The sequence below is a fragment of the Oncorhynchus mykiss genome, chromosome 17, assembly GCF_013265735.2.
Source record: "Oncorhynchus mykiss isolate Arlee chromosome 17, USDA_OmykA_1.1, whole genome shotgun sequence".
NCBI classification, from domain to species: Eukaryota; Metazoa; Chordata; class Actinopteri; order Salmoniformes; family Salmonidae; genus Oncorhynchus; species Oncorhynchus mykiss.
Genome location: NC_048581.1, coordinates 93,447,355 through 93,726,810, shown reverse-complemented (window position 1 = coordinate 93,726,810; position 279,456 = coordinate 93,447,355). Strand labels below are relative to the sequence as shown.

The 279,456-nt window shown below is 44.3% G+C and overlaps 4 protein-coding genes and 1 pseudogene across 15 annotated transcripts; all 5 read left to right on the top strand.

Annotated features, from left to right (window-relative positions):
• Positions 1–36,115: 36,115 nt before the first annotated feature.
• Positions 36,116–148,628, top strand: LOC110494844 (sarcolemmal membrane-associated protein). Of its 8 annotated transcripts, XM_036950984.1 has the most exons (22): positions 36,116–37,717; positions 47,830–47,977; positions 57,023–57,095; positions 65,723–65,759; positions 70,775–70,837; positions 76,210–76,305; positions 79,755–79,826; positions 79,917–80,057; positions 86,709–86,846; positions 87,269–87,437; positions 87,648–87,698; positions 96,617–96,676; positions 98,384–98,458; positions 106,759–106,839; positions 107,967–108,026; positions 110,843–111,043; positions 114,547–114,858; positions 118,750–118,867; positions 130,764–130,935; positions 132,836–132,970; positions 136,323–136,410; positions 145,537–148,628. In XM_036950984.1, exons 1-21 carry the CDS (start codon positions 37,520–37,522, stop codon positions 136,404–136,406), a joined length of 2,484 nt encoding a protein of 827 aa, XP_036806879.1. In that variant the 5' UTR covers positions 36,116–37,519; the 3' UTR covers positions 136,407–136,410; positions 145,537–148,628. The 8 variants fall into 8 exon arrangements, with proteins under 8 accessions (XP_036806879.1, XP_036806878.1, XP_036806880.1 ...); XM_036950983.1 differs by lacking the exon at positions 136,323–136,410; XM_036950990.1 differs by lacking the exons at positions 36,116–37,717; positions 136,323–136,410 and adding an exon at positions 43,887–44,481.
• Positions 148,629–154,002: 5,374 nt separating this feature from the next.
• Positions 154,003–158,996, top strand: LOC118940515 (protein ATP6V1FNB). Of its 2 annotated transcripts, none has more exons than XM_036950981.1 (3): positions 154,003–155,066; positions 157,948–158,129; positions 158,594–158,996. In XM_036950981.1, exons 1-3 carry the CDS (start codon positions 154,822–154,824, stop codon positions 158,710–158,712), a joined length of 546 nt encoding a protein of 181 aa, XP_036806876.1. In that variant the 5' UTR covers positions 154,003–154,821; the 3' UTR covers positions 158,713–158,996. The 2 variants fall into 2 exon arrangements, with proteins under 2 accessions (XP_036806876.1, XP_036806877.1); XM_036950982.1 differs by lacking the exon at positions 158,594–158,996 and adding an exon at positions 158,270–158,587.
• A 10,471-nt stretch (positions 158,997–169,467) lies between these two features.
• On the top strand, positions 169,468–195,121 carry LOC110494848 (pyruvate dehydrogenase E1 component subunit beta, mitochondrial). Its single transcript, XM_036950980.1, has 11 exons — positions 169,468–169,605; positions 169,699–169,758; positions 172,136–172,243; positions 174,291–174,353; positions 174,447–174,482; positions 174,723–174,876; positions 175,063–175,194; positions 176,820–176,930; positions 181,596–181,687; positions 190,356–190,497; positions 194,445–195,121. Exons 1-11 carry the CDS (start codon positions 169,570–169,572, stop codon positions 194,588–194,590), a joined length of 1,080 nt encoding a protein of 359 aa, XP_036806875.1. The 5' UTR covers positions 169,468–169,569; the 3' UTR covers positions 194,591–195,121.
• Positions 195,122–223,545: 28,424 nt separating this feature from the next.
• On the top strand, positions 223,546–226,611 carry LOC110493308 (annotated as a pseudogene).
• A 5,248-nt stretch (positions 226,612–231,859) lies between these two features.
• On the top strand, positions 231,860–249,366 carry LOC110494849. Of its 4 annotated transcripts, none has more exons than XM_021570178.2 (2): positions 231,860–232,017; positions 246,343–249,366. In XM_021570178.2, exon 2 carries the CDS (start codon positions 246,402–246,404, stop codon positions 247,311–247,313), a length of 912 nt encoding a protein of 303 aa, XP_021425853.1. In that variant the 5' UTR covers positions 231,860–232,017; positions 246,343–246,401; the 3' UTR covers positions 247,314–249,366. The 4 variants fall into 4 exon arrangements, with proteins under 4 accessions (XP_021425853.1, XP_036806873.1, XP_036806872.1 ...); XM_036950978.1 differs by lacking the exon at positions 231,860–232,017 and adding an exon at positions 233,658–233,679; XM_036950977.1 differs by lacking the exon at positions 231,860–232,017 and adding an exon at positions 234,998–235,138.
• The last annotated feature ends 30,090 nt before the right edge of the window (positions 249,367–279,456 follow it).

The window sequence follows — 279,456 nt, the reverse complement described above, 5'->3', positions numbered from 1 at the left end:
GGTCTGTAGGGTCTGTAGTGTCTGTAGTGTCTATAGTGTTTGTGGTGTTGGTAGTGTAGTGGTTGTGTTGTCTGAAGTGTTGGTAGTGTAGAGTCTGTGGTGGCTGTGTTGTCTGAAGTGTCTGTAGTGTCTGAAGGGTCTGTAGGGTATGTAGTGTCTGTAGTGGCTGTAGATAAATGCTGAGTAAGCCTGTGTCTGTAGTGTCTGTAGTGTCTGTAGTGTATGTGGTGTCTGTAGGTACTGTAGTATATGTAGGGTCTATTTTTGTAAATAACAGCTGGCGCACGATTATCTATGGAAGTCTCGAGCTGTTGCTCACCTGAGGTAGAGTATCTCATGATAAACTGTAGTTGGATTAAATTACCTGCTGTAAAGTTGGATTATATTACCTGCTGTAAAATTTGATTAGATTAGATTACCTGCTGTAAAGTTGGATTAGATTACCTGCTGTAAAATTGGATTAGGACACTGGGTTAATTATAACACATATTCCACAGAAAATACATGATACAACCTAAACTAATTTCAGGTGCATGTTTTGTTTTTGTCCAAGCACTGCAACGCTGATTCAAATAATCAAAGCTTGATGATGAGTTGATCATTTGAATCAGCTGTGTAATGCTAGGGCAATAATGAAAATGTGCACCCCTTGGGGTGCCTAGGACCGAATTCGGGAAACACTGCTTTATTTGAAAAAGGGTGAATGAAATGACACCTGTCCCAAGATTGGGTTTTAGGGGGAGACGTTGACAAACATGACTCACTTGTCCACATTTGCGTTTACTCCCCGTTGATTTGTGACTGGTTTCAGGTGAATGGGGGGGATATGAGTATGTATGATGGTAAATTATGAGCTGGGTGGTTATCTGGTTACTTGCTGGAGCTTGTGAGAGGGAGTGTGTGTGTGTGAGAGAGAGAGAGAGAGAGAGAGAGAGAGAGAGAGAGAGAGAGAGAGAGAGAGAGAGACAGAGACAGAGAGAGAGAGAGAGAGAGAGAGAGAGAGAGAGAGAGAGAGAGAGAGAGAGAGAGAGAGAGAGAGAGAGAGATCATGTGCTAGTAAATCACATTTGGGAGCTTCTCTTTCTAAAAAAATAAATATTTAGTGATTAAAAATACATTTATTTTTAAGTTTTAAAGACCACCCTACTCATCTTAAATACACTTGATGTCACTGAAAGAGGGAGAGAGAAAAAAAGAGAGAGAGATAAAAAAAGAGAGAGATATGAGTGAAAGAGAAAAGAGATGAGAAAGAAAGGGTGTGTTTCACAGCTGACTTTCCTCTCATGCTGTGACTCTTCTGTTTGTCTGCTCTGTGGTTCTCTACGTCTCTTCTCTCCACCTCTTCTCTCCATCTCTTCTCTACGTCTCTTCTCTCCACCTCTTCCCTACCTCTCTTCTCTACCTCTCTTCTCTACCTCTCTTCTCTACCTCTCTTCTCTCCACCTCTTCTCTCCACCTCTTCTCTCCACCTCTTCTCTACCTCTCTTCTCTCCATCTTCAAGAATTTGTGAGAGCGGATCGTGTTCTGATTGTGTTCAATATAAAGCATTTCTGATCAATGAGCAATTACAAAAGCACACACACACAGTGTGAGATAAGGAGTTGAAAGATAAATGCTGAGTAAGCCTGTTTCTGTAGTGTCTTTAGTGTCTGAAGGGTTTGAAGGGTCTGTAGGGTCTGTAGTGTCTGTAGTGTCTATAGTGTTTGTGGTGTTGGTAGTGTAGTGGCTGTGGTGGCTGTGTTGTCTGAAGTGTCTGTAGTGTCTGAAGGGTCTGTAGGGTATGTAGTGTCTGTAGTGGCTGTAGATAAATGCTGAGTAAGCCTGTGTCTGTAGTGTCTGTAGTGTATGTGGTGTCTGTAGGGCCTGTAGTATCTGTAGGGTCTATTTTTGTAAATAACAGCTGGCACACGATTATCTATGGAAGACAAAGGAGATGATTGTGGACTACAGGAAAAAGAGGACCGAGCACACCCCCATTCTCATCGAGTGGGCTGCAGTGGAGCAGGTTGAGAGCTTCAAGTTCCTTGGTGTCCACATCCCCAACCATCTATCATGGTCCAAACACACCAAGACAGTCGTGAAGAGGGCACGACAAAGCCTATTCCCCCTCAGGAAACTGAAAAGATTTGTCATGGTCCTCAGATCCTCAAAAGGTTCTACAGCTGCACCAAAGAGAGCATCCTGACTGGTTGCATCACTGCCTGGTACGGCAACTGCTCGGCCTCCGACCGCAAGGCACAACAGAGGGTAGTGCGAAAGGCCCAGTACATCACTGGGGCCAAGCTTTTTGCCATCCAGGACCTCGATACCAGGCGGTGTCAGAGGAAGGCCCTAAAAATTGTCAAAGACTCCAGCCACCCCAGTCATAGACTGTTCTCTCTGCTACCGCATGGCAAGCGGTACCGTAGCACCAAGTCTAGGTCCAAGAGGCTCCTAAACAGCTTCTACCCCCAAGCCATTAGACTCCTGAACATCTAGTAAAATGGCTACCCAGACTATTTGCATTGTCGCCCCCCCCCCCCACCCCACCCTTTACACCGCTGCTACTATCTGTTGTTGTCATCTATGCATAGTCACTGTAATAACTATACCTACATGTACATACTACCTCAACTAACCAGTGCCCCCACACATTGACTCTGTACTGGTACACCCCTGTATATAGTCTCACTATTGTTATTTTACTGCTGCTCTTTAATTACTTGTTACTTTTATCTCTTATTCTTATCCCTATTTTTTGAAACTGTATTGTTGCTTAGGGACTCGTAAGAAGAATTTCACTGTATTCGGCGCATGTGACAAATACAATTTTATTTGATTTTATTTATCATGAAGCCTGTTTACTGGGACACAAACCTGACCTATATCATGAAGCCTGGTCACTGAGGCACAAACCAGACCTATATCATGTAGCCTGGTCACTGGGGCACAAACCTGACCTATATCATGAAGCCTGGTCACTGGGACACAAAGCTGACCTATATCATGAAGCCTGGTCACTGGGACACAAACCTGACCTATATCATGAAGCCTGGTCACTGGGACACAAAGCTGACCTATATCATGAAGCCTGATCACTGGGACACAAACCTGACCTATATCATGATGCCTGGTCATTGGGACACAAACCAGACCTATATCATGAAGCCTGGTCACTGGGACACAAAGCTGACCTATATCATGAAGCCTGGTCACTGGGACACAAAGCTGACCTATATCATGAAGCCTGGTCACTGGGACACAAACCAGACCTATATCATGTAGCCTGGTCACTGGGACACAAACCTGACCTATATCATGAAGCCTGGTCACTGGGACACAAACCTGACCTATATCATGAAGCCTGGTCACTGGGACACAAACCTGACCTATATCATGAAGCCTGGTCACTGGAACACAAACCTGACCTATATCATGAAGCCTGGTCACTGGGACACAAACCTGACCTATATCATGACTCCTGGTCACTGGGACACAAACCTGACCTATATCATGAAGCCTGGTCACTGGGACACAAAGCTGACCTATATCATGAAGCCTGATCACTGGGACACAAACCTGACCTATATCATGACGCCTGGTCACTGGGACACAAACCAGACCTATATCATGAAGCCTGGTCACTGGGACACAAAGCTGACCTATATCATGTAGCCTGGTCACTGGGACACAAAGCTGACCTATATCATGAAGCCTGGTCACTGGGACACAAACCTGACCTATATCATGAAGCCTGGTCACTGGGACACAAACCAGACCTATATCATGAAGCCTGGTCACTGGGACACAAACCTGACCTATATCATGAAGCCTGGTCACTGGGACACAAACCTGACCTATATCATGAAGCCTGGTCACTGGGACACAAACCTGACCTATATCATGAAGCCTGGTCACTGGGACACAAACCAGACCTATATCATGAAGCCTGGTCACTGGGACACAAACCTGACCTATATCATGTAGCCTAGTCACTGGGACACAAACCTGACCTATATCATGAAGCCTGGTCACTGGAACACAAACCTGACCTATATCATGAAGCCTGGTCACTGGGACACAAACCTGACCCATATCATGACTCCTGGTCACTGGGACACAAACCTGACCTATATCATGAAGCCTGGTCACTGGGACACAAAGCTGACCTATATCATGTAGCCTGGTCACTGGGACACAAACCTGACCTATATCATGAAGCCTGGTCACTGGGACACAAACCAGACCTATATCATGAAGCCTGGTCACTGGGACACAAAGCTGACCTATATCATGAAGCCTGGTCACTGGGACACAAAGCTGACCTATATCATGAAGCCTGGTCACTGGGACACAAACCTGACCTATATCATGAAGCCTGGTCACTGGGACACAAACCTGACCTATATCATGTAGCCTGGTCACTGGGACACAAACCAGACCTATATCATGAAGCCTGGTCACTGGGACACAAACCTGACCTATATCACGAAGCCTGGTCACTGGGACACAAACCAGACCTATATCATGAAGCCTGGTCACTGGGACACAAACCAGACCTATATCATGAAGCCTGGTCACTGGGACACAAACCTGACCTATATCATGAAGCCTGGTCACTGGGACACAAACCAGACCTATATCATGAAGCCTGGTCACTGGGACACAAACCTGACCTATATCATGTAGCCTGGTCACTGGGACACAAACCAGACCTATATCATGAAGCCTGGTCACTGGGACACAAACCTGACCTATATCATGAAGCCTGGTCACTGGGACACAAACCTGACCTATATCATGAAGCCTGGTCACTGGGACACAAAGCTGACCTATATCATGAAGCCTGGTCACTGGGACACAAAGCTGACCTATATCATGAAGCCTGGTCACTGGGACACAAACCAGACCTATATCATGAAGCCTGGTCACTGGGACACAAAGCTGACCTATATCATGACGCCTGGTCACTGGGACACAAAGCTGACCTATATCATGACGCCTGGTCACTGGGACACAAAGCTGACCTATATCATGACGCCTGGTCACTGGGACACAAAGCTGACCTATATCATGAAGCCTGGTCACTGGGACACAAAGCTGACCTATATAATGACGCCTGGTCACTGGGACACAAAGCTGACCTATATCATGAAGCCTGGTCACTGGGACACAAACCTGACCTATATCATGTAGCCTGGTCACTGGGACACAAAGCTGACCTATATCATGTAGCCTGGTCACTGGGACACAAAGCTGACCTATATCATGAAGCCTGGTCACTGGGACACAAAGCTGACCTATATCATGTAGCCTGGTCACTGGGACACAAAGCTGACCTATATCATGAAGCCTGGTCACTGGGACACAAAGCTGACCTATATCATGTAGCCTGGTCACTGGGACACAAAGCTGACCTATATCATGTAGCCTGGTCACTGGGACACAAAGCTGACCTATATCATGAAGCCTGGTCACTGGGACACAAAGCTGACCTATATCATGTAGCCTGGTCACTGGGACACAAAGCTGACCTATATCATGACGCCTGGTCACTGGGACACAAAGCTGACCTATATCATGTAGCCTGGTCACTGGGACACAAAGCTGACCTATATCATGACGCCTGGTCACTGGGACACAAAGCTGACCTATATCATGACGCCTGGTCACTGGGACACAAAGCTGACCTATATCATGACGCCTGGTCACTGGGACACAAACCTGACCTATATCATGAAGCCTGGTCACTGGGACACAAAGCTGTATTCTCTTCTATTCAAACGATTCTTCTTCTTCTGTGTTCAGGATTTAAAATCAGTGCTTTACTTTTCTTCACTGGGTTGGAGTAGTTCAAAATGGAGAGTAAAATATTATAGTATGTTGTTATGCTTTAGATTGAGATTGTGTGAGTCGGAGTCTCCTGTTTTCCTGAGCATTTAAAGACTAATTAAACTAACACACACACACACACACTCACTCTCTGTTCTCACACGTCATCAAATCGCATCTGCTCTGAAACCTTGGGCTTTCGAAGTACAGTATGGGAGTGAACACCTCCGGGAATGAGGATTGTGTTTTCGTACGAGGTGAGGTATGCTTTTTGTTGTTCAGACTATTCAGGTTTCAAATCTTCCTAACATGCAAAGTTTAGTCTGATGTCCTCTCTATATGCAGGATGTGTCTGGGTGTTTTCATATCACACTGTGTGCACGTTTTTTGTAATGTGCCGAAACTGTCTGGCCTCATTTCAGATCAAAGAGAGATGGTCAGAGGTGACTGGCTGACTCATTGAATGGCTGACTGACTGACTCATTGGCTGACTGTCTGACTGGCTGAATGACTGGCTGGCTGGCTGACTGACTGACTGACTGACTAACTGGCTGGCTGGCTGGTTGACTGACTGACTGGCTGGCTGGCTGGCTGGCTGACTGACTGGCCCAATGACAGGTAAATCATGGGATGTGAAGTTGACATTGCTGCTTTTCAGATTAAGATTAATTCTGCTCATTTACCATGAATGTGATTTCAGCAGGTGTTTCTGTCATTCAGCGGGTGTTTCTGTCATTCAGCAGGTGTTTCTGTCTTTCAGCAGGTGTTTCTGTCTTTCAGCAGGTGTTTCTGTCATTCAGCAGGTGTTTCTGTCTTTCAGCAGGTGTTTCTGTCTTTCAGCAGGTGTTTCTGTCATTCAGCAGGTGTTTCTGTCATTCAGCAGGTGTTTCTGTCTTTCAGCAGGTGTTTCTGTCATTCAGCAGGTGTTTCTGTCATTCAGCAGGTGTTTCTGTCATTCAGCAGGTGTTTCTGTCATTCAGCAGGTGTTTCTGTCTTTCAGCAGGCGTTTATGTCATTCAGCAGGTGTTTCTGTCTTTCAGCAGGTGTTTCTGTCTTTCAACAGGTGTTTCTGTCATTCAGCAGGTGTTTCTGTCTTTCAGCAGGTGTTTCTGTCATTCAGCAGGTGTTTCTGTCATTCAGCAGGTGTTTCTGTCATTCAGCAGGTGTTTCTGTCATTCAGCAGGTGTTTCTGTCTTTCAGCAGGCGTTTATGTCATTCAGCAGGTGTTTCTGTCTTTCAGCAGGTGTTTCTGTCATTCAGCAGGTGTTTCTGTCATTCAGCAGGTGTCGATGCTGTTCATCGACTACAGCTCAGCGTTTAACACCATAGTGCCCACAAAAGCTCATCACTAAGCTAAGGTTCCTGGGACTAATCACCTCCCTCTGCAGCTGGATCCTGGACTCTGCCCCCAGGTGGTGAGGGTAGGCAACAACACATCTGCCACGCTGATCCTCAACACTGGGGCCCCTCAGGGGTGCGTGCTTAGTCCCCTTCTGTACTCCCTGTTCACCCATAACTGCATGGCTAAGTACGACTCCCACACCATCATTACGTTTGCTGACGACACAACAGTGTTAAGACTGATCACTGACAACGATGAGACAGCCTATAGGGAGGAGGTCAGGGACCTGGCCGTGTGGTGTCAGGACAACAACCTCTCCCTCAACGATGAGAAAAACAAAGGTGATGATCGTGGACTACAGGAAAAGGAGGGCCGAACAGGCCCCTATTAACATTGAAGGGGTTGAAATGGAGCGGGTCGAGAGTTTCAAGTTCCTTGGTGTCCACATCACCAACCATCTATCATGGTCCAAACACACCAAGACAGTTGTGAAGAGGGCACGACAACAACTTTTCCACCTCCGGAAACTGAAAAGATTTGGCATGGGTTCCCAGATCCTCAAAAAGTTCTGCAGCTGCAACATCGAGAGCATCCTAACTGGTTGCATCACTGCCTTGTATAGCAACTGCTTGGCATCTGACTGTAAGGCGCTACAGAGGGTTAGTGGGTACGGCCCAGTACATCACTGGGGCCAAGCTTCCTAACATCCAGGACCTATATACTAGGCGGTGTCAGAGGAATGCCCAAAATATTGTCAGACTCCAGTCAACCAAGCGGTACCGGAGTGTCAAGTCTAGGACCAAATGGCTCCTTAACAGATTCTACCCCCAAGCCATACATTTGCTGAACAATTGATCAAATGGCCACCGGACTATTTACATTGACCCCCCCCCCCCTCCCCCCTTTGTTTTTACACTGCTGTTACTCGCTGTTTATTATCTATGCATAGTCACTTTACAAATTACCTCGACTAACCTGTACCCCTGCCCGCACATTGACTTAGTACCGGCACCCCCTGTATATAGCCTCGTTATTGTTGTGTGATTTTGTTGTGTTACTTTTTCTTTCTTAAAAAAAATGAATAAAATCCACTTCACTTTATTTAGTAAGTATTTTCTTAACTGTATTTATTGAACTGCATTGTTGGTTATGGGTTAGTAAGTAAGCGTTTCACAGTAAGGTCTACAATGTGATCCAACAAGACTCCAGCTATAAATCCTTTGGCAGGTGCCCGGCTCCGAAGTTCCATTGTATCAAGTCGGACTTCGCCTGCATATTTTCGGCCATTTTCTTCAAATCTGAAAACGTTGTGAAGCCACGGCCATTTTCTGAATTGCATTATGGGCCCTAAAAGCACAGAAATAGTGTCCACTGCTTGTATACTTTGTACTTTGGCAAATGTAGAATGACATCCGGGAACTTTTGGCATGCTAACTCTATTCATACTATGACCAATAAGCATTATCTACATACTAAATTTATGTCACAAATAGTATTGTTAGTGTGGTTGGTATGAGTATTCGTACACAGCTTCGATTTGTATTGCTAGTACTCTATGGATTGAAATGTTGGTTAATTCTTTAGCTAGCTAGCTGGCTACATGTCTAAACAAAAGGCCCCAAGTTAAAGTATACGGTTAGCTCGCCTGCTAATGTTATGTGCATGATCTGTGTTGTAATATTATCTCAAAAAGCCCTTTCCATTGCTAGTTATAGCCTAATGTTAGCTAGATAATTAATATTAAACGTAGCTGGTTAGCTTTAGCTAGCTTTGACAATCGGTTTGTATTGCTAGTACTCTATGGGCTAAAGTGGTTAGATGTCCACACACAATGTGTTAGGCCGGGGTTAGAGTCAGGGTCATTGTTATTGTGTTATGGTTGTGACTGGGGTTAGAGTCAGGGTCATTGTTATTGTGTTATGGTTGTGACCAGGGTTAGAGTCAGGGTCATTGTTATTGTGTTATGGTTGTGACCAGGGTTAGAGTCAGGGTCATGGTTAGGTGTTATGGTTGTGACTGGGGTTAGTCAGTGTCATGGTTAGGTGTTATGGTTGTGACTGGGGTTAGTCAGGGTCATTGTTATTGTGTTATGTTTGTGACTGGGGTTAGAGTCGGGGTCATGGTTAGGTGTTATGGTTGTGACCAGGGTTAGAGTCAGGGTCATTGTTATTGTGTTATGGTTGTGACTGGGGTTAGAGTCAGGGTCATGGTTAGGTGTTATGGTTGTGACCAGGGTTAGTCAGGGTCATGGTTAGGTGTTATGGTTGTGACTGGGGTTAGAGTCAGGGTCATGGTTAGGTGTTATGGTTGTGACTGGGGTTAGTCAGGGTCATGGTTAGGTGTTATGGTTGTGACTGGGGTTAGAGTCAGGGTCATGGTTAGGTGTTATGGTTGTGACCAGGGTTAGTCAGGGTCATGGTTAGGTGTTATGGTTGTGACTGGGGTTAGAGTCAGGGTCATGGTTAGGTGTTATGGTTGTGACCAGGGTTAGAGTCAGGGTCATGGTTAGGTGTTATGGTTGTGACCAGGGTTAGAGTCAGGGTCATGGTTAGGTGTTATGGTTGTGACCAGGGTTAGAGTCAGGGTCATGGTTAGGTGTTATGGTTGTGACCAGGGTTAGAGTCAGGGTCATGGTTAGGTGTTATGGTTGTGACCAGGGTTAGAGTCAGGGTCATGGTTAGGTGTTATGGTTGTGACTGGGGTTAGTCAGGGCCATGGTTAGGTGTTATGGTTGTGACCAGGGTTAGAGTCAGGGTCATGGTTAGGTGTTACGGTTGTGACCAGGGTTAGAGTCAGAGTCATAGTTAGGTGTTATGGTTGTGACCAGGGTTAGAGTCAGGGTCATGGTTAGGTGTTATGGTTGTGACTGGGGTTAGAGTCAGGGTCATGGTTAGGTGTTATGGTTGTGACTGGGGTTAGAGTCAGGGCCATGGTTAGGTGTTATGGTTGTGACCAGGGTTAGAGTCAGGGTCATGGTTAGGTGTTATGGTTGTGACTGGGGTTAGAGTCAGGGTCATTGTTATTGTGTTATGGTTGTGACTGGGGTTAGAGTCAGGGTCATGGTTAGGTGTTATGGTTGTGACCAGGGTTAGTCAGGGTCATGGTTAGGTGTTATGGTTGTGACTGGGGTTAGTCAGGGTCATGGTTAGGTGTTATGGTTGTGACTGGGGTTAGTCAGGGTCATGGTTAGGTGTTATGGTTGTGACTGGGGTTAGAGTCAGGGTCATGGTTAGGTGTTATGGTTGTGACTGGGGTTAGTCAGGGTCATGGTTAGGTGTTATGGTTGTGACTGGGGTTAGTCAGGGGCCTGGTTAGGTGTTATGGTTGTGACCAGGGTTAGTCAGGGTCATGGTTAGGTGTTATGGTTGTGACTGGGGTTAGTCAGGGTCATGGTTAGGTGTTATGGTTGTGACCAGGGTTAGTCAGGGTCACGGTTAGGTGCTATGGTTGTGACCAGAGTTAGAGCCAGGCACATTGTTAGATACTGTCGTGAGTGAAAAGCCCAGGAAGGTGGGGTACCTAATTAACTGCCATGTATGCATGTGCCACATGTGAAGTGTTTGTCTCATGTTTCCTTGAGCTGAAATAAAAAAAAATCCCATATATTTTCCATTCGTATAAAAAGCTTATTTCTCTCAAATTTTGAACACAAATTTGTTTATCGCTGTTAGTGAGCATTTGCCAAGATAATTCATCCACTTGACAGGTGTGGCATATCAAGAAACGTATTAAACAGCATGATCATTACACAGGTGCACCTTGTTCTGGGGACATTAAAAGGCCACTTTAAAATATTATGTTTTGTCACACAACACAACAAGTTTTGAGGAAATGTACAATTGGCATGCTGACTGCAGAAATGTCTGTAATAAACCCCTTTTGTGGGGAAAAACTAATTCTGATTGGCTGGGCCTGGCTGCCAAGTGGGTAGCCCTATGTCCTTGTAGGCCCACCCATGGCTCCACCCCTGCCCAGTCATGAGAAATCCATAGAACAGAGCCAAATTCATTTATTTCAATAGACTGATTTCCTTATATGAACTGTAACTCTTTAAAATATTTTAAATTGTTGCATGTTGTGTTTATTTTTGTTCAGTATAGCAATACTGATACAGCATACACTGAGTTCACCAAACATTAGGAACACCTTCCTGTGATGGACTAGACAAGACAGAATAGGGTTAACACTGCCATCTGCTGGTCATGTGGTGGTACGGACCTTCACTCAGAAGAGCCTCAATTCGTCAGCGCATGGACTCGACAAGGTGTTGAAAGCGTTCCAACATGAGATGCTGTCCCATGTTGACTCCAATGCTTCCCACAGTTGTCTAGTTGGCTGGATGTACGTTGGGTGGTGGACTGTTCTTGATACACACAGGAAATTGTTGAGCTTGAAAAACCCAGCAGCATTGCATTTCTTGACACTAACCGGTTCGCCTGGCCACTACTACCATACCCCGTTCAAAGGCACTTAAACCAGGGCCTCCCGGGTCTCATCCTTGTCTCGACTCCTGTGGTGGGCCGGGCTCGGTGCGCGCTAACCAAGGTTGCCAGATGCACAGTGTTTCCTCCGACACATTGGTGTGGCTGGCTTCCGGGTTGGAGGGCGCTGTGTTAAGAAGCAGTGCGGCTTGGTTGGGTTGTGTATCGGAGGACGCATGACTTTCAACCTTCGTCTCTCCCGAGCCCGTACGGGAGTTGTAGCGATGAGACAAGATAGTAGCCACTAAACAATTGGATACCACAAAAAAGGGGTTTAAAAAAAAAAGAAAGGCACTTAAACCTTTTGTCTTGCCCATTCACCCTCTGAATGACACATATGCACAATCCATGTCTTGGGGCAGCAGGGTAGCCTAGTGGTTAGAGTGTAGAGGCAGCAGGGTAGCCTAGTGGTTAGAGTGTAGAGGTGGCAGGGTAGCCTAGTGGTTAGAGTGTAGAGGAGGTAGGTAGCCTAGTGGTTAGAGTGTAGAGGAGGTAGGTAGCCTAGTGGTTAGAGCGTTGGACTAGTAACCGAAAGGTTGCAAGTTCTGTCCCTGAACAGGCGGTTAACCCACTGTTCCTAGACCAGTTAACCCACTGTTCCTAGACCAGTTAACCCACTGTTCCTAGACCAGTTAACCCACTGTTCCTAGACCAGTTACCCCACTGTTCCTAGGCCGTCATTGAAAATAAGAATGTGTTCTTAACTGACTTGCCTCGTTAAATAAAGGTAAATAAAATAAATGTCTGAATGCTTAAAAATCCCTCTTTAACCTGTCTCTTCATCTACACTGATTTGAAGTGGCTTTAACAAATTCCATCAATAAATCCTCATGGATTCACCTGGTCAGTCTGTCAAGGAAAGAGCAGGTGTTCTTAATGTTTTGTATACTCCGTGTGTATGTGTATATATATTTACGGTTGAAGTCAGAAGTTCACATACACCTTAGCCAAATACATTTATACTCACGTAGCTAGCTAGCTATCTAACCAACTTTACAGTTTTTATCTCAATCTCTTCATTCAAAGACTCAATCATGGACACTCTTACTGACAGTTGTGGCTGCTTTGCGTGATGTATTGTTGTCTCTACCTTCTTGCTCTTTGTGCTGTTGTCTGTGCCCAATAATGTTTGTACCATGTTTTGTGCTGCTACCATGTTGTGTTGCTACGATGTTGTTGTCAGTCTGTGTTGCTACCATGCTGTGTTGTCATGTGTTACTGCCATGCTATATTGTTGTTGTCTTAGGTCTCTCTTTATGTAGTGTTGTGTTGTCTCTCTTGTTGTGATGTGTGTTTTGTCCTATATTTTTATTTAATTTATTTTAATTTAAATCCCAGCCCCTGCCGGAGGCCTTTTGCCTTTTGGTAGGCCACCATAGTAAATAAGAATTTGTTCTTAACTGACTTGCCTAGTTCAATTAAAAAAAGACACACTGTATAGATAGGTAGCTTGTGATATTTCATTATCTTAGCTAGCTAACTTCATATTAGCTAGCTATCATAATGTATTGATCACTGTAACACAAACTCCAAATGCATTTGTACATAGCTAGCGAACAGCCATGGTGGGTGAAAGGTTAGCAGCACCAACTGTCAAAGTGAGAGCTATTCCTGATAGGGCAGGTACTTGTGTAGTTCCTGTCCCTAGAAGTGACGACAGAGATAATAATAACATAATATTCAGTGCCGTCTAATTTGAGTATAATGAAGTCTGTTTCTTGTGATGTTTTCCGTCCTCAGATACAGAGAGCTGTGAGAGCCTGTCTGCAGCAGTTCTCAGTCCTGGTTCTGGGGACTCAAAGGGGCATATTGTTGTTTTTGCCTCAGCACTGCACAGCTGATTCAAATGATCTACTCATCATCAAATTTCCAGTGGTATTTATGATCCTTGATATGATCCTGTTATTGTCACATGCACATGTGTTGTGTGCACATGCATCTATCAATCCAATGTGATCATAATTTGTCATCAGGGATATTATACTTTAGTAATACACAATGACCTGGTGATGTAAAAGTCTAATAATGACATTATCTTCCATATCCCTACAGATACTTTGCAACTGGAGATTCCGTCAAAACGATTGCCTACAGTTACCGCGTAGGGCACTGCAGGGTTGGGTGCATTGCTGCGAGTGTTACCAGGGCCATTTGGGACTGCCTCATGGGGGAATTCAGGTGTGTGAAGGCTACCTGTGTCCTGCATAACTTCATGAGGATGGACACGAGGACCAGGAGAGGATCTGCAGCTCACCGCCGTGTGCCAGAGGAGAAGTCTGATGCTTCAGCACCTGCATTGCTTGCTGTTTGGGGTTTTAGGCTGGGTTTCTGTACAGCACTTTGAGATATCAGCTGATGTACGAAGGGCTATATAAATAAATTTGATTTGATTTTGACGCTCTACAGAATGTTTCAAGGATGGGGTCCATCAACGCAGCAAGAGAGTCAATCCGTGTGCGGAAGATCTTCACCTCCTACTTCTTCGAAGAGGGTGCTGTTCCCTGGCAACACCACAGACTACACTACGCACAACCAAAGGGCATTTTAAGAGCCAGTCACATTGCAATAAGAGTATTCTTCCATTTACTTACATTTTTTACTTTTTCACTGCCTTCCACGCCACATTTGCACCACCCGGAAGCCGGGAGAGAAGCACCTTGGAAGATCTGCTCAGATATTGTCCTAGTACATAGTAGGGTGCCCAGGTATGTACATAGTAGGGTGCCCAGGTATATCCAAGTAGGCCTCAAAAGTTTAATCCGACCTGTTTTGTCTCCTTAAAAACTCTGTATGCAATATTGCACTATTGTCCAATGCGTTCACAGCCAGATGAAACAAAGCTAAATGGAGAAAAAAAAACACAAAACATTTCAGCTACAAACACTGATAGACAAACTTGAAAAGTGGGTGTGTCTCAATTATGTGACTTTGCATATTATGTGACTTTGCATATCGAACTGGCTCCCAAGTGGGTAGGCCTATGGCCACCCATGGCTGCGCCCCTGCTCAGTCATGTGAAAGCCATAGATTATTGTAACTCAGTAAAATCGTTGAAATTGTTGCACGTTGCGTTAAATGTTTTGTTCAGTATAGATCCTCTATGAGGCTGTGCAGGGATCCAGATTGTGGATTTAAAAGAAAATATGATTTGTAAGCGTACAATGACACATTTGTTTTTAAGTCTGGGATTTTCTAGCCCCTTGATATTATTGTTGGATCTGATTTTAATGGCTATAATAAATAGATATGCTGATAGTGGACAACCTTGTTTTACTCCTCTTGACAGTTGAATATACTCATTTACTGCCTTTAAAAAAAAAACATAGCTCATATGGCTGACTTGCTTAAACAAATGTGGTGGATAAGAGGCAATACTTAATTTTGATTAAGGCATTACTGAGCAAGCTAAGACGGACATAGTCAATATAAACATTTGTTCAGCACTTTTGAAATGTACATTCTCCCTGTACACCAAGTCAGAACCATAGGAAAAACGGTGGCATATAAGCAGACAATGAAAGCTCTTACAATATTCAACAATTACATTTCTCTAAAACAAGCTATGGGCTACATGTGCACCACCAAGTCAGAACATTTGGCTAAATTCTGAGGGGGAAAGGGACCAAATGATTAGGGTGAAGCACATGGGATAGTAACAGCTTACTACACAACATACACTTCGTATGACTTTCTTAGCTACAGTATACATATCTCCCTGGCATATTACATAATTTATGCAGCAGCATACAAGACATGATTGGACTCCCCTGGAGGCGTGGCCGTCCTTCTTGTGGGTACATTTTCATCAAAGTCCGGCATTCTCTAGATTTATGGTGCTTTCAAGAATCATGATGACATCATTGATCTTCATGTCAGAGCTCTAGAAAGAGGCCCGAGTTCCCGACTTGGAATTCCGAGTTGGATGACCGTTCAAAACATATTTTCCCAGTCGGAGCTCGTTTTTTCAGAGTTCCCAGTTGTCTTGAACTCAATGAAGTCTGATATTTCCCAGTTCCGAGTTTCCAGTTGTTTTGAACTCGGCAGAAGTCAAGCTGGATTGAAAGCATGGCCAGTGTATTCAACCTTTTCTTTTCATGTAAATGCTTATCCTTTACAGCTTGGAAAAGAGACTTTTTCAGATAGATGTTATAAAGCCAGACTTGGACCACACACCCTCTCCACCGAATAGCAGAAAGTGGAAGCAAAATAATGATTGCTTTGCGACACTTGCAGTTAGCCATTGATTCTGTCATGTACTGTCATGTTGTGTCTTGTTTCTGTCCTTTCCCTTCACCCTGTCTCCCTCTGCTGGTCGTTGTTAGGTTACCTTTTCTCCCCCTCTTTTCCCCAGCTGTGCCTTGTCTCCTCCTAACTACCTCGTCACCCCTTTTCCCACCTGTTCCCTTTTTCCCTCTGATTAGGTCTCTATATCTCTCTCTGTTCCTGCTCCTGTCCTTGTCGGATTCTTGTTTGTGTTGTTCATGCCGGAACCAGACTATCGTCATGTTTGCTGCAACCTTGTCCTGTCCTGTCGGAACCTGCCGGTCCATCTGAGCCTACGTTTTGTTTTGTTATTAAAGAAGCTCTGTTTACGTTAATTCGCTTTTGGGTCCTCATTCACGCACCGTAACAGAAGAATCCGACCAAGAATGGACCCAGCGACTTCGGATCCTCTCCACTCAGCCGTCGAGATCCAGGGAGCGATGCTAGGCAGACACAAGCAGGAATTGTCTGCTGCTCGGCATGCCGTTGAGACCCTGGCCACCCAAGTCTCCAACCTCACAGAACAGGTTCACCATCTCCGCCTCGATCCACCGGCCACTTCCAGGGCTTTCGAATCTCCGGAGCCCAGAATCAATAACCCGCCGTGTTACTCTGGGGAGCCCACTGAATGCCGCTCGTTCCTCACCCAGTGTGATATTGTGTGTTCTCTCCAGCCCAACACTTACTCCAGGAGCACTGCTCGTGTCGCCTACGTCATATCTCTCCTTACTGGACGGGCTCGTGAGTGGGGCACGGCAATCTGGGAGGCAAGGGCTGAGTGTACTAACCAGTATCAGGACTTTAAGGAGGAGATGATACGGGTTTTTGATCGATCTGTTTTTGGGGAGGAGGCTTCCAGGGCCCTGTCTTCCCTATGTCAGGGTAATCGATCCATAACAGACTACTCTATTGAGTTTCGCACTCTTGCTGCCTCCAGTGGCTGGAACGAGCCGGCTTTGCTCGCTCGTTTTCTGGAGGGTCTCCGCGCAGAGGTAAAGGATGAGATTCTCTCCCGGGAGGTTCCTTCCAGCGTGGATTCCTTGATTGAACTCGCTATTCGCATTGAGCGACGGGTTGATCTTCGTCACCGAGCTCGTGGAAAGGAGCTCGCGTTCTCCGTTGCCCCCCTCTCCGCATCACTACCATCTTCCTCTGCCGGCTCGGGTGCTGAGCCTATGCAGCTGGGAGGTATCCGCATCTCGACTAAGGAGAGGGAACGGAGAATCACCAACCGCCTCTGTCTCTATTGCGGTTCTGCTGGTCATTTTGTCACTTCATGTCCAGTAAAAGCCAGAGCTCATCAGTAAGCGGAGGGCTACTGGTGAGCGCTACTACTCCTGTCTCTCCTTCAAGATCCTGCACTACCTTGTCGGTCCATCTACGCTGGACCGGTTCGTCAGCTTCCTGCAGTGCCTTAATAGACTCTGGGGCGGAGGGCTGTTTTATGGACGAGACCTGGGCTCGGGAACATGACATTCCTCTCAGACAGTTAAGGGAGTCCACGGCCTTGTTCGCCCTGGATGGTAGTCCTCTCCCCAGGATTCAGCGTGAGACGCTACCTTTAACCCTCACTGTTTCTGGTAATCATAGCGAAACCATTTCTTTTTTAATTTTTCGTTCACCTTTTACACCTGTTGTTTTGGGCCATCCCTGGCTAGTTTGTCATAATCCTTCCATTAATTGGTCTAGTAATTCTATCCTCTCCTGGAACGTCTCTTGTCATGTGAAATGTTTAATGTCTGCTATCCCTCCTGTTTCCTCTGTCTCTTCTTCACAGGAGGAGCCTGGTGATTTGACAGGGGTGCCGGAGGAATATCACGATCTGCGCACGGTGTTCAGTCGGTCCAGGGCCACCTCTCTTCCTCCACACCGGTCGTATGATTGTAGTATTGATCTCCTTCCGGGAACCACTCCCCCCCGGGGTAGACTATACTCTCTGTCGGCTCCCGAACGTAAGGCTCTCGAAGATTATTTGTCTGTAGCTCTTGCCGCCGGTACCATAGTCCCCTCCTCCTCTCCCGCCGGAGCGGGGTTTTTTTTTGTTAAGAAGAAGGACGGGTCCCTGCGCCCCTGCATAGATTATCGAGGGCTGAATGACATAACAGTGAAGAATCGTTATCCGCTTCCTCTTATGTCTTCAGCCTTCGAGATCCTGCAGGGAGCCAGGTTTTTCACTAAGTTGGACCTTCGTAACGCTTACCATCTCGTGCGCATCAGGGAGGGGGACGAGTGGAAGACGGCGTTTAACACTCCGTTAGGGCACTTTGAATACCGGGTTCTTCCTTTCGGCCTCGCTAACGCTCCAGCTGTCTTTCAGGCATTAGTCAATGATGTCCTGAGAGACATGCTGAACATCTTTGTTTTCGTTTACCTTGACGATATCCTGATTTTTTCACCGTCACTCCAGATTCATGTTCAGCACGTTCGACGTGTCCTCCAGCGCCTTTTAGAGAATTGTCTTTTTGTGAAGGCTGAGAAGTGCTCTTTTCATGCTTCCTCCGTCACATTTCTCGGTTCTGTTATTTCCGCTGAAGGCATTAAGATGGATCCCGCTAAGGTCCAAGCTGTCATTGATTGGCCCGTCCCTAAGTCACGCGTCGAGTTGCAGCGCTTTCTCGGCTTCGCGAACTTCTATCGTCGTTTCATCCGTAATTTCGGTCAGGTGGCAGCCCCTCTCACAGCCCTTACTTCTGTCAAGACGTGCTTTAAGTGGTCCGTTTCCGCCCAGGGAGCTTTTGATCTCCTCAAGAATCGTTTTACATCCGCACCTATCCTTGTTACACCTGACGTCTCTAGACAGTTCATTGTCGAGGTTGACGCGTCAGAGGTGGGCGTGGGAGCCATTCTTTCTCAGCGCTCCTTCTCTGACGACAAGGTCCACCCTTGCGCGTATTTTTCTCATCGCCTGTCGCCGTCGGAACGTAACTATGATGTGGGAAACCGCGAACTGCTCGCCATCCGCTTAGCCCTAGGCGAATGGCGACAGTGGTTGGAGGGGGCGACCGTTCCTTTTGTCGTTTGGACTGACCATAGGAACCTTGAGTACATCCGTTCTGCCAAACGACTTAATGCGCGTCAGGCGCGCTGGGCGCTGTTTTTCGCTCGTTTCGAGTTCGTGATTTCTTATCGTCCGGGCTCTAAGAACACCAAGCCTGATGCTTTATCTCGTCTCTTCAGTTCTTCAGTAGCCTCCACTGACCCCGAGGGGATTCTCCCTGAGGGGCGTGTTGTCGGGTTGACTGTCTGGGGAATTGAGAGGCAGGTAAAGCAAGCACTCACTCAAACTCCGTCGCCGCGCGCTTGTCCCAGGAACCTTCTTTTCGTTCCTGTTCCTACTCGTCTGGCCGTTCTTCAGTGGGCTCACTCTGCCAAGTTAGCCGGCCACCCTGGCGTTCGGGGTACGCTTGCTTCCATTCGCCAGCGCTTTTGGTGGCCCACCCGGGAGCATGACACGCGTCGCTTCGTGGCTGCTTGTTCGGTCTGCGCGCAGACTAAGTCCGGTAACTCTCCTCCTGCCGGCCGGCTCAGGCCGCTTCCCATTCCCTCTCGACCGTGGTCTCACATCGCCTTAGATTTTGTCACCGGACTGCCTTCGTCAGCGGGGAAGACTGTTATTCTTACGGTTGTCGACAGGTTCTCTAAGGCGGCTCATTTTATTCCCCTTGCTAAGCTTCCTTCTGCGAAAGAGACGGCACAAATCATCATCGAGAATGTTTTCAGAATTCATGGCCTTCCGTCAGACGTCGTTTCGGACAGAGGTCCGCAATTCACGTCTCAATTTTGGAGGGAGTTTTGCCGTTTGATTGGGGCTTCCGTCAGTCTCTCTTCCGGCTTTCACCCCCAGTCTAACGGTCAAGCAGAACGGGCCAATCAGACTATTGGTCGCATCTTACGCAGTCTTTCTTTTCGCAACCCTGCGTCTTGGTCAGAACAGCTCCCCTGGGCAGAATACGCCCACAACTCGCTTCCTTCGTCTGCGACCGGGCTATCTCCTTTTCAGAGTAGCCTCGGGTACCAGCCTCCGCTGTTCTCATCTCAGTTCGCCGAGTCCAGCGTCCCCTCCGCTCAGGCTTTTGTCCAACGTTGCGAGCGCACCTGGAAGAGGGTCAGGTCTGCACTTTGCCGTTATAGGGCGCAGACTGTGAGGGCTGCTAATAAGCGTAGAACTAAGAGTCCTAGATATTGTCGCGGTCAGAGAGTTTGGCTCTCCACTCAGAACCTTCCCCTTAAGACCACTTCTCGCAAGTTGACCCCGCGGTTCATTGGTCCGTTCCGTATTTCTCAGGTCATTAATCCTGTCGCAGTTCGACTTCTTCTTCCGCGATACCTTCGTCGCGTCCACCCGGTCTTCCATGTCTCCTGTATCAAGCCCGTTCTTCGCGCCCCCGCTCGTCTTCCCCCCCCCCCCCCCATCCTTGTCGAGGGCGCACCCATCTACAGGGTCCGTAGGATTTTGGACATGCGTCCTCGGGGCCGTGGTCATCAGTACCTAGTAGATTGGGAGGGGTACGGTCCTGAGGAGAGGAGTTGGGTTCCCTCTCGGGACGTGCTGGACCGTGCGCTGATCGATGATTTCCTCCGTTGCCGCCAGGTTTCCTCCTCGAGTGCGCCAGGAGGCGCTCGGTGAGTGGGGGGGTACTGTCATGTACTGTCATGTTGTGTCTTGTTTCTGTCCTTTCCCTTCACCCTGTCTCCCTCTGCTGGTCGTTGTTAGGTTACCTTTTCTCCCCCTCTTTTCCCCAGCTGTGCCTTGTCTCCTCCTAACTACCTCGTCACCCCTTTTCCCACCTGTTCCCTTTTTCCCTCTGATTAGGTCTCTATATCTCTCTCTGTTCCTGCTCCTGTCCTTGTCGGATTCTTGTTTGTGTTGTTCATGCCGGAACCAGACTATCGTCATGTTTGCTGCAACCTTGTCCTGTCCTGTCGGAACCTGCCGGTCCATCTGAGCCTACGTTTTTTTTTGTTATTAAAGAAGCTCTGTTTACGTTAATTCGCTTTTGGGTCCTCATTCACGCACCGTAACAGATTCCTTCCAAACCACTCATTGTTGAATTTAGGATTTACGACTTGTGTAATGTTTATGTCCAATGGCTGATGAGCAAATCAAATCAAATCAAATCAAATTTTATTTGTCACATACACATGGTTAGCAGATGTTAATGCGAGTGTAGCGAAATGCTTGTGCTTCTAGTTCCGACAATGCAGTAATAACAAGTAATCTAACTAACAATTCCAAAACTACTGTCTTGTACACAGTGTAAGGGGATAAAGAATATGTACATAAGGATATATGAATGAGTGATGGTACAGAGCAGCATAGGCAAGATACAGTAGATGGTATCGAGTACAGTATGTACAAATGAGATGAGTATGTAAACAAAGTGGCATAGTTTAAAGTGGCTAGTGATACATGTATTACATAAGGATACAGTCGATGATATAGAGTACAGTATATACGTATGCATATGAGATGAATAATGTAGGGTAAGTAACATTATATAAGGTAGCATTGTTTAAAGTGGCTAGTGATATATTTACATCATTTCCCATCAATTCCCATTATTAAAGTGGCTGGAGTTGAGTCAGTGTCAGTGTGTTGGCAGCAGCCACTCAGTGTTAGTGGTGGCTGTTTAACAGTCTGATGGCCTTGAGATAGAAGCTGTTTTTCAGTCTCTCGGTCCCAGCTTTGATGCACCTGTACTGACCTCGCCTTCTGGATGATAGCGGGGTGAACAGGCAGTGGCTCGGGTGGTTGATGTCCTTGATGATCTTTATGGCCTTCCTGTGACATCGGGTGGTGTAGGTGTCCTTGAGGGCAGGTAGTTTGCCCCCGGTGATGCGTTGTGCAGACCTCACTACCCTCTGGAGAGCCTTACGGTTGAGGGCGGTGCAGTTGCCATACCAGGCGGTGATACAGCCCGACAGGATGCTCTCGATTGTGCATCTGTAGAAGTTTGTGAGTGCTTTTGGTGACAAGCCAAATTTCTTCATTCTCCTGAGGTTGAAGAGGCGCTGCTGCGCCTTCTTCACGATGCTGTCTGTGTGAGTGGACCAATTAAGTTTGTCTGTGATGTGTATGCCGAGGAACTTAAAACTTGCTACCCTCTCCACTACTGTTCCATCGATGTGGATAGGGGGGTGTTCCCTCTGCTGTTTCCTGAAGTCCACAATCATCTCCTTAGTTTTGTTGACATTGAGTGTGAGGTTATTTTCCTGACACCACACTCCGAGGGCCCTCACCTCCTCCCTGTAGGCCGTCTCGTCGTTGTTGGTAATCAAGCCTACCACTGTTGTGTCGTCCGCAAACTTGATGACGAGCTTGGAAGGTACTATGGTGTTGAATGCCGAGCTGTAGTCGATGAACAGCATTCTCACATAGATATTCCTCTTGTCCAGATGGGTTAGGGCAGTGTGCAGTGTGGTTGAGATTGCATCGTCTGTGGACCTATTTGGGCGGTAAGCAAATTGGAGTGGGTCTAGGGTGTCAGGTAGGGTGGAGGTGATATGGTCCTTGACTAGTCTCTCAAAGCACTTCATGATGACGGATGTGAGTGCTACGGGGCGGTAGTCGTTTAGCTCAGTTACCTTAGCTTTCTTGGGAACAGGGACAATGGTGGCCCTCTTGAAGCATGTGGGAACAGCAGACTGGTATAGGGATTGATTGAATATGTCCGTAAACACACCGGCCAGCTGGTCTGCGCATGCTCTGAGGGCGCGGCTGGGGATGCCGTCTGGGCCTGCAGCCTTGCGAGGGTTAACACGTTTAAATGTCTTACTCACCTCGGCTGCAGTGAAGGAAAGACCGTATGTTTTCGTTGCAGGCCGTGTCAGTGGCACTGTATTGTCCTCAAAGCGGGCAAAAAAGTTATTTAGTCTGCCTGGGAGCAAGACATCCTGGTCCGTGACTGGGCTGGATTTCTTCCTGTAGTCCGTGATTGACTGTAGACCCTGCCACATGCCTCTTGTGTCTGAGCCGTTGAATTGAGATTCTACTTTGTCTCTGTACTGGCGCTTAGCTTGTTTGATAGCCTTGCGGAGGGAATAGCTGCACTGTTTGTATTCGGTCATGTTACCAGACACCTTGCCCTGATTAAAAGCAGTGGTTCGCGCTTTCAGTTTCACACGAATGCTGCCATCAATCCACGGTTTCTGGTTAGGGAATGTTTTAATCGTTGCTATGGGAACGACATCTTCAACGCACGTTCTAACGAACTCGCACACCGAATCAGCGTATTCGTCAATGTTGTTATCTGACGCAATACGAAACATCTCCCAGTCCACGTGATGGAAGCAGTCTTGGAGTGTGGAGTCAGCTTGGTCGGACCAGCGTTGGACAGACCTCAGCGTGGGAGCCTCTTGTTTTAGTTTCTGTCTGTAGGCAGGGATCAACAAAATGGAGTCGTGGTCAGCTTTTCCGAAAGGGGGGCGGGGCAGGGCTTTATATGCGTCGCGGAAGTTAGAGTAACAATGATCCAAGGTCTTTCCACCCCTGGTTGCGCAATCGATATGCTGATAAAATTTAGGGAGTCTTGTTTTCAGATTAGCCTTGTTAAAATCCCCAGCTACAATGAATGCAGCCTCAGGATAAATCGTTTCCAGTTTGCAGAGAGTTAAATAAAGTTTGTTCAGAGCCATCGATGTGTCTGCTTGGGGGGGATATATACGGCTGTGATTATAATCGAAGAGAATTCTCTTGGTAGATAATGCGGTCTACATTTGATTGTGAGGAATTCTAAATCAGGTGAACAGAAGGATTTGAGTTCCTGTATGTTTCTTTCATCACACCATGTCACGTTGGCCATGACGCATACGCCCCCGCCCCTCTTCTTACCAGAAAGATGTTTGTTTCTGTCAGCGCGATGCGTGGAGAAACGCGTTGGCTGCACCGCTTCGGATAGAGTCTCTCCAGTGAGCCATGTTTCAGTGAAGCAAAGGACGTTACAGTCTCTGATGTCCCTCTGGAATGCTACCCATGCTCGGATTTCATCAACCTTGTTGTCAAGAGACTGGACATTGGCAAGAAGAATGCTAGGGAGTGGTGCACGGTGTGCCCGTCTCCGGAGTCTGACCAGAAGACCGCCTCGTTTCCCTCTCTTTCGGAGTCGTTTTTTTGGGTCGCTGCATAGGATCCACTCCGTTGTCCTGTTTGTAAGGCAGAACACAGGATCCGCGTCGCAAAAAACATATTCTTGGTCGTACTGATGGTGAGTTGACGCTGATCTTATATTCAGTAGTTCTTCTCGACTGTATGTAATGAAACCTAAGATGACCTGGGGTACTAATGTAAGAAATAACACGTAAAAAAACAAAAAACTGCATAGTTTCCTAGGAACGCGAAGCGAGGCGGCCATCTCTGTCGGCGCCGGAAGTCAGCAGAGATACATTGTATCTATAATTTCTCTTGATATGACAAGGATTGAAAAGGATTTGCCAGTAGGTTGTCAACGTGATTCATGATGACAACTGCTTTTCTAGCTTGCTAGCTGAGATTTGTAAGTATGATGTTGACATCATCAGTCCAATCAAAGCTGTGGTAGATATAACGTGATTTGACGTCATTTTATCTGTGGCCAATGACCTTGAGACTTCTTGGATGGGCACTTCTAATGTAAATCTATGGCAGCACCTAAGGGGATTGAACTTTCTAGCTCTCCCTGTAGATTTTGCGGTGACGTAATGTCCCCATGAGTGACAGAACACTGAGCCAATCAGGCTGCAACTAGAGAAGATTACCAACCCCTACGCTCTGTATTTTCCGCTGGCTGCCCCACCACCACAGAAAGCACTGAGCTAGGCTGCAACACCTGCATTTTGGAGCTGCCTTAATTAAGAAAGATACCATGCTTTTATGCAGCTTTATTAACTCATTGTTTGCACACTGATATGTGACATGAATGAATGCCAAAATAACATGCAAAATAACACCTTTTTAGCTAAACAGGTGGAGCTCAAAACAGGTGGGTGCCTGCCCTGAATGACGAGGGACATTCCCCAAAACATGCAGGGACATATTTACTTCTGACAACAGGCGTAGTTTGAAACAGTTGTATAATTTTTAACTGTAGATTCATTTTAATCACAGCAATATGTCCTAACCAAGGGAGTGATACCACCCAGGGGAGTACATTCATTTTAATCACAGCAATATGTCCTAACCAAGGGAGTGATACCACCCAGGGGAGTACATTCATTTTAATCACAGCAATATGTCCTAACCAAGGGAGTGAGAATGACAACCAACTAGTCAAATCATCCTTAATCTATTGCAAAATCTGATTCAGATTAGATTTAACCACATCATCATGACAGTATTGAACCCGTATTCCTAAATATTTAAACCCATTGTATGAGAGCTGAAAGGGTGATGTGACTGGATTTTCTGGGTTCCTACCAATGCCCAATGGTAGGGCCACAGCTTTCACTGTTTATATTATACTCTGAGAAGGAACTAAATGAATGAAAGACCTCCAGGACAGCTGGGACAGACTCGTTTGGGTCATTCAAGAACAGTAATACATCATCAGCATATAATATATATTGTATGCTCCTTCTTTTTAGTCTCAATACCCTTGATGCTAGGATGGGTTCTGATGGCTTCTGCCAGGGGTTCTATGACTAGGGCAATTAGCATGTGGAAAAGGGACAGCCTGGTGATGTGCCCCTTCCCAGAGCGAAGGGGGCAGATGTTGTTCCATCAACCATAATAGTAGCCTTAGGGGAGGAGTACAGAAGTCTAACCCTGTCTATGAATGTTTTACTGAGAAACACATTGAATAAGTACGGCCACTCTATTCTGTCAAAAGCTTTCTCTATGTCGAGTGAGACTGTTTTAGCTAAGACCTGGGCAAGGATTCTCTCATCAACTTTCAGTAGGGAAATGGGCCTATAGGAAGAAAGCTCTTCCGGGTCTTTGTTTTTTGGGGGATATTAACGTACTTGAGGCATTCTGAAGAGTCGGAGGTAGTGATTCCACTAAGCGTGAGAATATATTCTGGTTAATAATGAGGCAAGGCAATTTCTAAATACTTTAAATACTTCTGGGGGAAACCCATCTGAAGATTTTCCAGAGGGTAATTAATCGATTTATTCAGCTACTTCCGTACTAGCTATTGGCATGTTCAAAATTGAGCTGTCATGCTCCAAGATCTGACAAAGTTTTAAGCATTTATCAACAAGGTAGTTATGGTTTGAGAATTGTAAAGAGTATAGTAATTTATAGAACTGAGTAAACATACTGTTAATCTCAGAGCTGAAACATTGGTTGCCTGATGCATCTTTAACGCATGCAACAGAGTTGTGATTAAGGCGACAACAACTCAGATTAGCTCAGCGACTTCCATATTTATTACCATGCTCATAGATTAGCTAAGAGACTTCCATATTTATTACCATGCTCATAGATTAGCTACTACTAAATAGCTTTTTTATGCTCTTTGAGAAAGTAGTGTGTTAAGAGCTGTCCTTGCCACTGTTGTTCAATGCATTTCTATTGGCCAATAGCAGTAAAGCCAAATTCAATGTTTCATCCAATATTTTATTTTCTTTCAATAATTTTTTTGAAAACTTATCCTTGGTATGACCATCTTAAAACAATTCAATGTGTTAGCTTAGAGCTGTTGTTAGCCTAGTGGATAGAGCATTGGACTAGAAACCAAAAGGTTGCAAGGTTGAATCACCGAGCTGACAAGGAACAAATCTGTCGTTATGCCCCTGAACAAGGCAGTTAACCCACTGTTCCTGGACCGTCATTGTAAATAAGAATTAGTTGTTAACTGACTTGCCTTGTAAAATTAAAAAACAGGGCTTGGACTCTAGGGTTAAGAGCTCTCTTTGCCACCAGTTGTACATTGCTGTTTATGTTCCTGTTCTAAATGAGAAAGTTGTAATTCGCCTGGTTCACCAACTACTTCTCTGATAGAGTTCAGTGTGTCAAATCGGAGGGTCTGCTGTCCGGACCTCTGGCAGTCTCTAAGGGGGTGCCACAGGGTTCAATTCTTGGACCGACTCTCTTCTCTGTATACATCAATGATGTCGCTCTTGCTGCTGGTGAGTCTCTGATCCACCTCTACGCAGACGACACCATTCTGTATACTTCTGGCCCTTCTTTGGACACTGTGTTAACAACCCTCCAGGCAAGCTTCAATGCCATACAACTCTCCTTCCGTGGCCTCAAATTGCTATTAAATACAAGTAAAACTAAATGCATGCTCTTCAACCGATCGCTGCCTGCACCTGCCCGCCTGTCCAACATCACTACTCTGGACGGCTCTGACTTAGAATACGTGGACAACTACAAATACCTAGGTGTCTGGTTAGACTGTAAACTATCCTTCCAGACCCACATCAAACATCTCCAATCCAAAGTTAAATCTAGAATTGGCTTCCTATTTCGCAACAAAGCATCCTTCACTCATGCTGCCAAAGATACCCTTGTAAAACTGACCATCCTACCAATCCTCGACTTCGGCGATGTCATTTACAAAATAGCCTCCAATACCCTACTCAACAAATTGGATGCAGTCTATCACAGTGCAATCCGTTTTGTCACCAAAGCCCCATATACTACCCACCATTGCGACCTGTAAGCTCTCGTTGGCTGGCCCTCGCTTCATACTCGTCGCCAAACCCACTGGCTCCATGTCATCTACAAGACCTTGCTACGTAAAGTCCCCCCTTATCTCAGCTTGCTGGTCACCATAGCATCACCCACCTGTAGCACGCGCTCCAGCAGGTACAGTGCCTTGCGAAAGTATTCGGCCCCCTTGAACTTTGCGACCTTTTGCCACATTTCAGGCTTCAAACATAAAGATATAAAACTGTATTTTTTTGTGAAGAATCAACAACAAGTGGGACACAATCATGAAGTGGAACAACATTTTTTGGATATTTCAAACTTTTTTAACAAATCAAAAACTGAAAAATTGGGCGTGCAAAATAATTCAGCCCCTTTACTTTCAGTGCAGCAAACTCTCTCCAGAAGTTCAGTGAGGATCTCTGAATGATCCAATGTTGACCTAAATGACTAATGATGATAAATACAATCCACCTGTGTGTAATCAAGTCTCCGTATAAATGCACCTGCACTGTGATAGTCTCAGAGGTCCGTTAAAAGCGCAGAGAGCATCATGAAGAACAAGGAACACACCAGACAGGTCCGAGATACTGTTGTGAAGAAGTTTAAAGCCAGATTTGGATACAAAAAGATTTCCCAAGCTTTAAACATCCCAAGGAGCACTGTGCAAGCGATAATATTGAAATGGAAGGAGTATCAGACCACTGCAAATCTACCAAGACCTGGCCGTCCCTCTAAACTTTCAGCTCATACAAGGAGAAGACTGATCAGAGATGCAGCCAAGAGGCCCATGATCACTCTGGATGAACTGCAGAGATCTACAGCTGAGGTGGGAGACTCTGTCCATAGGACAACAATCAGTCGTATATTGCACAAATCTGGCCTTTATGGAAGAGTGGCAAGAAGAAAGCCATTTCTTAAAGATATCCATAAAAAGTGTCGTTTAAAGTTTGCCACAAGCCACCTGGGAGACACACCAAACATGTGGAAGAAGGTGCTCTGGTCAGATGAAACCAAAATTGAACTTTTTGGCAACAATGCAAAACGTTATGTTTGGCGTAAAAGCAACACAGCTGAACACACCATCCCCACTGTCAAACATGGTGGTGGCAGCATCATGGTTTGGGCCTGCTTTTCTTCAGCAGGGACAGGGAAGATGTTTAACATTGATGGGAAGATGGATGGAGCCAAATACAGGACCAATCTGGAAGAAAACCTGATGGAGTCTGCAAAAGACCTGAGACTGGGACGGAGATTTGTCTTCCAACAAGACAATGATCCAAAACATAAAGCAAAATCTACAATGGAATGGTTCAAAAATAAACATATCCAGGTGTTAGAATGGCCAAGTCAAAGTCCAGACCTGAATCCAATCGAGAATCTGTTCAAAGAACTGAAAACTGCTGTTCACAAATGCTCTCCATCCAACCTCACTGAGCTCGAGCTGTTTTGCAAGGAGGAATGGGAAAAAATTTCAGTCTCTCGATGTGCAAAACTGATAGAGACATACCCCAAGCGACTTACAGCTGTAATCGCAGCAAAAGGTGGCGCTACAAAGTATTAACTTAAGGGGGCTGAATAATTTTGCACGCCCAATTTTTCAGTTTTTGATTTGTTAAAAAAGTTTGAAATATCCAATAAATGTCGTTCCACTTCATGATTGTGTCCCACTTGTTGTTGATTCTTCACAAAAAAATACAGTTTTATATCTTTATGTTTGAAGCCTGAAATGTGGCAAAAGGTCGCAAAGTTCAAGGGGGCCGAATACTTTCGCAAGGCACTGTATATCTCTCTGGTCACCCCCAAAACCAATTCTTTCTTTGGCCGCCTCTCCTTCCAGTTCTCTGCTGCCAATGACTGGAACAAACTACAAAAATCTCTGAAACTGGAAACACCTATCTCCCTCACTAGCTTTAAGCACCAACTATCAGAGCAGCTCACAGATTACTGCACCTGTACATAGCCCACCTATAATTTAGCCCAAACAACTACCTCTTTCCCTACTGTATTTATTTTATTTATTTTGCTCCTTTGCACCCCGTTATTTTTATTTCTACTTTGCACATTCTTCCACTGAAAATCTACCATTCCAGTGTTTTACTTGCTATATTGTATTTACTTTGCTACCGTGGCCTTTTTTTTGCCTTTACCTCCCTTATCGCCTCATTTGCTCACATCGTATATAGACTTGTTTATACTGTATTATTGACTGTATGTTTGTTTTACTCCATGTGTAACTCTGTGTCGTTGTATGTGTCGAACTGCTTTGCTTTATCTTGGCCAGGTCGCAGTTGTAAATGAGAACTTGTTCTCAACTTGCCTACCTGGTTAAATAAAGGTGAAATAAATAAAAATTCCAGATATCTTTGTTCAGACATAAAAAAAAATATATATTTTGCACAATAATATGATACAGGCCATGCAAATAATCTTTGGTGGTTTTCAATAACATAGATGGATTAGTGTCGTCATTGTCATTCTCTTTTAATAAAAAGTATAATGTCTTTACGTATGCTCTCACGGAAGTCAGGACAGCGTGATAACAAAGCCAGTTTGCTCTTTGGGGAGTTGTGTTCTTAAGGACAAACTCCATAGAAATGCATGTGTGATCAGAAACATGGATTGACCCTATTGTACATCTCCTGACCATATTAACAAGGTGTAATGAGAAATAAGTCCAACCTCCAATTTGAACCATGAGGGTTAGTGAACAATGAGAAAGTAGTCTACCCTCCAATATGAACCATGAGGGTTAGTGAACAATGAGAAAGTAGTCTAACCTCCAATATGAACCATGAGGGTTAGTGAACAATGAGAACGTAGTCTACCCTCCAATATGAACCATGAGGGTTAGTGAACAATGAGAACGTAGTCTACCCTCCAATATGAACCATGAGGGTTAGTGAACAATGAGAACGTAGTCTACCCTCCAATATGAACCATGAGGGTTAGTGAACAATGAGAACGTAGTCTACCCTCCAATATGAACCATGAGGGTTAGTGAACAATGAGAACGTAGTCTACCCTCCAATATGAACCATGAGGGTTAGTGAACAATGAGAACGTAGTCTACCCTCCAATATGAACCATGAGGGTTAGTGAACAATGAGAACGTAGTCTAACCTCCAATATGAACCATGAGGGTTAGCCTTTGGTTGAGGGATGCGTTAAATGTTAAATATCAACCAGCCCTGTATTAAAACATAGCAACCTAATCAGTCATTTTCTCCACGTATACAGTGCCTTTGGAAAGTGTCCAGACCACCTGATTTTTCCACATTTTGCCTTATTCTAAAATGTATTTAAGAAAAATGTATACGTATATTCGTCATCAATCTACACACAATCAAAAACAGGTTTGTAGAATTTTTTGCTAATTTATTTACAAAAAAAACGGAAATATCACAATTACATAAGTATTCAGACCCCTTACTCAATACTTTGTTCAAGAACCTTTGGCAGCGATTACAGCTTCGAGTCTTCTTCGGTTTGACGCTACCAGCTTGGCACACCTGTATTTGGGGAGTTTCTCTCATTCTTCTCTGCAGATACACTCAAGCTCTGTCAGGTTGGATGGGGAGCATTGCTGCACAACAATTTTCAGGTCTCTCTAGAGATGTTTGATTGGGTTCAAGTCCGGGCTCTGGCTGGGCCACTCAAGGACATTCAGAGACTTGTCCCGAAGCCACTCCTGCGTTGTCTTGGCTGTGTGCTTAGGGTTGTTGTCCTGTTGGAAGGTGAACCTTCACCAGAGTCTGAAGTCCTGAGCGCTCTAGAGCAGGTTTTCATCAAGGATCTCCCTGTACTTTCCTCCATTCATCTTTGCCTCGAGCCTGACTAGTCTCCCAGTCCCTGCCGCTGAAAAACATCCCCACAGCATGATGCTGCCACCACCATGCTTCACCGTGGGGATGGATCCAGGTTTCCTCCAGACGTGACGCTTGGCATTCAAGCCAAAGAGTTCAATCTTGGTTTCATCAGACCAGAGAATCTTGTTTCTTTTAGGTGCTTTTTGGCAAACTCCAAGCAGACTGTTATGTGCCTGTTACTGATGAGTGGCTTCCGTCTGGCCACTCTACCATAAAGACCTGATTGGTGGAGTGCTGCAGAGATGGTTGTCCTTCTGGAAGATTCTCCCATCTCCACAGAGGAACTCTGTCAGAGTGACCATCGGGTTCTTGGTCACCTTCCTGACCTGGGCTCTTAGCCCCCGATTGCTCAGTTTGGTCGGCCAGCTATAGGAAGAGTCTTGGTGGTTCCAAACTTCTTCCATTTAAGAATGATGGAGGCCACTGTGTTTTTGGAGACCTTCAATGCTGCACCCTTCCCCAGATCTGTGCCTTAACACAATCCTGTCTTGGAGCTCTACGGACAATTCCTTGGATCTCATGGCTTGGTTTTTTCTCTGACATGCACTGTCAACTGTGGGACATTATATAGACAGGGGTGTGCCTTTCCAAATCATGTCCAATCAATTGAATTTACCACAGGTGGACTCCAACTTGTTGAAACATCTCAAGGATGATCAATGGAAACAGGATGCACCTGAGCTCAATTTCGAGTCTCATAGCAAAGGGTCTGAATACTTATGTAAATATTTCAGTTGTTAATTTTTAAAATACATTTTGTTTGTCATTATGGGGTATTGTGTGTAGATTGATAAGGAATGTTGTTTATTTAATACACTTTAGAATAAGGTTGTAACGTAACAAAATGTGGAAAAAGTCAAGGGGTCTGAATAATTTCTGAAAGCACTGTATGAGAGTTGAATGAAACAATGATCTACTATCATACCGGCAGTAATTTACTTTATGAGAGAATATCTTTATCCATAATAAGACCATATAGCCTTGTACTCCAGTTATTTCATTTGTTTGTTTGTTTCACACATGGGCATTATGATCCGTTCTGCATGTAGGCTGCTGCAAACTATGAGATAGGCCTTATCATGCCCACAAGTGAGTCATTACTTACCCATGCAGAGTTGGTTTGATGGAATTGTTGTAATAGGCCTAGGTCTGGTAATAGGTCTTGATGGTTAAGAAAGGTTTTGGTAGTTCCTTGGAAAGTGATGATCAGGGCAGGGGTGGCAGGGGTGAATTAGCCCGTTCTGGATTTCTGCCTCACGTAGGTGCGTTCTGATATGATTGAACAGGGCTCTCTTTCTGGACATTTCGACGGTCATGTCGGGAAAGAACTTTACCTTCATCCCACGAAAGTTCATAGCTCCTTTTTTCCTTAACAGCTGTATGATTGGATGTTTGATTTGGTACCTCTGCATCCTCACGATCAAGGGGTCTGTCAGCATGTCTAGATGGTTTCGGTCCAATTCGATGTGCATTCTCCACGGCTGGTTCACCAGGAAGATCCTCAGCTTGGATAAGTTCTGTTAGAAAAGTTGTCATGTAAACCTTCGGATTTCCTTGTTAGATGTCATTATCAACTCCTATGACACGAAGATTACATTACCGACTGTGCATTTCCAAAACGTCAAGCTTGTCGCGAAGTTTGGCGTTTTCTTCTGAGAAAAGCATGGGATTCTTTAAATTCAGACACCCTGTCACCCACTTTAGAAATTGCTTTATCGACTATGGCTGTATTCTCATTACACTCCACGACTGATATTGTAGTGGTTTCCAGGCTTGGTTGGAGCTTGTTGTCTATTGCTGTCAGGGGTGAAAGCAGATGTAATTTCTTAGGCAACAGCCTAGAGTTTTTTAGGCGTGTTGTATTCATTGTTTTACCAGTACGGCATACCTCCACCATTACTTTTACTGGGATGCGGAACAGGTGTTGTGCCGAAAAGTTTCCCCTTGCCGGTTCGGTAGGCAAGAATATAGCCCTGCCGAAATCCTACCTCTCATTCTAATTTCCTTAATTTTGTGGCTAGAGACAAATAGTTTCTGTGAAACACATCAGAGTCAAATACTTTCCATAGAACAAACTTCATGTCATGATAGGCCACCGAAATGAATAATTAATGTATGTGTGTATATTAAACATAGGAGGGAGTAAAATGTAGACAAGCAATAAACATTTCAGAACAACTACTAGTCGAATAAGATATGGGAGAGATGACATTTATTTATAGACCAATACACCTGAAACAAATAGCCAAACCGAAAACTGCAGACATTACTAGTGTGCCTCCTCGTGATCAAACCGACCTAAAAAATAAAATGAAACGCAGCCTAACGTGATCAGAAATCTCAACTAGCAAGCAAGTCGTAGCAATGAAGAATAGAGTGAGTTCGCATTCACGCGAAGGGGGGGGGGAGCTTTTCGGTACAACCACCGGACCATACCACCTTACCACCCGACCATACCACCTTACCACCGGACCATACCACCTTACCACCATACCACCGGACCATACCACCTTATCACCGGACCATACCACCATACCACCTTACCACCGGACCATACCACCATACCACCGGACCATACCACCTTACCACCGAACCATACAACCATACCACCTTATCACCAGACCATACCACCATATCACCGGACCATACCACCATACCACCTTACCACCGGACCATACCACCTTACCACCGGACCATACCACATTACCACTGGAGCATACCACCTTACCACCGGACCATACCACCATACCACTGGACCATATCAGCACTGGACCATACCACCATACCACCAGACCATACCACCTTACCACCGGACCATACCACCATACCACAAAACCACCGGACCATACCACCTACCACCGGACCATACCACCTTACCACCGGACCATAACACCATACCACCGAACCATACCACCTTACCACCGAACCATACCATATTACCACTGGACCATACCACCTTACCACCGGACTATACCACCTTACCACTGGACCATACCACCATACCACCGGAACATACCACCTTACCACCATACCACCGGACCATACCACCATACCACCGGACCATACCACCTTACCACCGGACCATATCATCATATCTCCGGACCATACCACCTTACCACCGGACCATACCACCTTACCACCGGACCATACCACCTTACCACCGGACCATATCACCACTGGACCATACCACCTTACCACCGGACCATACCACCTTACCACCGGACCATATCACCACTGGACCATACCACCATACCACCGGACCATACCACCATACCACTGGACCATACCACCTTACCACCAGACCATACCATCATACCACCATACCACCGGACCATACCACCATACCACACCACCATACCACCGGACCATACCACCATACCACCATAACACCGGACCATACCGCCATACCACCTTACCACCGGATCATACCACCATACCACCGGACCATACCACCATACCACCGGACTATACCACCATACCACCGGACTATACCACCTTACCACCGGACCATACCACCTTACCACCGGACCATACCACCTTACCACCGGACCATACCGCCTTACCACCTTACCATACCGCCTTACCACCGGACCATACCACCTTACCACTGGACCATACCACCTTACCACCGGACCATACCACCTTACCACCAGACCATACCACCATACCACCTTACCACCGGACCATACCACCATACCACCGGACCATACCACCTTACCACCGGACCATACCGCCTTACCACCTTACCATACCACCATACCACCGGACCATACCACCTTACTGGACCATACCGCCTTACCACCGGACCATACCACCGGACCATTCCGCCATACCACCTTACCATACCACCTTACCACCGGACCATACCACCATACCACCGGACCATACCACCATACCACCTTACCACTGGACCATATCACCTTACCACCGGACCATACCACCTTACTGGACCATACCGCCTTACCACCGGACCATACCACCGGACCATTCCGCCATACCATCTTACCATACCAACTTACCACCGGACCATACCACCATACCACCTTACCACCGGACCATACCACCATACCACCTTACCACTGGACCATATCACCTTACCACCTTACCATACCACCTTACCACCGGACCATACCACCATACCACCTTACCACCGGACCATACCACCATACCACCTTACCACCGGACCATACCACCTTCACCCTTGATTGCTGTGTCTATCTTTTCACTTACGATAGAGCGGATTCATTCAGCTCATGTTCTCCCCCTGCAAATTGTAAACCAGATTCGGTGCACGCCATTGTATCGACAGTGCAGTTTCTCCGTTTTCTCACTGATCTTTGTTCTTTCTTCTGTTTGTCCCGTGTACACGAGTGGGCATCACCACATAAACTTGTTAATGTTACCTAAATTAAGATAACGAAAGATTAGTTTAGAATATTCTTGTAAATTCTAATTTAAGCGGGGGGAGGTCAACATTCCGTGCTCACTCCCATCTTCTTAAAATATAACCCTAACCTTAAATTAAAACCAAAAAGCACATTTTTGATCTCATACATTTTTTTTTTGTTGATTTAGCCAAGTGTGACTTTGTGCTTGTGGTAACTAGTGACAACGGAAAACCAGAAACATGCACTGCAGCGTGTCATTAATGTCTATTTTGATTGGACCCCAGGTTGTAAATCTGTTTGTCAAGTTCCCGCCTCCAATGACGTTTTGGGCATGTCGCGGACGCTATTGGCGGTTGCGCTGTCCGGTCGTTTGGTGTATATTGTTATGAGTATGGCGGCGGATACTAACGGACGACGGCAAGTTGTTAGAAATGTTCAGTTCAACTGAAGAAAGCTTTAATTTAAAAACTTTTTTTTTTGTGGTCGATAGTGTTTCGAGTGACATTTCTAACATCGACGCAACACAGTTTTAATTTTCTTTCTTGGGACTATTCAGAAGATTACTGGACAGGTGATGCTGCAGTCAAACCTGTCTCCGTTTCCCGAGTCTGCTCTGTCAGTCACCGAACTACCTAGTCTTTCCTATCTAACTCTTTCCGACTCGGCTAACGTTAACTTTTGCAATGAGACCAGTTTATTGTCTACTTGTTTTTTTGAGTTACTTGTCAAAAATAACACAAGTTTACCTGAGGTAACACCATTACACCCGTTCCAGAGCTAGTTGATCACGACTTTTCACCCGAAGAGGCCCGACTCCTATTCCAGCTAAATGACAAGTTCTCAGCGCGTTAGCTTAACTAGCCATATAGCTAATTACTCTTTATAACAGTGTTATTGCTCAAGGCCTGACCAGCTCTACTTACCTCTACAATAGTCGTTTTAAGGCGTGTGTCTTTGAACCTGTTTGGAACATTATGCTTCACGATTAGAAGGATGTGTTGCTGGGACCCTGAAAGTAAATATTAGCCTGCTAGCCTTCCTAAATCGGGAGTGGCTAGAAGTTGCATTAGCTAGTTAAACATTTAGCTAGCAAACAACCTCAGATACTCACTCTTTAGCACCCGTCCATAGTGAATATGATAAACAACTTAATGTTAACTCGGCCTCTATGGGGGAAAAAAAACACTTATTGATGACATATTAAACCACGGTCAAATTGTCAGCGGGTGTGTTTCAATGGCCAGCCGTATCATCAGCAGGCACAGGGATAGGAAACCGTGCAATGGTCAGATTGTGTAATATAGCTATCTGGATTTATCCGATGGGCTAAAGATTAGCTGCCTGCCGCTAACTTGCGCGGCATAATAACGCTTCTCTCGCTATACATTTTGATGGACGTGGGAAGATATTTTATAGATTGCTACTGTTGCTATTGTCAAATGGTTTTGGCTGTACTGTATTGTGGCCTGTACGTAATCGTATTTAGTCATTCACTGGACGTAATGTAGCTCTGTAGAAAGATACCATAAATACATATTTATTTAGTGTTTTTTTTTACATGAATACAGGAGGTTTTACGTGTCTCTTTGAATCAAAAGAAGAAAACACGTCCATATGAATGGCTAGCTAGCAGTGCCTAACTTAAAATAGAAGAGCCATACAGACAGCGAATAGCCAGGTTACATGGTTTATTAACACAACAGCCGAGGATTTAAGACTGAAGTTAGTCATTCTGGATCAAGAAACCTTGTCTTTCGTCGCTGATTGGAGTAACACTCCCAAGCCATCATCAATGCCTTCAGCACTGGCCGCCTTCTCCTGCCGCCCGAATTCACACCCTTTTCAGGAACGTCATGTCTACCTGGACGAGCCAGTCAAGATCGGGCGCTCTGTGGCACGATGCCGACCGGCTCAGAACAACGCCACGTTCGACTGCAAGGTTCTGTCACGGAACCATGCCCTGGTCTGGTTTGATCACAAGACGGGCAAGGTGAGTCTGACTCTCAACCATTCGGCTAACTACTAGCTTTTACTTTGCATGGTCATTGTAAAAATGTTTATTTCACCTTTTATTTAACCAGGTAGGCCAGTTAAGAACAAGTTCTCATTTACAACTGCAACCTTGCCAAGAATAAAGCAAAGCAGTGCAACACAAACAAAAACACAGAGTTACACATAACACAATGTAGAAAATCTATATAAGGTGTGTGCAAATGAGGTAACATTAGGGAGGGAAGGCAACAAATAGGCCGTAGTGGCAAAGTAATTACAATATAGCAATTAAACACAGGAGTGATAGATGTGCAGAAGATGAATGTGCAAGTAGAGATACTGGGGTGCAAAAAAATAGCAATATGGGGATGAGGTAGTTGGATGGGCTATGGACAGGTGCAATGATCTGTGAGCTGCTCTGACAGCTGGTATTTAAAGTTAGTGAGGGAGATATAAGTCTCCAGCTTCAGGGATCTTTGCAATTGGTTCTAGTCATTGGCAGCAGAGTACTGGAAGGAAAGGCGGCCAAAGGAGGAATTGGCTTTGGGGATGACCAGTGAAATATATCTGCTGGAGCACATGTTACAGTGACCAGTGAGCTGAGATAAGGCAGGGCATTACCTAGCAAAGACTTATAGATGACCTGGAGCCAGTGGGTTTTCCTACGAGTATGAAGCGAGTGCCAGCCAACGAGAGCATCCAGGTTGCAGTGGTGGGTAGTCAAATCAAATCAAATTTATTTATATAGCCCTTCTTACATCAGCTGATATCTCAAAGTGCTGTACAGAAACCCAGCCTAAAACCCCAAACAGCAAGCAATGCAGGTGTAGAAGCACTGTGGCTAGGAAAAACTACCTAGAAAGGCCAAAACCTAGGATAAACCTAGAGAGGAACCAGGCTATGAGGGGTGGCCAGTCCTCTTCTGGCTGTGCCGGGTGGAGATTATAACAGTACATGGCCAAGATGTTCAAATGTTAACAGTTGTAAGGGTCAAGATTTAGCAACTCTCAGATCATCAGCTATCTGGATTTGGGTGAAGGAGAAATGGGGAAGGATTGGGCAAGTTGCTGTGGGGGGTGCAGAGCTGTTGACCGGGGTAGGGGTAGCCAGTTGGAAAGTATGGCCAGCAGTAGAAAAATGCTTATTGACATTCTCAATTATCGTGGCTATATCGGTGGTGACAGTGTTTCCTAGCCTCAGTGCAGTGGGCAGCTGGGAGGAGGTGCTCTTATTCTCCATGGACTTTAGTGTCCCAGAACTTTTTACAGGATGAACATTTCTATTTGAAAAAGTTATCCTTAGCTTTCCTAACTGCCTGTGTATATTTTTGGTTCCTGACTTCCCTGAAAAGTTGCATATCATGGGGGCTATTCGATGCTAATGCAGTACGCCACAGGATGTGGAGAATTTGTTTTTAATTAACTGACTTGCCTAGTTAAATAAAGGTTGAATAAATGGTGGTCTCCTTCAATTACTCCCCTCCCCCTTCTTCCCCGTCAGGTCTGTCCGACAGTCTTCCTCAATAGCAAGGCTGTGGTCACTGAGGGTGTACATAGTCAAAGATTTCCTTAAGTTTGGTTCAGTCACAGTGGTCAGGTATTCTGCCACTGTGTACTCTCTGTTTAGGGCCAAATAGCATTCTAGTTTTCTCTGTTTTTTTGTTAATTACTTGACACATTGGAAATAATTATATTTTTGTTTTCTCGTGATTTGGTTGGGTCTAATTGTGTTGTTGTCCTGGGGCTCTGTAGGACCTGCTTGCTTAGGGGACTCTTCTCCAGGTTCATCTCTCTGTAGGGGATGGCTTTGTTATAGAATGTTTGGGAATCGCTTCCTTTTAGGTGGTTGTCGAATTTAACCGCTCTTTTCTGGATTTTGATAATTAGTTCTGCTCAGCATGCATTATTTGGTGTTTTACGTACACAGGATATTTTTGCAGAATTCTAAATTTGGTGTTTGTTCCATTTTGTGAATTATTGGTTGGTGAGCAGACCCCAGATTCTATAACTGATTCAAGTATTTTTAGCCAGATCCTAATTGGTATGTCAAATTGTATGTTCCTTTTGATGGCGTAGAAGGCCCTTCTTGTCTTGTTTCTCAGATGGTTCACAGCTCTGTGGAAGTTACCTGTGGCGCTGATGTTTAGGCCAAGGTATGTATAGTTTTTGTGTGCTCTAGGGCAACTGTGTCTAGATGGTATTTGTATTTGTGGACCTGGCATCTGAACCTTTTTTGGAATACCATTATTTTTGTCATACTGAGATTTACTGTCAGGGCCCAGGTCTGGCAGAATCTGTGCAGAAAATCTAGGTGCTGCTGTAGGCCCTCCTTGGTTGGTGCAGAAGCACCAGATCATCAGCAAACAGTAGACATTTGACTTCAGATTCTAGTAGGGTGAGGCCGGGTGCTGCAGACTGCTCTCTCTCTCTCCCTTTCTCTCTCTCCTGCCTGAACAGTCACTGCCAGACAGGCATGTTGAACAGGCTTGTAAATCAGCTGCAAACCAGGTAACTCCATGGAATCGGTCAGTCTGCCACCTTTTGCGAAATAATGGATTATAGCTGCAGGGTTGACACACAAGGACAGCTATGGCAACTGTACTGAGATGGAATATGAAGCCATTGGTCGAAGTTCTGTTTTGTATAGGGTTATAGGACAGTGCTATTTGTGTCTACTTGTCTGTCTCAAATCAAATTCTATTTGTCAAATGCTTCGTAAACAATAGTCTGACTAACAGTGAAATGCTTACTGACAGGTCCCAACAATGCAGAGAAAAATAATAGAAAGTAAACGTGATAATAAATACACAATAATATGATACCAGTATTGACTCAATGATAACTAGGCAATATACTGGGTACCAGTACTGAGTCAATAATAACATGGCTATATACAGGGTACCAGTACTGATTCAATAATAACATGGCTATATACAGGGTACCAGTACTGACTCAATAATAACATGGCTATATACAGGGTACCAGTACTGACTCAATAATAACATGGCTATATACAGGGTACCAGTACTGATTCAATAATAACATGGCTATATACAGGGTACCAGTACTGACTCAATAATAACATGGATATATACAGGGTACCAGTACTGATTCAATAATAGCTGAGTCAATAATAACATGGCTATATACAGGTTACCAGTACTGATTCAATAATAACTGAGTCAATAATAACATGGCTATGCACATGGTACCAGTACTGAGTCAATAATAACATGGCTATATACAGGGTACCAGTACTGAGTCAATAATAACTGAGTCAATAATAACATGGCTATATACAGGGTACCAGTACTGACTCAATAATAACTGAGTCAATAATAACATGGCTATATACAGGGTACCAGTACTGACTCAATAATAACATGGCTATATACAGGGTACCAGTATTGACTCAATGATAACTAGGCTATATACAGGGTACCAGTACTGAGTCAATAATAACATGGCTATATACAGGGTACCAGTACTGACTCAATAATACCATGGCTATATACAGGGTACCAGTATTGACTCAATGATAACTAGGCTATATACAGGGTACAAGTACTGAGTCAATAATAACATGGCTATATACAGGGTACCAGTACTGACTCAATAATAACATGGCTATATACAGGGTACCAGTACTGAGTCAATAATAACATGGCTATATACAGGGTACCAGTACTGATTCAATAATAACTGAGTCAATAATAACATGGCTATATACAGGGTACCAGTACTGAGTCAATAATAACATGGCTATATACAGGGTACCAGTACTGACTCAATAATACCATGGCTATATACAGGGTACCAGTATTGACTCAATGATAACTAGGCTATATACAGGGTACAAGTACTGATTCAATAATAACATGGCTATATACAGGGTACCAGTACTGACTCAATAATAACATGGCTATATACAGGGTACCAGTACTGAGTCAATAATAACATGGCTATATACAGGGTACCAGTACTGATTCAATAATAACTGAGTCAATAATAACATGGCTATATACAGGGTACCAGTACTGAGTCAATAATAACATGGCTATATACAGGGTACCAGTACTGAGTCAATAATAACATGGCTATATACAGGGTACCAGTACTGATTCAATAATAACTGAGTCAATAATAACATGGCTATGCACATGGTACCAGTACTGAGTCAATAATAACATGGCTATATACAGGGTACCAGTACTGATTCAATAATAACTGAGTCAATAATAACATGGCTATGCACAGGGTACCAGTACTGAGTCAATAATAACATGGCTATATACAGGGTACCAGTACTGATTCAATAATAACTGAGTCAATAATAACATGGCTATGCACATGGTACCAGTACTGAGTCAATAATAACATGGCTATATACAGGGTACCAGTACTGATTCAATAATAACTGAGTCAATAATAACATGGCTATGCACAGGGTACCAGTACTGAGTCAATAATAACATGGCTATATACAGGGTACCAGTACTGATTCAATAATAACTGAGTCAATAATAACATGGCTATGCACATGGTACCAGTACTGAGTCAATAATAACATGGCTATATACAGGGTACCAGTACTGATTCAATAATAACTGAGTCAATAATAACATGGCTATGCACATGGTACCAGTACTGAGTCAATAATAACATGGCTATATACAGGGTACCAGTACTGATTCAATGATAACATGGCTATATACAGGGTACCAGTACGGATTCAATAATAGCTGAGTCAATAATAACATGGCTATGCACATGGTACCAGTACTGAGTCAATAATAACATGGCTATATACAGGGTACCTGTACTGATTCAATAATAGCTGAGTCAATAATAACATGGCTATACACAGGGTACCAGTACTGAGTCAATAATAACATGGCTATACACAGGGTACCAGTACTGAGTCAATGTGCAGGGGTACGACTTAATAACTTGGCTATATACATGGGGAAACTGTACTGAGTGTGTGTGTAGGGGTATGGGGTAATTGAGGAAGATGCTGTATGTACAGTTGAAGTCGGAAGTTTACATACTCCTTAGCCAAATACATTTGAACTGGGCTTTTCACAGTTCCTGACATTTAATCATAGTATAAATTCCCTGTCTTAGGTCAGTTAAGATCACCACTTTATTTTAAGAATGTAAAATGTCAGAATAATAGTAGAGAGTGATTTATTTCAGCTTTTATTTCTTTCATCACATTCCCAGTGGGTCAGAAGTTTACATACACTCAATTACTATTTGGTAGGATTGCCTTTAAATAGTTTAACAAGAAATTTGTGGAGTGGTTGAAAAACGAGTTTTAATGACTCCAACCTAAATGTATGTAAACTTCCGACTTCAGCTGTACATATAACTAGGAATAAAGTGGCCAGTCAACAGGATGGATAACGAACAGTACCAGCAGCTTATGTGATGAGTCAAACAAATAGTCCGGATAACTATGTAGCAGTTTTATGGCTTGGGGTTAGAAGCTGTTCAGGATCCTCTTATTTCTACACTTAGTGCATCGGTACCACTTGCCGTGTGGTAGCAGAGAGAACACTCTATGACTTGGGAGGCTGCAGTCTTTGACATTTTTTAGGGCCTCCCTCTGACACCGCCTGGTATTGAGGTCCTGGTTGACAGGGCGCTCGGCCCCAGCAATTTACTGGTCCGTACGCGCTACCCTCTGTAGCGCCTTGCGGTCGGATGCCAAACAGTTGCCATACCAAGTGGTGACGCAGCCAGTCAAGATGCTCTCAATGGTGCAGCTGTATAACTTTGAGGTCTGAGAGCCCAGTCAAATCTTTTCAGCCTCCTGAGTGGAAGAGGCGTTTTTGTATTTTTTTAAATTCACGACTGTTGGTGTGATAGATCCTTAGGGATTTGGACACTGAGGAGCTCTCAACCTGCTCCACTACAGCCCTGTCAATGTGACTGGGGTGTGCTCAGCCCTCCGTTTCCTGTAGTCCAAGATCTGCTCTTTTGTCTTGCTGACGTTGAGGGAGAGGTTGTCCTGGCACTACACTGCCAAGCCTCGGTGATGAGGTTGTTGTGTTGTCTGCCAATTTAATGATGGTGTTGGAATCGTGCGCGGCCGTACAGTCTTGAGCGGAGTACAGGAGGGGACTAAGCACGCTCCCATGTGGGGCCCTCGTGTTGATGTGTTGTTGCCTACCCTCACCACCTGGGGGTGGTCTGTAAAAGTCCAGGATCCATTTGCAGAGAGTGGTGTTCAGTCCCAGGGTCCTTGACTTAGTGATGCGCTTGGTGGGACCTGTGGTGTTGAACACTGAGCTGAAGTCAATGAACAGCATTCTCACGTAGGTGTTCCTTTTGTCCAGGTGGGAAAGGGCAGTGTGGAGTGCAATAGAGATGCGTCATCTGTGGATCTTTTGGGGCAGTATGTGAATTGGATTGGTCTGGGATGATGGTGTTGATGTGAGCCATGACCAGCCTTTTAAAGCATTTCATGGCCACAGATGTGCGTGCTATGGGGTGATGGTGATTTAGATAGGTTACCTGGGTATTCTTGGGCACGTGGCTGTCAACTGTTGGCGAGTAAATAATCCACCTCAACCCTCCATTCTATTCTATGATCACCGGAGAACAAACTGGATGAGCTCCGTTCAAGACTCTTACCAACGGGACCTGAAGAACTGTAATATCCTATGATTCTCTGAGTCGTGGCTGAACAAGGAAATGGATAATGTTCATCTAGCTCGCTTTTCAATGCATCTTCAAGACCGTACAGCAGCGTCGGGTAAGGTTAGGGTAAGGGGTGTTAACAACAGCTGGTGCACAATCTCTAATATTTAGGTCTCGATGTTCTGTTCGCCTGAGATAGAATACCTCATGATAAACTGTAGACCATACTATACTGAACAAAAATATAAACGCAACGTGAAGTGTTGGTCCCATGTTTAATGAGCTGAAATAAAAGATCCCAGGAATGTTCCATATGCACAAAAAGCTTATTTCTCTCAAACTTTGTGTGCAATTTGCAGTGGTATTCAAAGACAGATTCACCAAAATATGTGACAATTTTGTTGGCACTCTATTCCCCATAGGGCTCTGGTCTAAAGTAGTGCACTATGTAGGGAGTAGGGTGCCATAGGGCTCTGGTCAAAAGTAGTGCATTATTTGTGACCACACCCCAAATCTAATGAGATGACCTTAACTGTAAAGGTAGGTTTTTGTCATCAGCCATTGACCTTAAATTAATTGCGTTTAAATCAATTAACAAAATGAAAAGGAACCAATAAATACATTTACTCAAAATTGTCACATATTTTGGCGACTCTGTCTTTGAATACCACTGCAAATTGCCTGGGCCACAGTTGATAGGGCATCTCAGGAAGCTAATGAGCTTCAATAAAGACTGTTAATGCTTGTACTAATACACTACATCCCCTACTCGCTGCTTGAAGGACAAACCAGATCATGCTGATAAAGCAGCGGGTGTCCGTCCTATCTTCCCTGACCACTGAACATCAGCCGTAACGTCCTATCTTCCCTGACCACTGAACATCAGCCGTAACGTCCTATCTTCCCTGACCACTGAACATCAGCCGTAACGTCCTATCTTCCCTGACCACTGAACATCAGCCGTAACGTCCTATCTTCCCTGACCACTGAACATCAGCCGTAACGTCCTATCTTCCCTGACCACTGAACATCAGCCGTAACGTCCTATCTTCCCTGACCACTGAACATCAGCCGTAACGTCCTATCTTCCCTGACCACTGAACATCAGCCGTAACGTCCTATCTTCCCTGACCACTGAACATCAGCTGTAACGTCCTATCTTCCCTGACCACTGAACATTAGCCGTAACGTCCTATCTTCCCTGACCACTGAACATCAGCCGTAACGTCCTATCTTCCCTGACCACTGAACATCAGCCGTAATTCTATACTGAACAAAAATATAAACACAACATGTAAAGTGTTGGTCCCATGTTTCATGAGCAAAGATAAAAGTTTCCTCTAAAATGTTCCATACGCACAAAAAGCTCTTCTCATTTTGTGCACATTTGTTTACGTCCCAAAGCATTTCTTCTTTGCCAAGATATGCCACTCCTGTCAGTTGGATGGATTATCAAGAAACTGATAACACAGCATGATCATTAAACATGTGCACCTTGGGGCCTCCCGGGTGGCGCAGTGGTTAAGGGCGCTGTACTGCAGCGCCAGCTGTGCCACCAGATACTCTGGGTTTGCGCCCAGGCTCTGTCGTAACCGGCCGCGACTGGAAGGTCCGTGGGGCGACGCACAATTGGCCTAGCGTCGTCCGGGTTAGGGAGGGTTTGGCCGGTAGGGATATCCTTGTCTCACCAGCGACTCCTGTGGCGGGCCAGGCTCGGTGCACGCTAACCAAGGTTGCCAGGTGCACGGTGTTTCCTCCGACACATTGGTGCGGCTGGCTTCCGGGTTGGATGCGCGCTGTGTTAAGAAGCAGTCCGGCTTGGTTGGGTTGTGTATCGGAGGATGCATGACTTTCAACCTTCGTCTCTCCCGAGCCCGTACGGGAGTTGTAGCGATGAGATAAGGTGGTAACTACTAAACAATTGGATACCACGAAATTGGGGAGAAAAAGGGGTTAAATTAAATACAAATATTTTAAAAAAATGTGCACCTTGTGCTGCGGGGGGGAAAAGGCCACTCTAAAATGTGTGGTTTTGTCAACAAAATGCAAATGGCATGTTGACTGCAGGAATGTCCACCAGAGCTGTTGCCGGAGAATTGCATTTAAATTTCTCTTCCACAAGCTGCCTCCTATGTCGTTTTAGAGAATTTGGCAGTAAGTCCAACCGGCCTCACAACCGCAAACCACGTGACCTCCTCATCCGGCTTCTTCACCTGCGGGATCGCCCACGCTCCAGCAGGTATATCTCACTGGTCATCCCCAAAGCCTTTCCTTCCAGTTCTCTGCTGCCAATGACTGGAACGAATTGCAAAAATCACTGAAGTTGGAGACTTAGATCTCCCACACTAACTTCAAGCAATGGCTGTCAGAGCAGCTTACTGATCGCTGCAGCTGTACACAACCCATCTGTAAATAGCCCATCCAACCAACCACCTACCTCATCCCCATATTTGTTTAGTTTTTTTCTGCTCTTTTGCACACCAGTATTTCTACTTTCACAGGGTAAATTGATAAATTGTAATTACTTCTCCACTATGGCATATTTATTGCCTTACCTCCTTACTACATTTGCACACACTGTATACAGATGTTCTATTGTGTTAGTTGACTGTACGTGTGTTTATCCCATGCGTAACTGTTGTGTTATTGACTGTACGTGTGTTTATCCCATGTGTAACTGTTGTGTTATTGACTGTGTGTTTATCCCATGTGTAACTGTTGTGTTATTGACTGTACGTGTGTTTATCCCATGTGTAACTGTTGTGTTATTGACTGTGTGTTTATCCCATGTGTAACTGTTGTGTTATTGACTGTACGTGTGTTTATCCCATGTGTAACTGTTGTGTTATTGACTGTACGTGTGTTTATCCCATGTGTAACTGTTGTTTTTGTCGCATTGCCTTGCTTTGTCTTGGCCACATTGCAGTTGTAAATGAGAACTTGTTCTCAACTGGCCTAACTGGTTTAATAAAGGTGAAATAAAACATTTAAGTCTGAGGGGGGTGGGTGCTGAGGAGTATTTCTGTCTGTATTAAAGCCCTTTTGTTGGGATAAACTCATTCTGATTGGCTGGTCCTGGCTCCCCAGTGGGTGGGAATATGCCCAACCATGGCTGTGCCCCTGCCTCGTCATGTGAAATCTATAGATTAAGGCCTAATGAATTTATTTCAGTTAACGGATTTCTTTATATGAACTGTATCTCAGTATATTCTTTGAAGTTTTGCATGTTGCATTTATATTTTTGTTCAGTATATTTCCAAATGTGTGCTATCTTGTCCCTCTGCAGCAGACCTATGGTGAGCAATGTGTTTGGAACATCGCAATGCACATAGTTGTGAAAATCGCAATGCATATTGTATCGGCACCATAATATTGTGATAATATCGTATCGTAAGGTCACTGGCAATTCCCAGCCCTAAACTATAGTAACTGTAACTGTGTATTCCTCTTCTCTGTATTTCAGTTCTACCTGCAGGACACGAAGAGTAGTAATGGGACGTTCATCAACAGCCAGCGTCTGAGCCGGGGGTCCGAGGAGAGTCCTCCCTGTGAGGTCCTCTCTGGTGACTTCATCCAGTTCGGTGTGGACGTCACAGAGAACACCCGTAAAGGTACACACAACGATGATGTCCGCTGTACAGTTGAAGTCGGAAGTTTAAATACACTCAGGTTGGAGTCATTAAATTGTTTTTCAACCACTCCACAAATTTCTTGTTAACAAACTATAGTTTTGGCAAGTCGGTTAGGACAAGTATCTATAACCACAGTAAAACGAGTCCTATATCGACATAACCTGAAAGACCGCTCAGCAAGGAAGAAGCCACTGCTCCAAAACCGCCATAAAAAAGCCAGACTACGGTTTGCAACTGCACATGGGAACAAAGATGGTACTTTTTGGAGAAATGTCCTCTGGTCTGATGAAACAAAAATAGAACTGTTTGGCCATAATGACCATTGTTATGTTTGGAGGAAAAAGGGGGCGTCTTGCAAGCCGAAGAACACCATCCCAACCGTGAAGCACGGGGGTGGCAGCATCATGTTGTGGGGGTGCTTTGCTGCAGGAGGGACTGGTGCACTTCACAAAATAGATGGCATCATGAGGACGGAAAAGTATGTGGAAGTTGAAGCTTGGTCACAAATGGGTCTTCCGAATGGACAATGACCCCAAGCATACTTGGCGGCGGCAGCGTAGCCAAGTGGTTAGAGCGTTGGGACTAGTAACCGAAAGGTTGCAAGATCTAATCCCCGAGCTGACAAGGTACAAATCTGTCGTTCTGCCCCTGAACAAGGCAGTTAACCCACTGTTTCTACACCATCATTGAAAATAAGAATTTGTTCTCAACTGACTTGGCTTAAGAACAGCAAAGTCAAGGTATTGGAGTGGCCATCACAAAGCCCTGACCTCAATCATATAGAAAATTTGTAGGCAGAACTGAAAAGCATGTGTGAGCAAGGAGACCTACGAACCTGACTCAGTTACACCAGCTCTGTCAGGAGGAATGGGCCAAAATTAACCCAACTTATTGTAGGAAGCTTGTGGAAGGCTACCCGAAATGTTTGACCCAATTTAAACAATTTAAAGCAATACTACCAAATACTTATTGAGTGTATGTAAACTTCTGACCCACTGGGAATGTGATGAAAGAAATAAAAGCTGAAATAAAACATTCTCTACTATTATTCGGACATTATTCGGACCTAAAACATAATTTTTACTAGGATTAAATGTCAGGAATTGTGAAACTTGAGTTTAAATCTATTTGGCTAAGGTGTATGTAAACTTCCGACTTGTATGTGTGTTGTGTGTTATGGGTACAGAGTTGGAAAGAGCCCCCTAATAATGGCTTCTCCTGTGACAGCACGGGCAGGGCCTTATTCGTAAACAAACCAATAACTGTGCTGGACTTTGTGTAGTCTAAAAGCCTTCAATAGTGCAAGTACGTCCATCTCAGTGGTACACCTAGGGGGCCTACAAAACATGGCCTGCATCCCAATTATCTGTACTTCCTCCCAAAGTGTGCACTCGTTCACTGATTCGAAAGGAAATGACTGATATAAGAAAAGGTGAAAATTCCCCTTTTTATTACACCACCAATCCAATTATTTTAGATTTGTGAAAATTAGTGAACGACTGGAGTGTGCAATTCAGGAGAAAGGAGCCATTATTGGGTGGGTTTTGAGGTTAGTTTGCCCTGCAGGTTGATGCCAATAGCGATGTGATAGAACTTGCCATCAGCTTTTTTGTCCCACGCAGCATTCAATCTGATCACTCTTTGTTGGCTTTGTGTTGTTTTTAAAGGTAATTTCCGATTGAGCTATGAGGTGTTTTTACTGTTTAACCTGTTGATCCTACTTGAGACGCAGACGTCTCAACTAGGCACCTCGAAATGCAAATGCGCTACGCTAAATGCGAAATGTACTCGTTAAAACTCAAACGTTCATTAAAACACACATGCAGGGTATTGAATTAAAGCTACACTCGTTGTGAATCTAGCCAACAAGTCAGATTTTTAAAATGCTTTTCGGCGAAAGCATGAGAAGCTATTATCTGATAACATGCAACACCCCAAAATGCCTGAAGGGGACGTAAACAAAAGAATTAGCGTAGCCGGCGCTACACAAAACGCAGAAATAAAATATAAAACATTCATTACCTTTAATGATATTCTTTGTTGGCGCTCCTATATGTTCCAAAAAACATCACAATTGGGTCTTTTTCCCGATTAAATCCGTCCATGAATGCCCAAAATATCCATTTGAATAGCCTGTCTGGTTCAGGAAAAAAGCTCTCTTCCAACACGCAACGTCATTTTTAAAAATTATATAAGTTGCCTATATTCTTTGATAAAACACTTCAACCTATTTTTGTAACCCAACTTTAGATATTTGTAAACGTTAATAAGCGATCAAATTGATCACTGGGCGATCTGTATTCAATAGCAGCTACTCAAGAAAACAATGTCCCTTTTTCTCTCTTCCAAAATCGATTGCTGCATGCTGGATGGAATGACGGATCTATTTGTCATGACACAAAGGATTTTTGTCAATGAAAATGACGTTTTTGGCTACATCGTGTGGAAGCTGTAGGAATTGCAATCTCGGCCCTATTAATTTGGTGCCCCTTAAACAATACATGCAAGTGGCGCATGGATATTTTTTTCAGTTTTCAGTGACCAGTTTTTCTTGCGCTTTTCGATGAAACACACGCTCTGTTATAGTCACAGCCGTGATTTAACCAGTTTTTAGAAACTTCAGAGTGTTTTCTATCCACACATACTAATCATATGCATATAGTATATTCCTGGCATGAGTAGCAGGACGCTGAAATGTTGCGCGATTTTTAACAGAATGTTCGAAAAAGGAGGGGGTAGACTTAACAGGTTTAAAGGGATCGTTCAGGGTTAGCATGCTAGCAGATAAGCATAGACTTCCAGTCATTGCGCTAACGCTAGTTAGCATCGGCTCTTGAAACTACCTCTAACTTCCTTCACACTGGACACGGAGACATATAAATGGTATCAACTGTTCATCTGACTCTGGGGAACGTGAAGCTTCCAAGCTCTGCACATTAAACTGAAATGTCTGGACGGGAGCCCACTAGAATGTTTAGATGTCTGGACGGGAGCCCACTAGAATGTTTAGATGTCTGGAGGTGAGCCCACTAGAATGTTTAGATGTCTGGAGGGGAGCCCACTAGAATGTTTAGATGTCTGGAGGGGAGCCCACTAGAATGTTTAGATGTCTGGAGGGGAGCCCACTAGAATGTTTAGATGTCTGGAGGGGAGCCCACTAGAATGTTTAGATGTCTGGAGGGGAGCCCACTAGAATGTTTAGATGTCTGGAGGGGAGCCCACTAGAATGTTTAGATGTCTGGAGGGGAGCCCACTAGAATGTTTGGATGTCTGGAGGGGAGCCCACTAGAATGTTTAGATGTCTGGAGGGGAGCCCACTAGAATGTTTAGATGTCTGGACGGGAGCCCCCCCCCCCCCACCCCTTAACTCTCTCTCTCACACACACACACACACACACACACACACACACACACACACACACACACACACAGTTTTGATGGTTGCGATTTAAAAATGGATACAAATGCTTTCATTTTTATTTTCTACTGTTAAATGAAGCGCTCCTCCCATTTGCCATTCAAGTGCATAGGCAACAGTAGGCAGGCTATCAGTGAGTTGGAGGCTGTATGCTTTTTGAAAACATACTGTACATATACAGTACCAGTCAAGTTTGGACACCTACTTATACCAGGGTTTTTCTTTATTTTTTAAAACTATTTTCTACATTGTAAAATATTAGTGAAGACCTCAAAACTATGAAATAACACATTTGGAATCATGCAGTAACTAACAAAAGTGTTAAACAAGTATATATTTTACATTTGAGATTCTTCTAAGTAGTCACCATTTGCCCTGATGACAGGTTTGCACACTCTTGGAATTCTCTCAACCAGCTTCATGAGGTAGTCACCTGGAATGCATTTCAATTAACAGGTTTGCCTTGTTAAAGGTCATTTGTGGAATTTCTTTTCTCCTTAATGCGTTTGAGTCGATCAGTTGTGTTGTGACAATGTTGGGGTGGTATACAGAAGATAGCCCTGTTTGGTGAAAGACCAAGTCCATGTTATGGCAAGAACAGCTCAAATAAGCAAAGAGAAATGAGAGCCAGTTTCATCATAGTGCTTGGTCTTTGCGACTGCACTTAAAGAAACGTTCAGTTCTTTAACTTTTTCGGATTGACTGACCTTCATGTCTTTAAAGTAATGATCATTTCTTCAAGTGTAGTCACAAAAACCATGAAGCGCTATGATGAAACTGGCTCTCATGAGGACTGCCACAGGAAAGGAAGACCCAGAGTTACCTCTGCCACAGAGGATAAAGTTCATTAGTTACCAGCCTCAGAAATTGCAGCCCAAATAAATGCTTCACAGAGTTCAAGTAACAAACACATCTCAACATCAACAGACCTTCATGGTCAAATTGCTGCAAGAAACCACTACTAAAGGACATCAGTAAGAAGAAGAGACTTGGTTGGGCCAAGAAACACAAGCAATGGACATTAGACCGATGGAAATCTGTCCTTTGGTCTGATGAGTCCAAATTTTAGATTTTTGGTTCCAACCGCCGTGCCTTTGTTAGACAGAGTAGGTGAACGGATGATGTCCACGTGTGTGGTTCCCACCGTGAAGCATGGAGGAGGAGGTGTGATGGTGTGGGGGTGCTTTTCTGCTGACACTGTCAGTGATTTATTTAGAATTCACTTAACCAGCATGGCTACCACAGCATTCTGCAGGGATACGCCATCCCATCTGGTTTGGGCTTAGTGGGAATATCATTTGTTTTTCAACAGGACAAAGAACCAAACACATCTCCAGGCTGTGTAAGGGCTGTTTGACCAATAAGGAAAGTGATGGAAAATCAAATCAAATCAAATCAAATCAAATTTTATTTGTCACATACACATGGTTAGCAGATGTTAATGCGAGTGTAGCGAAATGCTTGTGCTTCTAGTTCCGACAATGCAGTAATAACAAGTAATCTAACTAACAATTCCAAAACTACTGTCTTGGACACAGTGTAAGGGGATAAAGAATATGTACATAAGGATATATGAATGAGTGATGGTACAGAGCAGCATAGGCAAGATACAGTAGATGTTATCGGGTACAGTATGTACAAATGAGATGAGTATGTGAACAAAGTGGCATAGTTAAAGTGGCTAGTGATACATGTATTACATAAGGATACCGTCGATGATATAGAGTACAGTATATACGTATGCATATGAGATGAATAATGTAGGGTAAGTAACATTTATATAAGGTAGCATTGTTTAAAGTGGCTAGTGATATATTTACATCATTTCCCATCAATTCCCATTATTAAAGTGGCTGGAGTTGAGTCAGTGTCAGTGTGTTGGCAGCAGCCACTCAGTGTTAGTGGTGGCTGTTTAACAGTCTGATGGCCTTGAGATAGAAGCTGTTTTTCAGTCTCTCGGTCCCAGCTTTGATGCACCTGTACTCACTGTACTTCTGGATGATAGCGGGGTGAACAGGCAGTGGCTCGGGTGGTTGATGTCCTTGATGATCTTTATGGCCTTCCTGTGACATCGGGTGGTGTAGGTGTCCTGGAGGGCAGGTAGTTTGCCCCCGGTGATGCGTTGTGCAGACCTCACTACCCTCTGGAGAGCCTTACGGTTGAGGGCGGTGCAGTTGCCATACCAGGCGGTGATACAGCCCGCCAGGATGCTCTCGATTGTGCATCTGTAGAAGTTTGTGAGTGCTTTTGGTGACAAGCCAAATTTCTTCAGCCTCCTGAGGTTGAAGAGGCGCTGCTGCGCCTTCTTCACGATGCTGTCTGTGTGAGTGGACCAATTCAGTTTGTCTGTGATGTGTATGCCGAGGAACTTAAAACTTGCTACCCTCTCCACTACTGTTCCATCGATGTGGATAGGGGGGTGTTCCCTCTGCTGTTTCCTGAAGTCCACAATCATCTCCTTAGTTTTGTTGACGTTGAGTGTGAGGTTGTTTTCCTGACACCACACTCCGAGGGCCCTCACCTCCTCCCTGTAGGCCGTCTCATCGTTGTTGGTAATCAAGCCTACCACTGTTGTGTGATGGAGTGCTGCATCAGATGACCTGGCCTCCACAATTCCCTGACCTCAACTCAATTGAGAGGGTTTGGGATGAGTTGGACTGCAGAGTGAAGAAAAAGCAGCTAACAAGTTCTCAGCACATGTGAGAACTCCTTTAAGACAGTTGGAATTGCATTCCAGGTGAAGCTGGTTGAGAGAATGCCAAGAGTGTGCAAAGCTGTCAAAGGCAAAGGATGGCTACTTTGAAGAATCTTAAATCTAAAATACATTTTGATTTGTTTAACACTTTTTTTGGTGCGTGTTATGCTGCTGGCCATTTTAAAATTCACGGTTAGGCTATGATGTAAGCATCTTGGCAGGGAGTCAAGGGTGTGTGTGTGTACACGTGCACTCTCTGAGGAGAGGAGTGTTTTGGAGAGTTGACAGACTGCAGTAGTGTCTGATTGCAGCTGTGCTGAAACGAGAACACATGAAATGGCTGCTTTCTTCATGATGCAACAATAGCTTCTTATCAACTCAACTACACTATATTAGCTTTTTGGTGCTATCCAGATTTCCATACCGTTTCTGGACCATTCCGGGGTATACGATATTACCTAATGTGCACACAAGAGATGCTATTTTGGCAACAGGGATCTTGATCCAGGAGGGGTTTGAATGTCTCTGCTGTAACCAAGAAGCTTGACATTAATATCTAGCCATTTAGCTAGCAAGTTAGCAAACCAAATGTATAGCAGGAGCCCTTAGCTGGATATAATTTGACACTTTTTAGATTTCTTATATAGTTACACTTCATAGTTATAAGCAGTTCTGTAGCATGCACACTGCCTCAAATGTATTTATTATTTTAAACGGTATTGTCAATTTTGAAATACCCTGGTGTATGATTAAACAGTATATTGCCCAAGCCTACACTATTTCATCACAGCTTCTTGGTAACTGACGGGTGAAGTCTGCATCAGTGTGGTTGTTTCTCCACTATGAATAAATTAGCCAAACCCAACATGTATACAGTTGAATTTGGATGTTTGCATACACCTTAACCAAATACATTTAAACTCAATTTTTCACAATTCCTGACATTTAATCCTAGTAAAAATTCCCTGTTTTAGGTCAGTTAGGAACACCACTTTATTTTAAGAATGTGAAATGTCAGAATAATAGTAGAGTGATTAAATTTTTTTCAGCACATTCCCAGTGGGTCAGAAGTTTATATACACTCAATTAGTATTTGGTAGCATTGCCTTTAAATTGTTTAACTTGGGTCAAATGTATCGTGTAGCCTTCCACAAACTTCCCACAATAAGTTGGGTGAATTTTGACCAATTTCTCCTGACACAGCTGGTGTAACTGAGTCAGGTTTGTAGGCCTCCTTGCTCACACACGCTTACAGTTCTGCCCACACATTTCCTATAGGATTTTCCTCCAAACATAACAATGGTCATTATGGCCAAACAGTTCTATTTTTGTTTCATCAGACCAGAGGACATTTCTCCAAAAAGTAGCATCTTTGTCCCCATGTGCAGTTGCAAATCATAGTCAAGTTTTTTATGGCGGTTTTTGAGCAGTGGCTTCTTCCTTGCTGAGCAGCCTTTCAGGTTATGTCGTATAGGACTCGTTTTACTGTGGATATAGATAATTTTGTACCTGTTCCCTTCAGCATCTTCACAATGTCCTTTACTGTAGTTCTGGGATTGATTTGCACTTTTCGCACCAAAGTACGTTCATCTCTAGGAGACAGAACAAGTCTCCTTCCTGAGCGGTATGACAACTGCGTGGTCCCATGGTGTTTATACTTGCGTATTATTGTTTGTACAGATGAGTGTGGTGCTTTCAGGTGTTTGGAAATTGCTCCGGAGGATGAACCAGACTTGTGGAAGTTTACCTTTTTTTTCTGAGGTCTTGGCTGATTTCTTTAGATTTTCCCATGATGTCAAGCAAAGATGCACTGCGTTTGAAGGTAGGCCTTTAAATACATCCACAGGTACACCTCAAATGGACTCAAATGATGTCAATTAGCCTATCAGAAGCTTCTAAAGCCATGACATCATTTTCTGGAATTTTCCAAGCTGTTTAAAGCCACAGTCAACTTAGTGTATGTAAACTTCTGACCCACTGGAATTGTGATGCAGTGAAATAATCTGTCTGTAAACAATTGTTGGAAACATTACTTGTGTCATGCACAAAGTAGATGTCCTAACCGACTTCCCAAAACTATTGTTTGTTAACAAGAAATTTGTGGAGTGGTTGAAAAATGAGTTTTAATGACTCCAACCTAAGTGTATGTAAACTTCCGACTTCAACTGTATAGACACTGTTATAGATCCGTCTCCCCTTACAGCCCTTTTTGGAGTACTGCCCGTAGATACTCCCCTGTCAAGAATTCAGTCAGACAATTATTTTAGCTAGACGGCTAATACTCCAGAAATGGAAGGTTGCAGCTCCCCCATCTTCTAAATATTGGGTGGGAGATGTGTTGTGCTCTCTGAAATTAGAAACATTTTTTATTCAATATACGTGGGAACCCCAAACTGTTTTGAGGCTTGGGCTCCATTCTGGTCTTACTTTGAACAGTCCATCCTCGGATGTAATTCTTATTAAAACCACAGTAAGTCTGTATTTGTCTCCCCGGTGACTTAAGGGCTGGATGAGCATTTCTTTGTTTTTTTTGGGGGGGGGGGGGCATCATCAAGGTTAATGATGTGTCTTTTGATTCTTATTGAATGTGACATGCGGATGCATTGTTCATCTTGCCTTGTCAGAGACTAATGTGAGCTTGTTTTGCCCTGTTTTTAAATTTAGTTTACACTTGTATAAAAAAAATGAAAGATATGTATATACCTGCAAACATTTCTAATAACATGTTTTAACTTTGTCATTGTGGAGTATTGTGTAGACTGATGAGAAAATAACAATATAATCTATTTTAGAATAAGGTTGTGACGTAACAAAATGTGGAAAACGTCAAGGGGTCTGAATACTTTACTGTAGGAATGGGTCGTGCCATGAGGGTGTATAATGACACGTGTGTTCTGTGGGTGTGTTGCAGTCACCCATGGCTGCGTAGTGTCTACAATCAAGCTGTTTCTACCGGACGGCATGGAGGCTCGACGACGGTCAGAGTAAGTACTTAGTTACATTGGGAATACTAGTGAGGCAAACAACCAGGAAAACAGATAATTCCCAATGTCTGCCCATTCTGCCCAGATGTAAAATACATTTTACACAGTCAAATATGATTCTCCATGTACTGAGAATTCAGTGGGGTCTTTCTGTGACATGTAATTAACATTTATATCCAGAAAGTCATATTTCGTAACCTAATACATCCGATTAATTTTCACCATCTCTGACAGAGACATTTTTCAGGATTTACATGTTGTGGTCGTCTGCTAAGTTCTTTCTATGTTTCGCAAAAAGCCAAATGAACATGAAATTAACCGAATTACATGGACCAAAACAGATTAATTAAAACATTTATATATTTACCCAGCAGAGTTAAATGGGGAAAAAACGTATAAATTAATACGACACGAACTGAATTACATGGAGAAACATCTATATTAACATGACACAAACTGAATTACACAGAGAAACATCTAAATTAACATGACACGAACTGAATTACATGGAGAAACATCTAAATTAACATGACAAACTGAATTACATGGAGAAACATCTATATTAACATGACAAACTGAATTACATGGAGAAACATCTATATTAACATGACACAAACTGAATTACACAGAGAAACATCTAAATTAACATGACACAAACTGAATTACACAGAGAAACATCTAAATTAACATGACACGAACTGAATTACATGGAGAAACATCTAAATTAACATGACAAACTGAATTACATGGAGAAACATCTATATTAACATGACAAACTGAATTACATGGAGAAACATCTAAATTAACATGACACAAACTGAATTACATGGAGAAACATCTAAATTAATACGACACAAACTGAATTACATGGAGAAACATCTATATTAACATGACACAAACTGAATTACATGGAGAAACATCTAAATTAACATGACACAAACTGAATTACATGGAGAAACATCTAAATTAACATGACACAAACTGAATTACATGGAGAAACATCTATATTAACATGACACAAACTGAATTACATGGAGAAACATCTAAATTAATACGACACAAACTGAATTACACAGAGAAACATCTAAGTTAACATGACACAAACTGAATTACATGGAGAAACATCTAAATTAACATGACACAAACTGAATTACATGGAGAAACATCTATATTAACATGACACAAACTGAATTACATGGAGAAACATCTATATTAACATGACACAAACTGAATTACATGGAGAAACATCTAAATTAACATGACACAAACTGAATTACATGGAGAAACATCTAAATTAACATGACACAAACTGAATTACATGGAGAAACATCTATATTAACATGACACAAACTGAATTACACAGAGAAACATCTAAATTAACATGACACAAACTGAATTACATGGAGAAACATCTAAATTAACATGACACAAACTGAATTACATGGAGAAACATCTATATTAACATGACACAAACTGAATTACATGGAGAAACATCTATATTAACATGACACAAACTGAATTACATGGAGAAACATCTATATTAACATGACACAAACTGAATTACATGGAGAAACATCTATATTAACATGACACAAACTGAATTACACAGAGAAACATCTAAATTAACATGACACAAACTGAATTACATGGAGAAACATCTAAATTAACATGACACAAACTGAATTACATGGAGAAACATCTATATTAACATGACACAAACTGAATTACACAGAGAAACATCTAAATTAACATGACACAAACTGAATTACATGGAGAAACATCTATATTAACATGACACAAACTGAATTACATGGAGAAACATCTATATTAACATGACACAAACTGAATTACACAGAGAAACATCTAAATTAACATGACACAAACTGAATTACATGGAGAAACATCTAAATTAACATGACACAAACTGAATTACATGGAGAAACATCTATATTAACATGACACAAACTGAATTACATGGGGGAATAAACTTCCAATTCAACCTGACAAGCTGGATTACATGTATAAAAAACAACTGCCAATTGTGATGACTGGCTCGATTATGGAGCAACATTTGAAGTGTTATTTTTTACATTGGATAAAAGTAGAGACTCAGAGCTAGAAAATGGTATCGTACACTGTAGTCGAGGAACAATGGGGAAAGTCATTCTGCCTTGATAGTTGATAAACTTGTAAACCCACTTTTGAGAAAATGTCCTTTTAAATATTTTGGTACACCTACTGGAGAGCTTTTTGTCTACACTCATTCAGCATTGTTCACACCCTGTTAAGCTTTAGCTCCACCCATCTCTTTAAAGATTCACATGTGAGGCTAAACGACCAAAGATTTCAAGACTAAAGGCTGGTTTATACTACGGGTGTGTTCATTCTGGAGTGCCAGTGTGTGCTCAGAGTGTGTTCAGAGTGTGTTCGTAAACTCGGAGCGTTTCGCTCTCAGAGCATTCAGAGAGCACACTGGACGCTCTGGCTGAGGAGTAGGGTTGATCTGAGCGTTCTGACCTAACAGCACCCAAGCTAACTGGCTAACGTTTGCTAGCTACTTCCAGACAAATGAGGGAACAGCTCACACTGACCATTTTACTCGCTCAAGCAGAGCTGGTTAACTGTTTTTACATTATCCGGAGGGTTGGTGACTGCAACTGTGCTGCTGGCAAAAATTTGAATTAAACTGGATAAGGTCTCCTCTCCTCTTAGAGCCCATCTGTAGTACAGTAGACTGGATGAGGTCTCCTCTTAGAGCCCTTCTGTAGTACAGTAGACTGGATGAGGTCTCCTCTTAGAGCCCATCTGTAGTACAGTAGACTGGATGAGGTCTCCTCCTCTTACAGCCCATCTGCAGTACAGTAGACTGGATGAGGTCTCCTCTTAGAGCCCATCTGTAGTACAGTAGACTGGATGAGGTCTACTCTCCTCTTACAGCCCATCTGTAGTACAGAGACTGTTTAAGGTTGTGTGTTTGTTTGCTTGTCTTTGCAAGGTGTGTGTGTGGTTATGGGACACATGACTTCCCCACAGAATGTTTGGCAGACCAGACCTCACACCCCCCACCCCTTCTCACTCACCCTTTCTCTCTCTTCTTCTCCCCCCCCCCCCCCCTCTCTCTCTCTTCCTCTACATGGAAACAGTGTGGAAACAGGCCAGCCACTCAGCCAGCAGGTTATGGAGTAGAGAGAAATCATACCCACGCAGGACCGCAATCTATAAAGACCTTTTCTGACATGAGCCTCAGGAAAACCATGTGTTGTTGTTGGTTTAATTATTTATTTATCTGTTAACTAAATAATAACATAGAATAAAAATACAGCCTTAATACATGAGAAAAAGGTCCCTAGCGGACTGACACAACATAAAGCAGCTTGTTACACAATGCGAGGGAGAGAGAAAAGAGAGACTTATCATTGATACATTTTTAGAAACTATTCTCACAGTAATCATATACTTTGCACACGAACCACCACCTGTTTTGAAGTAAGAAATCATGAATGTATTTAACGTTACGTATGAATGCCTTCGTTCTGTGTTTATCTCTGTCGGAATCAGCCCTTAGGAAGGTTGTTGGCCTTTCAGCTGCACACTTGTATGGCTCTGATTGTCCTAAAGGGTCTTTCCTGTCTTCTACTGTTGTTCACTCTGGAAAATAGCTAGCCAGTCATGTTGACGGTTCCCATTGGTGTTAAGAGTAGTAGGATGGTCCAACTTAAATTCCCTTTTCTAGACTTAGAACAGCTAATCAGCCGTACCAGTGATTGTCCGAGAGGGGAGTTCTCTCCACCTCGGGTTGATAGTCAGAGTTTGAACCACTTTACACGTGCAGCTGCAGCCTGGCGATGTTCTGGTCTAGTCTGGGAGGTGAATTTATTTTCTAAACCTCGTGTTGAGGTTCAAAGTTCCAACCATTTCAAACGTGTAGTCTTTTCTGGTCTAATGTTTAATTCTCCACCAATCCTTTGATGCACTCTGAAGGGGACTGCTCTATCAGTCTGACACGCTCTCTGGCCTCACTTGGGACGTGGCTACTTACTATGCACAGTTTTAGGAGATAGATTATCTCATGGCTTCTAATACCACATTCCTATTTTAACAAGAATACTTTAACAGTTTCCCATATTTTATATACAATGTTAAGGATGGAAACTTGACAGATAGGCTTTTAGTTTTAGAAATATTTAGGGCTAACTTACACCTTGCCACCCATTCTGAAACTAACTGCAGCTCTTTGTTGAGTGTTGCAGTCATTTCAGTCGCTGCAGTAGCTGAAGTGTATAGTGTTGAGTCATCCACATACATAGACACTCTGGCTTTACTCCGTCAGTGGCATGTCGTTAGTAAAATTGAAAAAAAAGCATGGGGCCTAAACAGCTACTCTGTGGAATTCCTGATTCTAACTGGATTATATTTGAGAGGTTTCCATTGAAGAAGAATGTTCTGTGAAACATGTAACTCTTTATCCACATTATAGAGTTACCTCTGCTGCAGAAGATACGTTCATTAGTTACCAGCTTCAGAAATTGCAGCCCAAATAAATATTTCAGAGTTCAATTAACAGACATATCTCAACATCAACTGTTTCAGAGGAGACTGCGTGAATCAGGCCTTCATGGTCGAATTGCTGCAAAGAAACCACTACTAAAGGATAGCAATAAGAAAAGACTTGCTTGGACCAAGAAACGCGAGCGGTGGACATTAGACCGGTGGAAATGTGTCCTTTTGGTCTGTAGTCCAAATGGGTGATTTTCATCTTTGTGAGACTCTGTGTGGGTGAGCTGATACCCACGTGTGAATTTCCCACTGTGAAGCAGGGAGGAGAAGGTGTGATGTTGTGGGGGTGCTTTGCTGTGAGTGATTTATTTAGAATTCAAGGCACACTTAACCAGTAGGCTACCACAGCATTCTCTAGCGATACGCCGTCCGGTTTGGGCTTAGTGGGACTGTCATTTGTTTTTCAGCAGGACAATGACCCAACACCGTTTCAGGCTGTGTAAGGGCTATTTTTACTAAGATGGAGAGTGATGGAGTGCTGCATCAGATGACAAGGCCTCCACAATCCCCCACCTCAACCAACTTGAGATGGTTTGGGATGAGTTGGACTGCAGAGTGAAGGAAAAGCAGCCATCAAGTTCTCAGCATATGTGGGAACTCCTTCAAGACTGTTGGAATTCCTGGTGAAGCTGGTTGAGAGAAGGCCAAGAGTGTGCAAAGGGTGGTTGTTTGAAGAATGTCAAATATAAAATATATTTTGATTTGTTTTACACTTTTTTGGTTACATGATTCCATATGTGTTAGTTAATAGTTTTGATGTCTTCACTATTAATCTACAATGTGGAAGAAAAAAAAAAAATTAAGAAAAATCCTTGAATGAGTAGGTGTTCTAAAACTTTAGACCGGTAGTGTTTCAAACAGACCACCGTGGTCCCTGTGTTCAAGAAGGTAACCTGCCAAAATGATTTCCGCCATGTAGAACTCACGTCATGAAGTGCTTTGAAAGGCAGGTCATAGCCCACATCAACACCATCATGCCGGAAACCCTGGACCCACTCCAATTAGCATACCACCCCAACAGATCGACAGATGACACAATCTCAATCGCGCTCCGCACTGCCCGTTCCCACCTGACCTGGACAAAAGGAACAACTACGTGAGAATGCTGTTAATTGACTACAGCTCAGCATTCAACACCATAGTTCCACCAAACCTCATCACTAAGCTAAGGACCCTGGGACTAAACACCTCAGTCTGCAAATGGAGGGCCGAACAGGCCCCTATTAACATCGACTGGGCTGAAGTGGAGCGGGTCGTGGAGCGGGTCGTGGAGCGGGTCGAGAGTTTCAAGTTCCTTGGTGTCCACATCACCAACAAACTATTATTGTCCAATCATACCAAGACAGCTGTGAAGAGGGCACAACAAAACCTATTCCCACCTCAGGAGACTGAAAAGATTTGGCATGGGTCCCCAGATCATCAAAGTTCTTCAGCTGCACCATCGAGAGCATCCTGACCGCTTGCATCACTGCCTGGTACTGCAACTGCTCGGGCGCCGACGGCAAGGCACTGCAGAGGGTAGGGCGTACGGCCCAGTACATCACTGGGGCCAAGCTTCCTGACATTCGGGACAACTATACCAGGCGGTGTCAGAGGAAGGCCCAAAAAATTGTCGGAGACTCCAGTCACCCTAGTCATACACTGTTTCTCTGTCACCGCACGGCAAGCGGTACCGGGGCGCCAAGTCTAGGACCAAAAGGCTCCTTAACAGATTCTACCCCCAAGCCATAAGACTGTTGAACAATTCATTAAATGGCCACCAGACTATTTACATATATTTACTGACCCCCCCCCCCCCCCCCCCCCCTCCCACCTTTTTGTTTTTACACTGCTGCTACTCACTGTTTATAATGAATGGATAGAGAACCAGAGCTGTTTTGCTATTCACTGTTATTATCTATTATCTATGCATAGTCATTACAAATTACCTCAACTAACCTGTACCCCCGCACATTGACTCTGTACCGGAAACCCTGTATATACAGTTGAAGTTGGAATTTTACATACACCTTAGCCAAATACGTTTAAACTCAGTTTTTCACAATTCCTGACATTTAATCCTAGTAAAGTAAAGTTTTCTGTCTTAGGTCAGTTAGGAACACCACTTTATTTTAAGAATGTGAAATGTCTGAATAATAGTAGAGTGATTTATTTATTTCATCACATTCCCAGTGGGTCAGAAGTTTACATACACTCAAGTAGTACTTAGTTGCATTGCCTTTAAATTGTTTAACTTGGGTCAAACGTTTTTGGGTAGCCTTCCACAAGCTTGCCACAATAAGTTGGGTGAATTGTGGCCCATTCCTCCTGACAGAGCTGGTGTAACTGAGTCAGGTTTGTAGGCCTCCTTGCTCGCACACACTTTTTCAGTTCTGCCCACAATTGTCTATGAGATTGAGGTCAGGGCTTTGTGATGCAGTGGCTTGTGAGGCCGGTTGGATGTACTGCCAAATTCTCTAAAACGACAATTGAGGCGGCTTATGGTAGAGAAATGAACATTCAATGCTCTGGTGGACATTCCTGCAGTCAGCATGCCAATTGCATGTTCCCTACATTTGAGACATCTGTGGCATTGTGTTCTGTGACAATTGAGTGGTCTTTTACTGTTCGCAGCACAGGTTCACCTGTGTAATGATCATGCTGTTTAATCACTGGATTTTTTTTTTGCAAAGGAGAAATGCTCACTAACAGGGATGTAAAGAAATGCACAGAATGTGAGAGAAATTCCCTTTTTGTGCATTTGGACCATTTCTGGGATCTTTTTATTTCAGCTCATGAAACAACACTTTACATGTTGCGTTTTCTATTTTAGTTCAGTGTTGAATAGCCATTCAGACACAGACTGTTATGTTAAACGTTGAATTATTGTTGTATGTTATAGAGGTCGACCGATTTATGGTTTTTCGATACCGATACCGATTATTGGAGGACCAAAAAAAGCCGAACCCATTAATCGACTGATTATTTTTTTTTATTTGTAATAATGATAATTACAACAATACTAAATTAACTCTTATTTCAACGTAATATAATACATCCATACAAATCAATTTAGCCTCAAATAAATAATGAAACATGTTCAATTTAATTTAAATAAGGCAAAAACTAAGTGTTGATCAGAACATGAACATATGAAAGTTGGTGGTTCCTTTTAACATGAGACTTCAATATTCCCAGTTCAGAAGTTTTAGGTTGTAGTTAATATAGTATTTATAGGACTATTTCCTTCTATACCATTTGTATTTCATTAACCTTTGACTATTGGATGTTCTTATAGGCACTTTAGTATTGCCAGTGTAACAGTATAGCTTCCGTCCCTCTCCTCGCTCCTACCTGGCGGCTCAAACTGTTGCATATACCCTGACTCTGCGTGCAATGACACAATTTCACCTGGTTAATATTGCCTGCTAACCTGTATTTATTTTAGCTAAATATGCAGGTTTAAAAATATATACTTCTGTGTATTGATTTTTAGAAAGGCATTGATGTTTATGGTTAGGAGCAACGACAGTCCTTTTTCTGCGAATGCGCACCGCATTGACTATATGCAACGCAGGACACGCTAGATAAACTAGTAATATCATCAACCATGTGTAGTTAACTAGTGATTATGATTGTTTTTTATAAGATGTTTAATGCAAGCTAGCAACTTACCGTGGCCTCTTACTGCATTCGCGTAACAGGCAAGTCTCCTTGTGGAGTGCAATGAGAGGCAGGTGGTTAGAGCGTTGGACTAGTTAACTGTAAGGTTGCAAGATTGAATCCCCGAGCTGACAAGGTAAAAATCTGTCGTTCTGCCCCTGAACAAGGCAGTTAACCCACTGTTCCTAGGCCGTCATTGAAAACAAGAATGTGTTCTTAACTGACTTGCCTAGTTAAATAAAGGTGTAAAAAAAAAATAGTCCAAATCGGTGTCCAAAAATTCCGATTTCCGATTGTTATGAAAACTTGAAATTGCCCCTAATTAATCGGCCATTCCGATTAATCGGTCGACCTCTAGTATGTTATAAACTGTTGAATGAGCTTTATCCTCCTTCTGAACTGAACTCTGATCTCTGTCCTCTCCACAGTGTCATCCAAGAACCTTTACCACTTCCCGTTGATAAGGTAGGCGGATTCGTCTGTCTGTCCGTCCATCTGTGGTGACAGGTGTGTGTGTGTGTTTGAGATGTGCATCACACCTTGTCTGCATCAGACGTATGTTTGTTGTTGTTGTTGAAACGCTGAAACCTGAACTACAGACCTCAGTTTAAATCTGCTTTGAAATACTTTTATTTTGGATTCTACGGCTCTGTTGGGCTAAATTGTTGTGAGCGCTACTGTCTGTCCCGGGATCCTGCCAGTTTCCGCAGAGGGGGAGAGATGTGAAAGCCTGCCTGACTCACCGGTCTCAAATGGAGGTCGCTATTGAACGTTTCCAGCGCTGCAGGAGCTGTGTTTACTTTGCTTTGTTCCGGGACAATGTGGACCGCGCTGACTTTCAATGTAGCAACTACTTGCTTGCACAGGACTATGTGAGCAAAGTGGCTAATCTTAGCAAGCAAGTAGCAATCCTACAGAAGCTACTGGGAACCCGCATACCTTTTCTTTTACCCCAGTAGCCGGACGGCGCTCTGGTCTGGTGGAAGTTTCGCCGCCGTGTCGGCTCTCTACAGCCAACTGGCTGGCAGGGTTCCATCCCCCCTTTGAACGGAGCTATTCTCCACCCAACCAAACCAGTCATGGAGGTACGTCACTCGCTTTGGAAGTCGAAGAAAGCATCCTCTGGCAACGGGGGGCCCTTGATCCAGAGGTTCTGGCGCCTTCTTCCTTGGGGGCTTCCCATTCAAGATTGGATCCGGAGGTACCTGCGTCTTCGTCCTCGGTTCTGTCTCCTTCTCCGGTGACTTCTACCTTGGGTTCAGATCCTCTGAGTTCCCAGCCTCACCAGACCGTGAGGCTACCTGAGACCGGCCCATTCAACATAACCAGCTGTCATCGTAGTCAGCACTATGGTGAGAAACATCTCTGTTCCCAAGCCAATAACACTGTGCTTGCTACCCAGGAGCACGAGTACATAACAAGGCTGCTTCCGACTGTTCTACCCCGGTTTCCTGGAGCTGACACTGTGGTATCCCTTGTGATGTCGTTTGACCCCACATGGACTCAGAACATTTTGAAAGGGATTTTAAATAACTGATTTTAGCACTAAAAGACAACAAAAAAAGGCCAATAACTTCAGGTCCAATACCCTCGTTGGGCCGCGGGTGTGAAAGATTCAGCAAACTGCTGGTGTTACACATCTGGCTGAAAGACTACTGTAGCTCTGTAGACTACTGTAGCTCTGCTGGACTCCCTTTTATAGATAACTTTGACACCTTCTGACATGCCAGCAACAAATGCTGACTCCACATCCAAGTATATATCGGACCAAATTATGAAAGACAAGAATTGTACTTTTGAAATCCGTAAAGTCAGTGTGGAAGAGGTGAAAAAATTGTCTATCAACTATGACAAGCCCCCGGGGTCTTACAATCTGGATGGAAAATTACTGAGGATAATAGCAGACGATATTGCCACTCCTATTTGCCACATCTTCAATTTAAGCCGACTAGAACGTGTGTGCCCTCAGGTCTGGAGGGAAATTAGTCATTCCGCTACCCAAGAATAGTAAAGCCCCCTTTACTGGCTCAAGTAGCCAACAAATCAGCCTGTTACCAACCCTTAGTAAACTTCTAGAAAACATTGTTTGACCAGATACAATGCTATTTCACAGTAAACAAACTGACAACAGACATTTTTAGCACGCTTATAGGGAAGGACACTCAACAAGCACAGCACTTAAACAAATGACTGATTGTCTGAGGGAAATTGATGATAAAATGGTTGTGGCGGCTTTTGAAATTGTTGATCATAATCTGCTGTTGGAAGAACGTAAATGTTACGGCTTTACACCCCCTGCTATAATGTGGATATTGAGTTACCTGTCTAACAGAACACAGAGGGTGTTCTTTAATGGAATCTGCTCCAACATAATTCAGGTAGAATCAGGAATTCCCCAGGGCAGCTCTCTAGGCCCCTTTTTCAATTTTTACTAACGACATACCTCTGGCTTTGAGTAAAGCCAGTGTCTATGTATGCGGATGACTCAACACTATACACGTCAGCTACTACAGCAACTAAAATGACTGCAACACTTAAAGAGCTGCAGGTAGTTTCAGAATGGTTGGCAGGGAATAAATTAGTCCTAAATATTTCAAAAACTACAAGCATTGTATTAGGGATAAATCATTCACTAAACCCTAAACCTCAACTAAATCTTGTAATAAATCATGTGGAAATTGAGCAAGTTGAGGTGACTAAACTGCTTGGAGTAATCCTGGATTGTAAACTGTCCTTTTCAAAACATATTGATACAACATTAGATAAGGGGAGATATGGGGAGAAGTCTGTCCTTAATAAAGCCCTACTCTGCCTTAACAGCACTATCAACAAGGCAGGTCCTGCAGGCCTAGTTTTATTCTCACATCTGGACTACTGTTCAGTCATGTGGTCAGGTGCTACAAAGAGGGACTTTTGCAATTGGCTCAGATCAGGGCAGCACGGCTGGTCCTTGAATGTACACATATAGCTAATGTTAATCATATGCATGTCCATCTCTCCTGGCTCAGAGTGGAGGAGAGATTGACTTCATCACTACTTGTATTTGTGAGAGGTATTGACATGTTGAAAGCATAGAGCTGTCTGTTTTTTAAACAACTATCACACAGCTCAGACACCCATGCATACCCCACAAGACATGCCACCAGAGGTCTCTTCACAGTCCCCACGTCCAGAACAAACTATGGGAGGTGCACAGTTCTACATAGAACCATAACTACATGGAACAGCGTTCCACATCAAGTAACTCATGCAAACAGTAAAATCAGATTATTATTATTTTTAAAAACAACCTTATGGAACTGCAGGGACAGTGAAGTAACACATAGGCACAGACGCATTCATACGCACACAATAACATAGGCACTATACACACACGTACACATGGATTTTTTGTTGTAGATATGTGATAGTGGCCTATGGGCCTGAGGACACACACTCGGTGTGTTGTGAAATCTGTTCTGAATATATTGTATTGTTTTTAAAGTTGTTTAACTGCCTTAATTTTGCCGGAACCAAATAAGAGTAGCTGCTGCCTTGACAAGAACTAATGGGGATCCATAATAAACCCCAGGAAGAGTAGCTGCTGCCTTGACAGGAACTAATGGGGATCCATAATAAACCCCAGGAAGAGTAGCTGCTGCCTTGGCATGAACTAATGGGGATCCATAATAAACCCCAGGAAGAGTAGCTGCTGCCTTGACAGGAACTAATGGGGATCCATAATAAACCCCAGGAAGAGTAGCTGCTGCCTTGGCATGAACTAATGGGGATCCATAATAAACCCCAGGAAGAGTAGCTGCTGCCTTGGCAGGAACTAATGGGGATCCATAATAAACCCCAGGAAGAGTAGCTGCTGCCTTGGCAGGAACTAATGGGGATCCATAATAAACCCCAGGAAGAGTAGCTGCTGCCTTGACAGGAACTAATGGGGATCCATAATAAACCCCAGGGAGAGTAGATGCTGCCTTGACAGGAACTAATGGGGATCCATAATAAACCCCAGGAAGAGTAGCTGCTGCCTTGGCAGGAACTAATGGGGATCCATAATAAACCCCAGGAAGAGTAGCTGCTGCCTTGGCAGGAAGTAATGGGGATCCATAATAAACCCCAGGAAGAGTAGCTGCTGCCTTGACAGGAACTAATGGGGATCCATAATAAACCCCAGAAGAGTAGCTGCTCCCTTGGCAGGAAGTAATGGGGATCCATAATAAACCCCAGGAAGAGTAGCTGCTGCCTTGGCAGGAACTAATGGGGATCCATAATAAACCCCAGGAAGAGTAGCTGCTGCCTTGGCAGGAAGTAATGGGAATCCATAATAAACCCCAGGAAGAGTAGCTGCTGCCTTGACAGGAACTAATGGGGATCCATAATAAACCCCAGAAGAGTAGCTGCTCCCTTGGCAGGAAGTAATGGGGATCCATAATAAACCCCAGGAAGAGTAGCTGCTGCCTTGGCAGGAACTAATGGGGATCCATAATAAACCCCAGGAAGAGTAGCTGCTGCCTTGGCAGGAAGTAATGGGAATCCATAATAAACCCCAGGAAGAGTAGCTGCTGCCTTGACAGGAACTAATGGGGATCCATAACAACGTCTACATTCTCTTGTCATTGTGTGAACAAGCACCACATGACTGCTGACTACCGTTAAGTTTCTTAATGAAACATTTGACAGGTGAAGTGTAGAACGCAATCTAATCTCCAACGTGTTGCACAACATTCTAAGAAATTGTTTTGACACTATTGAAAAACCATCCTGTGGCTATTTCCAAATACCCCGATATACTGCCCTGTTCTATACATACATGGTATACTGCCCTGCTCTATACATACACGGTATACTGCCCTGTTCTATACATACACGGTATACTGCCCTGCTCTATACATACATGGTATACTGCTCAAACCTGCTCTATACATACATGGTATACTGCCCTGCTCTATACATACACGGTATACTGCCCTGTTCTATACATACATGGTATACTGATCAAATCTGCTCTATACATACATGGTATACTGCCCTGTTCTATACATACACGGTATACTGCCCAAACCTGCTCTATACATACATGGTACACTGCCCTGTTCTATACATACTGCCCTGTTCTATACATACACGGTATACTGCCCTGCTCTATACATACATGGTACACTGCCCTGTTCTATACATACTGCCCTGCTCTATACATACACGGTACACTGCCCTGCTCTATACATACATCAAGGCACATATTGCCTGGAACAGTGACATCCAGCTAGTCAGGAAAATTCTCAGTGCCCTACCTATTTATCATAATCCATCCAAATTCACTTGTTATTATTTCACTCTGAGTAGGTTGTGAGCATGTCGTGAACTCGCTGCCCTTTCCAGTTGATGAGCCTAGGTCGTAGGCTGCCTGATAAGGTGTATGTGTGTGCATAGACCCAGTGTTCCTGTCTAACCTGATGTCCTGGCGTGTGTGTGTGTCTCTTCACCTGCAGGTTGCGGCCAACACCCCCATTATGTACTCTCAGGAACTCTTCCAGCTCTCCCAGTATCTGCAGGTATGTAAGCAACAACAGTGACACCTACTGGCCACACACTGCTACTGCATGGCACTGTGCTATTATTATTATGCTGATTTAACTTTTTGAAGATTTGAACTGTTTGCTCTTGCGATCAACGCTGTCTTATGCTGACTGACCCTACGTATTATTATGCTGACTGGGACCCTACGTATTATTATGCTGACTGGGTCCCTACGTGTTATTATGCTGACTGGTACCCTACGATGCTAACTGGGACCCTACGTATTATTATGCTGACTGGGACCCTACGTATTATTATGCTGACTGGGACCCTACGATGCTGACTGGGACCCTACGTATTATTATGCTGACTGACCCTACGTATTATTATGCTGACTGATCCTACGTATTATTATGCTGACTGGGACCCTACGTGTTATTATGCTGACTGGGACCCTACGTATTATTATGCTGACTGGGACCCTACGTATTATTATGCTGACTAGGACCCTACATATTGTTATGCTGACTGGAACCCTACGTGTTATTGTGCTTACTGGTACCCTACGATGCTAACTGGGACCCTACGTATTATTATGCTGACTGGGACCCTACGTATTATTATGCTGACTGGGACCCTACGTATTATTATGCTGACTGGGACCCTACGTATTATTATGCTGACTGGGACCCTATGTATTTTTATGCTGACTGGGACCCTACGATGCTGACTGGGACCCTACGATGCTGACTGGGATCCCCGTACGTATTGTTATGCTGACTGATCCTATGTATTATTATGCTGACTGGGACCCTACGTATTATTATGCTGACTGGGACCCCACGTATTATTATGCTGAATGGTACCCTACGATGCTGACTGGGACCCTACGTATTATTATGCTGACTGGGACCCTACGTATTATTATGCTGACTGGGACCCTACGTATTATTATGCTGAATGGGACCCTATGTATTTTTATGCTGACTGGGACCCTACGATGCTGACTGGGACCCTACGATGCTGACTGGGATCCCCGTACGTATTGTTATGCTGACTGATCCTATGTATTATTATGCTGACTGGGACCCTACGTATTATTATGCTGACTGGGACCCCACGTATTATTATGCTGAATAGTACCCTACGATGCTGACTGGGACCCTACGTATTATTATGCTGACTGGGACCCTACGTATTATTATGCTGACTGGGACCCTACGTATTATTATGCTGAATGGGACCCTACGATGCTGACTGGGACCCTACGTATTATTATGCTGACTGGGATCCTACGTATTATTATGCTGACTGGGACCCTACGTATTATTATGCTTTACATGGACCCTTTGATTCTGACTGGGACCCTATGATGCTGACTGGGACCCTATGATGCTGACTGGGACCCTGTGTAGAGCCTGGCTACCTGACCTGATTATGCGTAGAGCCTGGCTACCTGGCCTGATTATGCGTAGAGCCTGGCTACCTGGCCTGATTATGTGTAGAGCCTGGATACCTGGCGTGATTATGCGTATCGCCTGGCTACCTGGCCTGATTATGCGTAGAGCCTGGCTACCTGGTCTGATTATGTGTAGAGCCTGGCTACCTGGCCTGATTATGCGTAGAGCCTGGCTACCTGGCCTGATTATGCGTAGAGCCTGGCTACCTGGCCTGATTATGCGTAGAGCTAGGCTACCTGGCCTGATTATGCGTAGAGCCTGGCTACCTGGCCTGATTATGCGTAGAGCCTGGATACCTGGCCTGATTATGCGTAGAGCCTGGCTACCTGGCCTGATTATGCGTAGAGCTAGGGTACCTGCCCTGATTATGCGTAGAGCCTGGCTACCTGGCCTGATTATGCGTAGAGCCTGGCTACCTGGCCTGATTATGCGTAGAGCCTGGCTACCTGGCCTGATTATGCGTAGAGCCTGGCTACCTGGCCTGATTATGCGTAGAGCTAGGCCTAGTATCAGATCCCCAAATGGGCACATTTGTATTTTTCTCATTGTTCTTCACTCACCATCACCTTGGCGCTTCTCAAAGTAATTTTATCTTTGCTTCAAACAGCAAGTAAACAAAGTGTTTTTTTATTTTTTACATCCATTGAGAATGACAATAGTTCCTCAATGTGAGAGGGAGAGAGAGGATCGCGGCAGACAGTCGGAAACATGCTCATAATTCAGTGCCTCTTTGCCTGACGTCATGGGAAATCAAAATAAATCAGCCAAGAGGAATTTCCAAATGCCTGAAGGTACCACATTGAACTGTACAAACAATAGTACGCAAGTAAAAACGCCATGGGACCATGCAGCCGTCATACTGCTCAGGAAGGTGACGCGTTCTGTCTCCTAGAGATGAACGTACTTTGGTACGAAAAGTGCAAATCAATCCCAGAACAACAGCAAAGGACCTTGTGAAGATGCTGGAGGAAACAGGTACAATAGTATCTACAGTGCCTTGCAAAAGTATTCGGCCCCCTTGAACTTTGCGACCTTTTGCCACATTTCAGGCTTCAAACATAAAGATATAAAACTGTATTTTTTTGTGAAGAATCAACAACAATTGGGACACAATCATGAAGTGGAACGACATTTATTGGATATTTCAAACTTTTTTAACAAATCAAAAACTGAAAAATTGGGCGTGCAAAATTATTCAGCCCCTTTACTTTCAGTGCAGCAAACTCTCTCCAGAAGTTCAGTGAGGATCTCTGAATGATCCAATGTTGACCTAAATGACTAATGATGATAAATACAATCCACCTGTGTGTAATCAAGTCTCCGTATAAATGCACCTGCACTGTGATAGTCTCAGAGGTCCGTTAAAAGCGCAGAGAGCATCATGAAGAACAAGGAACACACCAGGCAGGTCCGAGATACTGTTGTGAAGAAGTTTAAAGCCGGATTTGGATACAAAAAGATTTCCCAAGCTTTAAACATCCCAAGGAGCACTGTGCAAGCGATAATATTGAAATGGAAGGAGTATCAGACCACTGCAAATCTACCAAGACCTGGCCGTCCCTCTAAACTTTCAGCTCATACAAGGAGAAGACTGATCAGAGATGCAGCCAAGAGGCCCATGATCACTCTGGATGAACTGCAGAGATCTACAGCTGAGGTGGGAGACTCTGTCCATAGGACAACAATCAGTCGTATATTGCACAAATCTGGCCTTTATGGAAGAGTGGCAAGAAGAAAGCCATTTCTTAAAGATATCCATAAAAAGTGTTGTTTAAAGTTTGCCACAAGCCACCTGGGAGACACACCAAACATGTGGAAGAAGGTGCTCTGGTCAGATTAAACCAAAATTGAACTTTTTGGCAACAATGCAAAACGTTATGTTTGGCGTAAAAGCAACACAGCTCATCACACTGAACACACCATCCCCACTCTCAAACATGGTGGTGGCAGCATCATGGTTTGGGCCTGCTTTTCTTCAGCAGGGGCAGGGAAGATGGTTAAAATTGATGGGAAGATGGATGGAGCCAAATACAGGACCAATCTGGAAGAAAACCTGATGGAGTCTGCAAAAGACCTGAGACTGGGACGGAGATTTGTCTTCCAACAAGACAATGATCCAAAACATAAAGCAAAATCTACAATGGAATGGTTAAAAAATAAACATATCCAGGTGTTAGAATGGCCAAGTCAAAGTCCAGACCTGAATCCAATCGAGAATCTGTGGAAAGAATCTGTGGAAAGAACTGACAACTGCTGTTCACAAATGCTCTCCATCCAACCTCACTGAGCTCGAGCTGTTTTGCAAGGAGGAATGGGAAAAAAATTCAGTCTCTCGATGTGCAAAACTGATAGAGACATACCCCAAGCGACTTTCCCCACTCTGCCAGGGTCCTGACCTCCTCCCTGTGGGCTGTCTCTTCATTGTTGGTAATCAGGCCTACTACTGTTGTCGTCTACAAATTTGATTGAGTTGGAGTCGTGCATGGCCACGCAGTCATGGGTGAACAGGGCGTACAGGAGGGGGCTGAGCACGCACCCCTGTGTTGAGGATCAGCAAAGTGGAGGTGCTGTTTTCTACCTTCACTACCTGGGGGTGGCCTGTCAGGAAGTCCAGGACCCAGTTGTACCAGGCGGGTTGCAGACTCAGTGCCCTGAGTGTAAAAATGAGCTTGGAGGTTACAATGGTGTTGAAGGCTGAGCTATAGTCAATGAACAGTGTTTTGATGTAGGTATTCCTCTTGTCCAGATGGGACAGGGCAGTGATCAGTGGGATGGAGATTGCATTGTCTGTGGACTTATTGGGGTGGTATGCAATTTGAAGTGGGTCTAGGGTGTCAGAAAAGGTGAAGGTGATATGATCCTTGACTAGCCTCTCAAAGAACTTCATGATGACAGAAGTGAGTGCTACGGGGCGTTAGTAATTTAGTTCAGTTGCCTTTGCTTTCTTGGGTACAGGAACAATGGTGGCCATCTTGAAGCAAGTGGGGACAGCAGACTGGGATAGGGAGCGATTTAATATGTCTGTAAACACTCCAGCCAGCTGGTCTGCGCATGCTCTGAGGGCGCTGCTAGGGATGCCGTCTTGGCCTGCAGCCCTGCGAGGGTTAACACTCTTAAATGTCTTACTCACTTCGGCCACGGAGAACGAGATCCCACAGTCCTTGGGAGTGGACCGCGTCGGTGGCACTGTGTTATCCTCAAAGCGGGTGAAGGTGTTTAGCTTGTCCGGAAGCAAGACGTCGGTGTCCGTGATGTGGCTGGTTTTCCTTTTATAATCCGTGACTGTCTGGAGTCCCTGCCACATATGTCTTGTGTCTGAGCCATTGAATTGTGACTCCTGTTTGCTTGCCTTACAGAAGGAATAACTACACTGTTTGTATTCAACCATATTACCAGTCACCTTGCCACGGTTAAATACGATGGTTCTCACTTTGTTTTGCATGAATGTTGCCATCTATCCACAGTTTCTGGTTTGGGTAGGTTTTAATAGTTTCTTTACCTCGCCTCACTCCCTCCCTCTCGCCCCGCTCTCCCCTCGGCCCGTCCTCTCTCTTTCTCTTCCCCGCTCCCCCAACCTCTTTCCATCGCCCCTCCCTCTTGCACCCCTCTCTCCCTCTCGCCCCGCTCTCCCCTCGGCCCGTCCCCTGTCTCTCTCTTCCCCTCTCTCTCTCTTCCCCGCTCCCCCAACCTCTTCCCCATGCCAAACCTCTTTCCCTCGCCCCTCCCTCTTGCTCTCCTCTCTCCCTCCTTCCCTCTCCTCTCTCGCCCTTTCTCTCCACTCGCTCTCCCCGCTCTCCCTTTCTCTCCCGGTCTCCTTCTCTCCTTTCTCTCCTCTCCCCCTCGTTCTCTCTGCTCTCTCGCCTTTCCTCTCCTATCGCTCTCCCTTCCTCTCCTATCGCTCTCCCTTCCTCTCCTGTTGCTCCCTCGCCCCTCTCTCCTCCCGGCAGGAGGCCCTACACAGGGAGCAGATGTTGGAACAGAAGTTGGCAACGTTGCAGTGCCTACTGGCCACCACACAGGAGGCTTCAGAGAGCAGCTGGCAGGTACAATTACAGTGTTTTGGAATTTTATTGACAGATATAGGTTAAAATGGTGAGATGAATGAACTAATGGATTAGAGGGATGCAACACAGGAAGTTGGCGGAATAGGACGTAACCACTGACTCCAGTGCCAATATGTGGTCCTGAATGTGTGTTGTAACCAGCCCTGTGTTGTATCCAGCCCTGTGTTGTATCTAGCCCTGTGTTGTATCCAGCCCTGTGTTGTAACCAGCCCTGTGTTGTATCCAGCCCCGTGTTGTATCCAGCCCCGTGTTGTATCCAGCCCCGTGTTGTATCCAGCCCTGTGTTGTAACCAGCCCTGTGTTGTATCCAGCCCTGTGTTGTATCCAGCCCTGTGTTGTATCCAGCCCTGTGTTTTTCTGACGTGGCTAAATGCTCTGTTTTCTGACGTGGCTAAATGCTCTGTTTTCTGACGTGGCTAAATGCTCTGTTTTCTGACGTGGCTAAATCATACATAATGTTGCTGCTACCGTCACTTATGACCGAAAAGAGCGTCTGGACATCAGAACTGGGATTACTCACCTCAAATTGGACGAGGAGTTTTTCTTCGATTAGTCGGATGCAAGGTATATACTACGGACACCAGGCCCAGATCCCCGTGATTCGCTGGAAAAGGTTTCGCGGAAAGAGATCAAGATGCCTTGTGAGGATAAGACAACGAGTTCTGCTAGATAATGTTCAATCGCTAGAAAACAAATGGGACCAACTGAAATCACGTATATCCTACCAACAGGACACTAACTGTAATATCTTATGTTTCACCGATTCGTTGCTGAACGACGACATTAAGAACATACAGCTGGCGGGTTATACACTCTATCGGCAGGATAGAACAGCAGCTTCTGGTAAGACACGGGACGGGGGCCTATGCAGTTTTGTAAATATTAGCTGGTGCACGGTATCTAAGGAAGTCTCAAGGTTTTGAGTGATGAGCTGTAGACCACACGATATACCTAGAGCGTTTATCTGTATTTTTCGTAGCTGCTTACATACCACCACAGTCAGAGGCTGGCACTAAGACGTTATTGAATGAGCTGTATTCCGCCATAAGCAAACAGGAAAACGCTCACCCAGAGGTGGCGCTCCTAGTGTTCTGGGACGTTAATGCAGGGAAACTCAAATCAGTGATACCACATTTCTGTCGGCATGTTAAATGTGAAACCAGAGGGAAAAAAATTCTAGACCACCTATACTCCACACACAGAGACGCATACAAAGCTCTCCCTCGCCCTCCATTTGGTAAATCTGACCATAATTCTATCCTCCTGATTTCTGCTTACCAGCAAAAACTAAAGCAGGAAGCACCAGGGACTCGCTCAATACGGAAGTGGTCAGATGAAGCAGATGCTAAACTACAGGACTGTTTTGCTGTCACAGACTGGAACATGTTCTCGGATTCTTCCAATGGCATTGAGGAGTACACCACGTCAGTCACTGGCTTTATCAATAAGTGCATTGAGGATGTTGTCCCCACAGTGACTGTACATACATACCCCAACCAGAAGCCATGGATTACAGGCAACATACGCACTGAGCTAAAGGCTTGAGCTGCCACTTTCAAGGAGTGGGACTCTAACCCGGAAGCTTATAAGAAATCCTGCTAGGCCCTCAGACGACCCATCAAACAAGCAAAACGTCAATACAGGACTAAGATCGAATCATGTGGCAGGGCTTGCAAACCATTAGACTACAAATGGAAGCACAGCCGAGAGCTGCCCAGTGACAGGAGCCAACCAGACAAGCTAAGTCACTTCTATGCTCGCATCGAGACGAGGTAACACTGAAATATGCATGAGAGCACCAGGCGTTCCGGATGACTGTGTGATAACACTCTCGGTAGCCGATGTGAGTAAGACCTTTAAACAGGTCAACATTCACAAGGCCGCGGGGCCAGATGGATTACCAGGACGTGGACTCAAAGCATGCACTGACCAACTGGCAAGTGTCTTCACTGACATTTTCAACCTCTCCTTGACTGAGTCTGTAATGCCTATATGTTTCAAGCAGACCACCATAGTCCCTGTGCCCAAGGAAGCGAAGGTGTAAGCTGCCTATATGACTACTGATCCGTAGCACTCACTTCGGTAGCCATGAAGTGCTTTGAAAGGCTGGTCATGGCTCACATCAACAGCATCCTCCCGGATACCCTCTATAGCAGAATAGCCGCACACAAGCCTAAAATCACCATGCGCAATGTCAAGCGTCGGCTGGAATGTTGTAAAGCTCGCCGCCATTGGACTCTGGAGCAGTGGAAACGCATTCTCTGGAGTGACGAATCACTCTTCACCATCTGGCAGTCCTGACGGACGAAACTGGGTTTGGCGGATGCCAGCAGAACGCTACCTGTCCGAATGCATAGTGCCAACTGTAATGTTTGGTGGAGGAGGAATAATGGTCTATGGCTGTTTTTCATGGTTCGGGCTAGGCCCCTTCCAGTTTAGGGAAATCTTAAAGCTACAGCATACAATGACATTCTAGATGATTCTGTGCTTCCAACATTGTGGCATCAGTTTGGGGAAGGCCCTTTCCTGTTTCAGCATGACAATGCCCCCGTGTACAAAACGAGGTCCATACAGAAATGGTATCGAGATCGATGTGGAAGAACTTGACTGACCTGCACAGAGCCCTGACCTCAACCCCATCGAACACCTTTGGGATGAATTGGAACGCCGACTGCGAGCCAGGCCTAATCGCCCAACATCAGTGCCTGACCTCACTAATGCTCTTGTGGCTGAATGGAAGCTAGTCCCCACAGCAATATTCCATCATAGAGTGGAAAGCCTTCCCAGAAGAGTGGAGGTTGTTATAGCAGCAATGTTCCAACATCTAGTGGAAAGCCTTCCCAGAAGAGTGAAGGCTGTAATAGCAGCAATGTTCCAACATCTAGTGGAAAGCCTTCCCAGAAGAGTGGAGGTTGTTATAGCAGCAATGTTCCAACATCTAGTGGAAAGCCTTCCCAGAATAGTAATGTAAATAGTAATGGCCATGATTTTTGAATGAGATGTTCGATGAGCACGTGTCCACATACCTTTGGCCATGTAGTGTATGTAAAACACAGGAAAATCACATCTTTGACTGCACTGGGCCTTAATCTCAAGAGAAGACAGGTTAAAGGTTCAATGTTCTCTTACATATAGGCCTAGACAATATCCCAAACCACACACCAAATTCAATGTTCAGTCATTTTAATTGTAAAGTCATGTATTTCTACACAATACCACAACACATTTTTTCCAAGAGGTAAACTCAATAAAGAATTCAATAATTTTGCCTAATTTTGCCTGGAATCAAGACATTTAGAATGTACCCAAAACAACCCCCCCCCCCCCCCCCCCCCCCCCCCTTCTCTCTGTACTTCTGGTTATGGTATTTATGGTGTTTATGGTTAGGTTATGGTGTGCTGACCTTTCTCTCTCTCGCTCTCTTCCAGGCTCTGATAGATGAGGACCGGCTTCTCTCCAGACTAGAGGTGATGGGCAGCCAGCTGCAGTCCTACTCTAAAGTAAGAACATTTACAAATATTTTGTCATGTATTTGGTTAGGAGTTGTTTTGAGGGGACGTCTTTTTCTCTCTCCCTCTCTTTCTCTTCAGAACCAAACAGAGAATGGTATGCGTAACGAGCTGGTAACTCTGCAGGAAGACAAGTACAACTATGAGATTACTGCCAAAGAGTCCCTGAGGAGGGTCCTGCAGGAGAAGATAGAGATGGCCAGGAAGCTGTCAGAGGTTGAGGTGAGACTGGCCTATCTGTTCAATCCACCTCATTTTCTAACAGTTTTAAAACACTGAAGCCAAACGTGGAAACAATGGATTCAACTTCCTCCATGCTTATGTATTGTTTTAATGAATATGCGCCTCTAGAAATCCCTGCATTAGTATGTTTCTGTTAGCTGATACGCCGTATTGTTTCTGTCAGCTGATACGCCGTATTGTTTCTGTTAGCTGATACGCCGTATTGTTTCTGTTAGCTGATACGCCGTATTGTTTCTGTTAGCTGATACGCCGTATTGTTTCTGTTAGATGATACGCCGTATTGTTTCTGTTAGCTGATACGCCGTATTGTTTCTGTTAGCTGATACGCCGTATTGTTTCTGTTAGCTGATACGCCGTATTGTTTCTGTTAGATGATACGCCGTATTGTTTCTGTTAGATGATACGCCGTATTGTTTCTGTTAGCTGATACGCCGTATTGTTTCTGTTAGTTGATACGCCGTATTGTTTCTGTTAGCTGATACGCCGTATTGTTTCTGTTAGCTGATACGCCGTATTGTTTCTGTTAGCTGATACGCCGTATTGTTTCTGTTAGTTGATACGCCGTATTGTTTCTGTTAGCTGATACGCCGTATTGTTTCTGTTAGCTGATACGCCGTATTGTTTCTGTTAGCTGATACGCCGTATTGTTTCTGTTAGATGATACGCCGTATTGTTTCTGTTAGCTGATACGCCGTATTGTTTCTGTTAGCTGATACGCCGTATTGTTTCTGTTAGCTGATACGCCGTATTGTTTCTGTTAGCTGATACGCCGTATTGTTTCTGTTAGCTGATACGCCGTATTGTTTCTGTTAGATGATACGCCGTATTGTTTCTGTTAGTTGATACGCCGTATTGTTTCTGTTAGCTGATACGCCGTATTGTTTCTGTTAGCTGATACGCCGTATTGTTTCTGTTAGCTGATACGCCGTATTGTTTCTGTTAGCTGATACGCCGTATTGTTTCTGTTAGCTGATACGCCGTATTGTTTCTGTTAGATGATACGCCGTATTGTTTCTGTTAGCTGATACGCCGTATTGTTTCTGTTAGCTGATACGCCGTATTGTTTCTGTTAGCTGATACGCCGTATTGTTTCTGTTAGCTGATACGCCGTATTGTTTCTGTTAGTTGATACGCCGTATTGTTTCTGTTAGCTGATACGCCGTATTGTTTCTGTTAGCTGATACGCCGTATTGTTTCTGTTAGCTGATACGCCGTATTGTTTCTGTTAGCTGATACGCCGTATTGTTTCTGTTAGCTGATACGCCGTATTGTTTCTGTTAGCTGATACGCCGTATTGTTTCTGTTAGCTGATACGCCGTATTGTTTCTGTTAGCTGATACGCCGTATTGTTTCTGTTAGCTGATACGCCGTATTGTTTCTGTTAGCTGATACGCCGTATTGTTTCTGTTAGCTGATACGCCGTATTGTTTCAGTTAGCTGATACGCCGTATTGTTTCTGTTAGTTGATACGCCGTATTGTTTCTGTTAGCTGATACGCCGTATTGTTTCTGTTAGCTGATACGCCGTATTGTTTCTGTTAGCTGATACGCCGTATTGTTTCTGTTAGCTGATACGCCGTATTGTTTCTGTTAGTTGATACGCCGTATTGTTTCTGTTAGCTGATACGCCGTATTGTTTCTGTTAGCTGATACGCCGTATTGTTTCTGTTAGCTGATACGCCGTATTGTTTCTGTTAGCTGATACGCCGTATTGTTTCTGTTAGCTGATACGCCGTATTGTTTCTGTTAGATGATACGCCGTATTGTTTCTGTTAGCTGATACGCCGTATTGTTTCTGTTAGCTGATACGCCGTATTGTTTCTGTTAGCTGATACGCCGTATTGTTTCTGTTAGCTGATACGCCGTATTGTTTCTGTTAGCTGATACGCCGTATTGTTTCTGTTAGCTGATACGCCGTATTGTTTCTGTTAGCTGATACGCCGTATTGTTTCTGTTAGCTGATACGCCGTATTGTTTCTGTTAGCTGATACGCCGTATTGTTTCTGTTAGCTGATACGCCGTATTGTTTCTGTTAGTTGATACGCCGTAGCAAAAACCACGAGGCACGCAAAAACCACGAGGCACGCAAAAACCACGAGGCACGCAAAAACCACGAGGCACGCAAAAACCACGAAGCACGCAATGACATGTAGAAGATGTGCAGGCTAAACAGCTACATTTAAATAGGTTGTATATTAATAGGCCTACATTTACAGTATCTGTGTTTTATAGACCCCATGAATGGTCTGAACCAGTATCTGTGTGTTAGAGACCTCATGAATGGTCTGAACCAGTATATGTGTGTCAGAGACCTCATGACTTGTCTGAACCAGTATATGTGTGTTAGAGACCTCCTGAATGGTCTGAACCAGTATCTGTGGGTGAGAGACCTCCTGAATGGTCTGAACCAGTATATGTGTGTTTTATAGACCTCATAAATGGCCTGAACCAGTATCTGTGTGTTTTATAGCCCTCCTGAATGGTCTGAACCAGTATCTGTGTGTTTTATAGACCTCCTGAATGGTCTGAACCAGTATCTGTGTGTTAGAGACCTCCTGAATGGTCTGAACCAGTATCTGTGGGCGAGAGACCTCCTGAATGGTCTGAACCAGTATCTGTGGGTGAGAGACCTCCTGAATGGTCTGAACCAGTATCTGTGGGTGAGAGACCTCCTGAATGGTCTGAACCAGTATCTGTGGGTGAGAGACCTCCTGAATGGTCTGAACCAGTATCTGTGTGTTAGAGACCTCCTGAATGGTCTGAACCACTATCTGTGTGTTAGAGACCTTATGAATGGTCTGAACCAGTATCTGTGTGTTTTTTAGACCTCATGAATGGTCTGAACCAGTATCTGTGTGTTTTATAGACCTCATGAATGGTCTGAACCAGTATCTGTGGGTGAGAGACCTCATGAATGGTCTGAACCAGTATCTGTGTGTTTTATAGACCTCATGAATGGTCTGAACCAGTATCTGTGTGTTAGAGACCTCATGAATGGTCTGAACCACTAACTGTGTGTTTTATAGACCCCATGAATGGTCTGAACCAGTATCTGTGGGTGAGAGACCTCCTGAATGGTCTGAACCACTATCTGTGGGTGAGAGACCTCCTGAATGGTCTGAACCAGTATCTGTGTGTTTTATAGACCTCATGAATGGTCTGAACCAGTATCTGTGTGTTTTATAGACCTCATGAATGGTCTGAACCAGTATCTGTGTGTTTTATAGACCTCATGAATGGTCTGAACCAGTATCTGTGTGTTTTATAGACCTCATGAATGGTCTGAACCAGTATCTGTGGGTGAGAGACCTTATGAATGGTCTGAACCAGTATCTGTGTGTTTTATAGACCTCATGAATGGTCTGAACCAGTATCTGTGTGTTTTATAGACCTCCTGAATGGTCTGAACCAGTATCTGTGTGTTTTATAGACCTCATGAATGGTCTGAACCAGTATCTGTGGGTGAGAGACCTTATGAATGGTCTGAACCAGTATCTGTGTGTTTTATAGACCTCATGAATGGTCTGAACCAGTATCTGTGTGTTTTATAGACCTCATGAATGGTCTGAACCAGTATCTGTGTGTTAGAGACCTCCTGAATGATCTGAACCAGTATCTGTGTGTTAGAGACCTCCTGAATGGTCTAAACCAGTATCTGTGGGTTAGAGACCTCCTGAATGGTCTAAACCAGTATCTGCGTGTTTTATAGACCTCATGAATGGTCTGAACCACTCTCTGTGTGTTAGAGACCTCCTGAATGGTCTAAACCAGTATCTGCGTGTTTTATAGACCTCATGAATGGTCTGAACCACTCTCTGTGTGTTAGAGACCTCCTGAATGGTCTGAACCAGTATCTGTGTGTTTTATAGACCTCATGAATGGTCTGAACCAGTATCTGTGTGTTTTATAGACCTCATGAATGGTCTGAAGCAGTATCTGTGTGTTAGAGACCTCCTGAATGGTCTGAACCAGTATCTGTGTGTTAGAGACCTCCTGAATGGTCTAAACCACTATCTGTGTGTTAGAGACCTCATGAATGGTCTGAACCAGTATCTGTGTGTTAGAGACCTCCTGAATGGTCTGAACCAGTATCTGTGGGTGAGAGACCTCCTGAATGGTCTGAACCAGTATCTGTGTGTTTTATAGACCTCATAAATGGCCTGAACCAGTATCTGTGTGTTTTATAGACCTCATGATTGGTCTGAACCAGTATCTGTGTGTTTTATAGCCCTCCTGAATGGTCTAAACCAGTATCTGTGTGTTTTATAGACCTTATGAATGGTCTGAACCAGTATCTGTGTGTTTTATAGACCACCTGAATGATCTGAACCACTATCTGTGTGTTTTATAGACCTCCTGAATGGTCTGAACCAGTATCTGTGTGTTTTATAGACCTCCTGAATGGTCTGAACCACTATATGTGTGTTAGAGACCTCCTGAATGGTCTGAACCAGTATCTGCATGTTTTATAGCCCTCCTGAATGGTCTGAACCAGTATCTGTGTGTTTTATAGACCTCCTGAATGGTCTGAACCAGTATCTGTGTGTTAGAGACCTCCTGAATGGTGTGTTGTGTAGTTTATCATGCTCGTTATTGGCTTGGTGGATGGCTCCGGGACTTAACTCTAGCACAACTAAGGTTATTATTATCAGAACAGGACTACTAGTTCAGTGGTTCTTCCTTTATAAAAGTTATCGTACTGCAGCTCAGCTTGTGGGCTGCCGCAAAACTATATTCTGTCATTCAGTTCCCTATTGTCCTGCTGATAGTTGAAAAAAACATCAGCATTTTGAAAGAGTATTTGTATCATTATTTTATTAACAAATGCATAAATACTGTACAGTATGTGGTTGATCCGACATTTGTGCGGTTGCATGAGGTTTGGAGTTAGAAATGTAAACCTTTAGAGTACTTGATACATTCCAAGTTGGGGGACTACAGTAGCCGAGCTATTAGACTATCCTCTTGTAAAGGTTGAAGAGTCTATTGTCCTGCTAATAGCTCATCATGCAAACGTTGTTTGCAGAATTCACAGCCTGCTACGCTAGTGAAAAACAAAATGCCACGAGCTGTCATCACTACTGTAAATAAAAACACTGCATCTAGTGGTACAAATATATTATTGTATTTGATTTTTTTTTTAAATGACGCACATAATTAAAAAATGTTTCCTAACAAGTGGTTGCCATGGTAGATAATCCATTAATAATTGGTATGACACGGCTCTCGGAACTCATTAAGAAAATACTGGCAGATCAATAAAATGTCCCTTTAGATCTAATTACATTTTGAGGATTGGAGGATTCTAAATTAATATCCAAGGGGCAAATCTGGTCTGTGATATTGATTTAGAAATGTAAAACCCTACAGAGAATATCTAAGGGGAGTTTATATAATTATAATGCAGGGTTAATAATAATAATGGTTGGATAACAGATCGGCTCTCTGAACTCATTAGGAGGCGGCTTCTATCTTCAGTACAATCGTTAATTCAGAAGGTTAAACACATAGGTGTTAGGCCTGCAGTAGGTTATAATAATCTGCCTTCTGGGAATGTTAAAAAATCAAAGGTATGGGTGGAGTTAGACATTTGGCTGTCCAGAACTATTAAAATCAACCAATGTCAGCCTTTTAAATGCTTTTTTATCCAAATGTTTAAAGTGCGTGTGGACGACAGAGAGAAACAAAATGGTGCTGTTTGAGGCCCTGAGGCAGAGTGATGCTGGAGATAAAATGAGTACAAAAAAGAGGAAATGAAGCTTGCATCTGATTATTCATTATGATGAGGATTTATTTTGTTTACATTCTTGATTGTAACCATAATGTCATAAATAATTTAACACCCACATGAGCAGATTAACTTGGTCAAAACATTTCTTTATTCAAGACTATCAGAAAGAATGTTGGTACTTAATTATTTTGATCCAAAGCCAAGAATGAGGGAGTCACTCAAATCCTCGCTGGACTCTTTCATTCAGTTTCTTCTGTACATCAGCAAAGAAGGACTCCGTTTCAGAAACTCACTTTATATAGAGGGGCTATCACTCTTTCACTCTGGTAAATAAAGACAGTTTGTTATTTAAAATGATTTCTTTCTGTTTTTAGTGGGAGAGAAACCAAAAGCACACAGTGAATGTCAAGTGACATTCCCCCATTTGTATTTACCCAAGCTCTGTCTTAATTCCAGGACCACCCACACTTTTTGTTATTGTTGCCTGTTGCAGGACTCTAGTGCCAGAAGAGAGATTCTCATACTGAAAACACCTCCATTAATTTCTGAAAATATAATTTGTTCCACAGTTTAGACTACTGCTAGATCAGCGTTATAACTCCCCTGTGTGATAGTGTGGTGCAGAGACAGAATGCCACCATCTACCACTAACGTTCGCGGCATAAACTCAAAACATTTTAAAGGAAGAACCACTGTAGGAGGTGGTGCAAAGGGGGGTGCTGTGGGATTATTAAAGATACAGTTTGAAGAGGTAGGGTTTCAGATGTTTTGATGATTCAACTTGTCCTGGCTGGGTGGAGGGGTTAAATACATGATTCAACTTGTCCTGGCTGACTGTAGGCTGGGTGGAGTTCCATATTGATGATGATGATGGGTCTCCTTTTTTTCCCTTCCTTTTAGCGAAGCCTCAGTAACACGGAGGATGAGTGTTCCCACCTGAAGGAGATGAATGAGAGGAACCATGAAGAGCTCAGAGAACTGGCTAATAAATACAACGGCGCTGTCAACGAGATCAAGGACCTCACTGACAAGATAAAGGTGATGGTTAGAGGCCTCTATCTCAATTAGCTTTATTCCTCGCTTCCTATCTCCTCGCCTCCTTCTCACCTGTACTGGAGAAGGTACAGGGTCCCTCCCCTCTGTGATCACATCCAATAAGGTACAGGGTCCCTCCCCTCTGTGACCACCTCCAGTAAGGTACAGGGTCCTTAACCTATGATCTTCTCCAATTGGTTTTGAGATAGAGGCGAGGAGATGGGATCCAGGAAACGGAGTAAGGATTCCTTGAGAAAAGTGCCAGTGGTTGGGGATGTGGAATAAGCATTGACTTGGTGTGGCAGAGATGAGTGATATTGCTATTTAGTGACCATCCCAACCAAAAGTACCCATAGCATAAGTGTGTGTGTGTTTGTTCCTGTGTGTGTGTGTGTGTGTGTGTGTGTGTGTGTGTGTGTGTGTAGCTGGCAGAGGGTCGTCAGGAGGAGTTGACTCAGAAGGGTCAGATGGAGAAGAAGGAACTGCAGCTTTGTATTGATGAGATGGAGGAGAAGGAACAGGCTCTACAGGCCCGCTTTGAGGCCTTACAGGCTGATAACGACTTCTCTAACGAACGCCTCACTGCCCTGCAAGGTAATATAACACACACACACACTGGTGCTGCATCCCTTTACTGCGTAGGTTATCGGTCCATCTCCTCTCGATTTATGACTCTACCCCTGAGATGTCACTGTGTGGGGAAGAGTTTTCCCTAACCGAACCCCAGCAGGGGAAACGGGTCATCTAGGATTGGCTTATTTTAGTCACTCCACATCCTCTCTAATCTATTGTCGTTGTTTCCAGTTGGTTTAGAACAGCTGCAGGAGAAAAGCATCAAGGACAACAACAGTTTAGGTGAGTGGCGGTCTGGGTGGGCTGGAGGTCTGGGTGGGCTGTCGGTCTGGGTGGGCTGGAGGTCTGGGTGGGCTGGGTGGGCTGGATGGGCTGGAGGTCTGGGTGGGCTGGAGGTCTGGGTGGGCTGGGTGGGCTGGTGGGCTGGGTGGGCTGGGTGGGCTGGCGGTCTGGGTGGGCTGGTGGGCTGGCGGTCTGGGTGGGCTGGTGGGCTGGCGGGCTGGGTGGGCTGGGTGGGCTGGCTGGCGGTCTGGGTGAGTGGAGGTCTGGGTGGTCTGGGTGGGCTGGCGGTCTGGGTGGGCTGGCGGTCTGGGTCGGCTGGCGGTCTGGGTCTACCTTGCATAACTCCTCCATGTTATAATCTACTGACATAATTGACTCTTCCTTCCGTCGCTTGTTGTTCTTTGTTCCGTCCCGACGTCTGTTTCCGTCTTGCTTCTTGTGTTCTGGGTGAACAGTAGCTAGCTGCTGGTTACCGTAGAGACTGTGTGTTCATCAAGCATGTAAGAATCCTGCTGTACCCAGGCTCTGTGGTTCTGTGTTGGGAGATCTGATACTGTATGGGATGTGCAGTAGGAGTAACCACCATACTGTTTGGGATGTGCAGTAGCAGTAAACACCATACTGTATGGGGTGTGCAGTAGGAGTAACCACCATACTGTATGGGATGTGCAGTAGCAGTAACCACCATACTGTATGGGATGTGCAGTAGCAGTAAACGCCATACTGTATGGGATGTGCAGTAGCAGTAACCACCATACTGTATGGGATGTGCAGTAGGAGTAACCACCATACTGTTTGGGATGTGCAGTAGCAGTAAACACCATACTGTATGGGGTGTGCAGTAGGAGTAACCACCATACTGTATGGGATGTGCAGTAGGAGTAACCACCATACTGTATGGGATGTGCAGTAGCAGTAAACACCATACTGTATGGGATGTGCAGTAGCAGTAACCACCATACTGTATGGGATGTACAGTAGCAGTAACCACCATACTGTATGGGATGTGCAGTAGCAGTAACCACCATACTGTATGGGATGTACAGTAGCAGTAAACACCATACTGTATGGGATGTACAGTAGCAGTAAACACCATACTGTATGGGATGTGCAGTAGGAGTAACCACCATACTGTTTGGGATGTGCAGTAGCAGTAAACACCATACTGTATGGGGTGTGCAGTAGGAGTAACCACCATACTGTATGGGATGTGCAGTAGGAGTAACCACCATACTGTATGGGATGTGCAGTAGCAGTAAACACCATACTGTATGGGATGTGCAGTAGCAGTAACCACCATACTGTATGGGATGTACAGTAGCAGTAACCACCATACTGTATGGGATGTGCAGTAGCAGTAACCACCATACTGTATGGGATGTACAGTAGCAGTAAACACCATACTGTATGGGATGTGCAGTAGGAGTAACCACCATACTGTATGGGATGTGCAGTAGCAGTAAACACCATACTGTATGGGATGTGCAGTAGCAGTAACCACCATACTGTATGGGATGTACAGTAGCAGTAACCACCATACTGTATGGGATGTGCAGTAGGAGTAACCAGGATACTGTATGGGATGTGCAGTAGGAGTAACCACCATACTGTATGGGATGTACAGTAGCAGTAACCACCATACTGTATGGGATGTGCAGTAGCAGTAAACACCATATTGTATGGGATGTGCAGTAGCAGTAACCACCATACTGTATGGGATGTACAGTAGCAGTAACCACCATACTGTATGGGATGTGCAGTAGCAGTAAAAACCATACTGTATGGGATGTGCAGTAGCAGTAAAAACCATACTGTATGGGATGTGCAGTAGCAGTAACCACCATACTGTATGGGATGTACAGTAGCAGTAAACACCATACTGTATGGGATGTGCAGTAGGAGTAACCACCATACTGTATGGGATGTGCAGTAGCAGTAAACACCATACTGTATGGGATGTGCAGTAGCAGTAACCACCATACTGTATGGGATGTACAGTAGCAGTAACCACCATACTGTATGGGATGTGCAGTAGGAGTAACCAGGATACTGTATGGGATGTGCAGTAGGAGTAACCACCATACTGTATGGGATGTGCAGTAGGAGTAACCACCATACTGTATGGGATGTGCAGTAGGAGTAACCACCATACTGTATGGGATGTGCAGTAGGAGTAACCACCATACTGTATGGGATGTGCAGTAGGAGTAAACACCATACTGTATGGGATGTACAGTAGTAGTAAACACCATACTGTATGGGATGTGCAGTAGCAGTACACACCATACTGTATGGGATGTGCAGTAGCAGTAAACACCATACTGTATGGGATGTGCAGTAGCAGGAAACACCATACTGTATGGGATGTGCAGTAGCAGTAAACACCATACTGTATGGGATGTGCAGTAGCAGGAAACACCATACTGTATGGGATGTGCAGTAGGAGTAAACACCATACTGTATGGGATGTACAGTAGTAGTAAACACCATACTGTATGGGATGTGCAGTAGCAGTACACACCATACTGTATGGGATGTGCAGTAGGAGTAAACACCATACTGTATGGGATGTGCAGTAGGAGTAAACACCATACTGTATGGGATGTACAGTAGCAGTAAATACCACACATGTAAGGTAGTTACAGTAGCAGGACACACCATACTGTATGGGATGTGCAGTAGGAGTAACCAGGATACTGTATGGGATGTGCAGTAGGAGTAACCAGGATACTGTATGGGATGTGCAGTAGGAGTAACCACCATACTGTATGGGATGTGCAGTAGCAGTAACCACCATACTGTATGGGATGTGCAGTAGCAGTAAACACCATACTGTATGGGATGTGCAGTAGCAGTAAACACCATACTGTATGGGATGTGCAGTAGGAGTAAACACCATACTGTATGGGATGTGCAGTAGGAGTAACCACCATACTGTATGGGATGTGCAGTAGGAGTAAACACCATACTGTATGGGATGTACAGTAGCAGTAAATACCACACATGTAAGGGAGTTACAGTAGCAGTACACACCATACTGTATGGGATGTGCAGTAGGAGTAACCAGGATACTGTATGGGTTGTGCAGTATGAGTAACCAGGATACTGTATGGGATGTGCAGTATGAGTAACCAGGATACTGTATTGGATGTGCAGTAGGAGTAACCACCATACTGTATGGGATGTGCAGTAGCAGTAAACACCATACTGTATGGGATGTGATGTAGGAGTAACCACCATACTGTATGGGATGTGCAGTAGGAGTAAACACCATACTGTATGGGATGTACAGTAGTAGTAAACACCATACTGTATGGGATGTGCAGTAGCAGTACACACCATACTGTATGGGATGTGCAGTAGGAGTAACCAGGATACTGTATGGGATGTGCAGTAGGAGTAACCAGGATACTGTATGGGATGTGCAGTAGGAGTAACCACCATACTGTATGGGGTGTGCAGTAGAAGTAACCACCATACTGTATGGGATTTGCAGTAGGAGTAACCAGGATACTGTATGGGATGTGCAGTAGGAGTAACCACCATACTGTATGGGATGTGCAGTAGGAGTAACCAGGATACTGTATGGGATTTGCAGTAGGAGTAACCACCATACTGTATGGGATGTGCAGTAGCAGTAAACACCATACTGTATGGGATGTGCAGTAGGAGTAACCACCATACTGTATGGGATGTGCAGTAGGAGTAACCACCATACTGTATGGAATGTGCAGTAGCAGTAAACACCATACTGTATGGGATGTGCAGTAGGAGTAACCACCATACTGTATGGGATGTGCAGTAGCAGTAAACACCATACTGTATGGGATGTGCAGTAGGAGTGACCACCATACTGTATGGGATGTGCAGTAGGAGTAACCACCATACTGTATGGGATGTGCAGTAGCAGTAACCACCATACTGTATGGGATGTGCAGTAGGAGTAACCACCATACTGTATGGGATGTGCAGTAGGAGTAAACACCATACTGTATGGGATGTGCAGTAGGAGTAACCACCATACTGTATGGGATGTGCAGTAGGAGTGACCACCATACTGTATGGGATGTGCAGTAGGAGTAACCACCATACTGTATGGGATGTGCAGTAGGAGTAACCACCATACTGTATGGGATGTGCAGTAGGGGTAACCACCATACTGTATGGGATGTGCAGTAGAAGTAACCACCATACTGTATGGGATGTGCAGTAGCAGTAAACACCATACTGTATGGGATGTGCAGTAGGAGTAACCACCATACTGTATGGGATGTGCAGTAGGAGTAAACACCATACTGTATGGGATGTGCAGTAGCAGTAAACACCATACTGTATGGGATGTGCAGTAGGAGTGACCACCATACTGTATGGGATGTGCAGTAGGAGTAACCACCATACTGTATGGGATGTGCAGTAGGGGTAACCACCATACTGTATGGGATGTGCAGTAGGAGTAACCACCATACTGTATGGGATGTGCAGTAGGAGTAACCACACTTAAGCTTGTTAACTATTTTGATTTACTACATTGAAAAACAATATAAACACAACGTGAAGTTTTGGTCCCAAGATGCATGAGCTGAAGAAAAAAAATCCCCTAAATTTTGCAGTCCCTGTTAGTGAGCATTTCTCCTTTGCCAAGATAATCCATCCACCTGACAGGTGTGGCATATCAAGAAGCTAATTTAACAGCATGATCATTACACAGGTGCACCTTGTGCTGGGGACAAATGAAGGCCACTCTAAAATGTGCAGTTTTTACACAACAATGCCACAATGTCTCAAGTTGAGGGAGCGTGCAAATGGCATGCTGACTGAAGGAATGTCCACCAGAGCTGTTGCAAGAGAATTTGTTAATTTCTCTACCATAAGCCGCCTCCAACGTTGTTTTAGAAAATGTAGCAGTACGTCCAACCGGCCTCACAACCGCTGACCACGTGTGGCCACGTCAGCCCAGGACCTCCACGTCTGGCTTCTAAACCTGTGGGATCGTCTGGTGGGGGGAATAAAGCCCTTTGTTTAAAACAACTTGTTCTGATTGGCTGGGCCTGGCTTCCAAGTGTTGGGCCTATAGCTGCGTCCCTGCCCAGTCATGTCAAATCTATAGATTAGAGCCTAATATATTTATTTAAATTCACTGATGTTCTTGTATGAACTGTAAAATCTTTAAAATCGTTGCATGTTGCATTGATTTTTGTTGAGTATTGCATACTAATGTAGGTTCTGCAATAGGATGTTTTAATAGGGTTCTGCTGGTCTAGACTGGGTTACTGTATACTAATATAGGGTTCTGCAATAGGATGTTTTAATAGGGTTCTGCTGGTCTAGACTGGGGTACTGTATACTAATATAGGGTTCTGCTGGGGTACTGTATATTAATATAGGGTTCTGCTGGTCTAGACTGGGGTACTGTATACTAATATAGGGTTCTGCAATAGGATGTTTTAATAGGGTTCTGCTGGTCTAGACTGGGGTACTGTATACTAATATAGGGTTCTGCAATAGGATGTTTTAATAGGGTTCTGCTGGTCTAGACTGGGGTACTGTATACTAATATAGGGTTCTGCTGGGGTACTGTATATTAATATAGGGTTCTGCAATAGGATGTTTTAATAGGGTTCTGCTGGTCTAGACTGGGGTACTGTATACTAATATAGGTTCTGCAATAGGATGTTTTAATAGGGTTCTGCTGGTCTAGACTGGGGTACTGTATACTAATATAGGGTTCTGCAATAGGATGTTTTAATAGGGTTCTGCTGGTCTAGACTTGGGTACTGTATACTAATATAGGGTTCTGCTGGTCTAGACTGGGGTACTGTATACTAATATAGGGTTCTGCTGGTCTAGACTGGGGTACTGTATACTAATATAGGGTTCTGCTGGTCTAGACTTTGGTACTGTATATTAATATAGGTTCTGCAATAGGATGTTTTAATAGGGTTCTGCTGGTCTAGACTTGGGTACTGTATACTAATATATAGGGTTCTGCTGGTCTAGACTGGGGTACTGTATACTAATATAGGGTTCTGCTGGTCTAGACTGGGGTACTGTATATTAATATAGGTTCTGCAATAGGATGTTTTAATAGGGTTCTGCTTGTCTAGACTGGGGTACTGTATATTAATATAGGTTCTGCAATAGGATGTTTTAATAGGGTTCTGCTGGTCTAGACTGGGGTACTGTATATTAATATAGGTTCTGCAATAGGATGTTTTAATAGGGTTCTGCTGGTCTAGACTGGGGTACTGTATATTAATATAGGGTTCTGCTTGTCTAGACTTGGGTACTGTATACTAATATAGGGTTCTGCTGGGGTACTGTATATTAATATAGGGTTCTGCTGGTCTAGACTGGGGTACTGTATACTAATATAGGGTTCTGCTGGGGTACTGTATATTAATATAGGGTTCTGCTGGTCTAGACTGGGGTACTGTATACTAATATAGGGTTCTGCTGGGGTACTGTATATTAATATAGGGTTCTGCTGGTCTAGACTGGGGTACTGTATACTAATATAGGTTCTGCAATAGGATGTTTTAATAGGGTTCTGCTGGTCTAGACTTGGGTACTGTATACTAATATAGGGTTCTGCTGGTCTAGACTGGGGTATTGCATACTAATATAGGTTCTGCAATAGGATGTTTTAATAGGGTTCTGCTTGTCTACTGTATACTAATATAGGGTTCTGCTGGGGTACTGTATATTAATATAGGGTTCTGCTGGTCTAGACTGGGGTACTGTATACTAATATAGGGTTCTGCTGGGGTACTGTATATTAATATAGGGTTCTGTGGGTCTAGACCGGGGTACTGTATAATAATATAGGGTTCTGCTGGTCTAGACCGGGGTACTGTATATTAATATAGGATTCTGCTGGTCTAGACCGGGGTACTGTATATTAATATAGGGTTCTGCTGGTCTAGACCGGGGTACTGTATATTAATATAGGATTCTGCTGGTCTAGACCGGGGTACTGTATATTAATATAGGGTTCTGCTGGTCTAGACCGGGGTACTGTATATTAATATAGGATTCTGCTGGTCTAGACCGGGGTACTGTATATTAATATAGGATTCTGCTGGTCTAGACCGGGGTACTGTATATTAATATAGGATTCTGCTGGTCTAGACCGGGTACTGTATATTAATATAGGATTCTGCTGGTCTAGACCGGGGTACTGTATATTAATATAGGATTCTGCTGGTCTAGACCGGGGTACTGTATATTAATATAGGATTCTGCTGGTCTAGACCGTGGTACTGTATATTAATATAGGCCGCAGGTGCATGTTCATTAAATTGTTTATGGTTCATTGAACAAACATGGGAAACAGTATTTAGACACTTTACAATGAAGATCTGTGAAGTTATTTGGATTTTTAAGAATGCTCTTTGAAGACAGGGTCCTGAAAAGGGGACGTTTACTATCCAGTCTCTCTTGGCTCAGAGTTGAGGAGACACTGACTGCATCACTTCTTATTTTTATTAGAAACATTGTGTTGAAAATTCTAAATAGTTTGCATAGTCAACTTACACACAGCTCTGACACACACACACACACACTCACCCCACCAGACGTGCCACCAGGGGTCTTTTCACAGTCCCCAAATCCAGAATAAATTAAAGAAAGCGTACGGTATTATATTTAGCCATTATTGCATGGAACTCCGTACCTTCTCATATTGCTCAGATTAACAGCAAACCTGGTTTAACAAAACAGATAAAGCAACACCTCACAACGCCTCTCCCCTATTTTACCCAGATAGTTTGTGTATATATTGATATGTAGGCTACGTGTGCCTTTTTTTAAAAACAATATATTTTTAATTGATTTAGTTCTGTCCTGGAGCTGTTCTTGTCTATTAATGTTCTGTATTATATCATGTTCTGTGTGGAACCCAGGAAGAGTAGCTGCTGCTATCGCAACAGCTAATGGGGGATCCATAATAAAATACCAAGTACCGTGATGATAGAACCAGTGTTCTACTGTTGTCAAGGGAACTGCAGTGTTCTAAGGGTTATCCTCGCTCAGTGCATCTGAGGCCAGGCTACTGGAGGGGTTCAACGGTGTAGGAGTCCCCAGAAATGAAGTCGTCCTTTCATTATCACAAACATGCTTTCCCCATTTTTTTCATTGTGGTTTATTTCTTATTTTTTCTTCATATAATTGCATAAGCTTGTTCTCTTCTGTTGAGACATTCACAATCGCACATCGTTTTCTGCACGCCAACCACACCTTTCTAGCTTTTTACCCGATATTATTAGCCTTAACGGTTTGGTTCCTCTCTTGTACTGTCAGGGGCGTCTAACTTCCCTGTTGCCTGTTTGGTGCTGTAGTTTATCTGCTAACGGTGACACCACCTGTTCTCTCTGCACCGGTCTGTAGCACTACATTCAGACTGCTTTGTGTCATGTTCAGGAGAGAATTATAGCATGATGAATTACTTTGGATAATTAATCCATGATCAGTGATTGCCCTGAGCCATGACTGTAGACCTCACCATATAGACTACAGCCATTTCACAGGCCATGATAAACATTATTATTGTTTTGCTGTTCTTATTAAAATGACTACCTACTGCTCCTCAGAAGCTGTCTAGAGGTAACATGTCAGATACTGCTCCTCAGAAGCTGTCTAGACATGTCAGATACTGCTCCTCAGAAGCTGTCTAGAGATATCATGTCAGATACTGCTCCTCAGAAGCTGTCTAGAGATATCATGTCTAGACATGTCAGATACTGCTCCTAAGAAGCTGTCTAGAGATATCATGTCTAGACATGTCAGATACTGCTCCTCAGAAGCTGTCTAGAGATATCATGTCTAGACATGTCAGATACTGCTCCTCAGAAGCTGTCTAGAGATATCATGTCAGATGTCATGATGTTGATCCTTTTTTTTTCTTTTGTATCACACTGCAGCTGTGAAGCAGTTGAAAGAAGCAGTGGGATCGTCGTTGCACAGGCTGGCTAACTTTGATGGTAAGTTACGTGTGTCTCTAAGGCAGGGGTTGGCAACCTTTTTTGTGTGGAGTGCCAATTTACAATTTATCCTAACATTTCTAATGATCTGCATGCAAGTTCTGATTTTCATATGTGGATTACAACTAATTGTGTCTATTGAATGTCTAATTTCCCACAAACTGAATAATTCTATAGCCCGCTAAACAGAGGCGCTGTCCATTACCATGACTGACTTGATCCTGGAACACAGATTCTCTTGGTGAATGATAGTGACATTTAACCACAGGGTGGCCAAGCTTATCTTCATTCAGCTCTGAGAATCCTTTGTTTCCACACCATAGTGGGGGAATGTCAGTTGTAATAGCGAATATGTTTTTAATATTGACACCGCTCTCCTCAAAATGATCTGTGAAGGCTTTTGCATCTAGTAGTACCATGCATTGGTTTTAAACAAGGCAGCTCCTCACGTACCTGCTCTGAGTCAGTGGGTTGTAAACAAGGCAGCGCCTCACATACCTGCTCTGAGTCACAGTGGGTTTTAAACAAGGCAGCTCATCACATACCTGCTCTGAGTCAGTGGGTTTTAAACAAGGCAGCGCCTCACATACCTGCTCTGAGTCAGTGGGTTTTAAACAAGGCAGCTCCTCATGTACCCGCTCTGAAAACCAGTGGGTTTTAAACAAGGCAGCTCCTCAAGTACCTGCTCTGAGTCACAGTGGGTTTTAAACAAGGCAGCTCATCACTTACCTGCTCTAAGTCAGTGGGTTTTAAACAAGGCAGCTCCTCATGTTCCTGCTCTGAAAACCAGTGGGTTTTAAACAAGGCAGCTCATCACTTACCTGCTCTGAGTCACAGTGGGTTTTAAACAAGGCAGCGCCTCACATACCTGCTCTGAGTCAGTGGGTTTTTAACAAGGCAGCTCCTCACATACCTGCTCTGAGTCAGTGGGTTTTTAACAAGGCAGCTCCTCACATACCTGCTCTGAGTCAGTGGGTTTTTAACAAGGCAGCTCCTCACATACCTGCTCTGAGTCACAGTGGGTTTTAAACAAGGCAGCGCATCACATACCTGCTCTGAGTCACAGTGGGTTTTAAACAAGGCAGCTCCTCACATACCTGCTCTGAGTCACAGTGGGTTTTAAACAAGGCAGCTCCTCATGTACCTGCTCTGAGAACCAGTGGGTTTTAAACAAGGCAGCGCCTCACATACCTGCTCTGAGTCACAGTGGGTTTTAAACAAGGCAGCTCCTCACGTACCTGCTCTGAGTCACAGCTGGCAGGGGATGCCATGATTCATGATAAACTGGACTCAATAGTATGTAGTGGGTATGAGCCTGGTCGTTCCCACTGGTATGTAGTGGGTATGAGCCTGGTCGTTCCCACTGGTATGTAGTGGGTATGAGCCTGGTCGTTCCCACTGGTATGTAGTGGGTATGAGCCTGGTCATTCCCACTGGTATGTAGTGGTATGAGCCTGGTCGTTCCCACTGGTATGTAGTGGGTATGAGCCTGGTCGTTCCCACTGGTATGTAGTGGTATGAGCCTGGTTGTTCCCACTGGTATGTAGTGGGTATTAGCCTGGTCGTTCCCACTGGTATGTAGTGGGTATGAGCCTGGTCGTTCCCACTGGTATGTAGTGGGTATGAGCCTGGTCGTTCCCACTGGTATGTAGTGGGTATGAGCCTGGTCGTACTATGTTAGTAATAGAATCTCCATGTCTTTGTCAGAGGTGATAGATGCCCACCTGCAGAACAGCCAGACAGCAGCAGGAGACCGCCTTGCCAATCCTGACAAACTCAAAGGTAAGGGAAACTTTTGGTTCAACAACAATCAGCAGGTAGCCTAATGGGGCCATAGTGGTTAGAGCTTTGGGCTAAGAACCAATCAGCAGGTAGCCTAGTGGGGCCATAGTGGTTAGAGCTTTGGGCTAAGAACCAATCAGCAGGTAGCCTAGTGGGGCCATAGTGGTTAGAGCTTTGGGCTAAGAACCAATCAGCAGGTAGCCTAGTGGGGCCATAGTGGTTAGAGCTTTGGGCTAAGAACCAATCAGCAGGTAGCCTAGTGGGGCCATAGTGGTTAGAGCTTTGGGCTAAGAACCAATCAGCAGGTAGCCTAGTGGGGCCATAGTGGTTAGAGCTTTGGGCTAAGAACCAATCAGCAGGTAGCCTAGTGGGGCCATAGTGGTTAGAGCTTTGGGCTAAAAACCAATCAGCAGGTAGCCTAGTGGGGCCATAGTGGTTAGAGCTTTGGGCTAAGAACCAAAAGGTTGCTGGTTGGAATAACCTGTCTGTGCCCTTTGGCAAGGCACTTAATCCTAATTTGTGCCGTCCTACTTTGGCTGACCCTGTAAAACCACACATTACACTGCACCTATCATACTACTATGACTGACCCTGTAAAACAACACATTACACTGCACCTATCATACTACTATGACTGACCCTGTAAAACAACACCTATCATTCTACTATGACTGACCCTTTAAAACAACACATTACACTGTACCTATCATACTACTATGACTGACCCTGTAAAACAACACATTACACTGTACCTATCATACTACTATGACTGACCCTGTAAAACAACACCTATCATACTACTATGACTGACCCTGTAAAACAACACCTATCATACTACTATGACTGACCCTGTAAAACAACACCTATCATACTACTATGACTGATCCTGTAAAACAACACCTATCATACTACTATGACTGACCCTGTAAAACAACACCTATCATACTACTATGACTGACCCTGTAAAACAACACCTATCATACTACTATGACTGACCCTGTAAAACAACACATTTCACTGCACCTATCCGGTGTATGTGACAATACAACATCTATAGATTAGCTCCAGTATGTGTCCAGCAGCACCACCCTGTGGAAATACCAGATATAGCCTGTGTCATGTCTTTACTATCATTAAATTGAAGACATAGTTTTATCAAAGATTCCCTGTAATTAGTATAATGCGATCAAAGTAATTAATCGTGTAACTGTAATTAACTAGGAAGTCAGGGCACCAAGGAAAGTATTCAGATTACAAAGTTATAATTTCCCAATATAACCTTTCAGATATTTTCATATCTGATCAATAGTCTTCTGATTAATGATTTATTTATTTTACCTCACGTTAGTCTCATTCCAAATGTTGTAAATTGTTGGCCATCTGCACAAACCCAGTCTTGACTATGAGTCATCCATACATCAATTGTCTTAAATCATTTATTTATTACTAACTAAGTAATTCACAGACATGCATAAACAAACACAGAATATGGTTACATGTGGTGATAGAATGTGCCCTAGTGGGCTGACCCGGCATGGCAGCTTGTTAGACAGAGGGGCAATGGGGGGGGTCGACTAAGAAGTCCCTACAGAGTTGATTATAACAATTGAAATGCTAATCCCTTACACATGAACGCTCACTCATTCGGGAACAATTGCAATCAAAACAAATTTTATTGGTCACATACACATGGTTAGCAGATGTTAATGCGAGTGTAGCAAAATGCTTGTGCTTCTAGTTCCGACAATGCAGTAATAACCAACAAGTAATCTAGCTAACAATTCCAAAACTACTACCTTATAGACACAAGTGTAAGGGGATAAGGAATATGTACATAAAGATATATGAATGAGTGATGATACAGAGCGGCATAGGCAAGATACAGTAGATGGTATTGAGTACAGTATATACATATGAGATGAGTATGTAAACAAAGTGGCATAGTTAAAGTGGCTAGTGATACATGTATTACATAAAGATGCAGTAGTTAATAGAGTACAGTATATACGTATACATTTGAGATGAATAATGTAGGGTATGTACAGTGCCTAGCAAAAGTATTCGGCCCCCTTGAACTTTGCGACCTTTTGCCACATTTCAGGCTTCAAACATAAAGATATAAAACTGTATTTTTTTGTGAAGAATCAACAACAAGTGGGACACAATCATGAAGTGGAACAACATTTATTGGATATTTCAAACTTTTTTAACAAATCAAAAACTGAAAAATTGGGCTTGCAAAATTATTCAGCCCCTTTACTTTCAGTGCAGCAAACTCTCTCCAGAAGTTCAGTGAGGATCTCTGAATGATCCAATGTTGACCTAAATGACTAATGATGATAAATACAATCCACCTGTGTGTAATCAAGTCTCCGTATAAATGCACCTGCACTGTGATAGTCTCAGAGGTCCGTTAAAAGCGCAGAGAGCATCATGAAGAACAAGGAACACACCAGGCAGGTCCGAGATACTGTTGTGAAGAAGTTTAATGCCGGATTTGGATACAAAAAGATTTCCCAAGCTTTAAACATCCCAAGGAGCACTGTGCAAGCGATAATATTGAAATGGAAGGAGTATCAGACCACTGCAAATCTACCAAGACCTGGCCGTCCCTCTAAACTTTCAGCTCATACAAGGAGAAGACTGATCGAGATGTAGCCAAGAGGCCCATGATCACTCTGGATGAACTGCAGAGATCTACAGCTGAGGTGGGAGACTCTGTCCATAGGACAACAATCAGTCGTATATTGCACAAATCTGGCCTTTATGGAAGAGTGGCAAGAAGAAAGCCATTTCTTAAAGATATCCATAAAAAGTGTCGTTTAAAGTTTGCCACAAGCCACCTGGGAGACACACCAAACATGTGGAAGAAGGTGCTCTGGTCAGATTAAACCAAAATTGAACTTTTTGGCAACAAAGCAAAACGTTATGTTTGGCGTAAAAGCAACACAGCTGAACACACCATCCCCACTGTCAAACATGGTGGTGGCAGCATCATGGTTTGGGCCTGCTTTTCTTCAGCAGGGACAGGGAAGATGGTTAAAATTGATGGGAAGATGGATGGAGCCAAATACAGGACCATTCTGGAAGAAAACCTGATGGAGTCTGCAAAAGACCTGAGACTGGGACGGAGATTTGTCTTCCAACAAGACAATGATCCAAAACATAAAGCAAAATCTACAATGGAATGGTTCAAAAATAAACATATCCAGGTGTTAGAATGGCCAAGTCAAAGTCCAGACCTGAATCCAATCGAGAATCTGTGGAAAGAACTGAAAACTGCTGTTCACAAATGCTCTCCATCCAACCTCACTGAGCTCGAGCTGTTTTGCAAGGAGGAATGGGAAAAAAATTCAGTCTCTCGATGTGCAAAACTGATAGAGACATACCCCAAGCGACTTACAGCTGTAATCGCAGCAAAAGGTGGCGCTACAAAGTATTAACTTAAGGGGGCTGAATAATTTTGCACGCCCAATTTTTCAGTTTTTGATTTGTTAAAAAAGTTTGAAATATCCAATAAATGTCGTTCCACTTCATGATTGTGTCCCACTTGTTGTTGATTCTTCACAAAAAAATACAGTTTTATATCTTTATGTTTGAAGCCTGAAATGTGGCAAAACGTCGTAAAGTTCAAGGGGGCCGAATACTTTCGCAAGGCACTGTATATTTTACATCATTTCCCATCAATTCCCATTATTAAAGTGGCTGGAGTTAAGTCAGTGTGTTGGCAGCAGCCACTCAATGTTAGTGGTGGCTGTTTAACAGTCTGATGGCCTTGAGATAGAAGCTGTTTTTCAGTCTCTCGGTCCCAGCTTTGATGCACCTGTACTGACCTCGCTGTACTGACCTCGGCTCAGGTGGTTGTTGTCCTTGATGATCTTTATGGCCTTCCTGTGACATCGGGTGGTGTAGGTGTCCTGGAGGGCAGGTAGTTTGCCCCCGGTGATGCGTTGTGCAGACCTCACTACCCTCTGGAGAGCCTTACGGTTGTGGGCGGAGCAGTTGCTGTACCAGGCGGTGATACAGCCCGACAGGATGCTCTCGATTGTGCATCTGTGGAAGTTTGTGAGTGCTTCTGGTGACAAGCTGAATTTCTTCAGCCTCCTGAGGTTGAAGAGGCGCTGCTGCACCTTCTTCACGATGCTGTCTGTGTGGGTGGACCAATTCAGTTTGTCTGTGATGTGTACGCCGAGGAACTTAAAACTTACTACCCTCTCCACTACTGTTCCATCGATGTGGATAGGGGGGTGTTCCCTATGCTGTTTCCTGAAGTCCACAATCATCTCCTTAGTTTTGTTGACGTTGACACCACACTCCGAGGGCTCTCACCTCCTCCCTGTAGGCCGTCTCGTTGTTGTTGGTAATCAAGCCTACCACTGTTGTGTCGTCCGCAAACTTGATGATTGAGTTGGAGGCGTGCGTGGCCACGCAGTCGTGGGTGAACAGGGAGTACAGGAGAGGGCTCAGAACGCACCCTTGTGGGGCCCCAGTGTTGAGGATCATATATTTACGCTCAGTGTGTCGTCTTGATCGCTGGTGAAAAGTTCATTTCTTTTGCAGAATTGTCCGTTTCTCTCCCTCTCTCGGTTGTGGTTAGAGGGGATTGTTCAGAGTCACATTCGTTATAGAATGGATGTTTCGGCGGTTGTCGTTCTCCTTGTTCAATGATGCCGAATTCCCAGCTGCAGACTAGTAATTAGTACCAAAGACTTATTCTTATTCTGTCGGTATCGATAGTCTAAGAGTTTTAACCACCTGGTATGGTTAAAAGATTCAGCAATGGTCTACAACCTTCAGTCCCTCTCCTACTGGAGAAAAACATAGTCTACTGATAATTTCTCAAAGTTGGGTTTTATTCAGAGTGGCAGAAGAGTGCTGTCCCAGGATGTCTGACCCTAACTGGGCTCAGGGGCAGTCCAGGATGTCTGACCCTAACTGGGCTCAGGGGCAGTCCAGGATGTCTGACCCTAACTGGGCTCAGGGGCAGTCCAGGATGTCTGACCCTAACTGGGCTCAGGGGCGGTCCAGGATGTCTGACCCTAACTGGGCTCAGGGGCGGTCCAGGATGTCTGGCCCTAACTGGGCTCAGGGGCGGTCCTCTGATTTAGTTCAAATCAAAAGGGAATTGTACTTTTCTTCATCCACAATCATATTACACCATTATACAAACAGTATCATCCTCACTCATTCATCTTATACAACAATTAGATGTGAACCTCATATCTGAGACTATTATATAAACAGCGTTATGGTAATGTGGCCGCACCGTCTCCCATGAGCTTCCCAAGTTGTGCCAAACGGACCAGTTCGTAGCTGGATTCTTCACCGATCTTTTACACTTTCTCTGAATATGAAATTTGTTCGTACTTCAGTTCTGTGAGGTGGAAGGATTTCCTTTGTCTCCATGAAAACTACTCTCTATAACTGTGTCCATGAGGCAGGGTCTTCCATAGGAATTTACGGCCTCACTCTGCCCACAGCAGTCTGGTTGTAGAAGCAGAGAGCGGGGGATGGTGGTCGCTGTACTCAAAGAGGGCAACATCATGACACCTGACACAGTGTTGTTTAGTTGCAGCTGTAATCTCTTTGGCCTGGGTCAGCTGATATCATGTCTCTGCAGGCTAAACCAGTTTAAACTGCAGCTGTAATCTCTGGCCAGGGTCAATACGAACAAAAGCTTTTTCTCTCAAATTTTGCGCACAAATTTGTTTACATCCTTGTTTAGTGAGCATATTTCCTCTGTTCCCCTTATCAAACTGAATCACATCACTCTGTTCCCCTTATCAAACTGAATCACATCACTTTGTTCCCCTTATCAAACTGAATCACATCACTCTGTTCCCCTTATCAAACTGAATCACATCACTCTGTTCCCCTTATCAAACTGAATCACATCACTCTGTTCCCCTTATCAAACTGAATCACATCACTTTGTTCCCCTTATCAAACTGAATCACATCACTCTGTTCCCCTTATCAAACTGAATCACATCACTTTGTTCCCCTTATCAAACTGAATCACATCACTCTGTTCCCCTTATCAAACTGAATCACATCACTCTGTTCCCCTTATCAAACTGAATCACATCACTCTGTTCCCCTTATCAAACTGAATCACATCACTCTGTTCCCCTTATCAAACTGAATCACATCACTCTGTTACCCTTATCAAACTGAATCACATCACTTTGTTCTCCTTATCAAACTGAATCACATCACTTTGTTCCCCTTATCAAACTGAATCACATCACTCTGTTCCCCTTATCAAACTGAATCACATCACTTTGTTCCCCTTATCAAACTGAATCACATCACTCTGTTCCCCTTATCAAACTGAATCACATCACTTTGTTCCCCTTATCAAACTGAATCACATCACTCTGTTCCCCTTATCAAACTGAATCACATCACTCTGTTCCCCTTATCAAACTGAATCACATCACTCTGTTCCCCTTATCAAACTGAATCACATCACTCTGTTCCCCTTATCAAACTGAATCACATCACTCTGTTCCCCTTATCAAACTGAATCACATCACTCTGTTCCCCTTATCAAACTGAATCACATCACTCTGTTCCCCTTATCAAACTGAATCACATCACTCTGTTCCCCTTATCAAACTGAATCACATCACTTTGTTCCCCTTATCAAACTGAATCACATCACTCTGTTCCCCTTATCAAACTGAATCACATCACTCTGTTCCCCTTATCAAACTGAATCACATCACTCTGTTCCCCTTATCAAACTGAATCACATCACTCTGTTCCCCTTATCAAACTGAATCACATCACTTTGTTCCCCTTATCAAACTGAATCACATCACTCTGTTCCCCTTATCAAACTGAATCACATCACTCTGTTCCCCTTATCAAACTGAATCACATCACTCTGTTCCCCTTATCAAACTGAATCACATCACTCTGTTCCCCTTATCAAACTGAATCACATCACTTTGTTCCCCTTATCAAACTGAATCACATCACTCTGTTCCCCTTATCAAACTGAGTTGCACCAAATGATTTACAACTAAAACGTATGGTTCCTGTATGTTGTCAGAGCCCATCTACACTGAACAACAATATAAACACAACATGTAAAATGTTGGTCCCATGTTTCATGAGCTGAACTTTTGCATACGAGCAAAAGCTTTTTTCTCTCAAATTTTGCGCACAAATTTGTTTACATCCTTGTTTAGTGAGCATATTTCCTTTGCCAAGATAATCCATTCACCTGACAGGTGTGGCATATCAAGAAGCTGATTAAACAGCATGATCATTACACAGATGCACCTTGTGCTGGGCACAATAAATGGCCACGCTAAAATGTGCAATTTTGTCACAACACAATGCCACAGATTTCTCAAGTTTTGAGGGAGTGTGCAATTAGCATGCTGACTGCAGGAATGTTCACCAGAGCTGTTGCCAGATTGTTGAATGTTCATTTCTCAACCATCAGCCGCCTCCAACTTTGTTTCAGAGAATTTGGCAGTATGTCCAACCGGCCTCAGTACCTCAGACCATGTGTAACCACGCCAGCCCAGGACCTCCACATCTGGCTTCTTTACCTGTGGGATCGTCTGAGACTAGCCACCCGGACAGCTGATGAAACTGATTTTACACAACCAAAGATTTCTGCACAAACTGTTAGAAACCGTCTCAGGGAAGCTCTTCTGCGTACTCGTCGTCCTCACCAATTCAGCGTTGTAACAGACTTCAAATGCTCAGCTTCGATGGCCACTGGCACACTTGAGACGTGTGCTCTTCACGGATGAATCCCGGTTTCAACTGTTCCTGGCAGTATGGCGTCGTGTGTGCGAGTGGTTTGCTGATGTCACCGTTCTGAACAGAGGTGGGGTGGGGTTAAGCTACGGACAACAAACACAATGGCATTTTTCAATGGTCATTTGAATGCACAGAGATACCATGATGAGATCCTGAGGCCTATTGCTGTGCCATTCATCCGCCACCATCACCTCATGTTTCAGCATGATAAAGCACGGCCCCATGTCACAAGGATCTGTACACAATTCCTGGAAGCTGAAAATGTCCAAGTTCTTCCATGGCCTCCATACTTACCAGACATGTCACCCATTGAGCATGTTTGGGATGCTCTGGATCGACCTGTACGACAATGTTCCAGTTCCCACCCAATACCCAGCAACTTCACAGAGCCATTGAAGAGGAGTGGGACAACATTCCACATGTTATTTCATGTGATTTATTTGAAGTTCAGTGTTCTGAGAGTGTTTTATAGTAGTTGTCCCCTGTTGTAAGTTGTATCTTCTTGTCGCTCTGTAGAAAACCAAATGGATGCTAAAGACTCTGAAATGTCAGATACACTGAGCCCCAGCCAGAACCGCAGCAGTGACGACACGTCAGGTAACATCAGAAATAGTCAAATGTTTAAATATATAAACAAGCCATCTTTTTGGCTAAAATATTAACAATTGTGAAATTGTCAGAGGTATGTAGATATTTCCTATTCATTTATGAGGACTGAAAAAGTGAAATAATTTGACTTTGTATATTAATTCATGAAGTTAATGAATTAGTCTTCATGTTTATGAACTGAAAACATGTCCATAGGCGTACGATATTAACATTGTAACTATGTAAATGTATTGTTGTATTATTTGAACCCTGAATGAGGAAATGATATAAGCAGTGTTGTGTCCAGAACATGGAATAAATATAGGTTTACTGTCACTCGTTTAGTTTTCTTGTTTGTCCTGGTCTGGTCCTAGCTCACTGTTCAATCCTCTTCCTCTCCCTGTTCACTCTTTCTCTCCTCCCTCCTCTTCCTCTCCTCTCTCCTCTACCTCTCCTCTCTCCGTCTCCTCTCTCCTCTTCTCTCTCCTCTCTCCTCTACCTCTCCTCTCTCCTCTACCTCTCCTCTCTCCTTCTCCTCTTCCTCTCCTCTCTCCTCTTCCTCTCCTCTTTCTCTCCTCTCTCCTCTCCTCTACCTCTCCTCTCCTCTCTCCCTCTCCTCTCTCCTCTACCTCTCCTCTTCTCTCTCCTCTCTCCTCTACCTCTCCTCTCTCCTTCTCCTCTTCCTCTACTCTCTCCTCTCCTCTTTCTCTCCTCTCTCCTCTACCTCTCCTCTTCTCTCTCCTCTCTCCTCTACCTCTCCTCTCTCCTTCTCCTCTTCCTCTACTCTCTCCTCTCCTCTCTCCTCTTTCTCTCCTCCCTCCTCTTCTTCTCATCTCTCCTCTACCTCTCCTCTCTCCGTCTCCTCTCTCCTCTTCTCTCTCCTCTCTCCTCTACCTCTCCTCTCTCCTTCTCCTCTCTCCTCTTCCTCTCCTCTTTCTCTCCTCTCCTCTACCTCTCCTCTCTCCCTCTCCTCTCTCTTCTACCTCTCCTCTTCTCTCTCCTCTCTCCTCTCCTCTCTCCTCTTTCTCTCCTCTCTCCTCTGCCTCTCCTCTCCCTCTCCTCTCTCCTTCTCCTCTTCCTCTCCTCTCTCCTCTCCTCTTCCTCTTCTTTCTCTCTGTCTCTGTATGTGTGTGTAGATGGAAACATGGATGATCGTGAGCTGAACGAGCCACAGAACAGGGTCGCCCTGCTCAAAGGTAATACATATTTAATGTTTTATTGCGTCTTATTGCCATAAAATCTGTTGTCAAGAGAGGTAGCTGGATGGATCAACAGTGCCAAACCTGGCTGAATATATATATATATATATATATACACCTGGCTGGTTCCTGGCGGACTATTGAATATATATGGAGCTTTAGGGATGGGGAGGCCAAACCTGGCTGGTGCCTGGGGGACTATTGAATATATATGGAGCTTTAGGGATGGGGAGGCCAAACCTGGCTGGTTCCTGGGGGACTCCATTGAATACACTACTGGTCAAAAGATTTAGAACACATACAAGGATTTTTCTTAATTTTTTTTATTTCCTACGTTGTGGAATAATAGTGAAGACATCAACACTATGAAATAACACATATGGAATCATATAGTAACCAAAAAAGTGTTTAGCAAATCAAAATATATTTTATATTTGAGATTCTTCAAAGTAGCCACCCTTTGCCTTGTTGACAGCTTTGCACACTCTTGTCATTCTCTCAACCAGCTTCACCTGGAATGCTTTTCCAACAGTCTTGAAGGAGTTCCCAAATATGCTGAGCACTTGTTCGCTGCTTTTCCTTCACTCTGCGGTCCGACTCATCCCAAACCACCTCAATTGGGTTGAGGTCGGGGGATTGTGGAGGCCAGGTCATCTGATGCAGCACTCCATCACTCTTCTTCTGGGTCAAATATCCCTTACACAGCCTAAAGGTGTGTTGGGTCACTGTCCTGTTGAAAAACAAATGATAGTCCCACTAAGCACATACTAGATGGGATGGCGAATCGCTGCAGAATGATGTGGTAGCCGTGCTGGTTAAGTGTGACTTGAATTCTAAATAAATCACAGACAGTGTCACCAGAAAAGCTCCATCACACCTCCTTTAACAAATACAATGATATTTCTCTGTAAACAAATGAACAGACTTTCAGCATGCTTATAGAGAAGGGCACTCAGCATGTACTGCACTGACACAAATGACTGATGATTGGTTGAAATAAATTGATAATAAGATGATTGTGGGAGCTGTACTGTTAGATTTCAGTGCAGCCTTTCATATTATTCACCATAACCTGTTGTTGAGAAAACATATGTGTTATGGCTTTTCAACCTCTGCCATATTGTGGATTCAGAGCTATTTATCTAATAGAACTCAAAGGGTTTTCTTTAAGACAGTCACAACAACATGCCATTGCATTAGTCAGGGTGCTAGAATAGGTCTTATACCTTCAGTATCAACAGCTGTCACCTTGTTCTGGAATAGATCTTATACCTTCAGTATCAATAGATGTCACCTTGTTCTGGAATAGATCTCATACCTTCAGCATCAACAACTGTCACCGTGTTCTGGAATAGATCTTATACCTTCAGTATCAACAGCTGTCACCGTGTTCTGGAATAGATCTCATACCTTCAGCATCAACAGCTGTTACCTTGTTCTGGAATAGATCTTATACCTTCAGTATCAACAGCTGTCACCTTGTTCTGGAATAGATCTCATACCTTCAGCATCAACAGCTGTCACCTTGTTCTGGAATAAATATAATATATTCAGTATCAACAGCTGTCCAGCAGAGAGGCTGCTGGAGGGATTAGGGTTGGGATGGTGGACCCTGACAGAGTGGCTGCTGGAGGGGGTTGGGGTGGTGGACCCTGACAGAGTGGCTGCTGGAGGGGGTAGGGTTGGGGTGATGGACCCTGACAGAGAGGCTGCTGGAGGGGGTAGGGTTGGGGTGATGGACCCTGACAGAGTGGCTGCTGGAGGGGGTAGGGTTGGGGTGATGGACCCTGACAGAGAGGCTGCTGGAGGGGGTAGGGTTGGGGTGATGGACCCTGACAGAGAGGCTGCTGGAGGGGGTAGGGTTGGGGTGATGGACCCTGACAGAGAGGCTGCTGGAGGGGGTAGGGTTGGGGTGATGGACCCTGACAGAGAGGCTGCTGAAGGGGTAGGGGTGGTGGACCCTGACAGAGTGGCTGCTGGAGGGGGTAGGGTTGGGGTGGTGGACCCTGACAGAGTGGCTGCTGGAGGGGGTAGGGTTACAGGGGGGGTGGAAACGTTCTTCCAACATTTTCCCCAAGTGCAAAACATGTAAGAATGGGCTGGTCGAGGAGTGGGTCCCCATCTGAAAGGACTTAAAATTCTCCCACGTGAACCGGTATTAATTAGGGACTGAGGCCGAGCCGTGGTTGGTTGTTCGTCACTGTAGTGTGTCACAAATCCTTTGAGTAACAGGCAGCCAGCCACGTGTGGTGGGTATACAGATACGGTACTGATGTCCATATCAAGGCGTGGCGATATAACGTATGCTGGGGTATTTGGGGTGGTGTTTGCTACGCCAGTGCATTCAATTATTAAGTGAAGTATATCTAAGAAGTGTGAAATTATCCAGCTCAGGGCTCCAGCTATGCATGTGATTTGCTAACTTGCTAGCTGTCAAGATCAAGCTTCTTGGTAACAGCTGAGACATTCAACCCCCTCCTTGATCCAGATCCAGGTTTTATTTTAAATAGCGCTTCTTCTGTGCACATTGGGGAATACCATATACCCCTGTATGGTACATAAACGGTATGAACATCTGCATGCTGCCCAACCCTATCCATAACTTCCTGATCAATTATGAAAACATAAATACACAACTGACTTTGATAAGTTTTTCTGTGGCCTTTCAATCTAAGCTCCAGCCTCTGCATCACATGTACTTTGTACAGCTGCCAGCATGGGTTCAGATCCCACCCACCGCTCTAGCACCCTCATCTCCTTCCTTTCCTTTATGCCTATATCTAACTATATCCCACCTGTCTGTCCTGGTCTAGATGAGCTGCGGATGGCCAACCTGGAGCCTGGGGACAGAGAGCAGGTGATTCACCACCTCCACAGAGAGCTGCTGGAGGCCCAGGAGTTGGCCAACACAGGCAAGCAGAAGTGTCTGGAGCTCCAGGCCTTACTGGAAGAGGAGAGGAGGAGTAACAGGCAGCAGACTAAGGAGTCAGCTAAGCAGATCCAGTACCTACAGAGTGAGTATAGTACCGATCAGTACCTACAGACTGAGGAGTCAGCCAAGCAGATCCAGTACCTACAGAGGGAGGATGGTACCGATCGGTACCTGCAGAGGGAGGATGGTACCGATCGGTCCCTGCAGAGGGAGGATGGTACCGATCGGTCCCTGCAGAGGGAGGATGGTACCGATCGGTACCTGCAGTGGGAGTTAACTAGAGCTAACCTTGGGGCGGCAGGGTAGCCTAGTGGTTAGACCGTTGGACTAGCAACCGAAAGGTTGCAAGATCGAATCCCCGAGCTGACAAGGTAAAAATCTGTCGTTCTGCCCCTGAACAAGGCAGTTAACCCACTGTTCTCAATTGGCCCAGCATCATCCGGGTAGGCGGTCATTGTAAATAACAATTTGTTCTTAACTGACTTGCCTAGTTAAATAAAGGTAAAATTAAAAAAAACTATGACTTGGATCACATATACATACACACACATCTTTTTTGTTTCTGCACCATTGCCTGTAAGCATTTCACTAAGGTAGGAAGTGCAACTTGACTCCATAGACTCTGTGTATAAACTTTGATTACCTGTTGTATTTGGGGCACGTGATGAGAAATAAATACTAATTGTAGAATAAGGCATGGGTAACAAAATGTGGAAAAAGCTGAGGGGTCTGAATACTTTCCGAAGGATCTCCGATGAGACTGTAAAACGGCGGCAATCTCCTCCATGAACATCAAAATGACAAAGCAAATACATGTTTTTAGATATTTTTGCAAATGTATTAAATATAAATAAACCAACCTTATTTACATAAGTATTCAGACCCTTTGTTATGAGACTTAAAATTGAGATCAGGTGCATCCTGTTTCCATTGATAATCCTTAAGGTGTTGCTACAACTTGATTGGAGTCCACTTGTGGTACATTTAATTGATTGGACATGATTTGGAAAGGAAAACCCATGTTTATATAAGGTCACACAGTTGACAGTGCATGTCAGAGCTAAAACCAAGCAAGGGGATTGAAGGTATTGTCCGTAGAGCTCCGAGACAGGATTGTGTCGAGGCACAGATCTGGGGAAGGGTACCAAAAAATATCTGCAGCATTGAAGACACAGTGGCCTCCATCATTCTTAAATGGAAGAAGTTTGAAACCACCAAGACTCTTCCTAGATCTGGCCGCCCGTCCAAACTGAGCAATCGGGGTAGAACGGCCTTGGTCAGGTAACCAAGAACCAGATGGTCACTCTGACAGAGCTCCAGAGTTCCTCTGTGGAGATGGGAGAACCTTCCAGAAGGAAAACCATCTCTGCAGCACTCCAGCAATCAGGCCTTTATGGTAGAGTGGCCAGACGGAAGCCACTCATCAGTAAAAAGGCACATGACAGCCCGCTTGGAGTTTGCCTAAAGATTCTCAGAAACAAGATTCTCTTGTCTAATGAAACAAAGATTGAACTCTTTGGCCTGGATGCCAAGTGTCACATCTGGAGGAAACCTGGCCCCATCCCTACGGTGAAGCATGGTGGTGGCAGCATCATGCTGTGGGGATGTTTTTCCAGAGGCAGGGACTAGGAGACTAGGCAGGATCGAGGGTCAGATGAACAGAGCAATGTACAGAGAGATCCTTGATGAAAACCTGCTCCAGAGCACTCAGGACCTCAGACTGGGGTGAAGTTTCACCTTCCAACAGGACAACGACCCTAAGCACACAGCCAAGACAGCGCAGCAGTGGCTTCGGGACATGTCTCTGAGTGACCAAACCAGAGCCCTGACCAGAACCCGACCGAACATCTCTAGAGAGACCTGAAAATGCCGTGACGCTCCCCATCCAACCTGACAGCGCTTGAGAGGATCTGCAGAGAAGAATGGGAGAAGCTCCCCAAATACAGGTGTGCTAAGCTTGTAGCGTCATACCCAGGAAGACTCTAGGCTGTAATCATTGCCAAAGGTGCTTCAACAATGTACTGAGTAAAGGGTCTGAATACTTATGTAAATTATCTTTCAGTTTAGTATTTTTATAAAACAATTATACATTTCTGCCATGCTAGAGTCTGTAAGTGCTGTAATTGTGAAGTCTAGGAGCAACAACGGCTCAGCTGTGAAGTGGTAGGCCACACAAACTCACCGAACTGGACCGCTGAGTTCTGAAGCGCGTAGCTCGTAATAATTGTTTGTCTTCGGGTTGGAACACTCACTACCGAGTTCCAAACTGCCTCGTGCTGACGTTGCCTACAAATAATTGTTCGTTGGGAGCTTCATGAAATGAGTTTCCTTGGCCGAGTATCCGCACACAAGCCTAAGATCACCATGCGCAATGCCAAACGTTGGCTGGAGTGGTGTAAAGCTCGCCGCCATTGGACTCTGGAGCAGTGGAAACGCGTTCTCTGGAGTAATGAATCACTCACCATCTGGCAGTCCGACGGACGAATCTGGGTTTGGAGAACGCTACCTGCCCGACTGCAAAATGCCAACTATGAAGTTTGGTGGAGGAGGAATAATGGTCTGGAGCTGTTTTTCATGGTTCGGGCTAGGCCCCTTAGTTCCAGGGAAGGGCAATTTTAACGCTTCAGCATGAAATTATATTCTAGACGATTCCATGCTTCCAACTTTGTGGCAACAGTTTGGGGAAGACCCTTTCCTGTTTTAGGATGTCAATGCCCCTGTGCACAAAGTGAGGTTGTCTAGTGGAAAGCTGAAGAGTGGAGGCTGTAATAGCAGTAAAGGGGGGACCAATTGTATGTTAATGCCCAAGATTTTGTAATGAGATGTTCGAAGAGCAGGTGTCAACATATTTTTGGCCATGTAGTGTACACTGAGTGTACAAAACATTAAGGACATCTTCCTATTAATGAGTTGCACTCAGAACAACCTGAATTAGTCGGCATGGACTCTACAAGGTGTCAAGCGTTCCACAGGGATGCTGGCCCCTTTTGACTCCAATGCTTCCCACAGTTGTCAAGTTGGCTGGATGTCCTTTGGGTGGTGGACCATTCTTGATACACACTAGAAACTGTTAAGTGTTATATACCCAGTAGTGCTGAAACAAACCGGTTCGCCTGGTACCTACTACCATACCCCGTTCAAAGGCACTTAAATCTTTTGTCTTGCCCATTCACCCTCTGAATGGCACATATACACAATCCATGTCTCAATTATCATAAGGCTTAAAAATCCTTCTTTAACCTGTCTCCTCCGCTTCATCTACACTGATTGAAGTGGATTTAACAAGTGACATCAATAAGGGATCATATCATTCACCTGGTCAGTCTGTCATGGAAAGAGTTATTCCATTATATAGTGTATATGAAAGTATATACCATCTGTTTCCAGGTCAGTTGGGGGAGAGATGTTCTATATTATATAATGTATATGAAAGTATATACCATCTGTTTCCAGGTCAGTTAGGGGAGAGATGTTCTATATTATATAGTGTATATGAAAGTATATACCATCTGTTTCCAGGTCAGTTGGGGGAGGGATGTTCTATATTATATAATGTATATGAAAGTATATACCATCTGTTTCCAGGTCAGTTGGGGAAGCTAGCGGTAGACATGGAGGAGCTGAAGGAGAGAAGAGAGAGCAGCGTCAGCAGCACACAGGAGGAGCTGTACTCTGCTCAGGAGGAAGTGCTAGTTCTCCACCACGCCATGGAGGCCGCCAGGGCCGAGAGGGAGCGAGACATCGCCGCCCTGCAGAGGGACCTGGGAGGTGTCACGGCCGAGCTGGAGAAGTGGCGTCAGGCTGCGTCGAAATACGAACAGGAGATGAACTCCCTGCAGGCCACCATCCAACAGCAGAGCCTGCACAGGCACCAGCAGAAAACTAACGATCTACAAGGTACGATACTATACTAAACCTAATCACTGACCCCTAACCCTTCCAACAGCAGAGCCTGCACCAGCACCAGCAGAGAACTAACGATCTACAAGGTACGATACTATACTAAACCTAATCACTGACCCCTAACCCTTCCAACAGCAGAGCCTGCACCAGCACCAGCAGAGAACTAACGATCTACAAGGTACGATACTATACTAAACCTAATCACTGACCCCTAACCCTTCCAACAGCAGAGCCTACACCAGCAGAGACCTCCTGAACTACAAGGTACATTGCCATACTATGTTAATCTAACTTGGAAATGAACTTCTTTTCATTGGGAGCACTGGAGCTCCTAGAAGAAAGGCTGTAAGGCTTGGAGCACCAAAAATAAAAAACTGCAAATGACGATCCTGACATTTTTAATTGTCATCAGTTGTTCAGTTTGCAGTTGCACTTTTAAATAAAATAAAGGTTGTTTGAATCACCTGTATAAATGTTTGCTGTTGCACTTTTCAATACGACGATTAAACGTTTTGTCTGGCTCACTCTCGTGATGATGAACACGTCGATTGACTCTCTAGCGATGTAGAACACGTCGTCGCTAGACTCTCTAGTGGTGATGTAGAACACGTTGTCGCTAGACTCTAGTGGTGATGTAGAACACGTCGTCGCTAGACTCTCTAGTGGCGATGTAGAACACGTTGTCGCTAGACTCTCTAGTGGTGATGTAGAACACGTTGTCGCTAGACTCTCTAGTGGTGATGTAGAACACGTTGTCGCTAGACTCTCTAGTGGTGATGTAGAACACGTTGTCGCTAGACTCTCTAGTGGCGATGTAGAACACGTTGTCGCTAGACTCTCTAGTGGCGATGTAGAACACGTTGTCGCTAGACCCTGGCGATGTAGAACACGTCGTCGCTAGACTCCGGCGATGTAGAACACGTCGTCGCTAGACTCCGGCGATGTAGAACACGTTGTCGCTAGACTCTAGTGGCGATGTAGAACACGTCGTCGCTAGACTCTCTAGTGGCGATGTAGAATACGTCGTCGCTAGACTCTCTAGTGGTGATGTAGAACACGTTGTCGCTAGACTCTAGTGGTGATGTAGAACACGTCGTCGCTAGACTCTAGTGGTGATGTAGAACACGTTGTCGCTAGACTCTAGTGGCGATGTAGAACACGTTGTCGCTAGACTCTCTAGTGGCGATGTAGAACACGTTGTCGCTAGACTCTGGCGATGTAGAACACGTCGTCGCTAGACTCTCTAGTGGCGATGTAGAACACGTCGTCGCTAGACTCTAGTGGTGATGTAGAACACGTTGTCGCTAGACTCTAGTGATGTAGAACACGTCGTCGCTAGACTCTAGTGGTGATGTAGAACACGTTGTCGCTAGACTCTAGTGATGTAGAACACGTTGTCGCTAGACTCTCTAGTGGTGATGTAGAACACGTCGTCGCTAGACTCTCTAGTGGCGATGTAGAACACGTCGTCGCTAGACTCTCTAGTGGTGATGTAGAACACGTTGTCGCTAGACTCTCTAGTGGCGATGTAGAACACGTTGTCGCTAGACTCTAGTGGCGATGTAGAACACGTTGTCGCTAGACTCTCTAGTGGCGATGTAGAACACGTCGTCGCTAGACTCTCTAGTGGCGATGTTGAACACATCGTCGCTAGACTCTAGTGATGTAGAACACGTCGTCGCTAGACTCTGGGGAGGGGTTAAAGAAGGCTTTGATTCCACCGCGTTTCGTTGTTCTTGATAGCTAGCTAAGAAATGGAAAAAGTTCTGAGGGAAAACGCGAAAAGGAATTGGTTGTGCCTGGCATGTGATTGGTTTAATTAGCTACATGTAAACATTTGTAGCATTTTGATTGGTTACGATTTGTAAACCATGTATTAGCCTTTCTGGTTTGAGCAGTGAAGAGTGGTGAAATATTGAGCCCTCCCCTAAAACTTCCAACTGCAGAACCAGCACCAGCAGAGAGCTACAAGTCACGTTAGGATAATATACTAAATCTTTATTTATTTATTTTATTTCACCTTTATTTAACCAGGTAGTCGAATTGAGAACAAGTTCTCATTTACAACTGCGACCTGGCTAAGATAAAGCAAAGCAGTTCGACACATACAACAACACAGAGTTACACATGGAATAAACAAGCGTACAGTCAATAATACAGTAGTTTCCAAACCTCAGATTTTCCACTTCCTGGTTGGATTTTTCTCAGGTTTTTGCCTGCCATATGAGTTCTATTATACTCACAGACATCATTCAAACAGTTTTAGAAACTTCAGAGTGTTTTCTATCCAATACTAATAATAATATGATTATATTAGCATCTGGGACAGAGTAGGAGGCAGTTCACTCTGGGCACGCTATTAATCCAAAAGTGAAAATGCTTCCACCTATCCCAAAAAGGTTAACAAACCTCCAGACGAGCTTCAATGCCACACAACTCTCCTTCTGTGGCCTTCAACTGCTCTTAAACGCTAGCAAAACGAAATGCATGCTTTTTAACCGATAGCTACCCGCATCCGCCCGCCCGCCCGACTAGCATCACTACTCTAGACGGTTCTGACTTAGAATATGTGGACAACTACAAATACCTAGGTGTCTGGCTAGACTGTAAACTCTCCTTCCAGAGTAATATTAAGCATCCTCAATCCAATATTAAATCTAGAATTGGCTTCCTATTTCACCACAAAGCCTCCTTCACTCATGCTGTCAAACATACCCTCGTAAAACTGACTATCCTACCGATCCTCGACTTCGGCGATGTCCTTTACAAAATGGCCTCCAACACTCTGCTCAACAAATTGGATGCAGTCTATCACAGTGCCATCTGTTTTGTCACCTAAGCCCCTTATACTTCCCACTACTGCGACCTGTATGCTCTTGTTGGCTGGCCCTCGCTTCATACTCGTCGCCAAACTCACTGGCTCCAGGTCATCTACAAGTCTTTTCTAGGTAAAGCTCCGCTTTGTCTCAGCTCACTGGTCACTATAGCAACACACATCCGTAGCACGCGCTCCAGCGCGCCAATGACTGGAACGAATTGCAAAAATCATATCTCCCTCACTAACTTTAAGCATCAGCTATCTGAGCAGCTCACAGATCGCTGCAGCTGTACACAGCTGTAAAAAGCCCACCTTCGATACTGCTATGCTTTATCTTGGCCAAGTTGCAGTTGTAAATGAGAACTTGTTCTCAACTGGCCTACCTGGTTAAATAAAGGGTTAGGGTTATATATATAAATACCTGGTTAAATAAAGGGTTAGGGTTATATATATATATATACCTGGTTAAATAAAGGGTTACATATATAAATACCTGGTTAAATAAAGGGTTAGGGTTATATATATAAATACCTGGTTAAATAAAGGGTTATATATATAAATACCTGGTTAAATAAAGGGTTAGGGTTATATATATAAATACCTGGTTAAATAAAGGGTTAGGGTTATATATATATAAATACCTGGTTAAATAAAGGGTTATATATATAAATACCTGGTTAAATAAAGGGTTAGGGTTATATATATAAATACCTGGTTAAATAAAGGGTTATATATATATATATACTTGGTTAAATAAAGGGTTAGGGTTATATAGATAAACACATGACAATACAGCATGGTAGCAGCACAGCATGGTAGCAGCACAATATGGTAGCAGCACAACATGGTAGCAACACATGACCATACAGCATGGTAGCAGAACAATATTGTAGCAGCACAACACGATAGCAGCTCAACATGGTACAAACACCTACTACCATTTTGCCTTCATCCTGTCTGTTACATGTGAACTAATGGCTCGAGAAGAATTTATGAATGTTTAAGGCTCAGTACAATGACTGTTCAGTGAGAATCAGCTGTTGTAACCTGTTCACATCTCTCTGTAGGGGAGTTTGAGCGTCTTCAGAAGGACTGTCCCAGTCTGCAGCAGGAATGTGAGTGTCTCCGTTCTGAGAAGACGACCCTGGTGAACAGACTACACGGACTGGAGACGGACCTGGACAGGTGGGTACACCATAGCCGTCACACTAGACATGTTAGGTGGTGGGTTGAGGTCACTCCCACCCCTGCCTGTACAATGACATCCAACTAAAGGAAGTGGTCAGTTCTGCAAAGTGTTGCTTTTTCAGTGTTTTATAGTCACATGTACAGGGTTGCAGGTGTTATTACAGTGTTTAATAGTTACATGTACAGGGTTACAGGTGTTATTACAGGGTACAGTGTTTAATAGTCACATGTACAGGGTTACAGGTGTTATTACAGGGTACAGTGTTTAATAGTCACATGTACAGGGTTACAGGTGTTATTACAGTGTTTAATAGTCACATGTACAGGGTTACAGGTGTTATTACAGTGTTTAATAGTCACATGTACAGGGTTACAGGTGTTATTACAGTGTTTAATAGTCACATGTACAGGGTTGCAGGTGTTATTACAGTGTTTAATAGTCACATGTACAGGGTTGCAGGTGTTATTACAGTGTTTAATAGTCACATGTACAGGGTTACAGGTGTTATTACAGTGTTTAATAGTCACATGTACAGGGTTACAGGTGTTATTACAGTGTTTAATAGTCACATGTACAGGGTTACAGGTGTTATTACAGGGTACAGTGTTTAATAGTCACATGTACAGGGTTGTAGGTGTTATTACAGGGTTTTATAGTCACATGTACAGGGTTACAGGTGTTATTACAGTGTTTAATAGTTACATGTACAGGGTTACAGGTGTTATTACAGGGTACAGTGTTTAATAGTCACATGTACAGGGTTGTAGGTGTTATTACAGGGTTTTATAGTCACATGTACAGGGTTACAGGTGTTATTACAGTGTTTAATAGTCACATGTACAGGGTTACAGGTGTTATTACAGTGTTTAATAGTCACATGTACAGGGTTACAGGTGTTATTACAGTGTTTAATAGTCACATGTACAGGGTTACAGGTGTTATTACAATGTTTAATCGTCACATGTACAGGGTTACAGGTGTTATTACAGTGTTTAATAGTCACATGTACAGGGTTGCAGGTGTTATTACAGTGTTTAATAGTCACATGTACAGGGTTGTAGGTGTTATTACAGTGTTTAATAGTCACATGTACAGGGTTACAGGTGTTATTACAGTGTTTAATAGTCACATGTACAGGGTTACAGGTGTTATTACAGTGTTTAATAGTCACATGTACAGGGTTACAGGTGTTATTACAGTGTTTAATAGTCACATGTACAGGGTTACAGGTGTTATTACAGTGTGTAATAGTCACATGTACAGGGTAGCAGGTGTTATTACAGTGTTTAATAGTCACATGTACAGGGTTACAGGTGTTATTACAGTGTTTAATAGTCACATGTACAGGGTTACAGGTGTTATTACAGTGTGTAATAGTCACATGTACAGGGTAGCAGGTGTTATTACAGTGTTTAATAGTCACATGTACAGGGTTGCAGGTGTTATTACAGTGTTTAATAGTCACATGTACAGGGTTGTAGGTGTTATTACAGTGTTTAATAGTCACATGTACAGGGTTGTAGGTGTTATTACAGTGATTAAGAGTCACATGTACAGGGTTACAGGTGTTATTACAGTGTTTAATAGTCACATGTACAGGGTTGTAGGTGTTATTACAGTGTTTAATAGTCACATGTACAGGGTTGTAGGTGTTATTACAGTGATTAAGAGTCACATGTACAGGGTTACAGGTGTTATTACAGTGTTTAATAGTCACATGTACAGGGTTACAGGTGTTATTACAGCACATATGTCAGAGTCAAGGCCCGCGGGCCACATCCGGCCCGCAAGAAGGTTTTTTACGGCCCCTGGGATGATCTTGATTTATTATTAGAACCGGCCCGCAGCAAGCCGGCAGCCCGCAGATCTTTTACACGCACCAATACTACATTTCCCACAATGCAAAGGTGACGCACCGAGCAGTAGGCTGCTTCATTTCAATATTTATTGGCACAGCAGTCGTCAGCATCACAGTAAAATTAACTTTCAGATACCCATCAAAAATGGCAAAACGGAAGGTGGATACTGAGAACCGGGGGTTTCAAACAAGGTGGGAGTCGGAGTATATGTTCACGAAGGTAGCTGGAAAACCTGTGTGTCTTCTGTGTGGAGAAAGTGTGGCGGTACTGAAAGAGTATAATCTGAGACGACATTATGAAACGAAACACGCGGACAAAAACAAGAATATGGACATGGAACAAAGGCTACAAAAGGCAGAGGAATTAAAACGAGGCCTCAAATCTCGACAGGCTCTGTTCAAAAAAGCCAAATCACAAGGCCAGGCTGCTGTCAAGGCCAGTTTTATTTTGGCAGAAGAGATCGCTAAATCAGCCCGGCCATTTACGGAGGGGGATTTCATCAAAAACTGCATGATTAAAGTTTGTGACGAAGTTTGCCCAGAAAAAAGGCAACTCTTTTTAAATGTGAGTCTGAGCAGAAACACCATTGCCGAGAGAGTAGACCAGTTGTCCATCAATCTAAAAGAGCAGCTTGTGAAAAAGGGAAAAGATTTTATTGCATATTCCTTGGCTGTGGATGAGAGCACCGACATTTCTGACATTGCCCAGTTGTCAATTTTCATCCGCGGAGTGGACTCCAGCCTAAGCGTGACAGAGGAGTTTTTGGCTTTACGTCCTATGCATGGCACAACTACGGGGCATGATTTGTATGAAGAGGTGTCAAGATGTGTAAATGAGATGGAGCTGCCTTGGGAAAAACTTGTGGGTTTGACAACCGGCGGAGCACCTGCGATGTGTGGACACAGGAGCGGACTGGTGGCGAAGATACGGGAAAAGATGCAAGAGGAAAACGCGACAGGTGAGCTGACAGCTTATCATTGTATCATACACCAGGAAGCGTTGTGCGGTAAAGCCTTGAAAATGGAGCATGTAATGAGCATCATCACGCGCACAGTTAACTTTATCAGAGCCAAAGGTTTGAATCACCGCCAGTTCAAGGCATTTCTGACGGAGTTAGAAACGGAGCATGGTGATTTGCCTTATCACACAGAGGTGCGATGGCTAAGCCAGGGAAAGGTGCTTCAAAGATGTTTCGAGCTTCGTGAGGAGATTTGTCTATTCTTGGACAGCAAAGGGAAAGACACAACACAACTCCGAGACGAAATGTTTCTGTGTGAAATGGCTTTTCTGTGTGACATTACGAGTCATCTGAATGCAATAAACTTGCAGCTGCAGGGTCGGGATCGTGTCATCTCTGATATGTACAGTACAGTGAAGGCATTTAAAACCAAACTGACTCTGTGGGAGACGCAGATGCGGAAAGAAAATTTGAGCCACTTTCCCAGCTGCCAGACCATGAAAGAGAAGCTCTCTACCAGTGCGTTCCCGAGCACACAGTTGGCTGATAAAATAGGTATGCTTACCACTGACTTTCGACGCCGATTTGCTGACTTTGAAGCACAAAAAAGCAGGTTGGAACTGCTCGGTAACCCATTTGCTGTTGACGTGGAAAGCTCACCACCAAACCTCCAAATGGAGTTGATTGACCTCCAATGCAATGATGCACTGAGGGAAAAATATGCGGCAGTGGGTGCTGCGGAGTTTGCCCGTTTCCTCCCCGGCACAATGCCCCAGCTGCGCATCCAGGCTGCTCAAACGTTGTCTATGTTTGGCAGCACATACCTGTGTGAACAACTGTTTTCTTTGATGAACCTGAACAAAACATCACACAGAAGTCGACTTACTGCTGAACACCTCCACTCAATTCTGAGGATTTCTTCAGCTCAGAGCCTTACCCCGAACATTGATGAACTTGTGGAAAAGATGGGACACCACCAAGTATCACCCTCAACCTCAAACAAGTGAACATTACTGTGCAATCACATATTTAGAGTTTTTACTCAGTTCAAGTTTAAAAGTTAAAATTTAATATTTGTTTTCACTGCATGTTACTTCTCCTTAAACAAAGTGTTGTTTTTGATTAATAGATTTTTGCACTTTATTTTTTTGTATTTCAAACCAATTATATTTTAAAAATATTTCAGTTGAGTGGATGATAGAAAATTGCTATTATTGTTTTTTCTTTGAAGTAAATTTAGCCCACTTTTGCTAAAATAGAAAATATAGTCTACTGATGGTGCCTTGAATACCGGTTTCTTTCATTTAATGTTCATGTTATGGGGATATTTATATAAAGGAAATTTGTCTTTTGTGTCTGTTGAAAATTAAAGATTACTGACAGAGCCATAAGAAAATATTGCTTTATTTATCTGATCATATTGTAATATATTTGTTAGGTTTTCAGTAGGTTCAATTAGGTTCACTAGACTATATGCGTCATTTAAAAATTTTTCAATGAACATTCGAACAGTCCGGCCCTCGTCTTGTAGCTGATTTTTTTATTTGGCCCTCCGTCCATTTGACTTTGACACCCCTGTATTACAGGGTACAGTGTTTAATAGTCACATGTACAGGGTTACAGGTGTTATTACAGTGTTTAATAGTCACATGTACAGGGTTACAGGTGTTATTACAGTGTTTAATAGTCACATGTACAGGGTTGCAGGTGTTGCAGCATGGGGTGGGGGGAATGACCATAGGGGGAACAGCAGCATGATCATTGGGGTGGGGGGAATGACCATAGGGGGAACAGCAGCATGATCATTGGGGTGGGGGGAATGACCATAGGGGGAACAGCAGCATGATCATTGGGGTGGGGGGAATGACCATAGGGGGAACAGCAGCATGATCGTTGAGGAGGTGGGGGGAATGACCATAGGGGGAACAGCAGCATGATCATTGGGGTGGGGGGGAATGACCATAAGGGGAACAGCAGCATGATCGTTGAGGAGGTGGGGGGGAATGACCATATGGGGAACAGCAGCATGATCATTGGGGTGGGGGGAATGACCATAGGGGGAACAGCAGCATGATCATTGGGGTGGGGGTAATGACCATAGGGGGAACAGCAGCATGATCATTGGGGTGGGGGGAATGACCATAGGGGGAACAGCAGCATGATCATTGGGGTGGGGGTAATGACCATAGGGGGAACAGCAGCATGATCATTGGGGTGGGGGTGATGACCATAGGGGGAACAGCAGCATGATCATTGGGGTGGGGGTAATGACCATAGGGGGAACAGCAGCATGATCATTGAGGAGGTGGGGGTGATGACCATAGGGGGAACAGCAGCATGATCATTGGGGTGGGGGTAATGACCATAGGGGGAACAGCAGCATGATCATTGAGGAGGTGGGGGGGAATGACCATAGGGGGAACAGCAGCATGATCATTGGGCTGGGGGGAATGACCATAGGGGGAACAGCAGCATGATCATTGGGGTGGGGGGAATGACCATAGGGGGAACAACAGCATGATCATTGAGGAGGTGGGGGGGAATGACCATAGGGGGAACAGCAGCATGATCATTGAGGAGGTGGGGGGAATGACCATAGGGGGAACAGCAGCATGATCGTTGAGGAGGTGGGGGGGAATGACCATAGGGGGAACAGCAGCATGATCATTGGGGTGGGGGGGAATGACCATAGGGGGAACAGCAGCATGATCATTGAGGAGGTGGGGGGGAATGACCATAGGGGGAACAGCAGCATGATCATTGAGGAGGTGGGGGGGAATGACCATAGGGGGAACAGCAGCATGATCATTGGGGTGGGGGTAATGACCATAGGGGGAACAGCAGCATGATCATTGGGGTGGGGGGAATGACCATAGGGGGAACAGCAGCATGATCATTGGGGTGGGGGTGATGACCATAGGGGGAACAGCAGCATGATCATTGGGGTGGGGGTGATGACCATAGGGGGAACAGCAGCATGATCGTTTAGGAGGTGGGGGGGGATGACCATAGGGGGGAACAGCAGCATGATCATTGAGGAGGTGGGGGGGAATGACCATAGGGGGAACAGCAGCATGATCATTTGGGTGGGGGGGAATGACCATAGGGGGAACAGCAGCATGATCATTGGGGTGGGGGGGAATGCCCATAGGGGGAACAGCAGCATGATCATTGGGGTGGGGGTAATGACCATAGGGGGAACAGCAGCATGATAATTGGGGTGGGGGTAATGACCATAGGGGGAACAGCAGCATGATCATTGGGGTGGGGGTGATGACCATAGGGGGAACAGCAGCATGACCATTGAGGAGGTGGGGGGGAATGACCATAGGGGGAACAGCAGCATGATCATTGGGGTGGGGAGAATGACCATAGGGGGAACAGCAGCATGATCATTGGGGTGGGGGTAATGACCATAGGGGGAACAGCAGCATGATCATTGAGGAGGAGGGGGAGAATGACCATAGGGGGAACAGCAGCATGATCATTGGGGTGGGGAGAATGACCATAGGGGGAACAGCAGCATGATCATTGGGGTGGGGGTAATGACCATAGGGGGAACAGCAGCATGATCGTTGAGGAGGTGGGGGGGAATGACCATAGGGGGAACAGCAGCATGATCATTGAGGAGGTGGGGGGGAATGACCATAGGGGGAACAGCAGCATGATCATTGAGGAGGTGGGGGGGAATGACCATAGGGGGAACAGCAGCATGATCATTGAGGAGGAGGGGGAGAATGACCATAGGGGGAACAGCAGCATGATCATTGAGGAGGTGGGGGAGAATGACCATAGGGGGAACAGCAGCATGATCATTGAGGAGGAGGGGGAGAATGACCATAGGGGGAACAGCAGCATGATCATTGGGGTGGGGAGAATGACCATAGGGGGAACAGCAGCATGATCATTGGGGTGGGGGTAATGACCATAGGGGGAACAGCAGCATGATCGTTGAGGAGGTGGGGGGGAATGACCATAGGGGGAACAGCAGCATGATCATTGAGGAGGTGGGGGGGAATGACCATAGGGGGAACAGCAGCATGATCATTGAGGAGGTGGGGGAGAATGCCCATAGGGGGAACAGCAGCATGATCATTGGGGTGGGGAGAATGACCATAGGGGGAACAGCAGCATGATCATTGAGGAGGTGGGGGGGAATGACCATAGGGGGAACAGCAGCATGATCGTTGAGGAGGTGGGGGGGAATGACCATAGGGGGAACAGCAGCATGATCATTGAGGAGGTGGGGGAGAATGACCATAGGGGGAACAGCAGCATGATCATTGGGGTGGGGGGGAATGCCCATAGGGGGAACAGCAGCATGATCATTGAGGAGGTGGGGGAGAATGACCATAGGGGGAACAGCAGCATGATCATTGAGGAGGAGGGGGGGAATGACCATAGGGGGAACAGCAGCATGATCATTGAGGAGGAGGGGGAGTAGCGGTAAGGTTAGTGAGAGTTGAGGGTGTGGGGGGGACTATTGTCCAGGCTTACAGTACTTGCCCTCGTCTGAGTGATTGAGGCAGAGAAGACAGGGCGTGGCTGGGGTTCTCTTCTTGACCTTCCAGCGACAACTGGTGTTGTAGGTGTCCTGGCAGGCAGGCACTGGTCACCCAGTGGTGCGTTCAGCTGCACGTATCTCCCTCTGAAGGGTTCTGCTGCCCGGGGCGGTGGAGTTGCCGTATCAGAATGTGATGCAGTACGACAGTATGCTCTCTGGCGCTCCTGTAGAACACTGAGGGCCCTCTGGGATAGGCCGAATTTCTTCAGCGTCCTGAGATTGAGGAGTCGCTGTTGTGTGTTCATGTGGTTAGACGTTTCAGCATCTCTGAGATGTGTACGCAGAGGAATTTTTACTTATTGACTGTGTCCACGGTGGCCCCATTGATGAGGATGGGGGGATGTGTCCAGCCTGGTTCCTCCTGAAGTCCACAATCCTCTCCTTTGTTTTGCTAACGTTGAAGGGAGAGGTTGTTTACCTGGCACCACACCGTCAGAGTGCCTACCTCATGATGAGCACCTCCTCCATTCAGAGCCGTTTCCCACAGCACCTCCTCCATTCAGAGCCGTTTCCCACAGCACCTCCTCCATTCAGAGCCGTTTTCCACAGCACCTCCTCCATTCAGAGCTGTTTCCCACGGAACCTCCTCCATTCAGAGCTGTTTCCCACAGCACCTCCTCCATTCAGAGCTGTTTCCCACAGCACCTCCTCCATTCAGAGCTGTTTCCCACAGCACCTCCTCCATTCACAGCTGTTTCCTATAGCAGCACCTCCATTCAGAGCTGTTTCCCACAGCACCTCCTCCATTCAGAGCTGTTTCCCACAGCACCTCCTCCATTCAGAGCTGTTTCCCACAGCACCTCCTCCATTCACAGCTGTTTCCTATAGCAGCACCTCCATTCAGAGCTGTTTCCCACAGCACCTCCTCCATTCAGAGCTGTTTCCCACAGCACCTCCTCCATTCAGAGCTGTTTCCCACAGCACCTCCTCCATTCACAGCTGTTTCCCATAGCACCTCCTCCATTCAGAGCTGTTTCCCACAGCACCTCCTCCATTCAGAGCCGTTTCCCACAGCACCTCCTCCATTCAGAGCTGTTTCCCACAGCACCTCCTCCATTCAGAGCCGTTTCCCACATCTCCATTCAGAGCCGTTTCCCACAGCACCTCCTCCATTCAGAGCTGTTTCCCACAGCACCTCCTCCATTCAGAGCCGTTTCCCACAGCACCTCCTCCATTCAGAGCCGTTTCCCACAGCACCTCCTCCATTCAGAGCTGTTTCCCACAGCACCTCCTCCATTCAGAGCCGTTTCCCACAGCACCTCCTCCATTCAGAGCCGTTTCCACAGCTCCTCCTCCATTCAGAGCCGTTTCCCACAGCACCTCCTCCATTCAGAGCCGTTTCCCACAGCACATCTCCATTCACAGCTGTTTCCCACAGCACCTCCTCCATTCAGAGCCGTTTCCCACAGCACATCTCCATTCACAGCTGTTTCCCACAGCACCTCCTCCATTCAGAGCTGTTTCCACAGCACCTCCTCCATTCAGAGCCGTTTCCCACAGCACCTCCTCCATTCACAACTGTTTTCACAGGTAGGACAGTTCCATGTTTGGCACCGTCTCTGCTCTTCATGAACCAGGTTTTAGTGCGGGCGGTTTAACTTCTAGTTTCACATCAGATGTCCACTTCCCTGTATACAGACACACTGGGAAGAGTAAAAGGGACTTTTGCTGCCTCTGCTCTCTGTCAGTCCCCAAGTCTCTGCTGACACTCAACACCGTCCTGTCAGGACTGTTTCTCCTTCAACATAGTACTATCTCAATCTGGGGGGTAGTAGTGCTAGCTTGGCACTGAGGTGGCTGGGCTAGCAGGTATTTAACTGTCTGGGTGTGAGGTAGAGGTGGCTGGGCTAGCAGGTATTTAACTGTCTCGTGTGGGGAAGAGGTGGCTGGGCTAGCAGGTATTTAACTGTCTCGTGTGGGGTAGAGGTGGCTGGGCTAGCAGGTATTTAACTGTCTCGTGTGGGGTAGAGGTGGCTGGGCTAGCAGGTAGTGACAGTCTGGGTGTGGGGAAGAGGTGGCTGGGCTAGCAGGTAGTGACAGTCTGGGTGTGAGGTAGAGGTGGCTGGGCTAGCAGGTATTTAACTGTCTCGTGTGGGGTAGAGGTGGCTGGGCTAGCAGGTATTTAACTGTCTCGTGTGGGGTAGAGGTGGCTGGGCTAGCAGGTAGTGACAGTCTGGGTGTGGGGAAGAGGTGGCTGGGCTAGCAGGTAGTGACAGTCTGGGTGTGGGGAAGAGGTGGCTGGGCTAGCAGGTAGTGACAGTCTGGGTGTGGGGAAGAGGTGGCTGGGCTAGCAGGTAGTGACAGTCTGGGTGTGAGGTAGATGTGGCTGGGCTAGCAGGTATTTAACTGTCTCGTGTGGGGTAGAGGTGGCTGGGCTAGCAGGTAGTGACAGTCTGGGTGTGGGGAAGAGGTGGCTGGGCTAGCAGGTAGTGACAGTCTGGGTGTGAGGGAGAGGTGGCTGGGCTAGCAGGTATTTAACTGTCTTGTGTGGGGTAGAGGTGGCTGGGCTAGCAGGTATTTAACTGTCTCGTGTGGGGTAGAGGTGGCTGGGCTAGCAGGTAGTGACAGTCTGGGTGTGGGGAAGAGGTGGCTGGGCTAGCAGGTAGTGACAGTCTGGGTGTGAGGTAGAGGTGGCTGGGCTAGCAGGTATTTAACTGTCTCGTGTGGGGTAGAGGTGGCTGGGCTAGCAGGTATTTAACTGTCTCGTGTGGGGTAGAGGTGGCTGGGCTAGCAGGTAGTGACAGTCTGGGTGTGGGGAAGAGGTGGCTGGGCTAGCAGGTAGTGACAGTCTGGGTGTGGGGAAGAGGTGGCTGGGCTAGCAGGTAGTGACAGTCTGGGTGTGGGGAAGAGGTGGCTGGGCTAGCAGGTAGTGACAGTCTGGGTATGGGGAAGAGGTGGCTGGGCTAGCAGGTAGTGACAGTCTGGGTGTGAGGTAGATGTGGCTGGGCTAGCAGGTATTTAACTGTCTCGTGTGGGGTAGAGGTGGCTGGGCTAGCAGGTAGTGACAGTCTGGGTGTGGGGAAGAGGTAGCTGGGCTAGCAGGTAGTGACAGTCTGGGTGTGAGGTAGAGGTGGCTGGGCTAGCAGGTAGTGACAGTCTGGGTGTGGGGAAGAGGTGGCTGGGCTAGCAGGTAGTGACAGTCTGGGTGTGGGGAAGAGGTGGCTGGGCTAGCAGGTAGTGACAGTCTGGGTGTGGGGAAGAGGTGGCTGGGCTAGCAGGTATTTAACTGTCTCGTTTGGGGAAGAGGTGGCTGGGCTAGCAGGTAGTGACAGTCTGGGTGTGGGGAAGAGGTGGCTGGGCTAGCAGGTAGTGACAGTCTGGGTGTGGGGAAGAGGTGGCTGGGCTAGCAGGTAGTGACAGTCTGGGTGTGAGGTAGAGGTGGCTGGGCTAGCAGGTAGTGACAGTCTGGGTGTGGGGAAGAGGTGGCTGGGCTAGCAGGTAGTGACAGTCTGGGTGTGGGGAAGAGGTGGCTGGGCTAGCAGGTAGTGACAGTCTGGGTGTGGGGAAGAGGTGGCTGGGCTAGCAGGTATTTAACTGTCTCGTTTGGGGAAGAGGTGGCTGGGCTAGCAGGTAGTGACAGTCTGGGTGTGGGGAAGAGGTGGCTGGGCTAGCAGGTAGTGACAGTCTGGGTGTGGGGAAGAGGTGGCTGGGCTAGCAGGTATTTAACTGTCTCGTGTGGGGAAGAGGTGGCTGGGCTAACAGGTAGTGACAGTCTGGGTGTGGGGAAGAGGTGGCTGGGCTAGCAGGTAGTGACAGTCTGGGTGTGAGGTAGAGGTGGCTGGGCTAGCAGGTAGTGACAGTCTGGGTGTGGGGAAGAGGTGGCTGGGCTAGCAGGTAGTGACAGTCTGGGTGTGGGGAAGAGGTGGCTGGGCTAGCAGGTAGTGACAGTCTGGGTGTGGGGAAGAGGTGGCTGGGCTAGCAGGTATTTAACTGTCTCGTGTGGGGTAGAGGTGGCTGGGCTAGCAGGTAGTGACAGTCTGGGTGTGGGGAAGAGGTGGCTGGGCTAGCAGGTAGTGACAGTCTGGGTGTGGGGAAGAGGTGGCTGGGCTAGCAGTTATTTAACTGTCTGGGTGTGAGGTAGAGGTGGCTGGGCTAGCAGGTAGTGACAGTCTGGGTGTGGGGAAGAGGTGGCTGGGCTAGCAGGTAGTGACAGTCTGGGTGTGGGGAAGAGGTGGCTGGGCTAGCAGTTATTTAACTGTCTGGGTGTGAGGTAGAGGTGGCTGGGCTAGCAGGTAGTGACAGTCTGGGTGTGGGGTAGAGGCGGCTTGGCTAGCAGGTATTGGAAGGGGGGTGTGTTCACTTTGCAAAATGAGATCAAAGTACCTCTCTCTGAGATACAACATTTGCAACGACTTCAGACTTCCGTCCGTATCCTGACATGATCTTCTGCTGTCCTCCCCTTGTCTTCCAGGGAGCCGACTGCCAGTCAGCAGCAGACTGATGTGTTTCAGAAGATCCACCCTGTCTGGACTTCTGGACATGGTTTTATATTGTCTCTTTGTCCCCCTCAGTTCCAGGAAGCAGACTGCCAGTCTGAGCAGCAATCTGCAGAGTTTGGAGAAGTCCCAGGGAGAGATGCAGAGTAGACTGGGCTCACTGCAGGACCAACACCTCCAGGACGCTAACAAGCTGCAGTCACAGTTAACCCAGGCTGCTAGCAGCACACAGAGCCTGCAGAGAGAGGTATGATACATGTCCCCGAGAGAGAGGTATGATACATGTCCCCCAGAGAGATGTGTGATACAGGTCCCCCAGAGAGAGGTATGTTACAGGTCCCCTAGAGAGAGGTATGATACAGGTCCCCCAGAGAGATGTGTGATACAGGTCCCCTAGAGAGAGGTATGATACAGGTCCCCTAGAGAGAGGTATGATACAGGTCCCCTAGAGAGAGGTATGATACAGGTCCCCCAGAGAGAGGTATGATACAGGTCCCCCAGAGAGAGGTATGATACAGGTCCCCCAGAGAGAGGTATGATACAGGTCCCCCAGAGAGAGGTATGATACAGGTCCCCCAGAGAGAGGTATGATACAGGTCCCCCAGAGAGAGGTATGATACAGGTCCCCCAGAGAGAGGTATGATACAGGTCCCCCAGAGAGAGGTATGATACAGGTCCCCTAGAGAGGTATGATACAGGTCCCCTAGAGAGGTATGATACAGGTCCCCTAGAGAGGTATGATACAGGTCCCCCAGAGAGATGTGTGATACAGGTCCCCCAGAGAGAGGTATGTTACAGGTCCCCTAGAGAGAGGTATGATACAGGTCCCCCAGAGAGATGTGTGATACAGGTCCCCTAGAGAGAGGTATGATACAGGTCCCCCAGAGAGAGGTATGATACAGGTCCCCCAGAGAGAGGTATGTTACAGGTCCCCTAGAGAGAGGTATGATACAGGTCCCCCAGAGAGATGTGTGATACAGGTCCCCTAGAGAGAGGTATGATACAGGTCCCCTAGAGAGAGGTATGATACAGGTCCCCTAGAGAGGTATGATACAGGTCCCCTAGAGAGGTATGATACATGTCCCCCAGAGAGATGTGTGATACAGGTCCCCCAGAGAGAGGTATGTTACAGGTCCCCTAGAGAGAGGTATGATACAGGTCCCCCAGAGAGATGTGTGATACAGGTCCCCTAGAGAGAGGTATGATACAGGTCCCCTAGAGAGAGGTATGATACAGGTCCCCTAGAGAGAGGTATGATACAGGTCCCCCAGAGAGAGGTATGATACAGGTCCCCCAGAGAGAGGTATGATACAGGTCCCCCAGAGAGAGGTATGATACAGGTCCCCCAGAGAGAGGTATGATACAGGTCCCCCAGAGAGAGGTATGATACAGGTCCCCAGAGAGGTATGATACAGGTCCCCCAGAGAGAGGTGTGATACAGGTCCCCCAGAGAGAGGTATGATACAGGTCCCCTAGAGAGGTATGATACAGGTCCCCTAGAGAGGTATGATACAGGTCCCCTAGAGAGGTATGATACAGGTCCCCCAGAGAGAGGTATGATACAGGTCCCCCAGAGAGAGGTATGATACAGGTCCCCCAGAGAGAGGTATGATACAGGTCCCCCAGAGAGAGGTATGATACAGGTCCCCCAGAGAGAGGTATGATACAGGTCCCCCAGAGAGAGGTATGATACATGTCCCCTAGAGAGGTATGATACAGGTCCCCCAGAGAGAGGTATGATACAGGTCCCCTAGAGAGGTATGATACAGGTCCCCCAGAGAGATGTGTGATACATGTCCCCTAGAGAGGTATGATACAGGTCCCCCAGAGAGAGGTATGATACAGGTCCCCTAGAGAGAGGTATGATACAGGTCCCCTAGAGAGAGGTATGATACAGGTCCCCCAGAGAGGTATGATACAGGTCCCCCAGAGAGAGGTATGATACAGGTCCCCTAGAGAGGTATGATACAGGTCCCCCAGAGAGAGGTATGATACAGGTCCCCTAGAGAGGTATGATACAGGTCCCCTAGAGAGAGGTATGATACAGGTCCCCCACAGAGGTATGATACAAACACGTATCTCACTTTCTGTTGCTTTTATCTCTCTCCCCCCCTTCTCTCCCTCTCTATCTGTCTATCCCCCCATAGTATGAGGACACTCAGAACTTGCTGTGTGATCTGAGGAAGTGTTGTGAGAGGACTGAGCAGGAGAAACGCTCCATCAACGAGGAGCTGGAACAGTGTAAAGTTAACCTCAAACTGCTGCAAGACAAGGGCCAGAATGTGAGTAGTGACCCCCTGACCCTACACAGAGGCCACCAATCTCTCTTGTCTTTGGTTCAGAGCCTGTACTGGATATGCTAAAGGAATCACAATGGGTGCTCTGGGACATCTATGTCTGTTATGAGAACCATTCATGATGTTCCCAATTTAATGTTATTTTTTGCAAGACATTTGACTGTGAGTCTTGGACAAGTCAGCATTGCCTGAGACAGATTGTCCCATAGGGCATTTGATTGTAATTTATTTCAATCAGTCAATCACACATATATACCTTTTATGCGATCTACAAAGAGAGAAAGTAGCTGTCCAGAGTGTTGGGATGCCAAAGACGATATACCACTACCACCATTTAGAGTTCCCAGTCTGAGGGAGAGATGACCAGAATAACAAACATGAATAAATATGATATAACTACCTCTAGCCTGGGTTACATCCACCCTAACAGCATAATGAATAAATATGATATAACTACCTCTAGCCTGGGTTACATCCACTCTAACGGTGTAATGAATAAATATGGTGGAACTACCTCTAGCCTGGGCTACATCCACCCTAACAGTGTAATGAATAAATATGATATAACTACCTCTAGCCTGGGCTACATCCACCCTAACAGCATAATGAATAAATATGATATAACTACCTCTAGCCTGGGCTACATCCACCCTAACAGCATAATGAATAAATATGATATAACTACCTCTAGCCTGGGCTACATCCACCCTAACAGCATAATGAATAAATATGATATAACTACCTCTAGCCTGGGTTACATCCACCCTAACAGCATAATGAATAAATATGATATAACTACCTCTAGCCTGGGCTACATCCACCCTAACAGCATAATTAATAAATATGATATAACTACCTCTAGCCTGGGCTACATCCACCCTAACGGTGTAATGAATAAATATGATATAACTACCTCTAGCCTGGGCTACATCCACCCTAACAGCGTAATGAATAAATATGATATAACTACCTCTAGCCTGGGCTACATCCACCCTAACAGCATAATGAATAAATATGATATAACTACCTCTAGCCTGGGCTACATCCACCCTAACAGTGTAATGAATAAATATGGTGGAACTACCTCTAGCCTGGGCTACATCCACCCTAACAGCGTAATGAATAAATATGATATAACTACCTCTAGCCTGGGCTACATCCACCCTAACAGCGTAATGAATAAATATGATATAACTACCTCTAGCCTGGGCTACATCCACCCTAACAGCATAATGAATAAATATGGTGGAACTACCTCTAGCCTGGGCTACATCCACCCTAATGGTGTAATGAATAAATATGATATAACTACCTCTAGCCTGGGCTACATCCACCCTAACAGCATAATGAATAAATATGATATAACTACCTCTAGCCTGGGCTACATCCACCCTAACAGCATAATGAATAAATATGATATAACTACCTCTAGCCTGGGCTACATCCACCCTAACAGTGTAATGAATAAATATGATATAACTACCTCTAGCCTGGGCTACATCCACCCTAACGGCATAATGAATAAATATGATATAACTACCTCTAGCCTGGGTTACATCCACCCTAACAGCGTAATGAATAAATATGATATAACTACCTCTAGCCTGGGCTACATCCACCCTAACAGTGTAATGAATAAATATGATATAACTACCTCTAGCCTGGGCTACATCCACCCTAACAGCATAATGAATAAATATGATATAACTACCTCTAGCCTGGGCTACATCCACCCTAACAGCATAATGAATAAATATGATATAACTACCTCTAGCCTGGGCTACATCCACCCTAACAGTGTAATGAATAAATATGATATAACTACCTCTAGCCTGGGCTACATCCACCCTAATGGTGTAATGAATAAATATGGTGGAACTACCTCTAGCCTGGGCTACATCCACCCTAACAGTGTAATGAATAAATATGATATAACTACCTCTAGCCTGGGCTACATCCACCCTAATGGTGTAATGAATAAATATGGTGGAACTACCTCTAGCCTGGGCTACATCCACCCTAACAGTGTAATGAATAAATATGATATAACTACCTCTAGCCTGGGCTACATCCACCCTAACAGTGTAATGAATAAATATGATATAACTACCTCTAGCCTGGGCTACATCCACCCTAACAGCATAATGAATAAATATGATATAACTACCTCTAGCCTGGGCTACATCCACCCTAACAGTGTAATGAATAAATATGATATAACTACCTCTAATCTGGGCTACATCCACCCTAACGGTGTAATGCTTTTATATCTAAGATGGCGGGTGAGCAAGCATACACCTCAGGGAGTTATAACTGGTTCTCACTGTTACTAGACCTCCCTGAACAAAAATTACACCTCTGTTCAGCTTCTAGATGTGGTGTGACATGTATCTATACGTTTGTTTCCCCCTCCTGCCTCCCGTTGTCCCCCTCCTGCCTCCAGTTCCCCCCTCCTGCCTCCCGTTCCCCCCCCCCCTGCCTCCCGTTCCCCCCCTCCTGCCTCCAGTACCCCCCTCCTGCCTCCAGTTCCCCCCCCCCTGCCTCCAGTACCCCCCCTCCTGCCTCCAGTACCCCCCCTCCTGCTTCTAGTTCCCCCCGTCCTGCCTCCCGTTCCCCCCATCCTGCCTCCCGTTCCCCCCATCCTGCCTCCCATTCCCCCCTTCCTGCCTCCCAGTACCCCCTTCCTGCCTCCAGTACCCACCCTCCTGCCTCCAGTACCCACCCTCCTGCCTCCAGTCGCCCCCCCCTTCCTCCAGTCCCCCCCTGCCTCCAGTCCCCCCCCTCCTGCCTCCAGTTTCCCCCCCTCCTGCCTCCAGTCCCCCCCTCCTGCCTCCAGCCCCCCCCTCCTGCCTCCAGTTCCCCCCCCCCCCTCCCCTCCTGCCTCCAGTCCCCCTGCCTCCAGTCCCCCCCTCCTGCCTCCAGTTCCCCTGCCTCCAGCCCCCCCCCCCCCCCCCCCTTCCTCCAGTCCCCCCCTGCCTCCAGTCCCCCCCCCCCTCCTGCCTCCAGTTTCCCCCCCTCCTGCCTCCAGTCCCCCCCTCCTGCCTCCAGCCCCCCCCTCCTGCCTCCAGTTCCCCCCCCCTCCCCTCCTGCCTCCAGTCCCCCTGCCTCCAGTCCCCCCCTCCTGCCTCCAGTTCCCCTGCCTCCAGTCCCCCCCTCCTGCCTCCAGTCCCCCTGCCTCCAGTCCCCCCCTCCTGCCGCTACTTTCCCCATGGCCCCTCCATTCAGGTTTTTTTGTTTATTGATTCGTTTTCATTTTTTCTTTGTTTTAATTTCTTTGATTAGTTGAAAATATTGGTTATTCTATTTGATTATTCTCTCTGATCCCTCCCTCCTTTAGCCACCCATATTGCAGCCTGTCCAGGCCATTTTCATCGGCCTTATCCCGGCCTTGCTGTATTGGTGGTTCAGCCAGTTGTGGTAGAAAGGTACACCGTGTTCCTGTTGTGTTGTCTGTCATCTGTCTGTCATCTTCATCAGTATCATTCTCTCTAACCAATCAATCAAATGTATTTATAAAGCCCTTCTTACATCAGCTGATGTCTCAAAGTGCTGTACAGAAACACAGCCTAAAACCCCAAACAGCAAGCAATGCAGGTGTAGAAGCACGGTGGCTAGGAAAAACTCCCTAGAAAGGCCAAAACCTAGGAAGAAACCTAGAGAGGAACCAGGCTATGAGGGGTGGCCAGTCCTCTTCTGGCTGTGCCGGGTGGAGATTATAAACCTAGAGAGGAACCAGGCTATGTGGGGTGGCCAGTCCTCTTCTGGCTGTGCCGGGTGGAGATTATAACAGAACATGGCCAAGATGTTCAAATGTTCATAGATGACCAGCAGGGTCAGATAATAATAATCACAGTGGTTGTAGAGAGTGCAACAGGTCGGCACCTCAGGAGTAAATGTCAGTTGGCTTTTCATAGCCGATCATTGAGAGTTAGAGACAGCAGGTGCATAGCTGTGCCACCAGAGACTCTGGGTTCGCTCCCAGGCTCTGTCGCAGCCGCCCGCGACCGGGAGGTCCGTGGGGCGACGCACAATTGGCCTAGCTTCGTCAGGGTAAGGGAGGGTTTGGCCGGTAGGGATATCCTTCTCTCATTGCGGACTAGCGACTCCAGTGGTGGGCCGGGCACAGTGCGCGCTAACCAGGTCGCCAGGTGCACGGTGTTTCCTCCGACACATTGGTGCAGCTGGCTTCCGGGTCTGATGCGCGCTGTGTTAAGAAGCAGTGCGGCTTGGTTGGGTTGTGTTTCGGAGGACGCATGGCTCTCGACCTTCGTCTCTCCCGAGCCCGTACGGGAGTTGTAGCGATGAGACAAGATAGTAACTATTAACAATCGGATACCACGAGGGGGGTAAAGTAAAATAAAAATACTAGAGACAGCTGGTGCGGTAGAGAGTCCAAAACAGCAGGTCTGGGACAGGTAGCATGTCCGGTGAACAGGTCAGGGTTCCATATCCGCAGGCAGAACAGTAGAAACTGGAGCAGCAGCATGACCAGGTGGACTGGGGGAAGCAAGGAGTCATCATGCCAGGTAGTCCTGAGGCATGGTCCTAGGGCTCAGGTCCTCCGAGAGAGAGAAAAAAAGAGAGAATTAGAGAGAGCATACTTAAATTCACACAGGACACCGGATAAGACAGGAGAAGTACTCCAGATATAACAAACTGACCCTAGCCCCCGACACATAAACTACTGCAGTATAAATACTGGCGGCTGAGACAGGAGGGGTTAGGAGAAATTGTGGCTCTAACTACCTTCATCATCTATCTTCATCAGTGTCTTCCTCTCTAACTGCCTTCGTCTGTGTCTTCCTCTCTAACTGCCTTTGTCGGTGTCTTCCTCTCTAACTGCCTTCGTCAGTCTTCCTCTCTAACTGCCTTCGTCGGTGTCTTCCTCTCTAACTGCCTTCGTCAGAGTCTTCCTCTAACTGCCTTCGTCAGTCTTCCTCTCTAACTGCCTTCGTCGGTGTCTTCCTCTCTAACTGCCAGCCCTGCACTAAACTAATAACTAGCATTATCTAAACTGATAACTAGCATTATCAGTCTATATTATCACAGTTGACCAGCCCCCTAAACTAACCTGTTGGCATTTCAGTCTATATTATCACAGTTGACCAGCCCTGCACTAAACTAACCTGTCAGCATTATCAGTCTATATATTATCACAGTTGACCAGCCCCCTAAACTAACCTGTCAGCATTATCAGTCTATATTATCACAGTTGACCAGCCCACTAAACTAACCTGTCAGCATTATCAGTCTATATATGATCACAGTTGACCAGCCCTGCACTAAACTAACCTGTTAGCATTATCAGTCTATATATTATCACAGTTGACCAGCCCACTAAACTAACCTGTCAGCATTATCAGTCTATATTATCACAGTTGACCAGCCCTGCACTAAACTAACCTGTCAGCATTATCAGTCTATATTATCACAGTTGACCAGCCCCCTAAACTAACCTGTCAGCATTATCAGTCTATATATTATCACAGTTGACCAGCCCCCTAAACTAACCTGGCAGCATTATCAGTCTATATATTATCACAGTTGACCAGCCCCCTAAACTAACCTGGCAGCATTATCAGTCTATATATTATCACAGTTGACCAGCCCCCTAAACTAACCTGGCAGCATTATCAGTCTATATATTATCACAGTTGACCAGCCCCCTAAACTAACCTGTCAGCATTATCAGTCTATATATTATCACAGTTGACCAGCCCCCTAAACTAACCTGGCAGCATTATCAGTCTATATATTATCACAGTTGACCAGCCCCCTAAACTAACCTGTCAGCATTATCAGTCTATATATTATCACAGTTGACCAGCCCCCTAAACTAACCTGTCAGCATTATCAGTCTATATTATCACAGTTGACCAGCCCCCTAAACTAACCTGTCAGCATTATCAGTCTATATATTATCACAGTTGACCAGCCCCCTAAACTAACCTGTCAGCATTATCAGTCTATATTATCACAGTTGACCAGCCCCCTAAACTAACCTGTCAGCATTATCAGTCTATATTATCACAGTTGACCAGCCCACTAAACTAACCTGTCAGCATTATCAGTCTATATTATCACAGTTGACCAGCCCCCTAAACTAACCTGTCAGCATTATCAGTCTATATTATCACAGTTGACCAGCCCACTAAACTAACCTGTCAGCATTATCAGTCTATATTATCACAGTTGACCAGCCCCCTAAACTACCCTGTCAGCATTATCAGTCTATATTATCACAGTTGACCAGCCCACTAAACTAACCTGGCAGCATTATCAGTCTATATATTATCACAGTTGACCAGCCCCCTAAACTAACCTGTCAGCATTATCAGTCTATATATTATCACAGTTGACCAGCCCCCTAAACTAACCTGTCAGCATTATCAGTCTATATATTATCACAGTTGACCAGCCCCCTAAACTAACCTGTCAGCATTATCAGTCTATATTATCACAGTTGACCAGCCCCCTAAACTAACCTGTCAGCATTATCAGTCTATATTATCACAGTTGACCAGCCCTGCACTAAACTAACCTGTCAGCATTATCAGTCTATATTATCACAGTTGACCAGCCCCCTAAACTAACCTGTCAGCATTATCAGTCTATATTATCACAGTTGACCAGCCCACTAAACTAACCTGTCAGCATTATCAGTCTATATTATCACAGTTGACCAGCCCCCTAAACTACCCTGTCAGCATTATCAGTCTATATTATCACAGTTGACCAGCCCACTAAACTAACCTGTCAGCATTATCAGTCTATATTATCACAGTTGACCAGCCCCCTAAACTAACCTGTCAGCATTATCAGTCTATATTATCACAGTTGACCAGCCCTGCACTAAACTAACCTGTCAGCATTATCAGTCTATATTATCACAGTTGACCAGCCCACTAAACTAACCTGTCAGCATTATCAGTCTATATTATCACAGTTGACCAGCCCACTAAACTAACCTGTCAGCATTATCAGTCTATATTATCACAGTTGACCAGCCCCCTAAACTAACCTGTCAGCATTATCAGTCTATATTATCACAGTTGACCAGCCCACTAAACTAACCTGTCAGCATTATCAGTCTATATTATCACAGTTGACCAGCCCCCTAAACTACCCTGTCAGCATTATCAGTCTATATTATCACAGTTGACCAGCCCCCTAAACTAACCTGTCAGCATTATCAGTCTATATTATCACAGTTGACCAGCCCACTAAACTAACCTGTCAGCATTATCAGTCTATATTATTACAGTTGACCAGCCCTGCACTAAACTAACCTGTCAGCATTATCAGTCTATATATTATCACAGTTGACCAGCCCACTAAACTAACCTGTCAGCATTATCAGTCTATATTATCACAGTTGACCAGCCCTGCACTAAACTAACCTGTCAGCATTATCAGTCTATATATTATCACAGTTGACCAGCCCACTAAACTAACCTGTCAGCATTATCAGTCTATATTATCACAGTTGACCAGCCCCCTAAACTACCCTGTCAGCATTATCAGTCTATATTATCACAGTTGACCAGCCCCCTAAACTAACCTGGCAGCATTATCAGTCTATATATTATCACAGTTGACCAGCCCCCTAAACTAACCTGGCAGCATTATCAGTCTATATATTATCACAGTTGACCAGCCCCCTAAACTAACCTGTCAGCATTATCAGTCTATATATTATCACAGTTGACCAGCCCCCTAAACTAACCTGGCAGCATTATCAGTCTATATATTATCACAGTTGACCAGCCCCCTAAACTAACCTGTCAGCATTATCAGTCTATATATTATCACAGTTGACCAGCCCCCTAAACTAACCTGTCAGCATTATCAGTCTATATTATCACAGTTGACCAGCCCCCTAAACTAACCTGTCAGCATTATCAGTCTATATATTATCACAGTTGACCAGCCCCCTAAACTAACCTGTCAGCATTATCAGTCTATATTATCACAGTTGACCAGCCCCCTAAACTAACCTGTCAGCATTATCAGTCTATATTATCACAGTTGACCAGCCCACTAAACTAACCTGTCAGCATTATCAGTCTATATTATCACAGTTGACCAGCCCCCTAAACTAACCTGTCAGCATTATCAGTCTATATTATCACAGTTGACCAGCCCACTAAACTAACCTGTCAGCATTATCAGTCTATATTATCACAGTTGACCAGCCCCCTAAACTACCCTGTCAGCATTATCAGTCTATATTATCACAGTTGACCAGCCCACTAAACTAACCTGGCAGCATTATCAGTCTATATATTATCACAGTTGACCAGCCCCCTAAACTAACCTGTCAGCATTATCAGTCTATATATTATCACAGTTGACCAGCCCCCTAAACTAACCTGTCAGCATTATCAGTCTATATATTATCACAGTTGACCAGCCCCCTAAACTAACCTGTCAGCATTATCAGTCTATATTATCACAGTTGACCAGCCCCCTAAACTAACCTGTCAGCATTATCAGTCTATATTATCACAGTTGACCAGCCCTGCACTAAACTAACCTGTCAGCATTATCAGTCTATATTATCACAGTTGACCAGCCCCCTAAACTAACCTGTCAGCATTATCAGTCTATATTATCACAGTTGACCAGCCCACTAAACTAACCTGTCAGCATTATCAGTCTATATTATCACAGTTGACCAGCCCCCTAAACTACCCTGTCAGCATTATCAGTCTATATTATCACAGTTGACCAGCCCACTAAACTAACCTGTCAGCATTATCAGTCTATATTATCACAGTTGACCAGCCCCCTAAACTAACCTGTCAGCATTATCAGTCTATATTATCACAGTTGACCAGCCCTGCACTAAACTAACCTGTCAGCATTATCAGTCTATATTATCACAGTTTACCAGCCCACTAAACTAACCTGTCAGCATTATCAGTCTATATTATCACAGTTGACCAGCCCACTAAACTAACCTGTCAGCATTATCAGTCTATATTATCACAGTTGACCAGCCCCCTAAACTAACCTGTCAGCATTATCAGTCTATATTATCACAGTTGACCAGCCCACTAAACTAACCTGTCAGCATTATCAGTCTATATTATCACAGTTGACCAGCCCCCTAAACTACCCTGTCAGCATTATCAGTCTATATTATCACAGTTGACCAGCCCCCTAAACTAACCTGTCAGCATTATCAGTCTATATTATCACAGTTGACCAGCCCACTAAACTAACCTGTCAGCATTATCAGTCTATATTATTACAGTTGACCTGCCCTGCACTAAACTAACCTGTCAGCATTATCAGTCTATATATTATCACAGTTGACCAGCCCACTAAACTAACCTGTCAGCATTATCAGTCTATATTATCACAGTTGACCAGCCCTGCACTAAACTAACCTGTCAGCATTATCAGTCTATATATTATCACAGTTGACCAGCCCACTAAACTAACCTGTCAGCATTATCAGTCTATATTATCACAGTTGACCAGCCCCCTAAACTACCCTGTCAGCATTATCAGTCTATATTATCACAGTTGACCAGCCCCCTAAACTAACCTGTCAGCATTATCAGTCTATATTATCACAGTTGACCAGCCCACTAAACTAACCTGTCAGCATTATCAGTCTATATTATTACAGTTGACCTGCCCTGCACTAAACTAACCTGTCAGCATTATCAGTCTATATATTATCACAGTTGACCAGCCCCCTAAACTAACCTGTCAGCATTATCAGTCTATATTATTACAGTTGACCAGCCCTGCACTAAACTAACCTGTCAGCATTATCAGTCTATATATTATCACAGTTGACCAGCCCACTAAACTAACCTGTCAGCATTATCAGTCTATATTATCACAGTTGACCAGCCCTGCACTAAACTAACCTGTCAGCATTATCAGTCTATATATTATCACAGTTGACCAGCCCCCTAAACTAACCTGTCAGCATTATCAGTCTATATTATCACAGTTGACCAGCCCACTAAACTAACCTGTCAGCATTATCAGTCTATATTATCACAGTTGACCAGCCCTGCACTAAACTAACCTGTCAGCATTATCAGTCTATATATTATCACAGTTGACCAGCCCCCTAAACTAACCTGTCAGCATTATCAGTCTGCTGAGCCTTCTGAAAGTATTCAGACCCTTTGACTTTTTCCACATTTTGTTACATTACAGCCTTATTCTGAAATTGATTAAATACATGTTTTTCCCTCATCAATCTACGTACAATACCCCATAATGACAAAGCTACATGTTTTGCAAATATATTAAAAATAAAAAACAGAGATGAGACTTGAAATGGAGCTCAGGTGCATCCTGTTTCCATTGATCATCCTTTACATGTTTCTACAACTTGATTGGAGTCCAGCTGTGGTAAATTCAATTGATTGAACATGATTTGGGAAGAAACACACCATGATTCTTCGATGGAGGAAGTTTAGAACCACCAAGACTCTTCTTAGAGGTTGACACCTGAGCAAACTGCGCAATCGGGGGAGAAGGGCCTTGCTCAGGGTGGTTCCAGAGTTCCTCTGTGGAGAGAACCTTCCAGGAGGACAACCATCTCTGCAGCACTCCAGCAATCAGGCCTTTATGGTAGAGTGGCCAGACGGAAGCCACTCATCAGTAAAAGCCACATGACAGCCCACTTGGAGTTTGCCAAAAGGCACCTAAAGGACTCTCCGACCATGAGAAACAAGATTCTCTGGTCTGATGAAACCAAGATTTAACTCTTTGGCCTGAATGCCAAGCGTCACGTCTGGAGGAAACCTGGCACCATCCCTACGGTAAAGCATGGTGTTGCAGCATCATGCTGTGGGGATGTTTTTCAGCGGCAGTGACTGGGAGACTGGTCAGGATCAAGGGAAAGATGAGTGGAGGAAAGTACAGAGATTCTTGATGAAAACCTGCTCCAGAGCGCTCAGGACCTCAGACTGGGGTGAAAGTTCACCTTCCAACAGGACAATGACCCTAAGCACACAGCCAAGACAACGCAGGAGTGGCTTCGGGACAAGTCTCTGGAATGTCCATGAGTGGCCCGGACTTGAATCCGATCAAACATCTCTGGAGAGACCTGAAAATAACTGTGCAGTGACGCTCCCCATCCAACCTGACAGAGCTTGAGAGGATCTGCAGAGAAGAATGGGAGAAACTCCCCAAATACAGTTGTGACAAGCATGTAGTGTCATACCCAAGAAGACTTGAGGCTGTAATCACTGCCAAAGGTGCTTCAACAAAGTACTGAGTAAAGGGTCTGAATATTTATGTAAATGTTATTTCAGTTTTGTAGTTTTTTTTATTATCAATTTGCCAAAATGTTAATCTGTTTTTGCTTTGTCATGGAGTATTGTGTGTAGTTTGACAGAATAAAAAAAATGTAATCCATTTTAAAAGGAGGCTGTAAAAGTCAATGGTCTGAATACTTTCCGAATGTACTGTATATATTATCACAGTCATTGATGCCCTCTGTCTGTCTTGGATCACTCTATACTCATTGATGCCCTCTGTCTGTCTTGGATCACTCTATACTCATTGATGCCCTCTGTCTGTCTTGGATCACTCTATACTCATTGATGCCTTCTGTCTGTCTTGGATCACTCTATACTCATTGATGCCCTCTGTCTGTCTTGGATCACTCTATACTCATTGATGCCTTCTGTCTGTCTTGGATCACTCTATACTCATTGATGCCTGTCTGTCTTGGATCACTATACTCATTGATGCCTGTCTGTCTTGGATCACTCTATACTCATTGATGCCTGTCTGTCTTGAATCACTCTATACTCATTGATGCCTGTCTGTCTTGGATCACTCTATACTCATTGATGCCTGATGCCTGTCTGTCTTGGATCACTCTATACTCATTGATGCCTGATGCCTGTCTGTCTTGGATCACTCTATACTCATTGATGCCTGTCTGTCTGTCTTGGATCACTCTATACTCATTGATGCCTGTCTGTCTTGGATCACTCTACTCATTGATGCCTGATGCCTGTCTGTCTTGGATCACTCTATACTCATTGATGCCTGATGCCTGTCTTGGATCACTCTATACTCATTGATGCCTGATGCCTGTCTTGGATCACTCTATACTCATTGATGCCTGTCTGTCTTGGATCACTCTATAATCATTGATGCCTGTCTGTCTTGGATCACTAACACAATGCCACCAACGCTTATTCTTTGGTTTCAAGTTTTTTTTGTTTTTGTTTTTTGTCATTATTGCTTTATGACCATCATACCAGCAGCTTTTAAATGTTTTCCTGTTTTTAAACCAAATGAGCATGTATTTTTCCTTGTTCCCTCAGTCAGAACAGTCGTGTTTGAGTTTCAGATTATTTTTCTCCCGTGAGGTAACTTAACTGGCTCTCTCCCAGTAACTGTGCCACACTGTTTCTCACTTTCCTACACCCCATCCCCCCTCTATCTCTCTCTCTCTCTCCAACCTGTACCTGTGGCCTCAATCTCAGCCCCGGTGTAGGCTAGCTGACGGCCTAGACTAACCCAGTCTTTCTCTCTCTGTGTCCGTCTGTCTCCTGCAGGCCGGTTGGAGCCCCTGGATGCCAGTTGTAGCAGTGATGGTAGCAGTGACTGCTGCGGTGCTTTATCCCAACTTCTCCAAGAGCACCTCCACCTGAGAACTTACCTACTACATGTCCTCTACCACGTCTTCTTCTGGCATCTCTACCTCTGCCCACACCAATCCCCTGCCCATTTTTTGATTGATTCATTAATCCATTAATTAATCTATTGATTAATTTATTACCTCTGGTCGGTTCCCCTACAGAAAGTCCCTCTGCTTTAAACTGTACAAAGGATAACTGTATATATATATAGAGAGAGAGAGAGAGAGAGAAGTAGTATTTCTACCGTAGATATAGGACTATTTCTACCGTAGATATAGGACTATTTCTACTGTAGATATAGGACTATTTCTACCGTAGATATAGGACTATTTCTACCGTAGATATAGGACTATTTCTACCGTAGATATAGGACTATTTCTACTGTAGATATAGGACTATTTCTACCGTAGATATAGGACTATTTCTACCGTAGATATAGGACTATTTCTACCGTAGATATAGGACTATTTCTACTGTAGATATAGGACTATTTCTACCGTAGATATAGGACTATTTCTACTGTAGATATAGGACTATTTCTACTGTAGATATAGGACTATTTCTACTGTAGATATAGGACTATTTCTACCGTAGATATAGGACTATTTCTACTGTAGATATAGGACTATTTCTACCGTAGATATAGGACTATTTCTACCGTAGATATAGGACTATTTCTACCGTAGATATAGGACTATTTCTACTGTAGATATAGGACTATTTCTACCGTAGATATAGGACTATTTCTACCGTAGATATAGGACTATTTCTACCGTAGATATAGGACTATTTCTACCGTAGATATAGGACTATTTCTACCGTAGATATAGGACTATTTCTACCGTAGATATAGGACTATTTCTACTGTAGATATAGGACTATTTCTACCGTAGATATAGGACTATTTCTACCGTAGATATAGGACTATTTCTACCGTAGATATAGGACTATTTATACCGTAGATATAGGACTATTTCTACTGTAGATATAGGACTATTTCTACCGTAGATATAGGACTATTTCTACTGTAGATATAGGACTATTTCTACTGTAGATATAGGACTATTTCTACCGTAGATATAGGACTATTTCTACTGTAGATATAGGACTATTTCTACCGTAGATATAGGACTATTTCTACCGTAGATATAGGACTATTTCTACTGTAGATATAGGACTATTTCTACCGTAGATATAGGACTATTTCTACCGTAGATATAGTATTTATCAGCTGTTCTTAATCAGTTTGATGATGGGAATATTGGTATTATTGTTAAAGTGGCCTAAACTAGGCTTTGGTTTAGTTTTTCTGATGGGTACCTAACCTTTATTTTTGTATTATGTCTCCAGGTTGTTTTAGCTGAGTTGACTTCCTGTGTGGTTGGTTTAGCTGAGTTGACTTCCTGTGTGGTTGGTTTAGCTGAGTTGACTTCCTGTGTGGTTGGTTCACCAGGTTGGGGTGTTAATGTTCCATTACATAACAGGGTTTATTATTAAAGCCTAATCATCAATCTGATTATTCTGAGTTCACGTCCCAAATTACACCCAGTTGACTGTGTAGTGCCCTCGGCCCTGGTCAAAAGTAGTGCACTATATAGGGAATAGGGTGCCATTTGGCTGGTGTAAAGTAGTGCACTATATAGGGAATAGGGTGCCATTTGGCTGGTGTAAAGTAGTGCACTATATAGGGAATAGGGTGCCATTTGGCTGGTGTAAAGTAGTGCACTATATAGGGAATAGGGTGCCATTTGGCTGGTGTAAAGTAGTGCACTATATAGGGAATAGGGTGCCATTTGGGAATCATCTGATGTTCATTGTGCACAAGGGGTTAAGTGCCTATGGTAAGGAACAGCAGAGATGTGTTTGTGAAGACAGTGCCACTCCTACAGAGGCAGTTATTGAACTAAAACAACAACCCAGTAATCACTTAAATAACATTGTTGGTAGATGACTATGTTCAGAATAACTTTTATACACCACATGATGGTGCTGTATGTCTGTACTACTGTCTTGTCTCAGCTGTGTGCTGTAAACAACTAGGACTAAATCATCAGAATGTTTTCAAGAGAACACTACAGAACATAGATGTGTCATTAAAATGGAAAGTTTGATGTGCTACTTCCATGATTTTTTGGTCATTTTGGAGCTTGTTGACTTGAACACAGTTTGTGTTCACTGGTTTGAGACAGTGGACACTGGAAGACATTATGGCCCACAAACCCCTTCAGGTTGAACGTCTGTAAAGGCTCTAGTGGACTGAACCAATTGTCTGTCTATGCTTTAAACTCTAGCCTTCTAACTCTGCTTTCTTGTCTCTGGGTTCTAGGCTCTCTGAACTCTATCGGTTCTAGTCCCCAAGCCTCTGCTCGCAGTACTTGTTGGGTTCTATTCCCAGACTGTTCTCTGTACTCTGGGTTCTAGTCCCAGACTCTAGTCCCAAACTCTGTTCTCTGTACTCTCTGGGTTCCAGTCCCAGACTCAGTTCTCTGCAGTCTCTGGGTTCTAGACCCATACCAGTATGTTGTTGGTTTGTGTCCCCAGCCAGCCCATAGAAAGCCCTCTGTAGCTCGGATCAGATCACTACTACAAACTCATCAAAGGCTCTGGGATGATTCTGCTGCCTTACCTGTCCATGACACGGAGTCTACCTGTCTGTCTACCTACCTGTCTGTCTGTTGGTTTCGTATCATTGTGATCCTACCCCTACTAAGGACAGATCAATATTCACTGAAACCAGTGTGGTTTATAATGGGGTGAAAGGGCAGAGGTGAACCTCTTGTGTAGAGAGACTGGATCTGATGAATGGGTTATGATGCTGAATGTGAATCAGGAGGTGGTTGAGAGGAAGACAACCGGATGAACTGTGGGGTGAAGGAAGGCTTATGGCTTCACCTCCTGTGTGCAGACTGAGTGCTGCCATCTCCTTTGTTCTCACTGGTTGTCTGGTTTTACCACATTACTGCCCGCGCTGTTTCTGTAAATAAACACTGAGTCAGTCCAAGAATAAACAAGCTATTCATCATATTCCATCAATACATTGTCAACACTTTAACCTGACCCTGATCTGAACTTTTTCCTGTTGAGTCACCACCAAGCACTGAACTATTATATCCACAGGAGGGAAGACAAAACTACTCTCAAGTAGACCGGAGGATGTAACTATTAAGGTTAACGCGTCAGTCCTTTAACAGCCAGCAGTCCAACTTGAACAAGAGCCCTGTATGTTATTCACAGTGACACCTGCAGCGTTCACGTGCCTGTCAGAACTAGGGAACGCTGAAATGTCTGACTTCCTAACTAGTTGAACGCAGCACGTGTATAACTACAACCAGTTAGTTAGTAAGTTGGACATTTCGCAGTTTCCTAGTTCCGACTAGTACGCGAACACAGAGGCGTCCCTCAGTAATTGTGTGCTTCATCGCCAGATCATCTGAAGGACAAGACAAAATATTTCCTTTCCATGCTTTTTGAAATGTGATGTTTTAACACTGCTGCTATTGCTATACTATGGAGAAGAATTCAGTTGTAAATCAGACACAATGTTTCTATGTGTAAATATAGACATTCTAGACACAAAATAAAAGTTGAGTAACAGTGGTATTGGTGATGAGTAACAGTGGTATTGGTGATGAGTAACAGTGGTATTGGTGATGAGTAACAGTGGTATTGGTGATGAGTAACAGTGGTATTGGTGATGAGTAACAGTGGTATTGGTGATGAGTAACAGTGGTATTGGTGATGAGTAACAGTGGTATTGGTGATGAGTAACAGTGGTATTGGTGATGAGTAACAGTGGTATTGGTGATGTCCAACAGGCTGCTGGAGGGAGTAACAGTGGTATTGGTGATGAGTAACAGTGGTATTGGTGATGAGTAACAGTGGTATTGGTGATGAGTAACAGTGGTATTGGTGATGAGTAACAGTGGTATTGGTGATGAGTAACAGTGGTATTGGTGATGAGTAACAGTGGTATCGGTGATGAGTAACAGTGGTATTGGTGATGTCCAACAGGCTGCTGGAGGGAGTAACAGTGGTATCGGTGATGAGTAACAGTGGTATTGGTGATGTCCAACAGGCTGCTGGAGGGAGTAACAGTGGTATCGGTGATGAGTAACAGTGGTATTGGTGATCATCCAACCTGTTTCTCCATGTTCTCATGTTATAAAATACAGTTCTGTTTAGATTTTATTTTTACCTGCCCTCTGACTACCAGGTAAGTGTGAATAACCATGAATAGACATGAAATATGAACACACGGATTGGGCCCTCCACCCCACACGGATCGGGCCCTCCACCCTACACGGATCGGGCCCTACACGGATCGGGCCCTCCACCCTACACGGATCGGGCCCTACACTCAACATGGATCTTGCCCTCCACCCTACACGGATCGGGCCAGATAAGAGAGACGGCCACAGAAGAGGGGCAGATAAGAGAGACGGCCACAGAAGAGGGCAGATAAGAGAGACGGCCACAGAAGAGGGGCAGATAAGAGAGACGGCCACAGAAGAGGGCAGATAAGAGAGACGGCCACAGAAGAGGGCAGATAAGAGAGACGGCCACAGAAGAGGGGCAGATAAGAGAGACGGCCACAGAAGAGGGCAGATAAGAGAGACGGCCACAGAAGAGGGCAGATAAGAGAGACGGCCACAGAAGAGGGCAGATAAGAGAGACGGCCACAGAAGGGGGCAGATAAGAGAGACGGCCACAGAAGAGGGCAGATAAGAGAGACGGCCACAGAAGAGGGCAGATAAGAGAGACGGCCACAGAAGAGGGGCAGATAAGAGAGACGGCCACAGAAGAGGGCAGATAAGAGAGACGGCCACAGAAGAGGGCAGATAAGAGAGACGGCCACAGAAGAGGGCAGATAAGAGAGACGGCCACAGAAGAGGGCAGATAAGAGAGACGGCCACAGAAGACACTGTTGCCTAATGGGCAGGAGTTCAAGCAATTCATTGTGGATATATGCCAGCTAAATCTGGGGTGATTTTTTTGTGCAGGAAACGTGGCCCAAACCGAATGTGAAGTTTATGGTACAGGGATACAGTGGGGCAAAAAAGCATTTAGTCAGCCACCAATTGTGCAAGTTCTTCCACTTAAAAAGATGAGAGGCCTGTAATTTTCATCATAGATACACTTCAACTATGACAGACAAAATGAGGGGAAAAAATCCAGAAAATCACATTGTAGGATTTTTTATGAATTTATTTGCAAATTATGGTGGAAAATAAGTATTTGGTCACCTACAAACAAGCAAGATTTCTGGCTCTCACAGACCTGTAACATCTTCTTTAAGAGGCTCCTCTGTCCTCCACTCGTTACCTGTATTAATGGCACCTGTTTGAACTTGTTATCAGTATAAAAGACACCTGTCCACAACCTCAAACAGTCACACTCCAAACTCCACTATGGCCAAGACCAAAGAGCTGTCAAAGGACACCAGAAACAAAATTGTAGACCTGCACCAGGCTGGGAAGACTGATTCTGCAATAGGTAAGCAGCTTGGTTTGAAGAAATCAACTGTGGGAGCAAGTATTAGGAAATGGAAGACATACAAGACCACTGATAATCTCCCTCGATCTGGGGCTCCACGCAAGATCTCACCCCGTGGGGTCAAAATTACCACAAGAACGGTGAGCAAAAATCCCAGAACCACACGGGGGGACCTAGTAAATGACCTGCAGAGAGCTGGGACCAAAGTAACAAAGCCTACCATCAGTAACACACTACGTCGCCAGGGACTCAAATCCTGCAGTGCCAGACGTGTCCCCCTGCTTAAGCCAGTACATGTCCAGGCCCGTCTGAAGTTTGCTAGAGAGCATTTGGATGATCCAGAAGAAGATTGGGAGAATGTCATATGGTCAGATGAAACCAAAATATAACTTTTTGGTAAAAACTCCACTCGTCGTGTTTGGGGGACAAAGAATGCTGAGTTGCATCCAAAGAACACCATACCTACTGTGAAGCATGGGGGTGGAAACATCATGCTTTGGGGCTGTTTTTCTGCAAAGAGACCAGGACGACTGATCCGTGTAAAGGAAAGAATGAATGGGGCCATGTATCGTGAGATTTTGAGTGAATGCCTCCTTCCATCAGCAAGGGCATTGAAACGTGGCTGGATCTTTCTGCATGACAATGCTCCCAAACACACCGCCCGGGCAACGAAGGAGTGGCTTCGTAAGAAGCATTTCAAAGTCCTGGAGTGGCCTAGCCAATCTCCAGATCTGAACCCCATAGAAGATCTTTGGAGGGAGTTGAAAGTCCGTGTTGCCCAGCAACAGCCCCAAAACATCACTGCTCTAGAGGAGATCTGCATGGAGGAATGGGCCACACTGTTGGGCCAGCAACAGTGTGTGAAAACCTTGTGAAGATTTACAGAAAACATTTGACCTCTGTCATTGCCAACAAAGGGTATATAACAAAGTATTGAGATAAACTTTTGTTATTGACCAAATACTTATTTTCCACCATAATTTGCAAATAAATTCATTAAAAATCCTACAATGTGATTTTCTGGATTTATTTTTTCATTTTGTCTGTCATAGTTGAAGTGTACCTATGATGAAAATTACAGGCCTCTCTCATCTTTTTAAGTGGGAGAACTTGCACAATTGGTGGCTGACAATTTTTTTTTGCCCCACTGTATGTATAAGTTCGTATGTGTAAGCGAGTATGTAATTGAGTATGTGTGTTCATATCCACTTCATAGTGTTCAGATATTTTTACAGTTCCCATACTTTCTTTCTTTCTCAACATGAAGTCCCTGTAGATTTTAGTACAGCCATGTTGTTATGAAGCCATCTCTGAATAGCTGTCCATCTATAGTGTTAATGAGTCTCCAGTCCTTTAGCTCTGATTTATGATGTGCTACAAACCCATGGCAGGATGAGACGGATGGGTTACAGGTTAGGGTTACTTGGGGCCCAGCCCATGTGGAGGGGAACGAGGCAGTTGATGTATTGGCCAAACAAGCACTTAGTAGTGGGGATATAGTAGTTTTAATGAGCAAGGCAGAGGCTAAAAGCCTGAAATGGACAGTGATGGTGTAGAGATGACAGTTTAAAAGCCTGATATGGACAGTGATGGTGTAGAGATGACAGGAGCAGGTTAAAGCCTGATATGGACAGTGATGGTGTAGAGATGACAGGTTAAAGGCCTGATATGGACAGTGATGGTGTAGAGATGACAGGTTAAAAGCCTGATATGGACAGTGATGGTGTAGAGATGACAGGTTAAAGCCTGATATAGACAGTGATGGTGTAGAGATGACAGGAAGCCTGATATAGACAGTGATGGTGTAGAGATAACAGGTTAAAAACCTGATATGGACAGTGATGGTGTAGAGATAACAGGTTAAAAGCCTGATATAGACAGTGATGGTGTAGAGATGACAGGTTAAAAGCCTGATATGGACAGTGATGGTGTAGAGATGACAGGTTAAAAGCCTGAAATGGACAGTGATGGTGTAGAGATAACAGGTTTAAAGCCTGATATGGACAGTGATGGTGTAGATGACAGGTTAAAAGCCTGATATGGACAGTGATGGTGTAGAGATAACAGGTTTAAAGCCTGATATAGACAGTGATGGTGTAGAGATGACAGGTTAAAAGCCTGATATAGACAGTGATGGTGTAGAGATGACAGGTTAAAGCCTGATATAGACAGTGATGGTGTAGAGATGACAGGTTAAAAGCCTGATATAGACAGTGATGGTGTAGAGATGACAGGAGCAGTGGAATAGAGATACTAAGGGCAGGCATTTATTTCAAGTACAGAGGAAAGTCTGGGAGTGGAGGATGGCAGCAAGGGACAGGAGAGAGGAGGCTCTATTTTCAAGATGAATGGTGGGATTGGAAAGCATCCAACAGGAAAGTGTGATTATTGCCAGGAAACAAAGACGGGGAGTATGTATTTATACAATGTGGGCAGTATCAGAGGGAAAGAGAGAGGCTGAGCTCCAGTATCAGAGGGAAAGAGAGGCTGAGCTCCAGTATCAGAGGGAAAGAGAGGCTGAGCTCCAGTATCAGAGGGAAAGAGAGGCTGAGCTCCATTATCAGAGGGAAAGAGAGAGGCTGAGCTCCAGTATCAGAGGGAAAGAGAGGCTGAGCTCCATTATCAGAGGGAAAGAGAGGCTGAGCTCCATTATCAGAGGGAAAGAGAGGCTGAGCTCCATTATCAGAGGGAAAGAGAGAGGCTGAGCTCCATTATCAGAGGGAAAGTGAGGCTGTGCTCCATTATCAGAGGGGGGGGGGCAGCTGCGGACAAGGCTTTGACAGATGGGTGTGTCTTGGTGGTGGCAAGGACACACCCACATCAACACCCCCCCCCCCCCCCCCCCCCCCTCAACCCTTACCTGTTTTAAATGTCAGCTTCAATTGGGTAGGGACGTCCCAAGGATCCCGGATAGCAAGGATAGTGGACGGCATCCCAGAGTCTTGGCAAACATGCACACACCTTTAAAAAACAGTGTTGCCGGGTAAATCAGTACTCTTTTATACAGACGGTATGCACCGGTTTTCAGACCCATATTAAGCCTATTCCTGGAATAAACATGGAGATTCTCTTAAAATATTATTGCTCAGCAGGGACCACAGTATGCGGACTCACAGAGAGAAAACACTACTTTAACATTACTACGCCACCCTCTGGACTGGAAGCTGCACTGCTCTCACTCGTTCTGTATATGCTGTGTTCCGTCATGTTCTGAAGTACTGTCAGCTGGCTGGTGGGGGCAGTGAGGCTGGCTGGTAAAATCAAATCTGTTTTCTACACACACACACACACACACACACACAAAGGCACCTGTCTGGAATGTTCTGGTCTCTGATTGGTTAACCATAGAGGGAGAGAGAGAGCAACCTGACAAACTGTTCTTAGGTTTCTGAATCTGAGCCACAAGGTTAGGTTAGGTTTCTGACTGAGATAATACCTGTGGAAAAGCAGACAAGAGTTCTGGTTCATTGAGGGAGAAGATACATATTCCGGAAGTCTCCACTCTGAAACCAACAAAGACAGGACACTAGAACAGCAGAACCAGTCAACCAGTGCAGCAAAAGCCTATTCTACAGACAGGTCAGAACCGTACAGGACATCCTAGAACAGAAACCAGCGTTCTAGAACAGAACAGGGTATTTTAGAACAGGACAGGACACACTAGAAGAGGTACAGGACATTCTAGAACTGGACAGAACACTCTCGAGGATGAGGAACCTCCTGACCACCGAGAACCAGAACTGTTACCGGGAGCAGATCGAGAAGGAGTGCTACACCCGGCTGGCCTGGAAGAGCCGCTACGGACGAGACTACCCCACCAGTTTCGTCTCCCGCAGGGCCAATGAGCAGATAAGGCTGAGGCTCCCTGAGCTCCCCCTGACCACTAAGACCATCCTGCCTCCTGTGTTATCTACCCTGGAGAGGAGGAGAGAGGCTGCAGTGCCCATGGACAGGTGAGTGAATGAATTCATACATTTTATTTGACACTTTATAAATGCAACTAGAGTTGCCTCAGCCACAGGAGGACCACAATTGTTGATTTTGCCGACTACGCCAAAATGTGTGTGGTAACCTAAGCCCAGTGGTGGAAAAAGTTCCCAATTGTCATATTTGAGTAAAAGTAAAGATACCTTAATAGAAAATGACCAAATAAAACTGAAAGTGCCCAGTAAAATACTACTTGAGTAAAAGTATTAAAGTATCTAGTTTAAAATGTACTTATGTATCAAAAGTAAGTGCTATACATCAAAGTTCTTATTTCCTTTTTTTCGGTCAGCAAGGGGCATACTCCAAAACACTCAGACAAAATGTATAAACCGCAGAACTTGTGTTTCGTGAGTCCGACAGTTCAGGGGCAGTAGAGATGATGCATTCTCTTGATAAGTGTGTAAATTGGACAATTTTTTCTGTCATGCCTGAGCATTTGGAATGTAATGATGTAATGATAATGTCTTTAGGATGTCAGGGACTTACTTTACTTCACTGCCTAGGGGTCTAAACCTAGGGGACTAGGGGTCTAAACCTAGGGGTCTAGGGGTCTAAGCCTAGGGGACTAGGGGTCTAAACCTAGGGGTTTAAGCCTAGGGGACTAGGGGTCTAAACCTAGGGGTCTAAACCTAGGGGACTAGGGGTCTAAACCTAGGGGTCTAAACCTAGGGGACTAGGGGTCTAAGCCTAGGGGACTAGGGGTCTAAACCTAGGGGTCTAAGCCTAGGGGACTAGGGGTCTAAGCCTAGGGGTCTAAGCCTAGGGGACTAGGGGACTAAACCTAGGGGTCTAGGGGTCTAAACCTAGTGGACTAAACCTAGTGGACTAAACCTAGGGGTCTAAACCTAGGGGTCTAGGGGACTAAACCTAGTGGACTAAACCTAGTGGACTAAACCTAGTGGACTAAACCTAGGGGTCTAGGGGTCTAAACCTAGGGGTCTAGGGGACTAAACCTAGGGGTCTAGGGGACTAAACCTAGGGGTCTAAGCCTAGGGGTCTAGGGTCTAGGTCTAGGGGTCTAAACCTAGGGGTCTAGGGGTCTAAACCTAGGGGTCTAGGGGACTAAACCTAGGGGTCTAAACCTAGGGGTCTAGGGGTCTAAACCTAGGGGTCTAGGGGTCTAAAATTAGGGGTCTAAAACTAGGGGTCTAATCCTAGGGGTCTAAGCCTAGGGGTCTAGGGGTCTAAACCTAGGGATCTAGGGGTCTAAACCTAGGGGTCTAAGCCTAGGGGTCTAGGGGTCTACGCCTAGGGGTCTAGGGGTCTAGACCTAGGGGTCTAGGGGTCTAAACCTAGGGGTCTAGGGGACTAAACCTAGGGGTCTAGGGGACTAAACCTAGGGGTCTAAACCTAGGGGTCTAGGGGTCTAAACCTAGATGTCTAGGGGTCTAAACCTAGGGGTCTAGGGGACTAAACCTAGGGGTCTAGGGGACTAAACCTAGGGGTCTAAACCTAGGGGTCTAGGGGTCTAAACCTAGGGGTCTAGGGGTCTAAAATTAGGGGTCTAGGGGTCTAAAACTAGGGGTCTAATCCTAGGGGTCTAAGCCTAGGGGTCTAGGGGTCTAAACCTAGGGATCTAGGGGTCTAAACCTAGGGGTCTAGGGGTCTAAACCTAGGGGTCTAGGGGTCAAAACCTAGGGGTCTAGGGGTCTAAAACTAGGGGTCTAGGGGTCTAAGCCTAGGGGTCTAGGGGTCTAAACCTAGGGGTCTAGGGGTATAAACCTAGGGGTCTAAGCCCAGGGGTCTAAGCCTAGGGGTCTAAACCTAGGGGTCTAAACCTAGGGGTCTAGGGGACTAAACCTAGTGGACTAAACCTAGTGGACTAAACCTAGTGGACTAAACCTAGGGGTCTAGGGGTCTAAACCTAGGGGTCTAGGGGACTAAACCTAGGGGTCTAGGGGACTAAACCTAGGGGTCTAAGCCTAGGGGTCTAGGGGTCTAGGTCTAGGGGTCTAAACCTAGGGGTCTAGGGGTCTAAACCTAGGGGTCTAGGGGACTAAACCTAGGGGTCTAAACCTAGGGGTCTAGGGGTCTAAACCTAGGGGTCTAGGGGTCTAAAATTAGGGGTCTAGGGGTCTAAAACTAGGGGTCTAATCCTAGGGGTCTAAGCCTAGGGGTCTAGGGGTCTAAACCTAGGGATCTAGGGGTCTAAACCTAGGGGTCTAAGCCTAGGGGTCTAGGGGTCTACGCCTAGGGGTCTAGGGGTCTAAACCTAGGGGTCTAGGGGTCTAAACCTAGGGGTCTAGGGGACTAAACCTAGGGGTCTAGGGGACTAAACCTAGGGGTCTAAACCTAGGGGTCTAGGGGTCTAAACCTAGAGGTCTAGGGGTCTAAACCTAGGGATCTAGGGGACTAAACCTAGGGTCTAGGGGACTAAACCTAGGGGTCTAGGGGTCTAAACCTAGGGGTCTAGGGGTCTAAAATTAGGGGTCTAGGGGTCTAAAACTAGGGGTCTAGGGGACTAAACCTAGGGGTCTAGGGGTATAAACCTAGGGGTCTAAGCCCAGGGGTCTAAGCCTAGGGGTCTAAACCTAGGGGTCTAAACCTAGGGGTCTAAGCCTCAGGCATCTAGATTCGGCTACGCCACCTTTTTGGTTTAATGAGAAGGAACTCAACCTTTAAGATGGACCCATTCAGTTGTCCCCACACAGGCTCAGAATACATCAGACAAGGCCGTTTTTAGAAAAATTATTACAGTACAATTTCATATCAAAAATCTTTGAGGATTTAAAACGTATTAATGTCTACCGGAATGATGTTCCTGGTTACCTTCAACCCAGGTCACTTTGAGGATTTAAAACATTATTCCGGTAGACATTAATATGTTCCTGGTTACCTTCAACCCAGGTCACTGAGCGAGGCTCCCCTGATGAGAGAAGTGACACCCCAGACCAAGGAATCTCTCTACCAGGGTTTTTCCAAGGAGGGGAAGGGGCGTAGCTTGTACCTCCATACACGCACCCAGAAAGGCCCAGAGGAGAAGTTTGACTACCCTCTACTGTCTTCCTGGGACTACGGATGGAGACTGGGTGAGATGTTTGGTAATCTTGTACTTGAAGCTTGAGTACTTGTTATAAGCGTGTATGACATTATATAACTATGGATGGAGAGTTGGTGAAATGTATGGTAACACTTAATAACACCATTTAATAACACATTATGTCTGCAGGTATAATGCTTCATTGCTGGTTATAAGCAAGCCTTTCTTAATGACTATGGATGGAGATTGGTTCTGGGATGCTTCATATAGCCAGACCTTTTAAAGGGCTGAATGGAAAAATATCATGTTGATCCTCAATGCTATTTCCCTGGCTAATAAATGTAACATAATCAAATAAAATAAGAAAATAGAAAATAAAGATGCTTGAAAGGATCACAAACTAGTCTGTGTTTGTTTGAGCATGTTTATCACAAAGCAATGCACGGTAAAGAAGGACATTGAAGTACACATTTAAATGGGGTATTACAACGTCAACATTCCATCTGTGTGTAGGTGACTACGGAAGAGACTACAGGTCGCCAGCCAATGGGAGATCAGGAGTCGTGAGGAACAATTTTTACGCCAGGAATGGAATATTCCATTTTCCCTCCGAAACGGATCGTCTTGGATGACGAGCGAAAGGCTTCATTTTTCAGCTGGTTTTATACTTTATTCTTAAATTCTCTCGATATTGATGAAGATGAACTTTAATTTGTTTTTCGCTGTATAAGCATGCTATCTTTGTTTGATTTATAACAAATATATTCTCTTCTATAGGATATACAGATGTGTGTTAGCTATAAATTATGTTCATATGCAATTCTTATGAAAACACTGTTACTTTACATATACAAACTGTTATAACTGTTGGAGAAAATGTGTTATAATATATGTTTGGATAAACATTTTCTAGTTACTTGCTGTCAGGTTTGTGTGGTTTAAACATTCCTGTGTGAAAATAATAGATGTGAAAAAATTGCCAAGCATGAGGAGAAAGCAGGCTGCCACGCTCGACATGAGTTGGTCACAGGTTCAACTGGTCTCCTAGCAACAAGGAAACCCACATCTGAAATGTTGTGGTTTATAATTAACAAGCTAGCATGGTCTGGTCACCTCTTCATCAGTTGCCTGGTATAAATACCCTGACCTATGACTGGCACGGTACAGATTCATACTGACGTTTTCATCCTTTATCAGGAGCAATTAGGGTTCAGTGCCTTGCTCAATGGCACATCAACAACAACAAATTGATTTGATTTTGATTTGATTTGTGAGACTTAAGCTAGGTTTCCATACAATTGGTGACTAGATTTTTTATTTATTCATTTTTTTTAACCTTTATTTAACTAGGCAAGTCAGTTAAGAACAAATTCTTATTTTCTATGACGGCCTAGGAACAGTGGGTTAACTGCCTAGCAGCTAGCAGATACAGTGTGAGTAGGCTACCTGCATGATGAGATTATTACGTCAAACAGCAGCCAAGCGTCGATCATCATGTCACCAGAATAAGACCCTTGATATTTATTGGAAAGGTGCATCAAGCTCATCACTGTGTCTTGGCCATGTTCTGTTATAATCTCCACCCGGCACAGCCAGAAGAGGACTGGCCACCCCTCATAGCCTGGTTCCTCTCTAGGTTTCTTCCTAGGTTTTGGCCTTTCTAGGGAGTTTTTCCTAGCCACCGTGCTTCTACACCTGCATTGCTTGCTGTTTGGGGGTTTTAGGCTGGGTTTCTGTATAGCACTTTGAGATATCAGCTGATGTAAGAAGGGCTTTATAAATACATTTGATTTGATGCTTTCAACACCAGGATAACAAGGGTTCATCGTATAAGCATAAGTGCATTTATAACAACTGGAGGTAAATATCGGCACACTATTTGACAAGTTATTGCACTATTTTGACCAATGCGATATAACCGTTTTAATGGTTTAGTGTATTTAGAAATGATTAAATAATCATTCATAATGTAGTTATAACCTCTATATAAACCCTTTAGACATGGAGCCTTATTGTAAAGTGTTATCGTAGTTGGTATATCAATATTAGTTATATTGATCGCCATTTCTCTATTTATTCATTTTAGACTCAAATAGATCCCACCTTGTCTAGTGTATTTTGTTTTGTCAACATTTGGAAAGTTTACTCATAAATGTTCTGTTTCCATCAGGCCTGTCGTGACATGTACTTTACTCGCATAAAAAATTTGGATGGATTTGAGACTGAAAACTAACACAGGGGGACAAAGTAGAAAACTAAAGTGATGTTTTCCTGGACCCAGATTAAGCCTGCTCCTGGACCCAGATTAAGCCTGCTCCTGGACAAAAAAAAAGGGTGCTCAATGGTCATGTTTTAGCCCTGGAATAAACTGGCTTAATCTTGTATAGATTACAGTTTATATTACACCGAAAAGGTGTTCAGCAAGGTTCCGTTTTAGGGCCTGTTTTGTTCACCATTTATATAAATGATATTGGCGAAGACCCATAGTAGTCTAAACATTTGCAGTGAAGTTATATGATAATTCAGCCTGAATATGGAAACAAGAAGGCCTGTATGAGCTCATCACAGTGAGGTAACCTGAAGCCCTGGGAGTCTCTGTTAAGGTGAAACCACCTGCACTGAACTGAAATGTCAGGAGGATGTATCCATTTCAATCACTGAAAGAAAGGCTTCTCTAGTGTCAGCCTTGACCCTGGCAGTACCTCATATAACCCAGATTACACACACTGTTACAAATATCACACAGAATGGAGACCATTGAGCTCCACTGTTATTGTGGGCTGTTGTGGTTGACCATTTTACCAGTGGAGATATTTGAGCTTGTAGCTTATTAGGAAATCTGATGTTGTTTACTTTACCTGTGCACGTTTTGTACCGGGTGGATACATAAATGATTAACCAATAGGAACTGACACAACTACTGATTAACCAATAGGAAATGACACCACTACTGATTAACCACTAGGAAATGACTAAACTAATGATAAACCACTAGGACATGACTAAACTAATGATAAACCACTAGGACATGACTAAACTAATGATAAACCACTAGGACATGACTAAACTAATGATAAACCACTAGGACATGACTAAACTAATGATAAACCACTAGGAAATGACACGACTACTGATTAACCACTAGGAAATGACACAACTACTGATTAACCACTAGGAAATGACACGACTACTGATTAACCAATAGGAACTGACACAACTACTGATTAACCAATAGGAAATGACTAAACTAATGATAAACCACTAGGAAATGACTAAACTAATGATAAACCACTAGGACATGACTAAACTAATGATAAACCACTAGGACATGACTAAACTAATGATAAACCACTAGGAAATGACACAACTACAGATTAACCACTAGGAAATGACACAACTACTGATAACCCACTAGGAAATGACACAACTACAGATTAACCACTAGGAAATGACACAACTACTGATTAACCACTAGGAAATGACACAACTACTATTATAAACTACTAGGAAATGACACAACTACTATTATAAACCACTAGGAAATGACACAACTACTATTATAAACTACTAGGAAATGACACAACTACTGATAAACCACTAGGAAATGACACAACTACAGATTAACCACTAGGAAATGACACAACTACTGATAACCCACTAGGAAATGACACAACTACTGATTAACCACTAGGAAATGACACAACTACTATTATAAACTACTAGGAAATGACACAACTACTGATTAACCACTAGGAAATGACACAACTACAGATTAACCACTAGGAAATGACACAACTACTGATAAACCACTAGGAAATGACACAACTACTATTATAAACTACTAGGAACTGACACAACTACTATTATAAACCACTAGGAAATTACACAACTACTATTATAAACTACTAGGAACTGACACAACTACTATTATAAACCACTAGGAAATGACACAACTACTATTATAAACCACTAGGAAATGACATAACTACTATTATAAACCACTAGGAAATGACACAACTGCTGATAAACCACGAGGAAATGACACAACTACTGATAAACCACTAGGAAATGACACAACTACTATTATAAACCACTAGGAAATGACACAACTGCTGATAAACCACGAGGAAATGACACAACTACTGATAAACCACTAGGAAATGACACCACTACTATTATAAACTACTAGGAAATGACACAACTACTGATTAACCAATAGGAACTGACACAACTACTGATAAACAACTAGGAAATGACACAACTACTGATAAACAACTAGGAAATGACACAACTACTGATTAACCACTAGGAAATGACACAACTACTGATAAACCCCTAGGAAATGACACCACTACTATTATAAACTACTAGGAAATGACACAACTACTGATTAACCAATAGGAACTGACACAACTACTGATAAACAACTAGGAAATGACACAACTACTGATTAACCACTAGGAAATGACACAACTACTGATAAACCCCTAGGAAATGACACCACTACTATTATAAACTACTAGGAAATGACACAACTACTGATTAACCAATAGGAACTGACACAACTACTGATAAACAACTAGGAAATGACACAACTACTGATTAACCACTAGGAAATGACACAACTACTGATAAACCCCTAGGAAATGACACCACTACTATTATAAACTACTAGGAAATGACACAACTACTGATTAACCAATAGGAACTGACACAACTACTGATAAACAACTAGGAAATGACACAACTACTGATTAACCACTAGGAAATGACACAGCTACTGATTAACCACTAGGAAATGGCACAACTACTATTATAAACTAGGTGGTTCGAGCCCTGAATGCTGATTGGCTGACAGCCCTGGTATATCGGACTGTATATCACGGGTATGAGAAAGCATTTAGTTTTACTGCTCTTACGTTGGTGACCAGTTTATAATAGCAATAAGGCTCCTTTGGGGTTTGTGATATATGGCCAATATACCATGGCTACGGGCTGTATCCAGGCACTATGCGTTGCGTCGTGCTTAAAGAACAGCCCTTAGCCGTGGTATATTGGCCATATACCACACCTCCTTGGGCCTTTTTGCTTAAATGAACCACTAGGAAATGGGGGCATGTAAAGGAAATAGGTCAACTTTCATATCCATAAGGTGTTCTGCCATTGGTCAACCTTGCAGATAGGGGGATATTTGCGAACTTCAATTCATTCCAGTCTGAATTCTATTCAAGCGGTATGTCACATTCTGAAATAGTGCATTCTATTTAAATATTTACAATGTATACGAGTTCACTATGTGCATTTCCTGATATTCAGTACCAGTCAAAGGTGTGGACACACCTACCCATTTCAGGGTTTTTCTTTATTTTGACTATTTTCTACATTGTAGAATAACAGTGAAGACATCACAACTATGAAATAACACATATGGAATCATCTATGAACGTTTGAACATCTTGGCCATGTTCTGTTATAATCTCCACCCGGCACAGCCAGAAGTGGACTGGCCACCCCTCAGAGTCGGGTTTCTCTCTAGGTTTCTTCCTAGTTTCTGGCCTTTCTAGAGTGTTTTTCCTAGCCACCGTGCTTCTACTTCTGCATTTCTTGCTGTTTGGGGTTGCAGGCTGGGTTTCTGTACAACTTTGTGACATCAGCTGATGTAAGAAGGGCTTTGTGTGTCTCCTGACCCCTCCTGTCTCAGCCTCCAGTATTTATGCTGCAGTAGTTTATGTGTCGGGGGGCTAGGGTCAGTTTGTTATATCTGGAGTACTTCTCCTGTCCTATTTGGTGTCCTGTGTGAATCTAAGTGTGCGTTCTCTAATTCTCTCCTTCTCTCTTTCTCTCTCTCGGAGGACCTGAGCCCTAGGACCATGCCCCAGGACTACCTGACATGATGACTCCTTGCTGTCCCCAGTCCACCTGGCTGTGCTGCTGCTCCAGTTTCAACTGTTCTGCCTTATTATTATTCGACCATGCTGGTCATTTATGAACATTTGAACATCTTGACCATGTTTTGTTATAATCTCCACCCGGCACAGCCAGAAGAGGATTGGCCACCCCACATAGCCTGGTTCCTCTCTAGGTTTCTTCCTAGGTTTTGGCCTTTCTAGGGAGTTTTTCCTAGCCACCGTGCTTCTTCACCTGCATTGCTTGCTGTTTGGGGTTTTAGGCTGGGTTTCTGTACAGCACTTTGAGATATCAGCTGATGTACGAAGAGCTATATAAAATAAATTTTATTGATTTATAAATACATTTGATATGGAATCATGTAGTAACCAAAAAAGTGTTAAACAAATGAAAATACACTTTATTTGAGATTCTTCTAAGTAGCCACCCTCTGATTGATGACAGGTTTGCACACTCTTGGCATTCTCTCAACCAGGGTGATGATGTAGTCACCTGGGATGCATTTAAATGAACAGGTGTGCCTTGTTAAAAGTTCATTTGTGGAATTTCTTTACTTTTTAAGTTTTTGAGCCAATCAGTTGTGTTGTGACAAGGTATGGTTGGTATACAGAAGATAGCCCTATTTGGTAAAAGACCAAGTCCATATTATGGCAAGAACAACTCAAATAAGCAAAGAGAAACGACAGTCCATCATTACTTTAAGACATGAAGGTCAGTCAATTCGGAAAATGTCAAGAACTTTGAACGTTTCTTCAAGTGCAGTTGTAAAAACCATCAAGCACTGTGATGAAACTGGCTCTCATGAGGACCGCCACAGGAAAGGAAGACCCAGAGTTACCTCTGCTGCAGAGGATAAGTTCATTTGAGTTACCAGCCTCAGAAATTGCAGCCCAAATAAATGCTTCACAGAGTTCAAGTAACAGACACATCTCAACATCAACTGTTCAGAGGAAACTGCATGAATCAGGATGAATCAGGCCTCCCTGGTCAAATTGTGACAGCTTTGCACACTCTTGGCCTTCTCTCGACCAGCTTCATCTGGAATTTCTAACAGTCTTGAAGGAGTTCAGACATATGCTGAGTACTTGTTGGCTGCTTTTCCTTCACTCTGCGATCCAACTCATCCCAAACCATCTCAATTGGGTTGAGATCGGGTGATTGTGGAGGCCAGGTCATCTGATGCAGCACACTATCACTCTCCTTCTTGGCCAAATAGCCCTTATACAGCCTGGAGGTGTGTTGGATCATTGTCCTGTCGAAAAATAAATGATAGTCCCACTAAGCTCAAATCAGATGGGATGGTGTATCGCTGCAGAATGCTGTGGTAGCCATGCTGGTTAAGTGTGACTTGAATTCTAAATAAATCCCCTACAGTGTCACCAGCAAAGCACTCCCACACCATCACACCTCCTCCTCAATATTTCACAGTGGGAACCACACATGCAGAGATTATCCATTCACCTTTTCTGCGTCTCACAAAGACACAGCAGTTGGAACCCAATTTTATTTTTTTATTTTTTTAAATAAAACAAAATCTCACATTTGTACTCCTCAGACCAAAGGATAGATTTCCACCGGTCTAATGTCCATTGCTCGTGTTTCTTGGCCCAACCAAGTCTCTTCTTCTTATTGGTGTTCTTTAGTAGTGGTTTCTTTGCAACAATTCGACCATGAAGGCCTAACTCACACAGTCTCCTCTGAACAGTTGATGTTGAGATGCGTCTGTTACTTGAACTCCTAGAAGGTCAGCAACCCGGAGTCGCCTCTTCACTGTTAACGGTGAGACTGGTGTTTTGTGGGTACTATTTAATGAAGCTGCCAATTGAGGACTTGTGAGGCATCTGTTTCTAGACACTCTGATGTACTTGTCCTCTTGCTCAGTTGTGCACCGGGGCCTCCCACTCCTCTTTCTATTCTGTTTAGAGGCAGTTTGCGCTATTCTGTGAAGGGAGTAGTACACAGCGTTGTACGAGATCTTCAGTTTCTTGGCAATTTTTCGCATGGAATAGCCTTCATTTCTCAGAACAAGAATAGACTGACGAGTTTCAGAAGAAAGTTATTTGTTTCTGGACATTTTTAGCCTGCAATCGAACCCACAAATGCTGATGCTCCAGATACTCAACTAGTCTAATGAAGGCCAGTTTTATTGCTTCTTTAAATGAGGACAACTGTTTTCAGATGTCCTAACATAATTGCAAAAGGGTTTTCTAATGAACAATTAGCCTTTTAAAATAATAAACTTGGATTAGCTAACACAATGTGCCATTGGAACACAGGAGTGATGGTTGCTGATAATGGGCCTCTGTACGCCTATGTAGATATTCCATAACAAATCTGCCTTTCTAGCTTCAATAGTCATTTACAACATTAACAATGCCTACACTGTATTTCTGATCAATCTGATGTTATTTTAATGGACATTAAATGTACTTTTCATTCAAAAACAAGGACATTTCTAAATTACCCCAAACTTTTGAACGGTAGTGTGTATATATCGAATTTAACATCCTTGTCTATAACTGTTCTGTACTTTGTCATGTATTTGTACATTTTATGTGGACCCCAGGAAGAGTAGCTTCTGCATGTGCTGTAGCTAATGTAAATAAACTAAACTACTGTATTATAGCCTACTGTAATCTACAGTACTGTAGCCTACTGTAATCTACAATATTATACAGTAGCCCACTGTAATCTACAATACTATAGCCTACTGTAATCTACTGTATTATCGCCTACTGCCACCAACTGTATTATAACCTACTGTAATCTACAGTATTATCGCCTACTGCCACCTACTGTATTATAACCTACTGTAATCTACTGTTAATAATACTGTATATCTATGGGTTGGATTTTGCACAGAATTGACCGATTCTGTCTATAGCCTGTGTACAGGGTTGGGTAGGATACTTTAATGCCCCTTAATGCCTCTGGAAGGGCATTAGAAGAAGACAAAAATGTATGTTACCAATTGAACGACATCTATTGCAGGATAAATCAATGTTAAAGTTTACATAGCTGGCCATATATGGATGTTACATATTACTTTATGGGTTGGTTATGTAGGCTTCTTCTAACCCATCGCTTTCTACTACATATAATAAATACGATTAAATGATATCTTTACATTAAAAACCAAAGTATCAGAATTCCAGTAATTCCAGAAAATGTTATACCCCTTGATCTTCAAGAATAGGACTTGGAAATATGGAAGTATAGATTAGACAAATTGTTTTACCTGAGCATGACCCCAAAACTAAAGACTTATTAGCCAGCCCTACTCTGTTGTTTATGATTGGGCTCATTGATTCAAGCTGAAAAATAAATTCTGTGCTCATGGAATGGCATGCTTTGAGCTCTACTAAAAAGTGCTATTTACATGTGAAAAATGAATTCCATATGCTGCATTTGCTGTAGGCCTATTGTTTACCTTTTAGTTGGTGACACTTTGATATCTTGATAATATACAGCTGTTTAAAGGGCAAATCCACAGATGAAACAACAAACGGACACCCCGCCTCTGTTGGTAAAAAGCTGAGAGATGGGCCTGGAGAAATGTAACCACTCTCAGATTAATAGACAGAGCTGTGGATGTAAGGACCATCCATGATATCAACATTATAGTTATAACCATGTTATGAGGCTATACAGGACTGACCATCCATGATATCAACATTATAGTTATAACCATGTTATGAGGCTATACAGGACTGGCCATCCATGATATCAACATTATAGTTATAACCATGTTATGAGGCTATACAGTGTTATTTACATTTACAATGTTCACAAATATTGGAGAAAAACAAGTTTATATTTTGGGTTCTCATGGAGTGTGACAGTTGAACTAAGATCATGAGGCATTTATAAGTTATATTCTTCTATTTTGTTTTTATCCGCATGAATTAGATTGAGCAATAAAAGCCCCAATTTAATTCCATAGGGTGGGATCCTCACTATGCAGCTGTTATTCTATAGGCTGGGATCCACACTATGCAGCTGTTATTCTATAGGCTGGGATCCACACTATGCAGCTGTTATTCTATAGGCTGGGATCCACACTGTTATTCTATAGGCTGGGATCCACACTATGCAGCTGTTGCAATAGCGCATTTTTCACTGGCTGTCCACTGGTTTCAAAAACAATGAAACTTAAACTTCTTGAATTCTACCATTATTGGGTTAAAATACACATTTAACAACCACAATCCGTAAGGCGCAAATAGCTAAATGAGAGAGCAGCGGAGTGATTCACATCAATGTGCTATGTAGATATCAATAATAAGTGATATCCGTATCACCGTAGACTACACCACTGCTGTCATCCTGTCCTCCAAGAGTTTATTCAAGTTGGATAATATTTGGATGCCGACAGCAGTCGCACCATTGGAAGACATAGCTTGGACTGTAGCCTACAAAAGCCTATTCCTGCTCTTTTCCCTCGATCCATCAAACACATTTGGTGTGTCATCATAGTGGTCTCTGATTTATGGTCAGACTCGCTCAGGTGGAACACATTTAAACTTGCGCCTTTTATCAATGCTGATTTGAATATCATTGAGAAAGCAGAGACATTTCTAAGATGTTTTTTCGCAAACATCCTTTTCTGAATTTAGAAGTAATCCTCGAAGTAATCATCTAGTTTTTCAAACATATCTGTAATCTGATTAGAATATTTTTGCTGGTAACGTAACGGATTACAGTTACCGGTTTTTGTAATCCCTTACATGTAAAGGATTACATGTAATCTGTTACTCCCCAACCCTGCCTGTGCGCTGTCCAAATATGTCCAACATCATGCCTAAATACGACTAGCACTGTGAGCCTTCTATGTAAATTCCCAGACAGCCTCTGGTGGTAGCTGTAATCACTGCCTCTAGTCTGAGCTAGGCTACATCAAACTTCAGCATAGTAGTCTTAAATGACAGATATGCGCACAGATTTAATTAAAATATATGCTATTTATTTAACTTGGTAAATCAGTTAAGAACACATTCCTATTTACAGTGGTCCTGATTGGTTCTCAATACCTTGCTTGCTTAGACTGACCAGAGACATTTCAGAAAGGAGGATATATAAATTCCAAGGGTGATTGAATGGAAAAACGTTAAACGCCGCACTCAGTAGACGGTCGTCCAATCGCCTTCACGTTGTTATGCTGCGTCGCTCGGTTGCTAAACTAATCGTCACGCAATCCCTTCTCAAAGTTAGGGTATGAGTCGAGAAACCTGCCTATTTTTTATCGAAAGTACATAATGTCACAATTCCACAGCTATACTACATTAAAGAGAGCATAGCTAATTATCTCACATCTTGTAAAATGTGGTGTACCACTTATTGACGAAATTCATGCTAACGTTGGGTTTTGGAGCATATTGAAGGAGAGATCGAGTTGTCCCAGAATTGTCGCAGAATCTCCCAGAATGCACCGCGAGGCCTATTGCAGACGCAAATGCTTTATGGGTGTTAATGACATGCCCATCTCCTCAAGTAGTATCTCTGGACGGACAGACAGCTGCTCTGATTGGACTGGATCCTTCTCCAGGACAAGTCGCTCCTCCCACTCAGAGGACAGGTCAAAGATGGCGTCGTTGGGGTGTTTTCTTCGCACCGGGAAGGTATTTATTAACTTTAAATCCATGTGCAGACAATGACCTATTTGTTCGGATGAGACAAAAAAAACGAGGCCTTTTGTGTGTTGTCTTGTGCAGAATGCCGTGTCGGTGGTCCTACGAAGGGAGTTCAGCAAGACACCTCCGGCTGCTGTGCAGGTGAGGGCTAGTTTCATCTGTGCTAATTGGTTAATCTAACTAACAACCTTCAACGTGTTTTCACTAGTTACCACAGGCAAAGTCAAAATGGTCTATATCGTAAAAATGAATGAAAACAAAAACGTGCCTTTTCCCTATTAATGTTTTTTTAAATGTAGAAATAGGTGGGGTTTCTGACTTTGTGGCTTGCAGCTGTCAATGTTGTATACCCCAAAACCTAATATTTGCTTGTGTAATTGAATTGCTTGGACGGTAGCATGTACTTTCGATTCAAGTCATCATAACAAGTTGGCCAGCTCACGGCCTATGATGAACGTCTTCTAGTCTTGTGCGATGTTAAGGCCTGACTGACCCATTAACAAGGACAGATTATTTTATGCTGGGCATACACTACACGATTTCGCCACATTTTTGCTATCCCAGACACATTTTCATGCTTCGGGATTTGCGTCGTTTGAGCGGGCCAAGGACTCACGGATGATGCCTGTTCTGTTCTCTAGACCACTTGCTGAACGCGGTTGGGTAAGGACTAGTAACGCGTTCAGCAAGTGGTCTAGAGAACAGAACAGGCATCATCCGTGAGTCCTTGGCCCGCTCAAACGACGCAAATCCCGAAGCATGAAAATGTGTCTGGGATAGCAAAAATGTTGCGAAATCGTGTAGTGTATGCCCAGCATAAAATACTCAGCATGTGAGACCAAAACAATGAAGGTGAAGAAGAAAGCAACAACACACACCGTGTGGACGGAGAGGGGACGAGGGAGGACAGAGGGGGGATGGAGGAGGACAGAGGACAGACAGATTGGTGGATAGAAGGGAAACGCCACTGACTTCATTATTACCTCTGCGTCCTACCATGACAGAAACCAAAAAGATAGTCTGGAATGAAAAGGCCTTCAGCAGTTGCGTGTGGGTGCATGTCTATTTGATAATGTGCATAATGTGCTACTAAAGCCAAGGGTTGGGCCAACTGTTGACCTACCCAGGGTTGGGCTGTTTGGGCACACCAAACCTTCGTCCGTGATTGGTCCACGATAGGGATTCTTCAATAAAGTATTTGTTGTTCAGCGACGATGTGTTTTCATGCACATTTTTTTTTCATTGAAATACTGCACCAATCATCATCATGTAAAATTGCGCAACTAAGATCTCCATGGAAAATATGTCAATGACAGATTTCTTGAGTTATCTTAGATTAATTCCGACTCTTGAGGAAGTGAATACTGGTTACGGCGTCTCAAAATTGGACAAACAATACTATTGCTGTTTTTTTTTTTCTTTTCTCATTTTTCAAGACAAGGTCTTAAGCGAGTATGGAGCACACTTGTCCGATTCAGCTAGCTGACAGCCTACCTGGAGCATTCTCACTCCTTAATGGGTCAATGGAATTCTGAGGGATAATGACTTGAATGTGAACTGTCTCCATCGATCTCCGGTGGTGAGAGGAGGATATGTGTCTAGAGCCAGGATGTTAACTCACCCCAACTTTGTTTTTTAAAGTGGCTTTGAGATGTAGCTTGTAATGAACATCTCTATATAAAACACATACAGTGCATTCGGGAAAGTTTCCAGACCCATTGACTTTTTAAAAATTGTTACATTACAGCCTTATTCTAAAATTGATTAAATTACTTTTTTTACTTCAATCTACACACAATACCCCATAATGACAAAGCAAAACAGGGTTTTAGAATTTTTTTCAAATGTATTACAAATAAACTGAAATATCACATTTTATATAAGTATTCAGACCCTTTACTCAGTACTTTGTTGAAGCACCTTTGGCAGCGATTACAGTCTTGAGTCTACTTGGGTATGACACTACATGCTTGGCACACCTGTATTTGGGGAGTTTCTCCCATTCTTCTCTGCAGATCCTCTCAAGCTCTGTCAGGTTGGATGGGGAGCGTTGATGCACAGCTATTTTCAGGTCTCTCCAGAGATGTTTCAAGTCCGGGCTCTTGGTGGGCCACTCAAGGACATTCAGAGACCTGTCCCGAAGCCACTCCTGTGTTTTGGCTGTGTGCTTAGGGTTATTGTCCTGTTGGAAAGTGAACCTTCACTCCAGTCTGAGGTCCTGAGCGCTCTGGATCTGGAGCAGATTTTCATCAAGGATCTCTGTCCATCTTTCCGTTGATCCTGACTAGTCTCCCAATCCCTGAAAAACATCCCTACAGCATGATGCTGCCACCACCATGCTTCACCGTTGGGATGGTGCCAGGTTTCTTCCAGACAGGACGCTTGGCATTCAAGCCAAAGAGTTCAATCTTGGTATCATCAGACCAGTGAATCGTGTTTCTCATGGTCTGAGAGTCCATTAGGTGCCTTTTGGTGTGAATACTTTCTGAATATATTTTCAAATGTGTCTTTATTTCAGGTGAATGTCCGAGATGCCCTCAACCAGGCCATGGACGAGGAACTGGAGAGGGATGAGAGAGTCTTCCTTCTCGGGGAGGAGGTGGCTCAGTATGATGGAGCCTACAAGGTAAGAATGTACACTCATTATTAGGTACACCACCCCTTTCACCAAAATGGATCGCTCCTACGGACCGCGAGTCATGTGACCGTGGCTTGATATATAAAGCAGGCAGACAGGCATCGAGGCATCCGGTTACTGTTGGATTGAATGTTAGAACCAGTGACTTTGAGAGTGGTATGATATATAAAGACAGGCATCGAGGCATCTGGTTACTGTTGGATTGAATGTTAGAACCAGTGACTTTGAGAGTGGTATGATATATAAAGACAGGCATCGAGGCATCTGGTTACTGTTGGATTGAATGTTAGAACCAGTGACTTTGAGAGTGTTATGATATATAAAGACAGGCATCAAGGTATCTGGTTACTGTTGGATTGAATGGGCGGCAGCGTAGCCTAGTGGTTAGAGTGGAGGGGCGGCAGCGTAGCCTAGTGGTTAGAGCGTTGGACTAGTAACCGGAAGGTTGCAAGTTCAAACCCCCGAGCTGACAAGGTACAAATCTGTCGCTCTGCCCCTGAACAGGCAGTTAACCCATTGTTCCTAGGCCGTCATTGAAAATAAGAATTTGTTCTTAACTGACTTGCGACGGTATCTCAAAAATGTCCACGTCCAAAACGTCCGCATTTCACGAACGACCGTGTCAAGGGGTTTCCTGATAATGGTGCGACTAACAAAACATCCAGTCAGCGGCAGTCCTGAAAACGGATCGTTGATGAGAGGTCAAAGGAGAATGACAAGCTAACAGGCCGGCGACAAACAGACAACAGTTACTTTATAGTGTTGAAGTCTTCTAAAATGTAGAAAATAGTACAAATGAAAAACCCGTGTCCACACTTTTGTTGTGTTCCAAGTTTTGGGGTTACTTAGAAATGTCATTGTTTTTGAAAGAAAAGCAAAAATATTTGTCCATTAAAATAACAGAATTGATCAGAATTAGTGTAGACATTGTTAATGTTGTAAACATTGTAGCTATTGTAGCTGGAAACGGCTGATTTGTAATGGAATATCTACATAGGCGTACACAGGCCTTTATGGTAGAGTGGCCAGACGGAAGCCACTCTTCAGTAAAAGGCATATAACAGCCCACTTGGAGTTTTCCAAAAGGCACCTAAAGGACTCTCAGACCAGGAGAAACAAGATTCTCTGGTCTGATGAAACCAAGATTGAATTATTTGTCCTGAATGCCAAGTGCCACGTCTGGAGGAAGCCTTGTACCATCCCTATGGTGAAGCATGGTGGTGGCAGTATCATGCTGTGGGGATGTTTTTCGGCGGCAGGGACTGAGAGACTAGTCAGGATCAAGGGAAAGATGAGTGGAGGAAAGTACAGAGATTCTTGATGAAAACCTGCTCCAGAGCGCCCAGGACCTCAGACTGGGGTGAAAGTTCACCTTCCAACAGGACAATGACCCTAAGCACACAGCCAAGACAACGCAGGAGTGGCTTCGGGACAAGTCTCTGGAATGTCCATGAGTGGCCCAGCCAGAGCCCGGACTTGAACCTGATTAAAACATCTCTGGCGAGAACCTGAAAATAGCTGTGCAGTGACGCTCCCCATCAAGCCTAACAGAGCTTGAGAGGATCTGCAGAGAAGAATGGGAGAAACTCCCCAAATACAGGTGAGCCAAGCTGGTAGCGTGATACCCAAGAAGACTCGGCTGTAATCGCTGCCAAGGGTGCTTCAACAAAGTACTGAGTAAAGGGTCTGAATAAATTATGATCATGATTTTTCAGGCTTAAAAAAAAAGAAGCTATCATATAAAAAATAAACTGTTTTTGCTTTGTCATTATGGGGTAGTGTGTGTAGATTGAGGGTTTGGGGGACCATTTGAATCCATGTTAGAATAAGGTTGTATCCTAACAATGTGGAAAAAGTCGAAGGATCTGAATGCTTTCCGAATGCACTGTAAACCAAACTGGACTGTCTTGACAACAATGTATGACAAACTATTTGTGGATTCAAAAGTGGTTAAAAATGTACTTTTTTCAAACAATCTATGGTTTATTTGACAGCTTGAATGGTATTTAATTTATTTTGGCTTGTGTTTTCGTAGGTCAGCAGAGGGTTGTGGAAGAAATATGGAGACAAACGCATCATCGACACGCCAATCACAGAGGTGAACAAGACTGTTTATTTTGAAAGTTGTTTCTATGTTGTCAGTCTGATGGTCTCTTAAGGAATATAACGGATGCCTTTTCTCCCCTTATAGATGGGATTTGCTGGCATTGCTGTTGGTGCTGCATTCGTAAGTCAATTAGTATTATTATAATGGTATGTCCTATTCCTATAGAAAGTAACGTACAAGCGTCTCTTCACTAACCCTTTATATTGAGTGTGAAATGTAATAAAACACAGACGATTGAATGTCTACATCTGATTTTGGTAGAAAGATGACAGCCTTCTCATCGTGTGCATGGGCCCTGGCCAAAGGAAGTGCGCTATATAGGCTGCCGTTTGAGAGTCCTCCATCATGCTGTGTTTCCAGGCCGGGTTGAGGCCAATCTGTGAGTTCATGACCTGGAATTTCTCCATGCAAGCCATCGACCAGGTGATCAACTCCGCTGCTAAGACCTACTACATGTCAGCCGGAGCCCAGCCTGTCCCCATTGTGTTCCGCGGCCCCAACGGCTCCTCTGCAGGTAAACAAACATCTATGCCAGTGTTTCCCAATACTGGTCCTGGGGTTTTTGGTTCCCCAGGATCAGGATTGCATTGATCTATGCGGACTCTATGCTCCGTTCTGAGTTTTATTCTGGGAACGTCACCTTTGGGGAAACTTGAAATGTCTTGACTAAGAAACTTTTTTTTGATTTCTTTGTCTGCAGGCGTGGCAGCCCAACACTCCCAGTGCTTCGCTGCCTGGTACGGACACTGCCCCGGTCTCAAAGTAGTCAGCCCCTGGAACTCTGAGGACGCCAGAGGGCTCCTTAAAGCAGCTATCAGGGACGACAACCCTGGTGAGAATTGAGTTGCGTCCCAAATAAACTGACCAAAAAAAAGAAACGTCCCTTTTTCAGGACCCTGTCTTTCAAAGATAATTTATCAAAATCAAAATAACTTCACAGATCTTCATTGTAAAGGGTTTAAACACTGTTTCCCATGTTTGTTCAATGAACCACAAACAATTAATGAACATGCACCTGTGGAACGGTCGTTAAGACACTAACAGCTCACAGACGGTAGGAAATTAAGGTCACATTTATGAAAACTTAGGACACTAAGGAGGTCTTTCTACTGACTGAAAAACACCAAAAGAAAGATGCCCAGGGTCCCTGCTCATCTGCGTGAATGTGCCTTAGGCATGCTGCAATGAGGCATGAGGACTGCAGATGTGGCCAGGGCAATAAATTGCAATGTCAGTACTGTGAGACTCCTAAGAAGCAAGAACTTGCAAATCTGGTACAGTTCATGAGGAGGAGATGCACTGCAGTACTTAATGCGGCTCTGTTGACCAGGGGCCCGTAAGGCTCTGTTGACCAGGGGCCCGTAAGGCTCTACGAAGGGAATAGGGTGCTAATCGCCTTTTCATGTCTCCTCACATCCGCTCCTGTAGAACAGATGAGGGGAATCACTGGCGATCTGCTCACGTCCTGTAGAACAGATGAGGGGAATCACTGGCCATCTGCTCACGTCCTGTAGAACAGATGAGGGGAATCACTGGCCATCTGCTCACGTCCTGTAGAACAGATGAGGGGAATCACTGGCCATCTGCTCACGTCCTGTAGAACAGATGAGGGGAATCACTGGCCATCTGCTCACGTCCTGTAGAACAGATGAGGGGAATCACTGGCCATCTGCTCACGTCCTGTAGAACAGATGAGGGGAATCACTGGCCATCTGCTCACGTCCTGTAGAACAGATGAGGGGAATCACTGGCCATCTGCTCACGTCCTGTAGAACAGATGAGGGGAATCACTGGCCATCTGCTCACGTCCTGTAGAACAGATGAGGGGAATCACTGGCCATCTGCTCACGTCCTGTAGAACAGATGAGGGGAATCACTGGCCATCTGCTCACGTCCTGTAGAACAGATGAGGGGAATCACTGGCCATCTGCTCACGTCCTGTAGAACAGATGAGGGGAATCACTGGCCATCTGCTCACGTCCTGTAGAACAGATGAGGGGAATCACTGGCCATCTGCTCACGTCCTGTAGAACAGATGAGGGGAATCACTGGCCATCTGCTCACGTCCTGTAGAACAGATGAGGGGAATCACTGGCCATCTGCTCACGTCCTGTAGAACAGATGAGGGGAATCACTGGCCATCTGCTCACGTCCTGTAGAACAGATGAGGGGAATCACTGGCCATCTGCTCACGTCCTGTAGAACAGATGAGGGGAATCACTGGCCATCTGCTCACGTCCTGTAGAACAGATGAGGGGAATCACTGGCCATCTGCTCACGTCCTGTAGAACAGATGAGGGGAATCACTGGCCATCTGCTCACGTCCTGTAGAACAGATGAGGGGAATTACTGGCGATCTGCTCATGTCCTGTAGTGTAGACACATAAGTTCCTGTGCTGTAACCATGGTGACACCTGCTAATCAAAACCACGTTGTCTTGTATTTCTCCTCCGACAGTGGTGTTCCTGGAGAATGAGCTGATGTATGGTGTGCCTTTTGACCTGTCTGAGGAGGTTATGCAGAAAGACTTTGTCGTACCTATTGGAAAGGCCAAGGTGGAAAGACAAGGTAACTAGCAACCGCTGGAGAATTTAAATGTTTATGCAATATATATTTAAAAAAAAGTTATGTTCATTGTACCCTCCCCTAGAAAAACATTGAGAGTTTATTGATAATTTCATTGTGAGCGAGAGTTGGGGATTGATGGTTTGTCGATCAGACAGAAGCATGTCTGTTCTAGGAAATATATTCCCAAATGTATTTTATTTTCTGTTAAGCTGTGTGCACTGAACTGCCATTCATGATTGTTGCTGACACCGATGTTCAGATGAATTAAATAGTCCAATGTGCACCACAGCAGCCTCAACTCAGACAGCAGTGTGTAGCTGTTGGTAAAGTCTCTCAGGATGGAACTCAACTCAGACAGCAGTGTGTAGCTGTTGGTAAAGTCTCTCAGGATGGAACTCAACTCAGACAGCAGTGTGTAGCTGTTGGTAAAGTCAATCAGGATGGAACTCAACTCAGACAGCAGTGTGTAGCTGTTGGTAAAGTCAATCAGGATGGAACTCAACTCAGACAGCAGTGTGTAGCTGTTGGTAAAGTCTCTCAGGATGGAACTCAACTCAGACAGCAGTGTGTAGCTGTTGGTAAAGTCAATCAGGATGGAACTCAACTCAGACAGCAGTGTGTAGCTGTTGGTAAAGTCAATCAGGATGGAACTCAACTCAGACAGCAGTGTGTAGCTGTTGGTAAAGTCACTCAGGATGGAGCTCAGACAGCAGTGTGTAGCTGTTGGTAAAGTCACTCAGCATGGAACTCAACTCAGACAGCAGTGTGTAGCTGTTGGTAAAGTCTCTCAGGATGGAACTCAACTCAGACAGCAGTGTGTAGCTGTTGGTAAAGTCACTCAGGATGGAGCTCAGACAGCAGTGTGTAGCTGTTGGTAAAGTCACTCAGCATGGAACTCAACTCAGACAGCAGTGTGTAGCTGTTGGTAAAGTCACTCAGGATGGAACTCAACTCAGACAGCAGTGTGTAGCTGTTGGTAAAGTCTCTCAGGATGGAACTCAGACAGCAGTGTGTAGCTGTTGGTAAAGTCACTCAGCATGGAACTCAACTCAGACAGCAGTGTGTAGCTGTTGGTAAAGTCTCTCAGGATGGAACTCAACTCAGACAGCAGTGTGTAGCTGTTGGTAAAGTCTCTCAGGATGGAACTCAACTCAGACAGCAGTGTGTAGCTGTTGGTAAAGTCAATCAGGATGGAACTCAACTCAGACAGCAGTGTGTAGCTGTTGGTAAAGTCACTCAGGATGGAACTCAACTCAGACAAGCAGGGTTTAGGAGCGGCTGTGTACCAGGCCTCTTAAAGGGGCAATGGCGTCTTAAAAGGGCAGTGACATACTTTGTAATAGAAACTAATAATAATCAGGATGTTGGGGTAAATGGAGATGGACACACCCCATTCTTCAGCCATGTACTTTCTATGTCGCTATGCTGCTTGTTGGGCGACAGGTGATAATGCTTATTGCTAATAGCACATCTGATAATATAGACAACAAAGCTAAATGCATTGTCTGATATGTACAAATTTAATTTAACATTTTTACTGATTACATTTATTGGGCCCATTTCTGGAGGTGAAAATTATATTGTAGATGGTGTTAGCGTCATTTTATTTGAATTTCTTTTTTTGAAAGTCACCAGAACCGAGCTTGTCAGTCCCTGGACTACCTGAGGAAGGCGACTGGAATTGGTCCAACTTGGAGTTTTAATACATGTACAAAAATGATCCTCTTTCCTTAAAAGCAAGATGGCCGTGACTTTCTGACATGGATGGGGAAGTTAACTTGGCCCCAGAAAGTCCATCTGAGACTGAAGTTTCAGTTATGGGATTTTTATTTACCCCTGGAAACCTCAATAACCCAATCGCTCACAAATTAACTTAATGTCACAAATAATTCATTCAAGGTTTTATTTACTAGAATAAGTTGTAATATTAGGTAGTTAATGGATACAGTGCAGTTTGAGGTGAATCTCCAAAGTTGAATATGAATGGCTTCCGTACTCAACTCAAATACAAAAACACTTTCACAGGACTTTGAGAATTATAGGATTCGTATTCATTGAAAAAGAAAGTGTGAGAGGGCTACATTGACAGCTGTCACAACTGTGAATTATAGAGAGCTTCACCAAATAGGAATGGAATATGGGCTAGGCTGTCAGTTAGCATCTGTTGTGGACAATGGGCTAGGCTGTCAGTTAGCATCTGTTGTGGACAATGGGCTAGGCTGTCAGTTAGCATCTGTTGTGGACAATGGGCTAGGCTGTCAGTTAGCATCTGTTGTGGACAATGGGCTAGGCTGTCAGTTAGCATCTGTTGTGGACAATGGGCTAGGCTGTCAGTTAGCATCCGTTGTGGACAATGGGCTAGGCTGTCAGTTAGCATCTGTTGTGGACAATGGGCTAGGCTGTCAGTTAGCATCTGTTGTGGACAATGGGCTAGGCTGTCAGTTAGCATCTGTTGTGGACAATGGGCTAGGCTGTCAGTTAGCATCTGTTGTGGACAATGGGCTAGGCTGTCAGTTAGCATCTGTTGTGGACAATGGGCTAGGCTGTCAGTTAGCATCTGTTGTGGACAATGGGCTAGGCTGTCAGTTAGCAGCCGTTGTGGACAATGGGCTAGGCTGTCAGTTAGCATCCGTTGTGGACAATGGGCTAGGCTGTCAGTTAGCATCCGTTGTGGACAATGGGCTAGGCTGTCAGTTAGCATCTGTTGTGGACAATGGGCTAGGCTGTCAGTTAGCAGCCGTTGTGGACAATGGGCTAGGCTGTTAGTTAGCATCTGTTGTGGACAATGGGCTAGTCTGTCAGTTAGCATCTGTTGTGGACAATGCCGGGACAGTATTGATCATGGGCTTGTAAATTACACCTGCGATCCCACTATTACTCAATGACTTCTACTTCTTTACAGACACACACACAAAGCCCCTTTGCTATGGGTCATTTACTGGTATGCTGACGTTGCCTGCCCGGTTAGCTCCCGCTAGGATAGGATGAAGTCAAGGTCTGTTGTCCTCTTCTCTTGACAGTCGTGCTGAGGCCAAAAAATAGCTCACAGCCAAAGGAGCGAGACCAGCTCCGCTCTGGCCTCAGTCCAGGAAAGTAATGTCTACTAGTTTTTTTCCACCATTTCTCTGATCCCACCCGGGATGTATTGTGAACTCAGTCCGTTGGTCTTGAGTGAGCAACAGTGCTCTCCGCAGATTCTCTGGGATGATTGATTCTGTCTGAGTAGGATAGGGTTTCGTCGGTAGGTGTTTGTTTTCCAAGGAGATGGAATTATTCAGTTCAACTTGGTGTGGACGCATCTCGAAGAAACTTGATCCCCGCGTCTGTTAGATAATCTTGTAATTTATAGTGATACTCACAGAGGGTGGACTCTGATTAGGGGAACCCCACACATTTATGTTCAGAAGTGTACAGTAAACTGTTTGTCTCTAGGATGAAATGCGTAGCCTGCAGGTACCAAACAGTACATCCTCATTCTACCCCTTTTAATGACATAACAACCAGGAGAAAATGGTCACGTTATGCTTCATGTTATGCTTCATGTTATGCCAACATGTCCTCCAGTTTAATATATTGTTCATAAGGGTCACTGGGCTGTATTGGTGCCATTTCTTATGTTTAAAAGAGTAAAGGCCCTAGTTCTCTTCCCTGCAATACACTACCCTGGTTACTGCTCTTCCCCTGCAATACACTACCCTGGTTACTGCTCTTCCCCTGTAATACACTACCCTGGTTACTGCTCTTCCCCTGCAATACACTACCCTGGTTACTGCTCTTCCCCTGCAATACACTACCCTGGTTACTGCTCTTCCCCTGCAATACACTACCCTGGTTACTGCTCTTCCCCTGTAATACACTACCCTGGTTACTGCTCTTCCCCTGTAATACACTACCCTGGTACTGCTCTTCCCCTGTAATACACTACCCTGGTTACTGCTCTTCCCCTGTAATACACTACCCTGGTTACTGCTCTTCCCCTGCAATACGCTACCCTGGTTACTGCTCTTCCCCTGCAATACGCTACACTGGTTACTGCTCTTCCCCTGCAATACGCTACCCTGGTTACTGCTCTTCCCCTGCAATACGCTACCCTGGTTACTGCTCTTCCCCTGCAATGCGCTACCCTGGTTACTGCTCTTCCCCTGCAATGCGCTACCCTGGTTACTGCTCTTCCCCTGCAATGCGCTACCCTGGTTACTGCTCTTCCCCTGCAATGCGCTACCCTGGTTACTGCTCTTCCCCTGCAATGCGCTACCCTGGTTACTGCTCTTCCCCTGCAATGCGCTACCCTGGTTACTGCTCTTCCCCTGCAATGCGCTACCCTGGTTACTGCTCCTCCTTGGCTATTTGAAAGCCTGGCTGGTCATTCCCAGTAAAACATGCAGTTCACAAGGCGGTCTGCTGATTTGCAGAAGGAATCTGTTTTTTTCGGTCTCCTGACCCCCTCCTCCGGGCCACTCAGGTTAAAAAAAAGCAGGCCGTTTATTTGTTCTTGTGATGGCTTGAAGGGGTCAATAACAGAACTGGAACTCTTGGCCTGGAATGTGCCACTTAGTCGTGGGTGGTGGAAAACAGAAAACTCTTACATTCAGTCGTAGGCTCTTGTTAGAACAAAACAAAACATTGTACATTACCCAACCATTTCTGTCTGTCTGTTTACTCCAGGAACCCATATCACTCTAGTGTCACATTCCCGGTGTGTGGGTTTCTGTCTGGACGCAGCGACTGTCCTGGCTAAGGAGGGGGTTGAATGTGAGGTGAGTGTTCTATTTATGGGGTCAACAATTAGATTGGTACTTGTTTTTATATAAACTGAACTTACAATGCCTTTTTTTTTTTTTTCTCGCCTTTATTTAACCAGGTAGGCTAGTTGAGAACACCTTTATTTAACCAGGTAGGCTAGTTGAGAACACCTTTATTTAACCAGGTAGGCTAGTTGAGAACACCTTTATTTAACCAGGTAGGCTAGTTGAGAACACCTTTATTTAACCAGGTAGGCTAGTTGAGAACACCTTTATTTAACCCAGGTAGGCTAGTTGAGAACACCTTTATTTAACCAGGTAGGCTAGTTGAGAACACCTTTATTTAACCAGGTAGGCTAGTTGAGAACACCTTTATTTAACCAGGTAGGCTAGTTGAGAACACCTTTATTTAACCAGGTAGGCCAGTTGAGAACACCTTTATTTAACCAGGTAGGCTAGTTGAGAACACCTTTATTTAACCAGGTAGGCTAGTTGAGAACACCTTTATTTAACCAGGTAGGCTAGTTGAGAACACCTTTATTTAACCAGGTAGGCTAGTTGAGAACACCTTTATTTAACCAGGTAGGCTAGTTGAGAACACCTTTATTTAACCAGGTAGGCTAGTTGAGAACACCTTTATTTAACCAGGTAGGCTAGTTGAGAACACCTTTATTTAACCAGGTAGGCTAGTTGAGAACACCTTTATTTAACCAGGTAGGCTAGTTGAGAACACCTTTATTTAACCAGGTAGGCTAGTTGAGAACACCTTTATTTAACCAGGTAGGCTAGTTGAGAACACCTTTATTTAACCAGGTAGGCTAGTTGAGAACACCTTTATTTAACCAGGTAGGCTAGTTGAGAACACCTTTATTTAACCAGGTAGGCTAGTTGAGAACACCTTTATTTAACCAGGTAGGCTAGTTGAGAACACCTTTATTTAACCAGGTAGGCTAGTTGAGAACACCTTTATTTAACCAGGTAGGCTAGTTGAGAACACCTTTATTTAACCAGGTAGGCTAGTTGAGAACAAGTTCTCATTTACAACTGCGACCTGGCCAAGATAAAGCATAGCAGTGTGAACAGACAACACAGAGTTACACATGGAGTAAACAATAAACTAGTCAATAACACAGTAGGGAAAAAGAGTCTATATACATTGTGTGCAAAAGGCATGAGGAGGTAGGCGAATAATTACAATTTAGCAGATTAACACTGGAGTGATAAATGATCAGATGGTTATGTGCAGGTAGAGATACTGGTGTGCAAAACAGCAGAAAAGTAAATTAAAACAGTATGGGGATGAGGTAGGTAAATTGGGTGGGCTATTTACCAATAGACTATGTACAGCTGCAGCGATCGGTTAGCTGCTCAGATAGCAGATGTTTGAAGTTGGTGAGGGAGATAAAAGTCTCCAACTTCAGCGATTTTTGCAATTCGTTCCAGTCACAGGCAGCAGAGAACTGGAACGAAAGGCGGCCAAATGAGGTGTTGGCTTTAGGGATGATCAGTGAGATACACCTGCTGGAGCGCGTGCTACGGATGGGTGTTGCCATCGTAACCAGTGAACTGAGATAAGGCGGAGCTTTACCTAGCATGGACTTGTAGATGACCTGGAGCCAGTGGGTCTGGCGACGAATATGTAGCGAGGGCCAGCCGACTAGAGCATACAGGTCGCAGTGGTGGGTGGTATAAGGTGCTTTCGTAACAAAACGGATGGCACAGTGATAAACTGCATCCAGTTTGCTGAGTAGAGTATTGGAAGCTATTTTGTAGATGACATCGTCGAGGATCGGTAGGATAGTCAGTTTTACTAGGGTAAGTTTGGCGGCGTGAGTGGAGGCTTTGTTGCAAAATAGAAAGCCGACTCTATATTTGATTTTAGATTGGAGATGTTTGATTTGAGTCTGGAAGGAGAGTTTACAGTCTAGCCAGACACCTAGGTACTTATAGATGTCCACATATTCTAGGTCGGAACAATCCAGGGTGATGATGCTAGTCGGGCGTGCGGGTGCAGGCAGCGAACGGTTGAAAAGCATGCATTTGGTTTTACTAGCGTTTAAGAGCAGTTGGAGGCTACGAAAGGAGTGTTGTATGGCATTGAAGCTCGTTTGGAGGTAAGATAGCACAGTGTCCAAGGAAGGGCCAGAAGTATACAGAATGGTGTCGTCTGCATAGAGGTGGATCAGAGACTCACCCGCAGCAAGAGCAACATTGATATATACAGAGAATTGATATATACAGAGTCGGCCCGAGAATTGAACACTGTGGCACCCCCATAGAGACTGCCAGAGGACCGGACAACATGCCCTCCGATTTGACACACTGAACTCTGTCTGCAAAGTAGTTGGTGAACCAGGCAAGGCAGTCATTAGAAAAACCGAGGCTACTGAGTCTGCCGATAAGAATACGGTGATTGACAGAGTCGAAAGCCTTGGCCAGGTCGATGAAGACGTCTGCACAGCACTGTCTTTTATCGATGGCGGTTATGATATCGTTTAGTACCTTGAGTGTGGCTGAGGTGCACCCGTGACCGGCTCGGAAACCAGATTGCACAGCGGAGAAGGTACGGTGGGATTCGAGATGGTCAGTGATCTGTTTGTTGACTTGGCTTTCGAAGACCTTAGATAGGCAGGGCAGGATGGATATAGGTCTGTAACAGTTTGGGTCCAGTAAGCATTATCACCTGTAGCCCAACTGTTAGATACAAATGGTGCCGGAGTGGGTGGCTCCCGTTTTTTATGGGCTACTAACAAGTTGTGCTATTTTTATTTTTTGCATTGTTTTAACTTTATTTGTACATACACTCAGGTTGGAGTCATTAAAACTAGTTTTTCAACCACTCCACAAATTTCTTGTTAAAAAACTATAGTTTTGGCATGTCGGTTAGGACATCTACTTTGTGCATGACACAAGTAATTTTTCCAACAATTGTTTACAGATTATTTCACTTATAATTCACTGTATCACAATTCCAGTGGGTCAGAAGTTTACATACACTAAGTTGACTGTGCCTTTAAACAGCTTGGAAAATTCCAGAAAATTATGTAATGGCTTCTGATAGGCAAATTGGCATAATTTGAGTCAATTGGAGGTGTACCTGTGGGTGTATTTCAAGGCCTACCTTTAAACAATAGTATGCAAGTATAAACACCATGGGACCACGCAGCTGTCCTACCGCTCAGGAAGGAGATGCATTCTGTCTCCTAGAGATGAACGTTCTTTGTTGGGACAAGTGCAAATCAATCCCATAACAACAGCAAAATACCTTGTGAAGATGCTGGAAGAAACAGGTACAAAAGGATCTAGAACTACAGTAAAATGAGTCCTATATCGACATAACCTGAAAGGCCGCTCAGCAAGAAGAAGCCACTGCTCCAAAACCGAAATAAAAAAGCCAGACTACGGTTTGCAACTGCACATGGGAACAAAGATTGTACTTTTTTGCAGAAATGTCCTCTGGTCTGATGAAACAATAATAGAACTATTTGGCCATAATGACCATCGTTATGTTTGGAGGAAAAAGGGAGAGGCTTGCAAGCCGAAGAACACCATCCCAACCGCGAAGCACGGGGGTGGCAGCATCATGTTGTGGGGGTGCTTTGCTGCAGGAGGGACTGGTGCACTTCACAAAATAGATGGTATCATGAGGATGGAAAATTGTGGTTATATTGAAGCAACATCTCAAGACATCAGTTAAAGCTTGGTCACAAATGGGTCTTCTAAATGGACAATGACACCAAGCATACTTCCAAAGTTGTGGCAAAATGGCTTAAGGACAACAAAGTCAAGGTATTGGAGTGGCCATCACAATGCCCTAACCTCAATTTGTGGGCAGAACTGAAAAAGCGTGTGCGAGCAAGGAGGCAAACAAACACCAGCTCTGTCTGGAGGAATGGGCCAAAATTCACCCAACTTATTGAGGGAAGTTTGTGGAAGGCTACCCAAAATGTTTGACCCAAGTTAAACAATTTAAAGGCAATGCTACCAAATGACTTGAGTGTATGTACACTTCTGACCCACCAGGAAAGTGATGAAAGAAATAAAAGCTGAAAATCATTCTTTCTGCTATTATTCTGACATTTCACATTCTTAAAATAAAGTGGTGATCTTAACTGACCTAAGACAGGGATTTTTTTACTATGATTAAATGTCAGGAATTGTGAAACTGAGTTTAAACTTCCGACTTCAACTGTATGTCTCTTATGACCAAAAATAGTTTCTGGATATCAGAGCAGTGATTACTCACCTCTTTAACCAGTCGCTCGCAAAGGATATACTGCTGCTCCCAGACCAGGGGATATACTTCTGCTCCCAGACCAGGGGATATACTTCTGCTCCCAGACCAGGGGATATACTTCTGCTCCCAGACCAGGGGATATACTTCTGCTCCCAGACCAGGGGATATACTTCTGCTCCCAGACCAGGGGATATACTGCTGCTCCCAGACCAGGGGATATACTGCTGCTCCCAGACCAGGGGATATACTGCTGCTCCCAGACCAGGGGATATACTGCCGCTCCCAGACCAGGGGATATACTGCCGCTCCCAGACCAGGGGATATACTGCCGCTCCCAGACCAGGGGATATACTGCTGCTCCCAGACCAGGGGACATACTGCTGCTCCCAGACCAGACCCAAATCCACATGAAGGGGAGTCGGAGTGCCTTGTGAGAATTCGTCGGAGAGTGGGTAACCCGCCTCTACCATCCGACCTATTGGCCAACGTGGAATCGCTGGAGAATAAACTGGATGAGTTCTGTTCGAGACCATACTACCAACGGGACATTAACTGCAATGTCTCATGTTTCACCGAGTCGTCGTCATTGAACGACAACGTGGATAATATACAGTGGGTTTTCCGGCAAGACAGAACAGCTACCTCCGGTAAGACGAGCGGAAGTGGTCTGTCTATTTGTCAATAACAGCTGGTGTGCGATATTGAGGAAGTCTCAAGGTGTTGCTCGCCTGAGGTAGAGTACCTCATGATAAACTGTAGACCATACTATTTACCAAAATAGTTTATATTTTCCATAGCTGTCTATTTACCACCACAAACGAATGCTGACATTAAGACCGCACTCAACCAGCTGTATAAGGCCATAAGCAAACAAGGAAATACTCATCCAGAAGTGGCGCTCCTAGTGGCCGGGGACTTTAATGCAGGGGAACTTAAATCAGTTTTACCTAATTTCTACCAGCATGTTACATGTGCATCCAGAGGAAAAAAAAACTCTAGACCACCTTTACTCAATACACAGAGATGGATACAAACCTCTAGACCACCTGTACTCCACACACAGAGACACATACAAACCTCTAGACCACCAGTACTCCACACACAGAGATGCATGCAAAGCTCTCCCTCGCCCTCCATTTGGCAAATATGACCATAATTATATCCTCCTGATTCCTGCTTACAAGCATAAACTGATGCAGGAAGTACCAGTGACTCACTCAATATGGAAGTAGTCAGATGACGCGGATGCTAAGCTACAGGACTGTTATGCTAGCACAGACTGGAAAATATTCCAGGATTCATCCGATGGCATTGAGGAGTATAGCACATCAGTCACCGGCGTCGTCTCTAAGTGCATCGATGACATCATCCCTACAGTGACCGTGCATTCAGAAAGTATTCAGGCCCCTTGACTTTTTCCGTATTTTGTTACGTTACAGCCTTATTCTAAAATGTATTTTAAAAAATATATAATAATCCTCAATCTACACACAATACCCCATAATGGCAGAGCGAAAATGGGTTTTTGGACATGTTTGCAACTGTATTAAAAATAAAAAACATACATTATTTAAGTATTCAGATCCTATGCTATGAGACTCGAAATTGAGCTTAGGTGCATCCTGTTTCCATTTTTCATCCTTGATGTTTCTACAACTTGATTGGAATCTACCTGTGGTAAAATTAATTGATTTTGACATGGTTTGGAAAGACACAAACCGGTCTATATAAGGTTGACAGTGCACGTCAGATCAAAAACCAAGCCATGAGGTCGAAGGAATTGTCCATAGAGTTCCGAGACAGGATTGTGTCGAGGCACAGATCTGGGAAAGGGTACCAAAACATTTCTGCAGCAGGTCCTTAAGAACACAGTGGCCTCCATCATTAAATGGAAGAATTTTGGAACCACCAAGACTCTTCCTAGAGCTGGCTGCCCGGCCAAACTGAGCAATCGGGATTAGGGCCGATGGTCACTCTGACCGAGCTCCAGAGTTCTTCTGGTGAGATGGGAGAACCTTCCAGAAGGACAACCATCTCTGCAGCACTCCACCAATCAGGCCTTTATGGTAGAGTGACCAGACGGAAGCCACTCCTCAGTAAAAGGCGGGCTGTCCCCAGGTGGTAAGGGTAGGTAGCAACACATCTGCCACGCTGATCCTCAACACTGGGGCCCCTCAGGGGTGCGTGCTTAGTCCCCTCCTGTACTCCCTGTTCACCCATGACTGCATGGCCAATACGACTCCAACACCATCATTTAGTTTACCAATGACACAACTGATCACCGACAACGTTGAGACCGCCTATAGGGAGGTCGTCATTGTCGGACAACCACCTCTCCCTCCGTGTCAGCAAGACAAAGGAGCTGATCGTGGACTACAGGAAAAGGAGGGCCGTAGTGGAGCAGGTTGAGAGCTTCACGTTCCTTGGTGTCCACATCACTGACAAACTATCATGGTCCAAACACACCAAGACAGTTGTGAAGAGGGCATGACAATGCCTATTTCTCCCCCAGGAGACTGAAAAAATTTGTCATGGGTCCCCAGATCCTCAAACTTCTACAGCTGCACCATCGAGATCATCCTGGCTACCCGGACTATTTGACCCCTTTTCCCCCCTGCTGCTGCTACTTGCTGTTTGTCTGCATAGTCACTTTACCCCTAACGACATGGACATATTACCTCGACTAACCTGGACCCCCGCACATTGCCTCGGTACCAGTACCCCCTGTATATAGCCTTGTTATTTTCTTTTTACTTTTTCTTAACTGCATTGTTGGTTAAGGGCTTGTAAGTAAGCATTTCACTGTAAGGTCTACATTCGGCGCATGTGACAAATAACATTTAATTTCAGGAAGTATTCACACCCCAAAATGGAATTGATTTGAAAAAATATATAAATAAATGAAAACTGATGTCTTGAGTCAATAGGTATTCAACCCCTTAAGTTCAGCAGTAAAAAAAATATTTAATCCATTTTGAATTCAGGCTGTAACACAAACAAAATGTGGAATAAGTCAAGGGGTGTGAATACCTTCTGAAGGCTCTGTATCAGTCAAGGGGTGTGAATACCTTCTGAAGGCTCTGTATCAGTCAAGGGGTGTGAATACCTTCTGAAGGCTCTGTATCAGTCAAGGGGTGTGAATACCTTCTGAAGGCTCTGTATCAGTCAAGAGGTGTGAATACCTTCTGAAGGCTCTGTATCAGTCAAGGGGTGTGAATACCTTCTGAAGGCTCTGTACCAGTCAAGGGGTGTGAATACCTTCTGAAGGCTCTGTACCAGTCAAGGGGTGTGAATACCTTCTGAAGGCTCTGTACCAGTCAAGGGGTGTGAATACCTACTGAAGGCTCTGTACCAGTCAAGGGGTGTGAATACTTTCTGAAGACTCTGTATAGGTAATTGAAATCTTTTTGTGTTTTAAGTTCTGTAGACCATTGATGCATAGCACCTTTAAACAATCCCTGGAATGAGGTTTGAGTCAACGAGTGTTTTTGAAAACGTACAACATTTCTAAAGTATTGTTCTGTGCCCTCGTAGGTGGTTAAAACCTGTTCTGTCCCCTCCTCCTAGGTGGTTAACCTGTTCTGTCCCCTCCTCCTAGGTGGTTAACCTGTTCTGTCCCCTCCTCCTAGGTGGTTAACCTGTCCTGTTTCCTCCTCCTAGGTGGTTAACCTGTTCTGTCCCCTCCTCCTAGGTGGTTAACCTGTCCTGTTTCCTCCTCCCTAGGTGGTTAACCTGTCCTGTCTCCTCCTCCCTAGGTGGTTAACCTGTTCTGTCTCCTCCTCCCTAGGTGGTTAACCTGTCCTGTCTCCTCCTCCCTAGGTGGTTAACCTGTCCTGTCTCCTCCTCCCTAGGTGGTTAACCTGTCCTGTCTCCTCCTCCCTAGGTGGTTAACCTGTCCTGTCTCCTCCTCCCTAGGTGGTTAACCTGTCCTGTCTCCTCCTCCCTAGGTGGTTAACCTGTCCTGTCTCCTCCTCCCTAGGTGGTTAACCTGTCCTGTCTCCTCCTCCCTAGGTGGTTAACCTGTCCTGTCTCCTCCTCCCTAGGTGGTTAACCTGTCCTGTCCCCTCCTCCTAGGTGGTTAACCTGTCCTGTCCCCTCCTCCTAGGTGGTTAACCTGTCCTGTCCCCTCCTCCTAGGTGGTTAACCTGTCCTGTCCCCTCCTCCTAGGTGGTTAACCTGTCCTGTCCCCTCCTCCTAGGTGGTTAACCTGTCCTGTCCCCTCCTCCTAGGTGGTTAACCTGTCCTGTCCCCTCCTCCTAGGTGGTTAACCTGTTCTGTCCCCTCCTCCTAGGTGGTTAACCTGTTCTGTCTCCTCCTCCTAGGTGGTTAACCTGTCCTGTCCCCTCCTCCTAGGTGGTTAACCTGTCCTGTCCCCTCCTCCTAGGTGGTTAACCTGTTCTGTCCCCTCCTCCTAGGTGGTTAACCTGTTCTGTCCCGCCCTCCTAGGTGGTTAACCTGCGCACCATAAGGCCCCTGGATGTGGACACCATTGAGGCCAGTGTGATGAAAACCGGCCATCTGGTCACAGTGGAGGGGGGCTGGCCCCAGTACGGAGTGGGGGCTGAGATCTGTGCCAGAGTCATGGAGGGTACGTTGAAGTTCTCTTGTATTGTACATTACGGCTACGTTTTCGTAGTGCGATGTGAAATGTACCGTAGTGGAAGAGGAGAATCGAGAGATTTTACTCTGCCCAAAATCTGTCCACGAAGATAAGCCCATGAAGGGAGGAATTTTTGTATTGAAGATTTTTTTGTTGTTGTTATTGCTAATTTGCAACGTGAGGCTTATTTGAACTTTGAAGTTCTGTAATTGTTAGGTTGTTACAAATGCACTGATATGTGGAAGCATGTGACATTTTGGCAAATTTATAAAAAAAATATTTTGGGGGCCAGTACAGGTCTGGTGTTCTGGGGGGGGGGGGCAGTACAGGTCTGGTGTTGGGGGGGGGGGGGGGGGGAAGAGTACAGGTCTGGTGTTGGGGGGGGGGGGGGGGGGCAGTACAGGTCTGGTGTTGGGGGGGGGGGGGGCAGTACAGGTCTGGTGGGGGGGGCAGTACAGGTCTGGTGTGGGGGGGGGGCAGTACAGGTCTGGTGTTGGGGGGGGGGGCAGTACAGGTCTGGTGTTGGGGGGGGGGGAGTACAGGTCTGGTGTTGGGCGGGGGGGCAGTACAGGTCTGGTGTTGGGGGGGGGGGGGGGCAGTACAGGTCTGGTGTTGGGCGGGGGGGCAGTACAGGTCTGGTGTTGGGCGGGGGGGCAGTACAGGTCTGGTGTTGGGGGGGGGGGAGTACAGGTCTGGTGTTGGGGGGGGGGAACCTGGTTACTGGGATTTACCCCCTAAAACCAGTCCCCTTTCCCAGGATAAATAACTGAGAGAAACCGGTAAATTATAATAAAGTATTTATATGAACAGCAGGGTGTGAAATGGAACTGTTACATTATATATGATGTCTAAACCTGTCCTCTCTACGGCCTCTGAATGATGAATCATTAATGCTCAGGGTGGGGACTGACGACCCATCTCTACGGCCTCTGAATAATGAATCATTAATGCTCAGGGTGGGGACTGACGACCCATCTCAGGGTGGAGGGACAGACAGCCCACCTCAGGCCTCTGAATGATGACTCATTAATGCTCAGGGTGGGGACAGACAGCCCATCTCAGGCCTCTGAATGATGAATCATTAATGCTCAGGGTGGGGACTGACGACCCATCTCAGGGTGGAGACACAGACAGCCCACCTCAGGCCTCTGAATGATGACTCATTAATGCTCAGGGTGGGGACAGACAGCCCATCTCTACGGCCTCTGAATGATGAATCATTAATGCTCAGGGTGGGGACTGACGACCCATCTCTACGGCCTCTGATGATGAATCATTAATGCTCAGGGTGGGGACTGACGACCCATCTCTACGGCCTCTGAATGATGAATCATTAATGCTCAGGGTGGGGACTGACGACCCATCTCTACGGCCTCTGAATGATGAATCATTAATGCTCAGGGTGGGGACTGACGACCCATCTCTACGGCCTCTGATGATGAATCATTAATGCTCAGGGTGGGGACTGACGACCCATCTCAGGGTGGAGGGACAGACAGCCCACCTCAGGCCTCTGAATGATGACTCATTAATGCTCAGGGTGGGGACAGACAGCCCATCTCTACGGCCTCTGAATGATGAATCATTAATGCTCAGGGTGGGGCCAGAGGACATTTCAGTTGAATGCGTTGTTGTACATCTGACTCAGTATCCCCTTCAGCTTTCCTTGTCCTCCGCTGGCCTGTCTCTTTAACTGAAACGCTCATTAGCTCTTGGAGTCCCATGCAGGAAAAGCTAGACTAGAATAGGTTGCTGGACATTATTTTTGTTAGCGTTTCTTTTACCAAGAGACTATTGGAAGAGGGATGCACGCTCTTGTTTGCTGAATGTTAAATACAGCAGCCAATAGAACTCCTGGGTAGTTTGAAGGAAGAGAGAACGCAGTAGGCTATATCAGTTATTACGCGGTAGGCTATATCAGTTATTACGCGGTAGGCTATATCAGTTATTACGCGGTAGGCTATATCAGTTATTACGCGGTAGGCTATATCAGTTATTACGCGGTAGGCTATATCAGTTATTACGCGGTAGGCTATATCAGTTATTACGCGGTAGGCTTTACGCGGTAGGCTATATCAGTTATTACGCGGTAGGCTATATCAGTTATTACGCGGTAGGCTTTATCAGTTATTACGCGGTAGGCTATATCAGTTATTACGCGGTAGGCTATATCAGTTATTACGCGGTAGGCTATATCAGTTATTACGCAGTAGGCTATATCAGTTATTACGCGGTAGGCTATATCAGTTATTACGCGGTAGGCTATATCAGTTATTACGCGGTAGGCTATATCAGTTATTACGCGGTAGGCTATATCAGTTATTACGCGGTAGGCTATATCAGTTATTACGCGGTAGGCTATATCAGTTATTACGCGGTAGGCTTCATCAGTTATTACGCGGTAGGCTATATCAGTTATTACGCGGTAGGCTTTATCAGTTATTACGCGGTAGGCTATATCAGTTATTACGCGGTAGGCTTTATCAGTTATTACGCGGTAGGCTATATCAGTTATTTAGTGTGTTCAGAAAGTATTCAGACCTGGACTTGTTTTAAACATTACAGCCTTATTTTAAAATTGTTTTTTTCCCTCATCAATCTACACACATTACCCCAAAATTACAAAGCAAATATATATATTTTTTTAAATACATTTTTGCAATGTGTTAAAAATAAACTGAAATCACATTCTGTAGATTGATGCGGGAAGAAAATGATTGAATCCATTTTAGAATAAGGCTGTAACGTAGCAAAATGTGGAAAAAGGGAAGGGGTCTTAGAACCTTCCAGAAGGACAACCATCTCTGCAGCACTCCAGCAATCAGGCCTTTATGGTAGAATAGCCAGACGGAAGCTACTCATCAGTAAAAGCCACATGACAGCCCACTTGGAGTTTGCCAAAAGGCACCTAAAGGACTCTCCGACCATGAGAAACAAGATTCTCTGGTCTGATGAAACCAAGATGTAACTCTTTGGCCTGAATGCCAAGCGTCACGTCTGGAGGAAACCTGGCACCATCCCTACGGTGAAGCATGGTGGTGGCAGCATCATGCTGTTGGGATGTTTTTCAGTGGCAGGGACTGGCAGACTGGTCAGGATCGAAGGAAAGATGAACGGAGGAAAGTACAGAGATCCTTGATGAAAATCTGCTCAGGACCTCAGACCGAGGTGACAATTCACCTTCCAACAGGACATCGATCAGAAGCACACAGCCAAGACCACGCAGGAGTGGCTTTGGGACAAGTCTCTGAATGTCCTTGAGTGGCCCAGCCAGAGCCCAGACTTGAACCCGATCTAACATCTCTGGAGAGACCTGAAAAATAGCTGTGCAGCGACGCTCCCCATCCAACCTGACCGAGCTTGAGAGGATCTGCAGAGAAGAATGAGAGAAACTCCCCAAATTCAGGTGTGCCAAGCATGTAGTGTCATACCCAAGAAGACTTGAGGCTGTACTCGCTGCCAAAGGTGCTTCAACAAAGTACTGAGTAAAGGGTCTGAATACTTATGTAAATGCTATATTTATTTTTTGCAAGCAATTCTACAAACCTGTTTTTGCTTGGTCATTATTGGGTATTGTGTGTAGATTGAGGGGGGAAATAATTGAATCGATTTTTTTGAATAAAGTTGTAATGTAGAAAACGTGGAAAAAGTCGAGGGGTCTGAATCCTTTCTGAATGCACTGTGTGGATGGGTTATGTCATTGCCTTCAAACCGAGTGAACAGAGTTTTATGGGCAGTTTTCCCAGATCACTCCAGCACGTTAGGCTTAATCTGTATCTGGGAAACAGCCCATAAAACAACCTGAAGTTGTATTATGCTAATTGTAGGAATACATACATGGGTGTGTGTTTTTCTGAGAGTTATGACTATTTAAAAACACACACAGACAAGTCATTCTCAGGTTTATGTTTAACAACGATCTGTCCTGTTTCCAGGCCCAGCCTTCAACTACCTGGATGCCCCTGCAGTCCGCGTGACCGGTGTCGACATCCCCATGCCCTACGCTAAGATCCTGGAGGACCACAGTGTACCTCAGATCAAAGACATCATCTTCTCAGTCAAGAAGGTCTTGAATATGTAAACATGCCAAATGTCTCCCTCCGACCCCTCCGTTACTTGCAGACCAACCTTATTTACCTTCTCAGTATTTACTTATACAATAGTAAGTACTGCAGGAAGTACGTATCCCCCCCCCCCCCCCCCACCCTCCCATGTCAATTTACCCCCCCACCCTCCCATGTTAATTTACCCCCCCACCCTCCCATGTCAATTTACCAGTAAATATACGCACATCGCTACGGGAACATAGTTCTTATTCACATCACGTGGCTACGGGAACATTGTCCTTATTCAGATACATTAATACCTACAATGACTTGCTCTTCTGTTTCCTGATTGGATGGGGGACAAAGAAGACGGTGATGTCAAGTAAAACCAAGTCATATAGTATGGATCTGTCATTGATCCATTGGTGAAAAGAAACTCTCTAAGAAGAAGAATACATTGTGGATTGTAAAGGAAGTGTATTTCTTATTGTAACATCATCAGACTATTTTATTGCTATAAATTGCTCTGTTACAGAAATAAAACTCCCATTTTATCAGTCTTGAAATATTGCTGTTTTTAATCCCAAGCATAAGCTCTGGATAAGAGTAGCAGCTAAATGACTAAAATGATAAATGTAAGTGCATGGTAATTACATTGAACGACTCGGGACAAATGGATTTTCACTTACAAGCTAATCCAGCCCAGGATCTAGCTGTAGTTCAAATATGCAAATATCTTTGTAGACTAGGTGTTACATGTCCGTCAGTGCGGAAAGGGGAGGTGTCATGCAAACGCAACGGAATGCCCGGGACACAAGCTACTAAATGCTGTAATGAGCGAGGACCTAGGAAGAATAAGGCCTCGACCTCGACGATCTCCCTTAAGCCCCGCAATGAAGATGGTCAATTATACAAATGGTCAAAATTCATAACATTTTATTTAGAAACTGTTAGTTGACTTAGAATTTTGTTTAACAAAAAAAGGAAAAAGTGAATAGCACAAGTATTATAGCATTGGCCATTAACCTCATTAAAGGGAGTAATACCAATAAAAGGAATGATTACACAGTAATACCAATAAAATAAACCTGTATCATTCTACTGTTTAATATTGATAATTATAAAATACACTTTAGGAAACATTGAAATCCCATTGTTATTTCGTACTGCAGGATGTTCAGTAGTTTTTTTCATATTGGACATGCATATTGGCCTCATTGTAAATAAGAATTTGTTCTTTACTGACTTGCCTAGTTAAAAAAAAAAAAAAGTAATCTTACAAAATGTCTATGTTATGTCACAGTGAAAGGGGGAAGGGGTCCATGTGTAGACTCAAGGACCAGAGGAGCCAAGGTAGGTGGCAATGAGCAGGACCCACGGTTGGAGAAAAACAATTATTCAATTGATTTCCGATTAAACATTTCAGGATACATGGCTTGTCTTGAAAAACAGTTGTCCACAGCAGTCCGTAACACTCAGGACACAAAAATGACCATTTAGGTTTGAATTTTTTTTTTAATAAACCAATATCTTATATAAATACTTTTATTTGTATGATAAGAAGTATAATATGTTTCATAATTATTAAATAACATCGTATAAGGACAGGATTTATTCTGAACCGCTCCAAAAGTCCGTGACCCGGAAGTACTTTGTTATTCTTGCCTGCTTCACAATGGCGTTTATTACCAACGATTGCCTATTATATTGACAAGCTATTCGAGTGACTGCTGTAAACCATGGAAATACATGTCCTCAAAGATGGAAGGCAGGCGGGAGGAGCCGAGATCAGGTGGGACCATTCTATCCAATGAAACGGCAGATACGCTGTGAACCACAGACCATTGAGATACAGGACTGATCTTTGTGTCTTTGCTATTTTAACGTCTGTGACAACATTTTAAAGTAGTTAATTTTCTTAATTGGCTGATCGCTCCCAACGCATGAAAACCCACCCAGTTGACTACTTTAAAAATAAGGAAGCGCTCAATGGCAATGCTAAAACTGGTGATATCCATGATTATCCCTTATGACAACGGGCACAACTCCAATATAACGTAAATTGTTTTTCTCCAAAGTTGCCGGAAGGCCACATGTGTGTCCACTATTATCAGTGCATTCGTAACAACTTAATCATTATGAAACTTGAATTCGATCAAATAAGCCTCACGTAACAAATGAGCAATGACAACCCCCCCCCCCCCCCCCCCCCCCCCCCCTCTCTCTCACACTTCGTGGCCTTATATTCGTGGACATATTGTAACGACCCTGTGTTTATTTGTGTCGGAGTAAAACCTCTCGCTTCGCCTCTTCCTCTCTGACAGCATACAGACTGGTGCTCAGACTAACTCCCCACAGAAGACCATCCAGGTGGAAGTTGTTAGTTAGCGACAATGTTGTTGATGGTTGGTTGGTTTGTAGGTTGTCTAGTCACGCTATTTGTGGCGCAGGTAGCGGAGCCACACTGAAACATCCTCTTTGATATTGGTGCCATGGTTTAAAATGTCCGACTGACCAACTCACTGCTTCAACATGGATCCCATCTTATTTAGCTACAGAGGAACAAATGCAACATCGCAAACAGGTTGGGTAAATTAATCTCATAAACCTAGTTCATGATACAATGTTTATTGGAAAGGGCGATCGCACAGTTAGCTAGTGTGCAACTAACTAGTATTTGTTTCAGTTAGCTAATGTTAACTGGCTAACGAATGCTAACTGACTAACATCCCCTACTGTTTGTATCCCAGCATCCAATCATGGATGTAGCCAGCTAGTTAACGTTACTACGCTTAAACATGACCTACTATGGTCTGTAAATAATTCGCTTTTGCTATTTTTGCTATGGGAGTTTAGCTAGCTAACTAGTAACCTGTGATAATAAGCAAGGCTGGCTAGTTATTATCCCTATAATGGACTAAATGAGTCGGCATGCTTCAGTTCGTCTACCTGACCCGAACGAATGTGCTCTTATATTCCCTTAAGACTTTGTCTGAATTCCAAACACCTAAAAGCCACACCCTCAAATGAAGTGGCCACTTCTGATGACATTTGATGAGTACACACTTGCAGGGCGAGGAAGGGAGGAATTGTAAGTGGACCGCCCTTGTCTGGAAATTCGTCACTCGTTCTTTCCGCAATGATTGTGTTTTCAGCCACCGGTAGTTTGTGGGTTTGATTTTATGTCTACTTACATGAAATATATAATTATGAATATTGGCCTACTGTATGATAGCTAGAAAATGAATTAGCTAATGTTAGCCTGCCTAGCTGGAACTTCTGAAGAAGGAACATGTTTTATTTCTACAATTTCCAAAAACTAACCAAACAAATACACAATTACTTTTACGTGACGTGTTTGTGCCATAATGTGCATTAGTAGCACAATTTCCAATTGATTTACATTTGTTTGTACTTAGACTTGTATGTTAACTTCTCCATATTGAGGTTTTACGTTTTGGCCGACTTTTCTTAGCGGATGTACAATCATCGCGAATTGAATTGTGGGGCATTTCAGGCCCCGAAGTGAAAATAATTGTAAACTCGAACAAAAACGAGGGCTGAGGGGCTTACGTTGCGGACTTCACTTGTTTGGCCAATCTTTGGACCAACGACAAATATGTCCGCTGGGATTCCCCCAAAAGCATACTTGAAATACAAGGGGAAAAGGCGTCAATAGTACCGTTTGTCTATTTTGAGACGCCGTAGCCAGTATTCACTTTCTTGAAATAGTCTGAATTAATCTAAGGCAACTCAAGAAATGTCATTAATTTTGACGTTTCTGCCGAAGAGATGTTAGTCGCGCATTTTGACATCTAACTAAGATGTTTGGTGACAGTATTTTTTTTATTTTTTTTATCAATGATTTTTTTTTGTGTGCATGAGAACAAGTTCTCTCGTTGAATGACAACAAAGATTTTATTGAAGAATCTCTTCTCTTGACCAATCACCTGACGAAGAGGCGTAGACTTCGACTCCATAGAAAATTGTAGGTGCCCAAGCAGCGGAAATTAGTTTGCTAAAGGTTGGCTGTTTCAGCCAGTAAAGGGGGCTTTACTATTCTTGGGTAGCAGAATGACTAACTGCCCTCCAGGCCTGAGGGCACACACTCTCTAGTAGGCTTAAATTGAAGATCTGACAAATTGGAGTGTCAATATCGTCCGCTATTATCCTCAGTAATTATCCATCCATATTGTAAGACCCCGGGGGCTTGTCATTGTTAATAGACAGTACTTTTTTCACCTTTTCCACACTGACTTTACGGAATTCAAAAGTACAATTCTTGTCTTTCATAATGTGGTCAGATCTACTTGGATGTGTAGTGTCAGTGTTTGTTGCTGGCATATCAGCCATAAGTAACTGCCAATGAAAAAGTCATTAAAGTAGTTGGCAATATCAGTGGGCTTTGTGATGAATGAGCCATCTGATTAAATTGATGAAGGAGCCGAGTTGGCTTTTTACCCCCAAATTTAATTTATCAATTTTGAGACACCGTAGCCAGTATACACTTCCTCAAGAAATCATACATTTTGACGTTTTTGTCATATATCTTAGAGCTCAATTTTACGTCCTAAGATGTTTGGTGCAGTATTTCTCAAGTCATTTTTTTTCATCATGAAAACGTTCTAAGCTAACGTGGAATTTTAGGTCCCCTTTTTTAGGTATAGGACAAATGCTTGATGAAACATTAAATATGGCCTTACTGCTATTAGCCCATAGAAACACATTGAATAACAGATAGTCCTTACTGCTATTAGCCCATAGAAACACATTGGAAAAACAGATTCATACATGGGGAAAAATAGTCAAAAAATCTATCTAAAGGAAGTTTGTGTTTTAAAGTGTCAGACCTTTTCTTTTGAGAGATATAAGATCAGAATATTATCCCCCCATATTAAACATTTTTTGGCACTAAATTACTCATATATATATATATATACACACACTTCCATTCTTAAAAAAATAAACTGGTACCAGGCTACCTTCAGACGAGTCTTGTGGGCATCCTACAGCGTCTCACTTTCCACAGAGGGGTCACATTAGTTTGTAGTCCAAACTGTTGGGACGCGACAGACACAAGTTTGCAGATCGGCGGTACCAACTAGAGACGAGTCCCGCGAGCTTGAGGAGGGCGCAGAGCAAAACGGCGACTCGTGTTCGTTAGTCTCATAGGGCAGTCCCTGACTCATGTTCATTAGTCTCATAGGGCAGTCCCTGACTCATGTTCATTAGTCTCATAGGGCAGTCCCTGACTCATGTTCATTAGTCTCATAGGGCAGTCCCTGACTCATGTTCATTAGTCTCATAGGGCAGTCCCTGACTCATGTTCATTAGAGTCTCATAGTGCAGTCCCCGACTAATGTTCGTTAGTCTCATAGTGCAGTCCCCGACTAATGTTCGTTAGTCTCGTAGGGCAGTCCCCGGCTCGTGTTCGTTAGTCTCGTAGGGCAGTCCTCGGCTCATGTTCGTGAGAGTCTCGTAGGGCAGTCCCCGGCTCATGTTCGTGAGAGTCTTGTAGGGCAGTCCCCGGCTCATGTTCATTAGTCTCATAGGGCAGTCCCTGACTCATGTTCATTAGAGTCTCATTGGGCAGTCCCCGACTCATGTTCGTTAGTCTCATAGTGCAGTCCCCGACTAATGTTCGTTAGTCTCGTAGGGCAGTCCCCGGCTCGTGTTCGTTAGTCTCGTAGGGCAGTCCTCGGCTCATGTTCGTGAGAGTCTCGTAGGGCAGTCCCCGGCTCATGTTCATTAGTCTCATAGGGCAGTCCCTGACTCATGTTCATTAGAGTCTCATTGGGCAGTCCCCGACTCATGTTCGTTAGTCTCATAGTGCAGTCCCCGACTAATGTTCGTTAGTCTCGTAGGGCAGTCCCCGGCTCGTGTTCGTTAGTCTCGTAGGGCAGTCCTCGGCTCATGTTCGTGAGAGTCTCGTAGGGCAGTCCCCGGCTCATGTTCGTGAGAGTCTCGTAGGGCAGTCCCCGGCTCATGTTCGTGAGAGTCTCGTAGGGCAGTCCCCGGCTCATGTTCGTGAGAGTCTCGTAGGGCAGTCCCCGGCTCATGTTCGTGAGAGTCTCGTAGGGCAGTCCCCTGCTCATGTTGGTGAGAGTCTCGTAGGGCAGTCCCCTGCTCATGTTGGTGAGAGTCTCGTAGGGCAGTCCCTGGCTCATGTTGGTGAGAGTCTCATAGGGCAGTCCCTGGCTCATGTTCGTGAGAGTCTCGTAGGGCAGTCCCCGGCTCATGTTCGTGAGAGTCTCGTAGGGCAGTCCCTGGCTCATGTTCGTGAGAGTCTCATAGGGCAGTCCCTGGCTCATGTTCGTGAGAGTCTCGTAGGGCAGTCCCCGGCTCATGTTCGTGAGAGTCTCATAGGGCAGTCCCTGGCTCATGTTGGTGAGAGTCTCGCAGGGCAGTCCCCTGCTCATGTTGGTGAGAGTCTCGTAGGGCAGTCCCCGGCTCATGTTCGTGAGAGTCTCGTAGGGCAGTCCCCTGCTCATGTTCGTGAGAGTCTCGTAGGGCGGTCCCCTGCTCATGTTGGTGAGAGTCTCGTAGGGCAGTCCCCGGCTCATGTTCGTGAGAGTCTCGTAGGGCAGTCCCCTGCTCATGTTCGTGAGAGTCTCGTAGGGCAGTCCCCTGCTCATGTTGGTGAGAGTCTCGTAGGGCAGTCCCCGGCTCATGTTCGTGAGAGTCTCGTAGGGCAGTCCCCTGCTCATGTTCGTGAGAGTCTCGTAGGGCAGTCCCCTGCTCATGTTGGTGAGAGTCTCGTAGGGCAGTCCCCTGCTCATGTTGGTGAGAGTCTCGTAGGGCAGTCCCCTGCTCATGTTGGTGAGAGTCTCATAGGGCAGTCCCTGGCTCATGTTCGTGAGAGTCTCATAGGGCAGTCCCTGGCTCATGTTCGTGAGAGTCTCGTAGGGCAGTCCCCTGCTCATGTTGGTGAGAGTCTCGTAGGGCAGTCCCCTGCTCATGTTGGTGAGAGTCTCATAGGGCGGTCCCCTGCTCATGTTGGTGAGAGTCTCGTAGGGCAGTCCCCGGCTCATGTTCGTGAGAGTCTCATAGGGCAGTCCCTGGCTCATGTTGGTGAGAGTCTCGCAGGGCAGTCCCCTGCTCATGTTGGTGAGAGTCTCGTAGGGCAGTCCCCGGCTCATGTTCGTGAGAGTCTCGTAGGGCAGTCCCCTGCTCATGTTCGTGAGAGTCTCGTAGGGCGGTCCCCTGCTCATGTTGGTGAGAGTCTCGTAGGGCAGTCCCCGGCTCATGTTCGTGAGAGTCTCGTAGGGCAGTCCCCTGCTCATGTTCGTGAGAGTCTCGTAGGGCAGTCCCCTGCTCATGTTGGTGAGAGTCTCGTAGGGCAGTCCCCGGCTCATGTTCGTGAGAGTCTCGTAGGGCAGTCCCCTGCTCATGTTCGTGAGAGTCTCGTAGGGCAGTCCCCTGCTCATGTTGGTGAGAGTCTCGTAGGGCAGTCCCCTGCTCATGTTGGTGAGAGTCTCGTAGGGCAGTCCCCTGCTCATGTTGGTGAGAGTCTCGTAGGGCAGTCCCCTGCTCATGTTGGTGAGAGTCTCATAGGGCAGTCCCCGGCTCATGTTCGTGAGAGTCTCATAGGGCAGTCCCTGGCTCATGTTCGTGAGAGTCTCGTAGGGCAGTCCCCTGCTCATGTTGGTGAGAGTCTCGTAGGGCAGTCCCCTGCTCATGTTGGTGAGAGTCTCGTAGGGCAGTCCCCTGCTCATGTTCGTGAGAGTCTCATAGGGCAGTCCCCGGCTCATGTTGGTGAGAGTCTCATAGGGCGGTCCCCTGCTCATGTTGTGAGAGTCTCATAGGGCAGTCCCCTGCTCATGTTGGTGAGAGTCTCATAGGGCAGTCCCCTGCTCATGTTGGTGAGAGTCTCGTAGGGCAGTCCCCTGCTCATGTTGGTGAGAGTCTCATAGGGCGGTCCCCTGCTCATGTTGGTGAGAGTCTCATAGGGCAGTCCCTGGCTCATGTTGGTGAGAGTCTCATAGGGCAGTCCCCTGCTCATGTTGGTGAGAGTCTCATAGGGCAGTCCCTGGCTCATGTTCGTGAGAGTCTCATAGGGCAGTCCCTGGCTCATGTTCGTGAGAGTCTCATAGGGCGGTCCCCTGCTCATGTTCGTGAGAGTCTCGTAGGGCAGTCCCTGCTCATGTTGGTGAGAGTCTCGTAGGGCAGTCCCTGGCTCATGTTGGTGAGAGTCTCATAGGGCAGTCCCCTGCTCATGTTGGTGAGAGTCTCGTAGGGCAGTCCCCTGCTCATGTTGGTGAGAGTCTCGTAGGGCAGTCCCTGCTCATGTTGGTGAGAGTCTCGTAGTGCAGTCCCTGGCTCATGTTGGTGAGAGTCTCATAGGGCAGTCCCTGCTCATGTTGGTGAGAGTCTCGTAGGGCAGTCCCCTGCTCATGTTGGTGAGAGTCTCATAGGGCAGTCCCTGCTCATGTTGGTGAGAGTCTCGTAGGGCAGTCCCTGGCTCATGTTGGTGAGAGTCTCATAGGGCAGTCCCCTGCTCATGTTGGTGAGAGTCTCGTAGGGCAGTCCCCTGCTCATGTTGGTGAGAGTCTCGTAGGGCAGTCCCTGGCTCATGTTGGTGAGAGTCTCGTAGGGCAGTCCCTGCTCATGTTGGTGAGAGTCTCGTAGGGAAGTCCCCTGCTCATGTTGGTGAGAGTCTCATAGGGCAGTCCCCTGCTCATGTTGGTGAGAGTCTCATAGGGCAGTCCCTGGCTCATGTTTGTGAGAGTCTCATAGGGCAGTCCCTGGCTCATGTTCGTGAGAGTCTCATAGGGCGGTCCCCTGCTCATGTTCGTGAGAGTCTCATAGGGCAGCCCCCTGCACATGTTGGTGAGATTCTCGTAGGGCAGTCCCCTGCTCATGTTGGTGAGAGTCTCATAGGGCAGTCCCTGCTCATGTTGGTGAGAGTCTCGTAGGGCAGTCCCTGGCTCATGTTGGTGAGAGTCTCATAGGGCAGTCCCCTGCTCATGTTGGTGAGAGTCTCGTAGGGCAGTCCCCTGCTCATGTTCGTGAGAGTCTCATAGTGCAGTCCCCTGCTCATGTTGGTGAGAGTCTCATAGGGCAGTCCCCTGCTCATGTTGGTGAGAGTCTCATAGGGCAGTCCCCTGCTCATGTTGGTGAGAGTCTCATAGGGCAGTCCCCTGCTCATGTTGGTGAGAGTCTCGTAGGGCAGTCCCCTGCTCATGTTGGTGAGAGTCTCGTAGGGCAGTCCCTGCTCATGTTGGTGAGAGTCTCGTAGGGCAGTCCCTGGCTCATGTTGGTGAGAGTCTCATAGGGCAGTCCCTGCTCATGTTGGTGAGAGTCTCGTAGGGCAGTCCCCTGCTCATGTTGGTGAGAGTCTCATAGGGCAGTCCCTGCTCATGTTGGTGAGAGTCTCGTAGGGCAGTCCCTGGCTCATGTTGGTGAGAGTCTCATAGGGCAGTCCCCTGCTCATGTTGGTGAGAGTCTCGTAGGGCAGTCCCCTGCTCATGTTGGTGAGAGTCTCGTAGGGCAGTCCCCTGCTCATGTTGGTGAGAGTCTCGTAGGGCAGTCCCTGCTCATGTTGGTGAGAGTCTCGTAGGGCAGTCCCTGGCTCATGTTGGTGAGAGTCTCATAGGGCAGTCCCTGCTCATGTTGGTGAGAGTCTCGTAGGGCAGTCCCCTGCTCATGTTGGTGAGAGTCTCATAGGGCAGTCCCTGCTCATGTTGGTGAGAGTCTCGTAGGGCAGTCCCTGGCTCATGTTGGTGAGAGTCTCATAGGGCAGTCCCCTGCTCATGTTGGTGAGAGTCTCGTAGGGCAGTCCCCTGCTCATGTTCGTGAGAGTCTCATAGGGCAGTCCCCTGCTCATGTTGGTGAGAGTCTCATAGGGCAGTCCCCTGCTCATGTTGGTGAGAGTCTCATAGGGCAGTCCCCTGCTCATGTTGGTGAGAGTCTCATAGGGCAGTCCCCTGCTCATGTTGGTGAGAGTCTCATAGGGCGGTCCCTGGCTCATGTTGGTGAGAGTCTCATAGGGCAGTCCCCTGCTCATGTTGGTGAGAGTCTCGTAGGGCAGTCCCTGCTCATGTTGGTGAGAGTCTCGTAGGGCAGTCCCTGGCTCATGTTGGTGAGAGTCTCATAGGGCAGTCCCCTGCTCATGTTGGTGAGAGTCTCGTAGGGCAGTCCCCTGCTCATGTTGGTGAGAGTCTCGTAGGGCAGTCCCTGCTCATGTTGGTGAGAGTCTCGTAGGGCAGTCCCTGCTCATGTTGGTGAGAGTCTCGTAGGGCAGTCCCTGGCTCATGTTGGTGAGAGTCTCATAGGGCAGTCCCTGCTCATGTTGGTGAGAGTCTCGTAGGGCAGTCCCCTGCTCATGTTGGTGAGAGTCTCGTAGGGCAGTCCCTGCTCATGTTAGTGAGAGTCTCGTAGGGCAGTCCCCTGCTCATGTTGGTGAGAGTCTCATAGGGCAGTCCCTGCTCATGTTGGTGAGAGTCTCGTAGGGCAGTCCCCTGCTCATGTTGGTGAGAGTCTCATAGGGCAGTCCCCTGCTCATGTTGGTGAGAGTCTCGTAGGGCAGTCCCCTGCTCATGTTCGTGAGAGTCTCATAGGGCGGTCCCCTGCTCATGTTGGTGAGAGTCTCGTAGGGCAGTCCCTGGCTCATGTTGGTGAGAGTCTCATAGGGCGGTCCCCTGCTCATGTTGGTGAGAGTCTCATAGGGCGGTCCCCTGCTCATGTTGGTGAGAGTCTCATAGGGCAGTCCCTGCTCATGTTGGTGAGTCTCATAGGGCAGTCCCTGCTCATGTTGGTGAGAGTCTCATAGGGCAGTCCCTGCTCATGTTGGTGAGAGTCTCGTAGGGCAGTCCCTGGCTCATGTTGGTGAGAGTCTCATAGGGCAGTCCCTGGCTCATGTTGGTGAGAGTCTCATAGGGCAGTCCCTGCTCATGTTGGTGAGAGTCTCGTAGGGCAGTCCCCTGCTCATGTTGGTGAGAGTCTCATAGGGCAGTCCCTGCTCATGTTGGTGAGAGTCTCGTAGGGCAGTCCCCTGCTCATGTTGGTGAGAGTCTCATAGGGCAGTCCCTGGCTCATGTTCGTGAGAGTCTCATAGGGCGGTCCCCTGCTCATGTTCGTGAGAGTCTCATAGGGCAGTCCCCTGCTCATGTTCGTGAGAGTCTCATAGTGCAGTCCCCTGCTCATGTTGGTGAGAGTCTCATAGGGCAGTCCCCTGCTCATGTTGGTGAGAGTCTCATAGGGCAGTCCCCTGCTCATGTTGGTGAGAGTCTCATAGGGCGGTCCCCTGCTCATGTTGGTGAGAGTCTCGTAGGGCAGTCCCCTGCTCATGTTCGTGAGAGTCTCATAGTGCAGTCCCCTGCTCATGTTGGTGAGAGTCTCATAGGGCAGTCCCCTGCTCATGTTGGTGAGAGTCTCATAGGGCAGTCCCCTGCTCATGTTGGTGAGAGTCTCATAGGGCAGTCCCCTGCTCATGTTGGTGAGAGTCTCATAGGGCGGTCCCCGGCTCATGTTGGTGAGAGTCTCATAGGGCAGTCCCCTGCTCATGTTGGTGAGAGTCTCGTAGGGCAGTCCCTGCTCATGTTGGTGAGAGTCTCGTAGGGCAGTCCCCTGCTCATGTTGGTGAGAGTCTCATAGGGCGGTCCCCGGCTCATGTTGGTGAGAGTCTCATAGGGCAGTCCCCTGCTCATGTTGGTGAGAGTCTCGTAGGGCAGTCCCTGCTCATGTTGGTGAGAGTCTCGTAGGGCAGTCCCTGGCTCATGTTGGTGAGAGTCTCATAGGGCAGTCCCCTGCTCATGTTGGTGAGAGTCTCGTAGGGCAGTCCCCTGCTCATGTTGGTGAGAGTCTCGTAGGGCAGTCCCTGCTCATGTTGGTGAGAGTCTCGTAGGGCAGTCCCTGGCTCATGTTGGTGAGAGTCTCATAGGGCAGTCCCTGCTCATGTTGGTGAGAGTCTCGTAGGGCAGTCCCCTGCTCATGTTGGTGAGAGTCTCATAGGGCAGTCCCTGCTCATGTTGGTGAGAGTCTCGTAGGGCAGTCCCTGGCTCATGTTGGTGAGAGTCTCATAGGGCAGTCCCCTGCTCATGTTGGTGAGAGTCTCGTAGGGCAGTCCCCTGCTCATGTTGGTGAGAGTCTCGTAGGGCAGTCCCTGCTCATGTTGGTGAGAGTCTCGTAGGGCAGTCCCCTGCTCATGTTGGTGAGAGTCTCGTAGGGCAGTCCCTGCTCATGTTGGTGAGAGTCTCGTAGGGCAGTCCCTGGCTCATGTTGGTGAGAGTCTCATAGGGCAGTCCCCTGCTCATGTTGGTGAGAGTCTCGTAGGGCAGTCCCCTGCTCATGTTCGTGAGAGTCTCATAGGGCAGTCCCCTGCTCATGTTGGTGAGAGTCTCATAGGGCAGTCCCCTGCTCATGTTGGTGAGAGTCTCATAGGGCAGTCCCCTGCTCATGTTGGTGAGAGTCTCATAGGGCAGTCCCCTGCTCATGTTGGTGAGAGTCTCATAGGGCAGTCCCCTGCTCATGTTGGTGAGAGTCTCATAGGGCGGTCCCCTGCTCATGTTGGTGAGAGTCTCGTAGGGCAGTCCCCTGCTCATGTTCGTGAGAGTCTCATAGTGCAGTCCCCTGCTCATGTTGGTGAGAGTCTCATAGGGCAGTCCCCTGCTCATGTTGGTGAGAGTCTCATAGGGCAGTCCCCTGCTCATGTTGGTGAGAGTCTCATAGGGCAGTCCCCTGCTCATGTTGGTGAGAGTCTCATAGGGCGGTCCCCGGCTCATGTTGGTGAGAGTCTCATAGGGCAGTCCCCTGCTCATGTTGGTGAGAGTCTCGTAGGGCAGTCCCTGCTCATGTTGGTGAGAGTCTCGTAGGGCAGTCCCCTGCTCATGTTGGTGAGAGTCTCGTAGGGCGGTCCCCGGCTCATGTTGGTGAGAGTCTCATAGGGCAGTCCCCTGCTCATGTTGGTGAGAGTCTCGTAGGGCAGTCCCTGCTCATGTTGGTGAGAGTCTCGTAGGGCAGTCCCCTGCTCATGTTGGTGAGAGTCTCGTAGGGCAGTCCCTGCTCATGTTGGTGAGAGTCTCGTAGGGCAGTCCCTGGCTCATGTTGGTGAGAGTCTCATAGGGCAGTCCCTGCTCATGTTGGTGAGAGTCTCGTAGGGCAGTCCCCTGCTCATGTTGGTGAGAGTCTCATAGGGCAGTCCCTGCTCATGTTGGTGAGAGTCTCGTAGGGCAGTCCCTGGCTCATGTTGGTGAGAGTCTCATAGGGCAGTCCCCTGCTCATGTTGGTGAGAGTCTCGTAGGGCAGTCCCCTGCTCATGTTCGTGAGAGTCTCATAGGGCAGTCCCCTGCTCATGTTGGTGAGAGTCTCATAGGGCAGTCCCCTGCTCATGTTGGTGAGAGTCTCATAGGGCAGTCCCCTGCTCATGTTGGTGAGAGTCTCATAGGGCAGTCCCCTGCTCATGTTGGTGAGAGTCTCATAGGGCAGTCCCCTGCTCATGTTGGTGAGTCTCATAGGGCAGTCCCCTGCTCATGTTGGTGAGAGTCTCATAGGGCGGTCCCCGGCTCATGTTGGTGAGAGTCTCATAGGGCAGTCCCCTGCTCATGTTGGTGAGGGTCTCGTAGGGCAGTCCCTGCTCATGTTGGTGAGAGTCTCGTAGGGCAGTCCCTGGCTCATGTTGGTGAGAGTCTCATAGGGCAGTCCCCTGCTCATGTTGGTGAGAGTCTCGTAGGGCAGTCCCCTGCTCATGTTGGTGAGAGTCTCGTAGGGCAGTCCCCTGCTCATATTGGTGAGAGTCTCATAGGGCAGTCCCCTGCTCATGTTGGTGAGAGTCTCATAGGGCAGTCCCCTGCTCATGTTGGTGAGAGTCTCGTAGGGCAGTCCCCTGCTCATGTTGGTGAGAGTCTCATAGGGCGGTCCCCTGCTCATGTTGGTGAGAGTCTCATAGGGCAGTCCCTGCTCATGTTGGTGAGAGTCTCATAGGGCAGTCCCTGCTCATGTTGGTGAGAGTCTCATAGGGCAGTCCCTGCTCATGTTGGTGAGAGTCTCATAGGGCAGTCCCCTGCTCATGTTGGTGAGAGTCTCATAGGGCAGTCCCCTGCTCATGTTGGTGAGAGTCTCATAGGGCAGTCCCTGCTCATGTTGGTGAGAGTCTCATAGGGCAGTCCCTGCTCATGTTGGTGAGAGTCTCATAGGGCAGTCCCCTGCTCATGTTCGTGAGAGTCTCATAGGGCAGTCCCCTGCTCATGTTCGTGAGAGTCTCATAGGGCAGTCCCCGGTTAAAATAAAACCTTGAGCAACCGAGAGTTGCCCTTTTTTTTTTGGTTTTTTTTTTGACCAATCGATTGGTTGAAATGTTAAAACGTGTATTTTTCCATATAGACACTGTGTTTTAATCAAATCAACTATATGTACTGAGCTTGTCTGATGCTTTACGCTCACTGTTTGATTAAATATTTAAGACATACATGACTCGGGGGGGAAACAGAGAGAGCCTATCCTGAAGAAGACTCTTCTCCAGCTGCTGGTCTTGGCAGATTCAGCCATTATACTCCTGTAGTTGCTGATAATAGGTTGTGTCAGGGGCAGCCTTTTCCATTCGGACTGCCAAGTTATATTACCATTTCAACCCGATCTGCAGGCCAGTTATGATTTTCATAAGCATCTTTTCGTGGAACAGTTTCATTTAATTTATAATAGTCTTTTGTATCTTAAAATCATTGTCATGTGTAATCTAAAAATCTAAAAATAACTTCCATTGCCAACGATGTAAAAAGAGCCTACATAAAGCCAACAAATAAAAACATAACAGCTTACAGGTAGAAAATATCCTAATTTAAAAAAAATTGTAATAATATCCTGTGAATCACATTGGCTAGGCATGGCATCTCTACAACAAACGTGAAACATTTGTATTAACTATAAACTGGGTCCAGCCTAAGCTTGTATGAACTATTAACTGGGTCCAGCCTAAGCTTGTATGAACTATTAACTGGGTCCAGCCTAAGCTTGTATAAAATATTCTGGGCCACAGTGAGCTCGGAACAGACACCGCTGTAGGCTATTTGTGCAAGCGCTCAGAAGTCCTCAGGTATTTTATGGCTGGATCAGTGCCATTTTTCCCTTTCATCCCGAGTGGCAACCGAGAGCTGGAAATATTTTTCAAAAACATTGAGGAACTATTGTCACTCTCAATGGATAAAAAAATACTTGTTTTGAGGTGAAGAAATAAATAGTACTTTGAGAAGCTCCACAGCTCACTAGTGGTGGTAAGTTAAGACCATCAGAAATACTATCGGACATCCCCATTTATAGGCCTACATTTGCGCGCAGGCCAGCTAGCCTAGGCCTACTTCTATATGAGTAATCAGGTGCGTGTCTTTACTCAAATATTGACATGAGCGCTCCAAAAAAATTAGATTTACATCTCGTAAATGGAATGGAAATAAACCAAAACTTGTTTCTCACAAGTGTAGGATAGGTTTTGAGCTCTGCAAACAACGTGTCCACTCTGAGAATGAGAACGATATACGACTGTAACAATAATATACTGATAAATTAGCAAACATTTCTAAAAACCTGTTTTAACTTTGTCATTATGGTGTATTGTGTGTAGATGGGTAAGAAACATCAATTTAATACATTTTGAATTCAGGCTGTGACACAAAATGTGGAATAAGGCTCTGTACCAGTCAAGGGGTGTGAATACTTTCTGAAGGCTCTGTACCAGTCAAGGGGTGTGAATACCTTCTGAAGGCTCTGTACCAGTCAAGGGGTGTGAATACTTTCTGAAGGCTCTGTACCAGTCAAGGGGTGTGAATACTTTCTGAAGGCTCTGTACCAGTCAAGGGGTGTGAATACCTTCTGAAGGCTCTGTACCAGTCAAGGGGTGTGAATACTTTCTGAAGGCTCTGTACCAGTCAAGGGGTGTGAATACCTTCTGAAGGCTCTGTACCAGTCAAGGGGTGTGAATACTTTCTGAAGGCTCTGTACCAGTCAAGGGGTGTGAATACTTTCTGAAGGCTCTGTACCAGTCAAGGGGTGTGAATACCTTCTGAAGGCTCTGTACCAGTCAAGGGGTGTGAATACTTTCTGAAGGCTCTGTACCAGTCAAGGGGTGTGAATACCTTCTGAAGGCTCTGTACCAGTCAAGGGGTGTGAATACCTTCTGAAGGCTCTGTACCAGTCAAGGGGTCTGAATACTTTCTGAATGCTCTGTACCAGTCAAGGGGTGTGAATACTTTCTGAAGGCTCTGTATCAGTCAAGGGGTGTGAATACTTTCTGAAGGCTCTGTACCAGTCAAGGGGTGTGAATACCTTCTGAAGGCTCCTTCTGAAGGCTCTCATTTCTAGCCACCACTTTTGATCTAGCCCAAATGAAATGAATTAAATTGGTGCATGAATGTGATACTCTCATGGCGGAGTGGTATACTGTATTTGACTATATACCGGTATTGATGCACGGACCGGTTTGGGTTTTTACCTGATCTTTTATAACGGTATTTGGTTTGTTAAATGTGATACGGTGTGTTTAACTTCCATTTGTATAGTTTAGTCCGCTACTTGAGTCATCCCTCTCTCTCAATTCAAGGGGTTTTATTGACATGGTAAACATATATGTCAACATTGAAAAAGCAAGTGAACTAAATAATATACAAAAGTGAAATAAACAATAAAAATGAACAGTAAACATTAGTCACAGAAGTTGCAAAAGAATAAAGACATCACAAATGTCATATGTGTGTGTGTATATATATATACACAGGGTTGTAACGATGTACAAAAGGGAAAATAAATAACATAAATATGGGTTGTATTTACAATGATGTTTGTTCTTCACTGGTTGCCCTTTTCTTGTGGCAACAGGTCACAAATCTTGCTGCTGTGATGGCGCACTGGTATTTCACACAGTAGATATGGGAGTTTATCAAAATCGGGTTTGTTTTTGAATTCTTTGTGGTTCTGTGTCATTTAAGGGAAATATGTGTCTCTCATATGGTCATACATTTGGCAGGAGGTTAGGTAAGTGCATTTTCACCTCATTTTGTGGGAAGTGAGCACATAGCCTGTCTTCTCTTGAGAGCCAGGTCTGCCTACGGCAGCCTTTCTCAATAGCAAGGCTATGCTCACTGACTCTATACATAGTTAAAGATTTCCTTAAGTTTGGGTCAGTCATAGTGGTCAGGTATTCTGCCACTGTGTACTCTCTGTTTAGGGCCAAATAGCATTCTAGTTTGCTCTGTTTTTTGTTAATTCTTTCCAATGTGTCAAGTAATTATCTTTTTGTTTTCTCATGATTTGGTTGGGTCTAATTGTGTTGCTGTCCTGGGGCTCTGTGGGGTCTGTTTGTGTTTGTGAAGAGAGCCCCAGGACCAGCTTGCTTAGGGGACTCTTCTCCAGGTTCATCTCTCTGTAGGTGATGGCTTTGTTTGGGAATCGCTTCCTGTAGGTGGTTGTATAATTTTCTGTGTTTTGATAATTAGCGGGTATCGGCTTAATTCTGCTCTGCATGCATTATTTGGTGTTTTACGTTGTACACAGAGGATATTTTAACAGAATTCTGTGTGCAGAGTCTCAATTCGATGTTTGTCCCTCTTTTTTTTTTTTTTTTTCTTTTTTTTTTGTGAAGTCTTGGTTGGTGAGCGGACCCCAGACCTCACAACCAGAAAGGGCAATGGGTTCTGTAACTGATTCCAGTATTTTTAGCCAGATCCTAATTGGTATGTCTACTTTTATGTTCCTTTTGATGGCATAGAATGCCCTTCTTGCTGTGTCTCTCAGTTCGTTCACAGCTTTGTGGAAGTTACCTGTTGTGCTGATGTTTAGGCCAAGGTATGTATAGTTTTTTTGTGTGCTCTAGGGCAACTGTGTCTAAAATGGAATTTGTATTTGTGGTCCTGGCAACTGGACCTTTTTTGGAACACCATTATTTTGGTCTTACTGAGATTTACTGCCAGGGCCCAGATCTGACAGAATCTGTGCATAAGATCTAGGTGCTGCTGTAGGCCCTCCTTGGTTGGGGACAGAAGCGCCAGATCATCAGTAGACATTTGACTTCAGATTCTAGTAGGGTGAGGCCGGGTGCTGCAGACTGTTCTAGTGCTCTCGCTAATCAATTGATATATATGTTGAAGAGGGTGGTGCTTAAGCTGCATCCCTGTTTCACCCCACGGCCCTGTGAGAATAATTTTTTGTTGTTGTCAATGTTAACCGCACACTTGTTTGTTAATGGATTTTATAATGTCGTATGTTTTACCCCCCCCCCCCCCCCCCCCCCCCCCCCCCACACCACTTTCCATCAGTTTGTATAGCAGACCCTCATGCAAAATTAAGTCTAAGGATTTTTTAAAAATCAACAAAGCATGAGAAGACTTTGCCTTTGTTTGTCAGTTAGGGTGTGCAGGGTGAATACGTGGTCTGTCGTATGATCATTTAGTAAAAAGCCAATTTGACTTTTGCTTAGTACATTGTTTTCATTGAGAATATGTACGAGTCTGCGGTTAATGATAATGCAGAGGAATTTCCAAGGTTACTGTTGACGCATATTCCACGGTAGTTATTATGGTCAAGTTTGTCTCCACTTTTGTGGATTGGGGTGATCAGTCCTTGGTTTCAAATATTGGGGAAGATGCCAGAGCAAAGGATGATGTTAAAGAGTTTAAGTATAGCCAGTTGGAATTTGTGGTCTGTATTTCATTGATACCATCAAAACCACAGTCCTTTTTGGGTTGGAGGGTTTGTATGTTGTCCTGTAGTTCATTCAACGTAATTGGAGAATCCAGTGGGTTCTGATAGTCTTTGATGGTTGATTCTAAGATTTGTATTTGATCATGTATATGTTTTTGCTGTTTGTTCATTGTTATAGAGCCAAAAAGATTGGAGAAGTGGTTTAACCATACATTTCCATTTTGGATACATAATTCTTCGTGTTTGTTTCAGTGTTTTCCAATTTTCCCAGAAGTGGTTAGTCTATGGATTCTTCAATTACATTGAGCTGATTTCTGACGTGATGTTCCTTTTTCCGTAGTGTATTTCTGTATTGTTTTAGTCATTCACCATAGTGAAGGCTCAGGTTTTCTGGGTCTCAATTTTTTTGGTTGGACAGGTTTCTCAATTTCTTTCTTAGGTTTTTGCATTCTTCATCAATCATTTGTCATTGTTGTTCATTTTTCTTCGGTTTTCTGTTTGATTTTTGGATTTCATAGGGAAGCTGAAAGGTCAAATATGCTGTTTAGATTTTCTACTGCCAAGTTTACATCTTCACTATTACAGTGGAATGTTTTGTCCAGGAAGTTGTCTAAAAGGGATTGAATTTGTTGTTGCCCAATTATTTTTTTAATTAGGTTTCCACACTACTTTCCTTCCATCTATAGCATTTCTTAATATTACTCAGTTCCTTTGGCTTTGATGCCTCATGATTGAGTATTGCTTTGTTCAAGTAGACTGATTTTGTTGTGATCTGATCAGGGTGTCAGTGGGCTGACTGTGAACGCTCTGAGAGACTCTGGGTTGAGGTCAGTGATAAAGTAGTCTATAGTACTACTGCCAAGAGATGAGCTATAGGATATACCTACCATAGGAGTCTCCTCGAAGCCTACCATTGGCTATGTACAGACCCAGTGTGCGACGGAGTTGTGACCTGTTTTTGTTGGTTATGTTGTGTCTAGGGGGGCGGAGGGAATGCTGTTACCTCCAGGCAGGTGTTTGTCCCCCTGTGTGCTGAGGGTGTCAGGTTCTTGTCTGGTTCTGGTATTTTAGGTCACCACAGACTAGTACATGTCCCTGGACCTGGAAATGATTGATTTCCCCCTTCAGGATGGAGAAGCTGTCTTCATTAAAGTATGGGGATTCTAGTGTAGCACACAGGAGGACATTCTTCTCTGTTAAGATAATTTCCTTTTGAATTTCTAGTCAAATGTAAAATGTTCCTATTTTTATTAATTTATTGGAGTGAGTTAGATCTGCTCTATACCAAATTAGCATAATTTGAGTCCCTTCCCTGTTTCACACTTGGTAGTTTGGTGGATGGGACTACCAGCTCTCTGTAACCTAGAGTGCAACCAGTGGGTCCCTCTCCTCTATACCAGGTTTCACACCTGGTAGTATGGTGGATGGGACTACCAGCCCTCCGTAAGCTAGAGAGCAACCAGTGGGTTTGTCTCCTCTATACCAGGTTTCACACGGTCCTCAGACAGAAGGTCTAAGGAGCGCTGGGTGAACCTAGTTGGTCAGACAGAAGGTCTAGGGCGCACTGGGTGTTCGGACACCAGAGTTTAGACACTCTCTTGTATATATTTCCAGTTTGAGTCCATAAGGAGTACAATCTGTGTTATGTTTGTCCTCAGTGGGTGTGGGGGGGGGGGGGGGGGGGGGTTGTCAGGAGAGCTATCAAGGTTGCTGATGGGGGGTGCTCAGAAGGGTCTGTCCCTCTGATTTTGACGCTATGGTCAGGTGGACTGTTCTGCTATGGTGTCTAGACTTTTGTCGGGAGCTGAGGTGGGCTGTTCTGCTGGCTTCTCTGTGGGGGTGGCCACCTCTCTAGTAGGTTGTTCTCTGTCACATGCCGTCCCCCTCACCCTCTCTTCCATCCCCCTCGCCCTCTCTTCCATCCCCCTCGCCCTCTCTTCCATCCCCCTCGCCCTCTCTTCCATCCCCCTCGCCCTCTCTTCCATCCCCCTCGCCCTCTCTTCCATCCCCCTCGCCCTCTCTTCCATCCCCCTCGCCCTCTCTTCCTTCCCCCTCGCCCTCTCTTCCTTCCCCCTCGCCCTCTCTTCCAGCCCCCTCGCCCTCTCTTCCAGCCCCCTCGCCCTCTCTTCCAGCCCCCTCGCCCTCTCTTCCAGCCCCCTCGCCCTCTCTTCCAGCCCCCTCGCCCTCTCTTCCAGCCCCCTCGCCCTCTCTTCCTTCCCCCTCGCCCTCTCCTCCAGCAGTCTGATCCTCTCCTCTAGTGCTCTGAACTTCTCCTGCTTTTTCTCCTGTTGTAGTTGTCTCACCACAGTCCAGAGTGTAGATATATCTCTCTCCACCTCCAGCTCTCCGGGTCTGGTTAAGGGGGTGGTGTTGTGCTGGACTGTTGTCTGGGTCTGTGCTGACTGGGGTGTAATCACCTGCCTCACCTCCAACTGGGTGAATTTATCTTTCATTTCAATGAGGGGGTAGTACTCTGTGCTGGGAGGTTGACTTTCCGCCAGGGGTGGCTCGTCTGTGGGGTTATATAATGAAGAGGTCTGGTCTGACCCGCTCGGGGTGGGCGTATCTTTCTCAATGGAGAGCTTCTCCTGCTGGGCTATTTCTTTGATTAGGTGAAAACTAGAACTGTTTGGGGTTGGCCTGTACCAATACTGTTCCAGACTTATGAAGATTTATATTAGCTGACTCAGAGGTCCTCATTGTCTTAATATTCTGAGTTTCCACCCCTCATTAACACCCCCCTCTTAACACAGTGGTAGTGTGCTAATATAGCACTGTGCCATGCCAAGGGATGATCAGTGTGGAAGCCCATTTTTATAATAGTCAGCAAAAAGTGTCTTGATTTTTCCACAAGGAGCTCCATTTTGTACTCTTTTCTTGCCTTATCATTTTTTTACATACAGAGGGTACTGTATTTTAATTACCTCTGAACAGCGGGAGGCAGCTTCAAAGCCCTCTGCATTTGGTTTGGGGTAGCCGGTTGGATTCTCCTGCCATTGTTGGGCTAAAGGTCTCTGACACCTCTCATCTGACACGTCAGTGCTAGTTGAAGTTGTATCTCCTTGTCCTAGCAGGCTTGGTAGTCCAACTCAGCATTCAGTCCTCATAAAGTAAAATATATAATTGTAATGTATTCATGGCTTTTGAATATAAAATACAGCTTCAGACTAAACATTATTCACTCAGTTCCAGGTTGGATGGTGTTTTCTGTTGGTTTGCCAGAGCATTTGCTGTATAGCTTGGGCCTTCCAGGTAATTCCGTCCAAAAACAGGTTGCATGTTTTGATCTGGAGCGAAGGTTATGCTGTGGAGGGTAGAATCCTGTACTTGTCCCTGCCCCAAAAAAATCCCAGGTTATCTAACTCCAAATCTATATTTTACTGCTTTCCACACAGAGCCCCCTCCCCCGTCACTCAAGGAGCTCGTTTGTTGTTGCTTGACCTCGAGACACTTGTGTTCAGTCTGCATGGTCAATTCAACAATGTTGATGACGTTGTTGTTTCCACTTTCATCTTAATATAAATTGACAAACATCCTATAATTAGAATATTGGTTTGCTTTTATTACATCTGCAAACAGCTAGTTTGTATTTTCTTAGCATGTTAAGCTAAATTGTGTTAGCCACTAATGCTAATTGCTAGTTAGCTGGCTACGTAGCTAGCTAATACAGCCTGATACCAGTACTGGTGGAGGCTTAAATCAGCATGTTGTTTGTGCAACAGTATCTTCTAAATCAAAGAGGAATAGGCGAAGCATGAATAGGTTGGCTATATGAATAAAGATTTAATGTAGCCAAAGATTATAGGGTCCCCTAGGAAACACTGAACATCACTTTGGTTCCTACCCTGTCACAAAAATTTGTCTGTGGCATTTTCATTCGTTGTCATGTCAAACAACACTGTAATCAAAGTGGCCACTATTATTTATATTCTAACTATAGAATTAGAATAAACATTATATTTCCATGATTCCAAAAGTTCACCCAAGTGTTTTGATCTAAATCGCAATTGCAACATTTGGTTTAAAATAAGGCCTAGTATTATTGCCCATATTGTGGCAGTGTGGAAATGATCTCAAATGAGTGCAGGAAATGATTGTTGAATTGAACAGTATAAACCAATCAGAATGGAGAAGGACCCTTTGAAATAATGTAGAATATATGTGTTGCCACCCTAGGGTTATGCACTACTCATGAAGCAGATTTAGAACTTTTATTAATCAAAAAACATAAAATACCATGATATTTTGGCCATATCGCCCAGCCCTACTAGCTATATTGACAAGGGTCTGTGTGTGAGTATATGTTAGGGTTATATATATATATATATGTATATGTTAGGGTTATATATGTATATGTTAGGGTTATATATATATATATATATGTGTATATGTTAGGGTTATATATGTATATGTTAGGGTTATATATATATATATGTATATGTTAGGGTTATATATATATATATGTATATGTTAGGGTTATATATGTATATGTTAGGGTTATATATATATATATATGTATATGTTAGGGTTATATATATATATATATGTATATGTTAGGGTTATATATGTATATGTTAGGGTTATATATATATATATGTATATGTTAGGGTTATATATATATGTATATGTTAGGGTTATATATATATATGTATATGTATATGTTAGGGTTATATATGTATATGTTAGGGTTATATATGTATATGTTAGGGTTATATATGTATATGTTAGGGTTATATATATATATATATGTATATGTTAGGGTTATATATGTATATGTTAGGGTTATATATATATATATATATGTGTATATGTTAGGGTTATATATGTATATGTTAGGGTTATATATATATATATGTATATGTTAGGGTTATATATATATATGTATATGTTAGGGTTATATATGTATATGTTAGGGTTATATATGTATATGTTAGGGTTATATATATATATATATGTATATGTTAGGGTTATATATATATATGTATATGTTAGGGTTATATATGTATATGTTAGGGTTATATATATATATATGTATATGTTAGGGTTATATATGTATATGTTAGGGTTATATATATATATATATATGTATGTATATGTTAGGGTTATATATATATATATATATATGTATATGTTAGGGTTATATATATATATGTATATGTTAGGGTTATATATATATATATGTATATGTTAGGGTTATATATGTATATGTTAGGGTTATATATATGTATATGTTAGGGTTATATATATATATATGTATATGTTAGGGTTATATATATATATATATATGTATATGTATATGTTAGGGTTATATATGTATATGTTAGGGTTATATATATATATGTATATGTTAGGGTTATATATGTATATGTTAGGGTTATATATATATATATATGTATATGTTAGGGTTATATATGTATATGTTAGGGTTATATATATGTATATGTTAGGGTTATATATGTATATGTTAGGGTTATATATGTATATGTTAGGGTTATATATATATATATATATATGTATATGTTAGGGTTATATATGTATATGTTAGGGTTATATATATATATATATATATGTATATGTTAGGGTTATATATATATGTATATGTTAGGGTTATATATATATATATGTATATGTATATGTTAGGGTTATATATGTTAGGGTTATATATGTATATGTTAGGGTTATATATATATATATATGTATATGTTAGGGTTATATATGTATATGTTAGGGTTATATATATATATATATATGTGTATATGTTAGGGTTATATATGTATATGTTAGGGTTATATATATATATATGTATATGTTAGGGTTATATATATATATATGTATATGTTAGGGTTATATATGTATATGTTAGGGTTATATATATATATATATGTATATGTTAGGGTTATATATATATATATATGTATATGTTAGGGTTATATATGTATATGTTAGGGTTATATATATATATATGTATATGTTAGGGTTATATATATATGTATATGTTAGGGTTATATATATATATGTATATGTATATGTTAGGGTTATATATGTATATGTTAGGGTTATATATGTATATGTTAGGGTTATATATGTATATGTTAGGGTTATATATATATATATATGTATATGTTAGGGTTATATATGTATATGTTAGGGTTATATATATATATATATATGTGTATATGTTAGGGTTATATATGTATATGTTAGGGTTATATATATATATATGTATATGTTAGGGTTATATATATATATGTATATGTTAGGGTTATATATGTATATGTTAGGGTTATATATGTATATGTTAGGGTTATATATATATATATATGTATATGTTAGGGTTATATATATATATGTATATGTTAGGGTTATATATGTATATGTTAGGGTTATATATATATATATGTATATGTTAGGGTTATATATGTATATGTTAGGGTTATATATATATATATATATATGTATGTATATGTTAGGGTTATATATATATATATATATATGTATATGTTAGGGTTATATATATATATGTATATGTTAGGGTTATATATATATATATGTATATGTTAGGGTTATATATGTATATGTTAGGGTTATATATATGTATATGTTAGGGTTATATATATATATATGTATATGTTAGGGTTATATATATATATATATATGTATATGTATATGTTAGGGTTATATATGTATATGTTAGGGTTATATATATATATATGTATATGTTAGGGTTATATATATATATGTATATGTTAGGGTTATATATATATATGTATATGTTAGGGTTATATATGTATATGTTAGGGTTATATATATATATATATGTATATGTTAGGGTTATATATATATATATGTATATGTTAGGGTTATATATGTATATGTTAGGGTTATATATATATATATATATATGTATATGTTAGGGTTATATATATATATATATATATGTTAGGGTTATATATGTATATGTTAGGGTTATATATATATATGTATATGTTAGGGTTATATATGTATATGTTAGGGTTATATATATATATGTATATGTTAGGGTTATATATGTATATGTTAGGGTTATATATATATATGTATATGTTAGGGTTATATATATATATATATGTATATGTTAGGGTTATATATGTATATGTTAGGGTTATATATATATATATATGTATATGTTAGGGTTATATATGTATATGTTAGGGTTATATATATATATGTATATATATATATATATATATTATATATATATATATATACATGACTCTTTTTCTCTCTCTGACTTCTGCAGGGTCCTCCACTGAAGCTGCTTGTTCCGTGTTGCTACCAAGAACAGATCCCAGGTGTGACAAGAAAAGACCGTGGAATAACAGAGGGAACAGCCTGCCTCTGTTCACCCGGGGAGGAGGGTGGCGGTGTGGGCCGTATGGTAGTGAATAGGAAGGTGGAGACTGGGGATATATGGTGAGTGTCAATAAGAGTAAGTGACAATCCATGTCTTATGAAGGAGGTGAAATGTGACGAAATCGGCTACAACAGTTAGGACAGGTCAGTGGTAGCCTGATCCCAGATCTGCTAGGACAGGTCAGTGGTAGCCTGATCCCAGATCTGCTAGGACAGGTCAGTGGTAGCCTGATCCCAGATCTGTTTGTGCTGTCATGTGACAATGAGTAGGTCTAACAGTTGGCTTCTATAACATATATGATCCAGTTGGCAAGACAGTACAAACAGGCCTTGGGCCAGACTAGATGGTACAGACGGGCCCTGGGCCAGACTGGACGGTACAAACGGGCCTTGGGCCAGACTAGACGGTACAGACGGGCCTTGGGCCAGACTAGATGGTACAGACGGGCCCTGGGCCAGGCTGGACGGTACAGGCGGTACATCAATACCGGTATATAGTCAAATACAGTATACCACTCAGCCATGAGAGTATCACATTCATGCACCAATTTAATTCATTTCATTTGGGCTAGATCAAAAGTGGTGGCTAGAAATGATCCACACACAGAGCCTTCAGAAAGTATTCACACCCCTTGACTGATACAGAGCCTTCAGAAGGTATTCACACCCCTTGACTGGTACAGAGCCTTCAGAAGGTATTCACACCCCTTGACTGGTACAGAGCCTTCAGAAGGTATTCACACCCCTTGACTGATACTGAGCCTTCAGAAGGTATTCACACCCCTTGACTGGTACAGAGCCTTCAGAAAGTATTCACACCCCTTGACTGGTACAGAGCCTTCAGAAGGTATTCACACCCCTTGACTGGTACAGAGCCTTCAGAAGGTATTCACACCCCTTGATTGTTACAGAGCCTTCAGAAGGTATTCACACCCCTTGACTGGTACAGAGCCTTCAGAAGGTATTCACACCCCTTGACTGATACAGAGCCTTCAGAAGGTATTCACACCCCTTGACTGGTACAGAGCCTTCAGAAGGTATTCACACCCCTTGACTGGTACAGAGCCTTCAGAAGGTATTCACACCCCTTGACTGGTACAGAGCCTTCAGAAGGTATTCACACCCCTTGACTGGTACAGAGCCTTCAGAAGGTATTCACACCCCTTGACTGATACTGAGCCTTCAGAAAGTATTCACACCCCTTGACTGGTACAGAGCCTTCAGAAGGTATTCACACCCCTTGACTGGTACAGAGCCTTCAGAAGGTATTCACACCCCTTGACTGGTACAGAGCCTTCAGAAGGTATTCACACCCCTTGACTGGTACAGAGCCTTCAGAAGGTATTCACACCCCTTGACTGGTACAGAGCCTTCAGAAAGTATTCACACCCCTTGACTGGTACAGAGCCTTCAGAAAGTATTCACACCCCTTGACTGGTACAGAGCCTTCAGAAGGTATTCACACCCCTTGACTGGTACAGAGCCTTCAGAAGGTATTCACACCCCTTGACTGATACAGAGCCTTCAGAAAGTATTCACACCCCTTGACTGGTACAGAGCCTTCAGAAGGTATTCCCACCCCTTGACTGGTACAGAGCCTTCAGAAGGTATTCACACCCCTTGACTGGTACAGAGCCTTCAGAAAGTATTCACACCCCTTGACTGGTACAGAGCCTTCAGAAGGTATTCCCACCCCTTGACTGGTACAGAGCCTTCAGAAGGTATTCACACCCCTTGACTGGTACAGAGCCTTCAGAAAGTATTCACACCCCTTGACTGGTACAGAGCCTTCAGAAGGTATTCACACCCCTTGACTGGTACAGAGCCTTCAGAAAGTATTCACACCCCTTGACTGGTACAGAGCCTTCAGAAGGTATTCACACCCCTTGACTGGTACAGAGCCTTCAGAAGGTATTCACACCCCTTGACTGGTACAGAGCCTTCAGAAAGTGTTCACACCCCTTGACTGGTACAGAGCCTTCAGAAGGTATTCACACCCCTTGACTGATACAGAGCCTTCAGAAAGTATTCACACCCCTTGACTGATACAGAGCCTTCAGAAGGTATTCACACCCCTTGACTGATACAGAGCCTTCAGAAAGTATTCACACCCCTTGACTGGTACAGAGCCTTCAGAAGGTATTCACACCCCTTGACTGGTACAGAGCCTTCAGAAAGTATTCACACCCCTTGACTGGTACAGAGCCTTCAGAAGGTATTCACACCCCTTGACTGGTACAGAGCCTTCAGAAGGTATTCACACCCCTTGACTGGTACAGAGCCTTCAGAAAGTATTCACACCCCTTGACTGGTACAGAGCCTTCAGAAGGTATTCACACCCCTTGACTGATACAGAGCCTTCAGAAAGTATTCACACCCCTTGACTGATACAGAGCCTTCAGAAGGTATTCACACCCCTTGACTGATACAGAGCCTTCAGAAAGTATTCACACCCCTTGACTGGTACAGAGCCTTCAGAAGGTATTCACACCCCTTGACTGGTACAGAGCCTTCAGAAGGTATTCACACCCCTTGACTTAATCTACATTTTGTTGTTACAGCCTGAATTTAAAATGTATTATTTTTCTCACCCATTAACACACAATAACTCATAATGACGAAGTGAAAACATGTTTTTAGAAATGTTTGCAAATGTATTGAAAATGAAGTACAGAAATGCCTCATTTCCATTCACACCCCTGAGTCAATATTTTGTAGAAACAGTTTTCTCCAATCACAGCCATTAAACTCTGTAACTGTTTTAAAGTCACCATTGGCCTCATGGTGAAAACCTTGAGCAGTTTCCTTCCTCTCCGGCAACTGAGTTAGGAAGGACGCCTGTATTTTCATATTGACTGGGTGTATTGATACAGCATCCAAAGTGTAATTTAATAATAGGCTGTAACACCAGAATGTGGATTAAGTCAAGGAATACTTTCTGTAGGCACTGTAATGTGTTTGTCTCTGTCTATAGATGACTGACCCGGTGACCCTCAACGTGGGTGGCTGTCTGTACACCACGTCCCAGTCCACCCTGCAGCGCTACCCTGACTCCCTGCCAGGGGGCCATGTTCCACTGGGACTTCATCCACCACACACGGCTCTCAGGTACTTTGCCACAGTTCTGTAGGTATGCAGTGCATTTGGAAAATGTTCCACATTTTGTTACGTGACAGCCTTATTCTAAAATAGATTAAATTGTTTTTTCCCCTCATTAATCTACCTACAATACCCCAGAATGACAAAGCAAAAACTGTTGTTTGTTTTTTTTAAATTGTGCAAATGTATTAAAAATAAATAACTGATATCATATTTACATAAGTATTCAGACACTTTACTCAGTACTTTGTTGAAGCACCTTCAGCAGCGACTACAGCCTCAAGTCTTCTTGGGTATGATGCTCTCAAGCTCTGTCAGGTTAGATGGGGACCGTTGCTACACAGCTATTTTCAGGTCTCTCCAGAGATGTTCGATCGGGTTTAAGTCCTGGGTCTGGCTGGGCCACTCAAGGACATTCAGAGACTTGTCCCGAAGCCACTCCTGTGTTTTGGCTGTGTGCTTAGGGTCGTTATCCTGTTTTGAAGGTGAACCATCTCCCCATTCTTAACCTGCTCCAGGGTGCTTTTCATCAAGGATCTCTCTGTACTTTGTTCCGTTTATCTTTCCCTTGATCCTGACTAGTCTCCCAGTACCTGCCGCTGAGACAACCTCCCCACTGCATGATTGATGAGGGGGAAAATATTCTTTAATTCATTTTATAATAAGGCAGTAATGTACAAAATGTGGAAAAAGTCAAGGGTTCTGAATACTTTCTGAATGCACTGTATATACCGGTATGTCTGCGTGATATGGGAATATGACCATCTTTGATTTGACAGGGACACTACTTCATCGACAGAGATGGGTCCCTCTTCCGCTACGTCCTCAACCTCCTACGCACCTCAGAGCTCACCCTGCCCTGTGACATCACGGAGATGGATCTGCTGCGTAAGGTGTCCTAGGGGTTAGAGCGGTGGGCCTGCAACTGGAGGGTTGCCGGTTCAAATCTGAGCCAGCAGGGGATTATCCTCTTAGTGTGTTTCTCGTGGGTGTTAAGATAAATAAACATTTCAGTATCTTTGTCTTGACATTAAAGTAATATCCTTCTTCTTCTTCTTCTTCTTCTTCTTCTGAGGCAGACTTCTACCAGATCGAGCCATTGATGCAGTCTCTCACCGACACTAAACCCCTCTACCCCCCCCCCCCCCCCCGGACACCTTTTGAGGAGGTGGTGGAGCTCTCGTCAACCAGGAAGCTGTCCAAGTACTCCAACCCTGTTGCCGTCGTCACCATCACCCAGCTCACCATCACCACCAAAGTCCACTCCCTACTGGAGAGGGTGTGTAACAGCGTCACCAAGTGGATCAAACACTATTCCAGTGACTTCCATGTGTCCTTCACCTTTTGGTCGGTGTGACGATCACCAGGAGGTGTCTCTGAGAGTGTTCCTGTTGGACTGTATCTCCAAACAGGGCTTCAGGAACACCAGGGTCCACCAGATGAGTGAGAGGGCCAACGAGAACACAGTGGAGCACCGCAGGACTTTCTGCCGGCTGGCTCGCAAGGTCGACGACTGACCAGGATTATTTGAGGTTCATTTATTGCTGAGTGGACATCAACTCCTTGTACTTACTCCCTGGCTATACGCCTGGTCATAATCTACCCTGGTCATAATCAACCCTGGTCATAATCAACCCTGGCTGTAACCCTGGTCATAATCAACCCTGGCTGTAACCCTGGTCATAATCAACCCTGGTCATAATCAACCCTGGCTGTAACCCTGGTCATAATCAAACCTGGCTGTAACCCTGGTCATAATCAACCTTGGCTGTAACCCTGGTCATAATCACCCCTGATTGTAACTCTGGTCATAATCACCCTGGCTGTAACCCTGGTCATAATCAACCCTGGCTGTAACCCTGGTCATAATCAACCCTGGCTGTAACCCTGGTCATAATCACCCTGGCTGTAATTCTGGTCATAATCACCCTGGTCATAATCAACCCTGGCTGTAACCCTGGCTATAACCCTGGTCTTAATCACCCTGGTTGTAACCCTGGTCATAATCACCCTGGCTGTAACCCTGGCTGTAACCCTGGTCATAATCAACCCTGGTCTTAATCACCCTGGTTGTAACCCTGGTCATAATCATCCTGGCTGTAACCCTCGTCATAATCATCCTGGCTGTAACCCTGGTCATAAACAACCCTGGTTGTAACCCTGATCATAATCACCCTGGCTGTAACCCTGGTCATAAACAACCCTGGTTGTAACCCTTGTCATAATCACCCTGGTTGTAATCCTGATCATAATCAATCAATGATGGGGCACAACGATACGTTGTGAAATGATGGGGCACAACGATACGTTGTGAAATGATGGGGCACAACGATACATTGTGAAATCCCCCCCCCTCTTTTATTTAACTGAACAACGGTTTCAAAGTTTTGGTCGCTGGCGCTGTAACCCGCCTTGGATCGAGTCCACGATTTGGGACCTGCCTTTTATAAATTGAAGTTGATCACTTAAGAAACACCCCCTTTTGCCCTCCAAACAGCCTCAATTCGTCGGGGCATGGACTCTACAAGGTGTCGAGCATTCCACAGGGATGCTGGCCCATGTTGACTCCAATGCTTCCCACAGTCGTGTTAAGTTGGCTGGATGTCCTTTGGGTGGTGGACCATTCTTGATATACACTAGAAAAACCAGGCAGGACTAGGGCTGTGGCAGTTATATTCTGTCAGGGTTAAGGTCATGTGTTGGGGACCTAAGGGCTGTGGCAGTTATATTCTGTCAGGGTTAAGGTCATGTGTTGGGGACCTAAGGGCTGTGGCAGTTATATTCTGTCAGCTGGTTATTGTCAAGCAGAAGACTGCCGGTCTCACGGTAACCGTTAATGAACATAAACATGTTGATCATCTCCAGGCCTCCATTCAAGCTGATGATGCACCTTTGGAATATCTACATTTTGAAGTCTAATAAATCATTTGATTAAACACCATCACAATAAACTCATTTATTTTAGGCAGGTCTAAAGAAACACTATATGAAGAAAATGTATTTCAGAAGAACAGTATATGAGTTGGCCTGCTATGTTATCTGGCTATAGACTGTAGGCTTGTTCATTTATCAGACTAGATACTGTGTTATCTGGCTATAGACTGTAGGCTTGTTCATTTATCAGACTAGATAATGTATGTTATCTGGCTATAGACTTGTTGATTTATCAGACTAGATACTGTATGTTATCTGGCTATAGACTTGTTCATTTATCAGACTAGATACTGCATGTTATCTGGCTATAGGCTGTAGGCTTGTTCATTTATCAGACTAGATACTGTATGTTATCTGGCTATAGACTTGTTCATTTATCAGACTAGATACTGTATGTTATCTGGCTATAGACTGTAGGCTTGTTCATTTATCAGACTAGATACTGTATGTTATCTGGCTATAGACTTGTTCATTTATCAGACTAGATACTGTATGTTATCTGGCTATAGACTTGTTCATTTATCAGACTAGATACTGCATGTTATCTGGCTATAGGCTGTAGGCTTGTTCATTTATCAGACTAGATACTGTATGTTATCTGGCTATAGACTTGTTCATTTATCAGACTAGATACTGTATGTTATCTGGCTATTGACTGTAGACTAGTTCATTTAGCAGACAAGATATGTTTATAAATCCTGTACCATTATTTTATACTGTAAAACACTTACAGTATCAACTTTTTGTGCAATTGGCATGCTGACAGCAGGAATGTCTACCAGAGCTGTTGCCAGATAATTTAATGTTAATTTCTCTGCCATAAGCTGCCTCCATCGTTTTAGAGAATTTGGCAGTACGTCCAACCGGCCTCACATCCGCAGACCAGCCCAGGACCTCCACATCTGGCTTCTTCACATGCAGGATCGTCTGAGACCAGCCAACGGGACAGCTGATGAAACTGAGGAGTATTTCTGCCTGTAATAAAGCCCTTTTGTGGGGGAAAAACTAATTCTGATTGACTGGGCCTTGTTCCCAAGTGGATTGGCCGGTGCCCACCCAAGCCCACCCATGGCTGCGCCCCTGCCCAGTCATGTGAAAGCCATAGATAAGGGCCTAAAAAATGTATTTCAGTTGACTGATTTCCTTATATGAACTGTAAATCAGTCAAATTGTTGCATGTTGTGTGTATATATTTTTTCCAGTATATTACTGAACATCTTTCTGCCCACCCACTTAGCATGTCCAATGAACCAGTGCACTTGAAGAAAGTGACAGCTTTTTCTGGCACTGAATTTATTCAAAACTGAAGGGGACTGGGGGAGAGAATGAGAGGAAGGGGGAGAGAACGAGGGCATAGGGAGAGAAAGGGAGACTGGAATTGGAACTCAAATCAAGCCCAACTGGGCACCGAACAGAACCAGAGAGAAAGAGGCGAAGCAAAAGGTTTAAGCCTCCCAAAATCTGTCCACGAAAATAAGACCCCATAGTGAGGACATTTTGCATAGAGGTCATAGAGCGTAGCCGCAGGAAGTAGGGGTGCTGAGCACGCCGCTGCACATATGCACTGAATTAAGTAGACGCATGTGACATTTTAGGCAACTTAGGTAAAATGACTTTATATCACAGTTGTGCCCATGGTCATTGAGGATTCATTATATTTCTATGAGAGGATCATCGTGGATATAACCCGTTTTAGCATGGACATTGCCATTGAGGGCTCCCGCCATTTTAAAGTAGTCAACTGGGTGGAGATTCTTATGAGTTGGGAGATATCAGCCAATGAAGAAGAATAGAATTGCCAACTTTAAAACAGGATTTGGAACCAGTTGAGGGATCAGAACTGAAAAACATAAAATAATGAAATATTTCAAGGAACATAAATAGAGCCAGGAACAAAAGTGATCTATAGCGTTGTTTTAAAAGCATGGAAACCGGTGAACAACATTTTATGTTCCAGGCATTTTATTCCACTTCCACAAAAAAACGCAACAAAGTGCTTATGCCAAGCCCTCACTCTGTCACTCAGAAACTTATTCCAGCGTCTGCCTGTGTAACGGATGTGAAACGCTAGCTTAGTTAGCGGTGGTGCGCGCTAAATAGCGTTTTAATCGGTGACGTCACTTGCTCTGAGACCTTGAACTACGAAGCATCGTTACCCATCGCTCCACAAAAGCTCTGCAAGAGTCGCGGGACGGTCTAAAGTTATACTGTTACACCTGCAAGCTAAAAATCTGCCGGTGTTTGTGAGTGTTTAGGCTACCTGCCACTCCCCCATCCGAAGCATAGGTTACTCTACTGACGTTACCATAGGTTACTGTACTGACCTGATGTTACCATAGGTTACTGTACTGACCTGATGTTACCATAGGTTACTGTACTGACCTGATGTTACCATAGCTTACTGTACTGACGTTACCATAGGTTACTCTGACGTTACCATAGGTTACTGTACTGACGTTACCATAGGTTACTGTACTGACGTTACCATAGGCTACTGTACTGACGTTACCATAGGTTACTCTACTGACGTTACCATAGGTTACTGTACTGACGTTACCATAGGTTACTGTACTGACGTTACCATAGGCTACTGTACTGACGTTACCATAGGTTACTGTACTGACGTTACCATAGGTTACTGTACTGACCTGACGTTACCATAGGTTACTGTACTGACGTTACCATAGGCTACTGTACTGACGTTACCATAGGTTACTGTACTGACGTTACCATAGGTTACTGTACTGACCTGACGTTACCATAGGCTACTGTACTGACGTTACTTTAGGTTACTGTACTGACGTTACCATAGGTTACTGTACTGACGTTACCATAGGCTACTGTACTGACGTTACCATAAGTTACTGTACTGACGTTACCATAGGTTACTGTACTGACGTTACCATAGGCTACTGTACTGATGTTACCATAGGTTACTGTACTGACATTACCATAGGCTACTGTACTGACCTGACGTTACCATAGGTTACTGTACTGACATTACCATAGGCTACTGTACTGACCTGACGTTACCATAGGTTACTGTACTGACGTTACCATAGGCTACTATACTGACCTGACGTTACCATAGGCTACTGTACTGAACTGACGTTACCATAGGTTACTGTACTGACGTTACCATAGGCTACTGTACTGATGTTACCATAGGTTACTGTACTGACATTACCATAGGCTACTGTACTGACCTGACGTTACCATAGGTTACTGTACTGACGTTACCATAGGCTACTATACTGACCTGACGTTACCATAGGCTACTGTACTGAACTGACGTTACCATAGGTTACTGTACTGACGTTACCATATTTTACTGTACTGACGTTTGAAGTGTGAGAAGATAGGGAAAGAGGTGTTTTATTAGCTAGAGAACATCGAATTCACTTTTTTTAAACTATTGAAGGATACTGTAAGCCTAGTTATCACTTTTCACAATGGATTTATTCATTACACTAAGGTAAGATGTGTTTTTAATTCTGGTGCCGCTCTGAAACTCAAGCTTGCTAGTGTAAGGGACGTCACACTGCTCGCTTAGCAGTACAACTTCCTCCCGATTCGGCCCAAACTTACCAGTCGGTGCCACACGAACAGCTAGCTATTTGCTGGCGCAAGTTGGGACATTTCAGGCTGAGAAGTAAGTTTCACACATCCCTATGTGCAACAGTCACTACTCAAATGTACTCAACAGTGCCCCCCAGCTGTAGATCCAGGTCATTGCACCACTGTGAAGGACTTGCTCCGAATACAACAGGTGTAAGTAAACCTTACTGTGAAATGCTGACTTACAAGCCCTTAACCAACAATGCAATATTCAAGAAATACAGTTAAGAAAATATTTACTAAATTAACTAAAGCAAAAATATATATATATAAAATAAAAAGTAACAAGAAAATTGCATAATAATAACAAGGCTATATGCAGGGGGTATCGGTACTGAGCCAATCTGTGGCGGTACAGGTTAGTCGAGGTCAGTTGTAAAGTGACTGTGCATAGATAATGTGCAGTGGGGGGAGGGTCGATGTAAACAGTCCCGATGGCCATTTGATGAATTGTTCAGCAGTCTTAAGGCTTGGGGGTAGAAGCTGTTAAGGAGCCTTTTGTTCCTAGACTCCGGTACTGCCCGGTAGCAGAGAGAACAGTCTATGACCATTTTTTGGCCCTTCCTCTGACACCGCCTAGTATATAGGTCCTGGATGTCAGGAAGCTTGGCCCCAGTTACGTACTGCACAGCATCTGACGCACTACCCGGGTAGTGCCTTACAGTCAGATGCCGAGCTATTGCCATACCAGGTGGGGATGCAACCACTGCTTGCTTAGCAAGTACCACCTTCTCCCGATTTGGCCCAGACCTGGCACAAATTTGGGACCTCTGCCTTGCTAGCACACATGACTGCCTTCCTGAAGTGTCTTACCAGTTGGTGCAATTCGAAAAGTGAGCTATACACTGGTGCAAGTGGGGACATTTTAGGCTGAGGAGTAAGTTTCACACATCCCCATGTGCAACACTAGCTCAAAGGATATTCAAGATTCCTTCATAGAAGCCTCTCGTCCTAGGTATAATTCTATGGACCTAATTCAGATAATGCTTGTAATAAAATGCTTAGCGCTTCAAGCCTGCTCCTCAACCCTCTCTCTCGCTCTCTCCCCACCTGTAAAATTTCTGTCACATTTTGCAACATAAGCTACACTTCTCTGTCCATCATGCATGAGAACAACTAGCTTGCCTGCTCCATCCGCACTGATTGGTGAAGTCATTGAATGAGCTAAAGGTAAAAATTGGTTGATTTCACAGGTTAAAAAAGGAACAGAAAGGAGCAATATAAACCACTACTTTTGGGGGGTTAAGATCCGGTTCAGAACTTTATTTTGCTGGTCAGAAACACTGGAACAGAACAAAAAAATAGTGGTTCTGTTCAAAACGAAACGATTGGACAATAATTTCGGTTCCAACCCCTGCGAAGCCCATGTTGTCACAGACGCTATAATGGCACAGATACAAAGATGAGTCCTCTACCTATATTTATGGCCTGTTGTGCACTCGCGTATCTGCCGTCTCATTGGCTAGAATGGTCCCACCTGATCTCGTCTCCTCCCGCCTGCTTTACATATTTGTGGACATCTATTGCCATTATTAGACTGGTCACGCGAATATCTTGTCAATATAATAGACAATCTTTGACCAAACTAAAAAAGCAGACTTTTTACGGGACGGGTGAACGTTCACAAACGCCCCTTCTTCCTTATATGGGTGTTCATTCCACCCTGTTTCCTTTTTTTTAAAAATTTGATTATCCCCGCCTCTTTTCACTGAGTCAGTTCGCCCCATTGCAGCCATTTTAATCTAGACTTCAGTTGGCAATGGACTGAATGACGCTTGTTTAAGACCGTTGAAAGGTAAGGTTTTATTTAGATTTAAAAAATGTGCGTCTCTTGGTAGCTGTCAGTGTTTCATCTAATGACATTTCCCTCCAATTCTGGGGTCCAATTTCGCGTTGAACGCAGAGAAAGCGTAAGGAAACACAACATCGCATAGCAAACTGTGTTGCTTGATAACTGAGAGGGAAGTGTGTGTTAACGTCAGTCTACTAGTGACCCGGCTGTCGCTAGCTAGCTTTGTGTGAAGTCTAATTTACGTCTTATTACTGAGATTTTAATTTTAAAATACATTTAATATTTTCTTTGTTTGTAGTTTATTGTAAACCCCTTTCTGTTCTTACTAAGTTTATTTGGTCATATTTACATTTAATATAAAACTAGCTAGTTTTGGGATGGGAGTTACCAAAGGTTTTCATATGGGGGGGGGGGATTTGTTTCTCCATACCACAAGGGGCGCTACCACCAATGTTGGGGTCGTTATGTGTAATAATTCACGACTCGTTACTTCTAAGAACAGTAATCCATTACGTTTAAGCCTACTTAATACCCTATGCAAAACTAAACAAACTACATGCAAAAAGTCAAATTTAGCTATGTAAAATGGCAATCCGCTGTAGTTGTTTAGCAAAAAAATACAGAAATGTGAACAACTTCTCAATTTGTAACTCGGCAGAATTACGAAAGATCACCAATTTGCGTAGATTGTGTTCTTGCGTAATAACTTACATTTTAGGCCTACTTTCCATCGAAAGTAACTTGTTATATGACTGAAAAATTATCAATATTTAGATCTCACTGTTCAACTGTTGTGGGGGTGAGCCGCGCCCACTGCTTTCCTGTGCTACAACTGCTCCACCATAGAGGCTAAATGTGTAGTTTGTGTTTCGTAGTCTCTGTTTAGTACTAGGATGCTCACATTTATAGCCTACTACCTTTTGTAAGAAGGCATCGCCTAGATCTCTACGGAACAGGATGGGCAACAGTTGTTTGGCAGCCTATTCAGCACAGCGAACATTTCCCCTCCCTTGATTGAATATTGAAAGACACTTTTTGAAGACCATTGTATTGATCACAGTGATTTGGTGAAAATACTTTGGGGGTGGCTGCTAACTGTTAATAAATATAGCTAACTAGCCTAGTTTGTTATTTGAGAGGTCTGTTTTCATATACTTGTGAAAATATAGTTTACTCTCATTTAAGCCTTTTTTAAAGTAAAACTAGACTGAAGGTCAATTATTAACTGAGAAGGGAATTTACCATAACACATTTTCACTGCACTTGACATTAGCGCTGTCAGGTCATTTTATATTTGTATACCCAATGATTATTGATGAAGACCATCATGAAAATAAAATAACCTAACAAATAAATGTATATTTTAAATGAACTTCAAGTCCACAAACTTGACCCAAAAGCAGCAAAGTAAAAGTAAGCCTGGTTTTCATGTAACGTTAACATCAGGAGAGGTGGGAGGAGGAAAAAGTACCGTTTCAGTATTATGTTGTGGAACAAACAGCTGATTGGTCAAAAAGATGACGCGTGTATTTTTATATATATTTTTTAAATATAAAAACGTAATAACTTTGTCGCTCCTTATTTCAGCAAGGTGTTGTACTGACTCTTCGGTTGCCTAGGCAAAGCTCCCCCTCCTCCCTGCAGCACATGCAGTCAGGAGCGGAGGTGAGCAGAATCAGCCGTTAAAAAAAAAATATACAAATGTTTAGTCTGTTTTGCTATTACAAGGATTATATTTGTGGCTGTGGTCATTTGGATAACCAATGAAGTCAGCAAATTCCAAGACCGTCACAGCCCTACTTTGCGGTATACCATATTTTACTACTATACAGTGCCTTGCGAAAGTATTCACCCCCTTGGCATTTTTCCTATTTTGTTGCCTTACAACTTGAAATTAAAAATGGGGGGGGGGGGGGGGGTTGTTGTATCATTTGATTGACACAACATGCCTACCACTTTGAAGATGCACAGCATATTTTTATTGTGAAACAAATAAGATTTTTAAAAAAACAACTTGAGTGTACTATAACTATTCACCCACCAAAGTCAATATTTTGTAGAGACACCTTTTGCAGCATTTACAGCTGCAAGTCTCTTGGGGTATGTCTCTATAAACTTGGCACATCTAGCCACTGGAATTTTTTCTCATTCTTCAAGGCAAAACTGTTCCAGCTCCTAGAAGTTGGATGAGTTCCTGCTGGTGTACAGCAATCTTTAAGTCATACCACAGATTCTTAATTGGATTGAGGTCTGGGATTTGACTAGGCCATTCCAAGACGTTTAAATGTTTCCTCTTAAACCACTCGAGTGTTGCTTTAGCAGTATGCTTAGGGTTACTGTCTGCTGGAAGGTGAACCTAAGTCCCAGTCTCAAATCTCTGGAAGACTGAAACAGGCTTCCCTCAAGAATTTCCCTGTATTTAGCACCATCCATCATTCCTTCAATTCTGACCAGTTTCCCTGCCGATGGAAAAACAGCCCCACAACATGATGCTGCCACCACCATGCTTCACTCTGGGGATGGTGTTCTCGGCATAATGAGAGGTGTTGGGTTTGCGCCAGACATAGCGTTTTCCTTGATGGCCAAAAAGCTACATTTTAGTCTCGTCTGACCAGAGTACCTTCTTCCATATGTTGGGGGAGATTCCTACATGCCTTCTGGCGAACACCAAATGTGTTTGCTTATTTTTTTCTTTAAGCAAAGGCTTTTTTTCTGTCCACTCTTCCACAAAGCCCAGCTCTGTGGAGTGTACAGCTTAAAGTGGTCCTAAAGACAGATACTCCAATCTCCGCTGTGGAGCTTTGCAGCTCCTTCAGTTATCTTTGGTCTCTTTGTTGCCTCTCTGATTAATGTCCTCCTTGCCTGGTCTGTGAGTTTTGGTGGGCGGCCCTCTCTTGGCAGGTTTGTTGTGGTGCCATATTCTTTCCATTTTTTAATAATGGATTTAATGGTGCTCTGTGGGATGTTCAAAGTTTCTGATGTTTTTATAACCTAACCCTGATCTGTACTTCTCCACAACTTTGTCCCTGAACTGTTTGGAGAGGCTCCTTGGTCTTTATGGGGTCGCTTGCTTGGTGGTGCCCCTTGCTTGGTGGTGTTGCAGACTCAGGATCTTTCAGAACAGGTGTGTGTGTGTGTGTGTATATACTGAGATCATGTGACACTTAGATTGCACACAGGTGGACTTTAACTAATTATGTTACTTCTGAAGGTAATTGGTTGCACCAGATCTTATTTAGGGGCTTCATAGCAAAGGGGGTGAATACATATGTAAAGGGGGTGAATACATATGTAAAGGGGGTGATTATATATGTAAAGGGGGTGATTATATATGTAAAGGGGGTGATTATATATGTAAAGGGGGTGATTATATATGTAAAGGGGGGTGATTATATATGTAAGGGGGGTGATTATATATGTAAAGGGGGTGATTATATATGTAAAGGGGGTGAATACATATGTAAAGGGGGTGAATACATATGTAAAGGGGGTGAATACATATGTAAAGGGGGTGATTATATATGTAAAGGGGGTGAATACATATGTAAAGGGGGTGAATACATATGTAAAGGGGGTGAATACATATGTAAAGGGGGTGATTATATATGTAAAGGGGGTGAATACATATGTAAAGGGGGTGAATATATATGTAAAGGGGGTGAATATATATGTAAAGGGGGTGAATATATATGTAAAGGGGGTGAAGACATATGTAAAGGGGGTGAATACATATGTAAAGGGGGTGAATACATATGTAAAGGGGGTGAATACATATGTAAAGGGGGTGATTATATATGTAAAGGGGGTGATTATATATGTAAAGGGGGTGATTATATATGTAAAGGGGGTGATTATATATGTAAAGGGAGTGATTATATATGTAAAGGGAGTGAATACATATGTAAAGGGGGTGATTATATATGTAAAGGGGGTGATTATATATGTAAAGGGGGTGATTATATATGTAAAGGGGGTGATTATATATGTAAAGGGGGTGATTATATATGTAAAGGGGGTGATTATATATGTAAAGGGGGTGATTATATATGTAAAGGGGGTGATTATATATGTAAAGGGCGTGAATACATATGTAAAGGGTGTGAATACATATGTAAAGGGGGTGAAGACATATGTAAAGGGGGTGAAGACATATGTAAATGGGGTGAAGACATATGTAAATGGGGTGAAGACATATGTAAAGGGGAGAATACATATGTAAAGGGGGTGAATACATATGTAAAGGGGGTGAATACATATGTAAAGGGGGTGAAGACATATGTAAAGGGGGTGAAGACATATGTAAAGGGGGTGAAGACATATGTAAAGGGGGTGAATACATATGTAAAGGGGGTGAAGACATATGTAAAGGGGGTGAAGACATATGTAAAGGGGGTGAAGACATATGTAAAGGGGAGAATACATATGTAAAGGGGGTGATTATATATGTAAAGGGGGTGAATACATATGTAAAGGGGGTGAATACATATGTAAAGGGGGTGAATACATATGTAAAGGGGGTGAATACATATGTAAAGGGGGTGATTATATATGTAAAGGGGGTGATTATATATGTAAAGGGGGTGATTATATATGTAAAGGGAGTGATTATATATGTAAAGGGAGTGATTATATATGTAAAGGGAGTGATTATATATGTAAAGGGGGAGAATACATATGTAAAGGGGGTGATTATATATGTAAAGGGGGTGATTATATATGTAAAGGGGGTGATTATATATGTAAAGGGGGTGATTATATATGTAAAGGTGGTGAATACATATGTAAAGGGGGTGAAGACATATGTAAAGGGGGTGATTATATATGTAAAGGGGGTGATTATATATGTAAAGGGGGTGAAGACATATGTAAAGGGGGTGAAGACATATGTAAAGGGGGTGAAGACATATGTAAAGGGGGTGAATACATATGTAAAGGGGGTGAAGACATATGTAAAGGGGGTGAATACATATGTAAAGGGGGTGAATACATATGTAAAGGGGGTGAAGACATATGTAAAGGGGGTGAAGACATATGTAAAGGGGGTGAAGACATATGTAAAGGGGAGAATACATATGTAAAGGGGGTGATTATATATGTAAAGGGGGTGATTATATATGTAAAGGGGGTGAAGACATATGTAAAGGGGGTGAAGACATATGTAAAGGGGGTGATTATATATGTAAAGGGGGTGATTATATATGTAAAGGGGGTGAAGACATATGTAAAGGGGGTGAAGACATATGTAAAGGGGGTGATTATTTATGTAAAGGGGGTGATTATATATGTAAAGGGGGTGATTATATATGTAAAGGGGGTGAAGACATATGTAATGGGGGTGAAGACATATGTAATGGGGGTGAAGACATATGTAATGGGGGTGAAGACATATGTAAATGGGGTGAAGACATATGTAAAGGGGAGAATACATATGTAAAGGGGGTGAATACATATGTAAAGGGGGTGAATACATATGTAAAGGGGGTGAATACATATGTAAAGGGGGTGAATACATATGTAAAGATCGGGATCGGGTATCACTGAATTTAACACTAACATTTAGGTTAGGATCTTCATCATAATGCACTCCCAGGAATCAAAGTTCCACAATAAATGCTTGTTTTGTTCGATAATGTCCATTTATGTCCAATAGCCTCTTTTGTTAGGGCGTTTGGTTAACAAATCCAAAATTGCGTTCAGGTCCAGTCGGGCGAAAAGTTCAAAAAGTCATATTACAGGTCGAAGAAACTTGTCAAACTAAGTATAGAATCAATCTTTAGGATGTTTCTATCATAAATGTTCAATAATGTTCCAACCGGAGAATTTCATTGTCTGTAGAAATGCAATGGAACGAGAGATACCTCTCATGTGAAACCGCGTGACTGAGAACGAGGCTGCAGGCAGACCCCTTAGTCAAACAGCTCCCATCCGGCCCCCCTTCACACGAGAAGCCTGAAACAACGTTCTAAAGACAGTTGACATCTAGTGGAAGCCTTAGGAAGTGCAACATAACCCATATCCCACTGTGAATTTGATAGGGGCTGAGTTCAAAAACTACAAACCTCAGATTTCCCACTTCCTGTTTGGATTTTTTTCTCCGGTTTCTGCCTGCCATATGAGTTCTGTTAAACTCAGACATCATTCAAACAGTTTTAGAAACTTCAGAGTGTTTTCTATCCAATACTAATAATAATACGCATATATCAGCATCTGGGGAAACAAGGCCTGGTTTTCATAGCTGACTTTGAAAAGGCAGATAAATAAAGTATGACTGGATTTTATATATAAATGCCTAGAACATTTCAATTTTGGAGAATCTCTTATAAAATGGGTTAAAGTCATGTATAGTAACCCTCGGTGTAAAATAGTAAATAATGGCTACTTCTCAACGTTTTAAACTCTCAAGAGGAGTAATACAAGGTTGTCCACTATCGGCATATCTATTTATATTGCCATCGAAATGTTAGCTGTTAAAATCAGGTCCAACAATATTCTTAAAGGATTAGAAATTCAGGGCTTAACACCATACAATGACCCCTTCAGCTCCACCGCCTCATAGAGGATCTAGATACTTTTTTCTAACCTCTCCGGATTACAACCAAATTATAAATGCGTATTAGACAACACAAAAATACAACTTTGACATTACCATGTAGTTTACCAATACAATGGTCTGGTGGATTTACTCTGGATACATATCCCTAAATAAATAAATTCTCACTCAATTCATTTTTATAGAAAGTTAGCAAAAAGAGAAGCTCTGGCTACCATGGAAAGGAAAATAGCTGTCTATTTGTGGAAAAGTCACCTTGATTAACTCTTTAGTAATTTCCCATTTTACCTATTTGCTTATGGTTTTGCCTACACCTAGTGACCTGCTTTTATTCTTTTATGAGCAAAAAATATTCAATTTCATTCGGAATGGTAAGTCAGACAAAATTAAAAATGTATTTATTAAATGTATTTATATAATTTAAAATATGAATTCCGGGGGGCAGAAATGATTAAACATTAAAGCATTAGACCTCTCACTAAAGGCGTCAGTCATACAGAAGTTATAGTTAAATCCAAACTGGTTCTCTAGTAAGTTAGTAAGAATGTCTTAGTGCATGTTCAATAAGGGCCTTTTCCCTTTATTCACATTACAACCTCTCACTTTAGGTTATTTGAAAAGGAAATAATCTCCAAAATATGGACATTTTATTTAAACCAGCCGTAGAAAGTTTAATCCACCAGAATGGGCAGAACCAATAATACAGCAAATATTATGATTTAAACTGAAATATACTTATCGATTTAAAAATGGTGGAATCTTTGTAAATTATCTAATAAATAAGGCTGGTGGTGTTATGTCACACATGCAGCTAACACATAGATATGGAAATATCTGCTCTACCCAAAATGACAACCAACTAATTGCAGCATTACTGCAAAAAAATGGAAGAGGCAAGTGGAAGGGGGAAAAAGTAAGGAACTTGTCTATCGGCCCTGCATTAAAGACCACAATTGGTTAAAGAAAATGTGATCAATAAAAAAAGTGCACCAATTTCATTTCAGGACCAAAAAATTGGCAGCCTATTAGATTAGCCATATAGATTGAAAATCTCTTCCCTATTTTTTTTCAATGTACTGATTATATGGCACATGGTTTATGAACTGATACGACGCCAGATTCAAGACTAAGAATTTTTCAATTTAAATTACTATACAAAATTCTTGCAAAATTATAACCAATATGTTATATAAATGGCGGACACAACCTTCCCAACTCTGCAGTTTTTGCCTGCGAAGAGACAGTCATTAGATCATTTATTATGGTGCTGTCCATATGTAGCTGGTTTTTGGTCACAGGTCCAGGAATGGCTGAATAATTGAAATATCTACCTGGAGCTAACCCTGCAGATAGCACTACTGGGCGATCTGAAAAGTCATAGTTAATCAGTAATATAATACTTTGAGCAGAAATGCGTATCTTTAATTTTCAATCTGTAGAAACTGAGAATGGAATGGCTCAGAACTTTCAGATGGGAGGAGATGGGAGGAGCTGAATGGTGTTAAGAGATAGATGGGAGGGGTTGAATGGAGCTGAAGGGACTGGATGGTGTTGAGAGATAGATGGGAGGGGTTGAATGGAGCTGAAGGGACTGGATGGTGTTGAGAGACAGATGGGAGGGGTTGAATGGAGCTGAAGGGACTGGATGGTGTTGAGAGATAGATGGGAGGGGTAAAATGGAGCTGAAGGGACTGGATGGTGTTGAGAGATAGATGGGAGGGGTTGAATGGAGCTGAAGGGACTGGATGGTGTTGAGAGAGATGGGAGGGGTTGAATGGAGCTGAAGGGACTGGATGGTGTTGAGAGATAGATGGGAGGGGTAAAATGGAGCTGAAGGGACTGGATGGTGTTGAGAGATAGATGGGAGGGGTTGAATGGAGCTGAAGGGACTGGATGGTGTTGAGAGAGATGGGAGGGGTTGAATGGAGCTGAAGGGACTGGATGGTGTTGAGAGATAGATGGGAGGGGTTGAATGGAGCTGAAGGGACTGGATGGTGTTAAGAGACAGATGGGAGGGGTTGAATGGAGCTGAGGGGTGGGACTATAATAACCAAGATGACTAAATATACTGTGTCCATAAAATGCATATAGGTTCAGAACCTTTAACAGAACATTTTAAAAAATAAATGGAAAATTAGAAATCGAACTGGATTGACATCAGAAATGGAGGAAGGCCAGGACTTAAAACAAACAAAATATAACTATTCTAAAATAGTCAGTAAAATGTATATAGTATGTATAAACTGGAAGTAGAAGCCCAAGTGTTCATTTAGTTTATTCCAATTAGGGGAGCGGTGGTAGTAGAATATAATGAAGGACAATGTAAATGTTTATCCATTTTAGAATTAGGCTGTAACCTAACAAAATGTGGAAAAAGTCAAGGGGTCTGAATACTTTCCAAAGGAACTATCGGAACATGCATACATACAGTGCCTTTGGAAAGTATTCAGACCCCTTGACTTTTTCCACATTTTGTTAGGTTACAGCCTAATTCTAAAATTGATTAAATAATTTATTCCCTTATCAATCTACACACAATACCCCATAATGACAAAGCAAAAACAGGTTTGTAGAAATGTTTGCTAATTTCAACAACAAAAATATCACATTTGTGTAAGTATTCAGACCCTTTTAATCAGTACTTTGTTGAAGCACCTTTGGCAGTGATTACAGCCTCCAGTCTTCTTGGGTATGACACTACAAGATCCTCTCAAGCTCTGTCAGGTTGCATGGGGAGCGTCACTGCACAGCTATTTTCAGGTCTCTCCAGAGATGTTCGATCAGGTTCAAGTCCAGGCTCTGGCTGGGCCACTCATGGACATTCAGAGACTTGTCCCGAAGCCACTCCTGCGTTGTCTTGGCTGTGAGCTTAGGGTCGTTGTCCTGTTCAAGGTGAACCTTCACCCCAGTCGGAGGTCCTGAGCGCTCTGGAGAAGGTTTTAATCAAGGATCTCTTTTGTACTTTGCTTCGTTCATCTTACCCTCGATCCTGACTAGCCTCCCAGTCTTTTCCGCTGAAAAACATTCCCACAGCATGATGCTGCAACCACCATGCCTCACCGTAAGGATGGTGCCAGGTTTCCTCCAGACGTGACACTTGGCATTCAGGCCAAAGAGTTCAATCTTGGTTTCATCAGACCACAGAATCTTGTTTCTCATGGTCTGAGACAATTTAGGTGCCTTTTAGCAAACTACAAGCTGGCTGTCATGTGCCTTTTTTTACTGAGGAATTGCTTTCATCTGGTCACTCTACCATAAAGGCCTGATTGGTGGAGTGCTGCAGAGATGGTCCTTCTGGAAGTTTCTCCCATCTCCACAAACCATCGGGTTCTTGGTCACCTCCCTGACCAAGGCCCTTCTCCTCCGGTTGCTCAGTTTGGCCGGGCAGCTCTGGGAAGAGTCTTAGTAGTTCCAAACTTCTAACATTTAAGAATTATGGAGGTCACTGTTTTGGTACCCTTCCCCAGATCTGTGCCTCGACACAATCCTGTCTCGGGTGGTCTACAGAGAATTCCTTTGACCTCATGGCTTTGTTTTTTCTCTGACATGTACTGTCAACTGTGGGACCTTGTATAGACAGGTGTGTGCCTTTCCAAATCATGTCCAATCATTTGAATTTGCCACAGGTGGACTTCTCAAGGATGATCAATGGAAACCGGATTCACCTGAGCTCAATTCCAAGTCTCATAACAAAAGGACTGAATACTTATGTGAATAAGGTATATATTAAAAAATAATAATAATAATATTACCAAATGTGGAAATTTCTTAAGCTACAGTGCCTTGCGAAAGTATTCGGCCCCCTTGAACTTTGCGACCTTTTGCCACATTTCAGGCTTCAAACATAAAGATATAAAACTGTATTTTTTGTGAAGAATCAACAACAAGTGGGACACAATCATGAAGTGGAACGACATTTATTGGATATTTCAAACTTTTTTAACAAATCAAAAACTGAAAAATTGGGCGTGCAAAATTATTCAGCCCCTTTACTTTCAGTGCAGCAAACTCTCTCCAGAAGTTCTGTGAGGATCTCTGAATGATCCAATGTTGACCTAAATGACTAATGATGATAAATACAATCCACCTGTGTGTAATCAAGTCTCCGTATAAATGCACCTGCACTGTGATAGTCTCAGAGGTCCGTTAAAAGTGCAGAGAGCATCATGAAGAACAAGGAACACACCAGGCAGGTCCGAGATACTGTTGTGAAGAACTTTAAAGACGGATTTGGATACAAAAAGATTTCCCAAGCTTTAAACATCCCGAGGAGCACTGTGCAAGAGATAATATTGAAATGGAAGGAGTATCAGACCACTGCAAATCTACCAAGACCTGGCCGTCCCTCTAAACTTTCAGCTCATACAAGGAGAAGACTGATCAGAGATGCAGCCAAGAGGCCCATGATCACTCTGGATGAACTGCAGAGATCTACAGCTGAGGTGGGAGACTGTCCATAGGACAACAATCAGTCGTATATTGCACAAATCTGGCCTTTATGGAAGAGTGGCAAGAAGAAAGCAATTTCTTAAAGATATCCATAAAAAGTGTTGTTTAAAGTTTGCCACAAGCCACCTGGGAGACACACCAAACATGTGGAAGAAGGTGCTCTGGTCAGATGAAACCAAAATTGAACTTTTTGGCAACAATGCAAAACGTTATGTTTGGCATAAAAGCAACACAGCTCATCACCCTGAACACACCATCCCCACTGTCAAACATGGTGGTGGCAGCATCATGGTTTGGCCCTGCTTTTCTTCAGCAGGGACAGGGAAGATGGTTAAAATTGATGGGAAGATGGATGGAGCCAAATACAGGACCATTCTGGAAGAAAACCTGATGGAGTCTGCAAAAGACCTGAGACTGGGACGGAGATTTGTCTTCCAACAAGACAATGATCCAAAACATAAAGCAAAATATACAATGGAATGGTTCAAAAATAAATATATCCTGGTGTTAGAATGGCCAAGTCAAAGTCCAGACCTGAATCCAATCGAGAATCTGTGGAAAGACCTGAAAACTGCTGTTCACAAATGCTCTCCATCCAACCTCACTGAGCTCGAGCTGTTTTGCAAGGAGGAATGGGAAAAAATGTCAGTCTCCCGATGTGCAAAACTGATTTACAGCTGACTTACAGCTGTAATCGCAGCAAAAGGTGGCGCTACAAAGTATTAACTTAAGGGGGCTGAATAATTTTGCACGCCCAATTTTTCAGTTCTTGATTTGTTAAAAAAGTTTGAAATATCCAATAAATGTCGTTCCACTTCATGATTGTGTCCCACTTGTTGTTGATTCTTCACAAAAAAATACAGTTTTATATTTTTATGTTTGAAGCCTGAAATGTGGCAAAAGGTCGCAAAGTTCAAGGGGGGCGAATACTTTCGCAAGGCACTGTATTTTGGCTTTGTCATTAGGGGGTGTTGTGTGTAGATTGCTGAGGATTTTTTTTTATGTAATCATTTTTAGAATAAAATGTGGAAAAGTCAAGGGGGTTTGAATACTTTCAGACGGCACTGTGTATCTGTATTTATACATCCCATCACATACAGTACCAGTCAACATTTTAGACACGACTACTCATTCAAGGGTTTTTCTTCATTTTTACAATTTTCTACATTGTAGAATAATAGTGAAGACATCAAAACTATGAAATAACACATGGAATCATGTAGTAACCAAAAAAGTTTTAAACAAATAAAAATATATTTGAGATTCTTCAAAGTAGCCACCCTTTGCCTTGTTGACAGCTATGCACACTCTTGGCATTCCAGCTCTACCTGGAATGCTTTTCCAACAGTCTTGAAGGAGTTCACATATATGCTGACCACTTGTTGGCTGCTTTTCCTTCACTCTGTGGTCCAACTCATCCCAAACCATCTCAATTGGGTTGAGGTCAGGTGATTGTGGAGGCCAGGTCATCTGATGCAGCACTCCATCACTCTGTCTTGGTCAAATAGCCCTTACACAGCTTGGAGTTGTCGGGTCATTGTCCTGTTGAAAAACAAATGATAGTCCCACTTGATGCAGAATGCTGTGGTAGCGATGCTTGTTAAGTGTGCCTTGAATTCAAATTAATTAACTGACAGTGTCACCAGCAAAGCAACATCACACCTCCTCTATGCTTCATGGTGGGAACCACACATGCTGAGATCATCTGTTCACCTACTCTGCTTCTCACAAAGACATGGCCAAAAATCTCCAATTTGGAATCATCATAAAGGACAGATTTCCACTGGTCTAATGTCCATTACTTTTATTTCTTGGCCCAAGCAAGTCTCTTCTTATTGGTGTCCTTTAGTAGTGGTTTCTTTGCAGCAATTTGACCATGAAGGCCTGATTCACACAGTCTCCTCTGAACAGTTGATGTTGATGTCTGTTACTTGAACTCTGAAGCATTTATTTGGGCTGCAGTTTCTGAGGCTGGTAACTCTAACTTATCCTCTGCAGCAGAGGTAACTCGTGGTCTTCCTTTCCTGTGGCGGTCCTCATGAGAGCCAAATGCAGTTTGCGACTGCATTTGAAGAAACATGAAAAGTTCTTGAAATTTTCCGTATTGACTGACCTTCATGTCTTAAAGTAATGATGGACTGTCGTTTCTATTTGCTTATTTGAGCTGTTCTTGACATAATATGGACTTGGTCTTTCACCAAATATGGGTATCTTCTGTATACCAGCCCTACCTTGTCACAACAAAACTGATTTGGCTCAAACGCATTAAGAAGGAAAGAAATTCCACAAGTTAACTTTTAACAAGGCACACCTGCCAATTTAAATGCATTCCAGGTGACTACCTCATGTATCTGGTTAAGAATGTCAAGTGTGTAAAGATATCAATGTAAAGGGTGGCTACTTAGAAGAATGTCAAATATAAAATAATATTAATTTAATACATTGTTTTTTGTCAGGCAAGTCAGGAGTATTTTTCACTTGCCTGAAGATTATGATCACTTGCCCGTAAATTATTATGATTAGCTATTTACATGCAGAAATGCCATATACAATATTGCCTTCCTTTCAGGGGAGGAACCAGAAAGAAAGACCAGTTCTGGATTCTTGGTATTTTGGTTGACTGTATGGAAGAAGAAAAAAAATCAGAGCAAGCTCAACTTGCTCAACTGCCTCTACATTGTCAGTCTTTCACTTACAATACTGGGGAACCAGAAAGATCAGCTTTAGGCTACTGTAATTCTTTGCAGTTGGTTTGTTTTCGCCCCCCCCCCCCCCCCCCCCCCCTATTTGTCTTTATTTCACCTGTCCAATAGGGCAACCTCAGCGCATGCTCAACTTGCATGACTGCTCAGTTTACTTTGCTCAGGCAATAAGGCAACCCTTTGTGTCAATCCCTGTTTGAAAATGTTATATCAACTTGCTAATTGGTTGCATTTGAGAATGTTAAGTACTCATTGGTAACTGAATACAAACCTTGACCGAGTACTTGTGCCCATCCCTACTAGCTAAACAATTAAGTTATTTATGGCTAGTTAGCTATAGCACCGCTCTTTGCAAGCAAACTGGAAAGCCACCTCTGCTTATGTTTAGCCTACATTACACTTTCCAAGTGTGACAATATAGCTATTTCGTTTTATGTTTGTGCAGATAGTCACGTTGTTTCTTTCTTTTGCAATTGAAATAAGTGCTTGAATTCAGTCCAAGACCATAGAAGTGATCCCATTTAGGTACCCTTTCCAGCCTACAGCAGTAAGCATGCATTAGTTTTTAGTTTGTCTTCTCGACTATTATTTTTTATTGGAAACTGCTACTCTCAATTCTCTCAACAGGGTGAAAAGCAAGACCGACTTCGGGAGCTCTCAAAACATTTTACCTCAAGGCAGATGTCATGAATTACACAGACCCGGTTGTGGAGAAGGCCGTCAACTCCTGGTCCAGAATCGCCTCGGCTGGACAGACTGTCCTTCTAGAGGCATTACAGATCCTCAACCCCATGTCAAAGGATCTCTCGGACACCGAGGAACTAGTAACCTTTCTCCAAGGGCTTAAAGAAGAAGGCCACAAGCCCACAGTGCTACGAAGCAAAGATGTTTATGGATATAGATCCTGTACAGCCAGAACACTACCAGAAGAGATGTGCTGTACAGACACGACTAGCAAGGGCTCAAGGACAGGCAAGAAGAGGGGAAGGAAGAAGAAGAAGGAGTCTAACAAGTACGCATCGTGGACTACTAGTGCATCAGAATCTCACAAAGGATCTGTCTTTTCCCGACCTCCGGTTATGACTATTGAACCTCCACTGATACAGCAATGTCTGAAACTAACAAACATTACAGGTTTGACGAGAGGCCATACCGCGAGACTACAGATTCACTCTCAACTTTCAGGGATACCGTTGCAGAACATGGGTAGAACACCAAAAGCAGTGGCATTGGTCGGTCAAAGGTATCATCCCTCCTGTCCGGAATGGAACGGGGCCCTTATCGGAGACTCCGCCCCAGTGATGTATCAAAACGGCCGAGGAGTTTACAACTACAAGATTGACGTGTCAAACCACAGACGGTCCTGGAGGGACGACCAGTCTCTGTGGGTGATGAACAATCAGGAGGAGTGTCGTCTGGATGAGAACAGCCTGCGGTGGAAGGTGGTCAAAGTGGACGACTGCATCACAGTGGAGGAACTGAGGAGGAAGGCCCAGAGGATCCTGCAGGTGAACCTGTCCCCTGTGATACAGATACGACCGCTATATGAAACTGTAGCAGAATACCAGCGTGATATCTCCAGTGACTTCTTGGTTTAGGCTAGCGTTCATTTTGCAACACGGCTTGACTGAGCACGCTGAGGTTTGACTTTTACTGTTGAAGCCAGAAGGGGAACATTACGTCGGCATCGTCTGACTACAGTAAAGTACGTTTTTTTGTATTGTGCAACGACGGGATGATGTCATGGATCTAACGTGTCAACAGGACTGAAGAAACTGACGTGTCACGGAAGTTACACACGGTGGTGCTTGAAAGACACTCCATAGACCTTACAGTGCAGAATGGTGCACATTTTAGTTGATTTTTTTTACGAGCTTCTGTTTTGTACCTTGAGGATGGACTGATGGATTTGGTAAACGGTGTCTTTATAGGACCACTTTTTTCTTGCAAGAAACAAAAAATAAAATGTTTACCCTATTTGGTCTAGCCTACACGACAGTTTGCTGATTTTGGTCACCTGAAATGAATGTGCAAGACTTCTCTTGATTTAGCTCTTCCTGTTGTCACTGACTCATTTGATTGCCATTTTTATCTACTTTTGTGTAGTCTAGACTGTTTCATTGAGTTTAAACTTTGACGGCCTCAGATTTATTCTGTGTTTTCTGAATGTAAGCACTTGAATCGTAGCAATTCCATTGCAGGACTAAGTTTAAAATGGCCTTATTCTTTTTAACTAAAATAAATAGTATTTTTGTAGTGGCTTTTTTTTTTATATATCTATATAATTATATTTTCTCTGGGCAAAGCATTTAATAGCATCATCAACCACCCTCTTCATCTTTGAAGTATTTTATTGAACCTGGATTGCAGAATTATTCCAAACTTTTGAAAATTGGAAACATAGAACAGATATTAGTTTTAGATCGGAAGCTAACTTTGCATCGGTGCTAACTGGGAACCAGCTAAATCTGGCCATTTGTGAAGAAGTTGCCACAAAGTGTTTTGTGATCCATCTTTCATCATTAGTTTAGTTTAATGGTTTCAGATGTGTTGTTTCCATGACTTATTTTAAGTTTGGTATTGAACATGTTGTATTGTAGTGGCGCAGTCCATCAAGGGTAGCCTACTTCACGGGTCCTGTCCCAAATGGCACCCTTTTCCCTTTATAGTGCACTACTTTTGAACCGGGTCCCATAGGGTTCTGGTCAAATGTAATGGACTGAATAGGGTGCCATTTGGGATACATCCATAATTGTGGTTTAGCAACTCTTTAGTGTTTTTTTTTTTTTTGTGTGTTTTTTTTTGTTGCTTGCTGCGTCTTCATCTGGATTTAATTTAACATTTTCACCATCCCAGAAGTTGCAGAACAAAAGTACAGTCAAATTAAGGAATGGGTTAAGTTTAAGGTTTTTGTTAGGTCGGGTTTAATGTTAGGGAAAGTGAAGTGTTCAAATGTTTTGAATCATGTTGTGGCCCAAAAATCAGGGCCTTAAGTTGATCCTTTGTTGCCATATGTTGAAAATATTGTAAATGTTACTGAATGGTTGTGTTCAGGCCAGGGAACAACCAGTCATTGCGATTGCCAAAGGCGTTCTTCGAGAAAATGACAGCAGATTACTATGGCTGTAAAATGTTTTTTTTTGTGTGTTTTTCAGCCAATCTTAATTTCAGTGTACCGGTATAAAATGACTAAATGAAGTTGCCATGTTATTTTGAACTAGGGTATGTATGTATGTACAATAGGTCAGGGGTTTTATACAACACTTATTTGCAGCAAATACATTTTTCACGGGATCTTTAAAGCCTAATTTATACCTCATGCAAGTATGCAACGCAAGAACGTAATTATCTACTCAAAATGGCGATCCTGCATAGTTTTGAATTACACAAACATGTGCAGCCCTGCAATTTGTATGTACGCAGAATGGCCATTTTGTTTAGATAATTGTGTTATTTGCGTTGCACTCTTGTGTCTTGTATAGATAAGTACTCTTGTCACATGACACAGTGCTGCAGTTTCTCAACCAACCGTGTGTCTCCCAGATGTGTCCGATTTGTTGCAGTTGGTTGAAATTTGCTGAACAAAACTGTACAGTGTGTGTTGGATTACATTTTCAGAAATTGCTCAATAAAATGAATCTAAAAAAGGCATTTGAATGAGATACCCAAGGGTGTGGAGTCTACTTCTCCAAGGGTGTGGAGTCTACTTCTCCAAGGGTGTGGAGTCTACTTCTCCAAGGGTGTGGAGTCTACTTCTCCAAGGGTGTGGAGTCTACTTCTCCAAGGGTGTGGAGTCTACTTCTCCAAGGGTGTGGAGTCTACTTCTACGTACCATCAATACTTGACTTCCTTTCAGACTTCCTTGGTCAAGTATATCATATGTCAAATACTGGAGCTGCTCTTGATTTAGTTTGCCCAGTCCAATGGAACCAACAGTGGTGTAAAACTACTATACCATTTATATTAACTTTGACTATATTCCTTTCTATTTTATTTAACCAGGTAGGCCAGTTGAGAACAAGTTCTCATTTACAACTGCGACCTGGCCAAGATAAAGCAGTGCGACGCAGAGTTACACATGGGTTAAACACACATACAGTCAATAACACAACAGAAAAGTCTGTATACAGTGTGTGTGCAAATGAGTTAAGGCAATAAATAGGCTAATAGTGGCGAAGTAATTACAATTTAGCAATTTACACTGGAGTGATGGATGTGCAGAAGAGGATGTGCAAGTAGAAGTACTGGTGTGTAAAAGAGCAGAAAAACAAATATGGGGATGAGGTAGGTGGTTGGTTGGATGGGCTATTTACTGATGGGCTGTGTACAGCTGCAGCAATCGGTAAACTGCTCTGACAGCTGATGCTTAACATTAGTGAGGGAGATATGAGTCTCCAGCTTCAGTGATTTTTTTTTTGCAATTCGTTCCAGTCATTGGCAGCTTAGAACTGGAAGGAAAGGTGGCCAAAGCAGGTGTTGGCTTTGGGGATGACCAGTGAAATACATCTGCTGGAGTGTGGAGATGCTTAATGTGAGTCTGGAAGGAGAGTTTACAGTCTAGCAGTTGGAGGCCACGGAAGGAGTGTTGTTTGTTAACACTGTCCAAAGAAGGGCCAGATGTATACAGAATGGTGTCATCTACGTAGAGGTGGATCAGAGAATCACCCGCAGCAAGAGCGACATCATTGATTTATACAGAGAAAAGAGTCGGCTCAAGAATTGAACCCTGTGGCACCCCCTTAGAGACTGCCAGAGGTCTGGACAACAGGCCCTCCTATTTGACACACTGAACTCTGTCTGAAAAGTAGTGAACCAGGTGAGGCAGTCATTGGAGAAGCCAAGGCTGTTGAGTCTGCCGATAAGAATGTGGTGATTTGACAGAGTCGAAAGCCTTGGCCAGGTCGATGACTATGGCTGCACAATAATGTATTTTATCGATTGAGGTTATGATATTGTGTAGGACCTTGAGCGTGGCTGAGGTGCACCCATGACCAGCTCGAAAACCAGATTGCATAGTGGAGAAGGTACGGTGGGATTCGAAATGGTTGGTGATCTGTTTTGTTAACTTGGCTTTCGAAGACTTTAGAAAGGCAGGGAAGAATGGATATAGATCTATAACAGTTTGGGTCTAGAGTGTCTCCCCCTTTTGAAGAGGGGGATTACCGCAGCAGCTTTCCAAACTTTAGGAATCTCGGACGATACAAAAGAGCGGTTGAACAGGCTAGCAATAGGGGTTGCAACAGTGGCGGCGGATAATTTTAGGAAGAGAGGGTCCAGATTGTCTAGCCCGGCTGATTTGTACGGGTCCAGGTTTTGCAGCTCTTTCTGAACATCAGCTGTCTGGATTTGGGTGAAGCAGAAGCTGAGGGGGTTTGGCCCAGTTGCTGTGGGGGGTACAGAGCTGTTGGGGTAGCCTGGTGGAAAGCATGGCCAGCCATAGAAAAATGCTTATTGAAATTCTCGATTATCGTGGATTTTTCAGTGGTGACAGTGTTTCTTATTCTCAGAGCAGTGGGTAGCTGGGAGGATGTACTCTTATTCTCCATGGACTTTACAGTGTCCCAAAACTTTTTGGAATTAGTGTTGCAGGATGCACATTTCTGTTTTGAAAAAGCTAGCCTTTGCTTTCCTAACTGACTGTGTGTACTGGTTCCTGACTTCCTTGAAAAGTTGCATATCGCGGGGACTATTCGATGCTAGTGCTGTATGCCACAGGGTGTTTTTCCGCTGGTCAAGGGCAGTCAAGTCTGGAGTGAATCAAGGGCTACATCTGTTCTTAGTTCAATTTTTTTTGAAAGGGGCATGCTTAAGATGGTGAGGAAAGCACTTTTTTATAGAACAACCAGGCATCCTCCACTGATGGGATGAGGTTAATAGCTACACCACCCGATGTCACAAGAAGGCCACAAGGATCATCAAGGACAACAACCACCCGAGCCGCTGCCTGTTCACCCCGCTATCATCCAGAAGGATCATCAAGGACAACAACCACCCGAGCCGCTGCCTGTTCACCCCGCTATCATCCAGAAGGCGAGGTCAGTACAGATGCATCAAAGCGGGGACCAAGATGTTTTCCAGTCAATCAAACAGCCATCACTAACATTGAGTGGATGCTGCCAACATACTGACTCATCTCTAACCACTTTAATAATGAAAAATTTATGTAATAAATGTATCACTAGCCACTTTAAACAACGCCACTTTATATAATGTTTACATATCCTACATTACTAATCTCATATGTATATACTGTACTCTATACCATCTACTGCATCTTGCCTATGCCATTCGGCCATCGCTCATTCATATATTTTTATGTACGTATTCTTATTCATTCCTTTCCACACTTGTGTGTACAAGGTAGTTGTGAAATTGTTAGGTTACTTGTTAGATATTACTGCATGGTCGGAACTAGAAGCACAAGCATTTCGCTACACTCGCATTAACATCTGCTAACCATGTGTATGTGACAGACAATTTGATTTGATCCTTCCAGGATACCCGGGCCAGGTCGATTATAGAAAGGCTTGCTCACAAAAGTGTTTTAGTGAGCGTTTGACAGTGATGAGGGGTGGGCGTTTAACCGCGGACCCATAACGGACTCAGGCAATGAGTCATTGATCTCTGAGATCCTGGTTGAAGACGAGAGGTGTATTTGGAGGACAAGTTGGTTAGGATAATATCTATGAGTGTGCCCCGGGTTTACGAATTTGGGTTGTACCTGGTAGGTTCCTTGATCATTTGTGGGAGATTGAGGGCATGTAGCTTAGATTGAAGGACGACCGGGGTGTTAAGCATATCCCAGTTTAGGTCACCTAACAGCACAAGCTCTGAAGATAGATGGGGTGGGGGGGCAATCAATCAATTCACATATGGTGTCCTGGGCACAGCTGGGGGGGGGGGGGTCTATAACAATCAGCAACAGTGAGGGACTTATTTCTGATAAAATGGATCTTTAAAAGTAGATGCTCGGGCTGTTTGGGCATAGACCTGGATAGTGTGACAGAACTCTGCAGGATATCTCTACAGTAGATTGCGACTCCGCTCCCTTTAGCGGTTCTGTCTCGACGGAAAATGTTCTAATTGAGGGTGGAAATTACAGAATTTTTGGTGCCAGGACTCAGACACGGCTAGGACATCAGGGTTGGCGGAGTGTGCTAAAGCAGTGAATAAAACAAACTTAGGGAGGAGGCTTCTAATAACATGCATGAAACCAAGGCTTTTACGGTTGCAAAGTCAACAAATGAGAGCACCTGGGGACACACAGGGCCTGGGTTAACCTCTACATCACCAGAGGAACAGAGTAGGATGAGGGTACGGCTAAAGGCTATAAGAACTGGTCTTCTAGTCCTAAAGAAAATAATGTTATTTTTACTCTACATTTTCCCTGACACCCACAAGTACTTGTTACATTTTGAATGCTTAGCAGGACAGCAAAATTAGTCCATTTCACGCATTTATCAAGAGAAAATCCCTGGTCGTCCATACTGTATCTTGACCTGGCGGACTCTCTAAACACACATGCTTTGTTTGTAAATCGTACCATCTGGTTTGCATAATATAATGAATTTGAAATTATTTATACTTTAACTTTTAACTTTTGATACTTAAGTATATTTTAGCAATTACATTTACTTTTTAATACGTAGAGCGCTGGTATCGAATACTTTTACTGAAGTATTATTATTTTACTGGGTCACTTTCACTTGTAATCCCTTATTAAGGTATCTTTAATTTTACTCAAGTATGACAATTGGGTACTTTTTCCACCACTGGGAACCAATGACTAGGTTTTGTCCCAAAACTAGGTGCAAACCCCAAGCTTAATCAAGCTCACCCCTAACACCCTACTAAGTAGACCAAATACATTGGTGTAATGGTTCACCAAACCCACGTTTAGGTACTATGGAGGTTTTGGGGTCACGTTTTGGTAAATTGTATTCCTGATTCCACATGATCATGAGACCTATACCCGATGAGAGCACCATCAGGAATAACAGCCCCTTGGATATTTTGAAATGAAAAACAATGGAGCCCTCTTTGTCTGGAGAAGTAAATGGACTGTTCCAGCACTGTGGGAGATGTATCTACTACACTTTGTTTCAGGACAAACTGGATCAATCATTGCACCAATTGTTTGCTTGCCGAGGATTATAGGCTTGAGGTGGCTTCCTTGATCACGCTGGTCGCCAGCCTACGTAAGAAACTGGGGAGAAGGTATGATGGTATGTTTTCCTGGACGGCGCTCATTGGATGCATCTCCGCCTTGTTATCAGGCCGGGGTTGCCCAGAGTTTGCCAGGGGAGCAATCTCCTGCCTTTCCTCCCCATCTGATAGTAGAGTCGAAGGAGCACAGCAAGAGGAGCATGGCAATCAACGACTGTTCAATCACTGCGGCCGCAGTGCCTATTCCTACGATTTTGAAGTCAACGTCAGCAACCTTCCATCCCTGCTCTGGATCGAGCTTCTCCATCTGTTGGAGGCCTGCTCTGGATCGAGTGGGACTTCTCCATCTGTCGGAGGCCTGCGCCAAGAGCAATGGGCTCAAGTTATTCTGCCTCTCGCCTGTCCATAAAGGGTTCTCAGAATCTTGTGACGCGTGGGAGTGGGTGAATTTCCTTGTCCTTCTGGCCAGCTGTGATTTTGTGCAGCTCCATGGTAAGAAATGTGACCTTCCCCGGTGCAAAAACGATGTCCTATCCCGGAGCTCCAGTAAATGACATTACCAAGCTGCTCCCAAATGTGCTACGACATAGACGGAATCGATTTCCATGTCCTGTCGGTTTTAATGACATTATGAAGGGCACCTCCTGAACAGTTGAAACTGGGTTTTAAAGAGCCCTGTGCCCTATGCCCTCGCTGAATTGTAGCATTGAACACTTTAGACAGATTATTTCTCGTCACAACTGGCTATGTGATTATTGAAGATCAATGGGTGTAACTTTTTGTTGACAATTTCGATACCTTTTGGAAACAACACGTTTTATAAGGAGGATGGGATCCGCCTAAACCATTTGGGTTCCTGGATCCCTATAAGGCTGCATTGAGACAATGACTTATCAATGACCCAAGCCCTGCTCAGGTAATCCCTATCATTGTGTTGCTGAGTTGTCATAATGCTTTAACAAATGTATATTATCCCAGGGGCGTTGGAAGACACAATGTAAGTAACCTAATTTATGTTTCTCTTACTGCCCTGAATGCCTCTGCAGATCCTACAGCTATTGTATGCGGAAATCCTATGCCTATGAACCAGAGTTGGTGCTAACAGTATGAGGCGGTGTGCCCTAGCAGGAAGTCCACCGTTTGCAGCTCATCCTGCACTAACATAAATAACCAGAGCATGTCTCTCTCCATGGTGGAGAGCGCTGTTCCTATATGGTGGAGAGCGCTGTTCCTATATGGTGGAGAGCGCTGTTCTTATATGGTGGAGAGCGCTGTTCCTACAGTGCCTTGCGAAAGTATTCGGCCCCCTTGAACTTTGCGACCTTTTGCCACATTTCAGGCTTCAAACATGAAGATATAAAACTGTATTTTTTTGTGAAGAATCAACAACAAGTGGGAGACAATCATGAAGGGGAACGACATTTATTGGATATTTCAAACTTTTTTAACAAATCAAAAACTGAAAAATTGGGCGTGCAAAATTATTCAGCCCCCTTAAGTTAATACTTTGTAGCGCCACCTTTTGTTGCGATTACAGCTGTAAGTCGCTTGGGGTATGTCTCTATCAGTTTTGCACATCGAGAGACTGACATTTTTTCCCATTCCTCCTTGCAAAACAGCTCGAGCTCAGTGAGGTTGGATGGAGAGCATTTGTGAACAGCAGTTTTCAGTTCTTTCCACAGATTCTCGATTGGATTCAGGTCTGGACTTTGACTTGGCCATTCTAACACCTGGATATGTTTATTTTTGAACCATTCCATTGTAGATGTTGCTTTATGTTTTGGATCATTGTCTTGTTGGAAGACAAATCTCCGTCCCAGTCTCAGGTCTTTTGCAGACTCCATCAGGTTTTCTTCCAGAATGGTCCTGTATTTGGCTCCATCCATCTTCCCATCAATTTTAACCATCTTCCCTGTCCCTGCTGAAGAAAAGCAGGCCCAAACCATGATGCTGCCACCACCATGTTTGACAGTGGGGATGGTGTGTTCAGCTGTGTTGCTTTTACACCAAACATAACGTTTTGCATTGTTGCCAAAAAGTTAATTTTGGTTTCATCTGACCAGAGCACCTTCTTCCACATGTTTGGTGTGTCTCCCAGGTGGCTTGTGGCAAACTTTAAACAACACTTTTTATGGATATCTTTAAGAAATGGCTTTCTTCTTGCCACTCTTCCATAAAGGCCAGATTTGTGCAATATACGACTGATTGTTGTCCTATGGACAGAGTCTCCCACCTCAGTTGTAGATCTCTGCAGTTCATCCAGAGTGATCATGGGCCTCTTGGCTGCATCTCTGATCAGTCTTCTCCTTGTATGAGCTGAAAGTTTAGAGGGATGGCCAGGTCTTGGTAGATTTGCAGTGGTCTGATACTCCTTCCATTTCAATATTATCGCTTGCACAGTGCTCCTTGGGATGTTTAAAGCTTGGGAAAAATGTTTGTATCCAAATCCGGCTTTAAACTTCTTCACAACAGTATCTCGGACCTGCCTGGTGTGTTCCTTGTTCTTCATGATGCTCTCTGCGCTTTTAACGGACCTCTGAGACTATCACAGTGCAGGTGCATTTATACGGAGACTTGATTACACACAGGTGGATTGTATTTATCATCATTAGTCATTTAGGTCAACATTGGATCATTCAGAGATCCTCACTGAACTTCTGGAGAGAGTTTGCTGCACTGAAAGTAAAGGGGCTGAATAATTTTGCACGCCCAATTTTTCAGTTTTTGATTTGTTAAAAAAGTTTGAAATATCCAATAAATGTCGTTCCACTTCATGATTGTGTCCCACTTGTTGTTGATTCTTCACAAAAAAATACAGTTTTATATCTTTATGTTTGACGCCTGAAATGTGGCAAAAGGTCGCAAAGTTCATGGGGGCCGAATACTTTCGCAAGGCACTGTATATTGTGGAGAGCGCTGTTCCTACATGGTGGAGGGCGCTGTTCATACATGGTGGAGGGCGCTGTTCCTACATGGTGGAGGGTGCTGTTCCTACATGGTGGAGGGTGCTGTTCCTACATGGTGGAGGGCGCTGTTCCTACATGGTGGAGGGCGCTGTTCCTACATGGTGGAGGGCGCTGTTCCTACATGGTGGAGGGCGCTGTTCCTACATGGTGGAGGGCGCTGTTCCTACATGGTGGAGGGCGCTGTTCCTACATGGTGGAGGGCGCTGTTCCTACATGGTGGAGGGCGCTGTTCCTACATGGTGGAGGGCGCTGTTCCTACATGGTGGAGGGCGCTGTTCCTACATGGTGGAGGGCGCTGTTCCTACATGGTGGAGGGCGCTGTTCCTACATGGTGGAGGGCGCTGTTCCTACATGGTGGAGGGCGCTGTTCCTACATGGTGGAGGGCGCTGTTCCTACATGGTGGAGGGCGCTGTTCCTACATGGTGGAGGGCGCTGTTCCTACATGGTGGAGGGCGCTGTTCCTACATGGAGGGCGCTGTTCCTACATGGAGGGCGCTGTTCCTACATGGTGGAGGGTGCTGTTCCTACATGGTGGAGGGCGCTGTTCCTACATGGTGGAGGGCGCTGTTCCTACATGGTGGAGAGCACTGGTGGAGAGTTCTGTTCCTACATGGTGGAGAGCGCTGTTCCTACATGGTGGAGAGCGCTGTTCCTACATGGTGGAGAGCGCTTTTCCTACATGGTGGAGAGCGCTGGTTGAGGACGCTGTTCCTACATGGTGGAGGGCGCTGTTCCTACATGGTGGAGAGCGCTGTTCCTACATGGGGGAGAGCGCTGGTTGAGGACGCTGTTCCTACATGGTGGAGGGCGCTGTTCCTACATGGTGGAGAGCGCTGTTCCTACATGGGGGAGAGCGCTGGTGTAGAGCGCTGCTCCTACATGGTGGATAGCGCTGGTGGAGAGCGCTGTTCCTGCGTGGTGGAGAGCGCTGGTGGAGAGCACTGCTCCTACATGGTGGAGAGCGTTGTTCCTACATGGTGGAGAGCGCTGTTCCTACATGGTGGAGAGCACTGTTCCTACATGGTGGAGAGCGCTGCTCCTACATGGTGGAGAGCGCTGGTGGAGAGCGCTGTTCCTACATGTTGGAGAGCGCTGTTCCTAAATGGTGGAGAGCGCTGGTGGAGAGTGCTGTTCCTACATGGTGGAGAGCGCTGTTCCTACATGGTGGAGAGCGCTGTTCCTACATGGTGGAGAGCGCTGGTTGAGAGCGCTGTTCCTACATGGTGGAGAACGCTGTTCCCACATGGTGGAGAACGCTGTTCCTTCATGTTGGAGAGCGCTGTTCCTAAATGGTGGAGAGCGCTGTTCCTAAATGGTGGAGAGCGCCGTTCCTAAATGGTGGAGAGCGCTGGTGGAGAGTGCTGTTTCTACATGGTGGAGAGCGCTGTTCCTACATGGTGGAGAGCGCTGTTCCTACATGGGGGAGAGCGCTGTTCCTACATGGGGGAGAGCGCTGTTCCTACATGGTGGAGAGCGCTGTTCGTACATGGTGGAGAGCGCTGTTCCTACATGGTGGAGAGCGCTGTTCCTACATGGGGGAGAGCGCTGTTCCTACATGGTGGAGAGCGCTGTTCCTACATGGGGGAGAGCGCTGTTCCTACATGGGGGAGAGCGCTGGTGGAGAGCGCTGTTCCTACATGGTGGAGAGTGCTGTTCCTTCATGTTGGAGAGCGCTGTTTCTACATGGTGGAGAGCGCTGTTCCTAAATGGTGGAGAGCGCTGTTCCTACATGGTGGAGAACGCTGTTCCCACATGGTGGAGAGTGCTGTTCCTTCATGTTGGAGAGCGCTGTTTCTACATGGTGGAGAGCACTGTTCCTACATGGTGGAGAGCACTGTTCCTACATGGTGGAGAGCGCTGGTGGAGAGCGCTGTTCCTACATGGTGGAGAGCGCTGTTCCTACATGGGGGAGAACGCTGTTCCTACATGGTGGAGAGCTCTGATGGAGAGCGCTGTTCCTACATGTTGGAGAGCGCTGGTGGAGAGCGCTGTTCCTACATGGTGGAGGGCGCTGTTCCTACATGGTGGAGAGCGCTGTTCCTACATGGTGGAGAGCGCTGGTGGAGAGCGCTGTTCCTACATGGTGGAGAGCGCTGGTGGAGAGCGCTGTTCCTACATGGTGGAGAGCGCTGTTCCTACATGGTGGAGAGCGCTGTTCCTACATGGTGGAGAGCTCTGGTGGAGAGCGCTGTTCCTACATGTTGGAGAGCGCTGGTGGAGAGCGCTGTTCCTACATGGTGGAGAGCGCTGTTCCTACATGGTGGAGAGCGCTGGTGGAGAGCGCTGGTCCTACATGGTGGAGAGCGCTGTTCCTACATGGTGGAGAGCGCTGTTCCTACATGGTGGAGAGCGCTGTTCCTACATGGTGGAGAGCGCTGTTCCTACATGGTGGAGAGCGCTGTTCCTACATGGTGGAGAGCGCTGTTCCTACATGGTGGAGAGCGCTGGTGGAGAGCGCTGGTCCTACATGGTGGAGAGCGCTGGTCCTACATGGTGGAGAGCGCTGGTCCTACATGGTGGAGAGCGCTGGTCCTACATGGTGGAGAGCGCTGTTCCTACATGGTGGAGAGCGCTGTTCCTACATGGTGGAGAGCGCTGTTCCTACATGGTGGAGAGCGCTGGTGGAGAGCGCTGTTCCTACATGGTGGAGAGCGCTGTTCCTACATGGTGGAGAGCGCTGGTGGAGAGCACTATTCCTACATGGTGGAGAGCGCTGTTCCTACATGGTGGAGAGCGCTGTTCCTACATGGTGGAGAGCGCTGTTCCTACATGGTGGAGAGCGCTGTTCCTACATGGTGGAGAGCGCTGTTCCTACGTGGTGGAGAGCGCTGGTGGAGAGCGCTGTTCCTACATTTAAAGCAAGATAAGCATCCCAAAAAAGTGTTAACTTCTTGATGCACTCATCCTGTTAGCGGGATCATTTTTGTCAACATCCGCTGAATTGCAAAGCGCCAAATTCAAATTAAATTACTAAAAATATTTACATTTTCATGAAGTCGCAAGTGCAATATAGCAAAACACAGCTTAGCTTGTTGTTAATCCACCTGGCGTGTCAGATTTCAATAAAGCTTTTAGGTGAAAGCATACCAAGCGTTTATGTAAGGACATCTCTCTCAGCATACAAAACATTGCCAACAGCTAAGTAGATTGGTCACGAAAGTCAGAAAAAAAAATGAATCGCTTACCTTTGATCTTCGGATGTTTGCACTCACGAGACTCCCAGTTACACAATAACTGTTCCTTTTGTTCCATAAAGATTATTTTTTATATCCAAGATACCTCCATTTGGGCGCGTTATGTTCAGAAATCCACAGGCTCGAGCGGTCACGACCGGGCAGACGACAATTCCAAATAGTATCCGTAAATTTCATAGAAACATGTCAAACTTTTTTATAATCCTCAGGTTTGTTTTTTCAATATATAATTGATAATATTTCAACCGGACTGTACCTTCTTCAATAGGAGAGAGAGAGAGAGAAAATGTCTGCTCCAAACTGTTGCGCATGCAAAACGCTGCTGGCACCCAGCCATTCAATGAATGACGCGATGTGATCTTTCTCGCTCATTTTTCAAAATAAAAGCCCGAAACTATGTCTAAAGACTGTTCACAACATGTGGAAGCCGTAGGAAAAGGAATCTGGTTGATATCCCTTTAAATGGAGCAAAGGCAGGCAATGGAACAGAGAGCTTTCAGGTAAAACAGCGCTTCCGGGTTGGATTTTCCTCAGGTTTTCGCCTTCAATATCAGTTCTGTTATACTCACAGACAATATTTTGACAGTTTTGGAAACTTTCGAGAGTTTTCTATCCTAATCTGACAATTTATATGCATATTCTAGATTCTGGGCCTGAGAAATAGGCAGTTTCATTTGGGTACGTTTTTCATCCAAACATCAAAATACTGCCCCCTACACTCAACAGCTTAATAGCCCACGTTAACATGTGTAGCTTAAGAAATAAGGTTAATGAAATCAAAAATTTGCTAGTAACCAATGACATTTATATTCTGATAATCTCTGAAACTTAGATAATACCTTTTTGATTGGCTTGGTAGCAATACATGGTTATAACATCTACAGAAAAGACAGAAATGCCAATGGTGGAGGTGTTGCTGTTTATATTCAGAACCACATTCCTGTAAAGATTAGAGACGATCTCATGTTAAATACTGTTGAAGTAATATGGCTACATGTTAATCTGCCTCACCTAAAGCCCATTCTGGTGGGAAGCTGCTCTAGACCACCAAGTGCTAACAGACAGTATCTGGATAACGTGTGAAATGCTTGCTAATATATGTGATATTAACAGAAAAGTCTATTTTCTGGGTGATTTTTAAATATTGACTGGCTTTCATCAAGCTGCCCCACTCAAGAAAAAGCTTAACCTGAACCAGGTTGCAGGCTGGTCAACCTACCAGGGTAGTTACAAACAGCACAGGAATGAAATCATCAACACGAATTGATCACATCTTTACTAATGCTGCAGAAATTTGCTTGAAAGAAGTATCCAGATCCATCGGATGTAGTGATGATTGATCACAATATAGTAGCCATATCTAGGAAAGGTTACAAAGGCCTAATAAAGTGTATAAGAAGACATACAATAGGTTGTTTTATAGTGATTCCTATGTTGTTATTTATTGGTTTGTGGTATGAGGAGCAACCAGATGCTGCACTTGACACGTCTTATTCCAGTTACTAATAAGTAGGCCATTAACCTGTCTAGGACTGGCGGAACCCCCCGCAACAGCCAGTGAAAGTGCAGGGCGCCAAATTCAAAACAAAAAATCTCATAATTAAAATTCCTCAAGCATACAAGTATTTTACACCATTTTAAAGATAACATTCTCGTTGATCCAGCCACAGTGTCTGATTTCAAAAAGAATTTACAGCGAAAGCACCACAAACGATTGTTAGGTCACCACCAAGCCACAGAAAAACACAGCCATTTTTCCAGCCAAAGAGAGGAGTCACAAAAATCAGAAATAGAGATAAAATAAATCACTAACCTTTGATGATCTTCATCAGATGACACTCATAAGACTTCATGTTTCACAATACATGTATGTTTTGTTTGATAAAGTTCATATTTATATTTAAAAAATCTGAGTTTACTTTGGCGCGTTACGTTCAGTAGTTCTAAAACATGCGGTGATTGTGCAGAGAGCCACATCAATTTACAGAAATACTCATAATGAACATTGATAAAGATACAACTATTAGACATGGAACTTTAGATAAACTTCTCTTTAATGCAACCGCTGTGTCAGATTTCAAAAAACTTTACGGCGAAAGCAAACCATGCAATAATCTGAATACAGCCTTTAGACAACAAAGCAGCCAAAAAGATATCCGCCATATTGGGTAGTCAACATTACTCAGAAATAGCATTTTAAATATTCACTTACCTTTGATGAGCTTCATCAGAATGCAATCCCAGGAATCCTAGTTCCACCATAAATGTTTTGATTTGTTTTGATAATGTCCATCAGTTATGTCCAAATATCTTCATTTGTTAGGGCGTTTGGTAAACAAATCCAAAAGCGCTTTCAGGTCACGCCGAACGTCGGACGAAAAGTTCAAAAAGTTCCGTTACAGCCCGTAGTTTTGCATGTTTCTAAGTATGGAATCAATCTTTAGGATGTTTTTAACATAAAACTTTAATGATACAACCAGACAATTCCTTTGTCTGTACAAATGAAGTGGAACGTAGCTTTCACATGAGGCTGTGGCACTCTGCCAGTCCACTCACTCAAAGAGCTCTTATGAGCCCCTCCTTTAGAGTAGAATCCTCAAAACAGCTTCTAAATACTTTTGATATCTAGTGGAAGCCTTGGGAAGTGAAACATAACTAATATCACCCTGTATCTTCAATGGGAGTGGAGTTGAAAAACTACAAACCTCAGAAAATGCTGCCCCCTGTCCCAAAAAGGTTAAGTAAATGACTGTTAAATCCCCCATGATTGATGATGAATTGAAAAATTGTATGGTTGAAAGGGCAGAGGTAAAGGATATGGCAAATAAGTCTGGCTGCACAACTGCTTGGCAAACATATCGCAAATTGAGAAATCATGTTGCTAAACTGAATTAAAAATTAGAGACTCCACTATGAAACATTGAGAAATTATATTTTTTTAAAAAGCAAAAAAGCTTTGGAGCACCTTAAATGAAATTTGACTCTCCTTGGTGTGGATCAAAGGTGCCAGATCAGCTTGGAACATGGTGGACAGATAACAGCCCACAGGAGAGGAGAGGGGGCAGTTGGGCTGGTTTTATGACTTAACAGCTGGTTGTAAATTTAGAGGGATCTTTCCCTCTCTGCCTTTCAGTATCCACCAAAGGAATGCTTTGTCTAGAGAGTTTGGCCTGCCTAAAAAATACTCTAACGTCAAAAGTCAAAATCAAATCAAATGTATTTATATAGCCCTTCTTACATCAGCTGATATCTCAAAGTGCTGTACAGAAACCCAGCCTAAAGCCCCAAGCAGCAAGCAAGGGAATTAGAGGGAGCATACTTAAATTCACACAGGATACCAGATAAGACAGGAGAAGTACTCCAGATATAACAAACTGACCCTAGCCCCCCAACACACAAACTATTGCAGCATAAATACTGGAGGCTGAGACAGGAGGGGTCAGGAGACACTGGGGCCCCATCCGATGACAGGGCCAAACAGGAAGGATATAACCCCACCCACTTTGCCAAAGCACAGCCCCCACACCAATAGAGGGATATCTTCAACCACCAACATACCATCCTGAGACGAGGCCGAGTATAGCCCACAAAGATCTCCGCCACGGCACAACCCAAGGGTGGGCGCCAACCCAGAGAGGAAGATCACGTCAGTGACTCAACCCACTGAAGTGACTCACCCCTCCTAGGGATGGCATGAAAGAGCACCAGTAAGCCAGTGACTGGCAGAGAGGCAGAGAATCCCAGTGGAGAGAGGGGAACCGGCCAGGCAGAGACAGCAAGGGCGGTTCGTTGCTCAGAGCCTTTCCGTTCACCTTCACACTCCTGGGTCAGACTACACTCAATCATATGACCCACTGAAGAGATGAGTCTTCAGTAAAGACTTAAAGGTTGAGACAGAGTCTGCGTCTCTCACATGGGTAGGCAGACCATTCCATAAAAATGGAGCTCTATAGGAGAAAGCCCTGCCTCCAGCTGTTTGCTTAGAAATTCTAGGGACAATTAGGAGGCCTGCGTCTTGTGACCTTAGCGTATGTGGAGGTATGTATGGCAGGACCAAATCAGAAAGATAGGTAGGAGCAAGCCCATGTAATGCTTTGTAGGTTAGCAGTAAAACCTTGAAATCAGCCCTTGCCTTGACAGGAAGCCAGTGTAGGGAGGCTAGCACTGGAGTAATATGATCAAATTTTTTGGTTCTAGTCAGGATTCTAGCAGCCGTATTTAGCACTAACTGAAGTTTATTTAGTGCTTTATCCGGGTAGCCGGAAAGTAAAGCATTGCAGTAGTCTAACCTAGAAGTAACAAAACATGGGTTCATTTTTCTGCATCATTTTTGGACAGAAAGTTCGATTTTTGCAATGTTACATAGATGGAAAAAAGCTGTCCTTGAAACAGTCTTAATATGTTCATCAAAAGAGAGATCAGGGTCCAGAGTAACGTCGAGGTCCTTCAGTTTTATTTGAGACGACTGCACAACCATCAAGATTAATTGTCAGATTCAACAGAAGATCTCTTTGTTTCTTGGGACCTAAAACAAGCATCTCTGTTTTGTCCAAGTTTAAAAGTAGAACGTTTGCAGCCATCCACTTCCTTATGTCTGAAACACAGGCTTCTAGCGAGGGCAATTTTGGGGCTTCACCATGTTGCATTGATATGTACATCTGTGTGTCATCCGCATAGCAGTGAAAGTTAACATTGTTTTCGAATGACATCCCCAAGAGTTATAGTGAAATATAGTTTCACTATAGTGAAAACAATAGTGGTCCTAAAACGGAACCTTGAGGAACTCTGAAATGTACAGTTGATTTGTCAGAGGACAAACCATTCACAGAGACAAACTGATATCTTTCCAACAGATAAGATCTAAACCAGGCCAGAACTTGTCCTTGTAGACCAATTTGGGTTTCCAATCTCTCCAAAAGAATGTGGTGATCGATGGTATCAAAAGCAGCACTAAGGTCTAGGAGCACGAGGACAGGTTCAGAGCCTCGGTCTGACGCCATTAAAAGGTAATTTACCACCTTCTCAAGTACAGTCTCGGTGCTATGATGGGGTCTAAAACCAGACTGAAGCATTTCGTATACATTGTTTGTCTTCAGGAGGGCAGTTAGTTGCTGCTCAACAGCTTTTTCTAAAACACTTTGAGAGGAATGGAAGGTTTGATATAGGCCGATTTTTTTTTTTTTTATTAAAAAAAAATTATATTTTCTTGTTCAAGGTTTGGCTTTTTCAAGAGAGGCTTTATTACTGCCACTTTTAGTGAGTTTGGTACACATCCGGTGGATAGAGAGCCGTTTATTATGTTCAACATAGGAGGGCCAAGCTCAGGAAGCAGCTCTTTCAGTAGTTTTGTTGGAATAGGGTCCAGTATGCAGCTTGAAGGTTTAGAGGCCATGATTATTTTCATCATTTTGTCAAGAGATATAGTACTAAAACACTTGAGTGTCTCCCTTGATCCTAGGTCCTGGCAGAGCTGTGCAGACTCAGGACAACTGAGCTTTGGAGGAATACGCAGATTTAACGAGGATTCCGTAATTTGCTTTCCAATGATCATGATCTTTTCCTCAAAGAAGTTCATGAATTTATTACTGCTGAAGTGAAAGCCATCCTCTCTTGGGGAATGCTGCTTTTTAGTTAGCTTTGCGACAGTATCAAAAATAAATGTCGGATTGTTCTCATTTTCCTCAATTAAGTTGGAAAAATAGGTATTATCGAGCAACAGTGAGGGTTATTCGATGCTGCACGGTACTGTCTTTCCAAGCTAGTCGGAAGACTTCCAGTTTTGTGTGGCGCCATTTCCGTTCCAATTTTCTGGAAGCTTGCTTCAGAGCGCGGGTATTTTCTGTATACCAGGGAGCTAGTTTCTTATGAGAAATGTTTTTAGGGGTGCAACTGCATCTAGGGTAGCGGGTTAAGTTGAGTTCCTCAGTTAGGTGGTTAACTGATTTTTGTCCTCTGGCGTCCTTGGGCAGGCAGAGGGAGTCTGGAAGGACATCAAGGAATCTTTGCGTTGTCTGAGAATTTATAGCACGACTTTTGATGCTCCTTGGTTGGGGCCTAAGCAGATTATTTGTTGCGATTGCAAACGTAATAAAATGGTGGTCTGATAGTCCAGGATTATGAGGAAAAACATTAAGATCCACAACATGTATTTCATGGGACAAAACTAGGTCCAGAGTTAAAGTGTGACAGTGAGTAGGTCCAGAGACATGTTGGATGGCTCTGAAATCCTTTGGAGTGGGTCTGTGGATTTTTCCATGTGAATATTAAAATCACCAAAGATTAGAATATTATCTGCTATGACTACAAGGTCCGATAGGAATTCAGGGAACTCAGTGAGGAACGCTGTATATGGCCCAGGAGGCCTGTAAACAGTAGCTATAAAAAGTGATTGAGTAGGCTGCATAGATTTCATGGCTAGAAGCTCAATAGAAGAAAACTTCATTTTTTTTGTAAATTGAAATTAGCTATCATCATTAGCAACACCTCCGCCTTTGCGGGATGCACAGGGAATATGGTCACTAGTGTAACCAGGAGGTGAGGCCTCATTTAACACAATAAATTCATCAGGCTTAAGCCATGTTTCAGTCAGGCCAATCACATCAAGATTATAATAGTGATTAGTTAATTGACTATAACTGACTTTGAAGTGAGGGATCAAATCAAATCAAATCTAACATTAAGTAGCACTATTTTGAGATGTGAGGTATCACAATCTCTTTCAATAATGGCAGGAATGGAGGAGGTCTTTATCCTAGTGAGATTGCTAAGGTGAACACCGCCATGTTTAGTTTTTCCCAACCTAGGTCGAGGCACAGACACTGTCTCAATGGGGATAGCTGAGCTGACTACACTGACTGTGCTAGTGGCAGACTCCACTAAGCTGGCAGGCTGGCTAACAGCCTGCTGCCTGGCCTGCACCCTATTTCATTGTGGAGCTAGAGGAGTTAGAGCCCTGTCTATGTTGGTAGATAAGATGAGAGCACCCCTCCAGCTAGGATGGAGTCCATCACTCCTCAGCAGGCCAGGTTTGGTCCTGTTTGTGGGTGAGTCCCAGAAAGAGGGCCAATTATCTACAAATTCTATCTTTTGGGAGAGGCAGAAAACAGTTTTCAACCAGCGATTGAGTTGTGCGACTGCTGTAGAGCTCATCACTCCCCCTAACTGGGAGGGGGCCAGAGACAATTACTCGATGCCTACACATCTTTTTAGCTGATTTACACGCTGAAGCTATGTTGCACTTGGTGACCTCTGACTGTTTCATCCTAACATTGTTGATGCCGACGTGGATAATAATATCTCTATACTCTCTACACTCGCCAGTTCTAGCTTTAACCAGCACCATCTTCAGATTAGCCTTAACGTCGGTTGCCCTGCCCCCTGGGTAACAGTGTATGATCGCTGGATGATTCATTTTAAGTCTAATACTGTGGGTAATGGAGTCGCCAATGACTAGGGTTTTCAATTTGTCAGAGCTAATGGTGGGAGGCTTCGGCGTCTCAGACCCCCTAACGGGAGGAGTAGAGACAAGAGAAGGCTCGGCCTCTGACTCCGACTCGCTGCTTAATGGGGAAAACCGGTTGAAAGTTTCTGTCGGCTGAATGAGCGACACCGGTTGAGCATTCCTACAGCATTTCCATCCAGAAGCCATGAGAAAGTTGTCCGGCTGCGGGGACCGTGCGAGGGGATTTATCTTACTATCTGTACTTATTGATGGCAGACGCTGTTTCATCCTTTCCTACACTGAAATTTCCCTTGCCTAACGATTGCGTCTGAAGCTGGGCTTGCAGCACAGCTATCTTCGCCGTAAGGCGATCGTTCTCCTATATATTATGAGTACAGCGACTGCAATTAGAAGGCATCATGTTAATGTTACTACTTAGCTTCGGCTGTTGGAGGTCCTGACGAACCGTGTCCAGATAAAGCGTCCGGAGTGAAAAAGTTGAATGAAAAAAAGTTGAGAAACAAAAAAATGTTAGCAGTAATTAAAAAGAAAAAGCGTGAAGTTGTCAGGTAGCAAAGTAAGGTTGGCAACAAAACGCACAGCAACACGTAAACAAGTCTGCAAGTTGTGACCGGAAATGACGACCATGGTAACGCCAATGATGGTAACACCAATGTCAAAGATTGGAACATTAATTTCTGACGTACAAATGTTAAGAAAGGTCCGGTGGGAACTTTAAAAAAATATTTAACCTTTTATTTAACTAGGCAAGTCAGTTAACTTCTCTGGGATATGTGGGTGGCGTCCCACCTCGCCAACAGCCAGGGAAATTGCAAGGCGCCAAATTCAAAACAACAGAAATCCCATAATTAAAATTCCTCAAACATACAAGTATTTTACACCATTTTAAAGATAAACTTCTTGTAAATCCAGCCACAGTGTCCGATTTCAAATGGGCTTTACGGCGAAAGCACACCAAATGATTATGTTAGGTCAGCACCTGGTCAAAGAAAACCATACAGCCATTTTTCAGCCAAGGAGAGGGCTCACAAAAATCAGAAATAGCGATTAAATGAATCACTAACCTCTTCATCAGATGGCACTCACAGGACTTCATGTTACACAACAAATGTGTGTTTTGTTCGATAAAGTTAATATTTATGTCCAAAAACCTCATTTGAAATTTGTGCGTTATGATCAGAAATGCATTGTCTCAAACAAACATCCGGTGACGGTGCAGAGAGCCACGTCAAATTACAGAAATACTCATAATAAACATTGATAAAAGATACAAGTGTTATGCATGGAAATATAGATAAACTTCTCTTTAATGCAACCACTTTGTCCGATTTCAAAATGGCTTTACGGCGAAAGCACACCTTGCGATTGTTAGGTCAGCGCTAGTCACAGAAAAACATCCAGCTATTTTCCAAAGAAGGAAAGGTGTCAGAAAAGTCAGAAATAGCATTATAAATATTCACTTTGATGATCTTGATCGGAATGCACTCCCAGGAATCCCAGTTCCACATGAATGTTTGTTTTGTTCGATAAAGTCCATAATTTATGTCCAAATACCTTCTTTTTGTTTGTGCGGTTAGCCCAGTAATCCAAATGCATAATGCGCGATCACTTGTTCAGACGAAATGTCAAAAAAGTTATATTACAGTTCATAGAAACATGTCAAACTAAGTATAGAATCAATCTTTAGGATGTTTTTATCATAAATCTTCAATAATGTTCCAACAGGAGAATTCCTTTGTCTTTAGAAATGCAATGGAACAAAACTACCTTTCTCAGGAGAGCGTGTGATCAGCTCATGGCAGACACCTGATTTGAAAGAGCTCTCTTTCTCTCCCCCTTCATAGTAGAAGCCTGAAACAATGTTCTAAAGACTGTTGACATCTAGTAGAAGCCTTAGGAAGTGCAATATGACCCCACAGACACTGTATATTCGATAGGCAATGAGTTGAAGAACTACAAACCTCAGATTTCCCACTTCCTGGTGGATTGTTTCTCTGGTTTTTGCCTGCCATATAAGTTCTGTTATACTCACAGACATCATTCAAACAGTTTTAGAAACGTCAGAGTGTTTTCTATCCAAATCTACTAATTATATGCATATTCTAGCTTTTGGGCCTGAGTAGCAGGCAGTTTACTCTGGGCACCTTTTTATCCAAGCTACTCAATACTGGCCCCCAGTCCCAAGGAAGTTAAGAACTAATTCTTATTTACAATGACGGCCTAGGAACAGTGGGTTAACACTCTGAAAACATACACATTCTATGTATCAGGTTTACATCTAAATGTTGTAAAAAATTATATGATTAAATATAAGAATACTTTTGTGAAGATAGCAATGTGATTTTAGCCACGACCAGTGAGCTCAGTGTTTGTGCCAGCATAATGGAACGTCCCCTTTGGCCAGAGTGCTTAAAAGGACTTGCTGAGAATTAACTTTTTTTTTATTTATTTTTTTTTTACCTTTATTTAACCAGGCAAGTCAGTTAAGAACAAATTCTTATTTTCAATGACGGCAATGACGGCCAATCATACCAGAAAGACGTGAGGCTGTGGCCACATGTTGAAATGGTTTGAACCTTTTGTGTACCGAGACCAGACCACGTAGATGGACTGTGAGCCGAACGTCACAAAATGGTTTAAACTCTACCGACCAGCCTGACAGACAGCGTCAGCTGAACGTCACAAAATTGTTAGAAGCCCTGAAACTCTTAATCTCTACAGAAGAAAACCTCACCTAGGAGACCAGAAACGTTCCCAGTCTACAGCTGTGCATGTAAAAAGTTGTCCTAGAACTTTGTCTATAGACTCTGATACAACCGTGGGTATCTCTGATACAACCGTGGGTATCTCTGATACAACCGTGGGTACGTCTGAAGTATCTATTCTAATGGGCAAGACCAGAGAAGTTCTACAACTACAAAGGACATTGCACCCTCTGGTGGACAAACCAGGGTCTTACATCCCTCAACAACTTCACCATAGGAGCCATCGAATTCAACAGATAGACAACAGAGAAAGACATCTACGCGTAAATATATATTGCAGTTCTAATCTGAATGAGTGGTGGTTAGGGTGCTAAGTATTCATATTTCTGTGAGTGTAGCTTCCAAATGTATGAACAATAAGTTGACTCTCTTTGTCCCTCCCTCTCTTTATCTTCCCCACCCACTTTCCATTCCCCACCCACTTTCCAAGATGTCATATCGTGTTAGTCCACTAGGGACTTATGTCATGTAAGTGTGTTGTAATTTAGTTTTTTAATAAATAAAGGATTAAATAAATTGTGTTGTACTGAATATTCAAAAGGGCTAGGGTTCTAGTTGATAGTTGATTAAAATAGTAGTTCATAGTTGATTTAAAATAAGTAAATCATCAGATTAAGCATAGTCACATCAAAGGCAAACTCAGCTCCCTCATATGCATTGAATCAGATGGCTCATCACAAAAGTGACTGATATTGCCAACTACTTTACATTGGCAAGATTAGCAAATTTAAGCATGACATGCCAGCAACAAACACTGCCACTACACATCCAAGTATATCTGACCAAAATGAAAGACAAGTATTCCAATTTTGAATTCTGTAAAGTGAGTGCGGAAGATGTTATTTAATTTTTGGGTCTATCAACAATGACAAGCCACCGGGATCTGACAGCATGAGAGAAATTGATGATAAAAATATTGTGGGGGCTCTTTTGTTGGACTTCGGTGCGCCTTTTGACATTTTCGATCATAGTCTGCTGCTGGAAAAATGCATGTGTTGTGGCTTTACACCCCCTACCATGGGTTACAAGGAATAAGTTAGGCCTAAATATTTCAAAAACTAAAAGCATTGTATTAGCCAAATGATTCACTAAACCCTTGAGATGACTAAACTGCTTAGAGGAACCCTGGATCGTAAACTGTCATTGTCAAAACATATTGATACAACAGTGGCTAAGATGGGGAGAAGTCTGTCCATAATAAAGCGCTACTCTACCTTCTTAACAGCACTATCAATAAGGCAGGTCCTACAGGCCCTAGTTTCTACCTTCTTAACAGCACTATCAACAAGGCAGGTCCTACAGGCCCTAGTTTCTACCTTCTTAACAACACTATCAACAAGGCAGGTCCTACAGGCCCTAGTTTCTACCTTCTTAACAACACTATCAAAAAGGCAGGTCCTACAGGCCCTAGTTTCTACCTTCTTAACAACACTACGAACAAGGCAGGTCCTACAGGCCCTAGTTTCTACCTTCTTAACAACACTATCAAAAAGGCAGGTCCTACAGGCCCTAGTTTCTACCTTCTTAACAGCACTATCAACAAGGCAGGTCCTACAGGCCCTAGTTTCTACCTTCTTAACAGCACTATCAACAAGGCAGGTCCTACAGGCCCTAGTTTCTACCTTCTTAACAACACTATCAACAAGGCAGGTACTACAGGCCCTAGTTTCTACCTTCTTAACAGCACTATCAACAAGGCAGGTCCTACAGGCCCTAGTTTCTACCTTCTTAACAACACTATCAACAAGGCAGGTCCTACAGGCCCTAGTTTCTACCTCCTTAACAGCACTATCAACAACGCAGGTCCTACAGGCCCTAGTTTCTACCTTCTTAACAACACTATCAACAAGGCAGGTCCTACAGGCCCTAGTTTCTACCTTCTTAACAGCACTATCAACAAGGCAGGTCCTACAGGCCCTAGTTTCTACCTTCTTAACAGCACTATCAACAAGGCAGGTCCTACAGGCTCTAGTTTCTACCTTCTTAACAGCACTATCAACAAGGCAGGTCCTACAGGCCCTAGTTTCTACCTTCTTAACAGCACTATCAACAAGGCAGGTCCTACAGGCCCTAGTTTCTACCTTCTTAACAGCACTATCAACAAGGCAGGTCCTACAGGCCCTAGTTTCTACCTTCTTAACAACACTATCAATAAGGCAGGTCCTACTGGCCCTAGTTTCTACCTTCTTAACAGCACTATCAATAAGGCAGGTCCTACTGGCCCTAGTTTCTACCTTCTTAACAACACTATCAACAAGGCAGGTCCTACAGGCCCTAGTTTCTACCTTCTTAACAGCACTATCAATAAGGCAGGTCCTACAGGCCCTAGTTTCTACCTTCTTAACAACACTATCAACAAGGCAGGTCCTACAGGCCCTAGTTTCTACCTTCTTAACAACACTATCAACAAGGCAGGTCCTACAGGCCCTAGTTTCTACCTTCTTAACAACACTATCAATAAGGCAGGTCCTACAGGCTCTAGTTTCTACCTTCTTAACAGCACTATCAACAAGGCAGGTCCTACAGGCCCTAGTTTCTACCTTCTTAACAGCACTATCAACAAGGCAGGTCCTACAGGCCCTAGTTTCTAATTTCTTAACAGCACTATCAACAAGGCAGGTCCTACAGGCCCTAGTTTCTACCTTCTTAACAGCACTATCAACAAGGCAGGTCCTACAGGCCCTAGTTTCTACCTTCTTAACAGCACTATCAATAAGGCAGGTCCTACAGGCTCTAGTTCTGTCACACCTGGATTACTGTTCAGTCGTGTGGTCAGGTGCCACAAAGGGGGACCTTGGACAATTGAAATTGGCTCAGAACAGGGTTGTACGACTGGCCCTTGGATGTACACAGAGAGCTGACATGACTAGTATGCATGTCAATCTCCTGGCTCAAAGTGGAGGAGAGATTGACTTCCTCACTACATGTATTTGAGAGGTATTGACATGTTGAATGCACCAAGCTGTCTGTTTGAACTACTGACACACAGCTCGGACACCCATGCATACCCCACAAGACATGCCACAGTCACCAAGTCCAGAACAGACTATGGGAGACGCACAGTACTAGATAGAGCCATGACAACATGGAACTCTATTCCACATCAGGTAACTGATGCAGCAGTAGAATCAGATTTAAAAAACAGATAAAAATACACCTTATGGAACAGCGGGGACTGTGAAGAGACACAAACAGGCACTGATGTATACACACACACACATGATAACATACGTGCTATACAAGCATGTGCACATTGATTTTGTATTGTAAATATATTTCAGTGGTGAAGGGGCCTGAGGGAACAAAGTGTGTTGTGAACGGTTTGCAATGTTTTTAAAATTGTATAACTGCTTTAATTTTTCTGGACCCAAAAAAAGAGTACTAATATGTATCCATAATAAACCCCAGGGAGAGTGCTAATATGTATCCATAATAAACCCCAGGGAGAGTGCTAATGGGTATCCATAATAAACCCCAGGGAGAGTGCTAATGGGTATCCATAATCAACCCCAGGGAGAGTGCTAATATGTATCCATAATAAACCCCAGGGAGAGTGCTAATATGTATCCATAATAAACCCCAGGGAGAGTGCTAATATGTATCCATAATAAACCCCAGGGAGAGTGCTAATATGTATCCATAATAAACCCCAGGGAGAGTGCTAATGGGTATCCATAATCAACCCCAGGGAGAGTGCTAATATGTATCCATAATCAACCCCAGGGAGAGTGCTAATATGTATCCATAATAAACCCCAGGGAGAGTGCTAATATGTATCCATAATAAACCCCAGGGAGAGTGCTAATATGTATCCATAATCAACCCCAGGGAGAGTACTAATATGTATCCATAATCAACCCCAGGGAGAGTGCTAATATGTATCCATAATAAACCCCAGGGAGAGTGCTAATATGTATCCATAATAAACCCCAGGGAGAGTGCTAATATGTATCCATAATAAACCCCAGGGAGAGTGCTAATGGGTATCCATAATCAACCCCAGGGAGAGTGCTAATATGTATCCATAATCAACCCCAGGGAGAGTGCTAATATGTATCCATAATAAACCCCAGGGAGAGTGCTAATATGTATCCATAATAAACCCCAGGGAGAGTGCTAATATGTATCCATAATCAACCCCAGGGAGAGTACTAATATGTATCCATAATCAACCCCAGGGAGAGTGCTAATATGTATCCATAATAAACCCCAGGGAGAGTGCTAATATGTATCCATAATAAACCCCAGGGAGAGTGCTAATATGTATCCATAATCAACCCCAGGGAGAGTGCTAATGGGTATCCATAATCAACCCCAGGGAGAGTGCTAATATGTATCCATAATCAACCCCAGGGAGAGTGCTAATATGTATCCATAATAAACCCCAGGGAGAGTGCTAATATGTATCCATAATAAACCCCAGGGAGAGTGCTAATATGTATCCATAATATACCCCAGGGAGAGTGCTAATATGTATCCATAATATACCCCAGGGAGAGTGCTAATATGTATCCATAATAAACCCCAGGGAGAGTGCTAATATGTATCCATAATAAACCCCAGGGAGACTGCTAATATGTATCCATAATAAACCCCAGGGAGAGTGCTAATGGGTATCCATAATAAACCCCAGGGAGAGTGCTAATGGGTATCCATAATAAACCCCAGGGAGAGTGCTAATGGGTATCCATAATAAACCCCAGGGAGAGTGCTAATGGGTATCCATAATAAAACCCCAGGGAGAGTGCTAATGGGTATCCATAATAAACCCCAGGGAGAGTGCTAATATGTATCCATAATAAACCCCAGGGAGAGTGCTAATATGTATCCATAATATACCCCAGGGAGAGTGCTAATATGTATCCATAATAAACCCCAGGGAGAGTGCTAATATGTATCCATAATAAACCCCAAGGAGGATTCTAATGGGTATCCATAATAAACCCCAGGGAGGATTCTAATGGGTATCCATAATAAACCCCAGGGAGAGTGCTAATGGGTATCCATAATAAACCCCAGGGAGAGTGCTAATGGGTATCCATAATAAAACCCCAGGGAGAGTGCTAATGGGTATCCATAATAAACCCCAGGGAGAGTGCTAATATGTATCCATAATAAACCCCAGGGAGAGTGCTAATATGTATCCATAATATACCCCAGGGAGAGTGCTAATATGTATCCATAATAAACCCCAGGGAGAGTGCTAATATGTATCCATAATAAACCCCAAGGAGGATTCTAATGGGTATCCATAATAAACCCCAGGGAGAGTGTTTTATGTATCCATAATATACCCCAGGGAGAGTGCTAATATGTATCCATAATTAACCCCAGGGAGAGTGCTAATATGTATCCATAATATACCCCAGGGAGGATTCTAATGGGTATCCATAATAAACCCCAGGGAGAGTGCTAATGGGTATCCATAATAAACCCCAGGGATGATTCTAATGGGTATCCATAATAAATCCCAGGGAGAGTTTTAATGGCTATCCATAATAATCCCAGGGAGAGTGCTAATGGGTATCCATAATAAACCCCAGGGAGGATTCTAATGGGTATCCATAATAAACCCCCGGGAGGATTCTAATGGGTATCCATAATAAACCCCAGGGAGGATTCTAATGGGTATCCATAATAAACCTCAGGGAGAGTGCTAATGGCTATCCATAATAATCCATGCCCTTTTGCGTCTGTAGCGCGGTAAGTCACATTTCCCACTGGGGTGATGGCCTTTCACTGTTAAGTAGCCCAGCTTAAGTATCTCTCTGTAGAGAGAGAGTTCTCCCTGAAGCTAATATACAGCGGGTACTTCCTGTTTGCTGAAATGGGTGTTTTAATAGAGTGGGTTCTTCCTGTTTACTGAAATGGGTGCTTATATAGAGCGGGTACTTCCTGTTTGCTGAAATGGGTGTTTTAATAGAGCTGGTTCTTCCTGTTTGCTGAAATTGGTGCTTATATAGAGCTGGTACTACCTGTTTGCTGAAATGGGTGCTTATATAGAGCGGGGTACTTCCTGTTTGCTGAAATGGGTAGAGTTCATGATGTGACTCGGTTTCATGAAGTTCTGACACTTTCTGACATCTTCTCAACCAGCGAGAATGGTGGACGCATATCTGCGGCTATAAACATGCCTATCGTTCTTGTAATTTCTTTGGCCCGGTCAGAATGAGCTGTGAAAGGGCTGCTTAAATGCAGAGGGGAGACAAAGTTATTTATTTGCGTTTCTGTCTTGCTCTGGTGCTAGGAATACCGGGGTGTTGTAAATGTGTCAACATGTCTGAGATGTTGGCAGCTGCATCTTGTTGAGCTGTGGCGACATACTCTTTGTCCGTCGGCGTTGTAATCTACTGCAATGTTAAAATGGTCCCAAGTTGGAGATTTGGCTCACAAAATGACAGTTTGTGTTTTTAATTTTATGTGTACACACACGATCAATAGCATGTGGACAGCTGCTCGTCGAACATCTCATTCCAAAATCATGGGTATTAATATGGAGTTGGTCCCCCCTTTGCTCCTATAACAGCCTCCACTCTTCTGGGAAGACTTTCCACTAGATGTTGGAACATTGCTGCTATAACAGCCTCCACTCTTCTGGGAAGGCTTTCCACTAGATGCTGGAACATTGCTGCTATAACAGCCTCCACTCTTCTAGGAAGGCTTTCCACTAGATGTTGGAACATTGCTGCTATAACAGCCTCCACTGTTCTGGGAGGGCTTTCCACTAGATGTTGGAACATTGCTGCTATAACAGCCTCCACTGTTCTGGGAGGGCTTTCCACTAGATGTTGGAACATTGCTGCTATAACAGCCTCCACTGTTCTGGGAAGGCTTTCCACTAGATGTTGGAATATTGCTGCGGGGGACTTGCTTCCATTCAGCATTAGAGCATTAGTGAGATCGGGCACTGATGTTGGGCGATTAGGCCTTGCACGCAGTCGGCGTTCCAATTCATTCCAAAGGTGTTTGATGGAGTTGAGGTGAGTGCTCTGTACAGGCCAGTCAAGTTCTTCCACACCGATCTCGATAAACCATTTCTGTATGGACCTCGCTTTGTGCACGGGGGCATTGTCATGCTGAAACAGTGTCTGGTGTTGGCTAATAAGAGTTGAAGTATCTGAGAGAGCCATCTGAGTGTTGAGGTGCTTCGGAGCGTGGCAGCCGGGAGAAGGGAATTATAATTATTATATTATTATTATATTCAGCCCAAGGGCACAACGGCAACTTTGGCCGCAAAAGGCAGATATTTTTTTAGGGGGCACTACGGCAACACAAGGGGGACACCGCTGGGAAATTCGATGCCTGGTGAGGATTTTATCAAGTGCTAGTCAAATTGTGAATGCGAGCCTGATGAAGTCTGTGCAGCTTGAACAAGAAACGAATCAGAGCCTTTCAAATCCAAATGAAGTGTTATTGGTCACACATACACACATTTAGCAGATGTGATTGGTCACACATACACACATTTAGCAGATGTGATTGGTCACACATACACACATTTAGCAGATGTGATTGGTCACACATACACACATTTAGCAGATGTGATTGGTCACACATACACACATTTAGCAGATGTGATTGGTCACACATACACACGTTTTTAGCAGATGTGATTGCAGGTGTAGTGAAACTCAAGTGTTCCTAGCTCACACAGTAGCATCTAACAATTCACAACAATACACACATCTACAAGAATGGGACTATGAAATATATAGAACTATTGCTGCTGCTCTAACTATCACTCCCTCCGTAGCCGACGTGAGTAAGTTACTCCCTCCGTAGCCGACGTGAGTAAGTCGCTCCCTCCGTAGCCGACGTGAGCAAGTTACTCCCTCCGTAGCCGACGTGAGTAAGTTACTCCCTCCGTAGCCGACGTGAGTAAGTTACTCCCTCCGTAGCCGACGTGAGTAAGTTACTCCCTCCGTAGCCGACGTGAGTAAGTCACTCCCTCCGTAGCCGACGTGAGTAAGTTACTCCCTCCGTAGCCGACGTGAGTAAGTCACTCCCTCCGTAGCCGACGTGAGTAAGTTACTCCCTCCGTAGCCGACGTGAGTAAGTTACTCCCTCCGTAGCCGACGTGAGTAAGTTACTCCCTCCGTAGCCGACGTGAGTAAGTTACTCCCTCCGTAGCCGACGTGAGTAAGTCACTCCCTCCGTAGCCGACGTGAGTAAGTCACTCCCTCCGTAGCCGACGTGAGTAAGTTACTCCCTCCGTAGCCGACGTGAGTAAGTTACTCCCTCCGTAGCCGACGTGAGTAAGTTACTCCCTCCGTAGCCGACGTGAGTAAGTTACTCCCTCCGTAGCCGACGTGAGTAAGTTACTCCCTCCGTAGCCGACGTGAGTAAGTCACTCCCTCCCTAGCCGACGTGAGTAAGTTACTCCCTCCGTAGCCGACGTGAGTAAGTTACTCCCTCCGTAGCCGACGTGAGTAAGTTACTCCCTCCGTAGCCGACGTGAGTAAGTTACTCCCTCCGTAGCCGACGTGAGTAAGTTACTCCCTCCGTAGCCGACGTGAGTAAGTTACTCCCTCCGTAGCCGACGTGAGTAAGTTACTCCCTCCGTAGCCGACGTGAGTAAGTCACTCCCTCCGTAGCCGACGTGAGTAAGTTACTCCCTCCGTAGCCGACGTGAGTAAGTTACTCCCTCCGTAGCCGACGTGAGTAAGTCACTCCCTCCGTAGCCGACGTGAGTAAGTTACTCCCTCCGTAGCCGACGTGAGTAAGTTACTCCCTCCGTAGCCGACGTGAGTAAGTTACTCCCTCCGTAGCCGACGTGAGTAAGTTACTCCTTTAAACAGGTCAACATACACAAGGCTGTGGGGCCAGACTGATTACACGTCTGTAGCCATGAAGTGCTTTGAAAGGCTGGTCATGGCTCACATCAACACCATTATCCCAGAAACCCTAGACCCACTGCAATTTGCATACCGCCCAAACAGATCCACAGATGATGCAGTCCCTACTGCACTCCACACTGCCCTTTCCCACCTGGACAAAAGGAACACCTATGTGAGAATGCTGTTCATTGACTACAGCTCAGCTTTCAACACCATAGTGCCCTCAAAGCTCATCACCAATCTAAGGATCCTGGGATTAAACACCTCCCTCTGCAACTGGATCCTGGACTTCCTGACGGGCCGCCCCCCAGGTGGTGAGGGTAGGTAGCAACACATCTGCCACGCTGATC

Bases quoted from the DNA above. Each gene is read 5' to 3' on its own strand.
- LOC110494844 (XM_036950983.1), top strand. From the start codon at position 37,520: ATGCCTTCAGCACTGGCCGCCTTCTCCTGCCGCCCGAATTCACACCCT. The intron at 96,677-98,383 runs GTAAGTTACGTG...TGTCTTTGTCAG, and splicing joins CAGGCTGGCTAACTTTGATG to AGGTGATAGATGCCCACCTG. The intron at 132,971-145,536 runs GTGAGTAGTGAC...TGTCTCCTGCAG, and splicing joins TGCAAGACAAGGGCCAGAAT to GCCGGTTGGAGCCCCTGGAT.
- LOC118940515 (XM_036950981.1), top strand. From the start codon at position 154,822: ATGAGGAACCTCCTGACCACCGAGAACCAGAACTGTTACCGGGAGCAG. The intron at 155,067-157,947 runs GTGAGTGAATGA...CCTTCAACCCAG, and splicing joins GCTGCAGTGCCCATGGACAG to GTCACTGAGCGAGGCTCCCC. The intron at 158,130-158,593 runs GTGAGATGTTTG...ATCTGTGTGTAG, and splicing joins GGACTACGGATGGAGACTGG to GTGACTACGGAAGAGACTAC.
- LOC110494848 (XM_036950980.1), top strand. From the start codon at position 169,570: ATGGCGTCGTTGGGGTGTTTTCTTCGCACCGGGAAG. The intron at 169,606-169,698 runs GTATTTATTAAC...TGTCTTGTGCAG, and splicing joins GTTTTCTTCGCACCGGGAAG to AATGCCGTGTCGGTGGTCCT. The intron at 174,483-174,722 runs GTAAGTCAATTA...CTGTGTTTCCAG, and splicing joins TTGCTGTTGGTGCTGCATTC to GCCGGGTTGAGGCCAATCTG.
- LOC110494849 (XM_021570178.2), top strand. From the start codon at position 246,402: ATGAATTACACAGACCCGGTTGTGGAGAAGGCCGTCAACTCCTGGTCC.